This window comes from Lutra lutra, chromosome 7 (genome assembly GCF_902655055.1).
Source record: "Lutra lutra chromosome 7, mLutLut1.2, whole genome shotgun sequence".
Lineage (NCBI taxonomy): Eukaryota > Metazoa > Chordata > Mammalia > Carnivora > Mustelidae > Lutra > Lutra lutra.
Window position 1 is genome coordinate 18,241,549 of NC_062284.1, and position 288,358 is coordinate 18,529,906.

The 288,358-nt window shown below is 42.7% G+C and overlaps 4 protein-coding genes across 8 annotated transcripts; 2 read left to right on the top strand and 2 right to left on the bottom strand.

The window, feature by feature from the left end:
* Positions 1-16,394: 16,394 nt before the first annotated feature.
* On the bottom strand, positions 16,395-125,622 carry CERS3 (ceramide synthase 3). 2 transcript variants are annotated; one of them, XM_047739290.1, is made up of 13 exons: positions 118,486-118,683; positions 117,708-117,971; positions 110,157-110,257; positions 91,793-91,966; positions 82,637-82,754; positions 78,409-78,527; positions 71,218-71,275; positions 70,180-70,230; positions 66,030-66,122; positions 62,283-62,411; positions 58,767-58,873; positions 47,518-47,671; positions 16,395-19,448 (listed from the first exon to the last, which is right to left on the bottom strand). In XM_047739290.1, exons 4-13 carry the CDS (start codon positions 91,963-91,965, stop codon positions 19,281-19,283), a joined length of 1,170 nt encoding a protein of 389 aa, XP_047595246.1. In that variant the 5' UTR covers position 91,966; positions 110,157-110,257; positions 117,708-117,971; positions 118,486-118,683; the 3' UTR covers positions 16,395-19,280. The 2 variants fall into 2 exon arrangements, with proteins under 2 accessions (XP_047595246.1, XP_047595245.1); XM_047739289.1 differs by lacking the exons at positions 117,708-117,971; positions 118,486-118,683 and adding an exon at positions 125,540-125,622.
* Positions 125,623-136,341: 10,719 nt separating this feature from the next.
* Positions 136,342-156,153, bottom strand: LINS1 (lines homolog 1). 4 transcript variants are annotated; one of them, XM_047736699.1, is made up of 8 exons: positions 155,825-156,153; positions 155,026-155,065; positions 143,408-143,908; positions 143,189-143,278; positions 142,197-142,338; positions 140,466-141,056; positions 139,168-139,339; positions 136,342-137,326 (listed from the first exon to the last, which is right to left on the bottom strand). In XM_047736699.1, exons 3-8 carry the CDS (start codon positions 143,828-143,830, stop codon positions 136,444-136,446), a joined length of 2,301 nt encoding a protein of 766 aa, XP_047592655.1. In that variant the 5' UTR covers positions 143,831-143,908; positions 155,026-155,065; positions 155,825-156,153; the 3' UTR covers positions 136,342-136,443. The 4 variants fall into 4 exon arrangements, with proteins under 4 accessions (XP_047592655.1, XP_047592653.1, XP_047592656.1 ...); XM_047736697.1 differs by having other exon boundaries at positions 155,022-155,065; XM_047736700.1 differs by lacking the exon at positions 155,026-155,065.
* A 108-nt stretch (positions 156,154-156,261) lies between these two features.
* On the top strand, positions 156,262-204,850 carry ASB7 (ankyrin repeat and SOCS box containing 7). The gene is made up of 6 exons (XM_047736701.1): positions 156,262-156,743; positions 156,908-157,002; positions 164,490-164,611; positions 167,645-167,906; positions 190,171-190,776; positions 204,229-204,850. The coding sequence occupies exons 4-6, from the start codon at positions 167,696-167,698 to the stop codon at positions 204,366-204,368; spliced, it is 957 nt and encodes a 318-aa protein (XP_047592657.1). The 5' UTR covers positions 156,262-156,743; positions 156,908-157,002; positions 164,490-164,611; positions 167,645-167,695; the 3' UTR covers positions 204,369-204,850.
* On the top strand, positions 165,228-165,975 carry LOC125104212 (U1 small nuclear ribonucleoprotein C). The gene has a single exon (XM_047736702.1). The coding sequence runs from the start codon at positions 165,266-165,268 to the stop codon at positions 165,743-165,745; it is 480 nt and encodes a 159-aa protein (XP_047592658.1). The 5' UTR covers positions 165,228-165,265; the 3' UTR covers positions 165,746-165,975.
* Positions 204,851-288,358: the final 83,508 nt, after the last annotated feature.

Sequence of the window (288,358 nt, forward strand, 5' to 3'; positions counted from 1 at the left end):
CACGGAAGAATGGCTGGCCAAGGATCCCAATTGCTCTTGTCCCAAATCCTAGACGAATGGGTTGGGCACCCACGGCATCTGCCCAGGGACGGATGTCTTCCAGAGCAGCCCTGGTAGAGGCTCTTTCATTCATCTCTTTCTCTCTGAAAGAAAAGCCTGTTGAAAAGCCTATGGATTTTGTCTCAATACAACCCTGCTCCCCCCACCGCCCCACCCCCAGGAGCCTTGCCCTTCTTAGCAGGAGCTTGAGGGCCACCTGTTGGCAGGTTTTATATGCAAGGACAAAGAAGAATGACAGCCTGGCAAGGGGATTTTGAAAGCAACAGGTTGTGCGCGGGGGAGCATCCAGACAGCAGGCAGGGTTGGGGTGCCAGGAAGCAGGTCTTTGCTTCACTGGGACCCAGGATGGATTTCCTCAGTCACTGCCTGACATTCTCAGCCCCAGCAGCCTTTGCTCACCACCTGACACGGGCTGAGTTACTTCCTTGCTCACGGGTACTGGGGGTGAATGGGGGCTGTTCCCAGAGACCCAGGGATGCCAGCAGGAAAGTCTGGGGATATATGGCTGTCACTGGGTGGCAGGGGGAACAAGCCAAGAAAACCACCACCGTAAGTGGCCACCTGCAGGGCAGGGCTCAGAGCCAAGCCTTGAGGGGAAGGTGTGGGGTTTCCTGTTCAGATTTCAAGTGGGAAAGCTTCAGCCCTTTTGTATGGATACTGTGTTCTGCCCAGCCTCTACGGCTATGGCAAGGCACCAAAAGTAAAGGAAAGAGCCTGGATGGGACTGAGTATCACATGGTCACAGTGGGCAAGTCCCTTCTCCTAGATGGACTTAGGTTTTCTCGTTTAAAAATGGACCCCTCCAGGAATCTTCAGTAATGGCCTGTTGCTTTTCTAACACCTGGGACAGGAAGTAAAGCTCCTCAAAATCATCTTATTGAAGGGGTTACTGGGAGATGGAAGGTAAAAGCATTGCCTTCCTCAGAGTCAGCAGACATTGGGTGGAACCAGACCCCCCACAGAGTTGGTGGGAACCCCCAGACCTCCTCATGTCTTTCCTTGGTTACCCCCTTCTACAATTCCAGAATGTATGGAGGTTTCCAATAGAAAATCAAACCTGCACAAAATATTCCTAAGGGGTTGTGCATAGAGTAAAATGTAAGAAAAATACCCAACTTACCCTATTCAAAATATATATTGGTGGACCCCAGTTATCCTCTCTTTTTCCAAAGGAGCACATGCACAATCAGGCAGACAGGAAGGCTTCCATATGAGAAACTTAAACTCAGACTTCCCTTCCCTTTTAAGATATTCCACATGGAAAAAGGAAGGACTAACATATTTCAGGTCCCGCTAGAGACAAATGTTATCCCATGGCCCCTGATCTGTGTCACTCTGAACAGGAAGGCTTCCCCCAGTTTCCTGGGGGGTGAGCCAGAGCTCTAGTAAGACTGGAAGCTCTGAGGTTGTAGTTAATATCTGAAATTATATCCCCTCACATAACATGTATAAAGGCAATCTTTCAGAAATCTAACATGATTGAAAAGCTTCCAGAAGAGCAGAGGGGAAGCACATCTGCACAGGTACTGAAAAAAAAAAAATCCCTACAGAAAAGATAGAAATGGGGGGAGAATTAAAATCTGTAAATGAGAGAACTTAGAATATAAGTGTTCTATCAATAAATATGAATGGAATAAACTTACTTATTATAAGAGAAGACTTCCAGACAAGATGAAGTCAATGCATTTCTTCCTATTCTGTCCACTAAGTACAGTTTAAAACCCTGGATATTATATCTCAAGCAAGCATGGGAAGACACCGAAAGGTGGAGAGAAGAAGGCAGACCGGCTAGGGACCTCAGGACCCAAGTAACAACACAGTGGTGACTTTGCGGGTTTTCCTTCTGCCTCAAATCTAGGACTGAGTGCTGGAGAAGCTGGCAAACCATCAGTGTCAATGGGCACAGAGAGCCCTCCAAGAACCCTGTTCTCTTGGACAAGAGACTAGGAAAGGGAACTTAGCAAAACAGAAAACATCAACAATAACTCCTCTACCCTACATGGCTTCACCCTTACTTCTGTCAGCAAAGATCACGGGGGAAGTCTAGACTTTCAGCAACTGTAAAAAGGCATACTGGCCCCCTCCCTATGCTGGACTGGTATTACTGAAGGCAGAGTGAGGAGTTGGGACATTCATTATCCAGTGAGAATGAGAATGCAGCCCACTCTGCAGGGTCAGTGGAAACCACATGGGGAAGCCATAAGGTGTCCTACTAGCCAGGGTGGCGTCAGTGTATCAGCCTCTGTCTGGTGGGGAGCCTGAGAAAATAGAGTGAAATAACTAACAAACAAAAACCAAAAAAAGATGAATGTAGCTTTAGAGACCTGTGGAAATATAATAAATGAGCTAACACATGTGTCATTGGACTCCCAGATAAAAAGGAACAAAGACAGGGACTAGAAAGGTATTCAAATAAATAATGACTGAAAATTTTCTTAATTCAGTTGAAGACAGCAGCCTATAGATTTAAGAACCCAAGCAAACACAACAGAGAATAAACCCAAAGAAATTCATATCAACATGTGTCATAATCAAACTTTTAAAAACTAAAGGCAAAGGGCACCTGGGTGGCTCTGTTCGTCAAGCATCTGCCTTTGGCTCAGGTGATGATCCCAGAGTCCTGGGATTGAGCCCCATGTCAAGCTCCCTGCTCAGTGGGAAGCCTGCTTCTCCCTCTTTTCCCCACTCTTGCTCTCTCTGGCTATTTCTCTCTCAAATAAATAAAATCTTTAAAAAAATAATTAAACACTTAAAAAAAACCCCAAAAACCTGAAGACAAAACTTAAAGCTACAAGAGACAAATGACACCTACCAATAAGGGACAGACAATTCAAACAATGACAGATTTCACATCAGAGATCATAAAAACCAGAAGGAAGTGACAGGGCATTTTTCAAATGCTGAAAGAAAATTACTATAATTACATACTTATTTAGTTATTTAGTTACTTAATCCATAATTCTATATCTGGCAAAAATAGCCTTCAAGAATGAAGGGAAAATCAGAACATCCTTTGCTGAGGGAAACAAGAAAATTTCAGCTCCTACCCTAAAAAAATGTCTGAAGAGAATTTTCAACACAGAAAGATACGATGAAAGAAGGAGTCTTAGAACACCAGAAAGGAAGGGAAAATAAATGGACTGAGTAATGATATGGGTGAGTATGACAGAGCCCTCCTCTGTTCAGCTTTTCTAAATTATGCATGACAATTGGAGCCAAAATTCTCATATGACCTGATATGGTTCTTAAAGTATGAAGAGGAAATCATTAAGGCAATTAATTTTATAAGTGGGGGTGGTAAAGGGACATAGAGGGAAGTAAGATTTTCACACATCACTTGATTTTGGAAAATATCAACACTAGTGATTAATTATGCATGTACAATGTCATATATGCAGAGGAAACAATAAAGTACACAATAAAAACTGCAAAATAAAAAAAAGAAAGAAATAAAATCCTCCAAATTTCTTTTTATAAATTCAGCACAATATTTCTATTAAAAAAAATTTAAGGAGACCACAAAATAGGAAACTACACAGTAGCATTTTTATGAACATCTACACTAAAATCTTCAAATATTGGCAAAAAAGAGTTAGTAAATTTAAAAATAACACACTGGAACCAAGAGGGGTTGACCCCCTTCATGCCAGGCTAATTTAATGGTAAGAAACTAGTATTATCACATTAACAGACAAAAACAATGATTAGGGCGTGTGGGTGGCTCAGTAGGTTGGGTGACTGCCTTCAGCTTAGGTCATGATCCCGGAGTACCAGGATGGAGTCCTGCGTCGGGCTCCCAGCTCCAAGAGGAGTCTGCTTCTCCTCTCTCATGCCCTCTCTCACTGTCTCTCTCTCTCTCAAATAAATAAATAAAATCTTAAAAAACAAAACAAAAAAAGATTAGATCAGCACTCCAAGAAATGAATTTCAACACCCATTCCTGATTTTTAAAAACTGAAGGGAGAAAAAAAAAGCCTGAAGGAACTGAAAATCTATCAGCTGGGATGTTGACTGATTCAGCTGGTAGAGCATGTCATCCTTGATCTTGGGGTCGTGAGCCTGACAGTGTGTAAGGAGCCTACTTTAAAAATAAATAAATATAATTCTGTTACACTGAAAAGAAATTAAAATTTTTTAAAAATGAAAAAAAAATAAATAAAGGGGCACGTGGGTGGCTCAGTCAGTTAAACACCTGCCTTTGGCTTAGGTCATGATCCCAGGGTCCTGGGATCGAGCCCCTCATTGGGCTCTCTGCTCAGTGAGAATTCAGTAGCTTTTCTAAATATTAACAAAAAAGAACATATAAAAAAGTAAAAACCTTTTTTTGCAATAATAATCAAAAAGATACATCAATGTTCGGGGTCTGATGAACAAAGCCCCCCAATTCTACTGAGAGACACAAAAGAGGATTTAACTGAATAAAAACACAGAACTTACTCTTGAGTTTTGAGGAAAACTCAAAGTAATTTGTCAACTCCCCTCAATGAATTATAAATTCAAAACAATCTTAAAAAATTGCATGCCGTCAGGATTGGAGGTGAGGAGAGTGGAACCTACCAAAAGAACCTCTTGAATTCATCTAGCATGAAATAAAATAAATGTTGGAAATAAAATTAAATAAAAGAAAACTGTGAGATGGACCAGTGAAATTTGGAAATTCAAGAGTAAATATGGGTCACTGACCCAACCATTTTAAAACCAATTATAAAGTTTTACTAATTAAAACAATTTGGTATAGAATGAGTACTTTGGTGAAACAGAATGGTAAGTCCAGATGGGAATTTAAGGGTGGTATTTCAAACACAAGAAAAAAGAAATAATATTTAGCAAATGCCTTGAGGAACAATAAGCATATCATTTAAAAGAAAAAGAATTCCTCCCCACCTTACCTCTTATACCAAAATAAATGCCAAAGAATTGATAAATCCATGTTAGTTTTAATAAAAATCATGAATGATTTTATCAATAAGTTTATTTAGAGAAGACTTTCTAAGTAAGAAACAGACTCCAGAGACCATTAAGGAAAAGACTGATATATTTCACTACAGAAAAAATTTTAATTCATGGATGCTCCCCCCCAACCTGAAATACTACATATAAAGTCGTAAGACCAAAGGCAAACTGGGAAAATTTTATATTACATGTGACATTAAAGAAACCAATGTCCTTCATTTAGAGCAAGCTGATAGAAACCTGAAAGGGAAAGAAAACTAAGCCAATAGAAAAATGGGTAAGCAAATAGAAGAAACACAAATGCTCCATCTCATTCACATTAAAGACGTAAGAGACAAAAAACCCCAAAATACCAAAATTCTCAGACTGGAAAAAAGGTCCAAGTTTGCTGGTTCCCGTTTTAGAGAAATGGCGATTTTCAAATACTATCAGAAATTAAATCTATACACCTTTTTGGAAGGCACTTTGTATCTACTAAAAGGAAAACTGCACGTGCCCTTTGACCCAGAAATCCATCAGTAGAAATTTACCCCAAGGTAATTATGAACGATAAGAAGAGTTAACATTTACTGAGTGCTTAGTATATATATGAAGGTAGGATATAAAATGCATTATGTGGATCACCTTCTTTATTTCTTAAAAATGACAAAATGAAGAAAGTTTTGTGCCCATCTTACAGATGGGTAAACTGAAGGCTAGGAGATCCAGAGACTCACCCAAGAGAAGAGAGTAAACAACAGATTAGGGATTTTAACCCAGGCAGCCTTGGTTAGATACTTCCCCCCAGGCCTGCTCACAGCAATATGATAAGAGCTGAAAAGTGGACAAAATTCAAGCATCAGCAATATAAGACAAGTTGAACACTTGATGTCAGTTCCTGAGGACTCCTGGGCTGCTCTTACAGAAGTGAATCTGATCTCGGTGTACTGATATGGAAAGATCTCTACAGTGCACTGTTGGGGAAAAAGCAAGGAACAGAGCAATGCCTAGACTTAGCATGCTGATCTTTTGCATTTAGAAGTGTATTGTATAATGCTGCCAATAGCCTATATGGAGCCTTAGTGCAAACTGGTTGAAGGTGCCTTCTCTGGAAGTTCACAGTCTTGGGGGGCATACACAGAAGGGGCCTCTGTGTCTTCATCTTCCCCCTTACTTGGGCACATTTGAGTTTACATGGATAAAGGTAATGGAAATATATATATGGATAACGTAAGTATATACTGAGAACCCAAACACCTGCTCCTACACCCCTGTCTCAATTAACATGACTATTTCCTTGTCTTCATTAGCACGACTTTACTATTCCAGAAGATTTCTTAATCAGGCACAGAACTATATTGTCCATTTCAGGATCTTCTCAAGACCCATCAACTCTTCAGTAGAAAGCATCAACAGATAGGTAACTGCGTAAGAAACTTACAACTTCTTGAAGAATTCATCTCCAGATCTTTACCTTGTTGCTTTCACCAGTCCTAAACAGTTATATCCTGATCTTTAACTCATCCTTAGTTGGATTCGAATCAAGTCTGGGCACTGAAAGAACCACAAACCCAATTTCAAACTCCCGATGCAGTCCGACCTTGCCCTTCCTCACTGAGCCCAAGCATCTCTGGGGGCTCTGTCTTAGCAACAGGGTATGTTGAGGAGGTTTGGGGAGATAGCATTCGGCAACAGAATCATGCTAAAATAGGCATACAGATGTTTCTGGAAAGATTCACAAGGAACGTTACAAGTGCTTCCTTTTTGGAGAAAGACTGTACACATTAGTCATTTGACACATTTTTACATTATTTTTGCATTACTTGAATGCTGTAACTAAGCACATGTACTACTTTTATTTCTGTTATTTTCAGTGCCAGTGGGATTATCTGGTAGTGAGATAATGGACTTTTATGTAAAAGATACTTTGGGTGCCAAAAATCTTTTTTAAGGATTTTACTTATTTGGGAGAGAGAGAATGAGCAGGGAGCAGGAGGAGTAGAGGGAGAAGGAGAAGGAGAACCAGGCTCCCCACTGAGCAGGGAGCCCAATGCAGGGCTGGATCCCAGGGCCTCAGGATCATGACCTGAACCAAAGGCAGACGCTTAAGCCATACTTAAATGACTGAGCCACCCAGGGGTCTGGTATCATAAGTTTTTATAAAAAAGAACAGACTGTAGTCAATATCAGTTGTCTCAGAAAGGTAAGGGACTTAAAAGTAGCTAGCTTTTTCATTTTAACAACTTACAAAAAATTATAATATCATATAATATCATAAGTGTATGTCTGGTGATTTATCACAGGCTGAACACACTCGGGTAACCATTATCCAGGTTCAAGGCAGAAAGTCATTGTACCCTGAAGCCCACTCTGGCCCAATCCAGGCACGGAGTCTCCCTTCTTCCCAAAGGTAAGCAGCATCCTGACTTCCACCACCATAGATTGGTTTTGTCTGTTTTTGAACTTTATAAAAAACAGAGACATAAATTATACATTCATTTTTCTACCAGATTCCTTTGCAAAACAATACGACAGTTAAGAGGAACCCACATGTCGCAAATACCGCTTTACTTCCATTGCTATATAGTATCCTGTAATATAAATATACTGCAATTGGGGGTGTCTGGGTGGCTCAGTGGGTTAAAGCCTCTGCCTTCAGCTCAAGTCATGATCCCAGGGTCCTGGGATCGAGCCCCGCATCGGGCTCTCTGCTCAGTGGGGAGCCTGCTTCCTCCTCTCTCTCTGCCTGCCTCTCTGCCTACTTGTGATCTCTGTCTGTCAAATAAATAAATAAAAATCTTTAAAAAAATATACTACAATTGACTTATCCATTCTACTCTTGATTGGTCTTTGGGAAATGCCCTGTTCGGGCTATTATGAACACTGCTGGATTGTGTTACGGAACCTGGACAGGATCCTGATGGAAGAACCAAGCGGCCCTCGGAGACCTTGGAGGATCAGAGGTTTATTTGACAACAGGGGGCTCAGAGGAGGGTGGTCTCTAAAGGTCTGAACCCTGAGCACAAGCAGAGAGAGTAATTGATACCCTTCTACTTCCACATACTTGGTACTTTTGGTGCATGTGGGGAAACGGGTAGGAATGAAGAACCCAGAAGGGCTTTGAGACAGACTGGAATTCCTTTGCTTGTTTCGTCGGCCATCTTAGAGTACCGTTTTTCCCTTATCATTCCCCCCTTTGATGCCCCTTTAAACACCTAGTTTAGAGGACATCATTGTTATCTACTAGGGGCCGATAGCCCTGCGAGACTAGTATCTGGCAGCAGCTCACCTGGTAACACTGTTTTCTATGAACTTAGCGATCCATTGTAAGGTTCCTACGGTGGCCCAATAAGCAATAACAATAACAAATTTCTGGAAGTCCAATCAGAAGGGGCAGGAGCATAAAGTCTGACTCCTGGGGTGAGGGATATCGCACGGATGATAGCCAGGGACCACGGTGAACAAATGTCCATCAGTCGGTGGGGTCTCACTGAAGGTGGAGCCAGAGTGGGTCCATAGGGTCTGGTTGGGCTTTCCACTGGTGTGATTCATCCAACTGGTGAGCCTTTTTTACTCTAAAGTGGTGGACCCATTGGGTGACATCTGAGACCTCGAAGGCAGTAGGGGTGGACAGAACGGTGTGGGGCCCTGTCCACCGTGGTTTAAAGGGGTCCTTTCTAAAGCTTCTCAGGAGATGTGCCTTAGAGTTTTCCCCAGGGCTTGGAGGTGTTGGGACACTTCTAAGTTTCCAATCTGTTTGAGGTCTCTTCTGAGCCTGCTTAGTACAGGGGTGGCCTGCCATAGAGCCTCTGAGGTGAATTATAGCTGCAGGAATCTTTTTTTTTTTTGACAGAGAGAGAGAGATCACAAGTAGGCAGAGAGGCAGGCAGAGAGAGAGAGAGGGAAGCAGGCTCCCCGCCGAGCAGAGAGCCCGACGCGGGGCTCGATCCCAGAACCCTGAGATTCACGACCCGAGCCGAAGGCAGAGGCTTCAACCCACTGAGCCACCCAGGCGCCCCTGCAGGAATCTTTTAAATGCAGTTGACTAGAATAAATGAGATCAACGACCTCCAACAGTTACGCTCTATAGAAGTGCCATGCTCAGGTCCAGGCATAAAGGTAGTTGGGTTTAAAGTCTGACAGGTTTTAGGTGTTATTTCAGGCATATCTCTAAGCATAGCCTGGTATTTAATAAGTCAGTCTCCACCATCCATTGGTGGCCTTTGGGTTCTGAGACACTTTGGACCTGATGTGAAGTCATTACATCCAGGGACTGTCCCACAGTGAGCTTCGAGGCTCCTTTTACCAGAAGGGCTGCTCTATGCTTAGCTAAAAGCCTTTGTTTGCAATTTTACCTCAATAGAGGTGGCTTCTAGGATAAATAGGACTAAAGGATGAAACCACTAAGAACTCTTTGTTTGAAGTAAAGCGTTAATATTCTAATTACAAAGGATCACTGGCAAGTGGGAGAAAACTTGTCAAAAGATAAGGGGTATCCCAGTGACTGCCTCATTGAATCCAATCATAAAGAAAGTGGGGTCATCCATTATCCCCACAAGTCTATAGTTAATCCTATGGAGTGGGATATGCTTCTGGCTTTTAGGGAATTTTGTCATCCCAGCCACACAGAACTGGTCAAGGTGATAGTTACAGTATACAACTGTGGGGAATCCATCCCATTTTCCAGTTGCTTAATCATGTGCCATGGGGTCCTGTTATTATCCCCATGGAATAAAAAGCAAGAAGACAGTCTAAACCAGCTATGGTGCAACTTCTCTGAAGTTTACCTCCAGCTGTCTAGCTTAGGTAAACAGACATTTAAAGACAATCAAATCTAGAATTTAACGTCCACAAAGGGGGGTGTTATTTAAACAATTTTTCTCTCTAAAATAACCTTCATTTCCAGAGATAGCCAAATCAGGACTGATTTATTCAAAAAAACAGGTCCAGTTTTACCAAACTTGTACCTAATTATTTACATAAACTCAATAGGAACAGTGAATTATCATATAGATCTTTCAGAATCTGCTTTGCTGGAACTTTTTATAATGAATCTCCAGGTTGAACTTTAAGCAGCCTCTCCAGGCCAGAAGCCAAGCCAAGTAGTTTCCATCAGACATGCCTGCAATATCTGTGAGATTTGGGTGAATTCCTCTTCACGAGGTCCCCCAAGTATCCTGAGGTTCCTGCACCTGCCAGGAAGTGACCTTCTTCACTCACCTGGTGAGGCTGCTGGGAACCTGTAAGTAAGGTATCAGGCCAACATTTCCAAGGGCTGTATGGATCCAGCTTTCATAAAGCCAACCTCCATTCCTTAAAGCTGTCTGGTAATAGCTGAGTCTAGGCATGTCTTTCTCTAATACGACATTCCAGTCAAAGCCTTGGTAAAATAACCAGTGTTTCCAATGGTGTCCTGTCACAAGGAGAACAGATTCTTTTTTTTTTTTTTAAGATTTTATTTATTTATTTGGCAGACGGAGATCACAAGTAGGCAGAGAGGCAGGCAGTGAGAGAGGAGGAAGCAGGCTCCCCACTGAGCAGAGAACCCTGAGATCATGACCTGAGCTGAAGGCAGAGGTTTTAACCCTCTGAGCTACCTAGGTGCCCCAAGGAGAACAGATTCTTAATTGAACTTATGCAAATGACTAGGACTGCCATGGAAGAAGGTATACTTACTGAGACCTTTTGGGTTTCAGAGGGTTCAGATAGAGAGGAAAGTTGAATGCTTCAATTTTCTCACAAATGATTATTTTATCATGTTTCTGTAAGTCATAGAAATCTTAAATTTCCGTAACCAGGAAGAGTGAACCTTAAGGAACCAATAATGTTTTTCAAACAATGCTCACAAAGCTGTAGTCGTCTTTTTAGTTCATTTAGTCCCATGTTACTGATTTTTGTTCAGTTTGAATGCTGCTTTTACTTAGTCCTGGAAGTTCTTACTCATTTCAGTTCTGATCTTAAAGATATTGAATACTTGTATTGTCCTAAAAGTTCTTTATATGAACCTCCTTGAAGATGAAACTCATTTTGCAAGACAAATAGGAAAAATTATAAATGACAAAAATCTCAGGAATGAACACTGTTGATGATCTGATAGGAGAGTTCACCACTATACGATTGACAAGGGAACTCGATTATTCTGTGACACAGAACACTTCAATAGCCAGAACCAGAGTGTTACATACCAAACGAGCAAGCCCAATTAGTCAACTAGACTTTGTTCACGATTTAAATCTTGGGGAAGTTTGTTAAAACCCTAGAAAGTTTGAAAGCACAGGCCTAAATAGGATTAGAGATGTTAAAGACCTAATAAAAGCAAGACAAAGAAAGCGGTTTTTCTAGGCAGGCACTGCAGAAAACAACTATTTGCATTTTCTTATCAAGAACAGTGACCAACAATTGGAGAACACTTTGCCTTTTTGACCGGAGAGAAAGCAGACTTTCAATCTTAAACCAATGTACTTTAAAATCCATTCATTTCAATCTTGGTCCCTCCCAACCACATCTAAAATTCCATTCCAAGAAGTTTTTCCTCCATAAATCTTCTACAGCTTTCCTTTGCATTTAGATTTTGTCCCAAGTCTTTTATTCCCCCCCAAACAACCATCTCATTTATGACAAAATTACTTCCTTTTACCTTCAACAAAAATGCATTCCCATTCCTTATCTTCCTTACATATCTCCTACTTTTCCATATACAGAGTTGTTTCCCTTATTTCCATCAGTTTTAGTTACAGCTGGCAGAATTTTACACTCTTAGAAACACCTTAGTCCCCAGTGATGAGCAAGTATTAACCCATAAACTGTTACAACAGAATTCTTTAGATGGCAAATTTATGAATCAATTAAGCACAAAACATGTTTACCAAAAGATTTAAATATCCTTAGTTCTTTGCAATAAGAAGTCAAAACCACAAACCTGTGTCCAGTAATCAGTGACTTGGCACTTTCTCCTATTTGGAAAAAAAGACCTAGATTCCATTTATCATCCAAGCAAAACTTTAAAGTTTTAGTTCACCAAAGACTTTGAAAGCTGTCTTAACAATTATCCAAGAAAACTTCGAGACAATTAACCATCAGCGCAGTCATCTTTCTGCTAACAAATTGCAACAGGGGTAACAGGAGGTTATTGGACCTTCAGTAAACCTTGATAGAATAAAAGTTTCACATTTACCGCTGATAACTTAAAAGACACATCTACCTTAATTAAATCAACAAACTTAGCTTAAATACTGAATTATGTTCCACCTGGATCCTCCCCATGGTCATTTTCACCTGAAACACGTGGAGAAATCCGGAGTGGTGTTAGGTCCAGGAGGTGCCCTCCTTGCTCCTTGAAGGTGAAGGGAGGAGCCAGGGTCCTTGAGGCACCAAGGATGGTCTAGAAGCCAGTAATGCAGGCTGCACCCAAGGTGGCGCAGAACCAGAGAAGGGAGATGGGGAGGCAGAAGAGACAAAGTGGGTTAGGCAGTCCACATCAGGCCAGAGAAGACAAGGAATTTCTCCAAAACAAAGGGAGTTTCAGCAGCTGCTTGGGAATATTCCTTGAAGTCCCTGTCCTGAAGGACGCCTGGGATCATGACCTGAGCATAAGCGCCATCCAGATGTAACCCCTTAAACATTAAGTATGAGATACGCTGCTTCTGTCTGGATCAATTTTCCTGTGGGCTGTCCGAGCTGCTAAATCAGGTATCTCCCCACACACGCCACTTAGAAGCAGCAGGAGCACTGTCTTCCTGCAGCTCAGCTTTAGGCCCCAGGTCAGAGCAGGACTGTGGTCCCCATACTTCCTGATCGGTTTGTGTTTGTCCAGAGCTCATCCCTGTTGCTGTCCCTGATGCCCCGGGCAGGGCCTCCCTGACAGACTTTGCTTCCTTACAGCCATTGGGCTCCTTTACCTGGGTTACAAATATCCTACTTTGGTCCCTTCTATTAGCACAAAATCGGACCCATGGGGGCAGAGTTTGGGCTATCTGAAGCCAAGAATCAATATATGGTAATTGGTCAGAGTTTCTGGGAATCCTGACCATAATTTTGTAAATGACCTGGACAGTGGGTATGTCTCAGGACACCCTCGGAGGGCCAGTCGACCCCAAGGGTGGCCCATTACGATTCACACAATGTGCCTAATTTTCCAGGAGAAGTTTTGATCCCATAGTCTCCTTAGAATCCTTTCTTAAAGGGTGCCTGGGTGGTCAGTGGGTTAAAGCCTCTGCCTTCAGCTCAGGTCATGATCCCAGGGTCCTGGGGTGGAGCCCCGCATTAGGCTCTCTGCTTGGCGGGAAGTCTGCTTCCTCCTCTCTCTCTGCCTGCCTCTCTGCCTACTTGTGATCTCTGTCTGTCAAATAAATAAATAAAATCTTAAAAAAAAAAAAGAATACCTTCTTAAAATTTTCGAGCAGTCTAACTGTAGGTTTTGAAGAGCTTCCTCCCACGATGGGAAGAAGCTCTCTCCGTCTACCCTGTGTGTTCCCTCCCCGAGTAGTTGGCATGAAGGCAAACAAAGGGTGGGTGTCCCTCCAAAGGAGAGACCAGTCAGATGACTGCCCGTCTGCCCTCCCAGAGAGACCTGGGTGCCTCTTAGCCAAAGCGAGTCCATATAAACCCGGAACTGGCACCCCAAAAGGGGGTCACCTTAGACCTTACGAGGTCACCACAGAAACAGGTTAGGGCCACTTGGTCTCCATAGGTTTCTGGGGACCCTAAGGGTGTCCCACCGTGGAGCCACAGAATCAGTTTGCCCGACAAGCCAGGACAAACTGCACATCCACTCCCGCATTCACACCGAAGTTATTAGAGTTCCTTTCCCCCTGGGAGGCCCTGACCTGTGGAATTCCTTTCGGAAATTCCTTCCTGCCCCCCCCCCCTTCCGGGGGGCTCCTGACCCAAGGAACGCCTCCCGCCCCAAGCCCCAGGAGTCCCAACCTGTGAGACCTCTAAGAGGTCTCTGGGACGTGATCAGTTTCCCCTTCCACCCTGACGGTGTGGGGGCGGGCTGACTGGTCCTGCCGCCCCAGGCCTTACGGAAATCCCATGTCTGGACCAGGTCCTCACCTGCCAGATCTCCTTTGAGTCTGGTGGGAACAGCCGGGCGGGGCTGATCAGGGACAACCCGGCAGGAAACTGCTGAAAATTAGGTAGGGTGTGCCTTCTCCATTAGGATCCCTCCTTCCGTCACCCAATGGGCCAGTGCGGGTGGGATTCCCGGTCAAGGAACCAAATGTTATGGATCCTGGACTGGATCCTGACGGAAGAACCAAGCGGCCCTCTGAGACCGTGGAGAATCAGAGGTTTATTTGATAATGGGGGTGCTCAGAGGAGGGTGGTCTCCAAAGGTGTGAGTTCCGAGCACAGGCAGGGAGGGTAATTGATACCCTTCTACTTCCGCATACTTGGTACTTTTGGCGCATGCGGGAAACGGGTAGGAATGAAGAACCCGGAAGGGCCTTGAGACAGGGGCTAGAATTCCCTGGCTGGTTTGGTCTGCCTTCCTAGAGTGTAATTTTTCCTTTCTCAGTCGGAGCATTCACATGCATTCTTCTGGTGTTCATGTGTGTGCCTTTAAATACAGACCTAGGAGTAACACTGCTGGATTATAATATTTGCACGCATCCAATTTTAGGATATGATGACAAACGTTTTCCCAAAGTGGCTCTTAGAGCCCTCTTCCAGAAGGGCATGATTTTTGATGGTTCTATGTGGTCACACTTAGTACTAGGGGTCTCCTAATGATTAATGAACTTGAGCACCTTTTGTATGTTAATTGGACCATATGGTATTGTGTAAAGCATCTGATTAAGTGCCTTGCTTTTTTTTTTTTTTAATTGGGGTGTTAGGATTTTTTTTGTTTGTTTGTTTAGGAGTTCTTTATGTTTTGGATATGAGCCCTTTTTCAGTTTTAATTGTCATAGATATTTCTGTGGCTTGTTTTTTTACTCTCTTAATGGAGTCAGTTGAGAAATAGAACTTCTTTATTATTATTTACTCTGATTTGTTAATATTTTCCTTGATGCCTGATACTTTATCTTTTAAGAATTTTCCGCCTATCTTAAGATCATGAGGTTGGATGTCCTCTTGTGTTTCCCTCTGGAAGCTTTATTATTTCACCTTTCACATTTAGATCTACAAAAACCCCTGACATTTATTTCATGTATGATGTTAAGTAGAGATCAGGTTTCATTGTTATGCTTAAAGACAGCCAACTGCCCATATATGCATGAGTTTGTTCCTGGACTTCATATAATTTTATTGTTCCATTTGTCTGTCTTTGTACCAATTTCACACTGCTTTACTATCTTTTTGTAATAAGTCCTGCATTTAGTAAAATGAGTTCTCCCACTTTGTTCTTTTCAAGAATGTCTTGGCCAGTCTCGTTCCTTGATATTTATGTATAAATTCATACACATACACACACACACACACAAAATGTGTGGGGATTATTGCACTTAACGTTTGTGATAAGAGCTTTTATTTCATTTTTCAGCCTTGTAATTTTTATTTCTTGAAATATTACATTGGGCAGAGTGAAAATTACAACGTTGAATATATTCAGGATGATGGGCTTCATTAAAAATAGCGGACATCCCTGTCTCAGTGATAATTCCTGTGGGAAAACCTTTCAGCATTTGGCCATTATCACATTATAGGATACTGGCTTTATGCTTTCTGAAGATGCTATTTACCAGATTAAGGAAGTTTCTTCCTATTTTTCTGTGCTTCTGTTTTGTTTTGTGTGTGGTGCTGTTTTGTTTTTTTTTGTTTTGTTTTGTTTTTTTGATGAATAGATGTTGAACTTTATCTAAAGCGTTTGAAGACATGGCTTTTTCCTTTATTCTTCTAAAGTGGTGAATAACATTGATTTTCAAACAGTAAATCAACCGCAAGTTCCTGAAATAAACCTAACTTGTTTGTCCTACACTGTCTTCTTTACTACATATTGCTGAATTCAGTTTGCTCGTGTTGAGAAATTTCACGCCTATGTTCACAAGTGACTTAGCCAATAACTGTTGGGATTTTGCCTCTTAGTATTCTTGCCAGATTTTAGTACCGAGATTATGCAGGCCTTCAAAAACAAGTGTGGGAGCATTCCTTTTGCCTCTACAAAAGTTTGTGCCATACTTGGGTTAATTCTTCCTTAAATATTGAAAGAATTCACTGGTTGAGCCCTATGGGCCCAGAGATTCGTTTTTTTGTGGGCTGGAGGAGTGCATTTTGAAATTTAAGATTTTATATAGTCTTTTCTATAGAAATACATTTATTTATATATTATTTATTTATTATTATTATTTATAACATTTATTATATGTAATTAAAATGTTATTATGTATTTATGTATTATTTATTTATATAAATACATATATATATATATATTTAAATATCTACTTCTTTTTGTGCCCATTTTGACAAGTTGTATTCTTCTAGGAACTTATATATATTCATACCTTCAAGTTTATTGATATAAGTGGCTCATAATATTCTCTTATTTGTTGAATGTTTACTTACTTGATCTATAGTCACAGTGAAAGTGTGGTGAAGAAAGTACCTTTAGGATCAGTCCCCTCTCTTAGCATTTCAACACTGCCTTGTGCCACAGGGCCCAGATGCCATGACCCAGGTTAGACTCCAGCCCACAGTGGTCTGTCTGTCCACACTGTACACAGCCAAGAGGCTCACCCCCAGCCAGGCCGGAACTGCAGCCCTAATGTCCTGTCTTGACCAGGGCCTTCCTAGAGGCCTGGCAAATCTTTTCTTCCACTTCCCAGTGAGATCAGTCATGATGTCTAAGAAGCCAGGCAATGTGTCTGTTGAGTCCACTCTGCCAACATCCATGTTGGATTCTGTCTTTGTTTTATTGGAAGTCATTTCATTACCATCACAGTAACATGGGTGGCAGAGTGGACTGCATTTTCATAAAGTCATCTGGCATAGTATGAGCCCCTGTTTCTGGAAGGAAGAGAGGTTTACCTTTGAAATTGACCACAGAAGCCTTTAAGGATGTTACAAAAATGTGCACCTACCTCTCCAGAGGTATTTCATGCTTCTGACTGTATCACAGACCCTTGAAGTTGGCATATTAATGTTACCCTCCACATTTAAATAAGAAGAAGAGAACTGGAGGATAGAGCATCTGATACACTTTTTTTTTTTAACCTTAAGTGAGAAGATATTTGGTACAGAGACAAGATGAAAATAAATCAAGGGAAAAATAGCCTGTTAACTGGAAACATAAAAAATAATGTCTCGATGGGCTTTTCTTCCACCAAAAATAATTATGATAATATAATATTAATAATAACAGCTATTTCCTAAAGTAGAGGCATTTTCAATTTATAATATAACATTGTGCATATAATACATATGTTATTGTGCTCCTAAAAGCAAATAACATGTAGAGAAAACTCGATATATGTTTTTCTGTTGTTCTAGTGATTCCTCAAAAAGAGATTTTGGATGAGGAAAGAATTCTGAAGAGTTTTGGGTTTTTGTTTTTGTTTACCCATGAAGGTTTTAAAAATATCCTTTTCTTAAAAAAAAAAAAAAGGAAAAAAATAACCGCAGACACCTTTGCTGCGCAGCGCCCTTCCCGCTCTAGAAACTGTAGGCCACATCCAGTGGGGCCCACATGGATGTCTTTACTAGTTCCCACAGCCCTGGGTCCCCTTGGGCTTTATAATATGGGTCCCTGAGCAAGACAGGATAAAGGTGCAAAATGTGGCCCAAGAATCTGCGAGTTTGGGGAGGGGGATGTTTGCATATTCTGCTCCGGCTTTTCCCTGACAAGGCTCTGCTCTCCTCAGTCAGCAGGACCCTGAAGTCTCTGAGGTCAGATGTGCCCCATGTGGGGGCCGCCAGCTAGCGGGCTACTGACCCGCCAGCCCCCTACTGACCCACCAGGCTCATAGCTGAATCTGTCTTCCCAGAGGGTTGGAAACCCTGGGAGCTATCACTGACCAACATTTGTCCTTAGACATTTCTCAGGGGTATTTTCTAGTCTTCTGCTTTGTTCTGTTTTACTCTCATGAAGTCTGATTGGGTTGGACAGCAGAGGTGGAAAAGGGCCGCATCCTCTTTCTGTTTCCAAGATTTCCCTTTGGTCAGGAGCTCGCATGCACATCTTGCCCCAAAGGTTCCGCCTTTCTGGGAAATAATGACTCGGTGAGCAGCCTGCCCTAGGTCTGACTCCCCTAGACTGGCCCCCAGATGGATTGCACTGCTGACTGGGCAGTTCTGTTGGCCTGAATGAGGGGCTCAGGGCAGTGGTAGCTAAGTTCGCCTCTTAGAAAGGAAGCAAGGGAGAGCCCAGCAAAAGACAGGAAGGAAAGGGGCCTAGGCTCGCTCTCCTTGGCCAGGGGCAGGGCGAGGGTGGGGAAGAGACTTGGGGCAGAGAACTGGGGGGAATTTGAGACTCACCCTTGGGGAGCTAACGAACATACAGTTACCAGATAAAATGGAAACAGCCTTCTGAATATTTCCATTTCCAGGTATCTCCAGACCCACTTAAGAACAATTTTTTAAGATTGTGCTTTTTGTTCAGGCCCATTCAGTGCCAAGTTTAACCAGGTTTCTCTCTCTACCAAACAGAGCTGGAATCATAGTGAAACGAGGGTCAGGTCCCTGTCACCTCAGAGTGGACAGTACACTTTTACTTCCATTATCTCATTCGATCCTTACTCCAACCCTGGGAGGCAGGCAAGGCAAATATCATGCATTCCTGTTGGAGAGGATGAAGCACCAAGGCTTGGAGGGTTTAAAGAACTTCCCATGGCAGAAAGTGGCCAGTGAGCCTTGGAAGCCTGGTCCACTCGTTTCTGCCACTTCTGCATTGTCTCCTCAAACTCATTGTTTTGGGGAAGAAATGAGCTGCTTTCTGTGGCTGAAAACACATGAAAAAGTGGGTTACCTTAGCACTTCTCAGGCCATCCTGAGGGTGAACAAGGTGAATGGCCTGCAACCAAGTAAGCTCCTGGAAAAATCACATGTCTCACATATATGAATGAACACAACTGAACTGAAATGGTTCTCTGGAGAAATCTTTGAAATCTTTGACCGGTCTGAGTCCTAACTGCAGTAAAATCCATAGGGATGCTATATTTAACATTTTAACACAAGTGAACAACATTTTGTTTAAATATATCTTGGGAGGGGGGAACATGGTGGTTAAAAAGAGGGGAGGGCAGAATTGGGGGTCCCTGTAGCTCCTGTAGGCCACAGGGATAGAGAGGGAAGCAACTCTGGCTTCCAGCAGCCCTCAGAGCACACTGTGCCCCAGAAGCTGCGTGGGCTTCAAGCTAATGGCCATGTTGACCGTTGGGAATAAGGTCCCCGTTGGTCCCAAGGCCATTCTTCAAACAGTCTCTCTCTTTGCCTTTGGTGATTTCTTCCTTCTCCTCCTCCTCTTCCTCTTCTTCTTCACACTCATCCTCATCCTCATCTTCACTCCTCACATCCTGGATGTCCTAGAGAAAGAAAAGAATGGGCTGTGAGTGCTAACCCTCCAGAAAGTGGCTTGAGTGAATAAGAAAACTCAAATCCCAAACTCAGAAAGAAAACACAATATTCAAAAACCAAAAGTTCATCAAGGTAGAACATATCATGGGTCACAAAATAAATCTTAACAAAAAAGAATTGATATCATGCAAAGTATGTTTTAGATCATAATGGAATTAATGTCAAAATGAATATAAAAAAAAGGAAAATCTCAAAACAGTTGGAAATTAAACAATACACCTTTGACAATGGATCAAAGAGTAAGTCACAAGGGCTTTTAGAAAATATTTTGTACTAAAATGAAAATATGGTGTATTAAAATTTGTCAAATGTACCTAAAGTAGTGCTTTTAAGGAAATTTATAGCACTAAATGTTTATGTTAGAAAAGAAGAAAATTCTCAAATAATTTGAGCTTCCATCTTAAGAAACCAGAAAAAAAAAGCAAAAGGAAGCAAAAGGAAGGAGAAAAATAAATAAAGAAATCAGTGAAATTTAAACAGAAAAAAAAAAAACAATAAAGAAAAGCAATAAAACCAAAAGCTGGTTCTTTGAAAAGACATATAAAATTGATTAATCACTAGCAAAATTGACAAAGAAAAAGAAAGAGAAGGCACAACTTGCCAGAAAATAAAAAGGAAATTTGACTATGGACACTATAGATATTATAAAAATGACAGAGTACAATGAACAGTTTTATGCATATATATTTGACAATTTAGATGAAATGGACCAAATCCTCAAAAACCAGACTACCAAAATTCACCCAAGATGGCACAGATAACCTAAATAGTCATATAACTTGAAAGAAATTAAATCAGCTAAAAATCTGGGAAAGAAAATCATCAGGCCCAGCAGTTTTCACTGGAAAATTCTATGAAACATATAAAGAAGAAATAACATCAAATTTCCACCAATCTCTTCCATTTGATAGAAGAAGGAATACTTCCCAGTTTATTTTATGAGGCCAGAATTACCCTGATATCAAGGTCAGAAAAAGACAATATAGGAAAGAACAACTACAGACCAATATCTCTAATAAGAGTATATACATTTTTAAAAAACCTTAATAAAAATATACAGTGGAAAAAAGACAGTCTCTTCAGTAAATGGTGCTGGGAAAATTGGACAGCTATATGTAGAAGAATGAAACTCGACCATTCTCCTACACCATACACAAAGATAAACTCGAAATGGATGAAAGACCTCAACGTGAGACAGGAATCCACCAGAATCCTAGAGGAGAACATAGGCAGTAATCTCTTTGATATCAGCCACAGCAACTTCTTTCAAGATATGTCTCCAAAGGCAAAGGAAACAAAAGCGAAAATGAACTTTTGGGACTTCATCAAGATCAAAAGCTTCTGCACAGCAAAGGAAACAGTCAGCAAAACAAAGAGGCAACCCACAGAATGGGAGAAGATATTTGCAAATGACAGTACAGACAAAAGGTTGATATCCAGGATCTATAAAGAACTTCTCAAACTCAACACACACAAAACAGATAATCATGTCAAAAAAATGGGCAGAAGACATGAACAGACACTTCTCCAATGAAGACCTACAAATGGCTATCAGACACATGAAAAAATGTTCATCATCACTAGCCATCAGGGAGATTCAAATTAAAACCACACTGAGATACCACCTTACACCAGTTAGAATGGCCAAAATTAGCAAGACAGGAAACAATGTGTGTTGGAGAGGATGTGGAAAAAGGGGAACCCTCTTACACTGTTGGTGGGAATGCAAGTTAGTGCAGCCACTTTGGAGAACAGTGTGGAGATTCCTCAAGAAATTAAAAATAGAGCTTCCCTATGACCCTGCAATTGCACTACTGGGTATTTACCCCAAAGACACAGATGTAGTGAAAAGAAGGGCCATCTGTACCCCAATGTTTATAGCAGCAATGGCCACGGTCGCAAAACTGTGGGAAGAACCAAGATGCCCTTCAACGGACGAATGGATAAGGAAGATGTGATCCATATACACTATGGAGTATTATGCCTCCATCAGAAAGGATGAATACCCAACTTTTGTAGCAACATGGACGGGACTGGAAGAGATTATGCTGAGTGAAATAAGTCAAGCAGAGAGAGTCAATTATCATATGGCTTCACTTATTTGTGGAGCATAAAAAAATAACTTGGAGGACATAAGGAAATGGAGAGGAGATGGAAATTGAGGGAATTTGGAAAGGGAGATGAACCATGAGAGACTATGGGCTCTGAAAAACAATCTGAGGGTTTTGAAGGGGCGGGGTGTGGGAGGTTGGGGGAGCCAGGTGGTGGGTATTATGGAGGGCACGTATTGCATGGAGCACTGGGTGTGGTGCATAAATAATGAATTCTGTTACGCTGAAAAGAAAAAAAAAACAGCCCAAATCAAACCCAGTAATGTATAAAAATAATAATACATCACAATGAAGTGGGATTAGTCCCAGAAATGCAAGGCTGGTTGAAGATTTAGAAATCAATGAATGTAATCAATCCTACCAATAATCTAAAGAAGGAAAAAAATACATAATTATATCAGTTGATGCCAAAAAAATCATACGACAAAATTTTACATCCACTCATGTTTTTTAAAAAAATGCACCAAAGAAAGAGAAGGTAACATCATACTTACTGATGAATGACTGAATTTTTTTTCCCCCTAAAATTAGGGAAAAGGCAAGAATATCCACTTTCACCATTCCTATACAACATTGTATTGGAAGTCCTAGTCAACGTAATAAGGTAAGAAAAAGAAATAGAAGCCATACAGATTGGAAAGAAAGAAATGGCTGAAAAAGTATCCTCAAAGATAGTAGGTTCTAATCCCTAAAACTTATGAATGTTACATGATACGGTAAAGTTTTTGCAGGTGTGATTAAGTTAAGGATATTGAGAAGATTATCCTGCATAATCCAGGTATGCCCTAAGGTTACCCCAAGTGTCTTTTATAAAATATGCAATGGGAGATTCAACACAGAGAAGAGGCAATGTGAAGATGGAGGTAGAGACTGGAGTAATGTGATTATGAGTAAGGAATGCCGGCAGGCACCAGAAGTTGAAAGAGGTAAAGAATAGAATCCACCTACAGCCTTTGGAGAGACCACAACCCTACGACATCTTGAGTTCAGCTCAAATCTGATTATAGACTTCTGGCCTCCAGAACTATGAAAGAATAAATTTGTTCTTTTAAGCCACCAAGTTTGTGGTATTTTGCTATAGCAGCCACAGGAAACTCACATGACAAGCAATGTCTGACTAAAAGCAAAATTTAAATTTAATTTAACTGTAATATTTACAATAGTTTCCAAAATAAAATACTTGGGTATAAATCTAAAAAGGACATATAGGATCTGCATGTAAAACCTACAAAACTCTGATGAAATATTTAAATAATTGGGGACACATGCTATGTTCATGGATTGGAAGGTTAAACATAATAAAAATGTTAATTATCCCCAGACTGAATCCACACAATATCAGTGAAAATCTCAGCAAGACTTGTTGTACACAGAGACAAGCTGATTCTAAAATTTATATGAAAAAACAAACTAGAATAACTAAATCAATTCTGAAAAAGAAAAATAAAATTGGAGGACTCCAACTCCCCAAATTTAAAACTTTCTGTAGAGTTACAGTAATCAAAACTGGGTGGTATTAACAAAGGGACAGGCACATAGATTAATAGAACAGAATAGGGAATGTAGAAATAGACCCACTTACAAATATGGCCAATTAAGTTTTGACAAAGGTGCAAAAGCAATTCAATGGAGGAAAAAAAAAAATAGTGTTTCCAAGAAATGCTGTTAGAACAGTTAGAAATCCATAGGCAAAAGAGTAAACTTTGACCTAAACGTCATACCTTGTACAAAACCGACTCCAATGGATCATAGATCTAAATGTAAAATATAAGACTAAAACTTTTCAAAGAAAACCCATAACCTTGGGTTGGGTGAGGAGTTCCTAGATGTGGCACAAAAAATAAACTCCATTAAGAGAAAAAACTAATCAACTGGATTTCACCAAAAGGTAACTTTTGTACTATAAAAGACACCATTCAGAGAATAAAAAGACAAGCTGCAAACCAGGGATAATATTCACTAACCCTATAGATGACAGGTATGCATCATAAAGAACTGTCAAAACTCAACAATAAGAAAAAAAAACAATCGAAATATGGGCAAATATATAAAAATAAGCATTTTCTCAAAGAGGATATAGGATGTCAAAGAAGGACATATAAGAAAAGATGTTCAACATCACCAGCCATTAGGAAAATGCAAATTAAAGCCACAATGAGATACAACTAAGGGGTGCCTGGGTGGCTTAGTGGGTTAGAACCTCTGCCCTCGGCTCAGGTCACTATCTCAGGGTCCTGGGATCGAGTCCCGCATCTGGCTCTGTGCTCAGCAGGGAGCCTGCTTCCCCCTCTCCCTCTGCCTGCCTGTCTGCCTACTTGTGATCTCTCTCTATCTGTCAAATAAATAAATAAAATCTTTTAAAAAAAAAAACCTCATAGAACTTTACACCAATGGAAAAAAGTCTATTTTGCTGATGATGTTTAAAAATCAAACTTAAAAGTATTCCTGCAAATGGTATGGTTTTCCTGACAAACGTTTGCTAAGTCAAGTCTTCCTCATGTAGGACTTTTGGTTGTCAAGCTACTTTTACTGTTGGTGATTGGGATGTTTTCTATTTTCTTTATGCAGGGACTCCTTCAAGGGCCTATTAAACCCAGACTGGAAAAGAAAAAGACCATGGAAGATGGAGACCGGTTTCTGACACCCCATTTTTCAAGTTGCCAGCCAGAGCCTTACGAATTACTTTTTCCTTTTGTGCCCTACAGACTACACCTGACAACTTCCAGGTACACGTACCCAAATACCTCCTCTGTGTACAATCTTCAGGCAAACACGGCTTTTGTAAAAACCCAGTGTACATGTGTGCTGCTGCCTTAATTACAGAAATGTAATATCCTGGGCTCTTCTCTGTACGATCTGCTCTTTTCCACAACAAGACAGCAAAGATCTCCAAATAAACAAGGCTCATGGTAAACACTGAGGGACAAACTTGGTGTCTTCCCAGTTAAGATGCAATGGAGAAAGGCAGATGGGGCTTTTGGGGGAGCAGCGATGTTTGGTTGACGATTGCTTTCATGGGCCGTGCCCCTTGGGTCTCCTTTTTCGTCTTCTAAAGACTTTTGTAGGGAACAAGGGGGAAATTTGAGTCGGAACAAAGAAATGAATTTCTCTCCAGAAAAACAGACTAGCATCTACTGGCCCGTTTCTCCAGGACTTAAGGATCTGCTTCCGCTGAGACATAAATTGGTCCTCGAGGATGTTCCCCATCACCCCAAGCCGCATCTCCAGCACCCTTACCTCCAGGAAGGGGTCCAGGGCCATATGAGCCTTCTGGTAATTAAAAGCATCTAATGGTCCCAAGGGTTGGGGAGCATTACTGACTTTCAGTAAGCAGTGGCTAGGGATGCCCACTCTACTACAACGCTCATGACATCCGAGTGTGCTGCCAGACCTCAGCGTATGTGAAACCCTGTTTAGCATCTAAAGCCATCTTACGTTCAAACACAATAATTTTTGTCTGGTTTTAGTAGAGTCTCAGTTTTCCAGGAAAGCAGCTATGTGCGCAATTCAAAGGAAGGCTATACTTTGTGTTGTGCAGAGCTTCTCAATTTCAGAAATCCTTGTCACCAAGGGCAGACAACACTAGGGGGCAGTGCTGAGTCCCCAGTGTTGAGTCATCCCGCGCTGAGTCCCCAGTACCGCATGCCCGCGTGCCGAGTCTCCGCAGTGAGCGAACACAACACCTGTTGACCTTGGGATGCTCTTGAGTATTGTCTAGCACACATGTTACATGTGAAATGCTGATTTTGTCTGAAATGCCTTTCTTTCTATTTCTTTTCTACTGCAGTTCTGGCATTCTATTGTTATTTTTTTTTTAAGATTTTTTATTTATTTATCTGAGAGAGAGCATGAGCAGGGAGAAGCAGTAGAGGGAGAGGGAGAAGCAGACTCCCCGCTGAGCAGGGAGGACCCAATCCCAGGACCCTGGAATCATGACCTGAGCCAAAGACAGGTGCTTTACCGACTGAGCCACCCAGGTGCCCCCGTTCTGTTGCTTTTTGAAATTATGATTACAGGTGAGTTGTATTACCCGGGAATTTAATTTCAGGCTAGTGAAGGGGGTATGGGTCCAACAGAATTGAGAACCACGGCCCTGGATGATGAATCCAACTCCAAAAGGATTTTCAGACAGTAAGAATTTGTTCGATGAATAATGTGGTTACACAGTATGCAAGCTTAAATAATGTAAATTGGAAATTGCGTGGTATTCAACTACTGATAAAACTTCATATTCAATTTTGTCTTGTATAAAACGTAACAACAATGAAAACCTTAAAGGGATTTTTTTTTTGCCACTGCTCTAAAAATCCTCTGTGCTCTACCTATTCACCCCTCCCTCTCTGGTGACCACTGATGTTTTTACTGTCTCATAGTTCTGTCTTCTCCAGAATGTCACCTAGATGGAATCATTCAGTAGGTAATCTTTTAAGATTGGCCTCTCTCACTTAGTTACATGCATTAAGTTTCCTCCATGTCTTTTCATGGCTTATGAGCTCATTTCTTTTTATTGCTAAAGAATATTCCATTGTCTGGCGATACCACAGTTTATGGGTACATTCGCCTACTTGGGAGACATCTTGGCTGCTTCCAGGTTTTGGCAATTGTGGATAAAGCTGCTGTAGACACTCATGCTATTGATGTCCACATACTGGCCATTGGGCTAAGAGTTAGTATGAACGATAACATTCCCTCCTCACAATAACCCAAGGACACTGGAGCCGCTCTCTCTATTTTAAAAGAGAGAAAGCAAGACTCAGAGCTCAGCCTTGCAAGGCCTCACAGCTAAGAAAGACAGGATGAGAATCCTACTCTAAGCTTAGAAACTGAACCACAGTTCTCTACAGACCCCTGGTGGAGTCATATGCACAAACACTTGAGACAGGGGACCCAGGAGGCAGATGCTGGGTTCTGTTTGCGGTCAGTTGTCTGTATGAGAAAGCTCCCTCTCCCCTCCGACTGAGCAGAGCACCAGCTCTTGTCACATCTCTTCACCCTGTTCTGACTCTGCCCTTGGTACCTGACTCTGAAGCATAAAATTTGAAATAATGTAAAGCATCCCTAATTAATTATTTTTACTACGTGAGACAAACACACCATGTTTTAGTCTGTTCTGTGTCAGTTACAGCAGTGATGGTCAAGGCTCTGGAAACTGATTCCAGATGTGTTACTGGTCTTCCACCCACAGTTTGAAAATGGCTGGCTTTGGGTATGCAGGGAAAATGAAGCTTTCCCACATAGCTGAAATCAGACAAGTTTAAGATAGGGACCGTAATCCATGTTCTGCAAAGCACCTTTTCACAACTGCAAGTCTTTCCCGGTAATGACAACACTTCACAGAAATGAAAACGAAGTTGAGCTTGCTCTAGCAGAACAAGGAATTAAACACTTGCTAAAGGTGAAGCCACCGTGTTTTCTGAAACACTACCTGTGTGCTTTGATGGAGTGCCAAGACTTTGCTTACACAGCAGCAGTGAGTACCTTTCTTGGAATCAGCAACTTTCTTTCCTTGCATTGCCCTTCCCTTTCACTGTTCTCTGCCCACTGGCCCCGCTCCTTCCCCCACTTTTAGTTGTCACTGGGTAGGAGAACTTGTTTCATGCAAATGTTGACCTAGAAGCCTCCTACACATCATTAAAGGCCTAAGAACATGCGGGCATAAAGAAGGATCCAGAACCTTCTTTGAAGAGTGAGTTGGATCCGGGCTTCAGCAGCCGAAGGGCTATAGCTCCTTGGTTCAGTCCTCACACTTGTCCAAGCATAGGGCAACTCACCTGCTTACCATGATCTGCCCAACTGGGCTTCCCCTCAGTGAGGGTTTCATCAGCTGCCATTACAGAGAGCACATTAGTATTTGATAATTGTAGATAACCTTCCTCTAGAATTAGGAAAGATATCTAGCATGTAACTGAAGTTTTTCCAGAGATGACCTGGGCCCTCTAGAACACATTATTAGCAACATTATTCATTCCACAATTGGAATTCATTCCACAATTCACTGCACAATTCCACCTTTGGTTACACAAAATGATGGTGAAAAGAATGAAGAAGAAGTTTTTCATGTAGGAGAGACTCTGTTACTAGTTGAAACAGGGCTTTGGAGCCCCCACACCACTAAAAGGCATGAATATTGGCAAAGATCATCTATCTGGCACTCCAAGAGGCCAGAGGAGATGTGTGGTCAGAGGATGGGTTGAAATCACAGTCACCATGAAGGGAGATTGGCAGTCAGTCTGAAGGTGTCCCATATACTAGGAGAAATAGGAACACTGGGACCAAAACAGCCTTCTTCAGTTAAAGTCATGCTGACGTCAAAATTCCCCTTTGAAGGGCAGGTTCTAGGAATGGGAGCACAGAGGTGAACTGAGACACATTCAGAGACTCAAGCATCCGAGCACTGGAATACCCTGAAAGCAATGGACAGTCTTTCAGCTCTGCTATTTCTTTTTTTTTTTTTTCGGTGAGCTCATTAAAAACAAACAAACAAACAAAAAAAACAAAAAACAAAAAAACAAAAAACAAAAAACAAAAAAAACCCTCAAACCTGTGATATCACATGGTAATTGGCTTTGGTTGGTGTCATAGCTCTCAGACACAAAATACCAGGACCAAGACTGCAGGCACAGCCCCCACTCCCTATCATCCCGAGTACAAGTCAAAGTAGTACCAAGTCTCTTAACATTCTATGGAGTTTGGATCCAAGTTGCTGAAAACATGCCCTAAAGATTGGCTTATTCATGATTCCCAGTTTTTGTGACTGGTCTGCATACACAGGAAGTTTCCTCTTGAATTTCAGAGCCAGACTCAAAAGTTGCCTTTGATATTGCCCCAATTCACCAGTGTAAACTAGAATACTGATAACCTTTGAACAACATGGGGGTTGGGGACACTGACCCCCTGCATGGCCAAAAATCCACGTATAACTTTTGATTGGCCAAAAACTTAACTACTAACAATCTACTGTTTACCGGAAACATTATCAAGAACATAAACAGTGACTAACACATATTTTATTTGTTCTGTGCATCATCTACTGTATTCTTGCCATAAAGTAAGAAAGAGAAAAGGAAATATTATTCAGAAAATCATAAGGAAGAGAAAATACATGTACAGAACTGCACTGTTCAAACCCATATTATACAAGGGTCAACTGTATGTTCTATTTTCCATGGATGGATTTTTTTCATTTTGCTTGCTGCCATCAATATATCTAATTTCCTTAAGAAATGAATTCATTTTTGCTAGGGCTTACAGGCTTTTAAAAATGAGCTTCTAAGAGTAGAAGCCAGTGTCAGGGCTAGGTGGTTGCTAGAGGATGTCTTATCAAACATGTTCATTTTCCAGGTGAAATAAAAGCTACAGGTGTGCCTGGGTGGCTCAGTGGGTTAAAACCTCTGCCTTTGGTTCAGGTCATGATCCCGGGGTCCTGGGATCGAGCCCTGCATTAGGCTCTCTGCTCAGCAGGGAGCCTGCTTCTTCCTCTCTCTCTGCCTGCTTCTCTGCCTACTTGTGATCTCTGTCAAATAAATAAATAAGCTCTTAAAAAAAAAAGAAAGAAAGAAAGAAAGAAAGAAAAGCTACAGGACTTCATCCCACCCCAGCTGAGAACCCAGCTTAGTGGCAGCAGAGCTCAGATCCCCCTGCATGGCTCTTGATAAAAATGCATGGTTTTCTTTCATAGTCTCTGGATTACCTAAAAATTAATTAAAAATGTGCCAGACTCTGTGCCAATTATCAAATTGTGATGGGTGTAGAAAATGATTGATTTCATAACTGTAATTTGCTTTGGGGATTAAAACCATTAAAATTAGTGCATTCTCCAATTTGCTACATATTGCGTCCTTTGGAAATGGCTGTAGATGGCTATGGTTGGAAATTTAACAACTCTGCCCAGGCAAAGATCCAAAATGATTTTGACAAAAAAAAAAAAAGAAAAAAGAGAGAGAGAGAGAGAAACTCCCACTAGGATTTAGGTAAGCAAGGCTTAAGAAATAACCATGGTAAGGCAGAGGATTAAGTATATAGCCCAGGGGCGCCTGGGTGTCTCAGTCAGTTAAGCATGTGACTCTTGATTTCAGCTTAGGTCATGACCTCAGGGTTGTGTGATCGAGCCCCATAGGGCTCCTTGTTGCGCATGGAACCTGCTTAAATTAAGATTCTCTCTCCCTCTACCCTTCCCTTGTCCACCACCCCTGTTCTTGCTCCTTAAAATTAAAAAAAAAAATTATATAGTTCAGAAAATGTGTATTAAAACTGAGATGTTAAAGTTTGTTTCAAATATCAGCATCCAACAAAGAAATTATATGCTCCATTAAGAAGGGAAAATATCCAATGTGACAGAAAAGCAGGCAAAGGATATGAAGAGGCAATTCACAGATGGGGCTAATAAACTATACAAAATATTCAAGCTTAGTAATCAGGAAAGTGCAAACTAAATGAGATACAATCTCACATTCATCAAACTGGTAAATAATGAAAAGTCTGATAAAACCAAAAGGTGGTGAGGATGTGGGAAAAGAGCGGCTCTTATACACTTGGTTTGAAGAATCATTTGGTAGCATCCGGTAAACTTGACTTGGGAATCCTACCCAGAAACTCATATATGTTCCCAAGGAAACAGATATGAGAGTATATATACAATACAGAACTGGCTGTAAACAGGAGGATAAACAGAATGTGGAATATCTGATTCACGGCATACCACAGAGGAGTTAAACGAATTGATCTATGGAGTTACATTTATTTATTATGAATGTGAAGAATGAAGAAAGTAAGTTGCACAATCATATTAGATCACAGATCAAGTTCATTAGATTACTAATTAATTAATTGTATTAATTAATTAGATCACTAGGTCACAGCATTCATGCAAAGTTGACAAATATGGAAGAAATACTCTAATGTTTGTGACTATACCCAAGCATAGTAAGTACATAAAAGTATGGTGGAAGGATGCAGCTTCAGTGGTTCTCTTGACAGAGTGAGAGAGGGAGAGAGGGGAATGGGTTGGGGTGAGGTATGCCAGAATATACCATCTGCCTTCCTAGTTTCTCTTAGGTGATTTCATCTAGCACACGGTAGGTGCTTGTATCTATTTGATGAGAGAGTGAATGAATGACTCTAACTTCTCAGTATTAAATCCCACCTAAATTCAAGTGACTCTCCAATTTTTTAAAAGATTTATTTATTTGAGAGAGAGAGAGAGAGCATGAGAGAGAGAAAGAGAAAGAGAGAGGGAGAGCAGGGGGAGGGGCAGAGGGAGAGAGAGAGAGAGACAGAGAAAGAATCCTAAAGCAGACTCCATGCTGAGTGCAGAGCCAGACAACAGGACTTGATCTTACAACCCTGAAATCACAACCTGAGCCGAAAACAAGAGTTGGACATTCAACTCACTGAGCCACCCAGGTGGCCCGTGACTCTCAAATTTATACCCCAGTGTGGATCTCTCTCCCTGGCTTCAAATGATCACAGCTAGACAATCTCCTCTCAGTTGCCTAGCTGGCCCATCAAATGCTGGTCTCCCTGTTCAACACTTTTTCCCAGTCTTCAATATTTTGGCAAATGGCACTTCCATTCACTCAGTTGCTCCAGGTGAAAACTTCCAGATCATCCTCAGTCCTGCCCTGCATGAGACACCTTGCTTCCCAGCCCATCGCACTCAATGAGGGTCTTTGATACAGACCCCTGCTCTTGTCTTCAGCCACCTCCAAATGCATCATGTCTCCATGGCCAGGATCTAGCTTCTGTGCTGGCTTAGCCCATGGGCTGGCCACCACCTATGACCTCAGAATACTGGAGCAAATCGGTCAGCCAGCCTACACCATGCTGGCTGGCCTTCTGAGACGCAGCGCACTGGTTTGGGTCCCCAGGGCCCTCTGCTGACTTAGAGCACTCTGCAGCTAGACTCTTGACAGCCACTTCACATAGTTCTTGTGGGACAGTGGTGTTTCCTCCACTCAGAGGAGCCACATTGCCCTTGTGGACGAGATTACTGAATGAGGAAAATTCACAAAGTATCTCACCTGCTCTTCTGTAGTGCTAGACAAAATATGGTTTGTTCTTAGACAACTGCAAACCACCAGCCTACATCTAAAAGGGAATATAGAACATTACCATGGCCCATAGCTGGGCAGCCTAGAGCATAGTGGGGGCTAATCTATGCCAGAGTTTCCCAACTGGTGTGCCAGGGAATGGTTAAAATATGCAGAGACATCGATTCTTTTAGCCCTTGGAGCAGCTACCAGAGCCATCGTCTCCTCCTTCTTTGGACAGTTACATCGGTTTTCCCAAGTACACTGTCCAAGCAGCATGTCTCCATGCTCTGAGGGGAGGAAGATGTAGAAGCGCTGAATGGAGCTGAAAGAAACGTTCCAATATGTCACAACCTGGGAAGATTTCCTCCTAGGTGTGGTGCCTTGAGCTAGAGATGGGAAGTTGTGTGGCTGAAACTTGGATTCACTGATTTCCAGGGAAGGGGAAGGTGTGTGTGAAGGGTAGGAGGTGAGAACTGGCTGACTCCAGGACATGAATGGTTCTGTTGCTTAGATCCAACACTCAACAAGGGTTAGAGGTGAAGAAATGACTGAGAGGAAGGGTCCTTAAGGGAATGAGAACAAACCATTCATTCTTACTGGCATGGTCAACCCTACCTCACCCTCTATGCCCTTCCCAACTCAAACTGTACATGACCACGAAGGAATGGGAAGTCATAGTGTTCTAAACATGATCATCCTCTCCCAGTTCCAACTGAACTATAAGCTACAATTTCATTCTCTCAATTCATCAGAACTTTCCAAATGCAGTTGCCTGATTTCAAAAGGAAATGGCTGGCAACAATCATCACTTGAGTAATTTTTAACTGCCAATATTTACATCCAAAGAAATGCTACCCAGCTAATAATGCAGAGCTTGGCTTCTCAAGAAATAGTGTGTTTGGCTGTTCCAGAATAACCTACCTTCCCTCTGTACAGAATGACACAGGCAGGTGAGAAAGCAAGAAATAATTTGGGAACACCTCCAACCACAAAGCGACTCAGCCAAAAGAGAAATAAGTTCATCTATCAATTCCATGAATCTCAGCCTGGGCAGTCTTGACATCATGGGGCACACAATTCTTTATGTGGGGACTGTTCTACCCATTAGGAGGGTTACCAGTATATATCCTTAGTCTCTGTCCACTAGATACAGTTGTGACCATCAGAAATGTCTCCAGAGATTTCCAAATGTCCCTGGACATCACCCCAGTTAAGAACCACTGGTTCAAAAATTATTTCTGGGGCCCATGCATTGTGCAAAATATCAGGGACTTGATATCTCTGTCTTGAGATAGCTTACGGTCTATGGAGAGAACCAAACCCCAAGAGCTCAAACACATAATAGTAAATACAAAGCTACACATTTATAAGTGTTATGAAGTAGAGATACCCCAATGTGTAAATTGGGGATCTCACTTAGATGGGGCGACTCTAGGAAGGAAATGGAATGCAAAGGTTGTTACCTGAAGGTTAAGTAGGACTGGTCAGGGAAGAGTCGGGTAAAGGGCCTTGGGTGGGGGAAAGTCTGACGTGCTTAGCGTGCTTAGGGATCAGAAAGGCCAACACAGAAAACTTCTGCTCTAAGGGAGATGCTGGTTGATATATAACAGCAGACCCTATTGCTATAAGTGGTAGAGGGAATTCAGAGTGGCCACAGGCAGACCTTTGGTGGCTGCGGGCGTGGTGCAGGGGAGAAGAGGCAGTGGCATAGGCTGGAGGTGCAAATGGGTTAATGCATGAGAGAGAACAGTGCCTAAAGCCCTCTGTATTTGGAAACGACTTTTAAGCTGATCGAATCTAGTTTCTACTGATGCTGATATGCCTTTTTGGATAACCCAAGCAAAAAACATACACACTCCTGCCTATACATCTCCAGTAATGACCGAGTAATTGTCCGAGAGGAGTCTGGGTACTTCCTTCAAACTTCCTTCAAACACTGGTCAGTTTTTCAGACATTTAAAGACAGTTAAATCCTCTTCCCGCTAAACATTCCCATTTCCTTCCACTGATCTCATGATAGAACATCAGAAAGAACACTTCTCGGTGCTGTGGATCTCAGAGAACATTCTTCCATCCATACCCATCAGCCTGCATTGTACTATGTGTGTATCACAACCAACACCACTCAATTCAGACACAACTTAGTACTTTCAACTCCACCAAAAAGCGGGGGAGGCGCATACAGGAAATGTAGTCAAACCCTCGTATCTGTATGCTTGGCTTTATTTTTTGTGTCATTTTTTCTTCATTTTAAGATTCCAGAATCTATAGATCTTTATCAATCAATCATGATTTGCCTGTTAGTGAAGGTAGATACATCCGGCCCTGGTATGGACTCCTAAGAACAGATTGCAAGGATTACCAAAAAAGCAAATGCTGACAATGAGGGGAAAATAATAGTAATGCTAACAAGAGAAAATGCTCATTTTGAGTAAAGGAGTCAACTCTGCCACAGCACTCCTGTACATCTCTGGGAAAGACATCTGCACCTAGGGTTTGAATAAACTGCAGAGCTGTGTTTCTGAAATGTCTTCAGGAAACTCTGGGCTTGGGAATCTGTGGTTCTCCAGTCATGTCAAAAGCCCAGGAGGTCATGAATGACTCATAACATCCCACTGCCTTTTGAATGGCTCCACATCTAAATCCACAGCTGGCAATGAAACAAAGGACAATAGAATAAGCATTTTATGCTGTTTTGAAAGCAAACTTGTAGCTTTCCCTATCTGAAAAGAAAAAGAAGTACATTCACTCAAGGAGTGCAATTTTCTGAACTCCTATCAAAATGCGTTCGTTTTTGTTATACTGCTTCTTATTATCCAAGATGACAAGGTCACAGAAAAAAAAAAAGATTGAGTTTTTGCTCCATTTTTTTTTTCTCAAAGAAGTTGCATTAAATTTAAATTGGAACTATCAAACCTAGTTATATGCGGACATTTCCTGTTAGTTACCTGGCTCCAAATTTTCTAGACCAATGCTTCTTAAACTTTAATATGCATATAAATCACCTAGAGTTGATGAAAATATAGACTCCCATTCACAAGGTCTCTGGTGGGCCCGGAGGTGCTGCATTTCTAACCAGCTCTAGGCGATGTCTGGGCTGACATTGTGGTTGGCAGGCTATTTCTTAGGCCTATAGCCCCTCCCTAGATTGCCACTCTCTGTAAACAGAAGTTGAAGCAGAGGATCTTCTATGGGTCTTTCCAGTTTTAAAATTCCATGATTCCAACTCATTTTTATTTCATTAATATCTTTATGTCATGAGTCCTTTTAGTCCAGAGAGGCAGTAGAAAATTAGCAGTATGTCTCACTTCCTATAACAGATGGCTGTTTAAAAATAATTAGTAAATGATCTTATAAAATGAGTCATGCCTTTACTTCTCTAGAGAAATGTACTATTTAAAGAATTCTGGGTTTCTACGATGGAAAACAATCTCCAAGTGTTTGTTTCAATAGTCAGAATTTTCTTTTACAAGGATTTTTTAGCATTAACACCTGTGTAACATGAAAATCTACTGCTCGGATTAAAATTTGCAAGATGGGAGTATTCATGGAGGTCATGTCCAAAAACTCCATACACATGGGAAAGAAGGCAGATTTCTCTGCTTTTTAGAAAGCAGACCCAAGAAATGGAGAGCCATCCATGGACACTTGCCCAGTAATGGAGAAGACACACATACATGCACACACACACACACACACCACACACACACACAGGTGGTCTTCTCTACTTTCTAATGGTTCTCAACCTGAAAGGCAGATCAGAATCACTTACTCAGGAGAAGTAGTCTGTTAAAAAGTCTGATGTCTGGGTCTTGTCTCCATAAATTCTGATTTAACTGATTTGAGTTTGGTCCTGACCATGAATATCTTTCTTTAAAGGCTCCACAGGCCATGCTAGTCAGGCGTAGTTGACATAGCTAATATGTAACCAGGTGATCTGAAATAAAAAGTGGGAATCCTGGGAGAGCTTCTTGTCGATGTGAGCAGTACACCTCACCCTGTATTTGCCTTAAATGTGATCACCATCCTCACGTGATGAAAATATGTATCGGATAGAAGCATAATGACTTTTTTCATGAGCAGACTTATATAGAATATTCCTAAGTCTTTGATAGGGCTTTTAGAGAAAAGGACCTCAGGAACGTTTAAGCATCTGTCATTAAATGTCATGTTTTCCTATTTGTAAGCAAAAGTTTCAAAGGATAAGCTGGATAAGTGAAGTGAAGTTTAATAATAAGAAATGTAAATTCCAACACAAATCATGACCATTGCCAGACAACCCTTGAATGGAGGGAATGTAGCTTGGCCCATGTGAAGAAGACCTAGGGTTGTTTTTTTTTTAAAGATTCTATTTATTTATTTGACAGACAGAGATCACAAGTAGGCAGAGAGGCAGGCAGAGAGGGGGGGAGGAAGCAGGCTCCCTGCGGAGCAGAGAGCCTAATGAGGGGCTGAGGGCTCAATCCCAGGACCCTGAGATCATGACCTGAGCCAAAGACAGAGGCTTAACCCACTGAGCCAACCAGGCGCCCCAAGACCTAGGGGTTTTAATAGATTTCAAACTTGGTATGAATTAGCAGTATAATGTGCCTGCCCAGTGACTCAGAACAAATCTAGGCTGCATTGACGGAAGTAGAGTCTTCACAAAAAGAGATAACCAACCTACTTGTGTATTACTCAGACCACATCTCGAAACTGCTGTTCATTTAAAGGAGAATCTGGGAAAAATGAAACAAGAGAGGTAGTTGAAAAAACTCAACAGTGTATCTTAGGACGAGGGACAGTTGGAAGAGTTGGAGGTGTTTAACCTCCAGAAGCAGAGCCATGGTGAGGGAGGGCATAGGGTTGGTGTCTAAGGGCAGCTGGGCTGCTGTGTGTAGCTTCCATACTGAGACATCAGCAAGACGTCCTGGGAAACAGAGAACACTGTTCAGATTATCTATAAGAAGAAAATATACATCCAAATTCCAATGAGCCACCACAGCCCTCTAGCCTATGGCTGGAAAGTGGAGAGGGCAAGCATAGAAAAATGAGCCGGGTGGGTGTAGTGACTTAGAAGAAGTACAGACAAAAGTCACTTCCAGAAAGAGTGAGGGAAAGCATATGTGCACAGGCTGGGGCCTGGTAGTTCCTAGCCCTTGCTAAGGAGAAGGAGCCCCAACGTGTATCAGATGGGGAGTGGAGCTTGTCAGGAAGAATCAGGTAAATAAAGAGGATGTGGTACTTGGAGATAACCAATGAAGGGAAAGAAGAACACAGAAGAAAAGTCAGGATCTTGCAGAACAGAAAGAGACAAGACGATAGGCCAGCTATCATCCTCTCTTGCTCACCAACTGAAAACCTTTCTAGAGTGGAAAAGGAAGGGTAGGGGTGCCTGGGTGGCTCAGTGAGTTAAAGCCTCTGCCTTTGGCTCAGGTCATGATCCCAGGGTCTTGGGATCGAGCCAGCCCCACATCGGGCTCCCTGCTCAGTGGGGAACCTGCTTCCTCTTCTCTCTCTCTCTGCCTGCCTCTCTGCCTAGTTGTGATCTCTGTCAAATAAAAAAATAAAATCTTTAAAAAAAAAAAAAAAGGAAAGGAAGGGTAGTGGGGTTAGCCAGCCCACTATAATTGAGTATAACATCAGAGACTCCATGAGTACAGATCCCACAGGAGAACAGATCCCACCACCTGTCCCATACGCAGGGGAAGAGAAGTACCTTTGTTATTCTAGAGCCAAGACCTACAACAACCAGTGTGGTAGCCACTCACCACACATGGCTTCTGAGCATTTGAAATGTGGTCAGTCCACATTGAGATGTGCTGTAAGTGTAAAATAAAATCCACACTGGATTTCAAAGACTTAATGTGAAAAAAAAGAACGAAAGAATCTCATTAATAATTTTTGGTATTGATTGCTGAATTGTGATATTAACCTTACATATGATTATAATCTTCCCCTGGTTAAAATATTGACCAGGCAAAATATATAGCAGGCAAGACGGAAATGATAATATTTTGCTTCTATTGTGTTCAATATATTACTAAACTTAATTTCACCTGTTCCTTATGAGTTTTTAAAAAACACTACTAGATAAATTAAAATTATATGTGTGACTCACATTATGTTTTTATTGGGCAGCACTGGCCTAGAGGGAAAGATCAGGAAAAAAGAAAGATCTACCTAACAGTTATACTTGTTTGAAAATGAAATAGGCTGTCTCAGGAAGCTTATATACTGTTGTTATTTGGAAAATGAAATACTGTGACAACTGCTTCTGGCCAGGATAGAAAAACAAGATTAGATTATCCTAGCATGTTAGACAACTGAAAGCTGGATAAAATATATCTAAAAAAAAAATCAATAGTTTTTAGACATTTAGACTTATAATAAGCAGCTCAGGATCATGGTTCCTGAGGCAAAGAAAATGAAGGAGGGGAGTGCTGCAGTGGTGCCCGCACACCATCTTACTGCTTCTGAGCTGAAGCCCAGACAGATCCCAGAAGTGCCACTGAGTTGAGGAAAGAGAATGTGGAGTTCCCCAAAGCGAAGCTGGTGTTCGTGGGACAGAATGCTGGAGAGAAGGGAGGCACGTAGAAAGAGAGCTCCTGAGATGCTCAGTGGAATTCCCTTCAGTCCTTGATCGAGCACTGACCTGTGCAGGTGAGTCAGGAAACTACCAAAGGCCAGGCAGAGATTCACCAGGAAAAATTGGCAAAACAACCCCGGGAGCTCAGACTGTGGTCATAGCTTGTTGTCTTCTCCCCAGCCAGAGTGAAACGAACTCTTAGTTTATGCACATCGAGGAGAATGCTAAGATGCACTTCACTTAATAGCCATTGACTGAAGGCTATTCTGGGCTCACTCTAGCAAAGCTTAAAAACAAGCTTTGAAAGGATCAGACTTCCAAGCAACTTGATGCTATACAAAAACAAAATACACTAATTGTACTACATACAAAAACACTATTTTTTTTAATAAAAGAGTTTCTTTATTTATTTGACAGACAGAGATCACAAGTAGGCAGAGCAGCAGGCAGAAAGTGAGAGAGAAACAGGCTCCTCACTGAGCAGAGAGCCGGATGTGGGGCTCGATCCCAGGACCCTGGGATCATGAGCCACCCGGGTGCCCCCCAAAACACTATTTAAAACAACAAACAAACCAAAGCCACTATTTAAAAGGAATACAACAAAATCCATCATCCAACGATGTAAAATTCAAAATGTCTAGCATCTAATAAAAAATTAGCAGGTTTGGGACGCCTGGGTGGCTCAGTGGGTTAAGCAGCTGCCTTCGGCTCAGGTCATGATCCCAGAGTCCTGGGATCGAGTCCCACATCGGGCTCCTTGCTCAGCAGGGAGCCTGCTTCTCCCTCTGCCTCTGCCTGCCACTCTATCTGCCTGTGCTCACTCTCTCTCTCTCTCTCTCTCTCTCTCTGACAAATAAAAAAAAAAAATCTTTAAAAAAAAAAATTAGCAGGTTTGCAAAGAAGTTGGGAAATAGGGCACATAACCTGGACAAAATTCAATGAATAGAGATAGACCCAAGATTATCAGAGATGACAGAATTAGCAAACAAAGATGTTAAAGTAGCTGTTATAAATATGCTCCATATATTCAGGGAAGTAGAGAAAAACACAAACATATTTTAAAAAAATGGAAGATATAAAAAAAGACCAAAATATAATTTACAGAGATGGAAAATAGAATATCTGAAGTTAAAAACACACTAGATTGGATTAACTGCTGATCAGATACCACAAAAGAAAAAAAAATCAAAGATTGTGAAGTCATAGTAATAGTAATTAATCAAAATGAAGCATAGTAAGGGGGTGCCAGGGGGTTCAGTCGGTGAAGCACACACAAATGAGTTTTCAGGAATAAGGTTTCTTTTCTGTTACATAAAGCTCTCTTCTGAGACTTACGTAGTGTAGAGTGGGAGGAGAGAGGACCACCGGAAGGGTGTGGCCACAGAAATTCATGAGACATTAACAGAGACAGTAGACCTCTCCCCTACATGTGCTTTTACCAACCTCTCTGGCCCAAGCACCCACTGATTCACCCCTGTGGTGTGAATGCGTAGATTTAGTAACAAGCCATGAACTGTGCTTGTCCCCTCGTCTAGGCTGATACAGAAACAGAAACTCAAGTCCCATATAAGACATCTGCGTGTATACATGTGTTAATGTGCCTGTGCGTGTGTCTGTTTCACTACTAATAAAATGGAGAGTATCTGTTGCTTTTAGGAGTATATAAAATTCAATTCCATTTTTATGGAAGGATTTTTACTTATTATTATTTATTTATTTAGAGAGAGCATGAGGGCATAAGTGGAGGGGGAAGGGAAGCAGGAGCGGGAGAGAGAGAGAATCTTAATCAGGCTTCATGCCCAGCATGGATCCCAATGCAGGGCTCAATCTATTGACCCTCATCATGACCTGAGCCGAAATTGAGAGCCTGACATGTCACCGATGGAGTCACCCAGGCGCCCCAAGGATTTTGTGAAATGATTTTTAAAGCCAAGTACAAGAGATGATCTTCTCCCATCCCTCACGTCTTTTTCAACTTCTGCGAGATATGACCCGTGTGGCTCAAGGAAACATCAGAGTCAACATTTGGGACAGAGGAAAGAAAGGGCAGGACCTGAGTGCCTACTGCTACCCTTAGAGATGCTTTCCTGGAACAAGTTTCCTTTGAAAAAGTCCCTTCCTTTTACAAAGGCTTCAGCTGATCTCCTGCCCATCCAGTGACCAGACCAGTCCCCGTACCTCCAAAGGACTTGTATCTTCGAAACCACTGTTAGGAAACACCTAAGACAAGAAATGTAGGAGTATGCACAAAGGGAGCTAATGCGGGATAAAGTAAGTACGGAAAATTCACAGGCGATTAAAATTCACAGGCGATTTCAGGGAAGTGAGATTTGATGCTTTTGAACAGACACCAAACAGCTAAAAGCTACAGATAACAGTCCTCCCTCGGCTGCTGGCGTCCAGCCGCTGCCCGTGCCTGTTTCCCAAGGAACGGAGGATGGATTGAAGAAAACTGAAACAAAATCTCATTTGACTGATTTAAGAATGCTAATACAGTCTTTTTCCATCAGAGGCCCATGTGCTTGGAAGGAAGAGCTGAGAAGTCAGCCTGTTTTCGTCAGCAGCAGGAAGAGGGGTCATAGCACCTGGACACAGGTACCCACTGTGACTACGGAAAGAAGAAAACAATTTGGAAGAGGATACTAGAAGAATTTCCAAAGATCTTGGGAATGGCTATCAAACAGCCCAGTATCTAAAGAAATCCCTGGATAATGGTATCCTGCTGTAGAAAAACATTCACTGAAAAGGACCCACTGTGTGGGTTCCTGTCGTGGTTCGAGTAGCCTGAGGAAGGCCCTCTGTCCCACTGAGCTTCTACTTCCCCACCGGGTAGATGAACCCCTCTTTCCACTTCTGAGTTGCTTCCATCTAGAGATGTGAGTGTGAGGTTGGGTCTCCTCCTGAGCATTTATCTAGATGCCCTGGTTGTGCCTAGGGATCTGTTATGAGGCCCCTGGGTCCAGGGCAAAGAAACAAGGATTCTGCTGGAGGCAGGGATCTGGGAAGAGGCCAATTTGCTCCCGGGTCTCTCACTCATGATATGTTTTCCTTCTTTTTTATCTTGGAGCCACGCAGATGGCTGCTGCTTCTACTCTGATTTCTTTAAATAACTTCACACCTTCGAGTTCATAAAAACTCAGATTTATGATTGCCTTAAGCCACACAATCCCCTAATGGGGATAGGCCTACGGAGATTTTCTAGAGAATGCCCTCTCTGAAGAGCGAGCCGGACTTCAGGGATTACTGACAAGGAGATCACAAAGGGAACTGCCGAGTCATGATAGGATTATGAAGTTTGTAGTGAAAGGACATAGAGAAGCCCACGCTGCATGATTCTAATTATATAAGGTTTAAGAAAGTCGAGGGGTGCCTGGGTGGTGCAGTCCATGAAGTGTTTGGCTCAGGTCATGCTCTCAAGGTCACGAGATCGAGCCCCGAGTTGTCTCCATGATCAGCGTAGAGTCTGCATGAGACTCTCTCTCCCTCTCCCTCTGCCCTTCCAAATGCCCCCTCCCCCTGCTCTCTCCCTCAGTAAAATCAATCAATCAATCTTTTTTTTTTTTTTTAAAGAAAGTTGAAACTGATCTATGGAGATGGAAATAAGAACAGTGGTTGCCAATGTGGGAAGGGGTGAGGACCCGCAGTAGGCACTAAGAATTTATAGGGCCAGGGGAATGTTCTGTATTTTAACAGAGGAATGGTTGCAGGCTCTGTACATTTATTAAAACTCCCTGAACAGGAAAAAAGATGATGAAGTGTGTGAGAGCTGAGCCTACATCACACTAAACGCACACACGGACAAACACAGATAAACACAGACACACTGAATACCTATCACTCGTGTTGGAGGACACAGAGCTACTGGGGAGGCAAAAGATCACCACGGCATTAGCAACATAGGCTGTGAAGTCTTGGGCTTTGTGGACATGAAGCCCACCCCTGTGTGACCTTGGGTGAGTCACGTAACTTCCTCACTGACCTCCCACCCTTGGAAATAGCATAGTTTTAAAACACAAATGAGCCTTGAGGAGAGGGGGGCCATGCCGTCCTGGTGGATATTTAGTGGGCTCCCCCAGCTCTGAAAGTCTCTTCTGTGGCTCAGCTAAATGCACAGGGTAGAATATTCAAATCCGGAATTCTTCAAACCAAGCAGCTTTGCACGGTTACTTTTTACAAGTTATAAACTCCACTGTTGTTTCTTCAATAGGTTGTTAAAGCACTTAACCTATATAAATATTCAGAAATATGGAAGTGTAAACTGATAGTATTTTTAAAAAATATTTATTTATTTATTTATCTGAGAGGTTGTGTGTGCACATGCGTGAGCAAGTTGAGGGAGGGAGAGGGGAGAGAAGGACAAGCAGATTCCTCGCTGAGTGCAAGCCCTACACAGAGCTCCGTCTCATGACCCTGAGCTCATGACACCAGCTGAAACCAAGATTCATACACGTAACTGACTAGCCACCAGGTGCCCCAAACCGATAGCATTTTTATAGTACTCTATTTTAACTGCCAGCCTTTATGATATCTTTGTCTCTTGTTCAGCAAAGGGCAGTTTCTAGATCCACTATTAACTACTAGCCAAAGAGACCTGTAGGTTCGCTGGATGTTTCTGATTTTATATTTCTTCACCAACACGCTGCTCTCTGAGAGCATGAATCAAAAAGGATTATCAGAATGTGAGTCACGCAAGTCAACTGGCTGAAGACAGCTTAGCAAACGGTCAGGGGCACCCTGGACGGACACCTGACTCAGCTGCAGCATTATCCATGGGGGAGGGAGGGAGGGCTTGACTGACCGCAAACTTCCAGGCGACCTGGAAGTCACAGCCTCCCTGCGACTTGCCATAAAGAACCTGAGTTAATAGGAATAATGGTAATGGTAATGGCAGCCAACGTCTTCATGCTCTTGCTCTGTGCCAGGCACTGTTTTGAGGGCTTTATCCTACAAGGCAGGTGTTAACACCATCACCCCCATTTTACAGGTAGAGAAACTGAGGCAGTAAATGGAAGTAATAAGCCTCAGATCACAGAGCCAACAAACAGGAAAGCCTGTACTCTTAGCTATTCTGGACTTGCTTTACTAGGAAGTGACCTGAAACTAAAAAAAGAATTCCGGGGACCCCTGGGTGGCTTAGTCAGTTAAGCGTCTGCCTTTGGCTCAGGTCACCATCCCAGGATCCTGGGATCGAGTCCCACATTGGGCTCCTTGCTCAGCAGGGAGCCTGGTTCTGCCTCTGCCTGCTGTTCTCCCTGCTCATGCTCTCTCTCTCTCTCTCTGACAAATAAATAAATACAATCTTGAAAAAAAAAAAAAGGAAAAAAAAAGATTTCCAAAATGTTTTCTTATGTTTTCAGAAAGTTCCAAAAGAAGCTGAAGAATCTGTTCTTGTTTCATTCTACTATCTCGATTACCCAAGTTGTTTATGGACTCTTTCTTACTCCATGCCAGTTGTTTCGGTTAATTTTCTGATTATTTCAGATCAACAGGAATTAGAAAAGGCGGAGTACTGCAAGCAAAGAGACTCGAGTTCGAGCCCTGCCTTGGCCACAAACTTACTGTGCGAATCTGGTCGAGGCCATAGATTTCTCCTATTTATGAGAAGGGGCCTTTCTTGAGCGAAACGGGTCCGGTGTGTGTCAAGTGTCATCTGTGAACTTAAGAGACACTGCCTATTGGGAGCAGATGGCTGGGGCCGGTTGCCAGGGGCTCTTTGCTCTGTCCTGGCTCTAGGCTGTCATGGCGGCCAGCTCAGCCCCACCCTCTGTATCTTGGCTGCTCACCAGCCCAAGATGTCAAAGAGACATGCTTGAGTTGGCCGGCACCCAGTGTGATATTTAGGAAGAAGAAAATAAAAGCGTAGGGATGATCACATTCTCTTAAGTAATCTTAAACGAGAGCGTGCCACCCTCCTCATTTCCTCTGAAAGCACGTCTCATGTTTGCAGAGAGAATGACAACACAAATATCTTGGCCCATCATACTTCCCAAAGTGATGGGTGGGCGGGGAGTTCCTCACAAGATCCCCCATTTGAAAGGAACCAGCTTGGTTTCAGCGCCTGCTGGCCATGGTCTCTGTATGTCAGAGCCCTGAAATTATAGTGAGATTGTTATTTTAAGGTATTAGACAGCAGAAGCAAATGGTAGAAGGTCCTCATTCGCCATATGCAGGTGGTGACCCCACTGTTGAGGGGAAATAAGATGTGGCTATTTCAACAAACGCTATTTTTTTTTTAAAGATTTTATTTATTATTTATTTGACAGAGAGAGATCACAAGTAGGCAGAGAGGCAGACAGAGAGAGAGAGAGAGGGAAGCAGGCTCCCCACTGATCAGAGAGCCTGACGCGGGACTCGATCCCAGGACTCCGAGATCATGACCTGAGCCGAAGGCAGCGGCTTAACCCACTGAGCCACCCAGGCGCCCCAACAAACGCTATTTTTAAGATGTGTAGTCACTTTTGTCTTTCCAGTCTACCAGGCAAATCCATGGAGACCAGAAAAAAAGGTTAATAAACAATTTTGTAACTTACCACCACCACCCCCGCCCCGCCCCGCAATTTGTTTCCCTGAATTACATATTCATTTGCATATTCAACACTACTTATCAAGGGCCTATCAGGCATAAGGAACTTAAAAAGACAAATTCCCATTCTCTGTTAGAAGATTTGAGAGACATTTTAGGAGGCCTAAGCACTTCGGTAGTTCTGTTTTCTAAATATCCAAGAATTCGTCACCTTCGTAACGACGGAGGGATGTATATGAAACGCTAACAAGCTGTTAAGTAGAGTTGAAAACTGACTTGTTCCTTGCTCCTCTAAGAATGTCTACTCCCGCCTTTATCTGTCTCCTCCCCTTCGCATGCTACGGGGCCTTCAAATAGCATTCTTTAAAAGGCAGCTTTACGGCTTTGGAGGAAGAAGCCAAGTTCACAGCCAGTTTTGCCACTGCTATGGAAAACAGTGTGCACATGCAAGCCAGCTGAAGTCATACGAACTGCAGGGATTAGGGCTTTGGGGGCCTCCACCACCACTGTCAAATCACAATTGGAAACAGCTTTTCCAAAGTACAGCATGAGAAATAGGGAATTCCTGTTCACGGCTCCCCGACCCACTGGGTTTTTAATCAGGCCTGGTACAACCCATTAGAGATCAGAAATATGAACACAATGCTGAAACCAAACAAGAGTATCTTCTGGGCTCCGAGTTTTGTTCAGCCTGGCTCCCTTCCAGCCTGTAATTATTGTCACTCACCAGTGATTAAGGGCACAGTTTCCGGCTAGGGAGACCCACGCTCCAGGAAGCTCGACCCAGGGCTGGGACAAGCTCAGTTCAGCGCCCTTCCCTCCAAGCTCCCCATGTGCAAAGGGTCTAACTGCTCCACTTTTTAACCTTATCACACCCCCTTCAACTTTGTCAGTCACTCGGAGGTAAAATTACTTTTGCAGAGGTCATGAGAAAACTATTCAGAATATTAATAAACTAGAACCATTCGATGAAAGCGTTTCTTCTTGGCACTCTGATTTTTTAAGGGAGAGAGTCTGCTCTCAAGCAAACAAGGTCAAGTCAGTCATTTGGTAAAACAAACAAACCAAACTACTTTTTTTTTTTTTAAAGATTTTATTTATTTATTTGACAGAGAGAAATCACAAGTAAGCAGAGAGGCAGGCAGAGAGAGAGGAGGAAGTAGGCTCCCTGCTGAGCAGAAAGCCCGATGTGGGGCTCGAACCCAGGACCTGGGATCATGACCTGAGCCGAAGGCAGCGGCTTAACCCACTGAGCCACCCAGGCGCCCCCCAAACTACTTTTTTGAATTTGGTTTTAGATTAATCCAGATATAGCCCAACTCCCTATACCTCTGTCTAGATCTAGAAGCTAGGAGATGGTAGAAAACCCAGAGGTCAGTTATCACGAAGTCCATTTCATCAGAACATGAACTTCCAGGTAAATTACCACCATACCTGTTACATACAAGTCACTCCCTCTGATGATACCGTGTTGTGTTATACGTGTATGGTAACCTTGGAAAACAGGCCCACTATAACTTCCACCTTGAAAGATCCTTAATTAAAACTTCCTCAGGGGGCACCTGGGTGGCTCAGTGGGTTAAAGCCTCTGCTTTCGGCTCAGGTCATGATCCCAGGGTCCTGGGATCGATCCCTGCATCAGGCTCTCTTCTCAGCAGGGAGCCTGCTTTCCTTCCTCTCTCTCTGCCTGCCTCTCTGCCTACTTGTGATCTCTGTCTGTCAAATAAATTGAAAAAAACTTCCTTGGAAGTATGATTTTCTGACAAGGAACTGTGATTTTCTTTTCCTTGCCTTTAAGGCTCAAGTCAAATTCCGTCCGTTTGATAACGTTCCCTGGCTGGCCCTTGAGTCAACGGGTTTCTGTCTCCCACAGCAAGTTTATGGGATATCTCTTTAGCACACTATAGGAAGTTGCTAGTAGGTGAATATTCCCCCCAGATGCCAGGTCAGTTTCCCCAAAGGCAGTGAATTGTGTCTTACTCATTTCTGAAGCCCTCCCCACCCTTGTTCTGGAATTGTTCTGGAACAGAATTCAAAACAAACAAACAGAAAGCTCCTATTGTCTGAAAGGTATTATTAGTTTGTTATTATCTAGAGAAGAAGCTGCTTTCAGGAAAAAAAAGCATAGTCAAATGACAGACAATATTTCAGATGATAGGAGAAGGGTCGGGGTGAGCATCACGTGCAAACTGGGTGCTCAGTGAGGGTAAATGTGAGGCTCTGAAGTATTACTCAGTAATCACTTATAATCACCATAAAGCTCGTCCCAAACCAGAGCAAATTTAGACTCATTAGGACATTCTTTAAAAAGCAACAATCAGGATGCCTGGGTGGCTCAGTCAGTTAAGCATCTGCCTTCTGTTCAGGTCATGATCCCAGGGTCCTGCGATCCAGCCCTGCATCAGGCTCCCTGCTTGGAGGGAAGCCTGCTTCTCCCTCTCCCTCTGCCGCAGCTCTCTCTCTCATGCACTCTCTCTCTCTAATAAATAAATAAAATCTATTTTTTTTAAAAAAAGCAACATTTTTTGGACCAAAGCTTTATAAAAATGACTGGTCCTCTAACAAAAGCAATTTCTTAAAAGCACCGTAGAGACCTACCTAAAAAAAAAAAAAAAAAAAAGCTACCTTTTAGATACGTTTTTATCAATCATGATCAAATCAAGAGGAAGAAAAGGAATTCTGGTTAACTCCAAAATAACTAACGCATTCCGTCATCGAGGCATCACCTTCAATCTGGCAACAGAGTCCACTTGCTGAGAGCAGTGAGGCTCAGACAGCCCTTACCTTCATGAATAAACATCTTCTGAGCATCTTTAGGATGAAGTAGCACCAGTACAGGTGAAGGGCTTGCAGGACCAGGAGCTGGAGGTTGAGGAAGATGTATGAGAAGAAAGGCTCCAGGTAGTGCAGAGGCAGAATCAATGTGCAGTATAAAATCCTAAAAAAAAAAAAACAAAACAAAACAGACCAAAGGATTTCATTACACAATACTAGCGAATTTTCAGTGGAAAAACAAATACTTTTCCTCCCAAGGCATTCAACATTTATTTCATTTCTAACTATGCCCAGGAAATTCTCAAGGGAAAACAATATGATAATATTACCTTTTATATCATTATTGGCGAGCTACAAAAAAAAAAAAAAATATATATATATATATATATAGTCTGCCTCTGGGGAGAAAAGTTAAAGCAAATGGAATTTTTATGGTCAGGCTGCCTGCACTCCATTCTCTGTACCTAGGTTTCCTCTCTGCAAGCAGAAGAGCGTACACGACCCAACTTGGCTTCCCCGGGGTTTGTAGAATAAATAGGATAATGCGTGTTTATGTAGGGTTATAATTGCCCTTATGACACAACCTCGTGTATTGGGCAGCAAAATGAATGGTGAATTTTACCAAAGTAAATTTTCCAATAAAAGAGGCTTTTAAAGTAGCAAAAATTCTATTATTACTTCCAGTTTCTAAAGCGAACTGCATGCTTTATGTATTTCATGAACAGACTCATGGACATCATTCTGAGCTGCCCTTGATCACCCAGAACACACAGTGACTTCAGATACGACTGCCGTAGGAAGGGTTTACCAGTTCCCTTCCCAAACTTCATACACTACCATGATCTTAGAGTTCCTGGATTGGTTTGCTTAAAGATATATTGTTCTAACTATAAAAACAATCTATTCATACAAAAATAGGAAAAAGAAGAAAAACAAATAGAGTTGCCCACAATACCACCAGTCTAAACAAATTATATTGGGGCTTTTGTGTATTATCTTCCAGTTTTTCCCATACATATTTTACTTTTTACATGAACATATGGCAAAACTGACTCTTTTTTTGGTGTCATATGAATTATAATACATAAAGAGATCTGTATCTCTCCTAAAAATATGTTAAGTTTTTAAGTTCCTTTTCCTTTTGGCCTTTTTTCCATTACCACATGATTTTATACCACAGAAACACACTAGGCATGTAATTTTGTACCCTGCTTTTATGACTCAATAATATGATACATAGAGCTTTCCATGTTAATGGATATACCTACATACCAGGGATCAGTAAACAGTTTTGTAAAGGGGCAGATAGTAAATATTTTAGGCCTCTGGGTCATTTGGTTTCTGTTGCAAATACTATGCCACCATAATGTGAGAGCAGTCACAGAATTATGCCAATTAATGGGTGTGACCATGTGGCAATAAAACTTTATTAACAAAAACAGTCAGTGGGCTGGATTTGGCCTGTGAGCTGGAGTTTGCCAACCCCTACTATATGCCATCCTATGTAAAACCTGCACAGAAATATACTTATAGATATCATAATTTATTTAACTAATCCATTTTTGGGTAGATAATATTTTCCAAATTTTCATAGTGTTATAGAGAATATTGTAAGAATTACTTGTAAAGACATTTTAATAGAACTGTTTGATTATTTTCTTAAAATAGCTAAAATCCTTAATCAAAAAGTATACTCATTTTACATTTTGGAATACATTGCTAGATTGCTTTCCAGCAAGACCACAGCAATTTACTGTCTTACACTAGTGTATGAGATTACCTGCTTCCTTCGATCTTGACTAACATTGTACTTTGTCAGCCTCTATCTAAAAGAGCATCATGCAGTTTATATTTACATTTTTATTTATTGTGAAGTGAATATATATGTATATATACTTGTGTTTTATTTGGTAATTTTGATTTATACTTTTGTGAACTGCTTCTTCATGATATTTGTCCATTTTTCTTTTTTTTTTTTTAAAGATTTTTATTTATTTATTTATTTATTTATTTGACAGAGAGAGATCACAAGTAGGCAGAGAGGCAGGCAGAGAGAGAGAGGAAGGGAAGCAGGCTCCCTGCTGAGCAGAGAGCCCGATGCGGGACTCGATCCCAGGACCCCCGAGATCATGACCTGAGCCGAAGGCAGCGGCTTAACCCACTGAGCCACTCAGGCGCCCTATTTGTCCATTTTTCTATCAGGGTGTTTCCCCTTCCATTGATTCATGAGTGCTTTTTACATATCAAGGGCAACAACATTATTTTTAAATCCTATTAAATATCACCACATGGTCTAATTCTTTCAACCTTGTTAATGATTTTTGTGGCAAACTAACTTCTAAAATATTCTTGTAACCAAATTTATCATTCTTTTTGCCTTTCTTGGTTGCCTCTATGGTATGCTTTTTTTTTTTTTTTTTTTTTTTTTTTTTTTTTTAGATTTATTTATTTATTTGACAGACAGAAATCACAAGGAGGCAGAGAGGCAGGCAGAGAGAGAGGAGGAAGCAGGCTCCCCGCTGAGCAGAGAGCCCGATGTGGGGCTCGATCCCAGGACCCTGGGATCATGACCTGAGCCGAAGGCAGAGGCTTTAATCCACTGAGCCACCCAGGTGCCCCTATGGTATGCTTTAAAGGGCCTTTCTCATCTCTATCATCACAATATATATTTCCCCATATTTTCTTAATATATTGGCTCTTTCACTTAAAATCCTGGGTCTGTGTAGCCTTGATCCAATTCTCCATGCATTTTCTCAACTGTAAAATGGAAGCAACAAGTATCCATCCAATCCATTCAATAAGTGTTCCCTGAGCACCTATCAGAGTGCTACCTGGCACTTTATAGGAGACAGGACTAGAGCAATGAATAAAACTGACCCAAATCCCGGAAGCGGTAAGGCTCACATTCCAGTGCCTGCATTCACAGGGATTTCAGGAAATAATGTGCATCGTAAAGCCTCTTTGCCATTCTTGTTTGCTGGATCTGTAAGCAATTGTGTGCCTTACTCTGTACTCTCCCAGCCTACAATGCCCTTCCCCGTTTCAGCTGAGATTGTCTTCATCCACCAAAGCATGGGTTCCTTTACAACAAAGCTCTCCATGCTCTTCTGATCACCTCTCGATGTATACCATTTCCTCTAGGCTCCCCCACTACCAAGTCCTTGAGAGAATTTGGCCTGATTCAACCTGTCCTGTAGTCAGAGTTGCTCGTACAAGATCACTCTTCCCTTGCTGGCACGCTTTCCGAAGGCAACGGCCATGACATCTTCATCTCTGTATCCTCCCTTCCCCTGTTCCTGGGCCTTCCTCCTTACTAGATCCCCATTAGGAATTTGTCGATGTCAAAAGTAACAAAGGAGGGATGCCCGGGTGACTCAGTGGATTAAGCCCCTGCCTTCAGCTCAGGTCATGATCTCAGGGTCCTGAGATGGAGTCCCACATTGAGCTCTCTGCTCGGTAAGGAGCCTGCTTCCCCCTCTTTCTCTGCCTGCCTCTCCGCCTGCTTGTGATCTGTCAAATAAATAGATAAAATCTTAAAAAAAAATAACAAAGGAAATGATTCAAAAACATCTCCTTTATATATTCTACCAGAGAATGTGAATAATGCCTTAACTATGTAATTACTCATTGTGATCCAAACAAAGAAAAAACAAAACAAAACAGGGGGGTGGGTATAGCTGACCTAAGATTTCTCTTTTCTTCAAGTTCAAGGGAAGACACAGAAAAGAGGGTCCTGGTTGGAAGGGACCACATGTATGAGGCCCTCAGGTGGGAGGCATTGTAGAAAAGTCAAGGGCTAAGATGAGACCAGTGCAGCTGAAGGGAGAGGAGTGGCAGGGAGGGGTGGTGTAAGATACAGGTGCGGAGGTGAATGGAGGCGTCCCCTGTTGGCTTTGCAAGATATGGCATCAGGAAGATTTGCTAGTTTTAGAAAGGGGAGTGATATACCTGGCCCAGACTCATCAGAGCAGCATTCTGGAGCTGAGGCCAGTTTTCTTCCCCCATAACCTACACCCAAGTCACTAAGCCTCCTGGACCTTGGACAGGGTGGAAGTCACCCTGCCCCGTGACTGGGAGGCTCCAGGGAAACACACAGCCAGCTTTGCACACTGTAGTGTCCTAGAAATGGAAGAGACCACCATTAAAATACAGATGCCTCCAGAGAGAGCCAGCTACTGCCCCAAGGGGAGAGGAAAGGCATGGGCTCTGGGGCTGGCTAGCTGAGGATCCCGGCTCCCTTGCGGTTGGCAGCAAGTGACGCAAGCTCTCTGGGCTTCCGTTTCTTCTGTGAAATGAAAACACCACCACTCGCCTCATCAAACTGTTGTGTGGGCTTAATGGACAACTGGGAAGAGCTTCGCATCCAGGAAGCACTGGGAAAACGGTAGTTCTAACCATGGCCGTGACTCCCGCTCTGACAACGCCTTTTCCACCCACCTCTTCCTACTGTGCAGAGGTGGCATTCCCACTACAGGAAGAGCAACACCCAGGGGACTGGGGAGCTGAACGGGCTGGAGTTTCTGCTTCAGGAAAGGAGGGGGAAGCCACTCCGGAGAGGGAGTGGGGACGCTGTGCTGGCTGGAACATTCTGTGCGGGAGGACAGAGGGGACCAAATGGAGAGGAGCTCTGAAGGGGGTGGCCGCTGTGGCCCCAGGGACAGTGGGTCTGGGGGCTGTGGTTACTCGGTCAGGACCTTTTTCTATCAGTCTACGTCCTCAGTAAAGGATGGTCCAGTCTCAATCTCAACTCTTCTCTTCTTTTGCTAAAAGAAGAGTGGGAAAGAGGGAAAAACCAACCCCTCTGTCTTACTCAATTTTGTCCCAGACACGTGTGTCACTTGTGTAAGCACATGCATGAACACACAAACACATGTTTCCCTTCCCGGCCATGTGGAATTTCTCTTTCCACAGAGGATGCTCAGAGACTCTGTGTTTCTGGATTCCTGAAACCACTCTGCTCTGTCCACTGGCCTTTAATCTGTCCGAAAGGTTGCACTATGCCTGTGACCCCGGATTGTGAACGTCAGACTTTTCCCTCTTTGGTTTGCTTTCCCACCTTCCCTCTAGCAATTACTGGAGTTTCCGTGGTTTGGGAAAAAAATCACATGGTTGGTTTAAACACTAGTTGGATTTGCTGGGCTAGATAAGGCAGCCACCAAAAGTTGTGTTTTCCTAATGAAAACTAGAAGGTGAAGGTCCTTTTCTCTCGCTAATTATAGGGGTGCGCATTCAGCTGTCTCAGGATAACAAAGACTGGTTCTACTGGTGAGTAATTGCCTACCTTATATGTCAGGGATGCCTTACATTTCAAAGTGACTGTGTAGTGAAGGAAATTTAATAAATACTTAGGGAAGGCAAATTATGTCTGCTTTAAGTCGTCTGCTTTACTAATTGAATTTGAACATATCTGTTCTGTGTTTCAAATGCCCTGTTTCTAGTCTTTCCTAAGTTGCTGTGTGATCCTGGAAATATCTTAACTCCCCACCTGGAGTATAAATAGGGGTGTCTACATGCTTCCACAACGCTGATGACCTGAAGGAGAAAGGAACTGTTCCAGGTGAATGAGAACTGAAGGCAAAATATGATCCTGGGCCAGATCCAGTAGGAGGGGGGAAAAACATATTGGATCAATGGACAAAACTGAAACACGGATGGTGGGTTGCTACATTTCCAGAAATTGACAACTATACTGTGATGCGTAAAAGGATCTCCTTGTTCTTAGGAAAGACGCAGCGAAGAATTTAAGACTAAGAGGACATGATGCTTGCAACTTGCAAATGATTCAGAAAACACATGTAGATACATATATGCTCGCGCACGTGTGCACACACGCATGTGTGTGTGTGTGTGTGTGTGTGTTGAGGCAGAATGAGAAGGATGAGAGAAGGAGAACAGAAAAGGGAAAGCAAACAGGGCACAATACCAACTAGTAAATCTGGGTAAACACAATACATTAAAATTCTTTGTAATATACTTGAAAGTATCCTATATATTTGAAATTATTTCTAAATAAATAAGTGAATAAAGGAGTTTGGCTAAATTCTGGGTAACGTCCGTTATCCTAAAGTATTACAATACGAAGAAGGGTGATGGTTGGAGCTGTCCTTTACACATCTATGAGCAGCAGAAGTAACGAGCACGTGGGTGCAAGTTAAGGAGTTCCCGTGAGGGCACACTGTCAAGGAGACGTTGAACAAACCCAGGTGGTGAAGTTCATTGTCTCTTACACAAGGTGTGAAACTGGAAAGTCTAGTTCAGAGATACATATCTGCGGTGGTGGCTCCAGGGAGGGGCCCAGCTTCCACAGGGCCACCCTCACATTGCTTGAGCCCTTCCTTTCCTCTGGTGGCTGTGAGTTGGGCACGGCGCCATCCCAGGAGGGCCTAGAAACCCACCAGGGCACCAAGACACCCAGGCTCTGCCCTTGACTTATTCAGAACGCAGGCTCCAGGCTTTATGAGGATGGGAAAGGTCCCCTGGGTCCTTACTCTTGTCTCCCCTCTGCTGAGTGTCCGCTAAGAGCACTGCTGTACGCTTCTAGCTTTGTCTTATCTTTTCTTGAAACTGCCCTCTCTCTGATAGCCATTCCAAGTACTTCTAAGGTCACATGACCCACAGAATTCCTTTTCACCTGAGGCTTCCTGTGGGACTGTCTTCCTCTGCCAGTGAGAGCCAGATCCTTGAAAGCTGAAGCCTGAAGCCCAGTGAACCAATGGTGGGGAATCCATAAAGTTACCGCAAGCATATGTACCCTTGCGGGTTAGCAAGTTCCTTACCTGAAGATTATTCACCTTTGGAAAATTTTTTTGAACATCCAAAACACAGGTCAGTGTTAATAATCTTCAAATATATAGATAGGGCAGTTGATAAAAGGATCTCTTCTGCTGCCCTTATGAACTCCTCCCTCAAGGTAGGAACTATGTTTCATTCATCCAGTGTATTCCTCACAACCTCTACGTGTGATGAGTTCAAGAAACGAACCAGCGAGCCAGTACCTCCCCCCGTAAACTTCCGTTGAGACGGAATGCTCCTTTCCTTCAGTGGATCAGCCTGGACTAAATTGTTATCTGCCCTTGTGGTTTATGGAGGAAACTGTCAAGAATCAGAGAAATTGTTTACCTGAATTTAGGAAGGTCTTTCTAGCCTAGTGATTCCCCAGCAGTATTTGTATGATATTCAAATAGACAGATACATCCAATAATTCAAAAGCAGAGAAGCCATTATTTTTAAACAACAATTGCGGGCACCTGGGTGGCTCAGTTGGTCAAGTGTCTGCCTTTGGCTCAGGTCGTGATCCCGGGGTCTTGGGATCAAGTCCCACGTCAAGCTCCCTGCTCAGGGGGGATCTGCTTCTCAATCTGCCCCTCCCCCTGCTCATGCACTCTTCTCTCTCTCTCTCTTTCTCTCCCCCTCTTGCAAAAATAAATTAATAAATCTTAGAAAAAAATAAAACAACACTTGGGAATACCCTTAAAAAATATAAGCCTGAGATTTAAATGCTTTTGAATAAAAATGCAAACAAATGAGGTAACTAGGCAATCAGATTAAAGTAATTTGGCCCAGGCTGACTGGAATTCCTGCCTGATGTTGAGAGGAACCGTGTTATAAAAAACCATGTAATTACCACATGCTGACACTGATTGAGTGAGAATTGGCTAAATAAGATTCCTGGGGGGTAAAAAGAAAAAAAATAAAAAAACAGGAGAGAAGAGGGGACAGAGTTGTACCCACATAAAAGAAGCTCATCAGAGGAAAGCAAACAGTTTGAGGCTGGGGAAAACCAAGGGAAAGTAAAAGAGAAGGAAAGGGAAGTGTAATGTATGGGCTCTGTTTCTTTCTCCCACAGTTTCCAGATAAATTTCAGATGGGTCAGTGTTCTCCCCACTGGACCCTTTGTCTTACCACAAAATGTGCAACGAAAGCCGTTGTGAGGAACAGAGCAATTGGTAGGCTGCCCGCCTCCCGTGGCACCTCGGAAATGTCTGAATCTTGAAATAGGTCTATCATCTGCACATCGTTTGGGCCATAGTAAATTCCCCCCCAAAACTGAACTAATAAAATATCCTTGAAAAATGAATCTACGCTTACACATTTTAGACAGATGGTTGGAGTCAGGCTAACAACAAGGAGCTGACTTTTCCTCTTTGGCACCGCAAGATGATTGTGTAACACGTTCAAGTGGATGGGAACGCTATTTAAGCCAGCGTAACACACCGCAATGGATTCTTTCAAAGACCATCGAGAATCAATCTCTCAAACTTCCAATAGCTTGGTGAGGCTTTCCTCAGCCTTCCAAACAACGAGGACCCATCAACGTCAGTGTGGAAAAATTTTTACCAGCAAAAAAATTTTTTACAGCCGGGTCTGTTAATACTGGTTTATTTGCAACCCAACTCCCTGAAGACAGCAAACAGTGGTATTGGCTGCCCTCTGCAGTGGGTTGGTGAATTCAGTGAACTATCGAGATCAAGAAAATGCCAAATGCATGCAACTAATTCTTCTTGAAATCCAGAAATGCTGGCAAGAGAACGGCTCCTTAAATCTAGGATTTTTAAAGTCGAGGGTGTGTGGGAAAGTAACACACCACCTCCACAATCACTCAACTCCCGTATGATGTTTGGTTGTTTTCTGGGCAAGAGGAAGCTTGCTTGTTGATTTAAGACATCATGGGAATGTCTGAGGTTAACGTCCTTCATTGCTAAATCAAAAGCCAACCACAGCAGCAAGACTGTGAAGCTTCTCAGAGAGTTCCCTGGGACTGAGAGCTTCCGTGGTGTATGTTTTTCAAATATGCCCATGAATTCTTTGAAATTATTCCCGTGGAGAAATGGAGTCTAATTTTCCTTCCCTCAAATAAGAGCTGGCCTTAGTCACCTGGATCCAATGAAGAAAATGAGGTTGGAAGTGGCATGATGTGACTTCTGCAGGTGGTTTATAAAAGGACACGCAGCATCTGCCTAGCTTTCTTCTGGGCTGCTCACCCTTGAAATCCAGCTGCCATGCTCTGGGGAGATCATGCCATGTGACAGGATTCTAGCTGACAGGCCCAGCTGAGGTCTCAACCAACAATCAGCATCCACCAGTTGACTTTTTACGTGTTACTTCAACCATGTGGAGTGGGGAAGTCTTCCAGCAAATTCCCAACTCTGGCCACATCTGACTGTAACCACAACAGAGACCCTAAGTGAAAACCACCAGCTCGCTGGAGCCAGTCAACTCCACAAACCGTGAGCCATAGTAATAATCAATAAATGTTGTTATTTTAAGAGAGAAGTCTGCAAACTAAGGCCCGGTGATAAAATCAGACCTGCGACCTGTTTTGCTCTGGCCTGTGAGCTCAGCTGGGCTTGGTACATTTTTTTTTTTTTTAAAGATTTTATTTATCTATTTGACAGAGAGAGAGATCACAAGTAGGCAGAGAGGCAGGCAGAGAGAGAGAGGAGGAAGCAGGCTCCCTGCTGAGCAGAGAGCCCGATGCAGGGCTCGATCCCAGGACCCTGAGATCATGACCTGAGCCGAAGGCAGCGGCTTAACCCACTGAGCCACCCAGGCGCCCCAGGTTTGGTACATTTTTAAAGGGTTGTAAATGAAACGAAACAAAGGAATAGTATGTGACAGCGACCATAGGCAGCCCTTAAAGCTGAAAATAGCTCTTCTGTGGCCTTTTACAAAAAAAAAAAAAAAACCCTCGTTCAACACTGTCTTAAGCCGTCAAGTTTTTAGATCGTTTACTATGTAGTAACAGATAAACCAGAAAACATGGTACTTCTGGAACATAAGAAGAGACCATCGGTGGGCAAATGCTGGATTTATGGCATCATAAAAGTCACGCTGAAAAGCCATAATTCAGCTATTACCCGAAAGTCAACACTATCAGGATCCGCTATCATACAATATTACAAGTTCACAAACACATGCGCTCAATCAAAGCAAAAGTGAGGGTAATGTGGTTCACCAACCAAGGAGAATATTATAAATGTTGTGTCTCAGATTCGATTCTAGATTAAATTTCAAATTCTTAGAGACTTATTAATAACTTTAATAAATGTAGCTGGCATTTGCCAATCCTTACTATGTTCTGGACACAATTCTGAACTGTTTCATATGTATTACTTCATTTAAGCCTGTGACAACAATTACTTCCATTTTACAGATGAGGAAACTGAGACCCAGGGAAATGACCTAACATGTCCAAGATTATACAGGTCATAAGTGTGGAGCCAGGATTTGAATCTAGGCCTGACTAGCATCCATGAACGTAATTACCACACTATGCTGCTCCTCTCTAGAAAATGTCTAAGTAAGACACTCGTCTTGGTTTAAGCATGTAGCTGGCTTCCATAGGGAAGTCTGGCCAGACTTCCCTGCAGGCTAGTCAAGGGTGCCGTTCACTCATTAGGAATCAGGTCTGGAACCTACATTCCTTCTCTTTCCCCTGGGACCCAGGATCTTCAGCAACACCAACCCTACTTTTCTGTTGAGAGGATATGAAACTATAGACCAGCACCCCAAAATGGGTCATTATAAGTTCTTTCTTCCAAACTATCAAAGTCTTCCTCACACTTCTTCATTTCCTATCAATCAACATATGGAAAATTATGCTTGCTAAAGGAATGACTGTCAGAGGAGACACAATATCGGTTCTTCACTGCCAGCCCTTGGCTAAACAAAATCAAAAGGCTGATCAAGAGCCAATCAATATGGAACGGATATCCAGACCATTGTTAAGACCAGTCAGTGATCATGGAAAATGAAATCAGTATCGGTTTTCTCATCTGTGAAGTAGGAGTGATAAGACCTTATATCTATGATTTGTCGTATAGACCGGAGCCAAGATATACAAAGGGCCTCATCCAGTGTCTGGCGTTCAATTAATGGTGGCTATATTTATTATATTTTCTTTAACATAGAACATGTCTCTCTTTCAAAGAGCCGGTGATTGACCAATGACAGTTCAATGAACAAAGGGAAAAGCTGTTAAACACAAAGAAAGATCCACATTCATGAAATAAAACATAGAGTAAGAATTGCTGTTTACCCATCGGGTTGCACATTTTTGACCTCCCTTTATCATAAGCTTTTTCCACTTTGGAAGGTGTTGTTTTAATTATTCATAAAAATGCCCCCCTCCCTTTATTTTCTCCGACTGAACTTGGCACAAACAACCGGGCATCAATGTAGGAAAGAGACTTCAACAACGTGCCAAGGCCACCTCAGCATGGTGACCAAAGGCACGACACAGCCCCCTGTTTACTCACCAGAAGGGAAAGATAATGAGGCGGCTGATGAAAAATATGGTAGAGAAGATGAGAAACAGGGTGTTACAGGTTTGCTTCCATCCAGCATAAGAAAACATCTTAGCAGACTGAAAATAAAAAAAGCAATTACATTCAGATAAAGTGATGTTAGAATAAAATTCTTAAATTAAATATTTATAAATGATACGATGTCCAGGATTTGGTTCAAAGTGGTTTCTGTGTGGGGGGTGGGGGAGAGGGATGGATGGGGAAATGGACGAAACAAGGCTGGCCACACTGACTACTGGTAACACTGGAGGAAAGGCCCACTGGGTCCATTATGCTCTTCTCTTTGTCGTTTGTTTGAAATTTTCCATAATAGAATGTTGAAAAAAAAAAAGATATGTTTAAATGATTGTAATATTACACCTGTCCTTCACAAGCCCTACAAGTTAGCCCAATGAATGTTAGCATGCATTTCATTGGGGCGCTGATTTATTTTCTCCACTTAATTGATTGGAGAACTGGATTAGAGAAAGGTTGAAATATGAGTGAAGATCTGGGCTGGGCTGGGCTGGGCTGCACACATTGCAATCAAGGCAGCTGACAGAAGGGGCAGAGTGAGGGGGATGCCCTGGGGGCTGCGTCCTGGTTGAAATGAAGTTGCAAGCACTCGATTTTTCCCCATTTATTTTATGCTAGTCTACACTGTCTGTATGGTCTGCATTGAATAAAAGGAATTACAGAAAGTGTTTAATGTGGTAGTAGCAGGTTAATGGATGAGAATTCTCTCTGGCATTATCGAGTGGAGCCCAAGGCTGCATGGGAAGGTATCTGGACTCGTGGGTGGTGGGAGGTGGGTAGGAGTTGCTGAGTGTAGGTCATCCCTCCAGAAGTGTGGTTCAGGTCTGCACAGTTTCAGGACTAAAACTGGTCTGGAAGCTCAAAGCCACTCTAAACCAAGAGAGGCAGCGTACTTCGGGAAGGGTTTTCATGACGTTTTCCATACTCTGCCATATTTACCGTGGGGTAAGGATATGATCAGATTGTGGAGTTCTGGGCGGGGGGCCCAGAAGGCAACAGCCTCAAATGCTGTGACGGAAGGCTAGTCTGCCAAGTGAGTGGGAGATGGGTATGGGGATCTGGGCCAGAAGTTCAGGGTGCTTGGAATGGAGTGTGGGAGTTGTTTGAAGAGTCAGAGGCCGGGCTAGGGTGGCTAGCTAGATGTGCACAGGCAGGAAAGGAGTGCACTTGTGAGGGCAAAGTAGCATTCCTTGGGGTAAGTACACACAGAATATTCCGGGCTGTGCAATGATGGAGATCGACAGTCACCCTGATCCTTTGCTAAGCATGAGTCAGGATGCTGTTCAAGCATTGGGCCCTGCACCCAAACTTGAACATGGGGGAAACAAGAGGATCAGGAGGAGGCATGAAGAAGACAGAGGTTCCTTCTAAGTCAGAGTTCTAGATGTTGAGGCTGTTTTTCCTTTCCGAGAAAAGGCTAAAAAATGATCCACACCAACTGTCTTGAGGAATATGAAAGATTAATAGTCACCATCTTTAGGAGGGTCTCAACAGGGCCAAAAGTTGTTCCATGTCTGGGTTCAATGAGAACTTGCCCGAGAAGACAACCACAAAAGCCCACTACTCGAGGAAGTTGTGGACCAGGCATCCTTGGAGGATATCAGAAATTGGCCCCTGTGCCATTGCTTCATGGTGCCTCTTCCCAGCTGGTGGAAGGTACTGGCCTTGCTCATTGAATCTCAGGTTAGATCGTGGTTTGTGAATCAGGAATGATTCATGATCATTAACAACATGAGGCTGTTCTCATAGTTTATCTGTGAAGGGACCTCTGAGTCTGACATTTTATTTTCCTTCTGTTTGCTTTTTTTTTTTTTTTCCACCTAAGAACCTCAGAACATTTTCCAACAGTAATGAGCTAAACCTCATGATATACCCTAAGGAGCAGATATGACTTCTCATATTACCGCCGAGGACAGAAAACAAAGAATTAAGTGATTTGCCCCGTCACCTAGGGAGTCATAGTATGTCAGGGATGGGGTCGGGGAGAGTAGGCAGGGACAACCCAGAGCTTATTCCCAGTCTCCACATCTAACTCCCTTTTAACAACACAATGAAGCTATTTTTACAGTGAACACACACCAAAGGCTAGAGTGCTTAAAATCAACAGAGTAGCATCAAGTTCTTAAGTCATGGCCAATGTGGTCTTAATTACAGGCAGGGTTACCGAGATACGATCAGAGGCGGAGGTAATTATAACAGATATGGCTACATTGAGATAACAACACATGGGAAAACTGGCACAATCCTTCTTCTGCTAAGCCATTTGCTGCCCTGAATAATCTTGGCCTTTGGAATGGGATTTACATGTCTAATGCCAATTACACAGAAGAAACAAAATTCTGTACACTTTTAATATTTTAACAGTAGCCAGTGGCTTTGAAATGGCTTCAAATGACTTCTGGTTACATCTAGAACAGGGTTTAGCAAACTACCGTCCAGCCAATGGGCTACTCTTACTCTGTAAGGATGGGTTTCACATTTTTAAAAGGGTATGAGAAAAGAAAAAGCAAACAATCAGAAAAGAAGATGATATGGCAAGAGATTCTACAGTGCCCACAAAATTGATTTACTATCTGGCCCTTCACCAGAAAGTTCGGTGAACCCTGATCTAGAAGAACAAGATGCTATCAAATTGAATTTCTCCCATTCCAACTTACATTCAGCTATTAACCCTTCAAAAGGCAATCCTGCACACGAGATGGGCAAGCATTATTTTCCTCGGCTTCATTATAAGTGAAGGTATTTAGAGGACAAACTTATGGCTCTGGGAAATGTGGCCCTAAGTACAGCAGGAGAGCTGGTGGGCAAGAGGGCTGCTGGGTCACTGTCTCGGGGCAAACAGGAACCAATACATAACAGAGACGAGTAGAGAAAACAATCCTAATTTGCTTTGTTGCTCCTGTTGTGTGTTGTTTGGGACGAGGAAGACTCTTGTTTTAATGTCCCCTGCTCCAAAACATTCTTCCCTTAGGAAATAAATGCCACTTGAAGAAACATCAGCTCTCGTTCTTTAAAGCTGGAGGAGGATCCCTGTCTGGCCAGTGTGACCCTTCAATGGGTATTTGGCTTTGGCTTAAGTCAATATATGGTACCATCCAACGTTAAGAATCCATAAAGCCACGAATCCACATTTTCCTTTTAAACGATTAGAGCTCATTCCTTCCTCAAGTTATCTCACCTTACTTCCTGAGCTAGTATCTGCAGGCAACTTGTACAGGTGGAATCCCATGGGTTAACCTCTCTCGAGTACCGTGGAGAAGACTGGAGACTAAACACTAAAAGCTTTCATTTCTCTAAGCTTGAAGGACCCGAGGACCCAGAGACATCCTCAGACTTTGGGTGTTTTCAGGACAGGGAGTCTTGCTAAATCACTCCCAGACCGTTCTTCCAGCGAGGAGTTCCAGAAACCCAGGACATGGTATTGTTATTACTTTTTTAATGGCAAATGTTTACCTCCAGCCAAATGTCAGCCACATCATGCACAATCATCACGAGGGTCCCACTGCGAATATAATTAGCGCACCAAGAGAAGCTCATCAAACTAAGAGCAGACAGGTGGTGGATGACATGAGCTAGAAAATCCTACAAAATGAGAGGAAAATAGAAGCTATTAGGCAAATGCAGTTATTTCCTAATCATTGGAAGTGCTAACAACAATAACAATAATAATAATATTTTTCAAAAAACAACTTTTAAAATTAACATATAATGTATTATTTGCTTCAGGGGTACAGGTCTGTGAATCATCAGTCTTACACAATTCACAGCACTCACCATAGCACATACCATCCCCAAAGTCCATCACCCAGCCACCCTCTCCCTACTGCCCCACCCGCAAGCAGCCGTCAGTTTGTTTCCTGAGATTAAGAGTCTCTTATGGTTTGTCTCCCTCCCCAGTCCCATCTTGTTTCATTTTTTCCCCTCCCTTCCCCCCACAGCCCCTTACCCTGCCTCTCAAATTCCTCATATCAAAGAGATCCTATAATAATTGTCTTTCTCTGATTGACTTATTTCACTCAGCATAATACCCTCTAGTTCCAACCACGTCATGGCAAATGGCAAGATTTCACAAAAAAGCAACAACTTACATCTGAATGTTTTGAAATGTGTAAAATGCTTTCACTTTGATTCTTAAACACAACCCTTGTGAGGGAACTAACACATGTTATCCTCACTGATGAAGTCACTTACATTTGGGACAGCGTTGAATAGTTGTCATCTAACTCCTAACATCCGCTCTTCTTTCCACTGCCCCACAATGGATAGACACACACACACACGCATGCGCACACACACACACCATATACATACACACACAGTCCTGTGTATATTTACATTTATCCTTTATTCTCTAATTCCAAAAAGGGAAAAAGACTGATCTATAATATATTAAAATTATACAACCATTAAAATAAGAGTTACCACATAGGAAACAAGTAACAAATGGAAGGACAACACTACCAATCCTGGGCTAAAGGAAGCTACCACAATCAAGGATAAAAACTTAAACATTTTCTGCAAACAACATATACAAACAGTGGGCAAGTACACAAAGGCACTCAACCCTCATTAGTCGTCAGGAAAATGTAAATCAAAACCACCATGAGATACCGCTTCATCCCCACCATGATAGCTATAATAAAAATGATGAACTCTAACAAGTGTTGGCAAGGACGTGGAAAGACTGGAATGCTTGTATGGTGCTGGGAGGAATATAAAATGCTGCAGCACCTTCGGCAGTTGCCCAAAAGGTTAAATATAGAATTATCATATAAGCCAGCAATTCTACTGGAAGAAATACAAATAATGTCCATGCAAAATATGTCCATGCAAAAACTTGTATATGAATGCTCATATTCCATTATTCCCAAGAGACAACAAAGAAAACATCCCAAATAGCCATCAAGTAGTAAACAGGTAAAATAAAGTGCGATCTATCCATACCATGGGCAGTTATTTAGCAATTAAAGGGAATGAAGGACTGATAACACACTTCCACATGAATGAACCTTGAAGACATTATGTTAAGTGAAAGTACCAGACACAAAAAAACCATATATTATGATTCAGCTTATTTATATGAAATATACAGTATTGGCAAATCCGTAGAGATGGAAAGTAGGTCAGTGGGTTGCCTAGGGCAAGAGAAGTTAGGAGAAATGGGGAATGACTGCAAAAAGGGTCAGGATATCTTTGGGGGGCAGTGACAAAATATTCTAAAAATGACTGTGGCGGTAACTCTGGACATGCTCGAAACCAATGAATTACGCACTGTCAGTGACTGCCTTGTACAGTGTGCAGAGACCTCGAGAAGGATGTTTAAGAAAAAAACTTAAAGATTTCAGTTTCCTCATAGGCAAAGTAAAAGAGTAAACATGATACTACTAATAATGGCCCAACTTACTGAGCACTTACTGTATACCAGGAAGTGCTTTGTATGGGTTAATTTTCACAACAACCAGAGAAGATGGAAACTATTTTTAGTTCCATTTTACAGATGAGGAAATCAAGTTTAGGGAGTCTGGTCAGCTAGCCTGAGATGTTAGTGAGTGGTGAACCCAAAGTTTCAAACTTGGGCATTCTGACTCCAGAGTCCATGCTTTACCCACCTTCCAAAAATTTTTGTCTCTGAAGATATGTATTTACAAAATATATGACATCTATATATATTTAGTTTTTAAAAAGGTACCCAGTGCCCTTGTTAGTAAAGAGAAACCAACTACTGTAAACTCAGATGGGGGAGAAAGATGGGATCATTATAACCTTGACCCACCTTAGTATATCTTTGAAGACCTTTTAAAAGGGGATTATTTTTAATTCTCTCCCTTGAAAAAATGACTCAAACAATTAAATTTAGGTGTATTCTTTGCCCAGGCTAAAATTAATGGCAGTTCATCTACAGCTATGATTGAGTTTTATGGAAAAGGAGATTATTTTTATCAGACTTTTACATAAGATATTCTTATACTTACATTCTTTCTTTTTTTAAGATTTTATTTATTTATTTGACAGACAGAGATCACAAGTAGGCAGAGAGAGATGGGGAAGCAGGCTCCCTGCTGAGCAGAGAGCCCGATGTGGGGCTCGATCCCAGAACCCTGGGATCATGACCCGAGCCGAAGGCAGAGGCTTAACCCACTGAGCCACCCAGGTGCCCCTCTTATACTTACATTCTATAAGTTTTCTCCTCTTCACTACAGTGGATTGAGCCCTTTAGGTGATAGATGGGGCACACCATCACACACCCAAACATTTAACCAAGCTGGCTTGGTCTTATCTCCTTAATACTGAGTTCAACTTAACTTTATCACACAAATTTTCCCACAAACTGACTTTGTAAATAGAGTGTAGCATATGGAGGTATATGCCAAGAGTATTTATTATTTGATCTGAATTGCTAACATACATGATAAAAATCTTGTGATTGCATTGAGAATCTAATAGGATTTTCTGTAGCAGCAAATGGTTCCTAAAACAGCCTCACTTTGTTAACTCAGAGGATACATTTTTTTAGCATGCTTGTGGCTCAATTCCCTACATCTAAAGCAAAGCCAAGCATGCCCAAGGTTTCCTCCTAAAAATCTTGGATGAATTAAGGACAACATGTATTTGAAGTCTTTGAACACATCAAAAAATTACATGTGGCTGCAGAATTAAAACTACTAGCACCTGTACTGAAGAACAGCAATTGTCTAAACCCAAAGGACAAAACAGACCACATAAAGGAGAGTTCTCTTCTTGCCGAACAAGAGTGGAGCTTCCAAGTGGAAGGGTCTAGAATGCTTTACTGCAAATACTTACTGAGGCTCCAAAGCATGAGCAGGATTTGCACTGTTCTATAAAATGCAAAAAGGCTAGGAATTGAAACTAAATACAGCTAACAATACAATGTAAAGATTAGGATTGGGGATGGGAGGGGTGACAATTTTTGAAAAAGTAGATAAATTAGCTTTGTAAATAAGGTATTTACCTAGAGGCACCTGGGTGGCTCAGTTGGTTAAGCGTCTGACTCTTGGTTTAAGCTCAGGTCATGATCTCGGGGTCCTGAGATTGAGCCCCATATCTGGCTCTGCACTTAGCACAGTCTGCGTAGGATTCTCTTTCCCTCTCCCTCTGCAGCACCCCCCACCCTGCTTGCTCTCTCCTGAGCACCCCCACCCACAAATAAAATCTTAAAAACAAACAATAAAAGATACTTACCTTCCTCTTAACATCAGAGCCAAGGCTAAATATCAGAGACCAATAAAAACTCATCTCCAAAATGTAGTACCAGTACTGGGACGGCAGCAAGGGCTAAGGAAAATGACAGTATTCACTACTTTAGTATTACTGTATAAATGACTCATTTTAAGGCATTAAACTTTTGTTTATACCTATTTATGTTCCACAGAATTCCCCAAAGTGGTGATGCTTTAAGATTTCGATTTCTGAGGGACATCTCAGGGGCACAGCTGGTTTAGAGTCCAATTCTTAGTTTTAGCTCAGGTGATGATTTCAAGATCATGAAATGGAGTCCCTCCTCAGGGTCCAGGCTCAGCACAGAGTCTGTTTAAGTTTCTCTCTCCTTCTGCCCCTCCCTCTCTCTGTCTCTCTCTTTCTCCCTCACTTAAATAAACAAAGTTTAAAAAAGATTTCACAAATATTTGTAGTTTCATGTTTCTTGAATACTACTCAAAATCTGATATCCTAACTTCTCTACTGGTGACAGCTAGTAATCAGAATTGACCTGTTCTCAAATGGGGCAATAATAAAATATATACAACTATTTCAGTACTCTAAAAATGTCTTCTCAAAAAAAAAAAAAATTTCTATATCTAGAAGTTTCCTTAATAATTTTATACTGTGTGGGTGGGTGCTTATTTTAGCTAAGTTAAAATATTATATTACTTGGTGTGATGGACTGTTACATCAATGCCTCCAATGAATTTCACCTTCTGATACTCATAATGGCATAGTCTTCTCCTACATGACCATGAACTTGATCTTGGGCTTTGGTGAAGGGAGAATAAGCAAATATAAGGCAAGCAGAGACTTCATAAGCACCAGGTAAGAAACCTGAGCTATCTTGCTGATAAGAACAAAGTAGATTAAGAGTCACTTATGGTTTGTCTCCCTCCCAATCCCATCTTGTTTCATTTACTCTTCTCCTACCCCCTTAACCCCCCATGTTGCATCTCCTCTCCCTCATATCAGGGAGATCATATGATAGTTGTCTTTCTCCGATTGACTTATTTCGCTAAGCATGATACCCTCTAGTTCCATCCACCTCGTCGCAAATGGCAAAAATAAACTGAGGGTTGATGGGGGGAGGGGGGTTGGGGGGGTGGGGTTATGGACATTGGGAAGGGTATGTGCTATGGTGAGTGCTGTGAAGTGTGTAAACCTGGCGATTCACAGACCTGTACCCCTGGGGATAAAAATATATTATATGTTTATAAAAAAAATAAAATTAAAAAAAAAAAGAACAAAGTAGAGAATCAAGGTACACACTGCCAAAAGTATGAATGAGGACACCAGGGACATAAGCCGCCCCCTAGACAGCCTACCAACTGACTGAAAATACATGCATTGATTCATTTAACTACCTGGAGCAAAAGGAACTGTTCAGTTGGACCCAACCCAAATTATTAACCCAACTCATTAGCAAATAAATGGTTATTGTTTTAAGGCACTGCATTGGTGTTGGTTTGTTATTACCAGTAAATAACTGATATACCTGAGAAGGTTAGAGTAATTTGGAGGAGAATAAGAAGATTGGAGTTTGACCTACATAATGCCCAAGTATCTTACAGTCTAACCTTCTTTGATTGTCTAATACTGAAGCTAACACATTAAAAGGGATAATTTTCTGGTCAACTGATCATCCTTGATAAGGCTATAAGAGAACGAGACAGAGTTTTTGTTTTCTTTTGTGTTAAACAAGCATGTATGAGACTAACTCTCCTAGTGAGAACTGAAAAAGGATCTGGGTAAGATGCATTAAAAATATCTCTGCAAATGCATCAAAGAGCAACCAAGGTACCCAGAATCTGTGAAGCTAAGATTTCAAAGAGAGATGCATTAAAAATGAATCCTTTATTTCTAGTGGATCCTTAATCCAAGAAGTTCCATAGATCCTAAGTGGGATAAATTCAAAGAAAACCACGCGTGTGTATAGCATCAGTCAGCATTTGCCAGTTTATAAGCAGCATGGAGTCCAGAGACTAAGAAACAGAAAAAGTTAAACAGGACTTCTGGCAACTTCATGGTGCTAGGATGCAAACTGGTATCAGGTTCAGCCAAAGAAAAAGAGTCCTGGTAAACCCTGTAATCTTTTATTCAAATCACTAGGAAAACACCCTAGGAATATGGATAAGTTGTAAACACATCTGCCCTCAAAAGACTGGAATCCACATTGAATCAGCTTGATCACACATAAAATGAAAGTGATTTGTATCTAATGAGTAGAAGTGAAAGTATTTCTTCTCAAGAGGAAGATAGTATCCTGAGCATCTATAATTTTTCATATATAATATCTATTACTCAATCAAAAGTTATCAAGCATAAGGAGACAAGAATACAAAAAGAGAACAGACCCATAGGTGATCAAGACATTGGATTCCTCAGACTTGGACTTTCAAATAACTTTAAAAACTTGGTTAAAATGTGGAAAATTTCAGTAGAGAAATGGAATCCATTATAAAAGGAGTTAAGTGAAAATTTGAGAAGTGAAAAACATAATAACTAAAATTTAGAATTCAAGAGATGTGTTTTCACAGCAGTTTTAGACACTGTATTAAAGGCAGCAACAAACTAGAGGATATGAAAATAGAATATATCCAGATCTGTGAAGGGTCTGAGATTTTATCCTATTTGCAAGATAGCTTGCCACAGTTTCATGGGGGCTGATTGAAGATCTGAGACTCCTGGGTCAGAGGTAAAGGATAGCCTATTATTCACAGTAATAGTTGTCAGAGTATCAATATTTGGGACAAGTCTCCCATCTTAACTCATACAGGCCTAAGCAAAAAGTGTCAGATGACATCTGCACATAGCATGGGTTATATTACAAGAGAGGAACCCTGAGTGAGGAAGGATTTCTACCTTCCAAGTTTGTCTGCTATACAAACATCCTTACAAAGATAGTACAGAACAAAAGGAAGACAGGGCTTCACTTCATAAGACATGTAAAAATGCAAGAAATCCATGGAGAATTGTCTCCCAAAAGACTTAAAGCTCAGAGAAGCAAGAGGATGGAAAATATTGGGAAAAACATAAGAGACATGTAGGACCTAGTGTAAACATCTAGCCTATTAGTACATATGTAATTGAATTTCCAGAAAGAGGAGAGAGAGAGAAAGGATCAAAAGCAATGGCTGAGAATTTTCTAAAACTGACTGAAGATATCATGCCACAGATTCAAGAGGTTCTATGGACATTAGGCAGCATAAAGTCAAAGAAGACCACATTTATGCATATCATAATAAAACCTAAAAGACAAAGACAAGGTATTGAAATCAGTCAGAGAAAGTAAGACATTCTGTTCAAAGAAGCAAAAATAAAACTGACAACTGAATTCTTAAAGAAAACGATGGGATCCAGAAGGCAATGGAATGCCATTTTCAAAGCGCTAAAGGAAAGTCATTGCTAACCTAGAATTCTATACCCAGCAAAAATATCCTTTAAAAAATGAAGGCAAAGTGGTAACATTTCAGAAAAGCAAACCAAAGCGACATCTTTGGCCAGAAGGATAATCATCCCAGACGGAAGCATGGGAAAGCAGGATACAAGGTTGAGCTTGGAGATGGAAATCTGATTTACAAAATAGTAATAGCAATGACTTGTAGGGTTTTAAATATTCGAAGGAGGAGGGTATATGAATAATTCTATGACGAGTTCTCATGACCTTTCCGTGACTGGAAAGAAGTAAGAGCACTAATTTTTATTAGACTCCAGTAATTCAAAAATGCATATGGTAATCTCTAGGATAATTACTGGAAGAATAAAAGGATGAAGCTATTATAAAGGAAGAAATGGAATAATAATTTTTTCAAAAATTTGACTGTCCTATAAAAAAATTGAGAAGAGAGTATAATAAAAGGAAATGCACCAGGTATTACAAACAGAAAATAAATTGTAAGGTAGGAGATTTAAACTCAAATATGTAATTGCATTAACCATAAACAGACTAAAGGAACAACACAAGTGATAGGTAAATAAGGAATAAGAATGAGTAAGCTCTGGTAGAGAAAGAGCTGAAGGACTGCACAGGTGTGGACAGAGAGTAGGAAGGGGACTCGGGCCTAACTCAGGGGACAGTTTGAGGGCCCCAACATTGAAAGAAGGGAGGACTGTATCAGAAGGGACTTACCTGCTTGGGATAGCCATTCCACACCTCCCACAGGTCATATACCCAAGGTTTCTGAAAAAAAAACAAGGGACCAAGAGAGAAAAAATTAGTTTGTCAGCATCAAAGGCTGATTTCAGCAGAAAATATAAGCTCTTTCTCATGTCACTGTTGTTCCTGCTGCACCTCTGTCTGTTGGTATTTATACATGTCCCCATATAATATGCCTGGGATACTCACGACTTCTAGTGAATCTGGGACCACACAGTGCTGTCTTGCACAGGAAATTATTCAGTCAGGGGCTCCTGGGTGGCTCAGTCAGTTGAGCATCTGCCTTCAGCTCAGGTCATGGTGCCGGGGTCCTGGGATCGAGCCCCACATTGGGCTCCCTGATCAATGGGGAGCTGGCTTCTCCCTCTCCCTCTGCTCCTCCCCTGGTTCTTTTTCTCTCTCTCTCTCTCACTTTCTTTCTCTCAAATAAATAAAATCTTTTAAAAAATCTTTTTTTAAAAAAAGGAAATATTCAACTTACTATGTAGTTTATACATCACTTAATGAGGTAATCGTTTAGTAACTCTTTAAACAGACAATGCAAAAGTCATATGGTAAGGGAAGATTTCTGATGAGTGAGTACCGAGTCTTGACGGAACAGGTGGTATTTTGTATGGGCCTGGATGGGATTCGGCAGGTGGAGGTAGAGGTGGGAAGGACAAGACATTTCTGGCAGAGAGGTAAAATGGGCTAAAATCCAAAAGTGAGATATACCAAGTATGTTCAGTGGATTTTTAGGAGTCCAGGGTCATTGGCACAGGGGTCATGTGAGTGGAAGAGATTGGGTTTCAGACTAGGTTAGGTTTCAGACTTATGTTTGCAAATTCAATGCTTAACAAAGGCTTTGAAAGGCAGACTGAGGGGTTATGACTTCTCTAGACATTCATGTGATTTTAAAAGCATGAAAGCTGTTTAACTTACTGAGAACCTTATTTCATGAGGAATTCACAGGCAGTGATTTTTAAAATTAAAGACAAATTCCCATCAAAGAATATCAGAGAGATAACTTACATCGTAAAGAAAGACAATTCCAGCCACAGTAATCATTAAGTAAAACGCAAATCTCCAGCTGCCAAAAGAAAGAAAGATCTGGTAAAGGTGACTGACATTTGAGGAGAAATACGTTTGGAATGACGGTGTCTGGAAAGAATGCACGGGCGAATCTAATCTGATATCCTGACTCTGCCCCTTGTCTGATGGCTGTAATTGTAGGGAAATCGCTTAACCTTGGGAAGTCTTCACATCTTCACATATAAAATGGGAATGACAAAACTTACCTCAAAATGTAAAAAGAATCAAGGCTAATTAGTGAAAAGTATTGATCACAGTGCCTGGTATGAAGCAAGCATTAACTAGTGGGGACAACTATTACTCCTGTTTGTATTATGTCTGACACACAATAGACCCAGTTCCTGGTACACAATGGACAACGGTTTGACATTAGTTTTAATCAAATCCTTTATTTTATCCCCACTTAAGTCCCAGTGAAAAGGTTCCCATGTGGCCAGACTTTAGTCTTGTCTCTGAAAAGCAGACTTCGAAGGAAAAAAAATATTTTTCTCACGTATGGAGAAAGACCTATAGATTAAGAGATTCAAAAGACTACCAACCCACTATACTGCATGGGTTTTATTAAGATCCTGGTTCAAACAAACAAACTGTAAAGAAAATTTTGAGTTAATCAAGAATATTTACTATTATTAAAGGTTTTTTTAAAAGATTTTTTTATTTGAGAGAGAGAGAGAGGTCACAAGCAGGGGGAGGGGGAAAGGGGGAGAGGGAGGGACAAGCAGACTGCCCGCTGAGCGCAGAGCCCAACACCAGGCTCGATCTCACAGCCCTGAGAGCACGACCAGAGCCAAAACCAAGAGTCTGCCCATTTAACCAACTGAGCCACCCAGGCACCAGTTATTAAAGATTTTTTTTAAGTATGATATTGGTATTGCAATTTTGTTTAAAATACAGTCCTTACTTCTTATAGATACATACAAAAATATTTACAGTAAAATCATACAATGGCTGATATCTGTGTCAAAAGCAATTTTCAGTAATACTTGGATGAAGGTGGTCAAAAGGAACATACTCTGGGTTACAGGCTAAGTAAGTCCTGGGATGTAATGTACAGAGTGGTGACTAGAGTTGACACTGCTGTATGGCATGTTTAAAAGATGCTAAGTGAGTTGATCCTCAAGTTCTCATCACAAGGAGAAAAAAACACTTTTTTCCTTTTTGTACGCTAACTAAATTCACTGCGGCAATCAATTCACGATATATGGAAATCCAACCATCACGCTGTATGCCTTAAACTTACAAAGTGACGTATGTCAACTATATCGCAATTTAAGTGGCAGAAAAAAAAATTTATCCACAGAAACAGTCTTTTGGGGGGTGAGGGGGGGACACAGATGACACAGGATTGCCATCAACTGGTGATAATTAAACACGATGATGGGTACATAGCACACAGAGTGCCTTATATCAGTTTTTCAGCTTTTGTGTATGTTTATAACTTTGCAAAGTAAAGTTGCAAAAAAAAAAAGGTATGGCTATTTTATTTCATGATGCTGAACCAATAATAATATTAAAAATAATATTTGTTGGGGTGCGTGGGTGTCTCAATGGGTTAAGTGTCTGCCTTTGGCTCAGGTCACGATCCCAGGGTCCTGGGACAGAGCCTAGAGTCCAACTCCCTGCTCAGTGGGGAGTCTGCTTCTCCCTCTCCCTCTGCCCCTTTCTCTGCTCATGCCCTCTCTCAAATAAAATCTTAAAATTAATAATAATAATAATAATAATAATAATAATAATGTTTTTCCTTATTCTTGCATAATGCTTTAGAGCATTTTCTTCAATATGCCTGAAAGCTAAGTAAGAAAGAGGAAGGCAGACATAAATCCCCTTTTTTTAAAAAAAAAAAAAAAAGAGTAACATATAAATTGAAAATTTGCGTATCTTAATTGTGAAGTCAAAATTCAAGTAGTTTTGTCGAATTTTCTATTAGGTTGCTTTTCTTCTTGTAGTTGAGTTATAATCATTCTTTTTTCTAGATACAAGTCCTTTGTCAAATATACCTATTGGGACATTTTTTTCCCATTCTATGTTTTCTCTTTTTGTTTTCTTCTTTTTTTCCTTTCTAAAGAAAATTTTTTTCAGTGTTTCAAAATTCATTGTTTAGGCACCACACCCAGTGCTCCATGCAATACGTGCCCTCCTTAATACCCACCACCAGACTCACCCAACCCCATTTTGTAGATGGACAGTCAGGCTCATCAAAGGCAAAACCAGTTCCCCAGCTCCCACACCTAAGCAGGTAACACAGCTGAGGCTGAGGGAGGAAGCAGTCTCCCCACGGAGCAGAGAGCCCGATGCAGGGCTCGATCCCAGGACCCTGAGATCATGACCTGAGCCAAAGGCGGAGGCTTAACCCACTGAGCCACCCAGGTGTCCCATCGTTTGTGTATTCTTATGTTTTATAAATGTCTCTATCTTCATTTCTAGTATCGGTAGCCATAACATACACAAGCAAGTGCTCTTTGGGGTCCTTCATGTTTTTTCAGAGGACAAAGAGGGTTCTAAAACCAAAAAGTTTGAGAACTGCTGCACTTCCCTAATTGTGAGATGAATGATAAAGTACTTGTTGATGCTGTTTTACTTGTTTCAGATGAAAAAGGTAGTAAAACTGTCCCCCCCCTTCTTTTTTCCAGGAAAGGCTGAGAAAAACAAAATTAGAAGTGAAAAAATTTCTTGGAAAAAAAGAAAAATCCAGAAAATGATTGGTCAGGCCCAGATGGCAAATGCAATCTGGGGCAATGGAGAGAGAAGCTGGCAAGGCCAGCAATGGGGCTCAGGACGGGGCAAGGCCCAATGGAGCAGGCAGAAACCTGCCCCTGGGTCAGCAAAGGCAAGATGGCAGCCCAGCCAGCCAGAGAAGAGCCCTCCCTCCAGAGATAGGAGAGTCCCCTGTCTATCTACATGAGCTCCTTGGAAATTACCTGGGATCTTTGTAATAAACTTTTTGCTGCTAGATGGAAATGTTTATTTAAAAAGAAAAGTGGACGGCTAATATGGAGTTTACTTTAAAAATAAAGGATGCGCTGTGGATTAAAATCCTGAATTCTGCAGAACAGGGTTTAGGGGTCATCATTTTAAAATGTAACCAAGTACAATAGCCAAGGTATGGAAGTGACCTAGTGCCCATTGACAGATGAATGGATGAAGAAGATGTGAGATACACACACACACACACACACACACACACACACACACACAAGAATACTAGTTGGCTATAAAAAATGAAACCTTACCATTTGTGCAACATGGATGGAGCTAGAGCATATTAAGCTAAGTGAAATAAATCAGTCTAGAAAGACAAATACCATATGATTTCACTTACACGTAGGGTCTAAAAAAGAAAGCAAGTGAACAAATAAAACAAAATAGAAACAGACTCACAGCTACAGAGAACAATCTGGTGGTTGCCAGAGGGAGAGGGTAGGGGAACGGGTGAAACAAGGGAAGGAGAGTCAAAGGTGCAAACTACCAGTTATTAAGTATATAAAACTTGGGGATGCAGAGTACAGCACAGGGAATATAGTTAATAATACTGTAAAAAATTTATATGGTGGCAGATGGCTGCTGGGTTAATTGTTGTGATCACTTCCGAATGTATGTAAATGTCCAAACACCATGTTGTACCACTGAAACTAATCCAATTCTGTAGGTCAACTATACATCAGTTTAAAAAAAGGAAGTCATCAAAGAAACAATACAGTAAACTTAAGGTGTTCCTCCTGATATTATAGAGGAATTTCTGCCTTTTGGGGAGTCATTGTTAAAGCTCGGTGTTGGGAAATAAGTTTTCTGAGATTCCCACAGCACATCACGTCGCTGGAGGAATAAAGCACAATCCTTATACGATTCAGTGGCTTGGCATTTTGCTTGATTTATTAAGTCTATAATGGTGTTCTGACTTTGAGGAAATTTGTGGTATCTGTAAAGAAGAAGGTAAAGCTTGCATTTGATCTGTTGGCCCTAATGGCCCTAATGGCTTCTATATCCTGAATACATTGTTCACATTCTTGCTCTGCGTCTTTGCCTTCCTTGAAACAAGCTCCCCTCAAATCCTGAATTCTTTTCTCATGGAAATCCCAGCTCATTCCTCAAGGTCCATGTTGCCACTCCCTCCTCTAGGTCCAACCTCTAAAATGCCTTCCTCTACTGTAACCAGCTCTACCGACACCATCTACTCTGAATGCCCACCACACATTGAAACATGACCGTGGACTACAGGGGTAGAGGCTCATGTGCCATTGGTAGAATAACTGGATGGATCCTGTGGTTTCCTTAGGGACAGTCTGGTCTCCCTGATTAGCTGTTTACGGCTAGTGACCAGGACTTCCACTTTCACTTCCCTCTTAAAATCTAGAACTTTGAATATTATTCAGCCTCAGAAACGATGAATACCCACCATTTAGATCAACATGGATGGAACTGGAGGGGATTATGTTAAGTGAAGTAAGTCGAGCAGAGAAAGACAATTATCGTACTGTTTCACTCAAGTGGAAAATAAGGAATAGCACGGAGGACCGTAGGGGAAGGGAGCAAAATCTGAAGGGGGAGAAATCAAACCAGGGAGATGAACCATGAGAGACCATGGATCCTGGGGAAAAAATCTGGGGGTTTCAGAGGGGAGGAGAGTGGAGAGGTGGAGGGAAGGAGTAACAGGGTGATGGGTATTGAGGAGGGCACGTGCTGTGATGAGCACTGGGTGTTATACTTAACTAATGAATCATTGAACACTGAGAAAGAGAAAGAAAGAAAAATGAAGGAAGGAAGGAAGGAAGGATGGAAGGATGGAAGGGAGGAAGGAAGGAAGGAAGGAAGGAAAAGAAAGGAAGGAAGATAGGTGTTGTAAGAAGAAAGAATCAGGCAGAAGCTGTTGACCAAATTTCATATCTGGTGCTAGTTTATCTAGTTACACCATGAACCCCTTTCTTAACAGGGATTCCTGAATTTTCTCCCAATTCCAAATATACCAAATGAACAACTTGAAAATGGGGGAAAGAACAAAACAAAACAACCTAGAACTCCGCCCAGTGTAGGGCTGCACTGTGTACAGAGAAGAGAGTCGACATAACCATCTTCATTGCCTGGCTGATTGATAGCTGAAAGCCTGAAATTCCTTTCCCTGGCCTGAATTCCAAAGCTGACTTTTAGTAAACTCACAGGTAACCGGATTCCCAACGTTAGGCCTCGTTGACCCAAATGGTTAATTGACTAGGTGGTTTCCGGTTGCTGAGAGCTAATCATTATGGATCAAGAGGCAATACCACAGAGCAGAAAGAGTACCACAAAAGGAGTCAGAAGACGTGAGTGCCACAGCCCTGCCAACAGCTCGGGGACCTTGAGCAAGTTCCTTTAAGAAGCCAGACCTGTAGTTTCTCATTTCTGTTTTCCCTCCCATTTCATTGAGATTTGATTGACATATGACCCTGGAAAGGTCGATTTTTTTTTCATTTCTTACACGGGGCTAGCTCCACTTTCTTTGATTACCGCACAGCATTGGAGGGAGGATCAAATATTATTTATAAACTGTAAGGCACTATCATGTACAAGAAATTACCAGAGACTTTCCAGTCTGATTCAGCTCCAGAGGAGAGAATTTGTCCCTGCCTGGGGACTTTATTTAAGATAAGAATCATTTGCTAGGAAAAACACATGAACAATAGTAGGAGAACAGGAAAATATAATATGAGACAAGTGCCACCTTGTAGTGTTTTGTGGCAATAGTTTAAGAGACTGGCCAAGCTGACATCAGTAGTAACAACATTATCCAATCTCTCAAGAGCTAAAAATCAGAGAGAAGCTATTTGGAAAACAAACCAGGCCATTCACATTGAGCTTCCAGTGGAAGCCTGTGATGGGAAATGATCGCTTGTTTCGAGACACCTTGAAGACTTGGGTCTGTGCCCCTAACCCTCACCGGCATCAGAGGGGGATCATAGTCCCCAGGCACGTACAGGTAAACAAAGGAAGCCATTAAAGCTTAGCCCCAGCCTCCATTTATGTGAGCGTCTGACATCAGCTCTCTAATCACTTTGTCATCAAAACAAAAAATGTCTGGTGAAAGTCACCAGGCAATGTGAGGCCCATAAGAAATGGGCAGAAGGAAGGGACACTGTTGGTGTATAGAATGTGGCATCAAACACAACCCCTGTTGTGGCGTCTGGGTGGCTCAGTCATTAAGCATCTGCCTTCGACTAGGGTCATGGTCCCCAGGTCCTGGGATAGAGCCCCACATCCGGCTCCCTGCTCCAAGGGAAGTCTGCTTCTCCCTCTCCCACTCCTCCTGCTTGTGTCCCTCTCTCGTTGTGTTTCTCTCTGTCAAATAAATAAAATCTTAAAAACAAAAACAAAAACACAACCCAGTGAACGGGCATTTGTCTGGACATAAAGAAGAAGAAAAAAGTGAGAGCAATGACCTAGTCCACCTTTTTCACAGAAGTGTTAGTTTTTGCCACTAAGGGAGTGACCCAAAGTACAACAAAATTCTAAAGGAGGGGAAAAAAACCCATAGAACCCAAATGAAAGAAAAAATAAGTGCCATGTAGCCTCACTGCTCCCAAGGCATATTCAAAGTAGCCAGTTCTGGAAAAAATCCTACTTGGTACCCCAACAGAGGCTGACCTCCTCCCTCCACCTCCCCTCCACACCTCTTCCTGCTAAAACCAACTGGGAAATCCAGAGGAATTGGCCTTCCGGTCCATGGGCATGGGGTGAGGGATCAGAGGGAGGAATGAGTCAAGTGGGACAGAAAAAAAAGACACCTGCCCATTCTCTGCTCTTGTAATGTGATATAATAATTGGAATGTGATTGGAAACAGGTGATAAAGTCTTATGACACAGGGCCGACCTCTACCCTAAGAAAAAATAAACACCAATTTAGACATTTGTATTTTTTTTCTGGACTTCAAGATAAGTACATTCTATCTCCTACTTGTCTTAGAGAGTTCACAGCTTTGCCCCATTTTATTGAGAAGGAAACTGAAGCAGAGAAGCGACTGGCTTAAAACACCCAATGGGTGAGTGACAGGGCTGGGTCCAAACCTTCTTTGGCTCCAATGGTGGTGTTCTTTCTGAGATGACCATTCTGCTCCATTATTATAAAACTGCAGCTTTGCAAAAAACCTCCACCAGTCATCTTACCAAGCTTCCTGGAATTTCTTCATCCTGCACGTCCTCTCTTGATTCCGCCGACTCCTAAACCATCTTTCCACCTGGCGCTCTGTCAAGTTACACTTCTTTGCCAATCCGTAAATATCAGTCTGAAAAGGGATAACATGAATGAACAGGTGATAAAGAACAGTCAGATGGGAATGCGGTCAAGACGGGGTTACGGCGCGATTGGGTTACTAGAGCTCGGGTGCTGGAGAGGAGACACATTCTGCGTTAGATCTGGAGCCAGTGATTTGAATTTACCTCTTTGGTTTATGGGATCACACACGCAGACACACCAAAAAAAAAAAAAGAAGAAGAAGAAGAAGAAAAAGACGAAGAAGAAGAAGAAATCCCAGCACTCTGAGTTACCAAGAAACATTAATACTTCGGGATTTGGCAGCGACCCATACACTTGAGCTGCAGAGGTACGCTCACTCATTCAGCAAAGTTTTATCTAGGCTTCCTAGGTATCAGCTAGAGTAGTAGAGTTTCAGATCAGATCCAATCTCCTCATCTTTCCTACAAGGAAACTGAAACACCAAGAGTTTTAGTAAGTTGTCCAAGACCTAAAATTAATAATAAAGTGAGGGTAAGAACTTAGGCTAATGCACTTCCTGGTCTTTCACACAATCTTAGTGATGGCTCCACCAGATAAGACAGCAAAAACTCAAACAGGTGTTGGCTATCACTGTCACCTTTAATCAGATGTAGAGCCCATGTCAAACTAATCCAAAATAATTTCAATCATAAAAAAAAAGTAAAGATCGTAGAATATACTAATGATGATCGCTTCTCTTCTGGGAAGCAGAACTCATTTTTAAATATGGACATAATATGGATGATGGAGTAGCTCAAAGGCCATACACTTGAACTTCTTCTCCTAGGGCCAGACCAAAAATGCACATGGCTGGATGGATCAGGTCTGTTTCATGGCGGGACCTTAAGTTGTATTCTCCAACACAGTCAGGTTTTAGAGGCTAAACCTACAGTTTTTTCAATTGACACAAAGAAATAAGCTCTGTAAGTTTTTGAAATACCTTTACCCTTGATCTTTCATTTTCTAACCCAAGTACAAGAATGATTTCCATCTCCTCTTTAGTAGAAAAATAAAATGGCATCAAACTGACCCTCAGCTTCAGTGTGGACAAGATAAGTGGGAGCCATGGACGCAGCAAATAGGAAAGCCCCTTCTTGTTCCAAAAGGGCATCTGTGAGCCAGCTCTGGCCGGTGGCTCCCAGAGGGAAAGCACACACCCAGAATCTTAATGGGACATTGCTAGTGGGTTCTAAATCCTGACTGGTGCCTCATAGTAGATTAAGCCAATCGTGGACCAACATTGCAAGGGCCGAACAAGGCCTGCCTGGTGGTTGAACACCCCAAGGTCTACGACCAGTCAGTCATACAGTTTCCCCTGGGTTATTGTGCAGAATTCCCCTAATTGTTCAGGCCCGCAGCGTTAACAGTCAATAACATTCATAAAGCAGCTCTGACACTGAAGACTGGCAAAGGCCTAATTGCAGTTCTCTGTACCTCCTAAATTGCTACCTATTATTTAACCTGCAAGAAGGAAAGCAGAACAAAACAAAAACAGGATATCGCCCATATGATAGTCTATTTCCTCCCGAATACCTACTCTTACAAGCCGAGATTTCGCTGGCTGATGTCTGGTCATTGTTTTGTTTTTGTTTGTTTGTTTGTTTCTGTGCTTTTGAGAAGACTGAGTTGTCAACCACTTATTGCTGCCTCCTTGCAAGCATTGTGCTAGTCCCTGGGGAACTAAATGAATCATAACATGGACATGGGCCAGGAAGGAAGAAAATAAAACAAAGAATTCTAATGAAATACCACGAGTGCAAAGATAGGGGAGGAGCAGGACACCATGTGACCTACGTCTGTGGAGACTTTCTGAAAGTTACACATAGGCCGGACCCTGAAAAATGCCTCAGAGAAGGAGAGGATAGAGAAGGACACGTCCTAGACGAGGGACCAGCGCGTGAGGTTGTCTGCAGGTGAGAGCAGGGGTGTTCAGGGAACACCTGGGGAACAGAACGAAGTCTGGCAGGGTAGAGCCCTATGAAGAGGAGGGGAGGAAAGACATGGCAGGCTCACATCAAGGGGTGCTTTGTCTGGGATTTATCTTGGGGGTGACAGGGCGTTGGCCCTGATAAAGTCCCCCTCCAGCAGTGTGGATAGATGGAAGGAGCAGGAGTATGTCTGGAGTTGGACACTGCGTTCACTTTGCCCTTGTGTCCAAGGCCTTTGTTCTCACAACTCTGGAGGTCTGGATTCACTAACCCACACAGCTCATCACACTCCCTCATGGGAAGCAATTCCATTTTATGATCCCATCATTTCTATAGATATCTGCTTAATAAATGCGTCTAGAAATAGCACTCAAACATGATTTGAAGCAATTTATTTTCTCTTTTGGAGCACAGATGTGTCTGGTTGAATGTCAGTCTTTACAATACTGGCTTCGTTCACTATAATCTTATTGGGATAGAAAACCTCTTGGAAACAAAAGTCTCTGGAAGTAATTTCTTATTGACACATAAAACAAGCATTTATCGAACACCTACAATGCACGGAAAATCATGCGAGATGTTATGTTGGTATTTCTTTAACTGTCACATGGCTCTTTTCTCTTCACAGCAGGAAAACTTGATAGAGACCAAATTTCCTAATTCTAGATTTCCTAGAAAGCTGACCGGAAGCTTTTGCTATAGAAACATGTCAAGTCATTGAGAGCATAGCACTGTTCTTCATGGTTTATATGTGGTATTACCCAGGTACAGTATTCTCAAACAGAAAGAGAGAAAAATAAGGAGTTTCTAAAAGGCCCCAAATTTTTATTAAAACGGCTAACTAATTTCGCTTTTGAAAAATGTGAAATGATCTTGGGCGTTTATTATCACCAGTAGTAAGAGCAGGGTTGAAATGAACATGAGCTGTCCTTTAGAGCACATGGAAATAAAGACCATGTGGAAATGGCTTGTCAGAATCTCCTCATTTTAGAAAAAGAACAAACAAGGAAGTCTGGTGCAGAAGCTGAGGGCAGAAGTTACAGACAGCGCTGGCTAGCTGTGAGCAATTCTGGACCCGATGCTTCACGCGACGTGGTCAGACCTCCACGTGAGCCCACTGGATCCACAATAGAAACGGTCATTGTAGACACAACGGAATTCAGCTAGTAAAGTTCAGCACCCTTAAAAATCTCTCTGTCCTAAACCATGCTAGAGCATACTCTTGACTTTTATAATGACTGGCGGTCACTGTCTGTATTCATCATAGAGGGTGTCTGTCATATTGGGAAGAGTTTTTATTTCATCTCTCATTTAAACGATGATGAAAATGAAACTAGGCCTGCCGGAGCATTATCTTTTTTTTTTTTTTTTTAATAACTATTAGATTAAAACCTTTTTTTGTGGGATACCGGGGTGGCTTAGATGGTTAAGCATCTATCTGTCTTCGGCCCAGGTCATAATCCCAGGTCCTGGGATTGAGTCCCACATTGAGCTCCCTCCTCAGCAGGGAGCCTGCTTCTCCCTCTGCCTCTGCCTGGCACTTCCCCTGCTTGTGCTCCTTCTCTTTCTCACTGGCAAATAAAATTAAAAACAAAACCTTTTGTGTGTGTTATGTAAAGATTCCCTGTGCTACACCATTTCATGAGGTGCCTCTGGTACCGTGGAGAGAACTCTGACTTTCCTGGGGAGTAGGCAGGAGTACGGCACATTTCTAACCGTGTGGATAAAATAACATGCGCTACTCATGACAGCCACCCCAGTGAACACTTTCCTAATGTGTGTGATGTATATCGATGGAACCATAATCATAAGAAGTGTCAGGTACGGGCTACTCTGCCTTAAAGTCAGTGGTCTCCTGTGAAAGGATCCTTTGTATATATCCCACCCTCCCAAATTTAATTTTCATCTTTATACCAAAATTATGGCATTGATTACTAGTGTTGAACACTGTAGTTGAGCGTAATAACTCAACTATGAATATTGGTTATTTTGTAATATTTCTGTGTCATTTTATACTATGCTTGGAACAGTGTATAACTTGTCAATAGAGGGGAAAAAAATCCAAATGAGTCAAATCATTTGATGGTCAACAGGAATCTTACACAGATGACGTAAACCACAGGTGACTGAGACATTAAGAAAGGAGTTTTTTGTTTGTTTTTTAATCCAAAAACAAAGAACTTGTACTTACTTGAGATGGTTGCCTTGTGGAATGTTTGAAAAAGTTCTCTAAGACGGTATTTGGTGTAATCTTCTTTCGAACTTCCTCTTTAATGCCAAATGATTTTGCTAGAGGCGTAGCAATAAACCTACAAAATATGAAAGAAAGCCCAAAATCTGAGAATGAACCCACAAGGACACCAGAAAACTCAAGCCGTAACTTTTGATTCCAAATGAAGGATCAGCCATTGGGTCATGTTGTCCTTGGGCGACCTACAGCCAACCTCTGCCTTGCAAAGAAGTTCAAGGAGAGAAAATTTGGAGACCATTTTCACAAGCAATAACTTAAAAAAAAATACTTGCCTGTTAAAAATCCACTTATGTAAATCCAAATATATTTATATATGAGATCCTGGAATTGGGATAAGCCATTTCACTTAAGAGTTTCATTTTAAGGCTCCAAGAGATTAAAATGAATAATAATTTGGTTATTGAAAGTTTTACTTGGTGATACTGTCTTAGAGAATTACTATGTTCCTATTTGAAATTCTAACTTATGAAAACGTGGTCTGACTCTTGGGTAAAGATTGAGGAGTGGGATTGGTGGGTGGTATGACAAGTATACATTTAACTTGATAAGAGACTGGCAAACTGTTTTTGGGGGCGGGTTTTACCACTTTGCATTCCTGCCAGTAATGGGCCAGAGTTCCAGTTACTCAGTATCCCTGCCAACACTTGGTATTACAAGTTATTTTAATCTCAGCAATTTTACCGGGTGTGTCCTGGTTTTCACTGATTTTCTACACTAATCTTTATAATCTCCTAACTTTTGCTTGCTAGATGTTTAATTTGCTCTTTTTTCCCCCTAGTTTCTGAAGGTAGAAGCTTATTGATTTGAGATTTTTCTTCTTTTTTATTTTATTTTTTTATTTTTTTATTTTTTTATTTGACAGAGAGAAATCACAAGTAGGCAGAGAGGCAGGCAGAGAGAGAGGAGGAAGCAGGCTCCCCGCCGAGGAGAAAGCCCGATGTGGGGCTCGAACCCAGGACCTGGGATCATGACCTGAGCCGAAGGCAGCGGCTTAACCCACTGAGCCACCCAGGCGCCCCTAATTTCAGCCTGATTTAAAATATTTATCTAAGGATACCTGGGTAGCTCAGTCAATTAAGTGTACGATTCTTGATTTCAGCTTGGGTCATGATCTCAGGGTTGAGACTGAGCTCTGTATTGGGCTCAATGCTGTGCATGGAATCTGCTTGGGATTCTCTTTCTCCCTCTCCTTTTTCCCCTCCCCTGTTCACAAATACTCCTCTCTCTCTCTCTCAAAAAAAAAAAATAATAATAAAATTAATTTAAAAATAATGAAGTCCTAGGGGCGCCTGGGTGGCTCAGTGGATTAAAGCCTCTGCCTTCAGCTCAGGTCATGATCCCAGGGTCCTGGGATCGAGCCCCACATCAGGCTCTCTGCTCAGTGGCAAGCCTGCTTCCCCCCTCACACTCTGCCTGCCTCTCTGCCTACTTGTGATCTTTCTCTGTCAAATAAATAAATAAATAAATCTTTAAAAAAAATAATGAAGTCCTTATCTAATAAGGCCAACATCTTGGTTTTGTAAGGGACATTTTCCTTACAAAAAGGGGACTACTTTTTCCTTGAATGGACCTCACTTTTTGTTTCTTTACATGCCTTATAATTTTTGTTGAAAATTGGACATGTTAAATAATGTAATGTGGCAACTCTGAAAATCGGATTATCCCTCTCAGATTTTCTTGGTTTTGTGGTTTGTTACCATTGTCCATTTGTTCGTTTCATTCCTTGTTGGAAATGATCTATGAAGTCTGTATTCTTTGTCATGTTTGGGCCCTGAAGTCTCTATTGGATTAGCTTAAGTGTCACCTAATGACTAGACAGAGATTTCCTTAAATGCCAGGAACCAATAAGTCTCCCAGTCTTTGCCAAAGAGCTCTGCCTACATTTTGGGGCAAACCTTCAACACTCAGCTAGGCAGTTGCCAACTTTGCCTTAGCCTTCACTTCCTCTTTGCACAGAGCCCCAAGATCATCCAGAGGTGATTGTTAAGGGGCTTCTCATATCTTTTCTGGGCATGTGGAGAGCCCTGGGAATACCCAAAGCTCTACAAATTCAAGTGTCCTTCTGATTTCCAAGAATATGTCAGAGCATATCAAAGTCCGCTATGGACATCTTATTTTCCAGTTTTTCTTTTTAAGTGTTCTGGTTATCTATTATTTGCCCCAATTGTTACTGACAATCTCAGGTAGTTCCAAAGTTAATCAATTGCCTCTATGTGTTTTAGACAGGCACCTTCAGGGAAAAGGCTTTTCTGACTCAGGTCAAATAAAGACAGCCTTATAAGTACTGGTTCCTCTGGAACCACAAGAGAGGTCAGATAATGACATTTCTCTGGTAATGACGCTCTGTTCTGCTCCCTTCAATGGCTGCCAGGATACCAGTTTCCACTGAAATTGAGGACTATTGGGTTATTAAGGCAATCACAGAGGTGGACAGGGCAGGATAGGAATAGGGCAAGTTAAAATGTCACAAAGTTTATTGTTCTTTCCAAGAGTCAGCTGTTTTTCTTAAATAACAATCCTTGGATTGCTGCTAACCTTTGGTTAATTGTGAATTTTGAAAAGTTGATTTTGACCATTTTTGCTAGTTTTCTGATTGCTTTTAAGGAAGAGAGAATTTTTGGAGATCCTTACTCTGACATTTTTGTTAATTTCTGGGGTATAGTGGTTTTAATTTGCATTTTGCTAATGACTAATGATGTTGGACACATTTTCATGTGTTTACTTGCCATTTATATATCTTTGGTGAATTATTTACTCAAGTCTTTTGCCCATTAAAAAAATTAAGTTATTTCTTTGTTTATCATTGAGTTAAAGTTTTCTTTATATATACTGAATTTAAGTCCCTCATCAGATACATGTTTTGCAAATATTTTTCTCCCAGTCTGTGGCTTGTCTTTTCATTTTATTTATACTTTTTAAAATAACCTAAGGCATTTTTGCATATTGCATAATTCACCTTTTCCAAGTATACTATTCAGTGATTTTTTTTAAGTAATATTACCAAGTCATTGAATCATCACCACTAATCAGCTTTAGAAGATTTTCATCATCCCAATATAATCCCTCATGCATATTTATTGTCAATTCTCTTCCCTCTCACCCCTTCCCCAGGCAATTGCTAATCTGTTTCTGTCTTTATAGCTTTGTCTTTTTAGGATATTTAATTTAATGGAATCATACAATAATATGTGGTTGATTGTGGCTGGCTCTTTCATTAGCTTAATGTTTTTGAGGTCCATTCATGTTTTGGGATGTATTTGGAGTGAGCTCCTTTTTATTACTGAATGGTAATTCATTGTATGGGTATGCATACATTAACAATGTCTTTTGAAGAGCAAACACTTTTAGCAATTTACCAAGGGAAATAAAAGCATGTGCCCGTACAAGCTCTTGCACTCAAATATTCATGGTAGCTTTATTCATAATAGCTAAAAACTATAAACAATTCAAACTTCCAACAACTAAAGGATAAATAAATGGTGGTATATCAATATGTTGACAGACTACCCAGCAATGACAAGGTATCACTGATACACACAACAACATGAAAACAATCTCCAATGTGTTATGTTAAGTGAGAGAAGCCGGGCACAAAAGACTGTGATCTACACGATTCCATTTGTAGGAATCGAAAAGGCAAATTAGGCTGACAGAAAGCATATCAGTGATTGTGAGGAGCTAGTAGGTAGGGAGAAGATGAACCAGACAGGGCATAAGAGAGTTTCTCAGCTGATGGAAATCTTCTACATCATAATTGTGGTGATGGTTACTCCACTGCATAGTTGTGCCTAAATGCACCAAATTTTGGATGAACTTTATTGTATGTAAAGCATACCTCAATAAAGCTGATGTTTAAAAAGATTTAGTTATTTATTTTAGAGAGAGAGAGTGAGTGAGCGAGTGGGGGCAGGGGGGTGGGCCAAGGAAGAGGGAGAGAGAAACCTAAGTGGAGTCCATGCTGAGTGCAGAGCCCAACACAGGGCTTGACCTCATGACTTTGAGATCATAAGATCTTGAGACCCTGAGATTCCAAGAGTTGGAAGCTTAACCTACTATACCACCCAGTACCCCTAAAGCTGATTAAAAAAAAAATAATGATACGACTCTATTCTTTCTCCAGTTGTAACAAAGGCTCTGTCTTCTGCCAGGTTAGTCTATTTTAGTACTTACTCAGAGGTTTCTGTGTTTAATTAAATGCCAGAAATTCCAGTTATGAATGATCATTTACCCTTCAATTCATTTTTTTATAACCATGGGAGTTGAATAAAATTTTTTCTAAAATAATTTGATAAAATAAAGCCAATCCAACTTCCAGATGGACTAAGTTTTCCTGGAAATGGCCCATACATTTCAGAGACATATAAAAACAAACTAAGTATGCACCAGATGTACATAGAGCAATGTGGATAGATCATAAAACATAGGGCTGCATTTAAAAAAAGAAGAAACAGAGTAAGGTCTTATCACCACACCATTATGTCAACTAACAATATGTATACTTTATGTTTATACACATGTTTTACTGGGCCATTCAAATAAAAAGCCATCAACGACATTAGACCCCAACAGGCAGGAATGTAACTAGGAAATGGGGATAAAAGGTAATTAATGAAAAAGTTAATTCAAATCACTCAAAAAGAGGTCTTATGCAGACCAGAGAGCATGCTATGATTTGAGGATTATGATTAATTAATTCCCCTTTGCATAAAACGTCCAAACCAAACAAAAATGAAGGTGTCCTTAAGACTAACAAGATCTCAAAAAAACATATTTGACAAAGTTTTGGATAAATAATGGAATTGGTTCATTTATCCAACCTACTAGTTATGAAAATTTTTATTGGGGAAACACTCATTGTTCTTATCAATTGAATAACACAAATACAGCATGCTTTAATATGGTAGTGTTCTCAGTCATAGTCACTCATTTCTCTCTCAAATGTCAGAAACGAAAAACTTAGGAAGAATTTAAAAAGCAAAGAGGAATTGAGCCAAAAAAAGATTTATGCAGTAAGGGAATACAACCAACCTCAAAGCCAAAGAAAGTATAACATTCCCTTTTAGAGGATCATGTGGGAGATTCGTATATGGTTCAGTATACTCAATGGATAAATACATGTTGTCCATAGTATACTTGGTGAAATCAGGAACACATCTATATTAAAATCATTAATTTAAACAAAAAAGAGAAATGTGGTCTTATTTGTTAAGATGCCCAGGCTTCAAAGACAGAAATAACATTTTTGATGAAACACAGGAAATATACAAATATAGTTTTCTATTTTAGGATTATCCTTCCTTTTCAAATAAATCAACCATTTTATCTAATGTAAGTGTAAATAATTATGAACTGGTACTTAATTTAAAAATCTCTTTTGAAAAAGGAAAAAAGAAAGGAGTATAATAAATACTTGATAAACTGAAATGAAAGAGAAGGGAAATGACAGGTCTTAACTCTAGAAGGACCTTGGAGATTAACTTGCCTGAACTTTCATTTTATGGATATGGAATATAAAAAAATGTCCAAGAGGAAGAAAAAAGAATGTGAACTTCTGCTCCCATGTAAATGGTTCACAGTTAGGTTAATTACCAAGGAATGAGTCTCTTAGGTTTGCTACTATTGCAGAATTGAGCCTTCAGATGGCCCCATTCCGACACCCAGACAACCCCCTCTTCATCTAACACTTCATCAGTTACTTGTGAGCCAAAAGCCTATAGCAATCCCAGACCCCCACCTCCCGTTTTTTTTTTTTTTCCAATATTCTTTTATAGAATAAAAAGAAGGCAGCCCTAGGCAGATATTAAGCATGTGAAGTTTAAATACTTCTCCTAAACAGAAACAATACCCCACTGCCATAAGATCGATTCCCAGGTCCTACGGATTCAAAGGCTCTTTAAACAGAGTTTAAAAGATTTTATTTATTTATTTGACAGAGATCACAAGTAGGCAGAGAGGCAGGCAGAGAGGGGGAGGGAAGCAGGCTCCCCGATGAGCAGAGAGCACTATGTGGGGCTCGATCCCAGGACCCTGAGATCATGACCTGAGCCAAAGGCAGAGGCTTAACCCACTGAGCCACCCAGGTGCCCCTGAACAGAGTTTAATCAGGGGATTTTATGTGAAAGAACAAAATATTTGAAGCAATGTAAGTCTCGGGTAACATTTAAGTCTAATGTGCATATTTTGAGATTATGTCAATTTAGAACACTTAGTAACTCTTGTAAATTGCTACAGGTGGGTCGTCCCACCCTCCGTTCTTTGCAGAATGAGGACATGTTATTCCATCATGAGCTTATGTTGCTCAGTGAAAATGGTAGAAAAACTTAAGTGTACTCAGTGCACAACTAAATAAAAGGAAAAAGATCACCTTTTGATTGTACCACCTCCACCACTGCCTTGAACCATTCTGGGACCATAATTTACTCTGAGATGTAAATGTGTTTATGACACAAACATCTAAATCTGAGTGGCTTAGATCTCACTCAGTCATACTTCAGACACATAGAAGAATGCATAGAAGAGTCCAGATAATTAGTTAGAAAGTGTTATTCGAGGCTCCCCCCTACCCACCCTGGCCAACAACAACATACATACATACACATATACCTAAATATTTATATAAGCCACAAAACTTATAAGGAAAAGTAACCCTAAGTACAAAGCAAATGTCAGTCACTTTCAAATGATCTTTTTTCTTCATCAATTCTCTCTCTGCTCTTGCTTTTCTAGGAAGGGACATCACTCCCTGATCTTAAATGGCTGCTGGCTAGTACTAAAGGATAAAAATGAGTCAGCCAATCACAACTACTGGTCACTTCATAGAATGAGAAGGTATAATATAAACAGAGTCTAGGACAAAAGAAGAAAGCTTTCTTGTATAAATATAACACAGGATATGCTGAAACCCAGTGTCAATTTTACATGAATTTTTAAGGTAGTTCAGAAAATTACACATTTGCTAGACTTCTTTAAGCTATGTTTTCTATATTCTCAAGAGACATTAGTTAACTCTTGTCTGCCATGAGGAGTATTTCACTGTAAAAGTCCAAGAAGTACAGTTATAACAAGAGAATAAAAAAACACCACCCCTGAGCCTGATATCATGGCATGTTGGTTCAAGAACCAAATCTATCCCTTGAATAGATCACTTACCTCTTATTTTCTTGACTGAGATCATATCACTTGTGATTTTATATACATTTAAACTGTCTCTACTCAAATGCAAGGTGTGAATAATATTCTATTTATGACATATGTGGTTTAATCTAATGCACTTTAAAAAGATATAAATGTATGCTTCAAAAGGCATAATCTCCCTCCCCAGTTAAATTTTCCTTACTTCTACTGCATTCAAAGACATATGAGGCTAGTGGACCGACACATGGTTTTCTGTAGTGTCACAGAATGGAAAAAGCTAAGGCTGAGTTATTGGGAGTTAAAGCTACATAAGAAGACTGGAAAAATGACATAGAGTATCCTCAATCCCTTGGGAAGAAGCAAGAATGGTCCTAGGAGTTACAAGAGGATTGGATTCCTTCCTGATTGTTGTTGGAGGAGCCTCGGCCAACGCAGAACAAGTTGGTCCTCCACAGCTGTGCTGCTTTGGCAACCAAAAGAGTCTTCTAGTTCACTGTCCTGATCACAACGTAAAAAATGGAGCTGTCCACTGAGAAGCAGGCAATCTGAAGTGCAAATAAGTAGAGGACCCGGGAGTCAAATTCAAGGATCACCACACACCATGCAAGAGAAGCAAGTATTTCAGGATAGTAGAAAGTGACTTGCTAATTTAGAAGGGCAGCAGCAAAATTCTACTTTATTTATGCATTCTTTGACAAATCCAAACATGGAACTAGAAAATAGAATTCGTGGTAAAAAAAGAAGAGCATTTTCAAATGTTCCCAACTCGAGTTTAAGTGGTATCCAGGGGCTTCTTCTTTCTCTCAATAACAATAGCACATTGTTGGCTCAAGAGAAGTTGCTATTTGCACAAAAAACTTTTGGAGAGTCCATGAAACAGAGTTGGTCAAACGAACTCTTGAGATAAGGACCCTGCAAATGGTTATAAACATATGATCTGCATTACAGTTAGTCTTGGACAAAATGATCTTTATCAAATTTTGTCTTAAGTTTTTCCAACTCTGACATTCAAATATTCTTTTTGCTCCAAAAAGTTAATGTGCTAATAACAGTTTTTTGAAATAGAGACAACTACAGAGATTATAAATGAACATTTATCTCCTGTTATCATAACACGAGTATAGTTTTAATAAAAAAGGCTGAAGTAATATCTCTTTCAATTAAGTTAAGAAAAAGAAAAGAAGTTTACTTTTTCTGAGAAAGCAAATTGGTATTTTTCTCTTTGATTTCCTTATACTTTGGAATGAAAGGCTGCTATTAAAACTTTCAATAAACCTTTAAAATAAACTATGCTATAAAGCAAATATTAAGTTAGGTCTTTAATGAGATATTTTTTGCTATTTTATAGGCATTCTAAAATGATAATGTATCCCTTAGACACAGAATCTTCTAGCATTGCCTTTCTGGGAATGTATCGTATATATTTTGTCAGATAGCATGGTATGTGGAAGAGGAAGTGGGTTCCCACACCATCAATGACACTAACAAGCTCTGATTCTTTAACCTCCCTTGATCTCAGTTTTCCCCACTGTGAAACTAACACACTTAAGAAGACTGTGTTCCTAATTTTTATGTGTTCAATATCTTTTTTTTTTAAAGATTTTATTTATTTATTTGACAGACAGAGATCACAAGTAGGCAGAGAGGCAGGTAGAGAGAGAGAGAGGAGGAAGCAGGCTCCCCGCTGAGCAGAGAGCCTGATTCGGGGCTCAATCCCACAACCCTGGGATCATGACCTGAGCTGAAGGCAGAGGATTAATCCACTGAGCCACCCAGGTGCCCCTGTGTTCAATTTCTAAATCATGTTAGGTGTACATACAATTTGTTGAACTTCCCCAGATGTAGCCCATTAGTGCCCTCCTTTGAACAACAGATTACTAAAAGTTCTTACCAAGATTCCAGGATTCCAGAGTTGGGGCAAGGAAGAGGCATGGGAAGGAAAGACACACAGGTCCTACTTACTTTTCAAAGAAATGTCTAATGATCAGCAAGCCAAAAGCATATGGGATTGTCATGTACAAATGAGAGGGTTTTACAAAGACGAGTCCATCGTGATCTTCAAGATCTGACCACTTGATTGTTGGAGGAAGCCAGAATCTTTCCAACCAAAACCATTCTTTAAACGTCTGAAACATTCTAGAGAGATGGAAAAAGAATCTGTTAGACTTGTGAAACAAATACTTAAAGTTCAAATAACATTGAGTATTATTTCTTAAAATACCTAAGCCTGCGAGTTTTGAAAACAAGGCAAAAAGGGATCCTATTTGTCAGTGGGTTTTCAGACACTTCATTGCATTAAAGAAGAATTACTCTGCTCATATTCTCAGAACAATATTGGCTATGGCATGGCCAACTAAAGTTTAACATACCAAAGTTTAACATACCACTTTCGGCACAATGTACGTTAATATTATGAGTATGTATCTTCCTCTTCTATCATTCTTTGGTATGAAAAATCATTTAACAATAATCTCTATAACTTCAACATGCCCAAAGTCAAACTCATGAAAGCTTCAAGTATGTATAAGTCTACAGTAGTATCCTAAGAACTTCTCTAGGAAATAAAGAACAAGTATATTTAATTTCATAATATAGTAAGTTCAGATTCGTCCATGTCAACAAATACCTACTGGGATTCTATTATTTATCAATCACTGTGCTAGGTACTTGAAAACACAAAGATTAAGAAAATGGCATTCTTGCCCTAAGGACCTTACAGTCTGTGGTCAAGGCTGGCCTGAATACCTAGATGATTTTGACATACCTTAGGTACAATAAATAGATATGGGGTGCAGTGGGAGCAAAATGATGGACACTGAACCCGGCCGGGAAGTGCCAGAGAAAGATCACTGGAACAGTAGATCCTTGATGTCCTGAAGAGTTAGTGAGATAAACCAGGGAAAGGCAGGAACACAGGGAGGAGGGAATAGAAGTGCTAAGGAGGGAAAGTGCTATAATCAAGTAACCAGAAACACAGAAGAAAACAAGATTAGATGTTCTAGTCTCATTGTTGAAGCATGAACGATTTTTAGTCTTGACATTTTGAACTTGAGGATGTTTTGATTTCATCTTTAAATAGTTAATTAGAGAAAGGAATCACAATGTCCTCAGATTCACAATAGGGAGGTTGAAGTATGGCTGTGGTGGGAGTAGGGTAAGGACCAAGAGAGCAGGAAGGCTCCATCAGGGGTGAGGGTCAGAGGGTGGGGTCCTGACAGTGCAGATTTCCACCTCCAGATGACGAAGAATACCAGAGCTTGGACCCTGGTCCCCTTCAGAAAAATCTATACCACAAGCAATAGCTGATAAGATAACTCCTTGCTTTGCTTTGCCCCCCTCCACCATTAAAAATGTGCTCAGCCCAAAGTAGCACTACCTCAGTCACACCCACACCTGCAAGGCTTGTGTGCAGAAAGAGAAGGGCTGCCTTCTTTTTCATGTGTTGATCATTTCATTATAATTTCTACTCTGGGGGAGTCCCATTAAGACAGTTGCAAATTTGTGCAAATATGGTGGAATGAAGATAATCAAGAAAGACTTGTTGAATACTTCCTATCAGGCTTTGGGGCCACAGAAAGTAAAGGGGGTGATCCTGGACTCAGGGAACTTACGAGTGAGCCAGGACTTATGTGGATCTGGACTCAAGAGGAGGCAGGGAGAGCAAGTGAAAGAGTTGTCAGGAAGGGAGAATCACACACTTTGGTAAGGGAACTAGGGATTCACGTTCAGTTGCCTGGGCCATCTGACGTAACGGACTGAAAGAAGAGATGAAGAGAGGAAATCTGTTTTGAGTGCACAGCCAGATAGAGGCCAAAGCCTATTCAACTTCCTACAGATTTCAGAAACCAGCTCTGGCCATGGGAGGCTCCCTGTCATGGGCAAATCTTGGCCTTGACCCTCACTACATCAGAACGAGCTACACCTGCAAGGGCAAAGATATTTTCTCCTTAAAGTTCACCTCAGCACGTTCATTACTTGATTTGCTCCAAATTTAATAGTCTAGGGCTCAGGGAACAAACAGCAAGGGTGATGAGTTAGTTTTTCTCTTGCTATTGGTATAATAATTGTTACACAAAAATGGTTTGCTCGATCCTAAAATGCGACTCCAGGCAGCACAGATTCCTTTGTCCAGAATGAAATATAACTAAATAAATAGCTTACAATGGCTACGTAGGGGTTGCCACTCTAAATAACATCATTGTGTATCATACATAAGCAATGAGTCAGGATCTTGAAAGCCATAGTAATGCTAATATCCCACAGCCTAAAACATTGAAAGCCAAATAGAAAGAATACAGAAGTTGAGGGTGGGCCCCTGGAAAACATAGTGTCAGGCTGAGAAAAAAATAAATCTCATTATTTATTCTTTCTTTAGGTGCTGCCACCAACCATCAATTATTGCTAATAAGCAAAAACAGTTAAGACTCCCTTCTTCACACCATATACAAAAGTTAACTCTAAACAAAGCACAAACCTAAACACAAGGGCTAAAACTGTAACACTCTTAAAAGACTAGATAAGAGTAAATACTCATAACCTTGGGTTTAGGCAAAGCCTCTTTACATATGACACCAAAAGCACAAATGGCAAAATTAAGAGGAATCGATAAATAGGACTTCCTCAAAATGAAAACTTTTTGTGTGCCAAGAGACACCATCAAGAGAGTGAAAAGACTACCCATGAGATGGGAGAAATACCTGAACATCACACATTTGATAAGGGATTTGGACTTAGAATAGAATAAGAACTCATGCAACTCAGTAAGAAAAGGACAAATAATCCAATTCAAAAATGGGCGAAGAATCTGAATTTGAATATTTCACCAAAGAAGATAGACAAATGGCCACTAAGCTCATAAAAAAACATGCTCAACCTCATTTCATGAGGGAAGTGCAAATCACTTCCACGCTCAGAGCTACTGTTCACACCCACTAGGATGGCTATCAACATGAAGATAGCAAGTGTTGGCAAGGATGTTGAGAACATGGCAGGTGGGAAAAGTGAAATGGTACAGCTGCTGTGAAAGACAGTCTGGGAGCCCCTTGAAAGGTTAAACGTGGAGTTACCATATGACCCAGCAATTCTATGTGTAGGCATTCAAGAGAGTATTCCAGGGCATTAAAATGATTCATGCTACAACACAGATGGTTCTTGAAAACATGCTATGTAAAAGAAGCCAGACACAAAAGGCCACATAGTGTGATTCCATTGATGTGAAGTGTCCAGAAGAGGTAAATCCACAGAAACAAAAAGAAGGTTACTAGTTCCTCAGGATGTATGAAGGGAGTGTGGGGAGAAACACAAAGTGGCTGACGAGGGGTACAGGGTTTCTTCTTGGGGTGATGAAAATGTTCAAAGATTAAAATGCGGTGTGGGTTGTACAACCATGAACATGCTGAAAAACATTGACTTGCACACTCTTTTAGATGGGTGAGTTGGATAGTCTGTGAATTATATCACGAAAAGGAAAAAAGAAAAACTGTTAAGAAGCCTCCTCAGTTTCAATCCTTTTACCCCAGAGCTCATCCTGAACTTCATGCTATAGCTCCCCATTATTTCATTTATGGGGCTTAAGTGTTACCTCCCAAATTCACCTGTGTCCACGAGCCCAGAAAAGTCATTAAGTGAAGGAAAGACTATATACCTCGATAAAGATGTCAGCATGATTTAAAGTTCATGACTTCTTGGAGGAAGGAAACAGCAGGCTTTAAAGCAAGAACAAACTAACTGCCCTGAAGGCAAAGTGACTGCCCTAGCTGATAGCCTTTTTGGGGGTAAGGGTACTTGGTAGACATCCACAAGCCAACATTTTAACTCAAGCCATGGGCTTTAAAACCCAGGCTACGCCTCTCACCAGCCTCTCTACCATCCTGTTATTTCTCGCAGGATGAGATCAGAGGCTAAACACAGAAATGAGCTGAAGAGAACTGGGGCCAGCAGTCTCCAATCCTCTGGGCTGCTTCAGTTTACTAGCAGGAAACAAATCACAGACCGTCAGGCTCCCGCTAGCTGCTCCTAAGGCCACAAGCCTGTGCCAGTACCTCTAGCCTCCTTCATAGCCACTTTTTCCTGACTCTAGTATACCAGATGTGCCATTTTGGATGTAGCCCAGTGTCCAGCTCTCAGAGCAGCAGGGGACATCAGCACTGTGCGGGGGGGGGAGTTGGTGCACTGCCTTTCCCACTGTGAGAGCCAAGGGAGACCATCCTACATCTGCTGAGAGTTGGCTGGGATGGCCTTGGCTTGGCCAGTTGGATGCTTTCCTCAGGACTTTGAGTCTAGAGCGGAGAGCGATATCCAGCAGCAGCAGATGGCATCCTGCCTAGGCTGCTGCTGCTGAAAAGATAGTTGCCATCCCTTGGCTTTTTGGCTTTCCTGATTGCCCTGGTTCCTTGGTTTCCACTGTCATCCAAGTCTGGTCCACCAGCCTTCCTTCAGGGCTGTGAGTCCCTTCCAATGAAGTCCTTTCTTTAAGATAGTAAGAGGTGGATTCTGTTGTCTCTGAGATTTTAAGTGGAGGAGGAACTGGGGGCATTTGTCAGTTCCTCCCTCCGATCTCATCTTGCTGACAATGGGCACTCATGTATCCCCTTCTCCCCCCCCCCCCCCATTTTTGCTTCTATTCTGCCTAAGTTTCAAATCTGACAGTGACATTATTACTAGTCACCACTTGAGGTATTTTTCAATGTAAAAGAGGGTGCTGGCTTCTTTGACACAGACTTAAATAGGTGCTTGGTAGATGACAAGACATTTACCTACCCAGCAAGTAGAGCAACACCTTTACGCCACATTAACTAAGTATCACAGTATTTCAATAATAACCGGGGGGGAAGGGCATTAGGCAATCCTGACATGGGGAAGTACCAGCATTTTTTCAGAGCCAATAGGTGACGGCTCTAAGAATAGTCCTGAGCATTTGCAACAATGAATCTGTCATTCAAGGCCCCTTTCCCCATGGCTCCTTCACTTCTTGGCAGTTGGAGAAGCCCACTGATTCCCACAGTCAATTTATAGCCCACCTCTCATCTTGATTCATTTTGCTCAACTCTAGGACTTTATGGCAACTGTAATATTGTCAGCTCTGTTGACTCTTCCATCTCTGCTTGGTGTGCTTTTTAAGCAAAGGTATTTATTTACTCCTTGACTACTCCCAGTGCTTTTTTTCTTTTCTCATCAGCTACACAAAAGTCCCCCTTTCCCATCCCATGTCCATTCTCTCATTCCTGAAACTCATATGTATATAAAAGTATCTGAAGGAACTGTACTATTTATATTAAAAATATATGAAGCTCTTTTTAAAAGTAAAAAAAAAATGTGCAAGAAAAACACCTGTGGTTATTTCTTTATATTTTGCAGAAGAATCAGTATTGGAGGTGGCATCATAGCCCAGCTGTGTTTTCCCACCTGCCAATACTGTGGAAGTTTTAAACCCTATTTTCAACTCCAGCTGCCAGTAGTTTGCAGGAAGACAATCTCCCTAATGTAGGTTTTTATGACTCATTATTTTCTGACCTCATGGATACAGAACCCAACAGGGTGAAGGAAGCCTGTTGAGCCACTTTCTCAGATGAACACCATTAAATTTGACCTTAGGACTGAAGAAATAAAACCATCTGGGCCACTAGTTTATCACTATTTGAAGAAACGTTTTTGCAAAGTACTAAAAAAATGTGGTCCACTGACCCTAGCTGAGGTAAGAACTCTGAGTCAGGCTGAAGTTTTGGGCAAGTTATGAAATTCTGGTAATTATCTGTGCAATATCTACTGTAAATAACCACAGCGCCTTAGAATATAACTCTACAGAACATATCTCTTGGATAGAGGAGGGTGACAAGAGTGTGTCTCTATGGAATAGAACACATCTCTCCCAGAAAGGCTGGTGACCGGAAGTGGGAAATTAGTCAGATAACGCTAATTGAATTAAAGGTGTATTCCTGAGTGATAAAGTGAAACAAGGACATGTTGGAATCAGCGCTCACTATCTCGGAGCATCATTATGGTTGGAGGAGGTGAGAGTTGGTGAGAAATTTGGAGACTGGGTGACCAGCTAGATTATGGTGGGATGAGGGTTCTCTGGAGACACAGAGTCAGCTCCAGCAGAACAAGGACCTTGCCTGGCTTGTTTACTGTTGTATACCCAAGGCTTGCCACAGAGTAAACACTAAATAAGTATTTGTTGTATTCAACAGAAAGGTAACCGAGGCTAGAGTGGACTTTTGAACACTCCAGGAGCGATGCTATAGCCAAAAATGATATCTGGTTTCACTATCTACAAACAATCTCATTTTTATCAGTTGCAAAATAATTTTTAAAATTTGGTGCAAGGGTATCAGGTAAACATGTTTATCTACATTTAATCTGTTTGTGTTCTCTTTGGAATGAACTTTACCAACTCAGCCAAAAAAACTGGTTATGCCTCAAGATAAAACACAAAGGGAAACAGCAGCACCTACTTGCTTCCTGTCACTAGTGTAAGGACGGAATGAATGGCAAATTCCAATTCTAAAAGCATTTTAAATTGTGCCATTGCAAATGGATAAGACAAGGCAAATGACAGAGCAACTTACCTCTGAGGGCTATTTATTACAATGGAGTTAGTGCATTAAAAGCCTGCAAATGCCTGGGCTTATGGTAAGAGGAACAAACAAACCAACAAACCCTACTCTTTGTATAGAGAAGTAGTTAACTTGCAACAAGATAATAAGTGATACTTTCATTTTAAATTTTACCTTGATATCAGTTTAAAGACTTGAAGAAATTCAAAACACACCCACAGATTTAAAAAAGAACAATTCAGTATTTGCAAACAAAACCAGGTATCACCTCAAAGATGTCATTGAGGGGCCTCAGGAGGTACTGAGTTTCCAATCATTCTGCCTTTTATTTAGAGTCCCCCTACACCCTGGACCCCAGGTTTTACGTGGGCATGTGACTACCCTGCCACATGATACATTTCCCAACGTCCCCTGTAACTAGATGTGGCCATGTGTGACTACGTCTGGGTCAAAGACACAGTGGTAGCATTGATTTGAGTGACCTCCTTAAATACCAAGCTGTGTGTCCTGGCTTCTCTCCTTCTTCTTTCTTAATAACTGAAAATAGGGATGACAGGATATAGGAGCAAGCTTTGAGGCCAAATAGCCCATCTTCCTGGCTACATACAAGAGAAATAAACTTTTACCTTCTCTGTAAGTCATTGAATTTTGAGTCCTTTTTGTTTTAACTGCTTAGACCATAATTCGAACATATAAGGGAAAATTGAAAGGAGAAGTAAATTAATTACTATATTGCTGTATTGTGTTATATTGCTTCCAGGCAGATAAAGCCTGGAGACATCTGCTCATCAAATTACTGTTTAGAGAATAAAAAGGAGACCTACAGACTGGGAGAAAATATTTGCAACATTTGAAATAGAAAGTACCTGTATCTACAATATATAAAGAGCTCCTGAAATTCAATAATAAAAAAAAATCAGGAGACTTCTTCCATAAGTCATTTGGGGACATGTTTTGCCATTAATATTCTGCCTACTGGGGAGCATCCTAAGTATTTACTCTGCCTTTAGGGCTTCTTGCATAGAGCTGGTGCCAATTATCAATTTATTGCCTCTCAACTCCCAAATTCACTTGTTTTTTAACCCGCTGTGTGAAATGATCTGGTGCCTTTCCTATTTTCCCTTTGCCAGCTAGCTCTGGAGTTGTCAGTAGAGGATGGTGAAGAGACATTGCAGGATGAAAGGGTTTTACTTCCTCACTCTGGTACATCCAAGTAAAAGGCTCCAGGAGCCCCTGGCAGCCAGCAGATTCTCCTGGCAGCCCCCTTGGGAGTTTTGTAGCAGAGAGCCTCCAATGAGACACTTTACAGTGAATAGCCCTCCCCACATCCTTGAGGGCAAATATCTGGCAAATTCCAGGGAGCTGCTTTCCAGACTATTCTGCTAGTACCAGGAGTAACTCCTCTGTTCCCTCCCCAACTGGTCTGCCCTCAAGGGGGTCCGGGAAGGGTGGTGTTTCCTTGCAGGCTCTGCTTCAGCTCCAAGGGTTATAAGTTTCCTAGAGCAGTGATCCCTATACTCTTTAGAGTTCTTCCTACTGGTCAATGCCTCATGTCTCCAATCTTGATTGGGTCCAGACAGCCTTGCTGGAAAAGTCTAACCTTATGTGCTTAATCTAATACTAATTTGCAAAAGCTCAAGTTATCCTGAAAAGTTTAAAAAAAGAAAAGAAAAGTCTCTGGAGTTCAAATTAGAAGGGAGAGCCTTCTCATTTTTCCCTTCCAATACTGTGTAGAGTTTGCGTATAGATTAAATAATGCCTTGAGATTTCAGGAAGATGGGCTTCTGCTCCTTTCCTCCTAGCTCCATTTAAAGCTTAGTTAGGTTAATGTCCCATGAGCTGGCTATCACTTTCTGCAAGGGCAACAATTCCTCCCTGTTAGTAAACATAATTGGGATATTTTCCCAGCAAAACTAATAAACCCCTAAAATGCCAGCTAGGCACTTGGCATCTGTATGGGGTCAAGTTCTCTTTGAAGCCAGGGCTATCCCCCAGTGTTATTCTCTTTAGGCCATGTTTCTCTTGGCTCTGTAATAAAATTTCACAATATGCCTTGATCTAGGGTCCTAACGGAAATCGTCCCTTCCTAACTAACTTAAATATTGAGCTAACGAAGTTCAATTCCTAGAAAATCACAAGTTGCTGTTTGCTGTTGTGTGCAGAAGAAAGCCCATTTGGGGATGGCTCTGCCAGAGGCTTACTGTTCTGAACGGCCCCAGCCTCCTTTGAAGGCAGCTCCTCGGGGCCCTACCCCATCTTGGGAGACTCTTTTTTTTTTTTTAAGATTTTATTTATTTATCTGTTAGAGAGAGAGAGAGGGAGAGAGAGAGAGCACAGGCAGACAGAATGGCAGGCAGAGGCAGAGGGAGAAGCAGGCTCCCCGATGAGCAAGGAGCCCGATGTGGGACTCGATCCCAGGACGCTGGGATCATGACCTGAGCCGAAGGCAGCTGCTTAACCAACTGAGCCACCCAGGCATCCCTTGGGAGACTCTTATAAATGAGAAGCTGTAACAAGCCCCCAGGCCACTGGGCCCCTGTCTGCTTTTCCAGGCTATGCCTCCCTTCCCCTTCACTCTGAGACCCCACAAGCCAGGTCTGGTGTCTGACCCTTGAGAACAAAAGACAAAGTTCTCTCCTGCCTTCAGGCATGTACATTAACTATTCCTTCTGCCAGACACCCTTTCCCCATCTTTACCCAACTCTCTTCTCCTTGTCCTTCAAGCTACAACTCAAGCTTCCCCAAGATCTCCTTGAAGACTTCTTATGACCCCTACCCCCCACTGCTTCAAATCCAAATCAAGGACTGCCATCGCTCCATGTTTTCCTTCATAACCTGTATCAAATTGGTAAATATATGTTTGCATATTGATTTGATTAAAATCTGCCCTCATCCTCAGACTTCAAGATGCAGGACATCCCAAGAGCATCCCTAAGTTGGCATACTGTAAGGGCACAAAGAGTTAAGTGCTCAATAGATATTAAGGGAAGTTAGTATATAGCACAGTGGTCAAGTCCAAGGATTTGGGAATCCAGACTGAATGGGTTCAAGGCCTTGTTTTGACACTCTAAGAACTGTGTGCCCTCGGACAGCTAACTTAATGTCAGTTTCTTCATCTACAAAACAGGTGATAACTGCATCTCTCTGATAAGGTTGTTAAAAGGGTTAAGTGAGTAACTATCTGTAAATCACTTTGTCACAATCCTGTTAAATAATCGATTGGAGTCAAGGTCTTAAATACCATTTGCCCTTCTAAAGAGAAGAGCAAAACGAACTTTTAGGTCCCAAAATTCTGTAACTGACACCTGTTAAATTAAAAGAAGTCATTTAAAAATAATATACAGTGCTGTGACTTAGTTAAAACACTTACATTTTAAAAAAGCCTAAATGATACAGCCGCTTAGGGTAACAAATTTTAGGAGTCACTAAAATATTCAAACCTACCTTGGAATATATATGAAACTGGACAAAAAATATGTTTAGGCTATAGCTAATAAATAATACTTCAGTGTTCATAATAATGATTGCTTTAAAAATCTGGAATATTTAAGTCCATTTTGAAATGTTAACTCTATTCAATAACATTCAACTAATATTAAAAATTATATTTACCAACATGCAAAATGTTTAGACGTAAAAAAATTCAAAATTATATCTACACTTTAATTATATGATGGTATATGATTTCATTTTAAGATTTTTTTTTTTAATTTGACAGAGAGATCACAAGCAGGCAGAGAGGCAGGCAGAGAGAGAGGAGGAAGCAGGCTCCCCGAGAGAGCAGAGAGCCCAATGTGGGGCTCGATCCCAGGACTCCGAGATCATGACCTGAGCCGAAGGCAGCGGCTTAACCCACTGAGCCACCCAGGCGCCCCTGATTTCATTTTTTTTTAAAGATTTATTTATTTGACAGAGAGAGACACAGCGAGAGAGGGGAACACAGTGGGAGAGGGAGAAGCAGGCTTCCCACAGAGCAGGGAGCCAGATGCGGGGCTTGATCCCAGGACCCTGGGATCATGACCTGAGCTGAAGGCAGACACCTAATGACTGAGCCACCCAGGCACCCCTGATTTCATTATTATGCTACTTTATACATATACATCTAAATGTGTGTGTGTGTGTGTGTGTGTGTGTGCGTGCACGCATGTGCACATAAAGGCAAACCGAAGGAAACCTGAAAAAAGGGTAAAATCCTTAGTGTTGAAAATTTTAAAATTATTTTTACCGCTGATAATTTGTTACTGTTGATCCAAAATTAGGAAAATTAATAATTGATTTCTTATTAATGACTCAAGTCAACAAAGGTACATTTTGTTCTAAAAATCATACTCTCATCCAGTCCAGCCCTATCGATATGAAGAAGGAGTCCCAGGGAAATACAGGTGCCTTGTCCAAGCAAATCCAGGAAAGCCAGTGTTTTCCCAATACACACACAGCTGCCCCTTACTAAGACGTGTTACTAAGGTGATTTATTTTGCATTAACATTTTGAGAGAGTAATTTTTCATGTAAATGTTTCATATACAAAAGCTAATAGCTGATTTGAAGGAAGGCAAGTTTGTTACCTACACAAAACTTCTCCCAGCCTTCTTCTTATACATGCAAAAGCTAACTCCAGAATCTTTTGTATTCTAACAATTTCAAAGAAAATTAAATGTGCTTCCATAGTCACTATAAACTGACTTCAGGGGTGCCTGGGTGGCTCAGTTGAGTGACTCTTGGTTTCAGCTCAGGTCATGATCTCAAGGTCATGAGATCAAGCAGGGTTGTTGGGATCTACACTTAGTGAAACGGGGGAGCCTGCTTGAGATTCTCTCCCGCTCTCTGCCCCTCCCCCCTCTAAAAAAAAAAAACAGCTTTAAACTGACTTCAGATTTTGAAGATTTTATTTTATTTTATTTTATTTTTTATTTGTCAGAGAGAGAGAGTGAGCACAGGCAGACAGAGTGGCAGGCAGAGGCAGAGGGAGAAGCATGCTCCCCACAGAACAAGGAGCCCGATGTGGGACTCGATCCCAGGACGCTGGGATCATGACCTGAGCCGAAGGCAACTGTTTAACCAACTGAGCCACCCAGGCGTCCCTGACTTCAGATTTTGAAGGTAATAAACATAAGACAGAAAATGCAGTTTAGGGACTGCTCTTTGCTCAGCAGGGAGCCTGTTTCTCCCTCTGCCTCTGCCTGCCACTCTATCTGCCTGTGCTCACTCTTGCTCTCTCTCTCTGACAAATAAAAAAAAAAAGAAAATGCAGTTTAAGGAGGCGGTATTCAAATTTTCATTCTTCCAGATGCCCCTTTAACTTTATCATGTCTCTGCTGTATCTCTGCCCCAGTTGCTAATTGACAGAGATTGCCAAAGCCCAGGTCAAGGCCAAGAAAGAGGCAAGTTACCAAGAAAGTTTACTTACACTGGCAACATGGGTAGAAACTTGCAGAAAAACAAGTATGACTGAAGTCAGCAGGATATGAAGAAAAGTTACAGAACAGAGAAGTCTTAGAAGGATGTAAACCCTAGGGTTTAAAGAGAAGGGACCCAAGCTGATTGGGAGGGACTCTACAAGAAATTTACACAGGATCCACTGTTCATAAATCTGCCTTCAAAGGCAGAATTCCCTCCCCCCTCTTGTTTTTTTAGTTAAATTTAGAAGTCAACAATGTAAACAATGTAAAGAGTTGGGTAAATAGGCAATGCTGTTGCAATGTAAAGAAATGTTAACCCAATTAGCATCACGTCAGCATCTCCTTTCCAGTTGCTATTAAATATTTTGCTCCTCTTCACCAAGTCCTTCCTCACAAGCTCTCCTCCCTGGCCTGGTGAGTCACACATCTTGCTCCACAAATTACCCTGTTATTAGTCTCAGGGACAAGTGAGTGATGTAGGCAAGAGCTAGGGGGCTGGGAACCTTGCTGACAGTGACTCACTCCCAGAGGAGCCTGAAGAGAGGCCCTGATTCTGTCTCAGTTCTCCCATCTGAGAGGCGAGAGGACTGGCCTAGAGTCTGTAGAGCCCTCATGGGGACCGCTGAAGGGTGCTGCAGAAGGCTTCCTGCCAGTTAGTCCCAGATAAGAAGAGTCAGCAAGATTGCCATACATATATATATATATATATTGCAAGCCTGTAATTGATGAGTAAAATCCAAAATGGAAAAAAAAAAAAAAAAAGGCAGTCCTTCACATACCACCAAATTTGAGGAAGAATTATGGCTTTAGAGTCAGAAAGCCCAAGTCTGAGCCCTAGCCTTGCCTCTTAAAACTAGATGAACTTGGGGGGTGGGGTGGCACCTGGGTGGCTCAGTCGGTTGGGTGTCAGACTCTTGATTTTGGCTCAGGTCATGATCTCAGGGTCATGAGATCAAGCCTCATGTCTGGCTCCATGCTCAGCATGGAGTCCTCTTGGGATGCTCTCTCTTCCTCTCCCTCTGTCCCTCCCCCTGCTCTCTCCCTCCCACCTCCCTCCCTCTAAAATAAATACATAAATCTTAAAAAAAAAAACCACATAACTAAGTGAACTTGAGCAACTCAGTCTCTCTGAATCCTTTGCTAGCTCCCTTGCTCAACGGCCTAATTCCACCTTCCACAAAGACCTGTTGCAGATGGAGAGTGATTCATAATGTGGAAATACCTAAACGCAGTAAGGGGCCAGATCTATGTTACAGAGTCATGTTATCTTCACCTTATTGGGTCTGGGCAAGACTCCCGATGTCAGGCTGGTTTAAATAGTAAGATTAAATGCTCAGTTTAAAAAGATTTCCCAAGGGAGAGTAACGGGACACCCCTGTCCCTTCACAGAAGCATCCTCCCCATGGTCTCCCCATCTCTCACTGTGGGGAAAAGATAACTGGCTTCATTTCCTTCTTTCAGTAAGAGAAGCCTACCTATAGGACACAGACAAGGCAAACCTAAACAGAAAACCTAAGAACAGACTTGGACAGACTGTACTACACAATGTCATCTAGTTCAGACCTTTCAGACAAGCAGACTCACCTGGGGTGATACCCAGGCCACTCCCCACAATACCCTGGGGTGGAATTTCTGGGACACGACACGTGGGAACCCAAGACCCAGTGGCTTCTCAGGGAAAAGGGGTTTGGGGCTCTGAATGCCCAACCTCGGCCCTTTCCAGCTACCTGAGCTAGAAGAGCATGTGACTTTCTTCCCAGCCTTGAATTCCTCATCTATAAACTAGGAATGATATTTTCTATTTCTGTACAGCCCCAATCGGAATTAAATAAGGTCATGTGTCTAAATCACTCTGTAACTTGGGGCATATGGTGAGTGCGTTAGGACTGTCACTATTTACCTTTCCTCATCAATGGCACCACGGACCTTGAGGTGGCCCAGCACTCAGCCCTCATTCACTGATTCCTACAGTCCCCTAGTCATTGGTAAGGTCACCTGGACTGAGTGTCGGAAAGGCTGCAGCTTTTCTGAGGGACGAGTGCGATCACCTGACAGGGTAACTCATTTCCTCAGTGACAGCAGGATTTCTTTAGTCACTGGAACCCAACATGGGCAGTATCACCAAAGGAATCATTTTACGAAAGAGAGGAAAACCTACAGAAGGGTGTGGGGCCGCATCTTGATCGAGAAGGAATTTCGAACACCCCTCTCACAGAGGAGGAGGAGGCCAAGTTTCTTTTAGGGAAGGACTTGGGGTTACTAAGGCACACCGATGAAGCAAGCCCCGAGTTTCAATGTTTTAAAAATATATGCTTATGTAATAGTTAAAGGCTGGGTTTCCGGTCGCATAGCCTGCTGCCCCCACAGAATGAAGCAGTCTTTGGAAAAGAACGAGATGACAAAGATTCTAGTAATCTTCAGGTGAGGGTGAGATGCGGTGGGCAGGGGAGCCTCCAGGAGAGGGCAAGAAAAAAATCTGCAATTGCTGCTTCTCAACAGTTTTCTTCATGGACTCTGAAATCATAAAAGAAGTTAGAAGGATAAAAGGCAAGATTTCCTTATGGCAAGAGCAGTTGGTGTGGGGCTGGGAGAGTAGCACCTGGTAATCGCTGTTTGCTCCTTTGAGTAAATAGGGATGGGTCACCTCCCTTCCTTGGCTGGGACAGCTGCTTCCTCTGTCCATGGCCATTAGTCCTTGCTATTTATTCACCATAGGAAAATCGTCCCTAAAATCTCAAAACTGAACAGAACGAGTCATTCCTGTCCAGTCTTGATCCACTACAAGAAGCCCCTGAAAGGGGAAAAAAAAAGCAACAACCCCATATGTATAATGCCCAGATTTTAAGTAGATGGGGGAGAGACAGAGACAGACATGGAGAGACAGACAGAGATCAAGAAACATAGAGATAGAGACTTAGGCAGGACATACGTGAATTCTATCTAGAACACAGGGAACATATTTCATGTATTCATTTTACTGTTTTTTTTTTAAAAGATCTTATTTATTTATTTGATAGAGATCACAAGTAGGCAGAGAGGCAGGCAGAGAGAGAGAGAGAGAGAGAGCGGAGGAAGCAGGCTCCCTGCTGAGCAGAGAGCCTGATGCGGGGCTCGATCCCAGGACCCTGAGATCATGACCTGAGCCGAAGGCAGAGGCTTTAACCCACTGAGCCACCCAGGCGCCCTTCATTTTACTGTTTTTGACTAATGATTAAACCCATGGCTTTAAATGTAGAGCTATTTTGCCCGCGAAAGTGAAAGGAAAACATCCTGGGTATATTGTATGAAAATGTAACATATTTAAAAGCAAAAGTTTCGGGGTGCCTGGGTGGCTCAAGTCCTTAAGTGTCTGTCTTCGGCTCATGATCTCAGAGTCCGGGGACTGAGCCTCAGTCAGGTTCTGTGCTCAGCGGGGTGTCTGCTTGTCCTTCTCCCTCTTCTTTGGCCCTCCTCCTTCTGGTCCCTCTGAGCGCCCCCCCTCCCCGATAAATAACATCTTAAAAATAAATAAATAAAAATTCCCCTAGATTTCCAAACATTTCAAACATTCTTTCTGGAAGCGTATTCTTAACTTTCTCTCCAATACATTCTTATATAATTCTCATTTCAGTCTCTCTGACTTCCGCCTACCAGAGCAAATCAATGTTATGAATGGGAGAAAACACTGTGCTGACATACACGGTTTCCTACGGCAAGGTCACATCTTGCGCATGGCCAGTTCCTTTTTCCCTGGGGGACATAGGTCGGACATGTGCCAATGTGATTTTTCTGGCTACTCCTCTATTGATCCTGATTTGGGGGTCTCCGGGTTCCTAAGTCTTGTGCTTCTAAGTCTTTTCTCCCTAGGCTAAGATTTATCGGCTATTTTCTCAAAGTTTTTTTCTGCCAAGAAACACAGTTAGCAGAAGTTCTCCTGGGAATAACCGGTCTGCATCGGGTGAGGCGGGACCGCGTGTGATCCTAGAGAAGGGACTGGAACAGAGATAACCCACAGGACAGGCGCCGGCTCCATGTGCTGTTGGAGGGGAGTCAAAGTTCCTCCTCCCTGTGGTTCCAGTTAGCGAAATTTCAGTATGGATGTCTCTTAAGGTCCTTGTCAAAGGAAGGCAAGCTCTGAAAGCAAGCCAGTGTGAATGGAAGGATATTCAACAGCAAGCATCCCAGGTGCAAGTAATGTCCAAAACATAGAATGGACGACTCTAACCTTGCATCCGGTCTCTTGAAATATACCAAGAGATGCCTAGCGGAGCCTCAACGAAGTCCTTCTGTTCAAGCAGGAGAGGGAGAGCCCTGTGTGCTTCTCTTCCCTGCCCAGTAAAGCTGTTTCTTAGTAAATTCATCTTCCTGGTAGTTTACGAGGTCGGGAATGTTACTCAGCTGCCACCTTATGAAATCTGAGCCATTTCAACTTTGCCATGCTGTTAGGTGGAGGTTTCCAGGGTGTGGTGGTAGGACAGGAGTCACATTTAGATATTCCACAGCAATTCTGAAATGCTCAGCCTCTGTCGCTCTGTCATGTATCAGTCAGTGATTTCATTAAGCACCAACTGTGTACTGAGGGCGCACAGTTTCAGGCCCAGGAGCAGCCCTACCCTTTCACCCTGGCCTTGTTTGAAAAAGACCCCAGTCTGGCCTTGCTCTGGTTATACGTCTCTCCCACTGGCTGAGGAGTCCATAGACCCAAAACTGCAAGCTGACCCACATACCATACCCCCTTTCTAGACTTGTTAGGGGTACCCAGGACCCTAGAATTCCCTGCCTGACACCTCCAAATTCTCTTTAAGGCCTGCAGGGATCCTTCCCCAGGTCTGTCCTCTGAAAAATGATAGCACAGTATACCCCTAGGCCTAGGAATGGCCAACAGGAGACTGTTGGGCAGAAGATGAAAAGACTCACACTTGGACACATACACAGAGGTGTCCGCACACATGGGCACTGGGGCTTCAAGCCAAGCAGGACAATTCTGGGGCTGAGAAGTGGGATAGGGTCAGGCTGAGAGCCAGACAACTCCACATGTCCTCTTGCCTTGGGGCCTGAGGGATAAGCTTGTCCACAGGGACTCACCATAGGTCTGGCCACTCTAGAAGCCCCAGGAATTCTGGAAACCAAAGACAGATTTAGGCTGAGCAGCCACCAGAGGGGCTGGTAGCATGACAGAGACAGAAATCCACAGGTAACTTCCGACGGTCCAGCTGAATCGCTCCTCCCCAGGGAAGGCAACCTCTTTGTTAGCAGAAAGTGGTTTATTCACCCAGCTCCCCTAAACTTCCCCATCCCCACCCCCACCACCAGCAGGTTACCACTTCACTATAGAAAGAGGTGGGGCAATACATTTGTGATCAATGGAGTTTGTGTTTGGTAAGAAGGTGTAGAAGAGTAGAAGCTAAAAGGTGGGGGTGGGGTTGGGCCTTTGTCAGGAACCCCTTCTGCATTCTCCACTGATCCACTGCGGATTGGTTAGGTAGGTGGTGGGGTGAAGGCCCATGCCAGCGAGCCCTGTTGGTGCAGGGATAGGGTCAGGGACGTGATTCAGAGGCCCAGCGGCTGTGCTACCTGCTTTCGCAGCTATAAACTGGGAATAACAGCATTGTCTCTTCACAGACCGTTTCGAGGTGACGATTACAATGGTAACTTATAACCAGCATGTCTATACAATGAACACAATTTCTTTCACCAGCATTCCCTCATTGTATCCTCACCACAATAATAATTATTTATGCCCCCAATTCACACATGCAAAGAGAAGTTGAGAGGGATCAAGGGACCTGCTCCAGGTGACACAGCCAGACCAAAGTTAGGTGCTGGGCTAAAAATCCTCCTTCTCTTTACAGGACTTGATTTTTGTCTTTCATCCATATTTGTGAACATGTGCTGTCATGCAAGTCATCATTTCTGATTGTCAGTTTTGATGACTTTGAAGACATGTGCTTTTCAAAGCCTGTTTCTCACAAGGAAGAGCCTGGAAGCTGGAAACCTGCAGGACAGGCAGAGCTGACTCTTCCTTCCAATTAGAAGCGGGGCTCGGGATAAAGGGCACGGGCAAGGTTGAGGGGGCAAGATGGAAGCACAAACAAGGCAAATACCAACTAAGCTTGGGAGATCTTCATTGCCTGGTGCTGTCAGAGGAAAATGTCACTCAACATCCCTCCTCTCAAAAAGAGAAGATCAAAAGTATATCATAGAGAATAACACAGAATTTGCCTTGCCCAGAACTCCGCTCCTTCCCAGAACACAGAAAACAATATCATATAATAATAAAGCTTTGGGGCACAGATATAGTTTACCAAGATCACAGTTAAGACAACACAGTAGAGGTAAAATAAGATAAAATAAAATAAATAAAATAAAATAAAACGTAAATAACAGTAATTACCTTGAGTATATAGGATAGCTTTCTGCAAAGAAATTCAAGTACTGTGTGTATAGGTATGTGGAGATATATGTAAAAGTTTCACCTTTCCTTTCACAACATCCCTGCAGAAGCAGAAAAGGGAAACATAATTAATAGACTATACAATGATACCTGTAACTTTCCTTCTAGCTCTAAAATTCGAAGTCACAGTTACAAACCAGTGGCCAAATTTGGTACAGGTGGAACTGGCCCTATGAATCGGTTTCGTTTGATTTGGGGAGTGCTTTAACATAATTTGCACCGATATCTAAAATTCAGGAATTTTCGCCAAAAAATCCAGTCACAGCTTTACTTGAAAACAATAACAACAAAACAAAACAAAACAAAAAAACCCGGAAAATCTGGCAGTAATCACAAGATGTGCGGGTCTTAATTGAGGCGTAAGCTTCATCAACCAGCCCACTGCTCATTTCAGTTACCTGCCCAGGCTTCTAAAGCATTAACGTTATAATTCCTTACGCTTCTAAGATTCATCAATGGGAATTATGTCCTTAAAGTCAGTGCAACTTAAGTAAAGACAGTAAGAGCACAGCCTCGAGTAGTGATTACCGTTCTATCAGCACACGGGTCTTGGAAGAGCCACTTGTGACTCATTAGTGCCCTGGTTCTCCCTGCTGGCTCTCTAGGGGGACTACCTAGAAAACATTTTTAAGCCATGCTCTCGCCTGATTCAGAACACCTATGTAAGGACCTCTGAAGGTGCCGTCCTGACATCAGCATTGTTATCATTGCTTAACAGACATATTCATTAAAGTCCAGCATGCCGACAGTAGAGCAGCAAATCCCAGTAGTAAACACACCTGTGTTAGAACCAGCAGCCAGACCAAGAAGTGGGACACTAGCAGCACCCCAGGGCCTCCACTGCGTCTCTGCCCAGTCGCTACCCCACTTCCTCCAACTATCCTTGCCTGACCTCTAACCCACGTTGCCTGTTCTTGAACTTCGCACGATCGGAATCACACTGACGGCATTCTTTTGCCTCCTTTCCGTCAGCAGTTGCGACTGAGACAATACCCAGGCTGACGTGTGCGTAGGAGCTGACTCATTTTCACTGGGGGTTGGTGTTCCATGGTACGACTATACCACAACCTCTTTTTCCATTCTCCAGTTGAGGGAAATTGGGGTTTTCTGAAATAAGGCTACTCTCTGTGAACATTCTTGACCGTGTCTTTGGTAAACACATGTCCACGTTTCTATAGGGCAATGGAAATGCTAGGTCACGGGTATGTATACACAATTAACAGACCCTGTTGACCAGGCTTCTAGAGCTGTTGTGTGGATTTACACGCCCACATCTGTGTGAAAGTTCCAGCTGTATCACATTCTCACCAACACAACTACTGTCTACCTTTCACATTTTAGCCTCTCTGGTGGGTGTGTAGTGATATTTTACTGTGGTTTTGACGTGCATTTCCCTAACGACCGATAAAGTTGAGCATGTTTCATGCTTCTTGGCCATTTGGATATGTTCTTTTGTGAAGCCCCTATGTAAATGTCTTGCCCAGTTTTCTATTGTGTTGGTCCATCTTTTCTAATGGGCTTGATTTTTATTCTGGATATGACTCCTCCTTGTTTATATGTATGGCAATGTCTCCTTCTCTTCTGCAGCTGGCCTTTTACTCTCTTAATGGTAAGATTTGATGGAAAGAAATTATTAGTTTTAATAGAGTCCAATTTGTAGATCTTTTCCATACGCTAGTACTTTCTGCACCTTGTTTAAAAAAATCACTGCCTGGGCGCCTGGGTGGCTCAGTGGGTTAAGCCGCTGCCTTCGGCTCAGGTCATGATCTCAGGTTCCTGGGATCGAGTCCCACATTGGGCTCTCTGCTCAGCAAGAAGCCTGCTTCCCTCTCTCTCTCTCTCTGCCTGCCTCTCCATCTGCTTGTGATCTCTCTCTGTCAAATAAATAAATAAATAAATAATCTTAAAAAAAAAATCACTGCCCATCCCAAGGTCATTAATCTATCCTATTTTGTCACCTAGAATGATGCTGTCCAATAGAAAAATAGCGGGAGCCGACTATATAAAGTTTTCTTGCAGTTGCATTTTAAAAAGAAAAAAAAGTGAAATTCATCTTAGTAATGTATTTTATTTAACCCAACACATCCAGAATATTATCATTTCAACATACAATCAATATAAATATTATTACTGAGACATTTTGAATTCTCTCTCTCTACAGTCAGGTTTTGAAATCTGCTGTGCATTTTGCACTTAGAACCTATCTCTAGTGGCTCCGCCATGTTTCAGGGACTCAGCAAGCCAGCGGCTGCCATAGTGGACAACACAGATCTAGAAATTATAGTTTTACCTCCAGTTTTATTTTCCACATTGACATTAACATTCAGATATGTATATACCTTTTAAAATTTTATTTGTTTATTTTAAAGAGAAAGTATGTGTGAGTGCGTGTACATGAATGAGAGAGGGGCAACACGGGGAGGAGGAGGGAAGGGGAGAAAATCTCAAGCAGACTCCCCAGTGAGCACTGAGCCCCATGAGGGCCTGGATTTCATCACCCTTGAGATCATGACCTGAGCCCAAACCAAGAGTCAGATCTTAACCAATTGAGCCACCCAGCACCTCAGTGTATATAAATTTTGAGGTTAGAATCAAGACTCAGGTGTTTTTTTTTCCATCTGTATATTCAAATCTGTCCTTTCTGTATAGTATCAATGTTATCATAAATCAAAGGTCCAAACACATGGAGGCTTATTTCTAGATCCTCTAGTCCATTTCCTTGGTCAACCATGCTTTTGGCATTTAGCATTTTTTTTTTTTTAGTTCCCTAGTTAATTCTTACATTCAGCCAGTATTGAGAACCAAGAGGTCACAAAATTTGTCCATAGCTATGACAAGAAATTTTATAGAGAGGAGCGGAATGGAATAGAAGAGAAAACATTGATATGTGCAGTATTGTTTCATGAAACTTTTATTTCTACTAGAGTGTATGTGTGTGTGTGTTTCTAAATTGAGGTCTAAGGAGTATTTCTTACCATCAATGATTGTCCAAAAAACAGTTTAAAATCCACGACAGTAGTGTCATCTGTGGAGTAATTACTTGGGAAAATCAGCTTGCATATTATTTTATAGTCATCATCTAGAAATGCTCTGAAGTTTTACTCTTACACAACTGGTGATAGACCAGACCTCCACACAAAGCAGATCTCCATTTGGAACAAGTCAGGGAAAGCCAGTTACGGCTGGTGGAACAGGAGGAGCTCATTAGAAAGCCTGTGACTTTGACCCAAAGAGGAATGATAATGAGTTCGTGATGTAAACATTGCAAATGAAAATTGCTAATCTGCACAATTTGAAATTTGTTCAGCGTCAGTGGATTTTAGGTTTCTCAAGTTTTAATTGGATGTCAAACAAGAGAACAAAATTTGAGGGAAAGAAATTAAAGCCATTTTAGTTATTAAATGATGTTAAGTAACCTTTGTTATTGAAGAAAATACTCTCATAGTATTTGCTTGAATCTTGAAATGCTTATTTAATTTTCAGCCTACGTCAAGGTCAATCTAATCAACAACAATTTATTGACTCTCCACTAAAATATGTCTGGCAAAGGAATCAAAATGACAGAAATAGACTTTGTTCTTGCATACAAGACTCTATGGAGAACAATGGATTGTGGCATATGATTTTCCCTTCTCTTAGAACATGGATATAGTAAATAAAAATGATTTGAAGCCCCTTAATGTAATATTTTCTCTCTCCAATCAACCTAAATTCATGCCTTAGCTGTGATTTTTATAGTTTTCCCATTGAGAGGGAAAGGAGAAATGTATTTGGTGGTCATTTTGCAATATATACAAATATTGAATGATTATGTTGTGTGCCTGAAACTCATATCATGTCCTCCATCAATTATACCTCAATTAAAAAAATTAAAAAGCTGGGGACCTGTTTTCATTTCTCCCTTCTCCAGTCCTAATGACCAAATGTCCCATGTTTCAGAAGGCACAGCTACAAGATGGAAGGAGACAGAGCCATCTATGACAGGAAAAGAAATAAAGTTGGGTGCACACATACACAATATTATATGTATCTTTTGGTTTTGTTTTTATATTGTGCACCAGCACATGAAGCGTGTGTGTGTGTGTGTGTGTGTGTGTGAGAGAGAGAGAGAGAGAGAGAAAGAGAGAGACTACATGGGGTATGTGTGTATCAATCCTAAACAGACAGATTTGGATACTTTCAATAAATATTTCCATTTCTTGCTTTCATAAAGATATAATTCAGAGATCAATAAAAAGGAAACTTTCCATGAAATCAAAACTTTCATAGACCAAACACCAACTATGTTAGGCCTCTAGTCTGTTCAGTTACTCTCCTTAAGAATGCAGCATGAACCCTCCCCACAGACTCTCCAGTGACCAGGTTGGGGAAAAAAAAATTTAAAAATAAAATAAAATTAAAAAAAAAGAAATGATTATTAAAGCGAACCAAACCCCTTTAACTTTACGTTTGAGGGGAATTTGGACACACAGTTTATGAAATTTTAAATTCTCATACTTAGGAAGGGTGACATTTGTTTCAAGGTCACTGAAGCCAAATTAGTGCGCTCAGACTTTAAGGTATAATAATAATGAAATTTGGGAATAACTCTTTTGAAAACACAATGATTGCTACAGTTTATTTACAATCAAACATCTGTCTACCATCACCAAAAGCCCTGTGGAGAATTTTGGCTGTTAAAATGTACAAGGTCAAAGATTCTTAATATCCCCCATTCACTTGCTATTTGAGGATTTTATACCTAAGCCCTAGTTTATTTTAATTAGGTTTTTAGCTTGGTTTATGTTCTCATCATTTAAAAAAAGCCCTCCACAAGACGAAATTTTAAGGTAATATGTAGGATAGGACCCCTACAATGATGAGATTGATTGTTTCATAGGGCTTAGGAAAATAAGTCTCTTTACTTTACACAGACTTCTTTCATAGTGCTAATTGTATGGTCCGTGTAGGGTGTCCCAAAGATGTCTTCAATCATTCTGGGCCCACCAAATAAATAAAACAACAAACCTGGGCCATGTAGGACCAATAAGGCTGGTGTTCTGGGTGTGCAGGTGTTTCTAAGAGAAGGGAGACCTGCATTTGATTCCAAAGGGAGCTCCCTTGTGTTCCTTTAATCTCTCTGCCATAATCTGCAGTTGATCAGGATTCAAAGTTAGGGACAGATCGCCAAAACACCATTCTTGATGCCAACTAGCCCATTTGATGAACTTGACTATAGGCCTTTGGCCAGTAAATAAGCCAATTGCTCTTGTCCAAATCCATTTTTATAAAGGTGTATTATCTCCAGTTCAATCTTTGGACTACATCCCTAAATTCACATTGGGGAGGCCTCGGAAAGCCCAAGGCTGTTGTACAGATGGCCTGGAGCCCAGGGTAAATGAATGGTTGCCACACTACTCTCTGTGTTTTATGAGACCTTGGAGCCAGACCCTCCCCCCATGCACAGCCTGCCGGTAGTGCCTTGGGGGCCCAAGAAAACTCCAGTGAACTGTGTGTGTGTGTGTGTGTGTGTGTGTGTGTGTGTGTGTGTGTGAAAGAATGCATAAAAACATATCTTTCCTATAACCGTGCAATGATTCGTACAACAAATGACCCTTGAGAAAGAGGTATCTGTCGTCCTTGCCTTTTGCCTGATTTTACTATGCTCTGGGGGACTCCTAACACTGGACGCTCACTGCTCTGCTTCAGGGGGTATGTCAAAGCCAGATCGGCTCCGCCACAGAGGACCTAAATAATCACAAGCTGATTCCCCAAGGAAGTCAGTGACACTATGCGAGACTAAACCAGCACCCGTCAGCCCCTGTGAGGGCAGAGTCTTGTCTCCCTCCATCACTGCTGTTACCCCCTAAGTCCAGAAGAGGATCTAGTTCACTGGAGGCATCAGCAAGTAACTGGAGAAATGAACACTATACGTATCAAAAGCCTACCATTTGTCAATCATGCAAAAGTCTCTTTCTGTTGCTTCTAACAAATGGCCCTGTGGGATGGGTATTTGAATAATTAGCTTATAAATAAGGAAACTTCAGGTTTGAAGAATTTCACTGACTCGCTGAGGTCACACAAACAGTAAGCAGAAGGCAGGGATTCAAATTTAGACCTGTCTTCCTTTCTAGCCCATGTTCTGTCCACCACACCATGCCTTCACCCCAGGAGAAGCAAATTATAGACTGACCCTCAGTGTTTTGCTCTAAGATACTGAGTTAGCGTATTTACATATTATGGGTTCGGGAACCCCTCCGCATGACAAGGACTCTGAAGGGCTGAGAGAACAGAAGAGGAATAGGGAGGGCTCCAATCTCGTATTTCTGTGTGCAAAAGGCTACAGAATTTGGGTTTCCTCACTTCCCTGCTCTGCCACTGTACCTCTCACCAAACCCAAATGTCCTCATCTGAGAGCTGCACAACATGAGTTCTCTCTCACTGAATTAACTGGGAAATGCATTTATGTACAGCAAGGACTCCATAAGTGGAGATTATTACTAACCCAGAATTATGTAGATTATTACCAACCCAGAATTATCTTCAAACTCATGCCAATTAATTTGATTGTTTTTAGAAATGGCAGAAATATTTTTAGAGGGGAGACTATACAAGTATTACCTGTTTTCCCCTTAAAGAATTTACCCCTTTGTCCAGCAAATTCTACTGATGAAATTTGAAGTGGCAACCCCTTTAAAAAAAAAAAAAGGCTTGTAGGGGAAGAGGTATGAAGGTGCTGTTTAAAGTCAGAACCCTCACTCGTGGTACAGAAGGCACTGGAATAGTACGGATTAATGAATCAATGAATATGCATCGTCTGGTGAGTCCCCCCAGTTTCTTTCCCTCGCCCCGTGTGTAAGGCTTTCTAGCAAACAAACTTGCCTGTAAGAACATCCTGGCTAAACATGTACGCTGGTTAGAAAAAAAGAAAACTATTGTGTTTCTCTCCCTGAGGCCGAAGCTGTAGAACTAATCAGCTAATGTCTTCTGAACACAGCATGGAGACTGTCTCGCTCAAGATCGAGCCAGCTTAGATGAGTCTGCCGCTGTGAGGCGAGCAAGTCCTGCCTTGTTCCACATTTAAGACATTCTGACGTGGTCTGAAATGGCCTTGGCCATGCCACCCGGAGATCTGCGGTCACTCTCTTCATTTCTCCTTCCTCATAAACCGGGCTGTGCCGACTGAGGGCTCAGCCTCCTGTGATTCCACAGGCTGAACAATGCTGCCTAGTCCTACAATGAAGCTGTTTCAACTCGCCACAGAGCAAGTGCTACAGGTCAGAGGAGAAGTTTGGCCCCAGCATTTGCTCCACAACTGAACGCTTCTGAAGTCAAATTCATCAGGCTATGGGCTTCAAATCTCTCTTTCGTGTATCTCTCCCTGAAGAGCAGACCAAAAATGATCATTTTGAACATCTCTCTCTCTCTCTCTCTCACACACACACACACAGTCAAGGCCAACGTGGTCTGAGCATTCTCAAATGGTAACAACATCAGTGAAATGGTGCCTACCTTCCAGAAACTTCAGTACACAAAAGATGCCCCTTGCCTGTGAAGAGCAGTCAGAGCCAGATTTCCAGCGTTCCAGTCAGCCTCGTTCTCATCAGAGAGCAACACACCTCATCTCTGCGTAAGCTCTGAAATTCCTTCAGAGAGACCCACCCTCTAAAGTTGCACGCCTAGATTTCTGACTGAGGGCGATGGGTGACGTGAGGCAAAGCTACTGGATGACACCTTCTGGTTCTTCCTGATGGGATGTTGCTTCCTGTTTCACCACTTGGGAGAGGAGAAAACTGGAGTTCAGTCAGACGCGGGATTACAAATGCATGAGTTGCCTCACCTTGTTGGTTCTGGTGTACACGGCCATTAGCCAACTACCGAACAAGATGGTCTCTGCTCTTTGTCCTCCAAGGAAAGGGTTTACGCGGCGGAGAGAAACCTGAAACACTGTTGACAAGCCCACACTATCACCCGAGCGGGTCTGACAGCCATGGCACTCTCTAGAAGCCTGTGAGTACTGGCGGGGCTCTGTGCTAATGAAATCACCACCACAACCACCACCAGCACGCCCTGAAAACGCATCGACTGAGGAGCATCAGGCCCCGGAAAGGCGACCTCTCTGCCTGGCTCCTGGCAAGTCAGGGAATAAATTCCCTTCTTTTGAACCACACCATGCCCTCAAACTGAAAGTCTGGCCCCCTTTTCCTTTCAGAACAGTCAGAGGTAATTCTCTTTGTTTTTGCTTCTGTCAGCCTCCGAGAACAGTCGTCACAGACAATGAAAGACAAACCTGTTAGTAGCAGGATACCAACAGTTGTCCGCCTCTCTGCCTCAAGCACTTCAGTTTCAAAGGCAAGGTTGCCTACAGTGTTTGTTTGAGACGGGAGACCTTTGGGGGCCGTTTCCACTTTCTCTTGCCTGCAGATGAAACCATTCCGGGTGTGGATTATTTAAAGGTGCCTTGACGAGCAAGGAAGCTTCGGCAAGTTGGTTCTTGTACCCCTGGGAGCCAAAGCTCACCTCCCAGGCGGTTCAGCAGCGCCGCCCACTCCAAAGGCCCTGATTCAAGGCCCTTCCCATCAACCGACCTCAGCTGCTGAGAGACGTCTCCCTTCTCCTGTCAGCTAATCGATGACAGCAAATTAAAAATTGACTAGAGGCAGAGAGGGGGAAAGGCCAGTGTCAGACTCCACAGGTTCTCAAGTTTCACTAAGTGAATTCAGTTCGAAGAAGCAGGATTGGTCAAAGCCCATTCGTTAGATGCTGGGTACTTTCCTCTTGGCCTGTTTTTCTCTTCCCAGACTTTCTTTTCACCATGAAGGAGTTCTGAAATTTTAAAGCCCCTCTGGCAGGACGGCTGAACTTCCAGCAGAGTGGTCCCTAAGTGGGGCAGGCTGTGGTTCAGATCCTGTTGCCAGGCGACTATGTACAGTTTCCTGGTCTTCCTCACGGCACACTGTGCCTTTCTTGCTCCATCCGCCGCCAGCTGCCACCGGACTTACCTTCCTAGTTAAAACTGTTTTTCTTTATCGTGTCTGTCTTCCCCGCTGATAAAGCTCTACCAGTCACCTTTTCCTTATAAGACTCCTTAGCAAGGGAGACGGGTTCCTGGTTACAATCTACCTAGCTCAATACCTCCTCCACGATCAAAAGAATCCCATTATCATTGCCGCACTGAGTCACTGTCAAGGTGTAGTCCCTTTTTCTTCAGAGACAGAGGTAAAGATTAACCTGTTGCCCAATCTATGCAACGGAGTGCAGTTGCTGGAGAGATTGAAGTGAGGAATTTTGATGCTTTGTGAGTTATGACCTGGGGGAGCTGTGTTGCTTACACATCAGTCCAGGGTACCTGCCCGTGACCCCTTTACGGAGGACAAATAAATACAAGTATGGTTCTTTCGAAGACTCCTATGGTCATGCCTTTTCCCTTTCCTCTCTCTCACTTGTGCCTCATGATAAATTGACCAGGTCACTGCTAACAGAGGGGAGAGCACCCTGGGAAGCATGACAGAGCAAGAGGCCTGTGTGGGTGTCACTTCTTCTAGGTAATTCTTAACTGTCTCATTTTATGAGAAAGGTTTAGAAGCGAGTTAAGGTATTAAATCTGTTGTATGTTTTAGATCCTCATTAATAGAGGTTAAGTTGTTTATTAAACATTAATGATTCAGTGAGGCTTTAAAAGTGAACATCACACCTCTGACAATTAAAAGTAGGCAGTTAAGCCTGATATTAGGGGAGCAGAAGGGGCGGCATGACAAAACCCATGGGATTTTATACACAAGAGCAAGCTTGTTACCAAATGTTACTTAAGTGGATAAGCTTGGAAAATACCTACTGAGTCTTTTTCCAAGAGTAACACAGGAGAGGGGGAGAAGAGCAGTGAGGACACTTGCAAACCGAGTCGAGATTCTGGAGGACCACTTAAGAACTTACAAGAGAAAAACAGGGTAAACAGGACATGGGAAAATGGCCCTGGGGCTGGAGCGGAAGATCAGAACTAGAAACTATGTCCAGAGCTCTGTTAGCCAGGAACAGAGGGTACCCGGAGTATAGACACAGAGGAAAGGGAAGTGGGACGACTTCTGATATTCTAAATGGCATGTTACATTGCAAACCTCAGGCTAATATTCTAGAGAAGCAAATATAAGTTGGATGGAATTGACCTTTTACCTCCAAGGAGCACATCCCTTCCGAGAAATTTAGTGAATACGCTTTGGGCCATATTGATCGTAACCTAATGAGTCTGATTTGGGAGGCTTTTATGAACAAAACCTCTGTTTTCTGATAGTGCTTGGTCTTATCATTTTCACAGACTTTTCCAATAGACAGAAATGTCAAGTCAAAATGCTACCAAGCTGCATATTCCTTAAATAGGTGTGTGGAGAAACTCCTATGGGATCTAACAAAACAAACCAATGACTTCACACATGCCAGGAATCTGAAGACTACATCTTCTTGACGTAAAAGTATCCCCCGATGATTTGCCTGAATCCCCACAATGGATGATAGATTGTAGACATAGCTCAGAAATACTGCAGGCTTGGTTCCGGACTACTGTAATGAAATGAACATCTCAATCAAGCTAGGCAAGGAATTTTTTGGCTTCCTAGTGTGTATACAAGTTATCTTTAAACTATACTGTAGTACATTAAATGTACAATTGCATTATATCTAATAAAATGTGTATCTTAATTTTAAAATACCTTATTGTAAACAATAGGTTAACCATCATTGGAGCTTTTATCGAGTCCTAATCCTTTTGCTGGCGGAGGGTCTTGCCTCCATGTCGATGGCTGCCCACTTATGAGGGTGGTGATCTCCGAAAATAAGACAGCCGTGAAGTCGGCCGCATCGATGGCCTCTTCCTTTCACAAACCATTTCTCTGTAGCATGTGATGCTGTTTGGTAGTGGTAGAACTTCTTTCGAAATTGGAGTCAATCCTCTCTCACCCTGCGGCTGCCTTATCAACAAAGTTTATGTCATATTCTAAATCCCTGGTTGTCATCTCAGCAGTGTTCACAGCATCTGCCCCAGGAGTAGATCCCATCTCCAGAAACCACTTTCTTTGTTCATCTCTAAGAAGCAACTCTTCATTCATTCATGCTTGGTCATGAGATGGCAGCCGCTCCGTCCCATCTTCAGGCTCCACTTCTAATTCTCATTCTCCTGCTGTTTCCACCACATGTGTAGTTACTGACTCTGCTGAGGTCTCGAACTCCTAGAAGTCATCCATGAGGGTGGGAGTCAACTTGTTCCAAACTCTTGTTCACGTTGATACTTGGACCTCTTCCTGTGAGTCACAAGTGTTCTTTGTGCCCTATAGAATGATGAATCCTTTTTGCAAGGTTTTCAGTTTACTTTGCCTAGATCCAGCAGAAGGATCCCCACCTGGGAGAGCGAGAGCCTTATGAAATGTGTTTCTTAAGTAATAAGACTTGAAAGTTGAAATCACTCCTTGATCCATCGGCTGGAGGATGGATGTTGTGACAGCTGGCATGAAAACAGCGTTAACCTCACTGTCCACCTCCATCAGAGCTCTTGGGTGACCAGTTACGTTGTCAACAAGCAGTAATATTTTGAAAGGAATCTCTCTTCCTGGGCGGTCAGTGTCAACAGCGGGCTTAAAATACTTCATAAACCCTGTGGTAAACAGCTATGCTGTCATCAATAAGTCTTAGTTAAGGCTCTGATAACACTCCTTCCCCCTGTGTTTTAAGCTGTATGTACCTTCTGCTGCTGCTCTTCCTCCTTCCATGGTATTTTCATTCCTTCAACAATCACTTATTGAGCACCTCCTATGTGCCTGAAAATAGGGAAATCACAGTGAACAAGGCAGCGATGGTCCCTGCTTTCTAGCTACTTAGAGTCTCAAGCCATGGCTAAGGCTGGAAAGGCAAGCATGTTCCCTGAATGTCAACAGCCTCTTGTTCTCCATCTGTGGGAGCCCGTCCACAGGTCCGCTGGGCTACACAGCGCGTGCTGGGGTCTAACACTTCGGAAGACACCAAAGGGAGTATGAGCAAAGTACCACACACCACGTTGATTATTAAGGGTCCTTCATGCCTTCTCCTGAGACCTCACATCAAGAAAAATCAGCCCCCCCCTTTTAACCACTTTTACATTGGGCTGGTTTTGAATTCAAAACTCAGATGTCCCATAAGTTGTTTCACTATTGGGTGCTGTCTGAAAGGGTTGAATAAGATAGGATGATTTCCGTTCCTTTACACAACAGATGTCTCATGATAGAGCTACACCTGTCAAATATTAGTTTCTCTTTAAAGAAACTGGGTACGAAAGTCAAGTTTCACTAAAAATGAATGATACAGGGCGCCTGGGTGGCTCAGTGGGTTAAGACGCTGCCTTCGGCTCAGGTCATGATCTCAGGGTCCTGGGATCAAGTCCCGCATCGGGTTCTCTGCTCGGCAGAGATCCTGCTTCCCTCTCTCTCTCTCTGCCTGCCTCTCCATCTACTTGTGATCTCTCTCTGTCAAATAAGTAAATAAAATCTTTAAAAAAAAAAAAAGAAAAATGAATGATACATGTCACCGAATGCATACATGAATAACGGATAATTTTCATTCATTCACACGTTTATGGAGCTCCTACCAGGGCGGTTTTGACACCAGTAAGTGTGGTTACAATGAAAATAGTTTGCTTGATCATATTAAACTGTCTGCAAGGCCCATTTGCAAAATAGAATACCAGCCATTTATAATTAAGTTTCTGGGCTAAACTTTTTTTTTTTTTTAAGATTTTTATTTAATTATTTGACAGAGAGATCACAGGCAGGCAGAGAGAGAGGAGGAAGCAGGCTCCCCGCTGAGCAGAGAGCCCGATGCGGGGCTCGATCCCAGGACTCCGAGATCATGACCTGAGCCGAAGGCAGTGGCTTAACCCACTGAGCCACCCAGGCGCCCCCTGGGCTAAACTTTAAAGGATATTATTGTATGCAGGGAAATTAGTCGCAACAACTCTCCTCCAAACTTTTTGTTATTTACACTCTTAAAAATAAAAAACAACAACAACAAACAAAAAACAAACAAAAAAAAACCACCCATTCAACAAACAAATGCAAATACAAAATATGAAAATAAATTATTCTACTAAGTACTAAGGGCTTCAGGTATTAGTTAAATTTAAAAAAATAATATTTTTTCAAAGCTGAAAAGAAGACTGTCTGATTGTCAGTAATAATCAATACCACTTTGGCCTCAGATATGCTCTGTATCAAGGTCCTAAGTTTTTGGAGACAGTAACATAGCAACTAGAACCAAACAGAAAACTCTTGGGCAATGAAACTTCATTATTGGGTTTCAGCAGGAACAACATAAAGCAAAGATCCTCATATGTGTAACAGAAGTACATATAAATCATCATAATTTCATAGTAACAGTGATGGCTTGTGGCTCCCATAATTGGTGACCCCCAGAGGGACTGATCCCATATATTGAAGCAATCCTGCCATTCCATTCCTTACATATCCGCAATGATGTATACTGATGATCAGATACCCAGATACATGTCATGCTAATATCATGCAAATATAAAAATGGACCCCATTAGGACAGAAATGCCATTTGACTCTTGTAGAGTTCCAACCACTGTTAATAAGATAGGTTTTTACTCTTGTAAGGGTATTTTCTGTATCCGTAACATATGTATCCTCGTCTAAACCAGTAGCTCAATTTTTAAAACGTAATCCACAATACATACCTTTTATAACATGACCTAATACAAATATACCTACAAATATATATGACTGAAACAAAAGTTTCACAAAACAATACTTATCCGTATTACTTGTGATGCATTCTATTGTCTACTCTGGTCTAATCTTGACTCTAAAAAATGCCGGTCTGGGGGAACCTGGGTGGCTCAGTGGGTTAAAGCCTCTGCCTTCAGCTCAGGTCATGATCCCAGGGTTCTGGGATTGAGCCCCACATCAGGCTCTCTGCTCAGCAGGGAGCCTGCTTCCTCCTCTCTCTCTCTCTGTCTGCATCTTCCTACTTGTGATCTCTGTCAAATAAATAAATAAAATCTTAAAAATAAAAATAAAAAATGCCAGTCCGGACCTACTAAATTGGCTTACGATCCATTAAGGGATGTTGGAACATAATTTATAGGGCTCAAAACTACCTCACTGGATTGCTTTACCCTTTCTATAATTCAACATACTACTTAGACTTTTTTCCTTTCTAATTCCAGTTAATTTTTTTTTAAGATTTTATTTATTTGACAGAGAGAGATCACAAGTGGGCAGAGAGGCAAGCAGAGAGAGAGAGAGAGAGAGAGAGGAGGAAGCAGGCTCCCTGCAGAGAGCCCGATGTGGGACTCGATCCCAGGACCCTGAGATCATGACCTGAGCTGAAGGCAGAGGCTTAACCACTGAGCCACCCAGCTGCCCCCTAATTCCAGTTAATTTAAAGACATTTACCAATGAAATAAAAGAAAAATTGGGGAGAGCATCAAATTTCAGAGGGTGATTTCAGACTCCAAACTATGACTACGTAGATGGGGGTCCAACTAATTACTGAATTTAAGCATATCCCGGGGGCTTTGATAAATTTTCTTGAATTTTAGAGTAAGTAAAGGCATATTTTCAGTATTTTTTTTTTTAAGTAGGGATAATAACTTTTACCTGACAAAAACAAAGCCTATTCGAAAGGCATCCTGGCCAGAGGTACAAAGGCCATAGCTGCTTGTGGGATCAAGTCTAGGCCCTCAAGTCCATTTCTGGTCAGTCTCTAGGGCTCCCTGCTGAGCCCCCTACCCCAGAGGACAGCAGTAATCTGGGTTAGGTCTCTGTTCAGCTGGGTGGGGTTGATATCCAGGAAAGATGAAGCTAACTTAGCGATTCACAAAACCCCACAAAGGCAAAGGTGGGAAACAGCTTGGTACTCCAGCCCTGGGATACGCCTGACTTGGCAAGGACCAGTACCTGTGAGTTGCAGCAAAGGGGAGGAAGCCCAGCCCAGGACAGGGCCTCGGCCTTCGTGGGGACAGGGAAACAGCTTCAGCCTGGCTGGGGATATGGACCTGGGACAAGGCGTGGGCAGAGACAGGGACCGAGGAAACGGCCTCGGTTTTTGTGGGGACAGGGTCAGGGCCTCCGCCTACGCGGGGACAGGGACGCGGAACACGGCCTTGGCCTGTGCAGGGACAGGACACGGGCTCAGTCTGCGTGGGGACATGGACCTGGGACAAGGCCTAGGCGGAGCCAGGGAGCCAGGGTCCGGCCTCAGCCTGTGTAGGGACAGGCGCCCGGCTCAGGCACCTGCGAAGTCCGCCCAACCCACATACACCCGGACCAGTAGGCCCTGGGAGCCTCATCCTTCCCCCGCACCTTTCTCCTCTGTTCAGAGGCCGAGACTCCTGGTGCGCCCAGCCTGGGCCAGGGGTCGGCACAGCGGTGCATCCTGGGAGGAGGACTCCTCCAGGCCTGGGGGCGTGGTGGGGGTGGGGGTGGGAGCGGGGATGGGGTGGGGGGCGGAGTGGGAGCTAGAGCGGGGGTGCGGGAGGGGAGCCCCAGCAGGCAACCAGAATACTGCAGGGGAATGACATCCGCATCGTGTGTGGGTGCCCGGTTCATGGCTGGGACTGTACCTGGGCTGCACTTCTCTTAATGGGCACCTGACCTTGTAACACACACCTGTAACATGGGCTGGATAACTTGCCGGAGCTGCCCAGCTAGTACATAGCGCTGCTCGGATTCCAACCTGAGTTTTTTGTTAATTCCAAATATGCTGCCCTTGTTACTGCCCTACACAACCTCTCCAGAGGGTAAATAACATTGTAACTGGTCTGTAGACTATTCACAACTTCCAGGTGTTGGGAGAGGCAGCTGGAAGCAGTTCTAGAATAATTTCCTAAGCCCAGGTAGGCAGTGATCTCCTATTACAAGGTTGAATGAACAGCGGTAGATCAATAATAGAAGGTAAAAAGGAGCCATGAAAAATCTCCAGGAAAAGAGGAAGAGCATTCTTTCTTTTTTTTTTTTTTTTAATTTTTTATTTTTTCAGCATAACAGTATTCATTATTTTTGCACCACACCCAGTGCTCCATGCAATCCGTGCCCTCTACAATACCCACCACCTGGTGCCCGGAACCTCCCACCCCCCACCCCTTCAAAATTCTCAGATCGTTTTTCAGAGTCCATAGTCTCTCATGGTTCACCTCCCCTTCCAATTTCCCTCAACTCCCTTCTCCTCTCCATCTCCCCCTGTCCTCCAAGAGCATTATTTCTTTGAATATTTGATTAAAATATAAATCTATGGAAATCATTTATAGAGGAGATAGTATAGTGTAAGGAAAACAGGCTTTGAAACCAGACAGCCCTAGGTTCAAATTCTGCCTCTTCAATTTACTAACTTTGGGATATGTGACCTTGGGCTTTATAATGTGATTTATAGCTTTTTAAAATGTTAATTTCCTCATGAGTAAAATGAGGATAATAATTCCTCCTTGCAGGGTGTCCTAAGGATTATATGATATAAAGTCTACAAAATGTTAGTATAAGATTTGGTAAAAATAAGTACTGAGGGGCACCTGGGTGGCTCAGTGGGTTAAAGCCTCTGCCTTTGGCTCAGGTCATGGTCCCAGGGTCCTGGGATCGAGCCCCTCATTGGGCTCTCTGCTCAGCGGGAAGCCTGCTTCCTCCTCTCTTTCTCTCTCTGCCTGCTTCTCCATGTACTTGAGATCTGTCTGTCAAATAAATAAATAAAATCTTTAAAAAAATACTGAGAAAATGATAGTTATTCTTGCTAGTTAAGTGTACAAAATGTTTTAGATGATGTATTTTCTTAATAATGAGAACTTTAATTATTTAGCTTTATCAAGTCTTAAGTCTTAGTACATTTTCCATGAAACAAAAACCAAAAGGCATCAGGGAGAGCTCAGGATTAGATAAAATGGCAATCAAGGATTTGAGATATGGGCAGAGATGGATGAAAGATTTCAAGGAAGTGGGAAAATAATCACAGATTTAATACACGGTTTGGAGGTGATGAAGAGTTGAACTCACATTGGAGAAAATCAAATCAGGTATAAAGTAGTAGGGAGTTCAGACATTCTCCCAGAGTACACAGAAGAACGAAGATCAAGGTGCTAAGAGAAGAAAGTAAGCGTGATAAGGATAAAAGCAGAAACTCCATCTACAAGTGATGACTTAAAGAACATCTGGGATGGTAAGTCAGACTCGTGTTCTAGGTAAGAGTACTCAAAAGAGAACCAGATCTAGAGAGAATATCAGGACATTTTTGCATTTCAAGGACAAGAAATTATTTGGGATGCACCATTTGAAAAATCACAGTTAACCTAAAAATAATCCATTGAGGAGGGTCTCACCTTTTTCCTTTAGAACAACCAAGAATAGAAAACAATGGACCACTAATTTCTACCCCTGAAACTAAGAATACAGTAAATGTTAATTAAGTAAATTGAATTGAAATAAAATATTGAAAAAAATAAATTCTTTGAAACTCAAAAAAAAAATTTTTTTAAATAAAAACAACAACACAAAAAGAGCAAAACGGCAACAGTTTAAGAAAAGTTGCAACACAAAAACTATTCCCAGACAAGTTGTCATTTAGATCAACAAAAGGAATGGCAACCAAAAGACACATTCCTGACATACAAGGTCTCAGAAAATACACCCATCTTCCCAGGAAGTTTGCTGAGAGGTATACCCAAGTCATCCTTCCTGGAAACTTTACTGGAGAGGAATCAAAATCAAGATTAGCTCATTGGACACACTGTGAATCAAGAGGAAAGAAGAGTTAAGACTAAGTGAGCAATATAATGATAGTGATAAATATAATAATGACAATAAAATGGAATGGTGAAAGCAAAGGTAAAATCCGGAGAAGATACATAATGTTAATTTATTGGAAATAGCAATGTGGGTTATGGATTCAGATGACATTAGCAATGGCCAGAGAGCCAGAGGGGGTGGGGAGATAAAAGTGAATGAAATGTTGCACAGGATCAAGTCTATACTTACGGTCTTGGCTTTGATGAATAGAAAAAGGAATTTGCTAGAAAGATATGGAAAGAATAGGAATTATCTAGAAAGATAATGATTTGCATAGTCTTAAAAATGTAGGTGTGTTTTCTAAATAACTACAAGATGTAAACACAAATTACTAACAAACCATATGCAACCCGAGAGAAAACAAAGGAAACTCAAGAAAGCATAAACTAAAATGGCAAATATATAATTTATGACAAGAAAAATCATCAGAAATGTTTAAGCTATGTGTGTTATACTTCCACCAAAGGGACTAATTTTGATTATCAAAAAGGAAAAACTTTTCAATTACATTTATATTATAAAATCTATTTATTTATTATCTGGTGCTTATATACCTGACTCTTGAAAAATGTGGGTGTTTGTGGCGCTGACATCTGTGCCCTAGGAAAATCCATGTATAACTTTTAGCTACCCCCAAAACTTAACTACTAGTAGCCTACTGATACAATAAACAGCCAACACATATTTTGTATGTTTTATGTATTCTCTGTATTCTTATAATAAAGTAGGGTTGAGAAAGGAAAAGGTTATTAAGAAAATTGTACAGCTGAGAAAATACAGTCAGAGTACTGTATTGTATTTATAAAAAAAATCCAAATATAAATAGACTTGACCTGTATAGTTGAAAATCTGTATTGTTCAAGGGTCACCTGTACATGATCAGACTAAAGAAATCATTTCAAAAGGTTTACTTTAGAAGTCACATAAGAGAGGTGGGAACCTCAGACCCTGGTCTTGAATGGTCCCAACGCACTTTTCTTTAGACACTACAGGGATTTTTCTCACTGGCTCGGTTCACAGCTCAAGTAGCAGAGTCAGGGTAGGCAAGATAGACTGCGCAAGAGTTCAAGCATCATCTGTCCCACATACCACTATTCCATATGGCATGCCACTGTGTTTGTGAGTCCGGCCTCCCACAGTGGATTTGTCACCACTGACCTATAACAGTTGCAATGACACATCTTCCCTGGAGATGGGCCTTTGCCATCCCCCCACAAGACTATTCAAGAACAAAATAAACAGTGCTATTAACTTATTTTATAATGCTATTAAAAGAAATGCTGTTGATGGAATCACAATGGCTTCTTCTTTCTCCATGGCAATCTAGGAAGTGCAGAGTACCGTTCAAGATCCAATTCCAAATCTCCGTCTGAAGGTGGGCTGACTTTTTTTTTTTTTGCGCATACAGACCTTTGAGAGAGTTGGGCTATTTGTGATGACTCTCAAATGTGACTTTGATTCTGCTATTAGTTGGTAATAAAACTCGCACATATGGTAGAAAAGCTGTTGCCAATTAATTTAATTTTCCAGTTACCACTTCCCTTTCCTTCCATGTAGTCATCAGATCATTTCCTTATTAATATCAAAAGTGACACACAATTAAAAGCACAAATGCCATATTCAAGCAAAAGATTCCACATGACGTCAAAAATGATTTACTTGCCAACCATCTAGTGAGTAAGGGAAATATCTTTATTGCACAAAAAAAGAGCAAAATCAGAAGGAATTCTGGAAGACAATTTACAAGAAAACTGACAGTCAAAATTCCAATTCTATTTTACATGAGAAAGCTGTAATACTCTTTCGTTTCATTTGCAGAAAGAAACAAACAAAAACACCCAGCAATTTAGCGATAGAAAATAAAGTTTTCTCTTGTTAGCAAATAAAAATAGTTTAGCTTCCGGGAAACCTGCCAGTCCTTATTACAATTTATTGAAGACCTTAAAAACAAAACAAAACAAAACAAAGGCATAGGCAGTCTTAAATGTGCTGCTGGTGTGTTCATTTTATGGGACTCAAGGGAGAAATGTGCCTGACAGAAGGCCGGAAGCACTTAAAAAACCCAAGTGTGGTCAGGATGCCACAGACAACCCCAAGCACCCATCCTAGAAGTGATCTTTTTTTTTTTTTTTTTAAAGATTTTTTATTTATTTATTTGACAGAGAGAGATCACAAGCAGGCAGAGAGGCAGGCAGAGAGAGAGGAGGAAGCAGGCTCCCTGCTGAGCAGAAAGCCCGATGTGGGGCTCGATCCCAGGACTCCGAGATCATGACCTGAGCCGAAGGCAGCGGCTTAACCCACTGAGCCACCCAGGCGCCCCCTAGAAGTGATCTTTATTGTAAACTTGTGTTTGGACCTCTGTGGCTTTCAGTGATTAGGTAGACTCTTGTCTTAAACCAGACTAAAAATACCTGAACCTTTCTCCCTGGGAAGGAAATCGTACCCTGCTCACGTGCCACTTCTCAGCTCTTCTCAATAGCAAAGAAAACAAAGCAAAAGTTCCAAAAAGGAAAGAAGCAAGCAATAACTGTCCATACACAAATATGTATTTTATTCAGTGCAAAGTAACTGTGCTAGAGTTGGGTCTAACTACTTGGTATATAGCTCAAGGTCAACGGGAAATTTCGAAAGGGATCGCTGTTTTCCCCAGAGCTTAAAAAATAACCTGGTGGGTTTTGTCATTAGGAGCAGATCCACGTCTAAAGGCTTTGATTGGCATTTTTCAGCTCCATCATCCTTAGAATAATCAGACCAACTTAGAATTGGCTTGCTGGTCTGGGCTATGATAATAGAGTCAGGAAAGGCATTTTATCAACCACCATTTTCAAACAGGCATTTTAATAGAGCAAGACAACTTTATACACTGTCCTAAATGACGAGACCAATTTAAGTTCAGTATTTAGGTCAAGTTTCTCAACACCTGGGCCGTCCAAGTCTGCTGAATACAGCCCGAGAAGGGGTGGTAGGAGTAGCAGCAGGTCAGACCAGAGGCTGAGGAGGTGCGTGGTGACTAGAAGAACAGTACCTTTGGGGATGGTGTTCACATTGCTGTTGACTCGGGATGGTGTGCTTTCTATCACTTTTCTATTACTTCAAAGATGCCACCCCAAATCCCACTATTCAGATGGTATAGAGAACACAAAAGATGTTGACAACCACTATCCTTGTGGTTTCCCCTCTCTCCTCTCCCATGCAGAGCTGGTCTCTCAGACTGCACCAACAACTAGCTACCTAGTGGTCAAAGCACCCGGTGGGTGGCTTCTTCTCAGAGATACTCAACTCCATATGAATTTTCTTTCTCAAAGCCCTACTTAATCTCTCAGTTTCCTCAGAGTATTTCTTGCTCTTCTGTCCTTGTCCTTTCACTTTCTTCCTTCTTCTATCAGGCCTTTTCTCCCTCTAGTCTCAGGGTGATCATGCCTGAATTCTCTTCAGACCTCTCTGCAACTGCTTCCTGTGTTTGCTCGAGGACCTTCCTTCTTTCAACACGGGACTTCTGTCTGTCTGCTGGACATCAGCAATGTGCTGATGATGGAGCCTGAAATGACTCAGGAGGACCAAATTCACGTCCTTCCTCACAAGATTCTCTACTTCCTTATTTCCGTGAACAGCAGCAGCTTCAGCCGTACGAGTGAAAAAATGGTGCCTATCTCATTAGGGTTGATGCTCTCTACCCTTTTGAAAATTTAGATTTTTTTTTTCTTTTCAGTTATACATGCACACCTTGTTTCAAGATGCAAAGTCTTTTAGTTCTGGAAAATTTTCTTGAATTTCTTTAGTACTGTTTTCTTTCCATGGCCTTTTTTTTTTTTTTCCCTCTTTCTGGAACTTCCATTGTTCAGTTACTGAAACTCGGGGACCAGTCCTCAAATTTTCTTATAATTTCACTCTCCTGTTTGCCAATTTCTTTGTTGTGTTGCTGTACTTTCTAGATTTCCTCAACTTAGACTACATTTCTGTTGTTTTTCATTTCTGCTATATTATTCATTTATACAAGTTTATTATATTGTCTTTTACAATTGCTTATCTCTGAGGATATTCGTAGATCAACTTCCTCCTCACTTAATCTGTCTAGTTTGTTTTGGCTTCTCTTCCATGTTTAGAGACTTTCCCCAAATGCTTGATGATCCTTGGCTGTTCACTCATACTTAAAAAAGTTGTGCGCTTAAATGCCCATCAGAAGGTCTATGCACATAGGTGTGGTTTGTGACTGTGGGCTTCAAGGTAGGGTGACTTGGTGGAGAAATTTCTTTGGGGAACCCTCCAATGTATCTTTAGATCTTTTCTTTGGGTTGGTCAGATTCCTCAGAAAAGTGACATGTAGTCACTTGGGGAAGAAGGCTGGGGACACCAGTGGTTCTCAACATTCAGTGTCTAAAAATTAATTCCATTTTCAGTGTGATAGGCCTGTCCTCAGATGTGCCTGGTGTTCCCCATTCCCGAGACCCTGTTTTACGTTCTTTGGGAAATAAGCCTCTCATGTACCCGAGTCAGACAGTGCACAATGGTTTAACTACATGGAAATCAGGCAGAGGATCTAGAAGTAATTCTCGAATAGGCTTTCAATTCCTTGGTTGACAGTGTAGTACTCGATACTCCTAAGTCTTCAGGGGGATTCACTTGGTAAGCAGGACGCCTCTCAGCTTTCTCCATTGCAGCTAATGATTTGATTTTCTTAGGTCTGCTGCGTCAGTCCTTGTGTCTCATTGCTCCTGATTTTGTCTCCTTTACTCTTGTCCTAGTGTGTCTCTGCAGGGAGGGAGGGGGATGCAGGTACTCAGCCAGGACTTGCTGCCCCTGTTCCATTTCCACTGCCCTTGACTCCAGTGGGGCTTCTGCAGGATTTTTTTCCGATCTTGCTACTTGTCCATCTAACCACTATATTGCTACCAAAATCACTTTTTTCCAAAGAGTCAACCTGTCATTTACTCAAAAACCTCACTGGCTCTCGATTACCTAGAAAATAGTCCAAACTCCTTATCAAAGCCCCAAAGGTCCTGGATAAGCTGGCCCCATTATCCCTTCCTGACATGACTTACATGGAAAAGAGGATGAGAGGACGTTGGAACCAGACTGCCTGGATCCATTCTCTGGGCTCTGCCATTTTTTCAGCTGGGTGATCTTGGCCTCGTTACTTAATCTCCTCTGCAAAACAGGGATTATAATACCCGCCTTCCAACATTATGGTGAGGATTATTAGAGCATTTACTACAGCAGCTGGCACACAGGAAGTACCATGGGAGCCTTAAAGGTAAGCCTCCGCACACCTGTCTCCTCCAGGAGATTATCAAGTCCTCGGAGAGGGCTCTATCCCGTTGAGTCAACATCTGTGAGATGCTTATAATGGGACAGACATGATGCTATCCACTAGGGACTAAGTAAAAAGAGCTTGGCCCATGAAGACTGACTAATGATTAAAATAGAAGGTGACAAATGCTACAATACAGAAAGAGCACAGTGAGGAGAACAGAAAGCAGGTAAGATCCAATGGTTCAAAAACAGTGTGGGAAGGCTTCACAGAGCCAACATTTAAGAAGGGGCTTGAGGAACAAATCTGTAAGACAAAAGGTTGTGCTGCTAAGACAGTGGGTGGGGGGAGAATGACTGGCAAGGCTGGAGAAGCAGGTTGGGGCCAATTGCACAAGACCCTGCATAACCTGTTTGAGTCTGTATTTTGTTTCAACCAGTTTGTCAATTTCACCATCCTCACAGGCTGGGAGTCCAAAGAGTTTGGGGCTGTTACATGTATTTTGTCACTAACAATAGCTACAAGGCAGCTATCTGGCAATTACTTAAAAAAATAAATTCAAACCCATTCCTCCAAAACGTTCAAGTGAGACCTAAAAGAACACATACCCTATGATTCCATTTATATAAAGACAAAACTGGGCAACATTAGTCTTTCATTGTCCCAATTCGGGATAGTTGCTTTTCCAAGCAGATAGTGACCAGAAGTGGATCCGGGAAGGACCCAGGCAGAGATGTCAGTAGTTTCTTGGTGTGCATGCTGGTTCCACAGGTATGTTGATGATGAAAATCCATCAAGCCGTATACTTACATGTGTTCTTTGCCAAATCGATTTTTAGTTAAAACGATAAATTAGATTCATGATCCTTTGCACTCATTTGGATACACAGGTGTATTCACTCGAAGATGAGGTGGGGTTACAGGCTGGGCAAGTATCATTGGTTTGGTGCTCCTTCACGGACTAACTCGGAAGAGCTCTCGGATATTCTGAACGGCCGAGGCGAGCCAACGTCAGTCACCTTCACCACTCCTGGGGCTTCCCGAGTGTGTGACAAATTGACTCATACTCGAGGGTCAGAGACTGAAATACCGGCCCTCAGTGTTGTAGAAGATGGCCCCTCCCTTCATTTGAGGTACAACCAGGGGCTGATGATTTCTTACTAACCTTCTAGAGAAACACAGCTCAAAACCACATCTGTACCAGCATAACTTTTAAGGCATTCAATGTGTATGTTCCCTTAGGAGCCTAAAGAATCATGTTTTGTTTTTGCTTTTCTTAAAAGAACTTATTTTCATATTTTCACTTGAAAAAAAAATTTTTTTTGAAAAAAAAAAAAAATCTATGTACCCAGTTAAAAACAAATTAAAAAAGTAAAAGAAGGTATATAATGAAAAGTCAAATCTCCTACTTCAGATCAGTTTCCCAAGGTAAACACTCTTGGGACTCTCATATATTCCTATATAAATATTTAACAAACACAGGAAAGCATATATAAATGTGTATTACACCTGCCCCCTTCTTTTCTTAAGCAAATGGGAGCCCTGTATATTCACTTTTGTTCTTGACTCCAGATGTAAACATGGATACAGCTCATTCTTTCCACAAGTATATAGTATTCTATTGAGTATATATAGTATCTCATTTAATCAGATATTTGTCTTTTGCTTTTACAGCGTACATCAAATACCCCTGAATGTATATACCCTCTTTAGTGTGTTTCTTAAATGATGTAGAAACGGCCCCAAAGTATACCAACTCTGTTACCAGACTTTTTGATACTCGGTTAACATTAGCATCTCATCGCTATCTTAATTAGGAATTTTCTATTTAGTTCCACTGATCTTTCCATTTCTACTTGAATGAGTACTGACCTGTTTTGATTACCACAGCCTTACTGCTTCCCCTCAAAAACATAGAATACAGAATATAATTATCTGTATCAAAATGATATATTTTTACTATTTTTTTTAAGTAGTGGAGCTCAAGACCTGCACTGAGACCAGGAGTCGAACACTTAACTGACTGAGGCACCCAGGTGCCCCCACAACATAAAAACAGTTTTAAGTAGAAAAACTATCTAGTGATTAAAAATTGCTTTAAAGAATAGACTCATGTTCACAGAATATATCATCCATCTACATATACAGTGAGCTGATTTCTCTTAAAAAAATAAAAAACAAACCTGCTAAGATTTTAAATTTTTTAGCTATCGCATTACAAGTAATACCTCGGAGGGAAATAATAAGTATACTGGATTAAAGAGTATCCCTCCCAAAATTCACATCTACCCAAAACCCATGAATGTGACTTTATTTGGAGGTAGGGTCTCTGTTGATGTAATCAAGTTAGGACAAGGTCACACTGGATGAGAGTGGCTGTTAATCTGATGACTGGTGTCTACAGGGGGAGATGGGACATATATAGGAAACAGACCTATATAGGGAAAACCTCACGAGACAACAGAGGAAGAGGCTGGCCTGACACAGCTCCAAGCTATAGAACACCAAGGATTGGGGCGCCTGGGTGGCTCAGTGGGTTAAGCCGCTGCCTTCGGCTCAGGTCATGATCTCGGGGTCCTGGGATCGAGTCCCGCATCGGGCTCTCAGCTCAGCAGGGAGCCTGCTTCTGTCTCTCTCTCTCTCTCTGCCTGCCTCTCCGTCTACTTGTGATCTCTGTCTGTCAAATAAATAAATAAAATCTTTAAAAAAAAAAAAAAAAAAAAAAGAACACCAAGGATTGCCAGCCATCGCCAGAAGATATGAAGAGACGGGGAAGGATTTTTCCCTGGCACTTTGAGACAGAGCATGGCCTGGCTGACACCTTGATTACGGACTTTTAGTCTCCAGAGCTACAAGAGAATAAATTTCTGTTGCTTTTAAGCTGCCGAGTTTGTGGCAAATTTGTTAACAGCAGCCCTAGCAAACTAATACAATATCCATTCCAAGTTTTGTGTGAAGTTTGAACTAGTGTAAATTTCAAGTGACATAAAACAGTAGCAGGTGACTTGTCATTTGAGGTATCTGTCAGTCACGAGGCTACTCTGAAAGGGCAAAAGGACAGACTTGATTTAGAAAACGCTTTTGAGGGTACTTATTTATTTATTTATTTATTTATTTATTTTTATGATGATCTCATTACAGCACAATTTATAACAGGGAAAAACAGTTCCTGGAAATAAAATGCTGCTGTTTCACAAAGTGTTCATACTCTCGTTATATATTGCCTCAATATGTTTCAACAACTTCAAAAGTGGTGTGGCATTATATGGGAAAAGATTTTTCTTCTGCAAACGGTAAATGGCACTTTGTAGCTCTTCAAAGCACTTCAGCGTCCTGTAGGATACTCCCACTTCAGAGATGTTCTTTGGGACATTATCACAATCGACAGAGAAGGGCATATGAGACTGTTTTGGAACCAGAGGCCTTGACTGACGCTCCAGGCTGAGCTGTTTTTTATCCATACCTGTTCCAACTGTGTCCTGAGATTTCTTCATTGCTTCTTGGTGTAAGGATATTTGTTTACTGTTTGCTGAGTGCTGGTCTGTGCCTTCTGCTTCAGAATCGTCAGAGCTGTCATAATCCACGAGACTGTGGGAGGCTTGTCGGGGAGACAGACTATCAGCCTGGAGTGTGGTGTGGGTCTCCTTGGACATCACGAGCTGGCTCAGAGATCCAGAAGAAAAATCAGAAGCCCAGGACACTGAAGCATGAACGCTTCTTGGACGACCAAAAGCAGCTGAAGGGCTAAGTTCTGTTTGGTTGCTGCTTCCATCCTGGAAAAGGGAGGAGCTATAACCGCAAATATTTATGCTATCTTTAGATGCCGTTAGGTCAAAATCCTTGCAAATCGTGAAAAAAATAGCCCAGTCTTTTTGCAGTAATTTTAAGTATCTAACAAAATATTCAAGGAAACAGGTTTCCGATGAAATCAGAAAGTCAAGAAGAACTGAAGAATCAAATCCTATATTTTTCAGTAAGAATAAGAAAATACAGTGTGGATTATAGCCATATTCATGTGTGTGATGATTCCACATTTCTTTTTCTTGGGTCAAGCTTTCAGTAGCTTTACGTTGTCTGAAAATCAAAGTAACAGAGACCCTAGATTAATGACTTTTTACAAAAATAACAGTTTTAACAGACATAATTCACATATCACAAATTCACCTATCAGATTACTTTTTAATCTATGCATAATTTTAAGAGAAAAAATTTTCAAAACAATCTCTTCCTCTACAAACTCCATAGAAATCTAACTCAATAAATAAAATTCGTGGACTTTGGTAGTTCTTGTCTGCTGAACAAAAGTCCTCTGTCTTCCTGTCTCTTGATAGCAGAGTTCCTCATTCCTACAGGTAACTGATTACAGAGGGTAATATGGGGCTGGAGACTGAGCTCCTTCCTTTCCTTCCACACTCTTCTCGATAAGGGTGGTAACGGGACCTAGACTGACCACTCAGAGCGCCTCACGCTCCTGGCTACAATGATTGCATCCAACATGATCTGTGACCCCAGAGGGCTAATCAGATCCCCCCACCCTGGGATTCTTGCTGGACCTATTAAAGATGGTAACCGAAAGGCTGCTGTTAGCCAGGCACTGCTGGTAGCCCCGCCTGAGAATGAATTCAGGGTTGCAAGATACAGACAAAGAGCAATGACCAACGACATGATTGAATCCCTATTATATACAGTGATATCTGCTGCTAACATGCCCCTTGGAATGAATTTCTAATCATAAGCTAATAAATTCGCCACCCCCCCTTTTTTTTTTTGCTTAGACTAGTCTGAGCAAAAATCTCACCTAATAACCAAACGATGTTAACTAAAAAAGTTACATAAAAAAAATAAAATACAAACAGCATGAGCACATGCCTCTCTGGACACACTGAGGTGAAGAAAGTTAGAGATTTAATACGGAGGCTTCCTCTTCCCTGAGCAGTAAGGAGTCAGCCGGGAATACAACTAAGATCTATTCTAAGGGGCTCATCGGCATGTGCCTTCTCAGCACCGTTTGGGAGCCTAATTCAAATCACATGCCGGTATTTTGTGTTCTTGATTAGAACCTTTTGAAAATTGGCCCCAAACGCTCATAGTCTGAAAGCAGCCACTGCCAGCACGGCCATAACACAAGTACAAACTGGGAGGGCAGCACTGCACCATCGGGCATCAGTAAGAAAGCCCTTTCTCTGAAGCCAAGAAAGAAATGGAAATCAAGCAAATACTTTAGGGTTTTAATAAAGCCAAGCGGGAACAGTGTAAAAGGTCATCGGTTACGAGCTTCATAGCCAATTACAGATATTTGCCACAGGACGATAGGACCCCACATATAGCCGCTTTAACAAAGCATGAACAGGCTCAGCAACGCCGTGTCATCAGTAACACAGCTTCACGACAAACTCGGGGACCCGCCTCAAATCGCTATCAGCCCCCATTCAAGTGTACGATAAAATGAAAACTTTGAGCTGCTACTTTGGTTAGTTCCAAGGCTAAGGTTACCTTTAAAAAGGCCAAAATCACCACATTGAAGCTCCTGATGGGAAAGTTAGTGTTGGGGGCGAACAGCATTTTTAAACATCGATTAAATGAAAGTTCGGATAATGGTACGAGCTTACTCCTGATGGCACAGGTAAAACAGATGAAGCAAAACCAGAACCCGTGCTTTGTAGCCCCCCGGTCTAGTTCCACATCCCCAGATCTGCCTACCCAGCCAAGTTTTCATAATGAGAACTCAGATGTAATCTCATTTTCATGTAGGGCAGGGTTAAAGCAAGGAATTGGAACTTACAAGGAAACCACAAGATTGTTAGGGATTTTTCTTTTCCCCTTAATGATGGAAAGTAAATAGTATGTCCAGCACATTATTAAAAATGTTTTCCGCTTTTCCGGCACACAGTAAAATTACTTTAAAATATACTGGCCTGGTCAACTTTAGGTAGATGCCCAATGATGCTTTGGCAGCCTCCAACATGTCATCGTCCTGTTCTATGAAGACCCTGGAGATCCACTCACACAGACTGTGTGACTGAAGGGAGGGCTGAAGGTGAGGCTTTAAGAAGGTCAGTAACTCAGACATGAAACTCTGTAAATCAACTTCAACAGATGCACATTTCAAAGAGCAGCCGACTGCTTCTGGATGCATTAATATCTTACGATAAGTTTATATATAGGCATCTCAAGCACTCCAATGTGGATTGTCGCGATTCACACTTTCAGAAAGCCTGTGAGTTAGGGATTATCTCCACTTTGCAAATTAGGAAACTGAATGTCAGAGAAAAAAAAGTGACTCACTCAAGAGGCTACAACTAAAATGTACAACCAGATCATCTACTCACCGCAAGGACCAGATAACTAATTATTTCAGAGAAACTACAGTTACACGAATTCTTGCTAAAAGCATAGAAATAAATGAATAGTAGACAAAAGACATCACTTCACGGGATGCCGCGGCTGTCTGTTACTAGAAGCAACAGAGCAACCCAGCAAAAATCATTTTGCCTTTAAAATAACAGCAACATTTTTTTTGTTTGTTTGAAGTATTAAAAGGTTTTGGGGAGTTTTAGCTGTAATTTAAAACTCTGAATTATAGAACACATGCCACCTAGTGTTGTAAATTATAACCACACAGAATGATACCCAGTATGCAGTACCTTGTAGTTATGACATTCAAAGCAATTCAGGGAAGTCACTGCTTACAATTCAAACCTTTCGCTAAAACTACATGCTGTTTGTTTAGAGACATCAACTATTCTTTTTTAGCAGATGAAATGGAAGACATGTCTTCCCCCCACACCTAAGTTGAATATCCTACTTTAAACAGTTGTCTTTGGACTGAGTTAAGATCCTGGACATTATGTGCAACGATTTCTTAATCAATGTAACTTCTCACATGTTAGTTTTAATTCGCTTTCTAGTTATTGATAATCTACATTAGCAGTTACTCAATTTTATGAAGGAAAATAGGAATGAAATACTACAAATATCTGAACTGACTTCTATCACTTAGATTATGCTGTACAAATTCAGTTTAGCCCACAAAATGTTGACATGTTCTTAGTGTAATTCTAATTTTTTAAAGAAAATTTAATAAATTATAATTATGATAACATGTACATTTAATTAGTGGAGTTACGGTCCTGAGATTTGAAAATTATGAATTACTTTGTATCCGTAAACGACTGCTCATTACTTTGCACACAAAAGGAGTTCAGAGAATTACCTTTCATTTCGTTTGCTGAAGTACAACTTTGAAACTTGATTTCTAAGGATTTAATGATAAGCAGGCTTGCTGCTCTGAGAATAACATGATCTGGACCAGGGGCACGCTCACATGTAGGCTGAACTTCCTCTCCACCAAAGCGGGGAGGCTTTCCACGGACAGACAACGTCCTCAATAAGCCCAAATCCACAGCTCGCAAGACAGCATCAGCTAAAGCCAACATGTCGACATCTAAATGCTGATCTGGCGGCATTAGGACAGGGCTAGCTCCCCGACACAGGTCTTCACCCACTTTCCAGAGAAGGCACTTTTTGATGAAAATGATGCATTTCCTTTTGACAAAAGCCTGAACAGGCCAGGTAATAACGTCTAGCACACAAGAAGGTTTCAAAAATAAAATCCTCTGGCAAGTGAAATGTAGCTTCAAGTGGATTCTGGAAGCTATAAGAAGTTCAAGTAACTCCAGGGAACATATCAAGCTGTTTATTATTTTAGAGGTATCTTGGCAGCTTTCAAAATGATGAGAAAATAACAAACTGTAAAAAACTTCGAAAATAGTGTCAAAAGGAGTCAGGAACTGCTTTAAAATTTCTGCAATGAGAAAAACAGTAGTTATAAACAAGAGGAAAAGTGAAGGCTTCATAAAACAATTTACAATTCAATTTTTATAAATATCACTTTACAAGATGAAAAAATGGATTTGGATGGTTTAATGTGAACAAACGAAGACACAGAATAACAGATAATAAGACGTGGTATATATTCTACAATAGAATATTACTCAGCCACGAAAAAGAATAAAATCTTGCCATTTGCAATGACGTGGACAGAACTCGAGTGACATGAGTCGGTCAGAGAAAGACAAATGCCATATGATTTCACTCATATGTGGAATTTAAGACACAAAACAGATGAATATGGAGAAAGAGGCAGGCCCCTGCTGAGCAGAGAGCCAGATGTGTGGCCTGATCCCAGGATTCTGGGATCATGACCTGAGCCAAAGGCAGACACTAAACTGACTGAGCCACCCAGATGCTCCCAGAAAACAGACTTTTTTTTTTTTTTAAAGATTTTATTTATTTGTCAGAGAGAGAGAGAGGGAGAGAGAGCGAGCACAGGCAGACAGAATGGCAGGCAGAGGCAGAGGGAGAAGCAGGCTCCCCGCTGAGCAAGGAGCCCGATGCGGGACTCGATCCCAGGACGCCGGGATCATGACCTGAGCCGAAGGCAGCTGCTCAACCAACTGAGCCACCCAGGCATCCCGAAAACAGACTTTCAACTACAGAGAACAAAGTGAGCATGCTGGAGGGGAGGTGGTTGGGGAGGATGGGTTAAACGGGTGATGGGGATTAAGGAGGACACTTGTGATGAGCACTGGGTGTTGTATGTAAGTGATGAATCACTAACTTCTACTCCTGAAATCACTATTACACTATACGTTACCTAGAATTTAAATAAAAACTTGAAACAAACAAAAGAACAAAGCTAATAACTACAGTTAATTATCCATTTTACAATATCAAAAGGGACATATAATAACAGCTTTAATTTTTTCCTTATAATGTTTCATTTTAAAAAGATAGCTTCAGTCAAAAAATTTGGAGTGAGATTCTTTAGTTTTTCATACTTCAGGACAGATCAGATGCTATAAAGTAAGTGTTAATCTTCATTATAAACATAATCGTCCTTGGGAGCAAAAGAATGACATTTATAGGGAACCATAATTTGTACCTGTTTTCTGTGAACATGTATCTTTAAAGATTTCTTTTATTATATAAGTCAGGGTCCAGAGGCAGTATACTGCCTTCTCATTTTCAGGGTATTCAGAAAGATTTTTTTGGCAAAAAGCAATCCAGGAATTGCTAAATGTTATCTATAAGTAAGAAAACAAAAAATAGCAAGTTATATTAGAAAGTTTTCTTTACAATTGCAAATTACCTATTACACACAACTCTATAAAACATCGTTTACTCCCTTGCCCACCCCCCCCAAAAAAGAGTCTAGTATTTGGTAAAACAAGAAAGATACAAATATCCTAATATTCTCTAAGTGAAAAAATTCAATGTGCCATAGAAATAAAGGCTCAGCAGGGAACATGAAAATATTAGCAATGATTATTTCTAGGTGGTGAAATGATGTGTGATTTTTATTTTGTTCTTTATATTTCTTTCATTTCCCAAATTTTCTACTAGTAAAATGCCACCTTTTGTATTTAGAAAAAAATGTTACTTTGAGAAAGGAAAAGTACTTATAGTTTAAATAAATCAGGAGATGCTTACATTTATTAACTAATTCAGAGACAGAAAAATCTGATGCTCAATTTGTTTGTGTTTTTTTTCATCATGCTGAGGACCATTCTTAGAATTTATTTATATTGAACCTGTAAAAACGGTCATAGTCTCCAGCAGAGGTTCCTAAATCTTTTTCTGGAGAAAAGGAAGCAGGTCTACTTGCTCCTTTGAGAAACTGAAGAAGTTATAGACTGACTTGAAACCCATCCTTCAGGTGAAGAATCTGATTGATCATGACTTATGACATATTTAAGACTCTAATCTTTGATACAAGTCACTATTATATTACTACATTCTTATACTTTTATGGATTTCTGTGTTATTGAAAGAGCATTTTATTGATACAAACATTTGAAGGGTAAAATCGAAAGCCAAAGAACAATTTTAAAGAAACCGTGAAAAAAAATTGCATAATTTGATTACTTATCTTACCTTTTCTCTCAACTGGAAATACAGAAGTAACGCAAGGCACTTTGCAGACATGTGAGATAACAATTTATCCGAGTCTTGGAACATACAGGTCTATGGGAAAACAAATAAACTTACCCACTATTACTGAATGTTTTTAAAACTTTTGTTTTAAACATCTAGATATAAAGAAAAACCCCCAAAACAAAACAAAACAAAAACCCACAGAAAAAAATGGCTTACTAATTTAGAATCGATGTCAGATGATTTCAAAAGAATTTTAATTACATCTCTGTATTTCTCCTTTGCATGGAAGTCAGTTTCAACAGACAATATTCTGGTTATCATCACCTTGATTACTGTTAACTGAAGGAGCACTAGTTCTCGGGCACTGCCTATCGGTGAGTGTTTCTTCAAACACACAGGCAATACAGAAATGGTAGCCAAATTGGCAGAGGATGGCTGATGCTTGTCCTGGACACCATGGGGGTTTGGGCATTCTGAAGAGGTGATTGTAGAGCAGTCTTGATCCAAAGATGCTGGGTCGAGATAAAAGACGTAATCATGGTTCTCATTTTCAAGTGTGGCTCCCAGAAGGACCTTCTTGTATAACTGTTCTAAAACGTCAAGGAAAGCTTTCATTGGGACTGCCAAAATGTATCTCATAAGAAAGCTGACAATTCCAAACCGTAAATATCAGTCTCAGAAATGAGACAAATCTGTATGACGTTCCTTCAGTAAAACCTAAAATAGGAACAATAATTGTAAAATTACAAGCATCAAATATATCATATTACAGGGGAAAGGCATCTGTTCCCATTTAATCATTTAGCCTTTCAAGTAAAAGGTAATACTGATTGCTTAATTTCTAAAACGGAAAACTGGTAATAAGAACATTATTTTAAGACTGTAAAAATGAAATGTATGCTTTCCATACAGATTTAAGACCATAAAATTATTTTTAATTTTATCATAGTAGAAACTTCTTTTCTCTAACAGTTTTCAATGGGCCATGAGGGCCTCTTACTCTTGGCACTACTGACATTAGGGGCTGGATAACTTTGTTGTGGGGGAGCTGGTCTGTGCATTGTAGGAAGTTTAGCAGCATTCCTGGCCTCTACCCACTAGATGCCAGTAGTACCTCCCTTGGGGGCTGGGGGGTCATAACCATGCAGGCTGACACCCCCGGGGCCACCTCCAATTAATTAACTTTCACCTTCAACTAACAGATGAAAAACCTAGTTAGATTGCTGTGTAGTCAAATGCGGTGTGGTCAAATGCGGTGACTGATGATTAATTCACAACTTAAAATTAAATAATAGGAAGATCTTTGGCCAGCACTTTCAACTTTAAATAAAAAAATGAAAATGCCATGCCAAGAAAAAGACAAGATGTTTAGCAAAAGTAGTCCAAACGTGAGCACCCTGTACTTGTCGCTGGATACAACTTGAGACACTCCCGCTGTCCCGGACTCTGACATGATAGACACCAGCAAGAGTGACGAGAAGGGAAAGGGCATTTAGGGTCAGGAATGGCTTATAGAGCAAGGAACATGGACGATCACTGACAGATGAGTATTAGAGGATATGTTACGGGTAATACGATTATTAATGTAGTTACTACAGAGCAAGCATAGCTGGGAAACTTAAGACTTTGGCAGAAGTTAGAAATTACAGAATATCCTTCCAATGGAATGCTGAGCCTCTGGGAATCTGATCCTTTGGGGCTTAGTCCTTTCATTGCCTTTGAGCTATTTCATACCTTTGTAAATTTGTTGATCGCTGATGGCAATGCAAATAACTCCCGTCTATAGACATGCACATAATTGTCCAGTGGAGGGGTAACCTTCCTCTCAGCAGAGGAAAGCCAGTTTTGCTCCATTTGTAGACTCAGCTCTACATTCCTTTACTCCATATAAATTCATGGTTCTTTAACTTTTCCTTTAAAACGGTTGTGACATCTGCCTAGTTCTTTCATTAGTTAATGAGTTAAATAAAATCGCTGATACAGTAAGTTCATTTTGTATGGGTCATGACTTTGTCCTCTTCCAATTTATCCTTTAATAAAGTCCAAGGATTGCCTCCATCTACTCCGGCCCATTTATAAATGCCCAGTCCATCTTTATCTTTGGTCCTCGCTGGAGGAGTCCTAGGAGGGCTTACAGTGGGTCTCACTTCTCCAGTATGGCCACTGGCCTGCCCCTGGTCTTTACATCTCCCTCTCCACTGGTTTCTTCCCCCTTGCTTATTAGCTTCTAAGGAATTTCAATTCCGGATCACCCCGACAGGACAAAACTGCCTTGTTTTTGTCCTATAGTGTAGAAATGGGTATGAAGAGCCCTATAGATGGTAACCTAAAGTTATGAATGACATTTTCCCTGGTAAAGTTTCTCTGCATCCTCTTTTGAAACTGTGGTGAACATCCCACAATTTGGAAACATAACTAATAATCGGGAACCTTGTTCCATCTGATAGCGTTCAATGTTATCTATTACCTGTTATCTGAACACGGTGCTCCTGGAAAGCAAGAATGATTCATGTTCCAGGGAAGGGCTCACCATATTCCCAGACAGACCTCACCTTTACGCTTTCACACGGACTGCCCTTGTTTCCTAAACCCCCACATTTCCTCCTTCTTCTTTGAGAGGTGTCCCATTAACGAACATTCTCCCTGTTGTAAAGGCCTGAATAAAATTATCTTCTTAATTGTCTGGTGAGTTTTATTTGCGACAAACAGAAACTAGCTTTCATATTCTACTTCAGAGTCCATTTCCATTGTACTTATTTCACTTTATATTTTAGTTACGACAGTAAAATTTCTTCCCAACAAAACTACTGACATCTTTTATTGAAGTTGACATAAACAATTACATTTTTATATGTCAAATATTCTGTGACAATAGACTATTTTAGATTTTAACTAATAGCATATGTGCAAACCTACTGTAATTTTTAAAAAAGATTTTATTTATTTATTTGACAGAGATCACAAGTAGGCAGAAAGGCAGGCAGAGAGAGAGGAGGAAGCAGGCTCCCTACTGAGCAGAGAGCCCCATGCGGGACTCGATCCCAGGACCCTGGGATCACAACCTGAGCCAAAGGCAGAGGCTTTAACCAACTGAGCCACCCAGGTGCCCCAAACCTATTGTAATTTTTAGCCACAAATGAAATTCTTTTTATTTCAATGCTATAGTAGTAACAATACTTCCATTAAGAGGCACCTGGGTGGCTCAGACGGTTAGGCATTCGACTCTTGGTATTTGCTCAGGTCATGACCTCAAGGCTGTGGGATCGAGTCCTCACTGGGCTTCAAGCTTTGCATGGAGTTTGCTTGGGAAACTCTCTTTGTCAAATAAATAAATAAATATTTTAAAAAAAAACTTTCAATAGTACTTCTATAAATCCTAAGTCCTTAAATTCTACAACGAATGAAAATAAAATTGTGGGTATTCAACCATTTTTGACCTAAAAAGGGCCATTTCAAATGGTTCAAACATTTCAGCTTGCAAAACTAAAGTGAATTACCAGTAAATAAATAGATACATAGACATGCAAGGAAGCAAGCATTTCAGGGGGAGAATGGGCTATTTTCCATCATCGCGGGACCTAGGTTCTTTGCTAAGAGTAGTTATGAGTAATCAGTTGAAAAGCATTAGTGGGGGCCCACAAATGCCAGGCAGGTGTAGGGGTGCCAAAGACAGGTTGCCCCAAAATGTGCCACTTTGGCACATCGATTATTTTAAATAAAAATTACTTCAGAGACAGCCTGTGCAGGAAGGATACTCAGACCCTCCCCTGTCCCCTGAAAACAGGAAATAAATCTCCCACGCAAGAGGTAACCTCCCAGTATCAGAAGTTAGAGACATCCTGATCTCCACTGATAAGAAATTGAGAGCCAGGAAGGCTGTATAAATAATCCTTTTACTAATTTACTAGCACAACCCAAATTCTCTTAAGAATTCCTTACTAATTAGGGGCGCCTGGATGGCTAAGTGGGTTGAGCCTCTGCCTTCAGCTCAGGTCATGATCTCAGGGTCCTGGGATCGAGTCCCACATCAGGCTCTCAGCTCATTAGGGAGCCTGCTTCCTCCTCTCTCTCTGCCTGCCGCTCTGCCTACTTGTAATCTCTCTGTCAAACAAAATAAATAAAATCTTAAAAAAAAAAATTTAAAAAGAAAAAGAATTGCTAAAATTTATTGAGTGCGTACTACCTTCCAAACACGGTTTTAAGTGAGTATTAAGTTCACAACAGCTTTATGAGGTGAATATTTATCATACCTATTTTACAAATAAGGTAATTAAGGCAAGGAGAGATTAAGTTACAGAGCTAGTTAAGTGGCAGAGCCAGGATTTGAACCTACACAGTCTAATATCAAAGCCTCTGGTCCTCCCCAAATTTGCTCTGATGCTTCAAGTCTCAAGAATATAGAGGAATAGAGGACTTCTAATAACCTTCCCAAGTGAAAACAGTAACTCACACAGTCCAATTTTTAACACTTTCTAGATTTTCTACTACAGTACTTTAAATCAGAATACCCATCCTTAGATTATTTTCATATGTTGCACAATATCTAAACTCAAGGTCAATTACTATACAACTTTCTAATGCAAACCAAGTACAATTTTTTCAAAAGATACTCAACAATCAAAGGTTAAAACATTAATCAGGACATCCATTTGATTGAATTTTTATATTAAATTACTTTTGAAGCTACATCAAACCCAGGATGAAAAGCAAAACTATCCACAGATTATACTTTGATTATCAGCCATCAATAGTTTAAAGGCAATTTAATATGAGTGACTAAGACCTTGACTTGACTTCACTTAAAATGATTTTAACTTTTTACAAAAATTAACTCAAAATGCATCATGGGCTTAACACTTAAGATTTTAGGAAAAAAGAAAAAAGCAGGAAAAAAATCTTTAGGATTCAAGGCTAGGCAAAAAGTTCTTAAACTTGGCCCCCAAAGAAGTCTTTAAAAAGTAAAAACGGTTAAACTAGATCTCAACAAAATTAAAAACTTTTGCTCTGCGAAGGACCCTTTCAAGAGCAGGAAAAGATAAGTTATAGACTGAAAGAAGATATTTGCTACTCACATAATCAAAGGGCTAGTATCTACAATATATAAAGGATTCTCAAAACTCAGTATTTCAAAAGATAGTAATAATCAGAAAATGGGCAAGAGACATAAATAGACCCTCCTCTGAAGAGGATATACAGATGGCAAAAAAGTGCACAAAAGGATGTTCAACCACATTAGCCATTGGTAAACATATAAAATCACAGGAAATACCACTTTCGCTACAGATGAAATAAAAATTTGTGATGCCAGCTTCTGAAGAGGATATGGAGAACCAAACTACTTATATATTGCTGGTGAGATTATAAAATGGTACAGTCACTCTGGAAAACAGTCTGGTAGTTTCTTTAAAAAACTAAACATACTCTTAACCATATGTTCCAGCAATCGCACTCCTTGGTATTTACTTGAAGGAGCTGAAAACTTATTTCAACACAAAAACCTGAACACAGATACACACAGCAACTTTATTCCTAGTTTCCAAAATTTGGAAGCAGTGATGACATCCTTCTGTGGGTAATAAACTGTGGTATATTCAGACAATGGAATATTATTCAGTACTAAAAAGGAAGAGCTATTGAGCCATGAAAAGACATGAAGGAAACTTAAATGCATAGTACTAAGTTAAAAAAAAGCCCATCTGGAAAGGCTATATACTGTATGATTCCAACTACATGACATTCTGGAAAAGGTAAAACTACAGAGACAGTAAAAGGTTCAGTGGTTGCCAGGGGTTGGGGTGCAGGAAAGGGGTGGATAGGTGAAACACAGATTTTTAGGGCAGTGAAAGGATTCTGTATGACCCTATAAAAGTGGATATGTATCATTGTATGTTTGTCCAAATTCAGAGAATGTGTACAGCCAAGAGTGAACCCCAGCGTGAACTATGGACTTTGGGCGATAATGATGTGTCACGTTAGGTTCATCAATTGTAACAAATGTTACCACTCGGTGGGGGGGGGGGGCGTGTTGATAACACAGGGGAAGGCTATGGATGTCAAGGGGCAGGAGGAATATATACAGAAAATTTCTGTACTTTCTGATCAATTTTGCGATAACCTTAAACTGCTCTAAAAAAAATAAAATCTTTAAAGCAAAATAAGAAACTAAATACGCAACTACTGTATGACCTAGTAATTACACACCTGGACAGTTACTCCAGTAAAATGAAGACTTAGATTCACACAAAAAGCTGTACATTAGAGTTCATAGCAGGTTCATTTATAATAGCAAGAAACTGAAGATAACCCAGATGTCTCTTCAGTGTATGAATGGTTATACCGTGGTACGTTCACACCATACAGGAATAGCACACAGCAATAAGAAAATAACCATTGATACATGTAATGATTTGGATAGTTCTTAGGGAATTATGCCAAGAGAAAAAAGCCAGTCTCATAAGGTTGCATATTGAGTGCTTCCATTCTTCAAATGACAAAGTTAGAGAGATGAAGAAGAGATTAGTGATCACCAGAGGTTAGGGAAGTCCCCTCCCACTTGGTGGGTGGGGTTATAAAGGCCAACACAAGGGATCCTTGTGATCATGGAACTGGTGAAGGCAACACTAACCTATAGATGTGATAAAAACTGCACAGAACTAAATATACACACAGATAAATACACAGAGATAAGACAGATAATCTGAACAGGATCAGTGGATTATACTAATGCTAATATCCTGGTTGTGATATTGTGTGATAGTTGTGAAAAACACTACCATTGGAGAAAACTAGTCAAAGGGTACACAAGATCTCTCTGTATTATTTCTTACAACTATATGTGAATCTACAATTTCTCAAAATTAATAATTCAATTAAAAATATAATAGTTTCAGGGGCACCTGGGTGGCTCAGTCAATTAAGCATCTGACTCTTGATTTCGGCTCAGGTCATGATCTCAGAGTTGTGGGATTGAGCCGCGCAGTGGGCTCCATGTTCAGCAGGGAGTCTGCTTGTCCCTCTCCCTCTGTTCTCCTCTCCCTATCTCTATCTCTATCTCTAAAATTAAAAAAAAAAATCTTGTTAAAAATATACAATAAATGGGGCGCCTGGGTGGCTCAGTGGGTTAAAGCCTCTGCCTTCGGCTCGGGTCATGATCCCAGAGTCCTGGGATCGAGCCCCGCATCGGGCTCTCTGCTCGGCAGGGAGCCTGCTTCCTCCTCTCTCTCTCTGCCTGCCTCTCTGCCTACTTGTGATTTCTGTCTGTCAAATAAATAAATAAAATATTAAAAAAAATAAAAATAAAAATATACAATAAAAAATATATGTTTATGTTTATAAAAAATAAAAAATTAAAAATATATATATACAATAATTGCAGCTACAGACAACAGCCTTTCTGATCCTAAGTGTTAATATGCATAGGATTTCATGAATATCAACTAAATATATATGTAAATGTATTAGAACTTTGAATTTAAAGATTCATAGATGGAAAACTGAGCAGCATATTTTAAAATGCTAAAATATTTTCCTAAAAAATATTCCTAAGTAAAAACTAGGTGGAAACTTTAAGTGCGTAGTCTACTCATTAGAAGACATTCTGCCATCACCCAATTTCAAAATTATTAAAAACCAAGTTGCTAGTAATTTAATCCTTCTTTGTATACAGAAAGCAACAATAATAAAAAAGATGCTACTATCTTCTTTAGGAGATTTTCTTTATACAACCCATATAGTTAATTCAGAAAAATAGTAACTTTCATGGCCAATGTTACAATGAAAAAAATGCATCTCTTTATGTGAAAGGTTACTACAGTTTACCAATCAACCGGGAAACTCAGAATTGGGCTTTGGCTTAATGCAACAATACATTCAAATCTGATCACAGCCTAACTGGACACTTATTGTATATTGCCCTGTTCATGAAAATGTTGTGATTCTAGAGGCAGAAATTGAGGCACTCTAAACAAAGGTTATCTTTCAGGATTCTGGTTCCTGTCCCAACTAAGACAGCAATAATTTTGTCCAAATAAATAAATGAGTGTTTAGAGTCTACAGAAAGTTCGAGAGTGGTGCCAAAGTTAGAGAGGCTAATGAGGGTGGCTAAGGCACTGAGAAGGTCTGGAAGACAAAAGGACAGAGGCTCCCAACATCTCTGTCTAGTACAAGAGTCATTAAAGCTGGTCCACTATGAATGCAAGAGGACCTCCCCCTCCTATAAAAGATGGAGGGGGAAAGGATATCTTCCAAGAGCATGTCACATGCTGGGCATCTTCCCTTTGACCTCCTAGTCCCACTCTTTACCTTTCTCCATGCCTCAGGATGCTCCAGTATTGGAAGTCCCAAGTACAGCAATAAGGCAAGAAAAAGAAATAAATGGTATCAGAATTGGAAAGGAAGAAGTAAAACTGTCTCTGTTTGTGGATGATATATTTCTATATATGAAATATGATATATTTCTTTTATATAAAGAAAATCCTAAAGACTCAACTAAAAATGTTAGATCTAATCAATACATTCAGTTGAAGTTTCAGGACACAAAATTAAATATGAAAATCAGTGGCATTTCTATACACTAAAAACAAATTTTCTGCAAAAGAAATAAAGAAACTGATTCCATTTATAATAGCATCAAAAATAATAAAACACTTAGGAGTAAATGAAACTAAGGAAGTAAAAGATCTCTGAAAATCACAAGACACCGATGAAAGAATTCTAAGACACAAATAGATGAAAGGTAACCTGTGTTCTTGGACTGGAATAATTAATATTGTTAAAATGTCAATACTACCAAAAGCCATCTATCGATTCAAAGTCGTCCCTATTTACACTCCAATGGTACTTTTTACAGAAATAGAAAAAACACTCCAAATATTTATATGGAAACACAAAAGACCCCAAATAACCGCCCCCCAAAAAAAATTGTGAGAAAGAACAAAGCAGAAGGCATCCCAGTTCCTGATTTCAAGCTATACTATAAAGGTAGTCACCAAAACAGTATGGTACTGGCATAAAAACAAACAGACCAATGGAAGAGAACTGAGAGCCCAAAAGTCCTTCCCCACATATACAGCCAACTAATATCTGACATGGGAGTCAAGAATATTCAATGGAGAAGCCAGTCTTTTCAATAAATGGTGCTGAGATAATTGGATATTCACACGTAAAAGAATGAAATTGAACCCATATCTTAGACTCACAAAAATTAACTCAAAATAGATCAAAGTCTTAGATGTAAGAACTAAAGCTCCAGGAAGAAAACAAGAATAAAGTCCCTTGACATGGGTGTTGGTAATTTTTTTTTTTTTTGGATGACACCTAAAGCATAAGCAACAAAATAAATAAGCAAGTAGAACTATACCCAACTAAAAAGCTTCTGCATAGCTGAATAAGTCGTCAACAAAATAATGAAGAAAACCTACAGAATAGAAAAAAAATGTTCGCAAACCATACATCTGATAATGGATTAATACCCAAATTATATAAAGAACTCATACAACTCAGTAACAAAAAACCCAAATAATCCGATTTTAAAAATTGGCAAAGGAACTAAATAGACCTTTTCCCAAAGAACTATAAAAGGCCAACAAGGTACATGAAAAGCAGCTCACCATCACGACTCACTAGAGAAATGCAAATTAAAACTACAATGAGATATCACCTCACACCTGTTAAGTTACCATCATCAAAAAGAGATAACAAATGCCAGTACAATGTGGAGAATAGGGAACCCTTGTGCACTGCTGCTGGCAAAGTAAATTTGTGCAACCACTATAGAAACCAGTATGGAGGACCCTTAAAAAATTAATAATAGAACTACCTTATGATACCTTATTCCACTTCTGAGCATATACCCAAAAGAATCAAAAACACTAACTTGAAAACACATCTGCACCCCCATGTTCCTAACAGCATTATTTATGATGGAAGTGGAAGTGCCCTAGTGGATGAAAAGGTTGTGGTATTATCTACAATGGAATGTTATTCAGCCATAAAAAAAGGAGGAACTCATTCCAGTTATAACAACATAGATGGACCTTGAAGGCGTTGTGTAAGTTAAATTAGTCAGAACAAGGCAAATACTGTATGATCTCACTTAAATGTGGAATGTAAACAAATAAAAAACAAAACTCAAACTCACAGCAAAAGAGATCAAACTTGTGGTTATCAAAGGCAGAGGGTGGGTGGAAGGGGAATTGGAGGAAGGTGGCCAAGAGGTACGAACTTCCAACTATAAGTTACAGAAATACTAGGGATGTAAGATGACTGTTGTTGACACAGCTGTAGAATACACAGGAAGGCTGCTAAGAGAGTAAATCCTGAGTTTTCACCACAAGAAAAAAAAAATTCCCTTTTTTTCTTTTATTTCTTTTTATTGTATCTAAGGAGAAGACAAACATTAGCTGAACCTACTGTGGCAACCATTTCGCAATATACGTAAATCAAACCGTCATGCTGTTTGCCTTAAACTGATACAGTAATGTATATCAATTATTTCTCAATAAAATGGGGGGGGAGGATGTTGGGATCTTTAAGTGTTCAGTCCTTCATGTCCTTTCCCTTCTTAGAGCAATTTCACGGACTCTGTCAATGTCTTCAATTACTATTTCCATGCTGACAACTTCAGAATCCAGTTAGGGTCTAGGTGTCTTCTGGGCTCTGCACTCAAGTAGTAAAAGCCATCAGAGAGTTCCACTTGGAGGGCCCACAGGCACCTTCTGCACAAATTCAACTCAACTTCTATGTCCTCTCAGACTTGTCTTCCTCAAGAGGTGACCATATCTCTTAGGTATACCAGGTAGAAATCTGACATTTTTCTGAACCCTTCCTCAGCCCACTTCTCTCCACCCTCCCTGCGATTACTGTAGTACACCACTTCCACCCCAGACAACGAACAGATTTCTTGCTAAATGGTTGTTTCTTAGCCTACTCTACACCCACTTTCTTCTGAAAAACTTCTCCATTCTTCTTAGGATAAAATCCAAACACCTGGACACAGCTTAGCAAGTCCTTCAAGATCTACCTCTTGAAGTCCTCTCACCAATCTGCCCCACAAACTAAGCCACAGGCTTTCTCTGAAGTTCTCAGAAACTATGCACTTTAAGGGTTCCCAAGCTTTGCTTGGCACATTCTTTCTGACTAAGCCACATTCAACCTTCTCCCACCAGCTCTCAACCCTTAATTTGAAAACCTGCAGTCCCAGGAAAGCCTTTTACTTATCCAACTCAGGATTAGGGGGCCCTGCCAAGAGCTTCTTCAGCCTATACTAAAGTATTTATCTCACTGCATTGTCTATAATTATTTTCTGGTTTGGTTTCCCCACACTTTGACTACGAGCTATCCTGGGCAGGACTGAACTCCTTGCTTATATAGGCCAATAGGTAGCGCATGAGGAAAACACCAAAACATGTATTCTTGAATGAATGATAGTGTAAAAGAAGACATCAGGGGACAAATTGAAAGGGTCTGCAGTGACCACCATCTGCCACACAACATCTTACTATACCTCATTACATAAAAGCAACTGATAAAGTAAATTACTTCCTTTATATAAATAAGGAGGCCATTCTGTCTGGACGTTGGTGGTAGCCAAATGTCTGGTGTACTGGATGACTTAGTTTAAAATAATATTAGCGCTTGTCTGGATTACTCTAATAGCCTTCCACATTTGCAGTAACCCTGCTCCCGCTAGTCTTTTCCACTGAGCAGCCAGCCAGTGATCTTTTCAAAACATAAATACGATATTGTAACTTCTCTACCATGGCTCACAAGGTCCCGCAGAGGTCTGCCATCTGTCCCACATCCCCCATCTTATTACCATTCTCCCTCTTACCCACTCTGCTTGACCACGCACGCTGGTCTTCTTTCTTGCAGTTTCTGTTAAACATCAAAGGTTATTCCAGGATCAGAGGCTTTGCACTGTTGATTCTACCTGCCTGCAAAACTCTTCCCTCCGCCCAGCTCCATACCCCAGATCTTGCCACGGTTGTTCCTCCCCATTCAGATCGCCGCTCAAATGTCACTTCCTCAGAGACCTTTCCTGACCACCTATCTAAAATAGTCGACATGTCCTAGTCAAACTCGATCCTCTTATTCTCCTTGACTTTCTTTATATAACCTAACCCTATGTAATTATTTTATCTATCTCCCCTGTCAAAGCGAAAGTTCCACGAGGACCATTGATTGTATCTACCCCGTTCACTGTTGTCTCCCTAATCGCTAGAAGAGTGCCAGGCCAATAAACACTTGCTAAATGAATACAGGCACTCAATAAACATGTCCATTTCGCGTATTTTCCATTCTCCTCTCCCCTTCATTGTCAGAAATCCGTGAGGGTCTCTGTCCCTGAAGAAAAGCTCTTGAAGCGTCACCGCCGTTCCAAAAAAGAGTCCTCTTTTCCTCGCCAGGCGAGGCAAGTCCAGCCTGGGAGCTAATGGGGCCTCAGGGACGGAAAGATGAGCCACGGACCCGGCACTCTCCTTTCAAGAGCGCTGAGGGGGTACTGCGGCACCAGGAGTCCCTCTCCTCGCTTCCTGGGGACTGCCGCCTCCCCAGCCTTAGACCCCTGGATCAGGCTCTCAGTCAGCCGCACACACGCCTTCCCCTCCGCGGAGCTCCGCTGCCACTCCCAGTTACCTGTCGGAGATCTGGGTTGGGAGACCCAGCCTTCACACCGCCATTCGAACGAATAGCACCACCCTCCGGGCCACCGTAGTTCGGGGAACTCACACGCCGATCTCTTCCTTCGCATGCGCAGAGATCCCGCTCGGCGTGCAGTGTCTCTTAGCAACCGCATCGAGTCCCTCCGCCAGGGGCGGAGCATCGGAAGCCACAGCGGGGAAGCCGAGGGGGAAGTGAGTGAAACCAATCGGAGACGAGTCCCAACCTCGATCGGCACGCCTCCTCTAACTGTCGCGAATGCGCAGACGGCTTTACGGCAGGCAAGGGGTGGGGGCTGCCGGGGGTAAGGAGGAGAGAAGGAAGCAACCAACCAACCAGGTCGCCCCCACCCCTCCACCCCCACCCACCCCGGACCTGGTTTACGGCTCCGGGCTCAGGCTCCGATGCGGCCGCTGATTGGCTGCTGAAGGCTTGGTCCCATCCCAGTGACCCCAAAGTGCTGGAGGGAGGGGGCGGGGGTGGCCCAGTGCAAAGTGCATCCCGAAAGCCCCCTGCCTGTAGCCTCCGCGGCTGGCACTTAGGACCCTGTATGACCCGGGACCTCGCTGCCCCGAGACCTCCCGTGTGCCCCCGTAGCTGGGAGCCTTCGGCCCCAAGCGCGGCAGCCCCTGCTCCGAGCTCTCAGACCCGGGCTGCCCCCCCACTCGAGCCGGGACTTCCTCCCTGCACCCCTGCCCCGAGGCTGCCCGGCGGTCAGGACCGTCGCCCCAGTTCTGCTCGACCGTCCGGATGCTCGCCGGGTTGGGGCCGTGAGGCACCGAGAAGGATCAGGAACACCCGTGTCCGGCCCTGCCTGGAGTGTTTGTTCAATGGAGAAGTTGGTGAGTGTGGAGAAGGCTGAAAGGAGGAAGAGAAGCAGCAGCTGAAGAGACAGGTAAAGTCAGTTACCTCCCCCGAGGGGAAGGGGGCTGGCTGAGAGGTAGAATCACTGCTTCTTCCTGTCTGCCCTTACCACTCTTCCTCTGCTACCCCTTCTTCAGAAGCCCCCTCCTTCTCGCCCCTGGGTCACTGCACCACTCACTGGTTTTTGCTTTCCAGGTCTTAGCTGGCTAGAGGAGACGAGACAGCAGGAAGGGGTCAAGCCACCCACCAGAGAAGCAGCAGAGAGCCTCTGACCAGCATCCTCTTTAAAGGTAATGAGCCAGACCTCCCCTCCCCCATTGTTTATTCCTGGCCCCTACCTCATTAAGCATTGCTTTATTTTCAGCGTAGTTACCTGGAAATGTAACTCTTTCCTGGCATTCAGTTTCCCAACAAAAACAAAACACTGCCCGTGCCTGATCCTTAAGATTTTAATTAATAACTTCTTTATCTCAGAAATGTATTTTCCCCTTTCTCTCTGTATGTTGTTTCCGTTTTCTGCATTATCTTTTGGTACACTGTACCATTTACCCTGCTCTGAGACTTTGAGACCTTTTTGTAGCCCCCCCACATCTTACTCTCATAGGAATTCTCAATTCCTTGTTAATTGCTTGTTAATTCTCAGTGACTCTGCTTTTTAATTAAGCCACAATTTTCTGTTTTCCCATTATGTCTTCCTATCACCTTTCCTCTACCTCTGTCAAAAAATCATTTGAGTTAACTAACTGACAAGGGTTTGGTAGAAGAAGATACAGTAATGGCTTGAAATTTTTGAGTTTCGGAAAATAATGTGACTTTTCTAGTGAAAAGTGAATCTGTGTTCTTGGATAGTGTGGATAGTTTGAAAGCAGTATTTGCCTCTGAAGCACTTGAACATGATTAACTCTTGTGGCTTTTTCGTGTTTCTGTGTGACAGATATGGATGGAATTTGAAATTTTAAATATAATATTTGTTACACCTTTGATTTTCTAGAGCTTACAAAACTTTATACACTATTAGGTTTATCATTTGACACTCAAGAGTTTGCAAACAGAAGAATGTTTTGGTGTGTATAGAATCTAGGGCTTTATTTTTGCACTCTTAATAGATAAGATTTTTCATTTCAAAACCCTTACAGATAATTTGTTAGATTGAAATTTAATCATATCATTCATGTGATCTCATTTCTGCTGCTGTATTTTGTTGCTGCCTCTGAAAATGCACTAAAGGTAAGTTTAGGACATTCATGTAATTCCTAAAGAGGGAATATGATCAGGGAAATTATCTAAGAGTTAATTCAGAAATTAGTGGAGTGAATGACTTCTCTGCCATCCAATAACAGGGGTATAAAGTGACTGATTAATCTCAGAGTTATTTTAATATCTCAGATTGTTTAGGGAATTTTAGGTGCGAAGAAGTACTTAAAATAGTAGACATTTGGAAATTTTTGATTTACTCTGTTCCACTGGACTTTCTGCCTTCTACAAAAATAAATTAATGCCTTTCCTGATTCCTTTACTTGCGAAGACATTGCTAAAGATACTTTTAAGTGCTTTGAAGGTTTGTGTTTTCTTGAGAGCTAGAACTGGACACCAAAGGGAGAGTGTATGTTACTGAATGAGACTGAAAATCAGTATCTGGCAGTGACTTCCATGGTGAACATTTAGGGCAGCCTGAAATAGGGTCCACTTTATTTCAGTAGAAACTAGCCAGGAGTCTATAAAGTTAAAGGCAATTTTCTTTATTTAAATATGCAAATCGCCAGAGAGATGCCTAATGATGACTTTAGGAATATTTTTTGTTAACATATATGAAGTATGTTTTTAAGGGAAAAGTGAATTATGTATTTTCTGTTCAGGCCTTCTCACTTAAACATTTTTTTCTACTTTAGATATAACTCTAGCGTGTTTTCATTTGCAAGGGATGTTATCACCTGAGATGGTAAGAGAGCAGGTCTGTGGCAAGTCAAGCATGGAAGGTACAGAAAGGACACTGTTTTCTCCTGGTTGCCAGCCAGATCATTCTCATTGCTTAAATAATATTTCATTGATTCTCCCTCAGCTTTTAACAGTTTTTCTAGGATTAGGGAATAGATAGATAGATAATAGAGAGATAAATTGTTGGCATTAGTTCCAGATACCAGCATGACTGAAAGTGTTTGGTCTAGGTTATGCTGAACATTTAAAATGTTTTATTTGGGTAATTATTTGCCAACATGGACAGTTAAGATAGTTTATATTTTTCAGCCCACTAGTTAACTTTGTGTTAATTCTCTTGCCAGGTACATGGGTATTTACAGGAAAAAAAAAAAAGGTAAAGAACCTGATTTATTTGATAACCAAATATAGATTTATAGTCACATAGGGAGAAAAACTGATTTTAACTAAAGATCTTCAGTGATGCCTTTTGAGGTTACTGTGGCGCCATAGTTTTGTCTTTATACCTGAAGTGATACCATTCACAGTTGCTTAATATTATGCTACATATATGGGGCTCCTGGGTGGCTCACTGGGTTAAGGCCTCTGCCTTCAGCTCAGGTCATGATCCCAGAGTCCTGGGATCAAGCCCCACATCGATCGGGCCCTCTGCTCGGCAGGGACCGTGCTTCCCCCCCATCCCCTCTCTGCCTACCTCTCTGCCTACTTGTGATCTCAGTCCATCAAGTAAATAAAATCTTTAAAAAAAAAAAAATTATGCTACATATAATATCTATTTTCTTCACATTTAGCTTGGATAATGTAGAAATTCATACAGTTCCTAGAAAGTTTTCAGTCAGATAAAGTTTATACAAGCGTACCTAATATCTGACTTACTGCCTTTCATTTCATTCCCAACTAAAGACACTCCCTCAGTAGAGAATGATTGTCTCCTTTCTTGCAAACTTCTTCAGTACTACCATGAGGCTGCTAAGATGATCGTTCCAGACCCTGAGTTACTAAGATGATATTGACGAGACCTCCTCTTTTACAATACTTAAGTGATTTAAGCTTTGAGTTGAGCCTGGATTAAGTGAGTTACACAGTTTCCTCTCTTGCCTCTTCCACATTCCTTGAAAACTTGAAAATGGTTGGCTTCTCTTCTGGATCATAGGAGAATTGTATATGCGCTGCCAAAGCAGGCACAATCGTATGAGAATTGTAAATAAGTCATGCATTATAATACATCCTTGCATTACCCGGAGGCCCAGCAACTTGGAGGAAATAGGAATGCCCTTACTTGTTCTAGAACATAAACTCCATGCTAACTATGCAGAGTGATACTAAAAAACACTTCTCCTTTATTTTGGGGTCCAGGCTCTTGATCATACAAATAGTTCTGGTCAACATGGACCTCAATGGTGTTGCACACGTTGGACCTTGTGTTCCTGCAGCCATCCAGGACCTCTGAGACCATGGAGGTTTTTTCCCTCAGAGCCACTATCCTTGGAGTTGCTGATTTTATTTTCATACCAGCCTGTATTTCTGTTTGCTCTACAAAGAAATGCTTATTTCCTTTTTTGAGTAGCAAGCTGTTATCCTGTTTCTAGTTGGTGTGAAATCTGAAAGCACAGTTCTAATTTGTATCACTTAATCCAAAAATGTGTGGACTTTTAGTGAAAATAATATGCAAAAAGCTATTAGTGACTAATCGTGTATGCCAAAGGAAACTGGGGACATGTGGCAGATCTGGTGAAAGTTGTCTACAGTTTCAGACAGGTCTTAAATATATTTTGTTTTATGGTTATCTTATGCTTCGCTCTGTTCTATGAATATAAACTTCTTTTAATTATGTGCAGCAAGAAATTTGCTTTCAACTTAATGCAGTTCACTTGGCATCTTTATGGAATTTAGTGGTAACATTCTAATCCCCAAATTTATAGTTTCGAGTATGGTCAACAGTGTAAAAGCTCAGAGGCCTGGGTGATTTTCTTTTGACACCATGGAGAGTTGAAAAAGATGCATTTGTGAAATTTACACACACTGTTCAACACACTATCCCGTTATCCACACACATTCCCTAAACAATCCCAACACACTTTCCCCAAAATGATATACACTGGGGAGGTGGCTCATTTTGGGATGTAATTCTGAAGTCTTCCTTCTTTGTATGTTTATTTCTCTTTTTGGGCTGAAACCTGAAATGGAATTTCTAAGATTGCACCTTCCAAATTTTAGTCATTCTGAGTCTTTACTTTAAAACAACTCACATTCACATATATTTCTTGAGAAAGTTGCCTCCATGGCCATATTCTTTTGCTTTATAGGTGACTTCCAGGAGTTCTCAGATTTTTGAACTTCCCCTGGAGGGGAAATAGACTTTTTTCCAATCTCCTCACCTCTGGACTTCCTCTGCGATTTTTAATAGACACCTTTAGCACTGGATTGTGTATTTCCTTTTTCAGTTCTGTAGTCTTTTTAAAAAAATTTATTCACGTATGGATAGCTAAATTGTTAAGTGCAAACTCACAAAACACCATGATAAAATTTATTATTTGTCTGGTGCCTTGGACTGTTATAATGGATATTTTGGTGATAAGTCATTGCCCTTCATAACTTAAGGGATGAAGCTGACAGGAATTATGTGTGCATGGTACGTGTATCTGTTTTTTTCCAGGAAAAACTGATGCATGTAAAGTGCTTTTTCGGTTTAAACTTATGGTTATTATTTATAGCACTTAGCATTGTCAGAAAAGAGAAAAGTGATCTTAACCTTTCTGGGTATATTTGATTTATTTTAAGGATGCAGAATTTTTTTTTTTTTTTTAAGATTTTATTTATTCGAGAGCAAGAGCTAAAGAGTGAGCACAAACGCGAAGGGGGCAGAGGGAGAGGGTGATGCAGCCTCCCCAGTGAGCAGGGAGCCTGTCATGGGGCTCGATCCCGGGACCCCAGGATCATGACCTGAGCTGAAGGCAGATGCTCAACTAACTGAGCCACCCAGGTGCCCCGATAACTTTCTGTTAAAGTTCTACCAAGAGGTAACACCAGTGGTCAAGGCTCAACAGTGTGCCAAACTCAGGCACTCAGTGAACTTTCACTTGTCTGACTGAAGGAGCCCATACAGCATTATCACAAGTTACTGTGGTGTGTGCACCTTTCTTGTTGAGAGAAATAGTCACTTCATCTTCTAGCACAGCCTTTTCTTGATATTATGAATAAATTAATACACATTTCATATTCTCTCCACCCCTATCTTGCATCTCCTCCACACATACTCCCCTGCCTTCATGGAAGTGGCCATGGGTAGATGGGAGACCGTAAGAGCAAGGATTCTTAAAGGCTTGAAACCATGGAGAGCCATCTTCACTTCTCTTGGGAGGCAGGGGATACCAAGAACACCCTTGGAAATAAGGCATCCAGTGGTGTTGATTTTTGAAATGCAGATATAGCTCATGTAGAAAATAATCCCCTGTTCATTAGTGGAAAATGCTGGAGGTTCGTCATTGGAGACCCTCAGTTTGCACTTCTTAAACAGATGTTTTATTTTTGTTTTATATAGTTTTGCACATCTAGAGAAACGTGCACAGATAACACAGAATTCCCATAAACTCCTCCACACCCTGTTTCCGCTAACATCTTTTTATTTTATCTTATTTTATTTATTTATTTGACAGAGAGAGACGCTGAGAGAACAGGAGCAGGGGAAGTGGGAGAGGGAGAAGCAGGCTTCCCGCCGAGCAGGGAGTCCGATGCAGGGCTTGATCCCAGGATTCTGAGATCACGACCTGAGCCGAAGGCAGACTCTTAACGACTGAGCCACCCAGGTGCCCCTTCCACTAACATTTTATATTAATAGCTGCATTTGTCGCAGTGAAGGAACCAACAGTGAGCAGTATTATTAAAATCCATAGCATATTCACATTTCCTTAGCTTTTACCTAATACCTTTTTTCTGTTCCAGGATCTCATCCAGGACATTACATTACATTTAGGCATCTTGTCTCCTTAAGCTCTGTCTGGCCATGACAAGTTTCTCAGACTTCTTGTTTTTGATGGCCTTGACATTTTGAGGAGTACTGGTCAGGTATTTTGTAGAATGTCCCTCCATTGGAATTTGTCTGGTGTTTTTCTCACAATTAGTCTGAGATTATGGGCTTTGGAGAGAAAGACCACCAAGGTAAATGGCCATTCTTATCGTATCATACTAATAACATGACTTGGCACGGCTGCTGTTAACCTCGATCACTGTGCTGAGGCAGTGTTTTTCAGGTTTCTCACCATCAGATTGCTCTTTGCCTCCCTCTCTGTGCTACCCTCATTGGAAGGAAGTCGCTTTGCATGGCCCACGCTAAAGGAGAGGGGAGTTATGCACTACCTCCTTGAGTAGGGAGAATCTACACAGGTCTTTGGAATTATGCACAGATTTTGTTTCTCCTCCCCTCCTTTATTTATTCAACCAGTGATAGCAATGCGGGCATAACGATATTCTACACTTTGGGTTAGAATCCAGTAGTATTTGAATTATCACATTCAAATTGTTCATCTTAGCTATCGAGAGCTCTGTTTGTTGGCTCCTGTGTTCCTGTGACACACCCCCATCACTGCCATTTTTCTTTGATCAATTTCTTTTTGGCACAGTGAGATGCTTCAGTCCCATCTTGTATATTTCTTTTCTTGTGCCGCCCTCCTTCCTGCCCGCCCCGGAATTGGGCATTTCTGCAAGGGTAGTTCTGCATTTTTTGCAGCTTGCCTTGTAGGGGTTGTCCCGATCATGTCTCATTCATTTTTTTTTTTTTTTAATTTTTTATTCTTTTAGAAATGATACGCAGTTTTAAGTCAGGTATTATTTCCAAGTGCATCTTGGCCAACTCTTTGGCCTTTCTTGAAGAAGTTTGACAAGGGAAAAAAGGGTAGGGAGAAAGGAAAGGGTCCAAGTGGACTATCCCGATTTGGATGGGTTGAAAATTCTGGTGCACCCAGCAGTACTGGGATTTCCAGTCTTCCCAAAAGCATGTCAGGTTGCCAGGTGGCCCGACCTTTCCTGCTTAAGTGACACAGGGCTTAGCACACCCACCCGATGGGAAAGGGGTGGCCATTTTCCCAGTGAGTAATTTCTAGGGTGATTCTGGTGTAGTGTGTGAAGTCACTTAGCATGTGCTCTTAACCTTAGTGGTATTCACAGACCTAGGATTTAATTTACATGGAGAAGGAGCCTTTTTCTTACAGGTGAAGAGAGAATTTTCTCAAAATTCATGTGAGGAAGCTGACAAGAAATGTTGTTGATCTTTTACCTGGTTTGATGTATGCATAAAGGCATAATAGTTTCAAAATGGTTAACATAATGCTTTTTGGGTGTATGAAGTACTAGCATTGAAAGACATAAATCTCCTTTTAGTTGTCATAGATTCCATTTTGGGCCTGGCCACCTACTGTATTGAATGAACACACGCTTTCATTTCTGTCCTGTTTAGAAAGAGCAAGCACCTACAGTGTCCGTTAAAAAGTAATTGAGATGAAGCAAGTCTGAAAATATATTGTGAATAGAGCAAACAACAAAAAGAACCTGCGTTTGTATCCAAATTCCAAATGTGTGATTTTTTTTTTTTTATCTTTATTCTTTTTCAAAAACTGTCCTTTTAGGGGGAAAAAAAAATTCCTGAACATAAACCATATTCTCCACCAATTTGGAGATTAACGTAGGTACCATAGTGATTTTTCTCTAAGAACTGATCTGAATTCTTTCTCTGCTCTGAAAGTTTGTTATAAAGTGCTAAAATTCAAGCTCGTCCAAAGGTAGACTGTGCAGCAGCTCTGATTCTTATTATTTTTCGGAATCTTCCATAATTGGTATTTGTCTTTAGGTTAAGAAATCTCATTCATGCCGCAAGCTGGACACACACTGAGCCTCCTCCTCACGATGCTGTATGTGCACAATGGTTATTAGGCAATCCACGTATCAGGAGAAGGGACATTCTTCCATAAGGTAAGTGACTGAGGGTCATCGGTCATCTGTGCAGTCCTTGCTTTTCCTTCAAATCAGCTAACATATAAACACAACACTTGCTGAAAGAAAACGCAGGTTTGCTTTGATACTGATTGGATCTTGCATAATAGACCTCATTTAAGTGCCAAGATAATTGTCTCATAAAAAATAATAATAATCTGAAGCTGCTTGTTTTAAGCACATAGTAGTAGTAGTGGTTTTTTTTTTTTATAGATTTTTATTTATTTATTTGACAGACAGAGATCACAAGTAGGCAGAGAAGCAGGCAGAGAAAGGAGGAAGCAGGCTCCTTGCTGAGCAGAGAGCCCAATGCAGGGCTGGATCCCAGGATGCTGGGATCATGACCTGAGCCGAAGGCAGAGGCTTTAACCCACTGAGCCACCCAGGCGCCCCAGTAGTAGTAATTTTCATTAATTTCTTCCAGTGGTCTTTGACATCTCTTATAACTCTAAAAATAAGCAAAAACCTACTCCAAAAGGATTCTCAGTTTTAAAATTTCTAAGAGACTTAATTTTATAGTGCTGATTGAAAAAGTAGTCAAGTAAAGAGATAAGGGGGAAATCATGTTTATTAAGAAAACAAATTATCGTCCGGGCGGCGCGGGTCGGAGTGGGCAACGGCCTGCAGAGCAACATGCCTAAGTTTTATTGTGACTACTGCGACACGTACCTCACCCATGACTCTCCATCTGTGAGAAAGACACATTGCAGTGGTAGAAAACACAAAGAGAATGTGAAAGACTACTATCAGAAATGGATGGAAGAGCAGGCTCAGAGCCTGATCGACAAAACAACCGCTGCATTTCAACAAGGAAAGATACCTCCTACTCCATTCTCTGCTCCTCCTCCTGCAGGGGCAATGATCCCACCTCCCCCCAGTCTCCCGGGTCCTCCTCGCCCTGGTATGATGCCAGCGCCCCACATGGGGGGCCCTCCCATGATGCCTATGATGGGCCCTCCTCCTCCTGGGATGATGCCAGTGGGACCTGCTCCTGGAATGAGGCCACCTATGGGAGGCCACATGCCAATGATGCCTGGGCCCCCAATGATGAGACCTCCTGCCCGTCCCATGATGGTGCCCACTCGGCCAGGAATGACTCGACCGGACAGATAAGGAGAGACAGGAACCTCTTTGTATTCATTTTATATTACTTGTTCTACTTCACCAGGAGATCGTGGTGCTGTGACTCTGGGTGTTTTCTCACAGCAGGACAAGGAAGACTTGCTGCCCTTCCTATCAAAGAGAGAATAGTTTTTGCAGGGGAGTAGTGGGACAAAAAAAAAAAAGTAATTTTCATTTGTATTGTGAAATGTGAAAATAAAATTGTCAGCTGTTTAGTTAAAAAAAAAAAAAAAAAAGAAAACAAATTATCAGGAAATTTCTCCTTTTATGTTTCTTAATAGTAATATGTAAGAGTTTAAAATAACCATTTTCAATGAATAAAACAATATAGGGTATTTGATTTAACTCTTAAGCTATGATGATTTGACCTGGGTCAGGCTTAAGTTTACTTTGGTACAATCTATAACGAGGAATTTTACAAGATAAATTATTATTGGTAACAAGATTATCCCAAGATGTCTAACCTACATAGGAGACCAAAATGTCTTTAAAGGACTTTATCACATAACTTTTTATTTTTAGAAATGGAAGCCTACTAATTAGGAGATGAGTCTAATCTATTCCTTAAAATTAGCCCAGATGGAATGGCTTCTTAGAAGCAAGTTAGTTTAAGCTTCCATAAGCTTCTGTAAAGCTTAAAAGTGCACTGCAAAAGTTTTTGCACACACATGTGTAAGATACCACTTTTCACCAGTTCAATTTGGACTTTCCTTCTTCACAGGAAGGAGACCTCATTTTATATTGAGTCTGAGCACATACCTCTTTTGTGACCTATTAGGGAGTGCAGAAATTCAGCACACTCCTTTTTCTTTAAAATGATTTTTTTTTCACGTGGTGAATCAACAGCTTGTGTCAGTTCTTACGCTGTTTAAGTATTTTGTGTAATCTTGGTACTCTGCACTCTTACAGAGGCAAATTTCCGGAAACCTGAAATTAGAAAAGTGGAAAAGACACCTGGCAGAAAAAGAGGGATGGTTAATCGTGCATCAAATAACAGAGTAGGGAGGACAGAAAGAGAAAAAGAAATAAAAGGAAAAAAATACATGTTGTCTCTGCATTTTATTTTAATTTACCCGACCCACTGCCTTTTCGCCTCCCTCTCCAAACCTTTCACCCTTGGGGCTAAAAATAAAATATTGTTTAAATACTTTAGGGGACTGGGGCGCCTGGGTGGCTCAGTGGGTTAAAGCCTCTGCCTTTGGCTCAGGTCATGGTCTCAGGGTCCTGGGATCGAGCACCGCATCGGGCTCTCTGCTCAGCGGGGAGCCTGCTTCCTCCTTTCTCTCTCTGCCTGCCTCTCTGACTACTTGTGATCTGTCTGTCAAATAAATAAATAAAAATCTTAAAAAAAAATAAATACTTTAGGGGACTCACCTAAAGTTTTTTACTTTTTTTTTTTTTTTTAACTGCTGCTCATAGTTGAAGGTCTGTAGTCGTCATAGGTTATGAATTGTCCCCTTGATACCCCATATTCGCTCACGGATCTGTGATAGAATCCTTGAGTGGTTTCTAACTCTGTGCCTTAGGGAAATCAAACAAATCCAATTCCTCTGCTGTCTCCCATTTTCTGGCTGATCAACATCATCTTCCATTCTACCTGAAATAATGCTGCTGTGCTCATGGGATCTTTGCGTTGAGCTTTCAAAAGACTACAGAAGACCCGTCCTGTTTCAGCAATCCAGACCTTCATGCCTGGCTTTTTGTTTGGAATCTTTTATATTCTTAGGGAAATTCGGTCATAACAGGTGCATGTTCATTAGTTGTCGGAGGGTAGACTGACATTACTAGGGTTTACGTGATTTAACAGTGGAAAAAAATCCTGTGCTGTTTAACAGACACAGCACGAGAAGCACGCATTCTAACGTTCATGAATTCTGCTTCCCCTCAAAGGCTGTTCCCTGTGACCTAATGAATCCTTTGTAAAAAGCGGACTCAGCTAGGATGTTACATCACCACTGTCGAAGGAACCCTGAGCTCCAGGAAGAATTGCAGATTCAGGCTGCAGTGGCCGCTGGGGATGTTCACACAGTCCGGAAGATGCTAGAACAAGGCTATTCTCCCAATGGCCGGGATGCTAATGGCTGGACCCTGCTTCATTTCTCTGCAGCACGAGGGAAGGAAAGATGTGTTCGAGTCTTTCTAGAACACGGAGGTGAGTTTACCGGAGGCAAACTTTTTTTTGCCAAGGGGAAACCTACATTCTCTTTAGTTTAAAATATATGCGCCCGCGTATATAACATTTACTGCTTCTCTTCAATTAGCACCCAACTTCTTATCCTCTTCTTCGTGAAGATTCATTGCAATTATGCGGAGTCTTGTTCAAAATCAGATTGTTTGAGAGAGCAGCCTGCTGATTGTGCTTTTTCCCCCCATCCCTGTAGTTTAAATGCAGTCAGGTTTTCCCAGCAACCCTTCGTGTTGTCTGGTTACGCTGTTTCAGAAGCAGAAGTGGCTGTGGGACCCACAATTGGAGAGTTACACAAGTTTCCCGTTTGGTAATTGCTTATGCAGAGACCTACCGCAGGTCCCTTTAAATTAAATATCATGGCCTTAGTAGTATCCTGTCTTCTGAATTTACTTCCTTTAAAAAAACCTTTGGATGATTTCTTTTATTGCTGTTTTAGAGCTCTTATCTTTTCCAGAATTGTACATAGTTTCTAGGTTAGAAGACAGGTTAGCTGAGGTCTCATTTTGTATAAATACACAGAGTTGGAAACCACCTCTGGCATTTTATGCTTTTGCTTCAAAAACTGTCCATTCCCATAGTTAACAATTTCCATAATTAATAGTAACTGTAATAACTGCCCTAAACTAGTTGGCTTTTTTTCCCAGTGGAATTTCTGCTTACTTTCTTTTCCCGAGATGAACTTCCATGTATTTTATCATTTGTACCCATTTGATCTTTGTAATGACAGCATGAGCAGTGTTGTTGGGACTCACGTTCCACATGTGCCCTTCTGGGGCCTGAATTGCTCCTTGACACAATCAGTTAGTTTCATTTTTAAGGTGTACTGTGTTACAAGACTAGGCAAATTTGGAAACTCCTTGAAGTACAGAAATCTCTGGAAGCCCCAGGGCTCTGGTGAGGGCCTTGTGAATCGTGTGAAGCTGGGAATATGAGGGCTGTGAGCGGGAGCCCTAGCAGGGCGCTGCTAGGCCCGAGACCGAGTCTTCACGCATCCCAGGGGCCCCTGCTAGGGACTAGATCCCTAGAACAGTGGACTGTGGGCAGGGCCCAGCCATTCACAGTCCCCCTCCTTTGTAGCTGCCCTCTAGCCCTCCTGTTCCTCTTGCCCTTACCTCGTTTCACCTTGAACCTTGGAAAGCTCGCTTCCAAAAGGAAGGGAACAGGAGAAAGGTTGGGAAAAAAACTGAAAGGTAGGTGTGGGATCAGAACACTTAAAATTCTGGCAGTGCTTACTGAGATCAGAGTTTGCCGTCTTAATCCAACCTAGTCCTGTTACTTTCTGCTGCTACCAGCCTTGCTTTTAAAAAATTAACTAAAAAAAAAAAAAAAAAATTACTCAGGTGATATTGTCTCCTTAAATAAAACAATTTTCAGATAAATTACAAATAAAGCCAAAGACCCCTTTGCCCAACTCCCAATCCTTTCTGCCTGTCCCCTCTCAGAAGTAACCATAGGTATGAGTTGGGGATCGTTTCCTGACACTATTACGTGTACTCATTGAAAATATGTCATGTCATGTTGTGTGTGATTTTAGAACGTAAAGGATATCATACTGACCCTGTTTTCCTACAGTTGTTTTTCACTCAGCTATGTAACTTAGGTTTTTTTGTTTTGTTTTGGTCTTTTTTTTTTTTTTTTTTTTTAAGATTTTATTTATTTATTTGACAGAGAGAGAGAAATCACAAGTAGGCAGAGAGGCAGGCAGAGAGAGGAGGAAGCAGGCTCACCGCCGAGCAGAGAGCCTGATGCGGGGCTCGATCCCAGGACCCTGAGATCATGACCTGAGCCGAAGGCAGTGGCTTAACCCACTGAGCCACCCAGGCGCCCCTGGTTTTTGTTTTTTAATATCAGGTGTTGGCAAACTTTTTCTGTAAAAGGCCAGATAGTAAATACTTTAGGCTTTGCAAACCCAGGTGTTTCCTCTCATAATTACTCAACTCTGCCCTTGTAACATGAAAGCAGCCATAGACAGTTTGGAAATGAAGGAGTGTAGCTGTATCCCCATAAAACTTTATAAAACCCAATGGTGGGCCAAATTTGGCCTGGGGGCCTTAGTTTACTAAACCAAGTTTCCTCACCCACCCTCCCCTCTGTGTGGCTGGGGGCAGGGTGTGCACACGTGTGTGTAGATATTTTTTAGTAGCTTTTATTGAGGTAGAATTCCTATGCCTTACAATTCACCCATTTTAATTAAAATGTGCATACAGTTCAGTGGCTTTTAGTATATTTATAGAGTTGGCCTTCCATCACCATAAGTTATTTTAGAACATTTTCATTACCCCCCAAAAACCCTGTGCCTGTTTTGTAATACATGTAGATTTACTCTGTGGGTTTTGTTTTTGGTTTTTTTGTTTGTTTGTTTTTGTTTTTTTGTTTTTTTTAAGCTGCTAAATATAATGTTTTATTAGTATGGACATATTGGGCATATTATCATTTGTTTAAACCATTCTCTTTTTTTTGAGAATGGCAGGAAATTTTATTTGTTGAGAACATAATATGTACATATATGTGGTTAAAAACCAAACGAAAGGTATTTTGGACTGTTCAGTGAGGGAAAAATGCCTTTAGAGCCCATCCCTTAGTCTCCTTTCCAGAGGCGGTCTGTCTTCCTGGTTTCTGTGGCGTCCCTGCAGAGATCACAGGTGTACATAGTTGTCCATCCTCCACCTTCTAGCTTGTTCCTTTTTTGTTAATAGTCTGTGCTGCATCTTGATTTTTTTCACAGAGCAGTTTAGCTAAGTGATAGCTCTTTGTCACTGTATTGACATGTTCAGATTCCGTTGCATGGATGTCATTTCTTTAAACTTATCCTCCATTGTTGGACATTCTGATTTTTTATTTTTCTGCTACTAGAATCTATTACAGAGAATGTCTTTGACTCATATTTTCTTTTTCAACATATGCGAAAGAGTTTATCTCTTGGATAATTCCCGAAGTGCAACGGCCAGATCAAAGGGATGTTAAATATATAAATATATATATATATATATATATATATTTATATATATATATATATTTTTTTTTTTTCATAGATTTTCGACAGATTGTTCTCCAAAGAAGGTTAGAATGGCTCTGTCCTTACTGACCAGGTGGGATAGTGCCTATTCCCTGGCCTTTGTCAGGAATGTTTCACCAGATGGTTTGCCCTTTCTCTGTGTCATTTGCTGGCCTCTCTCTCTCTCTCTTTCTCTTTCCCCCCTAGGAATGACATTTGAGCAACAGAACGTTGCAAGACTGGGCTCCTTTGCTGGTCCTTTTCTTATTGATTTGTAGGAATTGTTCACATACTCTTTGTTAGATCGACATTGCACCAATTTTCTCTCAGTCTTTAGCTTTTTCACATTTCTGAGGTCATGTTTATATGTTGTTGGGCAGAAGTCTGCATTTTAATGTAGGTGAATCTTATTTTTCTTTCCCCTTATAGTTTGTGCTTTTTTTTTTTTAAGAGTTTATTTAAGAGAAAGAGCATGAGAGGGGGGAGCTCAGAAGGAGAAGCAGACTCGCTGCTGAGCAGGGAACCCGATGTGGGACTCGATCCCTGGACTCCAGGATTGTGACCTGAGCTGAAGGCAATTGCTTAACCAACTTGAGTGACCCAGGTGCCCTGGTTTGTGCTTTCTTATATCTTGTCATACCCAAAGATCATTATTTGCCTGTGTTTTCTTCTAAAAAGTTTTATGGCGTTTAGGTCCTTAATCTGTCCAGAATTAGGTAGATGTATTGGACAAATGAATTGGATGGATGTATAGAATTGGTTTTGATGTATGGTATGAGATGGTCAGGTACAATTTCATATTCTTTCCCCGTAAAGGTAGCCTAAATCATCCCTTCTGTCCCCATTGCTATGCCATTCCAGCTCAGATATAAAGTTTTCATGTGCGTGTGGTTCCACTGAGTTTAGTGTCTGTTGGTAGAACCCTGAGTCCCTATGATAGCTGTTGTAATTAATATTGCTCCGTGATAAGATTTGATTTCCGAAGGACGGAGGTGGGGGGAGGGCGTCAGATCTCCTCTCCTTGTTCTTTAAGGATGTCTTGGCCAGTTTTAGCCCTTTACGTTTTCGCATAACATTTTAAAACAACAGAACTAAATATTTTGGAGAAGCTTCTCTTTAGTTCTTGAAGAGTACCATCTTTTTACTCACTCCTGTTAACCGTGGCAGAGTTAGGAGGTTTGGGGTGTACTTTTTTCCTAGCATGTTATGTATCTGCTTGGGAACATTAACAGAAGAAGGAACTTCCTCCTCCCTTGTCCCCTTGGCCACGTGAAATGCTTCGGGGGTGCTCTGTGTTTGGCCTAGGCATGCCTTCTGACCTTGCAACCCGTGTATCCAGCTGCCAGGTAAGCCTCTTGTACGTCCACGGCTCACACCACAGCCTGTGAGACCAGCAATTTAGAAATCACCCTTGATTTCTTCCTCCTAAACGGTTGCCAGATCTTCTCCTCTCTTGCCGTCGGAGGCACTGCTCCACCTCGGGGGAAGGGAACCAGGACCGTGATGCTCTTCTCCATCTCTGCTTCCAGTCTTGGCCCCCTCCCAGCCCGTCTCCGAACAGAGTGATCCGTGATAAAAAATGAAAATGCACATATTTCTTTTTTCAAATCTATCCCTGAAAGTTTTCCCCTTCTTTCCACTTCCACATGGCCCGGCAAGGTCTCAGCTTCACCTCCGAGCCGCAGCCCCTCTGTGTTCATTCACGTTCACTGAGCTCAGAGGCCTTTGCGCAGGACCTGCTGAGTCCCCCAGCTCACCCCACTGCTGCCATGCTCCCCTCATTCACTCCAACTTCTCTGTCATACCCCTTCCTTGGGAATCTCTTGCCATTCAGACTTGTTATGGGATGTTATTCTCTGTACCTTTTTACTACAGCTCCTGTCACAAGCCCAGTGACTAATTCCTGTGGTATTCAGTGTAACTCCTGTTAGTCTGGAACTTCTGAGGGTAGAACCCATATCCGATTCATTCTCGGTGAGAGAGCGAGGAGGCAAGTGTCAGCTCTCTAAAAGGATTGCTCCCCAGCCTTACGGAGACCAGACTGATGCTTTCTTGAAAAATAGCGGTTGAACATGGGCCAGCCTTGTGGTGGGATCAGAAAAGCGCTTGACCTTATCACCCCTGCTCTTTTCCTGAATCCACAGTTTCTTCAAGAGCTTGAACATCTCTAGTCAGATTAGCCCCCTTGTCCTAATAAGCTTCTTTGGTGATAGATAGCAAGGGGAAATGAAGTCAGATTCGAAAGGGTAAGTGAGCAGAATAACCCACAGGAAACAGAGGTTCACTTCCTCTCCCCTCCTTACTCCCCCCTTCCATGAGAGTGGAGAGAGGATTCGTATAGACAGATGAGGTGGCCAGTTGGTAAACTCTGTAAATCACATGTTCATATATTTATTCAGCAAATATTTCTTGAGCACCTACCATATGCCAGGCTCTGGGCCAGGCACTGAGATACGGAGTGAGCAAACATTGTGCTAGCCGTCTGGCACTTCATAGACTGCTGGGTGGGTAGATTAAGAGCCAGCATTTACTACTTTGCACTTAGCACTAGCCTGATTCTTCACAACCATTCTATAAGGGTTAGGAGTAGTCTTTCCATTGAGAAAACCGAGCCAAACGTTGGGAAGTAATTTGCCGCAGGCCATTCACCCCATAAGTACTGGAGCTAGGATTCAGACCCATGGTCTTAGCCATGTTTGTGTATGGCCTATAAGGAGACAGTGCAGTTCCAACAGAGCCACCTGAGTGCCACATATAAAAGGGGCCCCGCTGTTACAGGGGTGGAGGCGGGGGCAGCCAGGAAGGAGGTTTCCTAGAGAAAGCATGGTTGGACTTGAGGGCTTGAAAGGCGAGGCAAGGATGGGGCACCAGAAGGACAGAGATGTGGGATTATTTGAAACCCACAGGACACTGAGTGTGAAGGGTAGAAGGAGAAGGGAAGCACGTTTGGTTTTAGGAACTGAGAAGAGTTCATTATGATGAAAGCATATCCAAAATTGATTTCCAGGGACTGTGGTGAGCCATTTGACAGGAGTGGCGGAGACAGATTTGTGTTTTAGCAAGCTCACTGGTGATGGTATGTGATCTTAGGGAAAGAGCCTGAGATCTCAGGCAAGAGCAGGTGGGTCCCTGCTCCCTGATTGGGACTGTGGTCTCACTTGCCTACACCCGACCCTAAACACATATTTATTGAGCATCTGCCGTGTGTCAGACACCATTCTGAGCACTGGGGACACAGCGACACCTAAAGTCCCTGCTGCCACGGCGCACTTCTAAGTGGAGGAAATTGACAGTGACGTGTACAGTGTCAGGTGGCGATGGGCACTGTGAAGAAAGATGAAGCAGAGAAGGGATCGAGAAGCACAGGATTTTGTTTTAAATGAGGTATGTAGGGAAGGCTCCCGATGTGCCCTTGGAGTTGAGCCCTGCAGGAAAGGAAGACCCAACCATGAGAATATCTGGGAGAAAAATGTTAAAGGTAAAGGAAACAGGCAAGTGCCGCACACACTCAGGGATGGGAACATACTTAGCACGTTGAAGAAAAAGCCAGGAGGACGACAGCGAGAGCAGAGCAATGGGAGAGAGGGCCGACTGGGTTAGAGAGAGCATCTGATCAGCTGATGTGGTCTGCAGGTCTTTGAAGGTTCAAAAGACTTTGGACTTTGTTCCGACTGAGAATGGAAAACCATCGCAGGCTTCTCAACTGAAGAATGAGGAGAACTTCCTGAAGGGCTCATCTGGCTTGAGAAAGCTGTCGTGTAGAGGAGCCAAGGATAAACGGGAAGACGCATCAGGAAGCTTCGGAATAATTCAGGCGAGAATTGCCAGCGGCTCAGTGTAGACAGTAGCAGTCCTGTATTGAGAAGTGGTCAGATTCTGGGTAGGTTTTGAAAGGGGAGGCAACAGTCTTTGCGGATAGATCCATTGGACATGCTGTGGCAGGGAAAAGGAATCAAGATCACAGACTTTTGGGTCCTGAGGGAGAAAAAAGTTGCTGTTGGTTGAGGGAGCAGGGGAAAGTTAACCAAATGCAATTAAAAAACCATCACCACCACCACCATCAAAGCAGGACATAGAGGTTTAGTAAGACCACTCACCACTGTTAAATCTGCACAGTAAAACCACCAATGAGTGATCACAGGGCGCTAACAACACTCAGAGATAACAGGCAGTGGGTGACCGAGCCGTGGCGCCCGCGACATGACCACCGGGGAAGCCTGGTCAGGGAGCGGCCACGTGAAGCCACACTGGTGGCCCCTGTGGGAGGAACCCAGTTTCAGTGAGAAAAGGAGCGAGTTTGACATGGTTAGCTGATACTGTCTATATTCCAGAGTGGGTAAAAAATAAAATTGGGGAGTCTCTCTTTCTTGTTGAAACCTGGCCTGTTTACGTTTCCATGAAATTAAAAAATTCAGCACTGTGGTCCAAGTGGCCATGTTTCAAGGGCTCAGTAGCTACATGTTAACAGTAGCTACCAGGGTAGACCTCACAGAGGTGAAACGTAAGTTTGCATAGGTAAATTACATTTTGTGGCTTGGCCAGCATGCCCAGGAGGTGTAGCAGGTTCCGTTCTAGATGGTGGCAATGAGGTGAGTATCACAGCGAAGCAAGTCAGTGAAGTTTTGGTTTCCCAGTGCGTAGAAGAATTCTGTTTACGCTGTACTGGAGACTGTGAAGGGTGCAATAGCATTGTGTTTAAAAAGTATATACAAACCTTTCTTTTATTTACTCATTTTAGAGAGAGAATGCGTGCCAGCAGGGGAGGGGCAGAGGGAGAGAGAGACTATTTCCAGCAGATGCCCTGCAGAGCACGATCTTAGGACCCTGAGATCATGACCTGAGCCAAAATCAAGAGTCAGACACTTAACTGACTGAGCCACCCAGGCGCCCCTAAAAAAAAATAAATAAATAAAAATAAAAAAATATCTATCTATCTATCTATCTATCTATCTATCTATATATATAAAATGTGTGTGTTTGGTCCACGTGCGCGCCTTCATTAGAAAAGACTTCGTTGCTCAATGCTAACCATCACTGGAGCTTTCAGCCAGTCCTAGTCCTTTTGCTGCTGGAGGGTCTTGCCTCTGTGTTGATGGCTGCCCACTTATGAGGGTTGTGGTTGTAAAGCCTGGTGTGACTGTGGTGATTTCTGAAAATAAGACAGCTATGAAGTTTGCCACATCGATTGCCTCTTCCTTACACAAACCATTTCTCCGTTTGTGTCTGATAGCCTCTTACCCACAGCTTCTTTCGAAATTAGAGTCTATCTTCTCTCACCCTGCGGCTGCCTTATCAGCGAAGTTTATGTCACATTCTAAGTCTTTGGTTGTCATCTCGGCAGTGTTCACAGCATCTGCTCCAGGAGTAGATCCCATCTCCAGAAACTACTTTCTTTGCTCATCCCTAAGAAGCAAGTTTTCATTCATTCATGTTTGGTCATGAGATGGCAGCCGCTCCGTCCCATTAGAAGTGGCTCCACTTCTAATTCTCGTTCTCCTGCTGTTTCCACCACATCTGTAGTTACTGACTCTGCTGAGGTCTTGAACTCCTGGCAGTCATCCATGAGGGTGGGAATCAGCTTGTTCCAAACTCCTGTTCACGTTGATACTTCGACTTTTCCTATGAATCACAATGCAGAGTGGCAATTAGAAGGGTGAATTGTTTCTAGGTTTTCAGTTTTCTTTGCTTAGGTCCATCAGAGGAATCACTGTGTATGGCAGCTGTAGCCTTATAAAAATATTTCTTAAATAATAAGACCTAAAAATCTTAATTACTTCTTGATCCATCGGCTGGAGGATGGATGTTGTGACAGCAGGCATGAAAACAGCGTTAACCTCACTGTCCACCTCCATCAGAGCTCTTGGGTGACCAGTTACATTGTCAACAAGCAGTAACATTTTGAAAGGAATCTCTCTTCCTGGGCGGTCAGTGTCAACAGTGGGCTTAAAATACTCCATAAACCCTGTGGTAAACAGCTATGCTGTCATCCGGGTTTTGTTGTTCTCTATACTGAGCATAGGCAGACTGGATTTAGCATGATTCTTAAGAGCCCTAGGACTTTTGAAATGGTGAGTGAGTATTGGCTTCAACTTAAAGTCACCAGCTGCACTAGCTCCTAGCAGGAGTTGGCCTGTCTTTTTCAAGCTTTGAAGCCAGGCATTGACATCTCCTCTCTAGCTATGTTAAGTCCTAGATGGCACCTTCTTTCAATAGAAGGCAGTTTTGTTTACGTTGACAATCTGTCGTTTAGTGTGTTCCCCTTCATGAATTCTCTGAGCTGGGTCTTCCGGATGACTGGCCATGGCTTCTCCATCAGTACCTGCTACTTCACCTTGTACTTGGATGTTATGAGATGGTCTGTTTCCTTAAACCTCACGAACCCACCTCTGCTAGCTTCGGACTTCTGCAGCTTCCCCACGTCCCTCAGCCTTCACAGAACTGAAGACAGTGAGTTAGGGCCTGGCTCTGGACTGGGCATTGGCTTAAGGGAATGTTGTGGCTGCTGTGGTCTTCTGTCCAGACCTCTGAAACGCTCTCCATATCCGCAATAAGGCTGTTTTGCCTTCTTATCATTCGTGGGTTCACTGGAGTGGCACTTTTCATTTCCTTCAAGAACTTTTCCTTTGCATTCACAGCTTGGCTAACTGTTTGGCACCGGAGGCCTAGTTTTTAGCCCATCTTGGCTTTTGACTCACCTTCCTCACTAAGCTTAATTATTTCTAGCTTTTGATTTAAAGTGAGAGACACATGGCTCTTGCTTTCACTTAAAGACTTAGAGGCCATTTAAGGTTATTAATTTGCTTAATATCAATATTGTTATGTTTCAAGGAATCAGGAGGCTTGAGAAGATGGGGAGAGATGGGATAATGGCTGATCATTATTGCTTAAGTTTCACTTCTTATGCGGTTACAGTGTATTGTGCTCCCAAACCATTACAATAGTCACATCAAACATCACTGGTAACAGATCACCAGAACAAATAGAACAATAATGAAAAGGTTTGAAATACTGTGAGAGTTACCCACATATGGTACAGAGAGAGGCATGAAGTGAGCAAATACTGTTGGTGAAATGGTGCCCAAAGACTTGCTCAAGGATGCAGGTTTCCTTCCTTTTGTAAAAAGTGTGATAAAGCACAACACAGTCAAAGAAGGTGCACCTGTGCTTTCAGATCTCATGCTTCAAAATGAATACTTAGGTTTTATGATGTCCAGAAATATTAGAGTTTCTGAACGTGTATAATAGTATATCAGTACAAATCCCGATAATCTTTCTGACCAGGTTAGTATGCTGTTATGCAGAGGAGTCTGTATTATAATAGTGGGAATTATAAGAAACCCATGATTATTATTTTCCTCTTCATTTTCCCATTTGGAATCTTCCTAAAAATTCTAAGATCATGTTGGACATTTTAAGAAAATAACCTTAAGATACCCTGATCTTACATGTGTTTATATATCTTCAGATTCAGTGTTTATGTCACTGACCTGAAGGACAGTCAGTTGAAGCTCTAGAAGTTAAATCTGTAGAGCAGATCCCCATAGGAACCTAAGGAAAGCATCTCAGGGCTCCTCTTGATATCGTAGGTAAAATCCTCATGGTGAAACACATGAAAGTAAGTTGGGGAGATAAGGGATGCATCAAAGAAATCCGTAGCAGTGTGGTAAGAAATTATTTTTAGCTTTTCAAAAATGAAGGATTTTGCAAATGATATCCCAAGTGTGTTAAAACAGAAAAGTTAATGGTAGGAATTGATGAAAGTACTTGGAGAAAGCAGTTTAGGAGTATATATTAGATCCTTAGAATTGGGAGATCTTTTTGTCCAGTAAATTTTCTTCTAATTAATTTATTTCAAGAAATCCATCCTAAGTGAAGAGATTTTTTTCTGTCTGAAAATTTCACCCCTCATTTCACAAAATTTTTAAAATTTTCATGCCCAAACAAATATTAAGTTATTAGACTATGACTACACTTATGTGTACTTTTTAAAAAGGTATAGAAGAAAAGCTGCAAGTCTAACATCGGTGTTGAGAGTAGTTATCATGGAATGCTGGGGTTTTTTTCTTTATTTTGTTTTGTTTTGTTTTTCCCACTGCTGCTTTACTAAATTCGCATTTTTTCATAAGTGAAAAAATAGTTTCTAGGCGAAATCCTGTTTGAAGACATTATACCATCTGACCTTCCAACTTTTTATTCTGTGGTGAATTATTAGCAGAGTTTTAGATGATCATCTAAACTTTGCTTTAGATTGCTTTCCCCATCACTTTTGCCTCTCTTTCCTGTGTTAATACTTACAACACGATGCATAACTATGTTTTAGACCTCCAAGCAATGTCTTTTCCTATGTAACTTTGCTAAATGCATTTGGTGCTTCCCAAAACTTTTTCAAGGGTAATTTCCTTTTAGGAATTTCCTTTTAAATGGGATACATATAATAGTACATTGTATAAATCCTGGTTATGATTTTGATCAGGTTGGTATATATTCCAGTCCTTAGAACAACCAGTTAAAAAAAAAAAGTAAAGATGTATAGCCAAAAAGTTAATAGAGACATTAAAATGAAATGTTAAAAAATGGTCTAATAGTACAAAAAAGGCAGTAAAGGAAAGAAGGGGAACAATAGAGAAAACAAATGGAAAACAAATAATAAAATGGTAAACCTAAACTATAGTAATAATTATATTAAACATTAATGGACAAAACACTCCAGTTGAAAGCTAGAAATTGTCTAAAAGGAGTAGACAAGTCTCACTTAAATGCTGCCTACAAGAGGTTCGCTTTCACTGTAGCGAGACAGATAGGTTGAAAGTAGATAAATGGGTAAAGATATACTGTGCAAATGGTAATTAAGTGAAGGCCAGAGTGGCTATGTTAATAGCATATAAAATCTATTTTAAGACATAAACTGTTACCAGAACTAAAGAAAGACCATGACAGATTGGACAGATTCATCAGGAGGAATGTGGATCATAGATGTGTACATCATAAAAGAGCCTAGTTTGAGGCAAAAATTTGATAATTAAAGGAAAAAGTGGACAGTTTGACAGTCATAGTTGCAAATTTTTATATCTCTCAGCGATTAATAGAATAACTAGATAAATAAATCAATAACTAGAGAAAATCTGAAAAATATCAAGCTCATTGACTTAATTGATATCTTTGAAAACTGCACCCAGCACCTTCAGAATATACATTTTTTTTCATGTATGAATACCAGGATGATAGAACACCAGGATAAATGATATGCTCGCATTGAAGTCTCAGTACATTTTATGAAACTGTAAGAATTCTATAAGAATTATAAGAAATAGAAGAATTATATAAGAATATATTCTCTGACTACAGTGGAAGTTTATCAATATCTAGGACAACCTCAGATGTTTGGCAATTAAAAACAATGTTTTGAATTGCATGATAATGAAAATACAATATATCAAAGTTTATGGGATGTATTAGAGTGACGTTTAGAGAGAAATTGAAAACCTCAAATGCTTCTGGTAGAAAAGAAAAATGATCTTAAATCAGTTATCTAAATTTCACCATAAGAAACTTGAATAAGAAGAAATTGAACCCAAAGTGGCTGCCCCCATCTGCCCTTCCTTTCCCCCAGCAATCTCTGTAGCAGTTACCATGAGAGCCAGCACTCTCCTTGCTGCCAGTGGGCTGACCTGCTTTCAGCACTCAGTGAAAATGCCCTGTGCTTGGAGCATCGTTGAAAATAACAGTGGTGTCAGTTTAGGTGACAAACAATCTGGAAGGGCCAATGACACAGCTCCCTGAGGCTGCGGTACTGGTTGGGCCAAGCAACTCAGGACCCTCAAATTTAATAGGAGACCTGAAGAAGGAGACGGCCATTTGGGCTTCTTTAAACTTCTCTGTACTGGGAATTTGGAAGGCTATATGCATGCTTTTTTTTTTAAGGTTTTATTTATTTATTTGACAGAGATCACAACTAGGCAGAGAGGCAAGCTGGTGGGTGAGGGGGGGCAGGCTCCCTGCCGAGCAGAAAGCCCGATGTGGGGCTCGATCCCAGGACCCTGAGATCATGACCTGAGCCAAACGCAGAGGCTTTAACCACTGAGCCACCCAGGTGCCCCCACATGCATGCTTAAGAAAGGCCAGAGAGGACCCCAGTTATCTGCTCCTTCCTCGCTGAACCTGAGACCAGGGAACGAGAGCTGGGGCACACTCCTAAATTCCCTGATGACTGAATGTCCACCTCGGCCTGTCCACAAACCACGTTGCCCAAGTATGGGTGCCTTGCTGCTACAAGATGTTTAAGCACAACCTCTGACCAGTCATTGGTCAGAAATAGTTATCTTAACCAAACATAAATTATTCTTAGGAGTGGCCCCTAGAAGCCAGAATTTAATAATAACAACTGAGCAGAGACATAAGTGGCTGCATACAGCTGAGAACACAGATTTTGTATAATTAGTCTGAGCATTTCATTAAAACAAACAGCAGCAGCATTCCACCCCATCCTCACTTTTAAGGTGTTCTTCATTAATCCAGGGTTGCTGCAATATCACCTAAAATCTTCAGTTTTCAGAGAAATTGTGTGACATGCCTAAGAAACAGGAATGGATAGCTCAGACACAGGAAATAAGACCAGCTAATAGAAGGTGTCTGTGAAGGGGCCCACGTGCTTTACTTATACAGAATTTCAAAGCAGCCATTATGTGTTCAAAGAACTAAGGACAGATACCACGTCCAGAGAATTAAAGGAAAACACGATGACAGTGACTCATCATAGAAGCTAGCAATAAAGAAATAGAATTTACATATCTTTGAATATGTATGTCCCTAAGTTTAAATTCTCCAGTTAAAAGTACAATAACCAAAATCAAGAATTCATTACAGCAATTAACAGCAGATTTGAACTGGCAGAAGAAATTGGTGACCTTGGAAATTGATCAAGAAACGTTATTTCGTCTGAAGAACATATAGAAAAAAGAAGTTTAAAGAAAAAAATTGGAGCCCATAGACCTGTGGGATGTCATCAAGAATACTGACATATGCGTGAAGCCTAATGAGAGAGCCAGAAAAGAGAGGACAGAAAGAGGCAGAAAAAATCTTTAAAGAAATCATGGCCAGAACTTCGATATTTAATGATAAATACTAAACTGTACATCTGAAAAGTTCAGTGAACTCTGAGTAGGATAAAGTCATCTGTACACAAAATAGTCTAACTGTACACAAAATAGTCTAACTATGGAAAGCCAAAAACAAAGAGAAAATCTTGAAAGCACCCAGAGAAGTAACTCATTATGTGTAAGAATTCCCTGATAAGATGAACAGCTGATTTCACATAAGAATCAGCAGTGGCCAGAAGGCAGCTGGATGACAGTCTGATTGCCAAAAACAACCTGTCAATCCAGAAGTTTGTATCTAGTAAAACTGTCCTTTGTGTTTCATACAAAAAAATAAAGATCACTGGTGAAAGTAATTACTCGGGTATATCTAAAAACAATGTATTTGTTTTTGTTGCTGTGTAACAAATTACACTGACATATGGCTTAATACAACACATATTTATTACCCTGTACTTTTAAGGTGTTATCCAGAATGTTCTCATCTATAGGCTGGAGAAAAATTTGCTTCCAAGCTTACTCAGGTTGTTACCAGGTTAGTTTCCTTGTGCTTGTAGGACTAAGGGCCACAACTTCTTGTGGACCTTTGGCTGGAGGTTTCTGTGGTTTCTAGAGATTACCTGCTGATTCTTGTCCCATGGGCTTTCCCACTAGCAGTCCTTAACCTTATCAAGTCAGCAATGAGAGTCACTGTAGCAAGTCTGCAAGATGAAACCTCATATAGCATAGCACAATCACAGTAGTGACAGTTCATTACCTTTGCCAAATTCTGTTGGGTTAGAAGGAAGTCACAGGTCCTGCTTAAAGCTCCAGGGGAGAGGTACACAAAGGCATGGACCTGAAGAGGCAGGGATTATGGGAGAGCTCACCTTAGAATCATGCTGCCATAGACAGTATAAATGTATTTTCCCCAATTTTCATCTCTTTAAGACAATAGCATATAACAAGCATTAGATTGCTGTTAGGGGTCGCCTGGGCAGCTCAGTTGGTTAAGCACCTGCCTTCAGCTGAGGTGGTGATCCCAGAGTCCTGGGATTGAGCCCCACGTCGGGCTCCCTGCTCAGCAGGGAGTCTGCTTCTCCCTCTGTCCCTCACCTCACTTCTCTCTCTCCCTCTCTTTCTTTCTCTCTTAAAAAAAAAAAAAAAGAAGAAAGAAAGAAAGTCTTAAAAAAAATCCATCTATATAAATATGTAATATATATGACAGCAGTGGCACAAAGAAGGGGAGAATAAAGAGGGCTGTATTAGAACAGCTTCTATGTCCTGTTGGAATTAAACCCAAAGTAAGAATAGGAGTGAGTGATGAGAAATCAGTGGGTTGAAAAATGGGCAAATGGGGGCGCCTGGGTGGCTCAGTGGGTTAGGCCTCTGCCTTTGGCTCGGGTCATGGTCTCGGGGTCCTGGGATCAAGCCCCGTATTGGGCTCTCTGCTCAGCAGGGAGCCTGCTTCCCCTTCTCTCTCTGCATGCCTTTCTGACTACTTGTGATCTGTCTGTCAAATAAATAAATAAAATCTTTAAAAAAAAAAAAAGGCAAATGATGGAGAAAATTGGTGAAACAAAAAAAGCAAAAGTTGGCTCTTTGAAGAGATCAACGAAATTAATAAATCTCCAGCCAGACTGATGAAGAAAGCAAGAGAGAAAACACATAACCAGAACTAAGCATGGGAAAACTGTTTATAGATCCTGCAGACATTGAGAGGGTGATAGGAATATAACAAACACCTTTTTTTTTTTTTTTTAAGATTTTATTTATTTATTTGACAGAGAGAGAGATCACAAGTAGGCAGAGAGGCAGGCAGAGAGAGAGGGGGAAGCAGGCTCCCTGCTGAGCAGAGAGTCCGATGTGGGGCTGGATCCCAGGACCCGGAGACCATGACCTGAGCCGAAGGCAGAGGCTTAACCCACTGAGCCACCCAGGTGCCCCAACAAACACCTTTTTACCATTTAGAAGAAATGGACCAATTCCTGGGAAGACATAAATTGCCAAAACTGATCCAAGGGGGAATGAAACAATTGAACAGTCCTATATCAAAGAAACTTAGTTCATAAATAAAACTTTTCACTAAGAAAACTTTGGGCCCAGCTGCTTTCTCTGTTGCATTATTTTAAAAGGTTGAAAGACTAAACAATAACATTGCTTCCCAGACTCTTTGAGGGAACACTTCCAAACTGTGGTGCCCTGATACAAGACCAAATAGACCTTGAAAGAAATGAAAACTACATACCAGTATTCTTCGTGATGATAGATACAAAAATCCCTGACAAAATAACAGCAAATCTAAGCCATCAGTGTACAAAAAGAGAATATTATATCATGGCCAAGTACTGTTTACCCCAGGAATGCAGGGTTTAAGATTTGAAACTCAACGTGGTAATTTACATTATTAATGGAATAAAAAGTACAGATACCAAGTGATCATTTCAATAGGTGCAGAAAAGGCATATGACCCTGTAAAATACCCATTCATCATAAAGACTGAGCAAACCAGAAGCAGAAGATAACTTCCAAAACCTAAGGAAAGGCACCTAGGAAAAACTACAATGTGCATCATAGTATATGGTGAACTGCTGAATGCTTTCCCTCTGAGATCAGAAACAAGGCAAGAGTATGTGCTTTGACCATTTGTACTTAACACTTGTTTAAATAAGAATCCTGTGGATGGGAAAGGGAGAAGTGATGCTGTCTTTGTTTGCAGAGAACGTAATTGAGTATGTAGACTAGCATAAGAAATCTACAAAAATGTGCTGGAACTAAAATGTGAATTTAGCTAGTGAATTTACACAGCTCAGTATGTAATCAAATTTCTCTGTATCAGCAGTTAATAATTGGAAAATGAAATTTTAGAACAATTTGTTATTATAACAACCAAACTTAAAGTATTTAGTAACATAATGAAAGATGTGCAAGACCTATACACTAAAAAGTACAAAACATTGCCAAGGGAAATTAAAGAAGACCTAAATAAATATTGTTCTTTCATGTTTGGAAGAATCAATATTATCTAGAGTATTTCGGAATGGTTTCCATTTTTTGAGTCAGTGGAGTTCCAGTCAAAATCTCACAGGCTTCTTTGAAGAAATTGACGAGTTGATTCTAAAATTTATTGACTAGGGGTGCCTGGGTGGCTCAGTCCGTTAAGCATCTGTCTTTCGCTCGGGTCATGATCCCAGGGTCCTGAGATTGAGCCCCACATTGGGCTCCCTGCTCGGAGGGAACCCTACTTCTCCCTCTCCCCCTCTTCCTGCTTGTGTTCCTCCTCTCTCGCTGTGTCTCTCTCTGTCAAATAAAAATAAAATCCTTAAAAAATACATTAAAAATATTTATTGAGCAAAACAGTTTTTAAAAAGGTTTGGGGATATGTACTACCTGCTACTATCTCAATTTCCATTAAAACTATAGTAATCAGGACACTCCAGTAGGGGTGTATGAATATACTTTTTGGTCAGTAGAACAGAACAGAGTTGGGAAAAAGACCCACGCTTTGTATAGTAAATTGTTTTTTGTCCGTGGCACAAGGATCAATCACTGGGGAAAAGGTGGTCTTTATAACAGGTTGCCCTGGGCAACTAGATATCTGTATGGAATAATAAACCTTGATCTGATCTCACTTTACACAGAAGTCAGCTATCAGTAAGCCATTATCCTAAGTGTAAGAGTTAAAAATGCAAAACTTTTAGAAGAAGACACAAATTCTAGGTAACACTGTGTTGGGCAAAGTTTTTTTTTTTTTTTTTTTTGTAATTTTATTTTATTTTTTTCAGTGTTCTAAGATTCTTTGTTTATCCATCACACCCAGTGCTCCATGCAACACGTGCCCTCCTTAATACCCACCACCAGGTTCATCCAACCCTCCAAGCCCCCTCCCCTCTAAAACCCTCAGTTTGTTTCTCAGAGTCCACAGTCTCTCATGGTTCGTCTCCCTCTCCAATTTCCCCCAACTCCCTTCTCCTCTCCATCTCCCCATGTCCTCCGTGTTATTTCTTATGCTCCACAAACCAGTGAAACCATATGATAATTGACTCTCTCTGCTTGACTTATTTCACTCAGCATAATCTCTTCCAGTCCCGTCCATGTTGCTACAAAAGTTGGGTATTCATCCTTTCTGATGGAGGCATAATACTCCATAGTGTATACGGACCACATCTTCCTTATCCATTCGTCCGTTGAAGGGCATCTTGGTTCTTCCCACAGTTTGGCGACCGTGGCCATTGCTGCTATAAACATTGGGGTACAGATGGCCCTTCTTTTCACTACATCTGTATCTTTGGGGTCAATACCCAGTAGTGCAATGGCAGGGTCATAGGGTAGCTCTATTTTTAATTTCTTGAGGAATCTCCACACTCTTCTCCAAAGTGGCTGCACCAACTTGCATTCCCACCAACAGTGTAAGAGGGCTTCCCTTTCTCCACATCTTCTCCAACACTTGTTTACTGTCTTGTTCATTTTGGCCAATCTAACTGGTGCAAGGTGGTATCTCAATGTGGTTTCTTTCTTTTTTTTTTTTTTTTTTTTTAAGATTTTATTTATTGATTTGACAGAGAGAGATCACAAGCAGACAGAGAGGCAGGCAGAGAGAGAGACAGGGAAGCAGGCTTCCTGCCGAGCAGAGAGCCTGATGCGGGACTCGATCCCAGGACCCTGAGATCATGACCTGAGCCGAAGGCAGCGGCTTAACCCACTGAGCCACCCAGGCGCCCTCAATGTGGTTTCTTAAACAGGATGCAAAAAGCACAAGCCGTAAAAGACAAAGCAGTTGACTTCCTCAACATTGAAACATTTTGCTCTTCAAAAAAAGGAAAATGAAAGAGCAATCAGGATACTAGGAGACAGCATTTGCAAAACAGCTGACAAAGACTTGTATCAGAATATATACACAATGGAATTGTAAACTCAGTAATGAGAAAAACAATTTAGTAAAAATGAGTAATTTCAACAGACGCTGACAAAAACTATCTGAATAAGCCCAGTGTCACTAGTCATCAGGGTCATATAAATTAAAACCTCAGCAGTTTGCTATTTTATACTCTCTGGAACAGTAAAATTAAAATTATTGATGATGCCAGTATTAGCGAAGATGTAGAACCGTTACTCTCATACAGTGTTGCTGAGAGAATTGTGATATTGTACAGCCACTTAGAAAAATTGTGGCAGTTTCTTGGGAGGTTAAATGTACATTTAACAGGTGGCCCAGAAGTTCTTTCCCAGGTATTTACCCAGTGGAAATAAAAAACACCAGATTGGTATGTGAATGTTCACAGTAGCCTCATTCGTAATAGCCTCAAACTGGAAATAAGGCAGTTGTCCATCTGCTGGCTAATCCTTCAGTAAATGTATGTCCATATTGTATAATACTCTTCAGCAATACAAAGGATGAGCTTTTGATACATACACACCAGCAACGTGGGTGTATTTCAGAAACGTCATGCTAAGTGAAATCAGTCAAACACAAAAGTCTACATGCTGTATGATTTCACTTATACACCATTCTAGAAAGGCAAGCCTGTGGTGGTTGCCTGGGACCCACAGTCTGTGCAAGGAATTGACGGTAAAGAGTCAGGAAGGAACTTTCTGAGATGATGGGAATATTTTGATTGTGATGATGGCTACATGGCTGTCTACCGTTCAACAGAGTTCATCAACCTCTACACTCAAAGTGGGTGAATTTTATTGTAAAGTTGTACCTCAGTAGTTGGGGGAAAAGTCATATTGGTGGGAGATATTTTTTATTCATATACACTAAAATTTTTCAGTAGACTTAAATGGATTTCTTGAAACTACTAAAACCTGTTTAAAATAAACTTATTTTTTAAATTTTATTTCTGCACCTGTGATAAAATTTTATTTTATCTCTGCACCTGCAAGAAGGCAGAAGCATGCTAAGGGGACAAAGTAATAAGGTGGCTGGGGCTTCAGTTAGTGTTCAGAGAAAGCTTTTCTGATAAAGGGACAATTGAGCAGATACAGATGAAGGGAATTCAGTTCAATCAAAGAAGTGTCTTCACATGGGCCTTGCACATCTCTTATTCAATTTTTATCTAGGCATTTTGCAGTTCCTGTTATTAATTACAAATGAGATCTTTTCCTTATCTGTTGGCATTAGCTGTAATAATCCTTAAATTAATCTCTGTTTGTGTCTTCATTTGTCTTCTGTCTGGACGGTAAGTATACAGATTTTATGCATTGTTAATTTCTAGCTCTTCCTTCTTGGCTGTGTTTTCCGCATGTGCTGTAATGCATTTTCATGGTTTTTACTGAGACTAAGCAGATCCTAGTATCTGTTAATCTTTGTTTTTCCTAGCTCAGTATAGCACCAAAATGCAAGTAGCACGTAGAAAAGACCTAAAGTGGAAAACCAAAGATGCTGGTACAATTTCATGTAACATAATTTCAATCTTACTGTCCAATGGAGTGAGTATAGGATGCGCGTAAGACTGCTGGCACCTTTAAAGACACCCCTGGTGGATTCAAAGGTGGGAGAAATGCAAGAAGGTATTTTTCAGTCTGACAGATGAAGAAAGAAGCAGCTGATTGCTCAGGTATAGATTAGAGATGGAAGTCTTGGCAAGATTCATTGTTTCATTCGAATAGAAGGGGTCTTTTAGATTTCACGCCTTAGTCTCCATATTTTAAGGGAGGTAGGTGTCCAAGACTTGAGGGCTCAGCGTAAGCTGTCAAAATGAAAATATTTGTTACTCAAGTTTGTGCCTTACCAGTAGATGGCAGCAAAATGCTTTGTTTAAACATGCTCGCTCGCTTGCTCGCTTGCTCGTTTGCTTGTTTTTTTAAAGAGAAGACCAAGGCAGATAAAATACTCTTATTTTCTTTAAATGGTAACGACCACTGGGTAGTGTCAGTTTATACTAAATGATTTTAGAAATTCAACTGATACAGCTTTCCTAAAAACGTTAACTTTTTACAGGTTTTGTTAGCAACTACTTCTTAATGGTATTTTTTATTCTTAGTCGTATTAATATTGTATATGTAGTTTTCTGCCTCATATATTTTTCTAAAGGACCCAGCTGTCATCATATAGTTGAGAACTAAATAATGTTTTAGTAAACAACACAGGAGTGTTTTAGTCCTATAACTGTGGAGGCTTTTTGTGTGTTTGGAAAACATTCATGAATTTCTCTTGAACAAACCAGAAATTAAGGGTGACTTTTATAAGAAGAGAGCATTTTAATCCTAGATGATTAGATCTAATTTATTTTCACCTAAGATTACTGGTCCCTAGGACGTGACCTACATAATAGGAGGGAGCACTTCTTTTCCCTTTTTTCCCCACTGCCCAAGAAGGCCCTTGGCTTCAGGGAAGATTGGGGCAGGTGACAGAAGTCTGTGACTCGAGTCACATAACAGATTGTCAATTATTGCTTCCCTTTCTTTCTCTCTCTTTTTCCAGAAATCAGCCCGTTTAGGAGAGCATTTTGGAACTATTATAGAAAAAATTTCTACAGGGCTGAGGTTTCTCCTAGTTTTTCACACAACGTGCTGCTTAATTCTTAGAAATTCCAAAATTCTTATAAAACTAAGAATCTACAGAATAGCCTTTTATCTTACAAAAAATGATTTATCACGATCACTTAACATATATCTTACATGCTTTGGAATTTCTGCAGACCACAGAAGATTTTTTTTTTTTTTTTACCTAATATACCCTAAAACAACACAGCCTGCCAGACCACAGAACATCCGTCCTTTAGAGCAGCAGATGTTGCTACACATGCTTCTCTTTAAGACCAAGAAGCACAAGAGAAAATAAAACAAAAAGTTCAAAACCAAAGAGAAACATGAAACAATACAGAAAGGAGAGAGCCGAGTAGCCGAAAGCAGTTGGTTGAATTAGGACAGAGAGGGGCTGTGGCAATCTGAACGCTCTCTTTTTGCCTATCTTTTAAATACCCTGCAGGTCATTTTCATTCTGTTAACCCAGGTTTGATGACTTTCTACCAAAATTTATTTTCTGTGAAAACAATGCTTCAATTAAAATGAGAAAGAAGTACTTAACGTTCATTATAATCTTCAATCATTTCACATTTTTTTCCTGGGAATGGTCTTGAGTGCTCTGTGCCATGGTGTAGAGTTTATTGTTTTGTCTTCGAGTCCGCTAATGTTTTCATTTTGGTTTTTATCCTAGCCGATCCAACAGTTAAGGACTTGATCGGAGGCTTCACTGCTCTTCACTACGCGGCCATGCATGGCCGGGCCCGGATCGCACGCCTGATGTTAGAATCTGAATACAGGAGCGACATTATTAATGCCAAAAGCAATGATGGCTGGACTCCCCTCCATGTGGCTGCTCACTATGGTAGGGACTCATTTGTCCGACTCCTACTGGAGTTCAAGGCTGAGGTCGACCCGCTCAGCGATAAAGGCACCACCCCCCTTCAGCTCGCCATCATCCGAGAGAGGTCAAGCTGCGTGAAGATCCTCCTGGACCACAATGCCAACATCGATATCCAGAACGGTTTCCTGTTGCGATACGCGGTGATCAAAAGCAATCACTCTTACTGCCGAATGTTCCTTCAGAGAGGAGCAGACACAAACTTGGGTCGCTTAGAAGATGGACAGACTCCTTTACATTTGTCTGCCCTTAGGGATGATGTACTCTGTGCACGGATGTTATATAACTATGGAGCGGACACAAACACAAGGAACTATGAAGGACAGACCCCACTGGCTGTTTCAATAAGTATTTCTGGAAGTAGTCGACCGTGTTTGGATTTCTTACAAGAAGTCACAAGTATGTAATTTAATTATTACTCTTACTGCATTTTAAAGAAATTTTCATCTTCTGGGGGGGGTTTCAGATGGGTTTACAACTTACCGAGCAGATGCTAATGATTCCTATCAGCTTACTACAAAGTTATTAATAACATGATTCATGCCTCATCCATCAGAAGTAAAAAGAAAGCTCTTTTTCACAAGATTTCATACCCGTTACTGAAAATAATAGGGGTAGATAGGCTGAGAGTGGAAATGTAGGAAGGGACAGAGAGAGGAGAAATTGTAAATTCAAAGATCTCTGTTAGAACACGGCAGTTCCTACTAGTCACTCACATAATCATTCGGGCTTTCATGGACTTTTGATTGAAGAATTAGGACAGCATTGGCCTTTAGGTCCCATAGCTGTGGAAGTCTCCTAGAATTGGTGCTTTATTGTGAAACTGTTGCTCCATGTTTTAGTGTTGCTTTTCTGGCTTCCCGTGGTGTGACCCCACGTGAGACGAACAGCGGTGTTACTGAGCGAGGGATCCGAGTAATGCAGGGTTGAGGATGCCGGAAGTTGCTCTTAAGATTTGTCATCAATGGGAGACTTGGTGCCACTGTCCCGGGACCACATGGCTTCCACTCCTGACCAGTTTTGGTGTGGGCACTTCTTCGGAAAGCCTGGGAATATGTGACCCACCTTGCGTGGTGGTGTACATTGCCTTGTTTTTCTGGCAGGGATATTGGTCTTTGTGTGGACATAGCCACCCTCTCTCTTCCACCACGGCTAGTCATGTATGTGTCTCAGAGCTCAACATCCAACCTGAGGCTCAAGTCGATCAACGAAATGTTTGATTTTTGCCCTCTGCTGCACTCTTTCACAAACTCCCTTTTCCTCACCTGGTTTTTCCCTTTGAGTCGTTATCATGGAGGAACAGAGACACTGTGGGTACAGTTGTCCTGAGGTACAACTAAGGAGTTCACTTGACCTTGTAAACGATCTACTCTCCTGCTTAGAACTGAACTTGGGAGTAGAAGTCGTATGAACAGGTGAAATGTAATTTGGATTTTGTGTGTTTATGAAAAGGAAAAGTTACCACTTTGTGTCTGCAGACCAAAGCCCAAAAAGAAATAACACTCTAAGTTAGATATAAGTTAGATCTAAGTTAGATCATAAGGATCTAACTTATGCTGTCCAATCGGCCTGCCTGTGGCAATGGAAATGGTCAGCTCTATCCAGTATGGTAGCTACGAGTTCTAGCCCCGTGTGGTTGTTTTAAACATGTTATGTGTTTAATGCCACTGAGGAACTGAATTCTTTTTGTTTTAAATTTATTTATTTATTTGTGAGAGAGAGTGAGAGAGTGCACAAGAGGGGAGAAGATCAGAGGGAGAAGCAGACTCCCCACGGATCTGGGAGCCCGATTCGGGACTCGATCACAGGACTCCAGGATCATGACCTAAGCCGAAGGCAGTAGCTTAACCAACTGAGCCACCCAGGCGCCCAAAGAACTGAATTCCTAATTTAACTGTATTAATTGGAATTTAGATGGTTGCAAGTGCCCGGTGGCCCCCGTGTTCTACAGCGTAGATCTATCTGCCTTGCGAGCAGCGTTTGGGGCCAACTGGTAGGTGATCCCTTGAAAGTTTCTGAGGCGCATGACAGACTGAGATGGGAGATGTCGTGTGTGGTGTTTCCTCGCCAGCTTACTCTGACTCTTCAGATCCAGGCCGCATCTAATGAAAAGTTTGCCGTGGCATTCCAAGTGCTGGTTCTCTCAGCAGATTTTCTAGCAGTCTTCATCCATAGGCTGGGAGGGGTGTTGGTGTTGTGAGAGAGACTATCACTCTTGAACTTGAAGTTAGGATTCTGTCACGGAAAAAGCCTGTGAAGCGTCTCTTATTCTTTCTGCATTCTGAATATCTTTTTGTTGTTACTATTGTCTTTGTTCCAACCTCTCACTAGAGACTGCTGGTTAAATTAATGGGACTGCCCCTCTTGTTAAGTATTTTGCTCGGCAGTTAAGGACATCGACTAGAGCTGGGCTGCCCAAGCTCAGGCCCCAGCTCCACCACCTGTCACCTGTGACCCTGGGTAGCTTACCCAACTGCTCTGTGCACCAGTGTCCTCATGGAAGCATTAGGATAATGATAGCTTTCCTGTAGGCTTGTTGTGTAGATTCAATGAGTTAATGTTTATAATGTGCTTAAAACGGCACCTGGCACATTTTAAGTGCTACATGTGTTTTTTAAAATAAAAAAATGAGAGTGGATGAACAGCAGGGCCAGGCTTGCTACCAGTCGAGTGAACCCTGTAGGTTCTCAGTCTCCTCCAGCCTCCTGTTTTCCAGCTGGTAGACTGTTGTTCCCCTTATCCTCTCCCTGTGCCATAATGCAAACACCCCTACTCACCGTATGGATGAGGGAGTTACTGAGAACGGAAAATCTTTGAAGAGAGAAATTCCACGAGAAAACTGAACCTCGGGCACCGACGAACCGGAAGTTTTAAACTTACTGGGGGTACAAAAGGGATTGTAATGACCTGCATGCCTGGAATTTTGTCCAGAGACAAGGAGCGAAGAACTTGAGTTTAGGGGGGAAGCCCGCTTCTGAATTCTCAGGCACAAATTATGCCTGTGGCAGGGACGGACCTCCCCCAGCCAGCCCCCTCTGCAGGAGAAGGCCTTGGCCTGAGAAGCTTTGGTGATTGCACGTCTTGTGTCCAAGCGTCTGGAGATCAGAGGAGGTAGAGAACACAGTCCAGGCAGAGTGGAGAGGCTGTTGAATGAGATGGCTCCCTGCTGGAGAGTGCCACGGGGAAGGAGGCCGCTTCCGTGTCGGATTGGCCGGCCTGTTTCCAGAATAGGTGCCGTGTTGTGCTGCCTGCCTCGGAAATCCTTCAGTTGTAAGGCTTGTCACCCTTTTTCTGCACGAGACAGAAACATTCAGAAGGCAAAGTGGGATCCAAGATTTGTGCAAGCAGCCGGGTCAAAAGCTGTGGGAGGGGTCGGCGTGTCACCCGCTCCTTCCTTTGCCAGGGCCCTGCACGTCTGTACTCACTGGGAATCTACCTCTGACGGGCTGCTCTTTCATCAAGGCATTAGAGACGCAAGATTTTACTGTTACCGTCTACTGTCTTTGTCAGTTTTAACAGAGCAGTCGTCGGTTAAATTGCCTGTGTGATAATCCCAGCATCTGTGTCACGGCTGAGTCTGCTTCGATGCTTGCTTTGTCTCTTCCAATGTGGTTTCTTTCTTGCCGTTTAGCATGTCTTATAATTTTTTATGGAAGCCAGACAGGATGGATCAGGTCATAGGAACGGAGGCAAATAGGCCTTTAAATGTCAGGCCCTGTGTGAACCTGGCCGGGAGCTGGGCCGCGTGCCATGTCTGCTGGAGCTGTAGGAGCCAGGAGCTTCAGACCCTCCTGCGTCCTCGGTTTTGTCTCCCCTCTTGACTCTGGGCTTCTCTCGGTACTCCTCCCCCGAAGTGACTGCGTCTCGCGGCTCTTTCAGCTCACGGGCACAGTGGTCCCACTGGAGCCCCGTCACTGTCACCTAAGGGGGTGGGGGAGGCCAGCAGTCTGACGTCTTCAGATCAAGCCTGTCTTTCGGGGGCCTGCATCCTTGGGCTGCGTCCTTCGGAAGTTTCGCCGTCTGCCCGCTTCTCCACCCTCGCTGTGGGGCCTCCCTGCTCACACAGCTCGGTGACCCAGGAAGACTCTACGCGCCCGAGTCAGAGAACTGTTCTTTTTCCAGGGGGCATAACCCTGGTAAAGTCTTCACCCTTTGAGAACAGGCCTTTGTTATGGAGAAGGTTCTGGGTATAGGTCACATGGTTGTTCTCAACCCTCCTCCCTTGCCAGAACCACGAGTGGGGTTTTTATTAGCTATTCACCATGGCAGCCTGGTGGGGTTCCTGAACGTTAAACAGAGAGAATGGGGTGGAGGGGGGGGCAGGCGGGGCAGGGGTCTCCCTGAGACGGTGACGCTCGCTGTCAGGCCAGTCCACACGCAGCTTCAGGTTAACTCGTCACAATTACCGTGGAAGTGCTCCTACCAGTTTATGGCACCCGCGGCTTCTGGTGCAGGCACGCAGCTGTCCGCCAGGACTGTCTGGATCTTTCTCTCCCCTGACGTTGCGGCGGTTTGCGCTGTGACATCTGTTCACTGGTGGGTGAGTCCAAGAGAGGACATTGATTTTGTGTTTGTTCAGCTTTTTGTTCTTACAAGAGCAGGAGTGATGACTTTCCAAGCTCCTTACATGTTCCCGAGCTAAAACTGGAAGCCTGTTCATTAGTTTTATTGTTTTTACATGAAAAGTGAAACACAGCTTATCCATGGTCGTTTGGGCTGAGTGGTGTCCCCCCCGCCCCGGAATTCAGGGGCACATCGGTCCCATACACGATCCTGAAGACCTCTCAGCTCTGCCTCCATGTCAGAGGCGGAGAGAGCAGCTAGTGGGCTCTTGACCCCATGTCTGACTTGCCTAAAAACCTTGGGCAAGCTGGTTAGTCTCCCGGCTCCCACTGCTGCTCAGTTCCCCCCTCTGAAACATGGGGGAATGAGACCACAGTCCCCAGGGGCTCCCCCCACTTTTTAAAATTCTTGCCAGTAACCACTTAAAAGGGATGATTTCCTGCAGCTTGTGATTTTTATTTTACAATTTATGTAGAACAGTGGTTTTCACATTGCGGCCTCTTACAGGGTCCTCAAGACCATCTGAGGGGCCCGTGAGGTCAGAACGGTCTTCATAGCAGCGCTGAGGTATGACTCGCCTCTTTCACTGCAGTCATTTGACTTACGGTGTAGGAGCAATGGTGGCTCAAACTTCTGGCTCCTCAGTGTTAATCGAGGCAGTGGCCCCAAAGCGTGCCCCTCGTCCTTGAGTCCTTCACTACCAGGCAGTCCCGGGAGCCAAAGAAGATTCCAGTTCCATTTAGAGAAGTCTTTGAGAGAGCAGCAAAAATAATCCCATTAAATCTCATCCCTGAGTACGTGGTTTTTTAATATTCTGTGGATGGAAATTGAAAGTATTCTTACTGCGTACCAAAGTGCTGGGACTGAATTGACAAAAAGCACTTCTTTGATTTGAGCTGAGCCAGCAGCTTTTTTTTGTGGAACACCCATTTTTACCTGGAAGATTGACAGACAGCCAAAGGATAGCTGTTTAGTCTTGGATATCTGGCAGACTTTGTTGTCACGTTAAGGAAAACAGTTGACCAGTGTTTATGACGAGTTATAAGCCTTGAGCTTTCAAGTGAAAATTAGAATTTTGAAAAGCTTGTATTCGCTTCTGTGACATTGATGGGTTCCCAATATGCAGATTCTTTTGAGATGAGCAGTGATACTAACAAAAGTGATTTTTTGATACTATCATAATGAAATCAGTCAACATTTGGAAGATCTCCGTAACCTAAGGAGCCAGTGTTTTCCAAAGGACTAATGCATAATTTGACAAAAACATGCATGGGCCAAAGATCCATTCAAAGGGCAAAGTAGACCAATGGATTTGCATGTGAAAGAGCACAAGAGGTTCATTGATTTGGTTTCAGATTTCATATTGCAACTAACCTTTAAAAAAATACCACTTGCTGAGTGTTTTTTTTTTTTAAGATTTTATTTATTTATTTGACAGAGAGATCACAGCAGACAGAGGCAGGCAGAGAGAGAGGAGGAAGCAGGCTCCCTGCTGAGCAGAGCCCGATGCGGGACTCGATCCCAGGACCCTGGGATCATGACCTGAGCCGAAGGCAGAGGCTTAACCCACTGAGCCACCCAGGCTCCCCACTTGCTGAGTTTTGGTGAAGTATCAGAGAAGATGATAATCATCTAACAAGGCTATGAAAATATTCCTTCCCTTTCCAACTATGTGAAGGAGGCTGGATTTTCTTGAAGTACTTTAATCACAGCATATTCAAACAGAATGCAGGAGCGGATCTGTGAATCCAGCTGTTTTGTAGGAAGCCAGACCTTAAGAGATAATCTGCAAACATGTAGAACAGAGCTACTCTTCTTATGAAACCATTTTTGTTTTCGAAAGCAGCCTCTTTTTTTTTTTAAGATTTTTTTTTTTTTTTAGTAGTCTCTACACCCAACATGGGGCTTGAACTCACAACCCCAAGATTAAGAGTCGCATGCTCTTCTGACTAAGCCAGCCAGACACCCCATATTACTGTTATTTTTAAATGAATCAATGAATATGTTTTAAATTTCCCAACCTTAATCTCTAAGTATGGCAAATACAGATAGAGAAAACCCATATAAACAAAAATTCTTTGAGGTCCTCCAATTTTGAGAGTGCAAAGAGGTCATAAAACTAAAAAATGGAGACCCTAAAGACCATACAACTTCTACATGCACATTTTTTTTTAGGACATCTTGTTAGCCTAGTGTTCAAATTTGGTGGATTTCTAGTATATTTCTGTTTGCAGTTGCTACAGTCTGGATACAATGAAATGCTTTATATCACTACTCCCCTATGCCAACATATTTACAATTTAGGATCTATAGAGACCAGTGATTCCTGGAATGTGTCTATAAAGTTGTGGTTCTATGAGACGCTCTGAGGGCAAACAGATTCATTATTCAGATTAATTTGAAAGACTGCTACCCTGGATTCTAGATCTCAGTTTCAGGGAATAGTATATCCAAGGTGCCAAGAAGTCCTTGAGTAAGTTAATCATTAATTTTTGTTCACTAAACAGTTGACTTTCACAGGCATCTTTTATTCTTTTGGCAAGCTCTGGTCTAGATTACTCTTAAGGCAGAGAATATGCAATTAGGGTTTGTGTTTACTATCCATAAGGAGGCCAAGTTGTGAGCTGTGTTTCTCGTAGATGCTGCTTACAGACTTGAATCAACCAGTCAGTTTGAGTCAGGGGTGTATAAAAGGTCGGACTGGGTTGCATTTCAATTTGTATAGCCTAAGAAATTAAATGGCCCCTATTTCTAAGAAAAAAAAAACATTAGGTAGATGGGAATTGAATTGGGTAAACTGTTTGGGGAGACTTAATCTGTCAAGTATTTAAGCTTGTTGCTTTCTAGAACAGCATGGCAGGTGTTTAAAAATACTGTTTTATAAACAACGCAGTAACCTGAAATGTGTTTTTATTTAAAAATAGCCAAACACACTGTTTTGGCTTCAGGAGTTAAACTTAAAAAAAAACAACTTTCAAACTCTAAAAAGTAAGAATACGAGTCACAACTTTTTTTTTTTTTTTTTTTTTTTTTTTTTCAATTTTAAGAAGGTGAAATTTAGGGACGCCTGGGTGGCTCAGTTGGTTAATAAGCAGCTGCCTTCGGCTCAGGTCATGATCCCAGTGTCCTGGGATCGAGTCCCACATCGGGCTCCTTGCTCATCAGGGAGCCTGCTTCTCCCTCTGCCTCTGCCTGCCATTCTGTCTGCCTGTGCTTGCTCTCTCTCCCTCTCTCTCTCTGACAAATAAATAAATAAAATCTTTAAAAAAAAAAAAAGAAGGTGAAATTTAGCTTGTGGCTTTCTCAGTTAAATCTAGTACAATGACAAGCGTGTGAGCAGATGATCACATAAAACAACACCTCTACCTCAGGTGCCCTTATTTCTGTATTTCTTTCAAATGCTCTTTAATCGCTTTTTTGATTTGTTGTTGTTGTTTTTTGGTAGAATTATATCAAAACAGTGTTACCAAGTGTAACTCTTTGGAGAAGTAATTTGTGTAACACGTTTTATTTTACCTGTGGTGATTTTTGATTGATTTTTTTTTTCTAATAAATTAGGGATTTGCCAGACATCTGCATGATAGTCTTGTTAGGCCTTTGGGTCCCAATTACTAAAATCACTTCTAGAAATAAATTAATAGTACATAGTTCTAAGTCACATTAGACTACACTTTAAGGTTTTTTGATCTAGAAAGCATTGCCTTATTGTGTACTTTTTTCATATTTAGATTGCTTTCTGTTTTCAGTATAGGCTTCTAGAGATTTGTTATTTGTTAGGAAGCAATATATGGTTTTGTTTAGTTTTAGTGCAAATGAAGGATATAAGTCAAAGCTCATTAGCTTGTGGAAACAAATGGAAGCAATGGACAGATGTCATCAAGTTTGATACTGCATATATTTGGATTCTAGCTAAGAGTTAAGGTATTTCACAAAATGACTATTTTTACTTTAAGGTGAGCTACAAACTGCTGTTGTCTTATAAAGATTTGTTGAACACATTTCATCCCGAGTGTCTGTGAAGGAAGTTCAGGGACAAGAGCAAAGGAATAAAACGTGTTTATGGTAGGATTTTTAAATTGGGAAGCCGAAATGAAACAAAGAAGTATTGGGAGACTATTTCAGATGCTGACCTATGGTGGGGAGGTGGCTGGAAGGAACAATTCAGATTGTAGACAGCAAAGGAGACTAAATCAATTCGTTGCGTTTCTTTACATCTTCCCCTCTATTTCCAGTCTCTTCCCCCTCTTCCCCAAAGAAGACCCAGAGCGTTGTTTTGCTTTCATTTTCTTTCCTCTGGCTCTACAAAAATGTTTTGCCTCTCTGTCTACCTTTACAAACATTTTACCCAAATAAATAGGTTTAGCCTATCATAAATGTGGTGATGGTGGTATCCAAAGGAGGTGGTTTAGGATATTTAATTTTCTAAATTATGCCACTGCCCTGGTTTTGTAATTTATCCTAGACCAGACCCTTCAAAAGCTGATTTCCTATTTTATACCAGCCCAATTATTACTAATGATGGGCTGCTTTACCAAATGGAGAGGCTAATAGCCCTTTGAACTGTTATGCAATCCCATTGTAGTTTGTTAGTGTGAACACCTTGTAGTGTTCCTGCATCCCCCAAAGTGTTTATGATTCCTGAAATTATACTCTTGTGTGAGATATCCCCCCCGGTCTCTCCTGTTACAGTCCCTTGGACAAGGTGGTTGTTATTTAACAGGGTAGGAGTAATTTTCTGCGACACCTAGTAAACCTTGTGCACGTGTGTGTTGAGTGCTTTTGGTTTTATTCTCTTTATTCTCTTTCTCTGCCTTTTTTTCTTCTGCCACCCCTTCTCCCCTCACCCCTTCAATCCACAGCATAGTTTATTTTGGGGGTACCTAGGGAGGCACACGGTAAATCTTTTTGAGTGATGCGTTGACTAGAAAGTAAGCACATCTTTTTCAGTCATAATTTTCTGTTCCTAAAATGACATTCTTGAAAATAAAAATAACTCCTCAGTCAGTCTTAGAAATAGCAGTGATGACAATGAGTAGTGCTTATTCCTTCCTGTTTAAGCCTGCTGTGCGGCCCTCGTTCCTGCATGGCAGGATAAGTCCACATCTCTCTCCATGGCACCGTAGCCTAAAGACATCTCTCACTTCATCACCGCACAGGTTTTTGTAGAGTTAAGGTTCTTACATCTCTGCTTGCCCCAAATCGTGCAGTGATTTCCATAGTGTCATTCCCAGCGGTGTGCCCTGGACCGTTGCCCCGTAAGATTACCAGTAGCCCCTTTACCGTTAAGCTGCCACCTGGTTTTCTTCCTCTCTTAACACCAGGAAGATGGAGACCCCAACTTCCAAGAAGCGCCCTCTACTTTTCTGGGAAGGAGAAGCAAATATTATCCTTACATGTATTGAAAAACCACTATTTTAACATTCATTCACCAAATACTTACATATAGTGTGTCTGGGATGATACCATAAACCCTTGAGCAAAATTAACTTTTTTGATGCTTGTAAAGCCTGTGATGGAGGTGGTGTTGTCCTTGGTTCATATGTGAGGAATCTGAGGCAGGAGGCCAAGGGGCTTGCCCAAGACCACACGGATTGTAAATGGTGGGGTGAGGAATCCAACCTGGGCTGTCTTGCTCCAGACTTGATGCTTCTAACCACTAAGATCCCATTAAAGGTCATTTTGCAAACCGGGATTATACATGGTCAAGAACTCTTTGAAAGCTCAGATTCTCCCCAGATAGTAAAAGAGTGCCATAACATACCGCTTGAGGAGAAAAATCAGTAGCAAATTGAGTAAAACTCTGATGTTTAGACATAGAAAGTTCATCTCTCCCTGGGAAAGGCCCCTGTGGAAGTACCTTCTGAGGACAATAGGATTTCTGTAGCTACGTCCCTTGGATTCCAAGCACTAGCTTGTCTTTACCTTCTTGTATTTTATCACAGACAGTGAGGAGAGCCAGTGGTCCCCATAAGAGTTGGCCTACAGAATCTTCTTAACTAGACCATTAGGGTATTTTTACTACTTTTCTGTGTTACAGGAGGGGACGGTGTTGCCAAACTTTCTGCCACTAATAAAAGCCCCTCCCCCCAACTCCTGCAGCTTCTAGTAACTTTTTTCTCAGCTTCTAGTAACATTTTAGAAATTTCTTTTAAGCCCTGACTAACAACTTAAGACTCCTCAGAGCCCTTCCCCACCAGCTGGTCCTAGTGATAAAGCCACATATTTTAGATTTTTTTTTCTTCTTTTTAATGGCAACACCCTACTTTGGGGTCACAGAATCTCAGTTATCTAATGCTGGAAATTTTAGCGGCTTAACACAGTAATAGTGGATTAGATTATTTTGCTTCTCTGCTCCACATGGTGTCATCTGGAGTTTCTCAACTGGGGTCTCTCCACATTCAAGATGGCACACTCCGATGGCTGGCAGTTGGGAGGTCAGCCAGGACTGCTGGGCAGGGACCTCGCTTCCTTTTTCTAGACTGCTCAGACTTCTTCATGGCGTGCTGGTGGCTGTGTTCGCAGAGTTCATGTCCCAAGACCCAGGGGAAAGCATGTCCCCCTCTATGACTTAGTTGTCACAGTCACATAGCATGAGGCATAGGTGATGTTGTGGTCCTTTTTGGAGAGCACAGCCTGGCGCAAAATAGGATTATCAGAAGATCCCCCTTATGTAACCCTTTGCATCAGTCCTTTTTTTTTTTTTTCCCCCTTAGCTAAGCAAATTCCAATCATACAGGTTTTCTACTCTGTTGGATGATATGTTTCCATTTAAGTGTGCATATATTCTTCTACATGTCAACTTTATCCTCACCTGTTTGTAGCCCGAATACATCGTGCTTGTTCTTTTCATTAATATTACATTTGAATAGAACCTGCCATCTCTCAGGAAAATCAGATTCTTTCCTCCAAAAAAAAAGAAGGTTCGTATCAAATTCATATTCTGGTTTGCATTTGCAGATCAAATACGGTAAGCACTTCACAAAAAATAACAATGATAATTTATTCCCTTCCTAATGGTAGCCCATGAAGGGTGGTGAAAAATAATTCAAAGCATGTTAGAGAATGATTTGCTGTTGACATGGGCGGATTCTGCAATGAGTTGACTGGTCTGTCCCTTATGGACGAACCTGTTAAGTATTCATTCATTCAACTAGTTTTTACCAGAGTGTGATATCAGGCGTTGGGCTCCATTGGCAGCCAGAAGTGGTCTTGCTCTCACGGAACATGTCAGATGGTGAAGAAGGTGGGCATTAGTAGAGAATCACCAAATAAATGTAAAATCACAATCTTATTAAGAGCTGTAGCAGAAGGGAGCTCCGGAGTATCTGATGGGGAACCTGATTTGTCACCCCTAAAGGAGTGCTTTTGAGCAGAGATCTGGAAAATGGAGAAGACATAGCTTGGCCAGAGACACGAGACTCAGACCCACCTGCGTGCAGGTATCCGTAGGTACCACGTGCCTTAGGTTTACAGGCGTTTCTAGGAAAGCAACAGCTTCTGCAGTTCTGTTCAGAGAAGACCTTGAGTTAAGTAACTCCTGGAAAGCACATGTTCACACAGGCCCTGACAGAGATGTCTAAGGAGCCTTTTTTTAATTTGTGAAGAATTACTTAATTTTGAATAATGGCGGTCACTATAAACAAAGACGGCTTAAGTAAGGGGTAAAGTACTAATTATAGCAGTGGTTCTCCACGAATGACTTGGGGACTCCTGAGCTCCACAAGACCCTTTCCCCTACCTGAGGTCAAAACGATTTTCATAATACTGAGACATGACCTGCCCTTTTCACGTGCCTTCTTTCATGAGCGTAAGTGGACTTGTCTAGAGATGAGATGATTTTATCACAGCAGATTGAATGTAGAAGCATGTATGAGAACTCAGCTGTCCTCTCTTAAGCCAGCCCTTTACGAACTTTGTAAAATTGTGAAAGAATGTCATTCTTCTTACTGTTTTTCAAAAGGTTGTTTTTGTACCAGTGTTGTCTATGGCCAAATGTAATGGGTTTATTCTTTTTTTTTTTTTTAATTGAATATTTCTAAAATTTGCTTTAACCTCTACTATGGTCATTACTGATAGATATAAACCTACGTAAATGGGAGTTCTTTCAGGTCCTTGATATATTTAAAAAATGCAAAGAGGTTTTGAGACCAAGAAGTTTGAGATTCGCTGAGGTATGGCTTTCTACTTGACTTTGAGCATGTTACTTCATCTCTCTGAGACACAAGGAGTCTGTAAGATGGGGATGATGATCAAAGTGCTTCCCTCATAAAAGGATGAAACGAGTTAGTGTATGTCGAGAGCTTATAAGGATACATGGCACATAATAAGCCTCCAACATGTTAGCTTTTGCCATTTGTTACCATTTACATGAAGGCAATATTTATGTGACCCCCACATACAACTGAGCCACGGTTGCTTAGAATTCTTGCTCGGGTTTCTGGTCATCTAACTCATTTTGGTAAAATACAATATTCAGAAGTGAACGGAATTGAATTTTGTAACTTTTGAGTTGAGCCATAGCAGTGGTTTTTATTGGCACATGGTGAGGGTGTGAGGTTTGAAGACACATGGATTCAGAATAGCTGGGGGTGTCTTTTCCACCTGGCTCCCTGCCCCCTCTGCCCTCGTGCCTGCCCCCGTCTATGCCTTCGTGCCCACAGCCAGGGGTCTGCTATGTCTAGAATCATGGCGAACAGGTGGACGAATGTTGCTTGGGAAAGCTCCCTGGAGATCAAGCTCATGTCTAGGCTCCAGTGCCCTTGATGGTGAGCTGAAAGGAGGGGCCACATTAGACAGCATCTCATTCGGGTCCCCCCCCCCTTTTTAGATGGAGAAACTTTGGCCCAGAGGGGATGATTTGCTCCCCCTGGGTTCACTGAGCATATTAGAGGCATTCCAGGATGAAAACCGGCATTCTCATTTGTAATGAAAAGAATACCAGCCTTAGATGCAGAAAAACTGGTTTTAGTCTCTGTCCAAAAAGCTCTAATTGGTCATCTGACATTGAGCAGTTGCTCAAATCCCTGATCCCTTGAGTCCTTAATTGTAACACAGAGGTGAAAATATCCATCCTCCCAGGGTTGTGAAAAGCATCAGATGAGAGACCTCACAGGAAGGCCCCCAGGGCACATCCTCTGACTAAGAACCCATCTGGCCCTTTGCACTGGTCCTGGTGAAGTCCGTAGAGAGACATGTCCGGGTGAAACAAACAGTTCTTTTCAGAACTGAAAAAACCTTACATATTGTACTGTGTAGCTTTGTAACAGTTTCTTTTTTCTGTCTTTTTAGGACAGCCCAGAAACTTGCAGGACCTGTGCCGAATTAAAATTCGACAGTGTATAGGCCTTCAAAACCTAAAGCTACTTGATGAATTACCAATTGCCAAGGTCATGAAAGACTACTTAAAACACAAATTTGATGATATCTGATGTACACAGAACTGTGAGCAAGATTAGGAGTTATATTCCAGATACTTAAAAGGCTTTTTGCCTTGCACAAAGTATATCCTATGCAATTTCTGATTTGCCGTGAAGTCAGAAAGCAGGTATACACTTTTAGGTATTTTGTTTGTTTATTTGTTTGGTTTTCATGGTCAGGGGAGGGATTTTTTTATATATATGAACACACACACACACACACACACACACAGCACATGCTTGAAGGTCTTAATTTGGTTTCTTGGTCCAAGTTTAAGCGGTCCAAGCTTTCTATACGATACTGCATTTACGAAAATCGTTTTTCCGAAACGACACACGTAGCATTGGAGTGGAGAATTTCCCCTTTTTCAAACATATGGTTTCATGGGCGTACACGATGTTATCAACCAGCAGAGTGCTTATTAACCGGTTGGAGGCATGGTTTCACCCAGGGGGGTCCTGGGTCCTACTGGAAAATGCCTCAAGAAATTTTTAAAGTAACTCCGTCACCTCATTCATTTTTAATGAGTACAAATTGGCTATTTCAAACTGTTCCTTTTCCTAATTATCGTAGCTCTCGGATGACATCAATCCAGTACCTCTGCTTTCCTGTTGGTGTGCTCTTGTTTTTAACTTATTTTTTTAACAACTATAGTACACTACCTGCCCAGAGACCCTAGATCTCAACTTCCGTCTCTCATTGAATCGTGCTTTTAAAACAATTGATGGGCATAAAAATAACTTTATAAAGCCAGTGTATTCTGTTTTTAAAACAGTGCCTCCCGTGCAATACTCTTCCTGGTGTATTTTATCCATTATTTCGCTCGCTGTTTCTCATTCCACAGCCGGCTTCGACAGGCCCGTGAGAGCAGGAACCGCCACTTCAATTTCAATTGTAGGACCATAGGGTATCAGTTGCCATTTCCATTGTAAGCGTCGTCTTTTAACTTCACTTTAAGCGGAAAATTTCCTAGCCTGGTGGTAGAGTCTTCCCTAAAAATAGCCCAAAATATTGTTTAAGCCATTAGGCTTTACCGGTTAAATAACTTAGGGGTGGTTTCATGTGTTGTTGTTTGTTTTTTTTTTTTCTTTCTTTTTTTTAATTCTTCCCAGTTTAAAAAAAAAAAAATTTCTAAAGGGTACAGTTTCTAATGGGTGCACATCTGTAAGTCTGGTTAATTCCTAATATGCTAATTCAACATTTCCTGTCTATTTTTTAAGTTTATGCGCAGTGAAGCTCTTCGGGACAGTTATTTTCTTTTCTGGGTTGATTGGGCATATGTTTGCAGTGTAAACACGATTATGATAAAGTGTCAGTAACAGTGGGAAAGGTTCCAGAGACATGAGAGGTCTACACTGATGTCCTGGGAAATGTGTTCTGGGCTTGATCTGTCATCATACTAGTTTCAGAAGAACCTTTCCAGATATCCCAGTATTGTTCTCCGTGCTTTGGGCAATTTCAAAATATTTACACACTAGTAATAAATTTGTTATCAGACGTTTACAAGATGAAGGGCTTCTCTTGTCTGAATTTCTAGTTTTGAGTCATAAAGTCCAAAACTCCTTCACCGGGAAAAGCATCACTAAGCAGAATGGAGCATCTGCCCAGGCTTTACTTTTCTTTAGGGAGCCTCTCTCAAGCACGGAGTCTGTTCCCTGGGATGCCAAGTGGCTTTGACATTGGTGTATGTGATTTGCTCGTGCCTAGGCAGAGAGTACAGGTTCCTAAAGAACGGGCAGCTTCGGACAAAGAAGGATTCGGGGGGATCGCTGATGGGGTACATAGACTCTCTTGCAGGGAGCAAGTCAGAATACAGCCAGTTTGGTAAACCATTCCAAAACTAACGGGAGCCTGACAGATAGAATTGGGTGGTCTCCTGTCTCTAGAATGTCCTCTTCCGAGAGAGAGTCCCTCCTGCAGCTGAGCTCATCCTTTCCACCAGTGCCCAAGTCAGATCTGAGACATACTCGCAGTGTCAGAAACAGCATGGCCAGAAATGAATTGAGTGTTCCTCTCCGCTCCGACCCCAGGCCCAGGGAGACAAGGAGCTGGGAGGGCAAGCACCGGGGACCCTGCGCTCTGAGCAGTGATAGGATCATTACCTTTGCACGGGGCTTGTTTCCTCAAACGTGTGTATTCATTTATTCAGGTAGATGAAAATGACCTTCTCTCCCCCAGCCATTCAGAGGTTTCCATACTAAGATAGCCACTGAGTTTGAGTCAGGGAATTCCAAGTAGAAAAGATCAGATAAAGGTAAATTCTTTGTTCTGCATTGCTGCTGTGACTTCAGGAAAAGAAAAAAAAAATTATGAGAGCTCTTCCTTGGAATTGAAATTTCTATTTAATAAGAAAGTGTATAATTCCATTATTTATTGTCAGAGGTTTGATTTACCTGGAAACTTAAAAAGAATGTTTTATTTTTGTTAGTAAAATCCCAATCACATATCCTGTTTAACCAGAACTAAAATTTTAGTCTCGAAGGTGGTAACTGGCAGAACGCAGGAACGAACGTGCAGGTCCGCATTTTAATTTAATTGGCAGAGACGCATCGGGTGGTCACATAATGAGTAGGGAGAACAAGTTATTTTCAGAAAACCGACTGATTGGCTTTTCCAGAATCTTCACTGAAATGTTCCGAATATTATCAGATTTGTCGCTGACCCTTCCATGTTTTGAAATTTATTGTTTAAGCCTATTCCTAAACCTTTATAAAAATGTATTTGGCAAGTACACCAAAGAAACCAACTCATAAAAGATTATGATCATTAATGAACTGCAAACCTCATGTTTTGAAAACAGAAGATTTTTTTTCGTGTGTGTAAATATTTGTGTTTATAAATGTACAGCAGAGTTAAGAGTGTTTTTTTAGATTATTTAATGCCCATATTTCTAAACTATTTACTACAAAATAATCCACGCTTGTTAGTTTGGAGGACTTGACTGTTTTGTTTTTTTAATTCATTATCCGTCATGCTTGGAACAGCATTTCCGCTAGAGAATTCAGTGTTCTGGCAGTAGCAAGAGTACACATCTGGAGCATGAGGAATCTAGAGTGATTTGTCAGATGCGTACCCTCAGAGACAAGAACGTATAGTTTCATTACCAGAGTGGACCAGACACAAACGGAGATTCTAACTTTTCCCGCAGAGTTGCTCATTAGCCCAGAATGTGATTGGGATGAGGCCCTTTGCCCACAAGTTTAGCTTTCATGTAACTCCTAGTGTGTTATATCATAATGTATTTTGTTCTTCCTTTGTAATGTAAGTTTTGCTTTGGGTCAATTTGAATTAAAAAAAAAAAAACTTAAATCTGGTTTAAAAAAAAACGGTATCGGAATTGTGTCTTATTTCTAGTCTGCCTTAGCTCTTTAATACTTCAGGCTGTTTGGTGAAAAGAAGCGAAGAGCTCTCTTTTCCTTCATCGGCGTTTTAGATTCTCGGGAATAGTGTTTGAGAGCAGGGGAGAGAAAACAGCACTGTCGTAGATCAAAGAAGACAGTTCGTGCCCCCTCCCCAGATCGCAGTTTCCACTGCGTTCCGCATGGACCCACAACAGAAGCCCATGGCATCCTCCAGCGGGACTGAGTGAGCCCTGAGCCTTTTGGGGCCGATGGCCACTCTGCCTCATGCCTGCCACACCTCGACTGAGCACAGTTAGGATCACAGCATTCCTAAGCACAGAACAGGAGAACAATGAATCAGAGGTGGTTTATTAGCCTGCAGGAGATAGAAGCAAGACAACTCGGATTCCATGTTCCCTTTCTGCAGTCTCAACGCAGCTTGGTTCAGGAGAGACTTCACGCGACGGTGTTCTAAGGGAAAGGGAGGCCAGACGACGGAGGTGGAGCCCCTCAGGCAGAAAAGTCAGTATTTTGCAGTTCAGCTTTGTTGCGGACTCGTCCAGGGTTTGGCACAATCGAAGGCCAGGAATGGGACATTTGAAACAATTCTTAACGATCAGCAGGGGAGTTCAGATGTGAAAAATAGCTGTGTTGCTTGGAAATCTTGAGGTCATTCCTTTTCCAATATGATGTAAGTAGCGTATTGTTTTTTCAGCTGACAGTTTACAAAAATGGCTTTCTAGCTATAGATAAAACAGATTATCTCCTTGATAAAAAAATTATATAATATATACACATATGTATGTATATATACATATATAAATACATATATAAATACATATATATTATATATAAACTACTTATATATTATATATATTATATATGTATTATATATATATAATATATGTATTTTATATATATATATATATATATATATATTTTTTTTTTTTTTTTTTTTCCACATCCTCTGTAGCTGGGTTTCAGGGAAGAAAAAAAATGGATTTGTATCATCTGCCTGGATTTATGTCACATCATGCAACTGTGTTCTCTTAACGTCTTACAGATTTTGATGTTAGAATTTATATGAGCTTCAGTACCAATAAAAAAATTTTAAATGTCCACTGCCAGATAGTGGTCTGCAGGCCCGAGCTGCTGCAGACTCCTAGAAAAGTCATTTTTGTCTTTATGCTGTCATGAATTGTCATTACCGTGAGGTGTCCCGAGTCTTCGAGAACCCAAATGGAGCATCAAGTGGGATCTCGTGACTTTTCTTGTATGCTGCCAGTGAGCAGGGGTCAAACTTCTGTGCTCTATTTCTCGAAGATCATGATTCATTTCATAGTTCTCTCTTTATGTTCTAGAAGAACGCTGTGATGCCCGAGCGACAGTTAATGTTCTGAATCCCATTGAAAAAGACTGAGGTGATTTGCAGAAGGCCCCATGAGAGCTCATCCATGTGGGCCTGGAACCCTGAGTTAGTGCTGTTGGCTGCAGTGCTGACCTGTTGTTGTGAAGGAATGCCACACTCGGTAGTGAGATGTGCCCTTTTCGTTTCATTCATTCCTTGATCCCCATAGTGCCTTGTGCTGAGTTACTGTTTTGTATCCACAAGCAGTGATTTAGCAATTCTGAAGACCCATTAGGGGCAAAGGATCGGATCCAAGGGGGTGATTCTCTTCAGTTGCGGATAGGACCTTAAGAAAAATTCGTATCATCATGCTTGTGGTTATTATAAATACATTCTGAATCTTGGGTTGTTCCAGCATTTTAGAAATCACACTTAGAACATTGTTTTATGTTTCCTTTTAATGAGGAAATTGCTCTTACGTTAGTTAAGTGGAACTTCTTTTACGGTACACCAAGTAGTAATGAAGTGATTCACTTTTCTGTGAAATGGCATTTTATGAATCAGAAAAGAGCTGGCTTCGTTTGGACAATGGGACTTAGTTGAAGTGGAGAGACTCGGTCACGTGGTGAGTAGACTGACCCTTTGTGACTGACACGGAGGTAATCCAGCTGCAGATAGTTCCTATTTTATCTGGCAAACGGAGTCCTATTTTTCTTGCTGCTCAGGCTTGAGCTAATGTTGCTTTTCTTCCTCTGATAGTTTTGGGTCAGGTCACTGCTCAGTTTTCTTTTTCTTAACAACAAAAAGAAAAAGAAGAAGAACATTTGCAGGGCACAGGCTTACTGTACATGACCGCTTTGTATTCCTCTAGAGGCCTTCCAGGTTTTCTCTCTTAGTTCTGGCCACTTAACCCTTTAGTGAGGCACATACATGTGCACAGGGTATGGCCTTCGCCTCACTGAGTTGCTTTTGTGTGCTGATTTTTAGAGCTCCCAGAGCGCTGGTTTTTTCCTGCCTTACCTGGACAGAATGATAGCTGAATATCATTTAGGAAGAATGTTCTAGCAAACTAGTCAGAGCTACATCCATCTACCATCTGGGTAGCACCAGAAAGGAATAGGTTGCATTTCTTCCTGGTTTATTACCGATGCTCTTAAGAAATCATTTGCTATGGGGCGCCTGGGTGGTTCAGTTGGTTAAGCATCTGCCTTCGGCTCAGGTCACAATCTGGGATCAAGTCCGGAGTCAGGCTTCTTGCTCAGCGGGGAGCCTGCTTCTCCCTCTGCCTGCTGCTCTCCCACTTGTTCTCTCTCTCTCTCTCTCTCTCTCTGACAAATAAGTAATACCTTTTTTAAAAATCATTTGCTGTAAGTCCACTGTACAGTGAACTCCTGGAGGACAAACCTTAGGTCTTAACTTGCCTGAATCTCAGATAGTTCCCGGAGGCCTCTAAGGAAACCAGGGCCAAGTGGGTGACAGCAGCAGCATTTCTCAGCACCAAATCTCAGGTAAGTGCAGTCTTGATTCCTGCAACCATTGCCTTTTGCTGTTCCTTCCTCTTAACCCTCTCCTCCTCCTCCCTCCGGCCCTCCCCTCCACCATGAGCACTGGGCAGTGGACCCACACGATCCACCATACGTAGCCCTATGATGGCAAGCTTCCAAAGAGAGACCACCAGACTCTGCAGGGAATTCTGCCTACCAGGAGACTGCCTACCTGTGATCTGGCACAGTGCGTGGAGCAGAAGGATTGCAGTTCCCGTTGGGGCAGCAGACCCTCCATGCATGTCCAGTTCAGAGCATGCCTGCAGACAGGGAGCCCTGACTCCCTGTGTGTCTCCGTGGGCTAGAGCTGTTCTTGGACAGAGTTCTCCTCCGTTCTCAGGGCAGCTAGATGGGGACCAAGGCAGAGCCCCTGGCCCATCACACCCCCACCCACCCACATGCTCTTCTCCACTTTTCCACGTACAGCACAAATCAAATCACTTTCTCTGTGGCAGGAAAGCACCGGCATAGTTGGCCCATCCCGTTCTTTAACTCCTTATGAGCGCCTCCCTGGCATAAGGCCTCACCTTGTCCAACACCACCAGTATTTTTCCAAGGACTTAATCTTGTCCAGACCCTTTTGCAGGTGGGAAAGCTGGGCAGTGAGAATGGAAGCAATTCGGTGGCTGTGGCCCCGCATGGAGTGGCTGGTGGGCAGGGCACGGAAGCCCGGCTTCTCTGTTCAGCCCCGACATTCCCTGCCTCTCCCCGGCCCAGCCGGCCCTGCTCTCGCTGGCTCCAGCTCTTTCCCACGAACAGAAACTGACCCAGAGCAGTAACAGGGTGAGATACATTTGGCAGAAGTTGGTGGGGCTCAGGATCTTCTACAACTATTTCCTAGATTGAAAGCTGACACGTGCCTACGCTGCCTGTAATTGCCTACAGAACATTCTCTTAGAGCTCCGTCTTGGCCTCCACCACGACTTTTGGATGCTCTGAACCAAAGAGAAACAGCGAAGGTTCTGGGGATGCCCTGAGGAGGTGCATCGCCAGCATTGTAGGGGTGGCAAATGGGAATTCTGGGCCCACCCTGTTTGTTCAGCACTGCGGGTTGACAAGACGGGCTCCATAACTGGGTATGTGACTCTGCACGGAGATGCCTGTGGCCTTCACACTCTGCTCTTTCTCCCGCTTTGAGCTTTCATACAGGCAGTTCAGAGAACACTGTGCCACCATCCTTCCATCACACCTTACATTCATCCTCTACATTTCCACTGAGAGTTAAGGAGCCCTGCTGAGGAGCAGAGGGAGGAACGTGGGTATGTCTTAGAATCAAGGTTGAATTGAAATATCCTTGTATCAGATAGCAACTCATTGTGTACACTTTAAAATAAATGTTTTTTTTTAAATAATAAAAAATATAAATAAAATAATAAAAAATGTTTTTATGTTAGATGTTGATAAATTTTTTTCGAGCTTTGGGTCATCACCTCTAACAATTAAAAAATAAATCTTGCAGGTTTCGATGGGGTGGGCCAGGCGTTGCTGCTGACATGGAAGGTGTCATGTTAGTTCACCCAAATTCATACCCTTGAGACTGATGCTTCGTTCCAGAAAGTACTGATGACTCCAGTACTATCCATAGACCATCTGGAGGTCCTGCGGTTAAAACCAGAGTGGACATGTCAATAAGGCGGTCATTGTCTTCCAGCTTCCTGTCAATCCCAGTTTAGGGTAGATTTGAAAGTCACGCCCACCACCTCCCCACCCCTGGCAGATGTTTCTAAGGCCTCAGGTGCTGGGCCATTAAGGTCTCCGTGAGCTGGGATAACACGGATGGTGGAGAGAGGAGTGTCCCTCCCCTTAACGATTCTCCTCACAGGGAGAGCGGGCCCTGGGAGGGATGGGCCTGGCTATACGGCCACAGTCTGATGACAAGCTTCAAGGTGCACCAGGAGCCCCAAACTGAGGCAGAGCCCGTAGCAGAAGCTCCCTTATCTTGGAGCCCCTTAAAGAATGAAAGAGGGCCTCACGAGAGCCACAGAAGCCATGGGCCAAGGGCTCTGCCTCTGGGAGGCAGCAAATTTGCCGCACCTGCTCACACTTGACTTTACTCCTGATTCGTATTCAGTCTGCCATCAGGTGTGTCTGTCCTGTGATGGGTAAGTAAGGCATGCGTGTGTGTATGTTAGTATTAAAACCTTAGATGAACAGGGACGAGGTTTTGCTCTTAGGACTGGGTTGGACAGGAAACACTGTCCTCTCCTGGGCAGAAGGTCAGGCCTGTGCGGCCTTGGGGAGATCATCTGTGATTGGGTGTCATGAACAGGGCTTTTGTGTAAGGGGCTCGAGGACTTAGAGGAACAGGTTCCCCGGGTCTGAAAGGGGATGAGAAACTGAGGCAAGGAGGTGGTGGAGGGGCTGGTGCTCAGGCGTGAGTGTAGCTGGGAGTCCCGCGGTGGAGGGCGCAGGGCACAGGTGACCTGCTGGGCGCTAGGGCCGAACCCAGGGCAGTCGTTGGGGCTGCCTCTTGGGATGGCTTCTCCAAGGCATTTCTGTTCCAGGAATGAGGCTGCCCTTGCCCTCCACTCCCATCCCTCAGCTGTGTCCATGTCCTTTGGGAAGGCCTAATTGGAGGGATCGTCCTGTCGTCCCTCTTCCTGAGGGGGAAATTGGTCAGTAGCTTTGTCTCCATCCGCCATGTTGGAAGCCACTGGAAGGCAGGGATCTGGCCTCAAGCTTTGTGGCCTGACAGTTGCAACAGTGCCTGCCTGTAGTTACGGGCCTTGTAGATGTTTGGTGAGTGAGGGGATGGGTGTAACAGCCTCTTAAAAGCTCTGGTACCAGGTAAGAAAACCGGAAGGGAACGCAACCAATGCATTTCATTGGGTTGCATGCACTCCATTTTAAGCTGCCACTGATGGTCATTCATTTTCACCAGTGGCCTGCAAGGTAGTGCTCTGATCATTTTCAGGTGATGAAGCTGAGGTTGGGTCTTTCCCCCACCTTCCAGTTTGCCTCAGGTTCTACCTCGCCCTGGCCCACCCGCCCACGCTTCCTTTCAGTGCCTCCTCACCAGGGATGCTTGCCAAGCCCTACACGAGCCTTCCCTACCCTTCCCTGGGCTCCCTCAGACATCTTTATGCCTCCGTATCACATGTATCACCCGCTATCTTGTTCTTTGTGTGTTCTGAAGGTTCTTCATGCAGAACCTGTGAAATCCCTCTAGGTATGCAAAATATCGTATGGGTGCACATGTGACTTTGCCAGGGAAGAGGGTCTGGAGTGCTGTCAGATCATCCAAGGGCTCTGTCATCCCCTAGTGTCAAGAAGCAGCACATTGACAGAGTCTGTGGTCACTCCCAGTGTGTCTCGATGCCAGCCCAGTACCAAGGGCAGCTCCTGGACGCCCTCCAGGGCCGCACCCACGTACAGGCCTCCTGAGTCCTGAGTGCCCCCCACTGAGCCAGGTGAGCCCTCCTCCAGCAGCCTCCTGGGCCCAGAGGCCCCACCTGGCCTCTACCGGGCTGGGGTCTGAGTCAGCTGCCTTGATCCCCCTTCCTCTCCCACATTTCTTCTCATTTCCTCACTTAACTATTGCCACAGAGGTCCTGAACCTCTGTCTTCAATGAGAAGTTCTTAGGGAGCAGGGAGTTTTGGAGCAAGAAGGGACCTGGGGGATCCCCGCACTGCAATTTGGGGAGAGGAGAGGACGCCCCCACTAGAAGAGCCTGGAGGGCTTGCCCATGGTCTCCCAGTCGGTGATGCTGCCAGCCAGGTGCTGGGCCCTTCACTCCAGCCGCCCACTGTTCTTCCTCCTCTACCAGACGTCTGCAGGCTCCTGTTACTCCAGAGAGAAACTCAGAGCTGGGAGGGAAACAATATCACCGCTAACTGTCCTGAATGAGCCATACGGTCATGGCCCTGAAGAGGGTCCCCTGCCCTGCGAGGCCCCGGGAGGACCATGGGGCCAGAAGGGGCCCTGCTGTGGCCTGTGGCAAGCAGGGCGGGCGTGCTGGTACCTCAGTTCACAGCCTTCAGTGGCTTGCCTCTCCCTTAAGCCAGGCTGATTCCCCAAGGTGTGTAACCCCGAGTTGCATCCTCTCCTGGGCACCTTTGTGCCTTAAGATAAAAGGGCTAGTATATAGTCTCTGGTGTGGAACATCTAAACCCTATATTATACAAGGATCCTGGCAATCCCTTTGAGAATTCTGGAGAAGCACTTACTTACCAAGTCTGTAATTAAGTAACCGGCTAGCTTCATGGAAATGCTTGATGTTTAGGAACTTATTAGAGGGTTTAAAAAAAAAAAAAAAAAAAAAGGAAAGAAAGAAACTGACCTGAGATTAACTGATACTCTTACTTCCTTCCCCATTTAACAATTTTTAAAATTAAAAAAGTGCTTTAATCACCTTGCGTTTTAGTGGATAATAATAAAATGTCTGCTTAGTAGAAGCTCATCTTCTCATGATACCAAGGCTGAGATATTCCTGCAGCCTGACTGTACCCCTGGAAACCATACAAAAAAGGAAGGAGCACTTACTTGGTGTTCCTAAGAGTGGAACCCAGTGGAGTTCTGCATGGGAGATCCCTTCTGTAGCGTTCAGACTCCGCCCCCGTGGTCTTTACTGAGCCTGTTCACAAAGTCCTGGGAAAGTTTCGAAATGATACAGCTGAGGACCAATTGCTCATCCAGTACATATTTTTTGGAGGGCCTGGGCTAGGGGAGCAAGGCTCATGCAAGCATTCAGGACCTAGCCAGTGTCGGAGCCCAGGTGGTGGATGAGAGATAACAGGGTACGGAGATGCAGGGAGGAAGAAGCAAGGCTGGCGTGGGGAGGCCACACTGTGTGGAAATCAGGTAGGGCTCTGCCGGGCCAAACACTTTCATATTTTATATTCAAGCTTGGTACACCATTCCCAGAGTGTGGAATTATGGAACTCCACTGTATACCTTCATCCAGTGGGTCTCAGACTTGAGTGAGACTCAGAATCCCTTGGAGAGCTCACAAAGAGATGCTAAGCCCCAGTACCAGAGCTTCTGCCCAAGAATCTCCATTTCCAGCAAGAGCCCAGGGGATGCCGATGCTGCTGGTCGAGAGACCTCACTGAGATCCCCTGCAGATGGGTACTCAGGCTTTCTGCATGGCAAGAGAGAGACAAGAGAAAACTCCAACAGTTGCCATGAGCTGCTGCAGAAACCACCTACCTATTTGTCCATGAGTTGTGAATAAAGTACTTGTAGCGATTCTCAGAAACCACGTGTACACCAAGTCACCTTATTTTACGGGCCAGCCTGAATAGTTCTCTCTCTGTGTGTTGTGCTAACAAAGAATACAAATCCCACCTCAACCCCACCCCGCCCCACCCCCACAGCATTACAAGCTGACTCCGCGTCTGAGCCTTTATGTCTCCAATGATCTTTTGCAACTACTTAATTTAAGTTGGGTGCAGACAAAGCCAGTAGCCGGGAGTTCCTGGGGTCCTGCTTTTATTGTTCTTCAACTTAGTTCAGCAGCCCGTGAATAATATGTCTGCCAAACACTGATAATGGCAGTCCTAGCCTGCTCCGGGGTGGGGAGACAGTGACTCTCGCTGCTTCTGCCAGCATGAGCCTTGGCACTACCCACCATGCACCTTGGCATTACCCACCATGCACCTTGGCACTACCCATCATGCACCATGGCACTACCCACCATGCACTTGACATTACCCACCATGCACCTTGACATTACCCACCATGCACCTTGACATTACCCACCATGCACCTTGCCACTACCCACCATGCACTGTGGCATGTCTACCCGCAAGGGGCCGTCCAGTGTCATGTCCCAAAGATAGAAAGAAGCATGGGCAGGGTGGCCCTAAGAGCTGATGGCAGACACCACATTGAGGCTCAGTGCAGACCGCTCCCTGGGGTAGCCCAAGGAAACAACAGCCACAAATCCTTTCTTAGCCCTGGGAGGCAATGTGGGTTTCTTGGGGACTAAGATGGTGGTACCTGCTTTAAGACAAAAAAAAAATTCAGATGAGTGTAGGTCTGTGTGGGATGCTGCTGGTCCAGGAGCCATTCTGAGGGCCATGAAAATAGAGTCCTCTTTGTATGGCATCTACCCGCTAACGTGAAGAATCCGTGCTGTTCCTTACCCCTTCCCACCGTGTTTTTGGAACAGTTCAGTTGAATTTGTAATTATTATACAAAAAAGCTGTACATAGGTAATGTTTGATGATTCCCATTGGAAAGTGGGAAAACAGCTTGAAGGAAAAGCAGTGTCCAAAGTTGGTCCTCGCGGTACACTAGGCTGCTACCCACAACCCGGGACTTGGGACAAGTAATGAATGTCTCTCTCAAGGGACCAGTCTCGAGGGGCAGATGTCCTTGGGGGTGGGGGATTAGGCTGGGACACAGGTGGCAAGGACAATAGTGGTGTTCGGAGGGAGCTTTTTGAGGGAGCCTCAGCCCACCACTTGCCCCAAAGCCTGGCCGCAGTGGGTCTTGGGACAGTGGCTGCAGGTGACCTGACTTGTCCATCAGCTACATAGTCTCCTCCTGCCAATGGTGCAGCCCATGTAAATGTAAGAAGCGGGGGGCGGAAGCCCCCAGAGATACTTAATAAAACATTCAGGGTCTTCTAACCTTTGGAAGGATTACAGCAATCTATTCTCCAACCCCTGTATCTCCTGCTTGCCTAACTATTTTTCTAAAGGAACGTACAGCTGAATCCCTAGCCTACGGTCCAGGAACACAGATAGTCCTGGCCTGCTGTTCTAGCAGTTTTATTTGTCTGGTTTGGATGAAAAGACCAAGGGAATAAAACAAAATTTAGAAGCACAAAATTTAGAGTCGCAGGTGTATGGGTGTTGGTGCTATTTTTCTCTGAGTCTTCACGTTAATATTTCCCCCAAAAAACAGAAAGAAAAATTGTCATCTTGCCAGCTTGCCAGTTCTTTGTGGGCTGGCTCCGTTTTTTCCTCAGATCTTGGATTCTGATACAAGACCTTGACACATGGCAAACATCCCCTCGTGATTTAGTGCATGGAGTTGAGGAAACACTCCTGTACTCCGTCCATTAGCGTGGTTAGAAACAGGGAGAGGTTTCTTTCTTTGCCACAGTTCCATCCAGCGCCTCCTAAACACGGTGCCCTGTAGTCAGCCCTCCAGTAAGTAAACCCAAGAGGAATGGGCTCAGGAGCCTGCCTTCTGAATGTTTAACCCCCTGGAGAGAAGACATGGTGCACGGAAATTACTAACACGATGGAAAATCGGAAGGACCCAGAAGAACAATGGGTAAGCCACTGCTGCAGAGCACCCTTAACTTGAGCTCTCCTGAGATCCAGCTCCCCCTTCTTTCTGACTAGCTTCCTAAAGGCAGAAAGATCCCTTGGGACTCACATGGCCTGGGTGGATCTGGCTTTGCTGGTAACAGGCAGTGTGACTCAGGGCAAGTCATTTGCCAAGGAAGAGAGGAGATGAGCTACGGGCTCCCTGACCTGCCATTGTGTACGATTCTAAAGCGACTGAGAAGACAGGAGGGGAAAGAGTGGGCACCTAGGGCAGCAGACCAAGCTGTGAGCCCCAGCCGGGTTGTTTGTTTAATATTCTCCCCTCCCCAGCCTCCCATCCTATTACCGCGGCTTATTAGAGGTGCTTTATCAAAAGACTGGAATCCATGCTCCGGGGTCTGTACCGCTCTGACCGAGGGGTTTAGCACCATAAAACTCACTTTGTGAAAGTGCAGCAGCTGTGATAAATAAGCTTAAGCCTCAGTAATCACTTTTTCACTTTTACCAATTATGCTAGGCTGCTTTGTGACAGAAGTTAATGCCAAGTAAGAATTTTAAAGAAGCCTCATTTTCCTTGTCTAATTAAATTAAGTACTTGAAAGGTGATTCACATGTTGATTCTCCCCCTCCCCCTCCATTAGTCAACTGAAAATTACAGGGTCTTTTAGGAGCCACGTGAATTGCCTGCTCAGCCTCTAGGGTCAGGGAGCCCTCACCCCTGGATGCTCTCCTGCCAGCATCCCGCCCCCCCAAGTTTTGTGTGCAGCTGTTCGCGGTGGGTCTCTCTGGCTGGCGCTGCTCAGGAGAATTGAGGGAGGGCATGCTTGTTTGTCCTCTAATCCTTCCAAAAAATCTGCACGAGGTGCCTCCGTTTCTAAGGTTTTGATATCCCCAACACGCAGCAGGTATCTCCAGGCTGAGCAGCAAGGACAGCCTCCACTTCGTTGTTCTTCTTTTCATTGTAAACCAGTGACAGAATCCACCTGGAGTGAGAGCTCTCGTGGGGTCAGCATTGCTGAACTTCCTCCGAGGTGAAGGTCTGGATCGCTTAAATGCCAGGAATCTCCTGATGTCCATTGCAGCAATGCCACCAGGATGCTGTCCTTTGAAACTTGCAAAACCTTTTCTTTTTTGTTTTCTCCTCTTACTCATTCTGCCTCTTGTTTCTGCGGTAGCACACAGGTGCGCTAGAAACTGTAACATAGTCTATGCCTGTATTTCCTTGGGCATAGTTTGGCCTTGGGGAGTACCAGGGAGCCTGGCTGATGGCACTGAGAGGTGAGTGAACCTGCTTTGCCCACATATTAGAAGGATCGTCACCTGTAAAGGGGCTACGTCTGATATAAGTTTCATTGTTGGATCAAGTGTTCACCAGTATCCAAGCCTCATTGCAGGTTACCTCTCTGATATGCAAAATCATTGTGTGTATGCTTTGAAGAGCCTTTGTTATTTCCAAATGAGTACTCTTAAAATGCAAACAATAAACCAACATATTAAGTAAAAAGTGAAAGTCCCTTCTCTTACCCTCTCAATGTGGATCGTGTTGTGTGGATTCTTCCAAGTCTTTCTGCATCTATGTGTGCATTTAGTTTTACAAAGTAACCTCTTTGCAGCTTCCTCATCCCTACAATAGAGACCCTTTCATGTTACCACGTGTAGTTATGCCTAATTCTTGTTAATGGCTAAATAAATTCCACATTCATTTTTTTTTTTCTTCCAACCGATGTATATCAAACAACCTCTGTATATGGAGTACTTCCCTAGGAGTTGGGGAAATAGCAGGAACTAATTCTTTTACATTGTCTCTTTTTATTCACTTCTTTCTTGACTTTAAAATACCCCACCTGCTTCCCAACCGCTATATCATTCAGAGCTTTTTTCTTAGGCTGAAATTTGCTTGCCATGTATTTGTTTATTGTCTGTCTACATTAGAATATAGACTTCATGAGATTGTGGGCATTGCCTGTTTTTTTTTTTTTAAGATTTTATTTATTTATTTGACAGACAGAGATCACAAGTAGGCAGGGAAGCAGGCAGAGAGAGAGGAGGAAGTAGGCTCCCTGCCAAGCAGAGAACCCGATGCGGGGCTCAATCCCAGGACCCTGAGATCATGGCCTGAGCTGAAGGCAGAGGCTTTAACCCATTGAGCCACCCAGGTGCCCCGAGCATTGCCTGTTTTATTCGTTGATAGATCCCAGCATGAAAATAGTATCTGACATAAACCAGGACTTTAAGAACTACAGATTCTGTGCCTAGCTGGATGGACAGATGGATGGGCTGATGGATGGATGGATGGATGGATGGATGGATGGATGATTCTTATATTTACCTTAAGTCAACGGAAGTAGATCTGCTCATTGATGACCTTGATTGGGTTTCCTTAAACTTCCAGCTTAATCCTAGCTCTTCCTTGTACCTTTATAAAGTATGTATTGACCTGTTCTTCTGTTAAAATATTCCATACAGATGAACAGACAGGCACTCTCTCGGTCCTCCAATCCCCTCCTCCACAACCTCAGAGAACTCACCCAGATCCAGCAGCTCCAAGACTGGCCCCCTGGCCCACAGGGGTTCTCAGACACTTGGCTTTTGTGCCAGGACCAGTGTCCATTCTGATTGGTCAGCACGTTGCAAGTTGCTAAGTGTTTTGAATATCACCCTTGACTTTATGGACGTGAGACTGTTCTGGTTCACTTGTTCAAGGGAATCACTCAGCTTTCACCTTTAAAAACACCTATCAGAGAGATCACTTCCCTGCTCAAAACCCACTGATTGCTTCCAGTGTATCATGGCTTCCAAACCTTCTCTGGCCCATATCACTTCCCTGGAGCTGCTCTGACTTCTTGTGTTCCCTGACACACACAGCATAATTCCACCCTAGAACCTTCCTTTGCACTTAACTGTTCCTCTGAGAACACAGAGCAACTAGTTCAGTCATTCCAGTCCTGGCCAAAGGACCTTCTCAGAGAGCTTGCCCTCAGCCCTTTGGCCAAAAAAAGTCAGGCTTCTTGCTCCAAGTCCCTTCATATGTCTTGTGTTTTTCTTCATAGCATTTGACCTACATATATATGCCTTGAGCATAGCAGACCCGTGGTAAGTATATATCATATATTTGCATATATCATATCTGTACATACTATACTATATACCTAGAATATAGGAGAACCTCAATAAGTTATATATAAATATATAATATGTAATACTATGTTTATATATATAAATTATATGTGACAAATATCTATACACATACAAATAAATATATAGACATATATTTATAAATACACAAAATATATGTTTATATATTGTAAATACACACACATATATGTGATTAGACATATATTTAGACATATATAGACATATATTTTAGACATATGTGATTAGACATATATTTAGACATATAGAGACATATATTTTAGACATATATATATTTATAAATACATGAAAATATTTTTATATATCATAAATACACACACATAGTATACACCCAGAATATAAGAGATCCTCAATAAATTATATATAAACATATAATATGCAGTACTATACTTTTATATATAAAATATAAATGATAAATATATATACACTTTTATATTTATAAATACATGAAATACATTTTTATATTTTATATATAATAAATGCACACATTTATGGAGTGAGAGCTCTCGTGGGGTCAGAATACTATATTCCTGGAATATAACAGATCTTCATTGTGTATCATTGTGTGTGTTTATACGCACACAATATACAATGCATATATTTACACACACACATAGATATCTATATACAGATATATATATTTATGTATATATTTTTCTATCTATGTATATTTATTTATCCATGTATATATACATACATATATATATACACTGATATATCCATATACTGGATATATCAGCAGGTGAATGGAAATATGACTTAATGAGTATAATTATTTTGCTTCAGTGTTGGGAGGACCAGAGACTCCACCACAGGAACATTTTCTTACTGTTCCCATACAATAGGCAGTATTTTGTTTCGTTTGATGCCTGAGCTGTCATCATCAGTCTGTACAGGGTCTGCTCCCGATTCATTTATTAATAGCATGTTACTCATCAAGCTTCCACACAGCTCGGAACTGGAATAGCGACATGAACGTTCACTGGCGTCTGAGCTCCCCCGTCCCTAGGAGCAGGTGCCACCAGCCTGCTGGGAGATTTTATGACGCTCCCGTTTCCTTGCTTCGCTGGTGGGAGTTATATTGTGCACCCGTATGTGCCAACAATGGTCTTCCACTGTGCTTTTCAGAAGATGAAGGAGTGGAATTCATGGCTTCTCAGGACAATGAATTTTTCTCCGACCTTAAAAAATTTGTTTTTCTAGTTTTTAAAATAGTTCTCTTTTCCTTTATTTTTATTTTCTCCATTTTCTCTTTATGTTTCTTTTGCTTACTTTGTTTCTTTCCCTGTCCTTTAAATATGAAATTTTCAAGCAAAAGAGTTGAGAAATGATATAATGAAAAGCCTCCATATAGAGGTAGAGTCATACATATAGAGTCAACACTTGTGACGATTCGAACACCACTGCTTTGTCTCTCTGTGGACATACCCACATGCATATCTTTTCACGCCATTTAAGAATAAGTTGTAGACATCATGACATTTCACCCCTAAATACTTCAGCCTGTATCCAAGATTACAGACATTCTTCCATACAAACATGCTGCCAATATCATTCCCCAGAAACCGATGGTAATTCCATAATCTAATGTGATATCCAGTCTGTATTCAAATTTTCCCAATCGCCAGAAGAATGTGAGAACTTTTTCGGTATTATTTTTAATCAGGATCTAATCGAGGTTTACGCGTTGCCTTTGGTCGTGTCCCTGTGGTCTCTTTGGGTCTAGAACCATGCCCCCTACCTTCTTATTGACATATTTTTAATCTCGTGACATGAAAGAATCTAGAGGAGTTTTCGGGGAGAACATCCCATAATCTGGATTTGCGGGACTGTTTATTGCTGGTGTCATTTCTCTCGTTCATCTACTTTTGGAATTTCCTGTAAGCTGAAAGCCAGCCTGACGAGGCCGGACCCAGGGTAAACATTCTTGGGAAATGTGTTGCATCGACAATGCTGTGTACTAACATCCATTCAAAAAGTTTCGTCTGCGAAGGCAGTTGAAAGTAGACAGTTCCCAGGCCTTGCAGAGAGACTGCTAATCTACTTGAGCATTAAACAGGCAAGAATCCTTTCTGCCCTAGGAAAGCCTTAATGAGGAAAACATCTGGCCACTCGGCAGAGGCTGGGAAACGCTGGCGTCCCTTCCAGGAACTAGCCCATGCTTGGTGAGGCAGGGCATTCTAACCGACTTGACATTTTTTTGCCTGTTTACGTCCGTCGAAGTGAGGTGGCCGAAGGAAGGCAAGGCCCGGCCAGCCCTGTTTGTTGGCTTTTGCATGGAAGATTTTGTTCTTTATGTCAATAACAACATGGTGGTTCTTTCTTTCTTCCTTCCTTTTTTTTTTTTTTTTTCCTCTCTGCCTCTAATCCCATATTTCATCTCTCAGGCCAAGAGCTGAATAACAAAGTAAATAGATGTCCCAAGTTGGCTGGTCCCACAGAGTTGGAGCTAAGAAGGCTTTCCTGAAAATTCCCCCTTCCTTAGGTTTTAAATCCCGTGACTCAGACTTTTTTTGCATTTACACACACGCGTGCACACCCACACACACACACTCTCTCTCTCAGAAATATGGCTGGGAAAGTGGAAGATGGAGGACCGTTACGTGCCTCTGCTCCCACCTAACCCAAGTGGCCATTTCTAGATGCTATTTTTAAATCGTTTCCTTCCTGTAAAATAAGAAGCTCGTGTATTAAAGAAAACCATCTTTCCTCACACTGGGAATGATTGGGGTCTACTAATGAGAAAGCATGAAGGTGTGTATACTGTCCCTGGCTCCTTCTGAGGGCACAGAGCTTCCTGGGTAGGTGGGGAGGAGGCCTGAGTGCTGGCAACTGCTTTGCCCTGAGCTCTGGAAGTACAGCCTGCCCCTCGGACTATCATCTCCCCCCCTCCAGCACTAGATGACTCCCCAGGGCTGCCAATGGCCCGAAAGCTGTGGTTCTCAAAAGCTGTTTGCTGTGTGCGTGCATAGGTGCATGCATGTGTGTCTCTGTATATTTTTTATTTCATTTAACCCTTCATCATGACTCTACTGGATGGGTACTCTAATACCACAGGGTAAAGATGAAGAAACTGAGGCATGGAGGGGCTAAGTGACTTGCCCGAAGTCACACGGTGAGGAAGTAGTGAAGGTGGGATCGTTGCCCCATGTCTGTCTGTCCTAGACACTCTCAGAGTCTCCTCTCTGGGCCAAATAGCACTGTGTCTGGTCTAACCAAGCCCTTGACTGGAGTTTCTGTGGTGTTTCGAAACAGTTCACCCAGAGCGCAGGTGATGTGCCTCAAAGGACAGGCCGCTGTGGGTTTGGTTTTGATGGACGCCATCTTGGCACATTTCACTGTGAGTCATTCTCTCCCCTCAGACCAGAGCCACGAAAGCTTCCGGTAGGCTCTTTGGCATTGTTGACATCGTGGGGATATTGGATTTCTCATCAGCCTGTCCAGCGAAGGGCGGGCACAGGCGGGAGATCCCTGCTTCCACAGCTCAACCAAACAGCACCACCCAACCAAAAGCCCATGGCCTTCTGGCTTGAGAAACCTCATGGTGCCTCAAAGCAGCATTTCAGTTTTCTGGACATGTCCCCTGACCCAAAGGAAACTAGTTGTTCGTTTTATTAGAACCTTCATAGTGGTGCCACTCTCGTGGGTCGAATTGCAACTGGTAAGGCTGAGACGTGTTCACGCACAGGCGGTGACATTCGATAAGGAGGAACCCGTCCAGAGGATCTGAAGGCCTGTGTGTGTGCTTCCCACAGGGCTGACCTCCTGTGGGCACTTAGGTGCTGGTGGGAACGACAAGGTTTGAGAGTGGGAATTGTCCCCCCAAGCCAGGAGGATCACATGGGCATGATGGCTCACTCCAGCGGGGCCTCAAACCTTCTGTCCCGGAAGAGATTGCTGAATCTCGGGGTGCCACAGGGATTTGCTTGGACTTCCCACAGGTTGCGCCCAGGCCCAATACGATCACGTGTGTTTGGAAAGCAAGGGAAAGCATGGTGGCTTCCCTGCTGGGGTAAAAGTGAGTCCTGATGAGTCAGGCTTCGGGGGGATGGAACTACATATGTGGTACCTTAAATCAAGACTTATGGTCCCTTAATGGGTATTTACGCTGTGTGGGAGTCTGGGAAGCAGCTTGGGAAAGAATATTTTCTAACTGAAATTTGGATTTCTGGCACATTTTGACAACTTTTGAGCCCTGAGGTTTAGAATGTTTGGAATTGTAACTTTCCTGGAGAATCCAGGCTGTTGGTCACTGTATTAGTTTGCTAGAGCTGTCATAACAAAGTACCACAAACCAGCTGGCATGTTGTCTCACTGCTCTGGAGGCTGGACGTCAGCAGGGTTGGTTCCTCCTGGGGCCCATAAGGGAAAGATCTGTTCCAAGCCTTTCTCCTAGCTCCTAGTGGTGTGCTGGCAATCTTGGGCATTCCTTATCTTGGTGAAGCATCACCCTGGTCTCTGCCTTCATCTTCCATGCTGTTCTCCATGTGTGTGTGTGTGTGTGTGTGTGTGTCTTAGTGCATCCAAATTTCCCTGTCCTATAAGGACTCCAGTCATATTGGAAGAGGGCTCGCTCAAATGACCTCACCTTGACTTGGTTAAACCTGCAAAGGCCTTATTTCCAAATAGGATCACATTCTGGGGTCCTGGGGGTTAGTCCTTCAATATAGGAATTGGGGGCCACAGTTCAGCCCACTGTAGTGACCCTATTAACTTTACCTGTCTGTGACCTCCCTGGTATAGTCCAGTTCCACAATGTCTCTGGACACTGGATTTAGGTGGAAAGGTGAGGGCTCACCTTCCAAAATTTGCTCATCAAAGGAGGAGGCTGTGAGAAAGTACTGGCAGTGGGGCCTTAGTTATGGCTTGGGGTTGGGACGAGTAAGCCATTGCACGAGAAGAGTGAGCTCTGCTCTCCCCTCCTTTTTTTTTTTTTTTTTTAAGATTTTTTTTTATGTATCTGAGATAGAGAGAGAGCACAAGTAGGGAGAAGGATCAGAGGCAGAAGAAGAAAGAGACTCCCTGCTGAGCAAGGAGCCCAATGTGGGACTCAATCCCAGGACCCTGGCATCATGACTTGAGCTGAAGGCAGATGCTTAACCTACTGAGCCACCCAGGGGCCCCAAATCCCCTCCTTTTTAGCAGCATGTCAGAAGGCTTTCCCCATAGGCTCTGTCTGGGCTCTGGCTCAATGCCACACCCACAAATGGAAGATACCAGAAAGGGAGGCCCCTGAGTGCTTCCTAAAATCTTCCTAAGAACAGAATCAGAGGGAGCCATCAGCTCCTTGGAACTGGAGGGTAGGAGGGAAAGGTCAAGGTTGTATTGGCAGCTTTGGGGAGGGGTAGCTTTTGTGCTTTCTCCCACCCCAGCCAAGTAAGGAGAGATGGCTACTGGGTACTCCTCCTGGAGCCCAGGGTGCTCAAGAGAGGGGGCCTGTACCTATCTGATCACCTGGATGCTTGCTGTACTATAGGACTGCCAGCCCACACAGCACGATATGCAGTTGGGGGAACACCTGACCCAGATATGGGAACCTGTTCCTGCCTGAGGTTTGTATGGGGACTTACAGGATTATGGACCCCACCCCTGTCCCATTCTAGGTCCTTGAATGGGACAAAAGCAGAGAAAATCAGAGTGTGGTCCCGACACGTCATCGTCCTGGTCCCAGCCTCTGGGGCTGGAGATGGGGGACAGATGGCAGAGTGAGGGAGAGAAGGCTCCTGCTCTCTCCACCCCCAAGGGAAGGAGCGTGAGTCGGGCTGGACTGAGGTGAGCCAGGGAGGAGGCTGATGTTTCAGCCTGGCCCTCAACCCTTTTAGCATCCAGAAGGCACCAGAAAGTGGGATGAGCACGGCCAAGGGGCCATTCCCAGCACACGGTTGGGGGCAGGGATGGAAAGAAAGTAAAGTCACATGATGTGACCCCCACCCACCCAGGGAACCCTCTTAACATAGAAGTGCTATGCAGCCAGGAAGTGAATCATGCTTGGGGACCCAGAGCTGACTGCCCCCAACTGTGCCACAATGGCGTATTGATTCTTTTGAATCGAAGCTACTTGGAAAACAGCCGGCCCGAGGACACTCAGACCCTCCTCTGTCCCCCTGAAAGCAGGCAAGAAATCCCCATATAAAAAGTACCCTTCTTGTACTAAGAAGTAAAAAGACATCCTTACAACCAGACACAAGGACTTCAAAACCAAGAAAGCTGGAGGAAAAAAACCCAAAAAACCTTGTTTTTTGTTGTTGTTGGTTTTTATTATTATTTTTAATGTTTTTGTTTTGTTTTACTAATTAAAGCTCCCAACATCCCTTTTATTTTATCAATTCCTCACAAACATACTGTCTTTGTCTAAAATGTATAAAACCTACCTGCACTGGTTCTCTTTTTTGGGTCTCAATTTTATTATTGAACCTCCATGTGCCCATAATAAGACTTTGGGTTTTTTTCTCCTGTTAATCTGTCTCATGTCAATTTAAGTCCCAAACCAGCTGGAAGGATCCCGTAGGGAAGACGGAAGTTTCTTTATCCCCTCCACATGCGTGCCAGTGTCTCCTGGGATGGGGCTGAGGAAAACTGATTTGCATCGTGGGTTAAAGCCCCCAGCGCTGTGCCCCCTTTGCAGGGTGGGGGTGGTCTCTTTGGCTCCACTCGGAGTTAGAGGCAGCTGTGTTCCAGTCCCAACCACACACCTCCGTGCTGTGTGGCCTCAGGTAGCCCCCTCCATTCCCAAGACTCAGTTTCCACATCTGGACGGTCACAGGGTGGGTGACCACGAAGACGATGAAGACGCTGTGTGTCAAAGGCACCGACCGGCGAGCAAACCACAACCAGCCAGATGCCCGACTTTGCTTTGCATGGGTCAGTTCTCGCACGGCAAAAACCGCACCATGAAGTGTGGGTGCAAAGGCTCTCCCGAAAATATCTGTCTCTAATTCCCGTAACCATCCAGATAACTCCCCAATTTTGTTTTTCTTCTTAAGAGGAATTACCCAATAGAGGTTGGAACTTGTTTATTAATGGTTCATTGTGCACGGCGCAAAAAGGGGAGACCGTTGAAGACAGCAGTATTTAAAAACAAAAAGCACAAATGGTCTTTTTTTTTTTTTTTTTTAATAAGCCACACAGTTGCTACGGCACGATCTGCCGGGCCTGTGGATCATTGGACAGCCTAGAGTCCCAGGCTCTAGATCATAAAGGATTATGAGATGCACCCATCAGTTTAATGACTCTTCTGGGGGGAAAATACCATCACCTGCAATGTACATACACATCCATTGTGAGAGACATCGTGGTTTCAGAAGACATTAACATTTGGGTAAAATGCCAGCAGGGAAATAGGGTGTGCAAATGCACAGTGTCCCAGGGGATTGCAGGACAGCTGCTGTCTTCTGTGGGGGAAAGGGGGGATGGGTACAGGGCAGGGATGGTTTGGGGGTGCTATTGAGTTGCGGCTTAGAAAGGTTCCTCTATGGTGGGAGTCCGGAAGCCTCATAGGCATAAATATCCCTCTTAAAGAAAACACACTTCCTTTTGTTTCCACACCTCGCTCAGAGAACCTTCTCTGGGTTTTTTTTCTTTTTTTTCCCACTTTAAATCTGCTCTTGAGATTTACTTTGATCTGGTTTGGCCTCAACAAAAGGTTGAGGAAAGGGAATGAAGGGGCCAAGGTCGCCTCCCCCAAGTGTTGCTACATGTGCCCTTCTCTCCCCAGCCGCCGCCCCGGGGCTCCCTTCCCGGGGCTGTCCACACCCCAGGTACTTGCGTTGCTTTGAACTGACATTACTCTTGCTTCATGCAATGGACCAAACTTCCTTTTCTCATATTTCTAATATGTACATTTTTTCATAATTTAATATTTTTAAAAGATTTTTATTTGACAGAGAGAGTGAGAGAGCACACGCAAGCAAAGGGGGGGGGGAGCAGAGGGAGCACACACAAGCAAGAGGCAGAGGGAGAAGCAGGCTGCCCACTGAGCAAGGAGCCTGACCAGGGACTCGATCCCAAAACCCCGGGATCATGACCTGAGCCGAAGGCAGATGCTGAACCCACTGAGCCACCCAGGTGCCCCATATTCTAACATTTCTGAAATGTCTTGTCGTTTAAAATTGATAGCATCTGAGAGTCTATGATGCCTAGAGCTGATGCACCTGGCAGTCCCATGCCAGCTTTGTGTCCTAATGTTGTCCCGGGGTCAAGTTCAAACTCTGTGTTGGCTTGTGCCCATTCCCCCCTGCCCCATGTGGCCACAGCACAGGGTGGCCTGGGTGCCCACCCCACTTCACACTCTCTGCCCCCATCCAATGCTGGACATTCTGCAGGCCTCCTCGGAGACCTCCCGGCCCACCTGAAGCCTCCTCTGACCCACAGATGTGGTGGGAGCTTTTTGTCTCCTGCTCACAGGACTACCACCTGCAGACTGTGTACTTCATGGTCATGAGCCTTGTGTGTCCTGTTCATCTAGCACCTGGTGCTCACCACCAACTTGTGTAAAAAAAATGAAATTCAACCAAGTAAATCAGAAGATCTAATTGGCTTTATTAAGGAATTCATGAATCCAGCCGCAACCCGTCTAGCAACCAGGTAGATGCTCCCAGGAGTCGTGCAAAATGGGAGGCAAGGAGTTATTAGCAACAGATAAGAAAGGATTGTTTCAAGCCAGATCATCTTCTTCTGGGGGAGAAGGCAACAGCAGGAGTTTTTTTTTGTTTTTTGTTTTTTGAAATCATGCATTTGACCCACTAGTGCTGATCGGGAAACTTAAAGGATTGACTAGTAAAAGGTGGCATTCCTGGGATCAGTCGAAATTGTAATTAAGTCTCCTTTGCTGTTGTAGAGAGGCAAATGACTCCATTTGGGGCTTGTTGATTTCTTTTTTTAGCAGTCCTTAAGAGAATGGATGAATAATGACCATTGTGTTGCAACACTTGTTGAGTATGTGATGATTAAAATGTTGCAAAGGCAGCTGGCAGCAAGGCGATCCATTCTCTTTAAGCCCTCGCACACCATCATCAGATTATGGGGGTGAGGGGGGACAGAGATGCTGCGCAGGAAGTCGGGGTGAGGATAGTGTCACGGGAGCAAACGATCGTGCCCACTTCTCTTCCCACTGCTGAGCTTCGTACAGCATGAATGCCCACGGGATCCTTCCCCTGCCTTTCCCACAGCATGTGCCAGTCTTTCCTCTCCTAACGTCAGCTCTCTATCGGTTGCAAACTGAGGAAGTTGAGGAATGAGGCCAGACATTGCACACAGGGACACTGAGAGCTGTCCGTGGTGTAAATTCCTACCTAGAACTGGAGGCATTTTCCAGTCAAAGGTCTTGCCTTCAAGGATGGACATGTACCTCCTGGGGGAAGGAGCAGCCCAGAGGCTTGGGAGAATCCCCAGCAATGAATCCGCTCCCTCAAGTTCAGTCCTTTCTTTTTCACAGCTGTTTGATAGTGAAGCCATTGGTGTCCTTGAATTAGCTAGGGACCACCTGAGGATTTTGCCTTTGTCAAAAAACTCTGAAGTCTGTTGGCTTTTGCAGCATGGGCAAATCAAGAGTGCTTTCCATTTGCATTTTATTGTCAGGCGGGGTAGGATATTGGATTGAAGGATTGGGTCTAGAAGCAATTGACATTTTCAGACTAGGAACGGCACCAGCCTCAAACCCCAAATCTTATTTCTTTGCAGAATCTTTTATTGTGGATACAATTAGAGTCTTTCGTAAATGTATAATTCACTTGGGGGGCCAGCTGAGCAAGCTAGGCCAGATTCCTGTGGACCCTGCTATAGTTGTTTTACTAAGGGGTCCCAGGGGAGCAGGTCTCCTGGTTCCATTCCTGGGGGCCCCTTTTGTCCCCACGCTTATCCTGCAGAATTCCTGTGTGCTCTCCTCCCCCTTTCCCCTGCTTAAAATACAACCTACCCCTTTAATGGGGGGGGGGGGGCGCTGACTAGGATGTGGGCCACTTTGGAGGTATTAGGGCTCAAGTGACAGTGCCTACCTCTGCAGAGAAGAAGAAACAGGAAGGATTTCCTCTAGCCATATATAACAGGTACTCGTGACTTTGCTATGAGGATCTGAAAGAGAATCTGGGCTCATCGTTCCAGAAAGGAGGCATCAGAAGTTAGCTTCTCCCTTTTTCTTCCAGAAGCTGGCCTCAGGGATATCTCAGGGCCTGGCCCCAGAGGGGGTCCCAGCCAGTCTTTTTGGGAAAATGAAGCATCCTCATAGAGCAAGAATGTAGGTCTTTATATCTCCCCTCACTCCTTGACCCCGGCCCCCCTGCCAGGAAGGGAGGGGTGATGGCCATCCTGAGTTCCCCAAGTATATAAAGAAATGGTGACTCTACTTGTGAGCTCCAGGGTTTTGAAATGTTAATCAGCCCCCCCCCCCCCCCCACAATGCAGCTTCCCTTGGCTTACATTCCAAGGCTGTCGGAGTCTGGTGGAGGGTGGAGGTCCCACGTAATCCCACAGTATCTATCTGATTCTGTTTTCAATGAGAGATCCTAAATCACTCTTCAAGATCACTAGGAACATCCGGTGGATTTTGGTTCCTTGACTGTGTCTCACGGACGGCTGACCCTTCTGGAGGAGTGGGCAGACTTACAGAAAGCAGCGTTCAGGGCAGAAGGATTTCTGTAAAGGCCACAGGCTTGAAACGATGACAGATGACAAGCAGGCGTGGGTGCCTGGGCTCCGGTGGACACTCTTACCCAGCGAAAGGCATGAGGTGTCCTTCCTTGGGCACCCCAGTTGGGCTGGCCAGGTGCTCCAAGAGATACGGGAGGCAAGGCAGGGCAAGGGGAGGGCTAAGCCTGGGGGCTGGAGAAAGCTGGAGCCCGCCCAGGAAAAGGGCCAGTGTGTTTCTTCCTCGTCAGACAGTTGGTGGGAATATATAGCTGTGCCGTTTCCAGGGCAAGGGCATGGACGGCACCCACAACAACAGGAGATCAGGACTGATTCTACATCTGGGGTAAGAAGTAGCTGCATGCACTGGAGGGGTTTTTTTTATTATTAAGTTTTTAAAAAAATTTATTCTAGCATACTTTACATACAGTGTTATATTAGTTTTAGGTGTACCATGTAGTGATTCAACACTCAGTGCTCATCACAAGTGCCCTCCTTCATCCCCATCCCCCATTTTACCCATCCCCCACCCCCTCCCAACTGGTAATCACCAGTGTGTTCATAGTTAAGGGTCTGTTTCTTGCTTTATCTCTTTTTCTCTTTGCTTGTTTTTTTGTTTGTTTGTTTCTTAAATGCCATATATGAGTGAAATCATGTGGTATTTGTGTTTTTCTGATTGACTTACCTCACTTAGCATGATACTGTCTAGCTCCATCCATGTTGTTGCAAATGTCAAGATCTCATTCTTTTTTATGGGTGAGTAATATTCCATTACAGACCCCTTCTTCTCCGTCCATTCATCTGCTGTTGGACACTTGGGCTGCTTTCATAATTTGGCTATAGGTGATAATGCTGCTAGAAACATCGAGGTGCAGATACCCCTTTGAATGGTATCTTTGTATTTTGGGGGCGATTACCCTGTAGTCCTGAAATTGCTAGAGAAATGTAAAATGGGAGGAAATTAAGATGGACACACGAATCCTTCAGCAACTCTTGATTTCAGATGGAATACATTTCTTCCTCATTCCTGAAGCCTCCCCCTTCCCTTCACTTGTTTGTCTGTACAATCCTTTGTTCCAGGAACTGGGTATCACCGTTGATACTCAGTGACGAGACTGAGATCCCGACCCAGCTCTCATCATAAGACCACCTTGAAGACCTAACAGAGGCACATAGCAGATTCCTGTGGAAACCGCCCAGATCCTGTGTTTTCCTCTAACCTCCCTCTGCCTTTTATCCTGGGCGGGCTTGCCGTCTGGGGGGCAGGAACCTGCTGTAGGCTCCTTTGTCTGGCAAAGTAATAAACTATCTTTCCTCTTTATCCCCAAACTCTCCGACTTTCACATTTCCGCTGCAGAGCGCGGAGGTGGGTTTCCAACAGCAGCGCCGGCGGCTCGATTGCTGGATGGATCCTTAAGGCGGTTCTATTTTTAACCTTTCACGAAATCTCCCTGGTGTTTCCCGCAGGGGCCGCACCAGTCTGCGTTCCCCCCAACAGCACACGAGGATTCCTTCTTCGTGGTGGGGCTGTTTTAAAGAGACCTCTGAATAGCTTCCTTCTTGGCAGGAGGCTGGGCTGGGTGGAAGGGAAGGGGTCCCGTGGGTTCTCGCGCCGCACCTGCAGCCTCCCGCCTCCTTCCTCCCTACCCCCAGGCTCCTGGTGTGGTGCGGGGTGGGGGGGGGCAGTGTTCGATGAACAGTTGTTGCGATGGGCCCGGGATGGCCTTCCTGACAAGTCACAGGCCTTTGGGACCCCTGGTCCTGACAGCTCACTTCCCTGGAATGCTACAAGGCGTCCTGAGCTCACTCCCCAGCTGGAAGGGTGCAGCCGGAAGTGACCTGCCTTATCTGGCTTGGCCATCTTGGCTTCTTCGGGGGTTTTCCCTTCTCTGGGTGATTTTCAGCCACAAGAAGTTTTGTGTCTGAATCTCCTCTGTGGGGAATGGTGTGGGGGTGGAGTGTGGAAGGTTTGACACCGCAGGGTGCTGATCTCTCAGCTATTGTGGGGAAAGTGGGTGGCAGCTCCAGAGGAGAAGGGACCGAAGACAGCCATGGGAGAAGAGAAGTTTACACCAATAGCTGTAACAGACGCTCCCCATTTCTCAGTGGTTCAGCATAAGGGACCTTCATGTCGCTTGGATCATGTAATGGTCCAAGGCAGATGTTCTTGGTCACTGGGTGGGACCCTCCCACCTTGTCTCCAGTCCCCTGACTTGCTGTTTTTCTGTAGTCAGCAAGTGGAGAGAAGAGGATGGGTTTCTTAGGATCCCAACCCAGAAGTGACTCTTTGAATGGCTGGTTCCATTCTGTTGGCAAGAACTGGACACGTGGCCTCTCCTGGATGCCAGGGACGTAGGGCCTGTAGTCCCGGTGGGCCTGTCTCCTAGTGAGCATCCCATATTTGGGCAGGGGGCATCCGGGTCTAGTGTGTGTGTAGTCACATCTGCCACAGCAGGGACAAGGTCCAGGACGACGTGAGTAATGGTGGGAAAAGGCTGCTCTCTGAGGACCACTTACTGGAGGAGAAAGAGAGGGAAGAGACTCTCAGGGTCCCCGTCCCGGGGAGACGTGTCAACGGCTATAGGCCCAGGCTTAGGGAGAGCTTGGCCCCCTCAAGAAATGTGGACTATTTCTGGCTCCAGCCTTCCAGGCTAGGGTCTACAGCCTAGGAAGCAGGCTTAGAGCAGGGAACCTTGGTGGGGAACGGCAGTGAGCAAAAGAGAGAGTTCATTCTTAGGGAATGAGAGTTAGAGCAGAGCCAAATGTGGGGTCCTTTCAGGCCAGGGCACCCCAAGGGGGTCAGAGTGTTTGCAACCACAGCACAGATCCTATCCTGGAAACAGGTGGGTTCATGGGCACGTGAGCCCTGAATCCGGGTGGGAAAGCAGGCAGGCCTGGGGTCCCACAAGGGAGTCATCTGCAGTTCCTTCATTGTCTGCTGGTGACTTGAAATGGTCGCTCACAAATACGCCAAAAAGAAAGGGAGGCATACGTAACAGGTGAAGTTTGAATTATGGTAATTACTGGGACAATGAACACTTTGGAAATCTGAATGAATGATTCGGATGTCAGTCCTTTGGGGTGTCTCATAAGTGAGTAAAGCAGATGACTAAAATTTTATCTCCCAGAGCCCAGAATCAATCGTTCCGCTGTCTGTCTGGCTGCTGGAATATTCAAAAGACATCATCTTAGACCAGCAGTCAAACAAAAACTATCTCTAACCCAAGTAGGAAGTGATTGAGGCATGAGTAAGCCTCGATGAGGGCAGAAACAATAGAAGGGAAACAGGAACGAAAAGAAAAATCAGTGTAAAGAAAGGAATATTTGCTTAGTGGCATGGATAACTCTTAATTATTTATCCTTGGGATAAAATGAAGGTTTAAGTACACAGTGTGATCCTTGATAAAAGTAATTGTATCTTTTTACCCTTCCATAGACCCCCTCCCCCGAGTCACAGACACTCAGCCAAAAATGATATAATATGTAAAGCCAAAAATTTGAGTGGGAGAGAAACTTAATAATGATAATTAAATGGATAAACATACGTTCTGCCAAAAGTTTAGCAATGTTGTAATCAACTGAGTAAGAGTTTTCTCAGAGATACTCAACACGAAGTTTCTCAGTTTGTAAGGAAACACAGTGAGCTTTCAACTGGAGAAAAGTGTGAGCCAAAAACAAGAATTTGCTGCTCCGGCTTTATTCAGAGAGCCTCCGGATGGACTGTAAGGGTGATCTAAAGGGAGAAAGGCAAGGAACCGAGTGGAAACTTCTGGTGGGTCTCCAGCTTCAACGTGGCCTGTAAAAGAAATCATTACAGGAACTGGTGGACAGAAAGGCACCCATTACATCACTCAGCCCAGGATTACAAGAGCAGAAGAGCAAATTACAGGAAAAGTGGCTTGTGCAGCCTCTTAATGCTGTTGCAAGGGAAGAAGGTAGCCTATTACCGACAGAAGCTTCCAGCTCCTCCCCCAGGCCAGCCGGGTTGGCGGGAATGATGGGTACTGCCAGCCAGGTTCCCAGGGGTCCATGTCAGGTGACAGCAAGGGAGGGAGCCCAGGAGAGAGACTATCAGGGGAATAGACAAGAGTCTCTGGTTGGGTGAGGATTGGGGCCTCCATAGAATGAATTAAGTGATGCCCTGAGCCAGGTGGAAGGGAGAGCCAGCCAGCCCCATGCCTGGGCAGACATGCAGCCCCAAACCCCTCTCAGCGGGGCTCCCACTCAGGGCCCTAGCTCCGCCATTGCCACAGGCCTCCAGTGCTGCCATGTTACGTGTCCCTACAGGGACACTGTACCAGGAATAGTCTCTGCTCTATTCTTTGGTCCAGAGTATGAAGACGGAGGACAGGCCTCACCCCCCCGCCCCCCGCCCAACAGCCATATCAAAGTGTTGGGTTGGACACTCAAGGTCTATGTCAAAAACACCAAATCTCAAAGCCAGGTCCAGCCTCCCTTCACCAACCCCCTCATGGCCTCCCTACCCTTCTGACTCCTCTCAGGAAACCATAGGAAAAGGGGGTTACACATGGCTTGCTTCCCTGGCTCTTGCCCAAGGAACGATCCTGTGGCCAGAGCAGATTTGGGACAGCAGAAAGACATGTCATAGAACCTGGATGTATGCTATGATCTGAACACTTGTGACCTCACCCCCAAGTTCAGATGTTGAAGCCTTAACCCCCGGTTGTGAGGGCATTAGGAGGCAGGCCTTTGGGAGGTAATTTGGTTTAGATGAGGTCTTCCTGGTGAGGCCCTCAAGTTGGTATTACAGTCCCCATAAGAAGAGGAAGAGAGCCCAGAGACATGCTCTTTCTCTACCATGTGATTTCTCTTTCTGGTACAGGAAAATTTTACAAAAATTATCTGATGAATTCTGTGCTAATGATGCTCTCGTTCCTAAAGGTTTTTGTCCTCTAGAAAAATCTCTGAGTTAAAGAGCATGAAGCATGAAGGCTGGCAGGAGGTCCCTGACACAGGCTTGCTGGAGGTGGGTTTGAAGCTGAGGCTTCTCCAGCTCCCAGAGAGGGAGGCTGCACTTGCCCTTGGCCAGGCAAGACTCCTCAGCCTTGCCCTTTTGGAAGACTTCCCCAGGAATGCAAATGATCATGGTTCTCCACTCATAACTTCTGCTGGGACCCTATTTTGAAAAGGGCGTCTATAAGCGTGTGTTGGATGATCATGGTTCCAACTTTGCTCATCGTACCATCCCTCTGAGATTCAGACTCCGACTTGGTGCTTGTCACTTCTCAACTGAGTGTTCTGGCTGAACACCACCCACTGCTGGTGGTTGGTGCACAGTGGAAGTCACTGCATCCTCTTGAGTCTGGCCTTTGGATTCCAGATGCCCTCTGATCCCTCCCCTGCAGCCCGAAGCCCCGTGGAGCTTTCCCTATCCCTGGCCTGGACAGGACAGTAAACACACAAAGAAAGGGCAGTCTGGGGAGTTAAATGATGGGTGACAGGTGTCAGGACTCGAAGCCAGGAACATATAACCTGGTCCGATGGAGGCCCCTTGGGTGCATCTGGGTGACCCCTCAAGGTGAATCCTCAGGTACCTTTATGGATGGTGGGTGGGAAGTCTTCTGTGAGAAGAGTCAGCAGCCAGATAAACAACACAATCGTGATCATTCCAACTCCTTACCATCCCCTTAGGGGAAAAGGTCAGTTGGGTGTTTAATTAAATCATCATCATCATAGAAGTCATCTTCATAGGCCATGGTTCTGATGGAAAAGAATTGGAGACAGACCCCCAGAGAAGCTGTGTGAGGTGCCTAGAAACTTCTGGCCACTTGGTGGCAAAGCCAGGCCTTGGTTCCAGTCCTCCTCACTCCTTTCCCCACACAGAAGGGTGAAGTGTTCTCCATCAGTCCATTGACCTTCTTTGTCTTCAAATCACAACAAATTCAGTGCCTTGTACTGAACTATTTCTCTGACGGGGGGCTGGAATACTCTTGATGGGTCTTCTTAGATTTTGGGGTGTTGCTAACTTTAAAAATAGGAAATCATAAGGAGAAGTTGGATAGGAGCCCCTGATTTATAATATCTGTCTTGGTCATCTCTTCTCAAGAATTCTGTCAACTTTATAATATCTGTCTTGGTCATCTCTTATCAGGAATTCCATCAAATTTCTTAAGGGTTACTGAGGGAGTCATACTCTCAGCTTTCATCAGCTACCCCTCAAACCTTTGCTAAGAGGCAGTGCACTACTTGTGGGGACTTGGGCTTCCAATCAGGTCAGAAAGCCTGGGCCAGCCTGACCTCCATCCTCGCACACCCCCCTGGATATCTGCAACACCCATGTTGTTGAATAACCAGGTGAAGCTGTTCTCTGACACCACATCTGTCATTCCTTGACTAGGAGACATGACATTTCTCAGGCCATGAGCAAAGCCAAGCTGGAAAAACTCCAAGGTAACTGTGGGTATTCATAGTGCCTAGAGCAAGGAGGAAGGAGTCAGGAGAAGCTGGGAGGTGGCTCGGCAGTTGCCTTCCATGTCAGAAAGAGAGCACCTTGCTCCCTTTCTGGTGCCCATGACTTATGAGTAGGAACTGTTCTCATAGGGATGCATGGGCCCCTATTTCTACTCTTAGGTCTCCTTTGGGCTGTGCACATACCTCAGACAGTCAGCTTCTTGTGTTTTGGCTCTGTACTCAGCATTGGTGAAAAGTCAGAATTTAGGGGGTGATGCCTCCTCAGGGTCCTTCTTCTTTTGTCACTTCTCAGTGGCTTATGTTCTAAGTCACTTTATGTAGCTGATGAAAAATGAGTCTCTGCCTAGAGAGTCTCTGTCTAGAATGATGGGACCTAGTGCTTTAACTCCCCAGACAGTTCTAGAGGTAAATGTCAACTCCACATGTGTTTATCAAATTCATAGATTGTGTTGGAAAAAAAAAATTAAAAATCATGTAGCATCAGTGGATTTACTACTGCATTCCAGGTGGCATTGGGCAACTTACCCTATCACGTAGCATCTCATCCCCATAAAACCTTTTAAGGCAGATGCTGTTACCACCTGGACATGAGGAAACTAGACTTGGCAAGGGCCAATGACCCTCCCCAGGACACCTGGGTGGAGTGGCAGAATGAGACCAAACTCAGGTCTGTGTGACTCCAGAGTTTACATCCCTCACGTGACCCTGTCAGCCTCTGAGAGGTATATGGTGGTCACTTTGAGGGTTCAGAAGGTGCGATGGCTTCAGGAGGGTATCCAACCAAGACAGTCCTTACAAACAGAACTCAGATAAGCCAAGAGGAAAGGAGGGAAATTCCAGGTGGGATGAAGCAGCAGGGACAGACACACATAACTGGTTTGATGGATGAAGAATGAACAAGTTTGGCCAGAATCAAGCAGCATTTCTCAACAGGGGCACTACTGACATAAGGTTGGGATAATTGTTTGCTGTGTGGGACTGTTGGAGTCCCATTAGAGGGCAGTTTGCATGCATGGACCCTGCCTACTAAATGCCAGTCATTACCCCATCCTTGTGGCAACTTTGATATTTCCATGTATTTCCAAACACCCTCCAGGGCACCCCGTATTGAGAACCACTAGAGCAAACAAGAGTTGGTGATCAGGGTGGGACTTGGGGTCAGACTGAGGAAGGCCTTGAAAAGCAAAGGAACAAATTTGGTCTTGATTCTTAAAACAGTGGGAAATCGTTGAAGGTTTACAAGCAAAGAGTTTGTGGGGAAGTAAAGTGAGCTGGAGTGGAGAAGCTGGGGAAGGGGAGATCCCAGACTCAAAGGAGAGAAGACTGTCAAGGTAGCTAAGAATACCTGTGAGGCATCCTTTGCCTATCCTACTGTGGTCAGTCTACTGTGCCCATGGGAGAGGGTCCAGCATCACAACAGGGAGAGGTGATAACAAGACAGAAGCAGAGGGTGCTCCTTTATCCAGCTCCAGAAGAGTCAGGGAGCTCTATGTTCAGGGAATGTAGGGATCAAAACTACATAATAAAGAGATACACTACCCTGATATTAACAGTGGATGAAACTAGAAAAAAGATGACTAGGAGGCTTGCTAATGATGATTTCTTTTCTGTTTTGCCCTGATTTATTTCAACGCTCTCTGAGCCTACATCCCTTTATCCAAGAAGTCATCACACTCTAACCCAGAATTAATTTACAAACAAGGGACATGCCATACCAATCATGAGTACGTGATCCAGAGATCTTAAAGAACTCAGGTCCACACGAATAGGTCCTTGGAAAACCTAGCCCTTATCTCCAGGCAGAGAAAAGCATGGGCTCTGTTTGGTAAAGGAGGAAGGACCTCTGAGGTCCATGTGTGAGATGCCTGGGGCCAGATTGAAGATATCTGGGGGGTGCCTCTCTCTACATGTGTCCCAAATGGGAGCAGCTCTGCCAGGGAACGAAGAATGAGACATAAACTTCTGGTTTATGGGAGCCACTGGGTATCATTCTTTGGCCTGAAAAAGATGCTGCAATTGCTTGCATTCCAGTTATCAGACAGTTTCAAGAGTGATATGTAGTTTTGTTTATAAGGAAAAACGCCAAGCCCTGAGAAAATTCCCAGAACAATGATTGTAATTCATGACAAGACGGCATGTGAATTTTTTCTGGCGCCTTAGCGTAGGTTGTTGATGCAGAACCTTGTGGGATTTTCTTTTTCATTCCTCTGAGGAAGTTATGCTTTTTCGCCAATAATACTAATTTTTAAAAATGAAATGTCATGGCTCTTTGGAGGGATTTCAAAGGGATCCTAACCTGAGATCAGTGTTATGAAGAACTTCCTCTGTTCCATTTTAGGGGGACTGGAAATCATTCCCATTCAGAGTGAAGGTTGATTTTGCAGTATGTTGTCCCACTGAAACTGGATTTTAGCTCAGGAGGTGGGGTGATATGATCCTGGTTTAATAAAATTTAAAAATTTTCCAAGTCCTCCAAACACCCACAATAATATGACAGCAGAGCAAATTTTGTTATGTATTTATCAAGGAACACTACCCAGAAATGCATTCCAAACTTTCATCAGTTCTGAAAGGGTTTGGCCATTATCTCTACAAATGTTGACTCTGCCTCATTCTTCCTGCAATTTCCTCTGATTGATTAAATGCATGTTTATCTTCTAACACTGTTTCATATCTCTTAGCCTTTCTTTCATATTTCCCATTTTTTATGTATCTCAGTGCTTCATTCTAAATGATTTTTACTAACTTAACTTCCAGTTCCTGTATTCTCTCTTTGGCTTTTTTCTAACTGTGTATTGAAAGGTCTGAGTTTAGAGGAGGATCCTGGGAAGATGGCAGAGTAGGAGGCACCAAGAATCTGTCTCCCTACCCACACAAACATTGTACTGGCTGTGTTTGATGTAGCTATTTTGGAACTCTAGAGTCTATTGAAGGCTTATAACTTCTAGGGGAAGAGTTGGATGGTAAAATGTGGTTAATTTTGGTTAATTTCAGCTCTTAGCACAGTAGCAACTACCCATCTCCCATCCCTAGCCATGTAGCAGGCAGCTGTACATGTGTTCCTAGAGCAGCTTGCACACAGCTTATAGGAACCAGGTGGGGCAAAAAAGACTCTGTCCTCCTGTCCTCCAAATACCAGGAATCTGCTCTCCATATGTGATCACTGACTGTTGCTTCTGATTGCAGATATGTAGTCAAAGGGGCAAGCAGCTATTGTTGTTACATCTTTCCCCATTATTGGAAACTCCTCCCCATTTGGCTAAAGTGACATCCAGGGACTTAAAGAGCTGCTGTTCTTTTCCCCTGATCAGTTTTTGCTTTTTCCCCTTTTGGGAGCCAGACATTCAAAAACAACTACATATATGGAGAAAATTAGAAAATGAACATACATGCCCAGGGAGAGACTCAGAAATGATTGGAGAAGATCTTGAGTTTATAACTCAGTCTGATCTTCTACACAGAGACACCCGACAGCAATAAAACAAAAATACAAAACAATAAACAAAAACAGTAATACAAACAAAACAAAACAAAACACCAACAACCCAGCAAACCCTGTAGAAGGAGGAGAATCTGCTTTCCAAAGTTACTATATTATTACATTCAAATGTCTAGTGTTCAACCAAAAATTACAAGACATACAAAGAAACAAGAAATATGGCCCATTCAAAGGAAAAATGTAATTCAACGGACTCTGTCCCTGAAAAAAGGCTTAAATACAGATATACTAGACAAAGACTTTATTTCTTAAGATTTTTTTTACCTTTAAAAAAATTATTTTACTTTTAAGTAATCTCTAGATTCAGCATGGGGCTTGAACTTACAACCCTGAGGTCTAGAGTCACATGCTCTACTGATTGAGCCAGCCAGGTGCTTCCAGACAAAGGCTTTAGAATAAATATGTCTTAATGATTCTGAGAGAGCTAAAGAAAGATGTAGGGGGAAAAGTCAAGGAAATGAATGTGTGAACAAAATGGAAATATCAATAAAGAGATACAAATGCTCAAGAAATAGAAAACCAAAATAAAACAAAAACAAAAAGAAATTCTGGAGCTAAAAATACAGTAACTGAAATGAAAATTCACTAGAGATATTCACAGGCAAATTTAAACAGGCAGAAGAAAGAATCTGCAAACTTGACCACAGAATAATGGAAATTATTGAATCTGAGGAATAGGAAGAAAAGAGATTGAAGAAAAGTGAACAGGGATGCCTGGGTGGCTCAGTCAGTTAAGCATCTGCCTTCAATTCAGGTCATGATCCCAGGGTCCTGGGATTGAGCCTCATGCAGGGAGCCTGCTTCTCCCTCTCTTCCCCACTTGTGCACTTACAATCTCTCTCTATATATATATAACAAATAAATTATAGCAGCAATGGCCACAGTTGCCAAACTGTGGAAAGAACCAAGATGCCCTTCAATGGGCAAATGGATAAGGAAGATGTGGTCCATATACACTATGGAGTATCATGCCTCCATCAGAAAGGATGAATACCCAACTTTTGTAGCAACATGGATGGGACTGGAAGAGATCATGCTGAGTGAAATAAGTCAAGCAGAGAGAGTCAGTTATCATACAGTTTCACTTATTTGTGGAGCATAACAAATAGCATGGAGGACATGGGGAGTTAGGGGAAGGGAGTTGGGGGAAATTGGAAGGGGAGGTGAACAATGAGAGACTATGAACTCTGAAAAGCAATCTGAAGGGTTTGAAGAGGTGGGGGGGTGGGAGGTTGGGGGAACCAGGTGCTGGGTATTAGAGAGGGCACGGATTGCATGGAGCACCTGGTGTGATACAAAAACAATGAATACTGTTATGCTGAAAATAAATAATAAAAAAATGATAAAAAAACAAAAAAATAAAAATGCATAAGAAAAAAAAATAAAGAAAATCTTAAAAAAAGAAAGGTTAACAGAGCTTAGGAAACCTGTGGGACACTATAAGATGGACTAACATATGCATTGTAGGAGTCCCAAAGGAGAAGAGAGAGAATATTTTTAAAACTGATGACTGAAAAGTCCCCAAATTTGATCAAAGTCATGAATATAAACATCCAAGAAACTTAATAAACTCTAAATAAAATGAATGCTGAGAGAAACACACTGAGAGACACATTATAATCAGTATTTCAAAAGTCAAAGACACAGAAAATCTTAAAAGTGAAGTAGCGAGAGAAAGTGAATTGTCATACATGAGGGATCCTCAATAATATTGTCAGCAGATTCCTCGTCAGAAGTGCTGAAGGACAGAACACAGCATGCTAATACATTCAAAGTGCCAAAAGAAAAAAAAAGTCAACCAAGAATATTATATCCAGCAAAACTGTCTTTCAAAAGTGAGGGAGAAATTAAGACATTCCTGGATACACAAAGGCCAAGCACATTTGTGATCACTAGAGCTGAGCTGCGAGAAATGCTCAAGGAATTCCTGCAAGGCAAAATGGAAGGGCACTAGATAGTAACTTAAGCCGTATGGAGAAATAAAGATCTCAATAAAGGAAGATATATTGGGAATTATAAAAGCAAATATTATTGTAACATTGGTTTGTAACTGTACTTGTTTTCTACATGACTGAAGAGTCTAATGTATTTAAAGAAAAAATTATTAGTGTAAAAGTGAGTAACCTCTGTAACCTATTGTAACCTTTGTTTGTAATTTCAAATCTTACTTTCCACATAATTTAAAAAGACTAATGCATTTAAAATTATTAGTTTATGTTTTAGGACACACATGTATAAAGATGTAGTTTTGTGACATCAACAACCAAAAGAAGTGCAGACAGAGCTGTAAAGGAACAGAAAATTTTTTTTTTTATGTTATTGAAGTTAAGCCAATATAAATTCAAACTAGAGTGTAATGGGGCACCTGGGTGGCTCATTGGGTTAAGCCTCTGCCTTCAGCTCAGGTCATGATCTCAGGGTCCTGGGATCAAGCTCTGCATCAGGCTCTCTGCTCGGTGAGGAGTCTGCTTCCCCCGCTCTCTCTGCCTTCCTCTCTGCCCACTTGAGATCTCTCTCTCTCTCTGTCAGATAAATAAATAAAATCTTAAAAAAAAACCTGGAGTGTTATAACTTTATAATGTTAAATGCAATCTCCTTGGTAACCACAAAGAAAATAGCTATAGAGTATACACAAAAGGAAATGAGAAAGGAATTTATACATTTCACTACAAAAATCAAACAAACAAAACAAAAACCCAAAACAAAACAAAACAAAAAAACTAAACCCCCAAAAAAGATAGTAATGCAGGAAATGAGAAACAAAAATCTACAATACATACAGGAACCAAATAACACAATGATGGAAGTAAGTTCCTCCTTATCTGAAATTACTTTAAATGTAGATGGATTAAACTCTTCATTTAAAAGACAGAAATTGCAAAATGGATAAGAACACATGATCCAAATATATTCTATTTATTTATAAGAGACTCACTTGAGATCCAAAGATACAAGCAGGTTGAAAGTAAAAGATAGAAAAAGGTATTCTATACAAATAATAAACAAAAAAGAGCAGGGTTTACTACATTAAGAGGAAAAGTAGAGTTTAAATCAAAAAAGTTAATAAGATGCAAAGGAGGACACTAAATGTTAGTAAAAGCTCAATACGGAAGTAGATATAATAACTATAAACTTCAATGCACCTAAAGACAGATCATCAAAATAGGTAAAACAAAAATTGTCAGAACAAAAGAGAGAAATAGTTCTACCATAGTAGTTGTAGACCTCACTACTGCATTCACAATAATGGCTAGAAAACCTGGGCAGAAGATAAGTAAAGAAATAGAGAATTTAAACAACACATTAACCCAACTATATGTGATATATGTATCTCCATATATATAGAGAGAGATAGAGAGAACACTCTACCCAATAACAGCAGTATAGACCTTTTTCTCAAGTGTACAGGGGACATATTCCAGGATAGAGCATATGTTAGGTCACAAATTAAGTCTCAATAACATTTTTAAAAGATTAATTTTAACTATACAATGTATCTTCTTTGATCACGATGAGATGAAACAACTATCTTAAAGATGTTCTTAAAGAATATGAAATTAATAACAAAATTACAACCGGAAAACTCACAAAATTTTGGAAATTTAACAGCACACTATTAAGAAACTACTGGATTGAAGATAAATTAAAAGGAAAATCCAACATATCAAAACCGATGGGATGATATAAAAGTGGTGCTAAGAGGTAAGTTTATAGCTATAAACACATTAAACACAAGAACAATCTCAATCAACAACTTCACTTTACAATTTAAGGAGCTAGAAAAAGAACATACTAAAGATAAAGCTAGTGGAAGGAAGGAAATGATAAAAATTAGAGAAGAAATAAATGAAACAGAGAATAGAACAATAGAGAAAAATCAAAAGTTGGTTCTTAAAAAGAGATCAACAAAACCAACTGACAAAGCTTTAGCTAGATGAACTAATTAAAAAAAGAGATAAGGGGCGCCTGGGTGGCTCAGTGGGTTGGGGCCTCTGCCTTCGGTTTGGGTCGTGGTCCTGGGGTTCTGGGATCAAGCCCCATGCCAGGCTCTCTGCTCAGTGGGGAGCCTGCTTCCCCCCCCCTCTCTTTCTGCTTGCCTCTCTGCCTACTTGTGATCTCTGTCTGTCAAATAAATTAAATAAAAATTAAAAAAAAAGAAAAGAGATAAGACTCAAATTACTAAAATCAGAAGTGAACACGGGGACATTACTAGTGATTCCATAGAAATAAAAAGGATTGCAAGAAAGTACTAAGAATAACTGTATGCCAATAAATTGGATAACCTAAATGCAATGGACACATTCCTAGAAACACAAAACATTCCAAGACTAAATCAGGAAGAACTAGAAAATCTGAATAGATTTATAACTATTAAGGATGTTGAATCAGTGATCAAAAGTCTCCCAATAAAGAAAATCCATGGACCTGGTGACCTCACTGGTGGATTCCAGCAAACATTCAAAGAAAATCAATACCAATCCTTCCCAAAACTTTCCAAAAAAATTTAAGAGAAAGGAATACTTCCAAAATAGTTCTATGATGCCAGCATTACCTATACCAAAGACAAAGATATTGCAAGAAAACTACAGACCAACTTCCCTTATGAACAATGATGCAAAAATCCACAACAAAAATACCAGTAAACAAATGGGCCCCTGGGAGGCTCAGTTGTTAAGCATCTTCCTTAGGTTCAGGGCATGATCCAAGGGTCCTGGTATCGAGCCCTGCATCAGACTCCTTGCTCAGCAGGAAGCCTTCTTCTCCCTTTCCTACTCCCTCTGCTTGTGTTCCCTCTCTCACTGTCAAAAATAAATAAAATCTTTAAAAAATACTAGTAAACAGAATTCAGCAGCATATTAAAAGATTTATACACCATGGCCAAGTGGGATATATTCCTAGAATATAAGAATATTTAGACATACAAAAATTGATCAATGTAATGTGTTACATCAACAAAATGAAGGATAAAACCCACATAATTATATCAATTGATGTAGAGGAAGCATTTGATAGAATTCACCATGCTTTCATTATAAGACCACGCAGCAAAACTGGGAATAGAAGGAAACTACCTCCACATTATAAAAGCCATTTATGAAAAATCCACAGCAAACATCATACTCAGTGGTGAAAGACTGCAAACTTTCTTTCCAAGATCAGAAACAAAGCAAGGATGCCTGCTGTCACTATTTCAGTCCAGCATTGTACTGGAAGTTTTAAGGAGCAATTAGGCAAGAAAAAAGAAAAAATAGTCACCCAAATTGGAAAAGTAAAAGTAAAATTATCTCTGTTTGCATGTGATATGATCTTATATGTAGAAAACACTAAAGATGTCACCAACACAAAAACTGTTAGAAATAATAAATGAATTCAACAAAGTAGCAGGATACAAAATAATACACAAAAATTAGTTGCATTTCCACACATGAACAGTGAACAATCTGAAAGGGAAATTATAAAAACAATTCCATTTACGATTGTGCAAAGAGAATAAAATACTCAGGAACTTACCAGGAGTTGAAAAACATGCATGATAAAAACTACAAAACATTGCTGAAAGAAATAAAAAATACATAAGTAAATGGAAACACATCATGGATGAGAAGAAATAATATTGTTAAAATGTCAATACAACAGTCTACAGATTCACTGTTATCCTTATCAAAATTCCAATGTTTTTTTTTTTGCAAAGACAGAAACCCTCATCCTAAAATTCATGTAGATTCTCAAGGGACCCTGAAAGCCAAAACAACTTTTGAAAAGAAGAACAAAACCAAAGGATTCACATTTTCTATTTTAAAAAATTACTATAAATCTCTAATAATCAAAGCAGTATGGTGTTGACATAAAAACAGACATAGACTGATAGAATGAAATAGATACCCAGAAAGAAACCCTTGCACATATGGTCAAATGATTTTATTTTATTTTTATTTTTTCAGTGTCCCAGGATTCATTGGTTATGCATCACACCCAGTGCTCCATGCAGTACGTGCCCTCCTTAATACCCACCACCTGGCTCACCTAACCCTCCATCCCCCTCCTCTCCAAAACCCTCAGTTAGTTTCTCAGAGTCCACAATCTTTCATGCTTCGCCTCCTCCTCCAATTTCCCCCAATTCACTTATCCTTTCCTTCTCCTGAAGTCCTCCATGTCATTCTTTTCCTCTGCAAGTAAATGAAGCCATATGATAATTGAGTCTCGCTGCTTGACTTATTTCACTCAGCATAATCTCCTCCAGTCCGTCCATGTTGATACAAAAGTTGGGTATTCATCCTTCTGATAGAGGCATAATATGATTTTTGACAAGATTGTCAAGCTTATTCAATGGTAAAATGGTAGTCTTTTTAACAAATGGTGGTGGGAAAACTGGATATCCACATGTAAAATAATGAAGCTAGACCCTTACCTAACACCATATACAAATATTAACTCAAAATGGATAAAGGACCTAACCATAAGGTCTAAAGCAACAAAACTCTTAGAAAAAAATATAGGACAAAAGGTTCATGGCATTGAATTTGTCAATGACTTCTTGGATATGACAATAAAGTTATAGTTAACCCAAAAATGGGATAAATGGGACTTAGAGAAAATTTTAAAATTTTGTGCATCAAAAGACCCTATCAACAGCAAAAAGGCAACCCACCAACTGGGAGAAAATGATACAACTGGGAGAAATGATACATACTGTGTATCTAGTGATTAATACCCATATATAGAACTCTAAAAACTCAAAACAGAGAACAACCTGATTCTAAAATGGGTAGAAGAGTTAAACAGACAATTCATCCAGGATACACTGACACCAAAGACACTGATATATAAAATATAGTGATTCAACATTTCCATACAACACTCTGTGATCATCACAACAAGGGCCCTCCTTAATCCCTTCACTTATTCCCTCCCCACCTCCCCTCTGGTAACCATGAGGATGTTTTCTGTAGTTAAGAGTCTGTTTCTTGGTTTGCCTCTCTCTCTCTTTTTCCCTCTTTGCTCATTTTTTGTTTCTTAAATTCATCATATGAGTGAAATCATATGATATTTGTCCTTCTCTGATTGACTTATTTCACTTAGCATAATACTCGCTAGCTCCAACCATGTCTTTGCAAATGGCAAGATTTCATTCTTTTTTATGGTCTGGTAATATTCCATTGTGTGTGTCTGTGTGTGTGTGTCTGTGTGTGGGTATGTGTATTTATCACTTCCTTTTAAGCCATTTATGACTAATATTGTACTTTATATTAACTAACTGGAATTTAAATGAAAACTTAAATAATTAAAAAATGGGGATAGGAATTAAGGAGGGTAGTTGTGATGAGCAACAGGTGTTGTATGGAAGTGTTGGAATTATACTATATTATACTATATTGTACATCTGACATTAATATTACACTGTATGCTAACTATCTGGAATTTAAATAAAAACTGAAACAAATACACAACTGGCCAATAAGCATATGAAAAGATGTTCAATACCACCAATCATTAGGGACATCAAAATCGAAACTATTATGAGATATCACCCATTAGGATGGCTACTAGTAAAAGAACAGAAATCAACACGTGTTGGTGAAGGGATGAAGTTGGAACCCCTCGTGCACTCTTAGTAGGACCATAAAATGGTACAGTTCCTGTGGCAAAGAGTATAGCCGTTCCTTAAAAAATAAAAATGGTACTACCAGGTGATTCAGCAATTCCATGACTGGGTACATACCTGTAAGAGTTGAAAGCAGGTCACAAAGAGCTATTTGTCCATCCATGTTCCCAGCATTGTTCACAACAGCTAAAATGTTGAAGCAATCCAGGTGTCTGTAGACAGATGAGTAAGCAAAATGTGGTATATATGTACAACAACATGCCATCCAGCCTTAGAAAAGGAGGACATTTTGCAATATGTCACAACACAGATGAATCTTGAGGATAGTATTATAAGTGAAATAAGCCAATGACAACAAAACAAATACCATATGATTCCACTTGTATGATATACTTAGTTAAATTGATGGAGACAGAGGCAGGATGGAGGTTACTAAGGGACAGGTTTACAGGAGAATGGGGAGTTGTTTAATAGGTACAGAGCCTTAGTTCTGCAATATAGAAAGAGATATTGGGATGGATAGGGGTCATGGATCCACAAGAACATGAATCTATTTAATACCTCTAAACGCTTAAAAAGCTGTTAAGATGGTAAATTTTATGCTATGTGTTATCTACCAAAGTAATTTTTTAAAAAAAGAAAAGAAATGCTGATACCTACCATAACATGGATGAAACTTGAAAGCATTATGTTAAGTGAAATAACCCATACACAAAATGAAAAATGCTGTATGATTTCCTCCATATGAGGTGGGTAGAGTTGCCAAGTTCCTAGAGACCAAGAATAGAATGATAGCTGTCAGGGCTGGAGGAGGAGGGAAGGGGGAGTTAATGTTTAAAGTGTACAGAATTTTAGTTTGGGAATATGAAAAAGTTCTGGAAATGGATGGTGGTGACAGCTACACATTAATATGAATGTATAGTAATGCCACTGAATTATATACTTAAAGTTTGTTAAAACTTTAAATACTATGTTATGTATGTTTTACCACAATAAAAAATAGGAATAAAAAATAATCCTGTGTTTTGAATGTTGATTATTTCTTTTAAATTATTCCTATAGGTTCTCTTCGGTTCCATTTCAAATATTGAAAGTCACTTTTTATAGTTTCCTATTCTCTGCAGATATTTTTTAAGCTTTAAATACCTTTTACTATCCAAGGTGTCATTATTTTGTAACCTGTGTCTTGTAAACTAATATCTCCCTTTTTCCCCCTGGTCTGCTTCTGCTACCCATTGTTTCTACTGGATCTCACTTGTGGTGACTTTTTCCTTACATACTTGCTATTTTTTTTTAAATTGTATCCTGCTCATTGTTCTTGAAAAAGTATTTGTGGGATAAAGTACTTTTCTTTGGGATTTGCAATTTTTTTGCTAGTTGCCTGGCATCATTTATCAGCCAAAACCACTTTATTTACTTTTTTAATTTTTTAGCCTTTTAAAAAATTATTATGTTCAGTTAGCCAACATATAATACATCATTAGTTTTTGATGTAGTGTTCAATGATTCATTATTTGCATATAACACCCAGGGCTCATCACAACATGTGCACTCCTTAAAACTCATCACCCAGTTACCCCATCCCCTCACCCCCTCCTTTCTGTAAACTTCAGTTTGTTTCCCAGTGTCCAGAGTCTCTCATGGTTTGTCTCCCTCTCTGGAAGAAATCAGAGAAGGAGAAAAAGACCACTTCAAACTAAACTCACAACTGAGATTACTTCGAGACTGCCCTAGAAACGTGAACCTGGGATGCAAATCTCCACAATGGCCCACCTGAGATTACAACTTCTTGGAGAAGTCCCTCCACACTCTGCTCAGTGTCTCAGCAACTCTCATTTAGTTCCTGGTTTCATCTTTATCGTGAAAGTTTAGCTTCTCAGGTTCATAGCTTAATGTGAAGAGATTCTCCTATTATACTGCTCACTTTTAATGTTTGCTTCCTTACTGCCAAGAGAATAATCAGAGTTCAAGTTTGCCTGTATCAACAAATGCCCTCAAAGCGAAAGCAACTCCAATATTGCTCTTACCTCTCTGGGATTTCCTCTTTCCCTTAGATTTTTGTCCAGTTAATTCTTTACTACTAGGTTTGAAACATATGAAATTATTACTAGCTGACCTCTTTTGACCTAAAAAAGCAAATATAATAAATCTAATATTTAGCCAGGCTTTGGGTGCCTAAAAAAATGCTTCTTTTATTTTATCCAGCATTTTAAATTTTTCTCAGCAGGAGAGTTGGCCCAAATAATGTAGTCTGCCAAATTCCCAGAAACGGAGTCCATCTTTTGATTCTTCCTGCTGATGGTTGTGGGAAGACTTCCCTCTCTCAACTCAGCTCACTCACGTGTACTCTCTGGGAACTTCCTCTCACATATTATGTCCTCTCAGGTGACACAATTTTTCTCTTTTTCAGGTTACTCCTTCTCTTCTTCCCTTTTTTGGTTAATGGTTCATGTTTCTCTCTTCACCGGAATACTTCTCCAGCATGTGGGAATGACCTCTTTATCAAAATCTATCTTCTATCTGGAGTACTGTAGGGAGCACAGCAGGAAAGAGAAAGACAATGAAAAACCTGAAATAAATGAAGCACAGGAAACACAGTGGAGAGGCAAAGGGCTGTTGCGAAAGGCTAATGTGAACGGAAGTCCAGAATTATAGCTGTGTTGCTGGCTAGTGGAGCAGCTGGTCTCATTCAAAGCAGGAAGGCAGAAGGCTGCAGATAAGAGATCTCTTAAATGAAAAAAATCAATAGATCATTGGATGTGTTCAAATGTATTGACAGAATGTATCCAGAGCAATGCTAGTGAATAACTAAGCAAAACAATTTAATAACAGTACATATTTACACACATGCAAAACAAAGAAACAAATAAAAAACAAAAGCCATTAATAACTTCAGGGAAAAGAAAAGCCTTACAGTAAAGGAAAGATGGTCACAGACACTATGTGTGTAGCTCAGCTCTAATATTTACTATTAGATAGGGATATTATAGATAATATTTACTATAGATAATATGGCTATATGAGCATGAAAAAATAGTTTATTGTGATAAAACTGTTTTAGGAGAATGTGGGTGAGAGTTCGTATAAGACAACTAAATTCTTATTTTCCTTTATAGGAAGCCAATAGATAGTATCTAAACCAAAAAATAAAAATAAAAAGATACTAATATAAGCATGGAATTTGGAAGTAAAAATATTATGAAAATGTTAGAAGAAATAACCAAAAGAAATAAAATCAATTGCATCTGAGAATTCAGAATCAAAAGTGAGCATGGCAAGGAACTGCTGTTTTTAATTATAAGTCTTCTAGGGTATTATTTGACTTTTTAAATTATGTGCTTTTATCACTATGATAAAAAATAAAAATTTATTTTAAAACATAAATATCAGAAATAAAGATAAAATTATCTTTATATGCAGTTGTAATGGATTGGCTATTTTGAAAACCCAAGAGACTAATTAAAAATTAGTATTGATAAGAATAGCAAATGAGCTTCCTGGGTACAAAGTAAATCTATAAAAAGCCATAGACTTTCTCTGTAATAAACTTAGAAATTAAAATGGAAAAATCCTATTCATGTTAGTAAGAAAAATTCAACAGTTCATAGGAAGAAATCTAGCAAAAATGATATAATGCCTATTGAAGAAAATTTTATAATTTTGTTAAAAGAATTAAAAAGTATTATGACATTAGAGATACTTACCATGTTTCTAGATATAAACACAAAATTGTATAGGAACAAAAATAAAATGCAGTTCTAAATGGAATTTCAATGATATATCTTGTAATAGAACAAATACATTTTACAAGTAATATGACAGAATAAAGTGTAAGAATACTTCAGAACATTTTATTTAAAGAAAAAACGGTGTGAGGCAAGTGTTTTGCCATACCAGATTATTACAATCTACTTCAAATCTGCTTTAAGAGTTGGCATAAAAATGACATAAATCAGAAACAAATGAAAGAAAATAAAGTCCAGAAATATTAACATTTCCCTTATTGTCTTTGGCTTGCTTCACTTATTAAAGACATGTATTACTTCATAATTTAAAAAAATCTAATAAAGGCAATTTAAAAACAATCTAATGAAATCTTTCTTTTTATATGCACTTTCCATATCTTTTTAGAATAACAATGGTATTTTTGTCAGATGACTATTTTTCTGCATGTGTTTTTCTTCTTTTTAAAATTCCAAGGATCATTTTCAAGTATTCAATAACCCAGAAGTATATTGAGAAAAACGTGTAAGTCCCTCCTCAAGATCCAGTCGTGGTCCCCAGAGAAAGTTTGGAGTGTGTCTTCTCCATCGAATCTTAAGATTCCTTTGCCTGATTTCAGATCACACATTTTTATGGTCCCACACTATCATGCAAAATGAGGACTCCTGTATATGTGTTTAGGTATTATTTGCCTTTTAACAGCTAAAATTGAATAAACCTGGATTTACTATTATTCAGTTTTTCAAATATAATCTTTAAAAAAGTCAAATCCAACAGAACCATAGATTGTTAAAAGGTTTTCATTGCAGAGCTGATCTCCCCATCTCACCCCCAATTTCATTTCTCTTTTCAGAGGAATAGAATGATGAGGATGATTCTAGTTCTTTGTTATATATATATATATATACATATCTATGTTTTGCACTTGCACAGATGGGTCATAATAATGTTTTGAGGCTATATTGTTTGCATTTAAGAATAGATCTTTGGTCCATTTCTCCTGGACATAGAGAACCACATCATTCTTGTAAAGGACTGCATGACCATTCACAGTAGAAATACACTACTCTTTATTTTTACAGTCTTATCCCAACAGACATTTAAATTTCTCCAATTTTAGCTATTGCCAGCAATGCTGCAGGGAATGGTCCTGAGCACGTGGCCTCATGCATGGTACAAGGATTTGGGTCAGTTACGTTTTTAACTGTGAGATTGTTGAGTCAGAGCGTGATCAATTGATGGGTACCACTCAATGCCCTGCCCAACTTGGTCCCCATGCCACACCTCTACCAACAGTGTGTGATGAGTTCCTTTTTCCCACACTCTAATCCACCTGGATATGATCAATCTTTTTAAATTTCTGCCAATCGGATAGATTCTGAAATGTCATCTCATTGTTTGAATTTGCATTTTGTGCACAGAATGTCATAGTTTACCAACCATTTATCTTGTATGCATACTACAAACAGTTTCTAAGTCTCCTTAGCCGTTAAACCTTGCAAATAATGTATGAATATATAGAAGTTTTAAAAATTATAGATAGTTAAATCTGCTAAGTGTTTTTGTTATAGCCATTCGATTTGGTATTCTGCTCAGAAAGACTTTCCACATATCAAATATGAAAATACATTCCTATATATTTTTTCTAATAGTATTAAAATTTTATTTTTCTGAATTTGATTCTATAATGTAGTTGGATTTTATTTTTGTATAAGGTGGTGTTTTAGGAAAATAAGTATCTTATTTTTTAATTGTAGTTAGTCATCCTACTTTCATTTATTGAACATTCTAGTTTCTGTTGGTGATGGTCTTCTATCATTAATAATTTTCCTGAAAAATCATGAGTCTGTTCCAAGACTTGTCCTTTTCCATCCACCTATTTGTCTATTCTGATGTGCCAATGCCAAAATATTCTAATTACTCTAACTTTACAGAATATTTTGAAATCTAATATATCAAAAACCTGTCATTTTTCTTATTTTTCAAACACGTATGGCTATTCTGTATTTTAAATAAAATCCATTCTGTGCATTCCATAGGAACCCTTTAGGATTTTGCTGGGATTTTATTCAATTTGTGCATTATTTGGGGGCAGACTCTACCCATTTATAAAATTGACTATTTCCAGTGAGGGTCATGGAGTTACTCAGGCTTTTTTAAAATGTTGTTCACTAAAATGGTGTATATTTTTTCATCTAGAATTTGTACTCTTTTTTTTTCTATGTGAGTTTAAAAATATTTCAATTGCTGTTTTGAATGGCATACTTCCCCCATTACAATTATAAATGGTGATTGCGGATGTACGGGAAGTCTAAGTCTTTGTGTGTGGCAGGGTAGGGAAGGTGAGGTGCTAGCTAATGAGGAATGGCTAAACATTATTTCCTCATTTGCTTTTATGAAAGCATTTAGACATCACCTTTATTACCATTTTTTTTTTTTTTGCAAACTCTGGTACATCGTGGGTACTACTGATAATTCTTTAAGTACTTTTATTGTTTTATTATCATTTATTAATTCCTTTGAATTTTATCTTATATTAATGAAGCACTTGGTTTTCTTGGTAGTTTTTTTAAAATCCCATTTCATTGGTATGTTAATTTCTCCACCAATACCATACTTTCTTGATGATGCTTGCTTTAAGAGAGACTTTGTTTTAATACCTGGCAATGCATTAACATTTTTTTTAGTTCCAAAATTTTCTCCATTATTATTAGCTTCACCTTCTTCAGGAAGCATTTTATATTAATGCTGTTAAACATTCAGAAAATCTTCCTGAGGTTTGATTGAAAATACATTATACTTGTAAATTAACTTGGAAAGAGATATCCTCTTTACAATGTTGAATCCTTCCAGTCAAGAACTCAGCATCTTTCTCCGTTTGTTGAAATTTTATTTTATTTCTCTTAATATATATATTATATATATACAATGAACTATTACTCAGCCATAAAAAGGAATGAAATCTTGTCATTTACAGTGATGTGGATGGAGCTAGAGAGTATAATGTTGAGTGAAATAAGTCAGTCAGAGAAAGACAAATATCATATGATCTCGCTCATATGTGGAATTTAAGAAACAAACAAAATGAGCAAAGGAAAAAAAAAAACAGAGAGAGGGAGAGAGAGAGAGAGAGAGACCAACCAAGAAACAGGCTCTTAACTATAGAGAACCCATTGATGGTCACCAGAAGGGATGGGGGTGGGAAGATGGGTTAAATCTGATGGGGATTAAGGAGGGCACTTGTCCGTGATGAGCCCAGAACATGTTATGGAAGTGTTGAATACCCCTGAAAGAAATATAACACTGTATGTTAACTACATTGGAATTTAAAACAAAATGACACTTGGAAAAAGGAATCTTTGTTAGGATGCATTTGTTTATGATTTTAGAAAAAATTTAAAAACCTCATACTTGAAGTGGATGCTACATGTTCCTTTTCTTTTTTCCTGGCCTTTTTTTTTTTTTTTTTAAATAGAGGTATAATTGACAAATAACATTATGTTAGTTTCAGGGTATCGCATGATTCTACATTGTATATATTGCAAAAATTACCACCACAGTAAGCTGACTTAACACCCATCACCATATGATTCAACATTTGTTTATTTTGGGACACGATCACCACAATAAGTCTAGCTAACATCCTGTCACTATACATCCATAATTTTTGACAGTATAATAAAGCACTCTTCTTTTCTATTATGTTTTCTGCAAAGAAAAGCTACTGATGTCTCTATAATTGTTTTTCTCAGCTAAGGTTAGAAGGTGTCTGTCTGAAAATGTTCACACAGAACTACCTGGGTCATGGAGTAGATGAGGATCGAATGAGAGTACACAAAAGCTCTTTTAGGCTGTAGAGAAGTAGGAGATGATTACTTATTCCTGTTATTGTTTCAATGGATCTTAACGTCTTTGGCCAGTTGCAGTCATTAGAGAAGGCTATGCCATGCTGTGACAATACATTAACCCTGTAACAAACAAAAGTTTATGTCTTGCTCATATGAGATCCATTGAGAGCTGGTGGTAGCTCTTGCCACCTGGAGACTCAAGGATCCAACCTCCCTGCCTTTGTCTCTGGTCACTGCCTTGCAGTGCTTGTCCTGGAAGACCTCCCTAGAGCTCACGGATCATTGGCTAGAGTTAATCATGTGACCGGACTTCACAGCAAGAGAGGTTGGGAAACGTTGGGAAGCTCATAGAGGGTAAGTAGGTGAGCATTGGCTGTCTCAAGGACACCAGAAAAGTCACAGTGAACTGATGTGTGTGGTCTCGCACCTTCACTGAGTAGTTTCGGCCACAGAGGGCCGGCCTTGCCGCTGCTGACCATGTGTGGGAAAGTTTGCTGAACCCCAGACAAGTTCCTGGGCCCACGGTCTACTTCCTGGAGTTCTCATCCACACGCTTTGTTCTTTCTGACTCTAGCTTCTGCGCATAAATATGCCTAGTGTGCTCAATCCCTTGGCTGAGTGATCATCCCTAATACCTCGTGGGGCAATGGGTTGTTTCTCAGGCAGTGTCTTCAAGGCCCTGGGCCAGGTTGCAAGTCAGGCTCAGGGAGCCCACTTGGATGTCCCACGTCCAACATTGGGAAACCCGGCTAGTCTTTCCGCAGGATAGATAGATAGATCCAGAATTACTGCTGCTCCCCACTTACTTCTGCTCTCCCCTTTGGGCATCAGTAACCCACCTGAATATGGCAACAGCCCACCAGCTAGTCTCCTCTTTCTCTCCCATCTAGTCTCAAAATGTGGCCAGAATGATTGCTTCAGAGCATAAGTCAGCTGGTGACATTCTTCTGCTCGTGAGCCCAGGTGCTGCTGCGGACCCCAATTCCCCTTCCTCTCCTGCCTTCTTCCCCCACAGCTCTGCCCTTTGCTCACTCTGGTCCAGCTCTCTGGTCTCTTTGTTGTGCGTCAGACATTCCAGAAGTGCTGCCATGTGCGGTTTTGCCTTCTGCCAGAAGCACCTTCCCTTAGATAGTGTTGTTTTCATCCCCTTCATGCACCGACCACCCTATTTAATAATGCAACTTACTCCCCCACTCTCTAGGCCCCCAGTGTCCTCACTCTATTCTACTGTCTGCCTTTTAGCCCCAATAACTCTCTCCATCCTGTATCATTGACCTATTTGTTAAGCTTCTTGCGTATTGTCTGTTTCCTCCTTCTAGAATGCATGCTCTGTGAAAACGGGGTCTTTATATCCCAAGCACACAGATTTATGCCTGGTACCTAGCTGATGCCTGATAAATACCCTTGAATAAAATGAATGAACAAATCTGGCTCAAGTAAAATGCTTTCTTAAAATAAAACTATAAAGGGCTCACAGGAATCCAAGAAGAGGTACCCTGAGCCAGTCAGGTGCTACAGGGACTAGTCCGGGAAATCAGTTATGGGCTGGGGTAGTTGCCTTAAGTCTCTGTGTCAGGGCTGGCAGGGTCCCCATCTCTAATTCTTGACACATTGGCACCTCTGTGCTCCTTCTCCCCTCTCTGCTGTGTCCTCCTGACCAGTCCCCCTGCTTGCAGATCCCGGGCCTCAGGGACTGGTGGATGAGTTTGCAGTCACCTTGGGCTGCACCAAGAGAGGTGGGACAACATGGGGCACCCAGATGGGCCTTGACTCTGAAATGAGGGCTTCCCATGGCATTGGCCTCCTGCATCCCAATTCATAGGCAAAGGCAGGACTCCAGCTTGGAAGTCTTTCTCTCAAGTCCTTCCAGAACTTTCCATTGGCTTTCATCCCATCAATTATCATCTTCCTTCATTCTGCTTGCTTGCCAGTACCCCCAAATGTTGTAAATTCTCATGTGTAGTGCCTTCTCTTGTCCCTGGATCCACAGGGCTAGCACAGCAACTGCACGTAGCAGGCACTCAATAGATATTTGGGTGTCAATGAATGAATGAATGACAGAGTGTGTGGGTGAGATGGAGCCCACAGGTGGATGCAAGTCCAAATCCAACTGGAGTTGAGTTAAACAGAAACAAGGGTGCTGAATTCTGGGCAGCCCTGGCCCTTGGCTAGCTGCATTTCTGCTGGCCAGTGTGTTCAGAGGCCCAGGGCCATTGCTGTTCCCTGTCACTGGGGCCATCCCCATCAGGGAGGTACACAGTGTGTTGGTAACACCTCCCACCTTTTGTTTTTTCGGGAATTGTTGGTGCCTTCATCTCTATGCATTAATATCCACCCTCCTAATACTTGGCAAGAGAACTAGGGGAACTCAGGACTGGTTTTAAACTCTATCAATTCCAAAGAAGGGAAGGGATTTTTCCTCCCAGGACTGTTTGCAAATAGATATCCCATGAATGGGCTGGAAGACCTCTTGGAAGTCCATGGGTTTGGCAGTGCTCACTGATAGTGTATCAGGTTTGAAAGCTGAGCCTCAGGTTTTTATTCTGTGATTCTCCCCAAGGCTCTGTGAGCCAGGCTTGGAAGTCTCCCTTTTTCAGATGGAGCTAGGGGCCAGCCTCAGGAGGGCTGAGGGACTTGCCTTTGTCCCTTGGCTGTGGAAGGGGTAGCCACGACATGAGCCAAGGGCCCCCACTCCAGCTCTCATGCCATTCCACATGACATGAGGCTGACTTGGAGCTGGGGACACACAGCCCTGAATAAGACAAGATCCCCAGCCAGGAACCCACGGGAGCAGTGGTTCTCAATGTAGGCCCCAAAGACCACCTCCAACAAGACCCCCCAGTATATTTGTTAAGATGCACATTCCTGGTTCCCCAAATCAGAATCTTGGGCATGGAGGCAAGCAACCTACCTTTTTATGATGCTGCCTGGTTATTTGTGCACACTGGAGTTTGGCAACCTCTGGGACACTTATGAGAGAGTGACTAATGGGCAGACGATCACAGTGATAGATGTGACAATGCAGAATGACAAATTCAACAGTGGACATGTGTCCAACCTATTCTGAAAGGAGAGATGAAGGAATGGGGTAATCACAGAGGGTGAGTTGGCTTTGGGTTTCACAGTATGAATAGGAGTGTTTCCAGCTGGAGAACTGGGGAAAGAGGGCCGTGTAGCAAGGAAACAGCATGGAGAAGGGCATGGTAGGAACTACACGGCATGGTCTGGGATGAGATAGTGGGTTGGTATAGCTGAAACAGAGGGCGAAGCACTTGGGAAAAGCTGGCAGGGAAAGATTACTGGACAGGTGGAAGCCAGATAATGTCCATTCAAACCCAAACATTGCATGACCAGACATGAGGTCCTGGGCTATCCTGGGAGTCTGGAGGCAGAAGTTGGATGGTTAGGATGGAAAGAGACTACTGGAGTAGAGTTGAGAATGAAGACAGTCATCAAGTTAGAGGCAAGACAAGTACAGACCTGGTTGGAGGTTGTGTAGCTGGAAAAGCGAGGGGAGCTTGAGGGAAATGGGGAGACAGAGGCTAGAGATCTCCAGCAGACAGACTGGGAGAAAGGTCAGGGATTCCAGCTAAGGTGACTGGACAGCTGGACTCCTGGCAGGGGTCACCTAAGGGGAGTTTGAGAGAGAGATCAGCTGGAGATAATTCCATTTGGAAACTGGAAATGCCAGTCTGGAGCACGTTTATCAAGCACTTGCTACATGCCTGGCATGCCACTAATAAGCTGTGGGCACTAGTTTAAATCTGAGGATCCTGGACATGATGGGAGGCAAAAGATGGAATCATGATGGTGACAAGCTAACCTCAAGGGATGGCCTCAGCCAGAATCCCTCTGCCACCTTTGATGTAGACAAAATGCCTTATGTGAAGGGCTGACCTTGCCTTCCAGCTGCTGGGGGTCATGCAGTCTGTGGAGTCTAGACAACCCAGTGTGGTTTCATAGGTGGAGTCTTGTGTACTCCTTGGGGGCAGGAGAAGCCTTTCCTGAGTGAGGACCCCAGCCCCTGAACTGGGCCACAGAGCCACAGGAACTGAACCAAGCCACAGAAATATTTGCTTACTCCCATTTGTCTAGCAAGTTCTGGGAAGGCTCTGGCTCATCTTAGTTCTCAGTAATGGCATGAAAGGGCAGGGAGGAGGGTGTGCCTTTCTCTGTCAGCAGATAAGGTGAGTTATGATAGCTGTGACCTTCCTTGGGTGAGTGGCCAGTCAGGTCACCCAGGAGCCTGCTGGTAAGTGAGGTGCCCACAGCTAGGTTGGCTTGTGGAGCAGGGACAAGGATTCTAAAGAAAGACCTGGAGAGGCCCCTTTTCAGTCCCATTACCAGAGATGTAGTGGGACTTCTGGCCTGCTCTGGAGGTGAGTGATATTCCCTCCTTCAGTAGTATTTTCTGGGGGAGCTCCTAGGTGGGTAAGTGGGTTAAGGGTCCGACTCTTCGTTTAGGGTCAGGTCATGATCTCAGGGTCCTGAGATGGAGCCCCACATCAAGCTCCACACTCAGTGGGGAATTTGCTTGAGGACTCTCCCTCTCCCTCTCCCCACTCATGCTCTCTCTCTTTCTAAAGGAAAGGAAAAGAAAAGAAAAGAAAAGAAAAGGAAAGGAAAGGAAAGGAAAGGAAAGGAAAGGAAAGGAAAGGAAAGAATTTTCCTGGGCTAAGCAGAGTCTGAGGGCTTCATCACACTAGACACTTAGGCTGCCCACATGCCACCAAACACAGAGGGACCCCTGCCTAAGCCCTGTCAACCTGTCCAAGGCTCTTCTTCAGACCCCATGGCCAGGTTCCATTACAGGTTGAAACATATCCTTCCAAAACTCAAGTTGATGTCCTAACACCCCAGTACCTTAAGATGTGACTTTATTTGGACATGGGATGGTTACAGATGTAAGTAGTTAAGATGAAATCGTACTGGAATAGGGTGGGACCCTTCATCCTATATAACTGGTATCTTTTTAAAGGGGGAAATCTTGATGCACGTGCGCACGAGCACACACACAGAGAATCCTGAAGATGAGGTCAGAGATGGTGATCAGGCTTCTGTAATCCAAGGAACGCCTGTGACCACTAGCAGCTAGGAAAGCTGCCTGGAGCAGATATTCCCTCATGGCCTTCAGGAGGAACCAACCCCTCCCAACACCCTGATCTAGACTTCTGGCCTCCAGAATGGCGAGGCAACACACATTCCTGTGGCTCAGGCCCCCTAGTCTGTGATACTTTGTTATGGCCGCTCTAGGAAATGACTCAATATGTCTCCATTCTGTGTGATGTGAGGGAAATGTCTATGAGCACTGAAACTTCAGGAAGGCAAGAATAGAGATTTTTGTTCTTCTGCTGAGAGCAAAGTCTGCTGACTTTCCCTGAGCTCATTCTCCATGTCAGGCCCTATACACAGTTATCTCTCTTTTATCAATGAGGAGACTGAGCTACAATGTCCCAAAGCTAGTGAGAAGGGGAGCCATGTTGAACTCCTAAAACCTCTGCTTTTATTTATTTATTTATGAATACTTATTCATTTATTTATTTGAGAATGAGAGAAAGCAAACAGTGGGGAGGGGTAGAGGGAGAGAGAGTCTCAAGCCAACTCCACGTTGAATGTGGAACCTGATGCGGGGCTTGTTCCTAGGACTCCATGACCATGACCTGAGCCGAAACAGTTAGATGCTTAACTGACTGAGTCACCCATGCACCTCTTGAATTCTTTGCTTCTAACATAGTTAGAGAAGTTTTTTCTTTTTCTTTTCTTTCTTTTTTTTTTTTAAAGATTTTATTTATTCATTTGACAGAGAGAGATCACAAGCAGGCAGAGAGGCAGGCAGAGAGAGAGAGGAGGAAGCAGGCTCCCTGCTGAGCAGAGAGCCTGATGCGGGGCTCGATCCCAGGACCCTGAGATCATGACCTGAGCTGAAGGCAGCGGCCTAACCCACTGAGCCACCCAGGCGCCCCTAGAGAAGTTTTTCTGAATAATCCAAGATCACCAGACATTAAAATTCAAGAAGTATGGCTGAATCTCCTTGTGTTCCAGACTCCTTCTAGGCCCTGGGCACCCAGTGAGAGCAAGAAGCATGGGTTCCCTGCCCTTTGGCAGTTTGCATTCTGGCAACGGAAACCCAAGAGTCTAAATACAGTTTTGGGTTTAATCACTGCCATGAGTTTATAAAGAACCACTGATATCACCAGAACGTGTATGTGGAAGGGTCAGAGGAAGGTGTCCATCATGAGGAGATATTTGAACTGACCTCCAAAGGAATGACGGAGTTAGATGGAGGAATTTGGCCAAGTGACACTAAAAAGGGGGAGGGTGGGAAGAGTCGAACCACAAAAGCTGGAGTGGCTGACTTGTGGGAAGCTAGAGATGCAGCTGGGAACACACTGATGAGTGGAGGGTCGACACTAGGGTATTTGTTTTATCCCAAGAGTTCATGGAGGAAATTCACTGGAGGGTTTCAGTGAGGGAAGGACGTTTGTATTTGGAAGGACATTTCTGCTTGTGCAGAGCATGGTTGCAGGTGCAGATGGGTAAGCAGAGGCCTGTTTGGAGTCTCCTGCAAGAACCTGAGCAAGAGAAGATGGCATCTAGATTGGGTGGCAGCAGTGGGGACCAAGAGAAAAGAGGGAACTAAAAAAAAAAAAAAAAAGATGTCCTGTGTTACAAATCATCAGAGAAATGCAAATCCAAAGCACAGTGAGATGTCATCTCATACCTGTCAGGATGAGTATTATCAAAAAAACAAAAGAAAGAAAGTGATGGCCAGGATGTCAAGAAATGGAAACTGTTGTACAGTGGTGGGGGGAATGCAAAATGATGTATTCTAGAAAAAGGTATGGAAGTTCCATGCAAAGTTAGAAATAGAAGTACCATATGATCCTACCATCCTGCTTCTGGGTATACACAAAAGGATTGATATCAGGATCTTGAAGAGACAGTAGCACCCCAAGTTTATTCTAGCACTATTGACAGTAGCCAAGCTATGGAAACAACCTCAGTGTCCAGCAGTGGTTGAATGGATAAAAAAGTTGTGGTCTCTGCACACAGTGGAGTATTATTCAGCCTTAAGAAAGAAGGAAAGCCTTGGAAACATATATGAACCTTGAGGATATTATGTTAAGTAGAACAGTCCAGTCACAGGAGGGCAAATACTGTATGATTCCATTATACAAGGTATTTGAAATGGTCACATTCATAGAAACAGAGAGTAGAATGGTGGCTCCTGGAGGCTAGAGGGAGGGGGACCTGAGGAATGGACTCAAAAGGCAAAAAGTCTCAATTACACAAGATAAAGAAGTTCTGGAAGTCTTCTGTACAACATTGTGCCTCAAGTTAACAATACTGCCCTGGGCACTTAAAAATTATTAAGAGGGTGGATGTCGTGTTAAATGTTACCACAATAAAATTTAAAAAAAAAATTAATGACTTTAAAAAGAGACATATTTATGGGGACTAACTGTTGGCCAAGCTGGGGGAGGGGTGAGGGAGTGGGCAGATGCCATGGATGGTGGGGCCATCTGTGAATGGGGAAAAATCCTGGAGACAGATGAGGTTTGACTCTGCAGATCCAAGAGTTAATATTTTGGCTCTCCAGAACCTGAGGCCCCAGGGAGATGTCAAAGTGGATTTGTCAAGTGAGCGGTTGGTGCAATCAGACTGGAAGCTCAGAGGAGAGGACTGAGGGAGGCACACCCGGAGGGAATTAGCAGGGGATGTGGCATGGCAGAAGTCATGGGAGCAACGGCAGAAGGAACCCACTGAGGAAGAGCCCAGTGCAGGAGAGGAGGAACCACACCAGCCCTGACTGGAAGGGTGGAGAAGGCTGGAGCCAGAAAGGAGACCAGGACAGAGCAGCCACTGGGAGGAGAACCAGGTGGGGCTTTGTGTGAGAGACTTTGGGAAAGATAGAAGGGTAGTTGTGTATAGATTCCTGCTCAGAGGTTGAGTCCATTGAAAACTGCAACACACCAGGGTGAATTTAGGGATTTGTATCATTGACAAATGAGGAAGAACTATGTCTGTGGGGATGCTGAGGCAGAGTCTAGGGGGCAGCAGGTTGAGGAGTGGGAGATGGAGAGGGAGTGAGATGCAGAGGGAAGGCAAGTTGCAGAAGACACTACTTGGTGGCCTTCAACTTTTCCTTGCCCAGACCAGTGAACATATCACAGTTTGCTGCAGACCCTGGGCACCACCATTTTTCTGGCATTGTGTTGGCTAACAGGATCTCCATTATTCCCTACCCATAGGGAACTTCTAGAACAGGGGGGATATCAGAAATTAAAACAATCATAATATTAGACATCGAATAAGATAGGAGTGTGTGTGTGTGTGTGGCGGGGGTGTGGGGTGTGGTGTTATGATGACCTTGGAGGTTGTGAAGCAGAGGAAGGACCTTTGTGCAGACAGAGCAGCAGGGAGGGATTTGTGAAAAGGGGGAGCCAGAGCCAAAAACAGGTGCCTTGGTTTTGCTTCTCCTGTCTTGAAGAACTTCAGCAAAACTCATGTGATTAAAGAAATTCAGAAAATTTCACCTACTTACTTACCCATGAAATGTCTCCATGCTATTCTTCTCAAAGGTGCTGCTGACAAATCTCACAACTAAGAAATGCACTTAAAACTCTAATCCAGCATTTCCCATATTTGGTCAAAACTTTCTTTCTTTCTTTCTTTCTTTTTTAGGGTACATTTGGGGAAGTCTGAGAGCAGGTTGGCAGGGGAGCCATTGCAGGACTCTGAGCACACTAGAAAGGTTCCCTTCACAGCTATGTGTAGGCAGATCGGAGGAGGAAGAGAGGAACAAGAGAGAGCTGGTTATAGCAAGACTAACATGGACTTGTCCCAGCTCAGCAGCATTTGAGAGGATACACTGAAGGGGCAGATTCCAAGAAATTGAGGAAAAAGAACTGCTGGAACTGGATGAGCCATGAGGGGAGTGTGTGAGCATATGTGTGTGTGCGCATCTGCGATGGAGGTGGGGGTTTGTTAGAGGTGGGTGTGGAGATGATGGTAGAGCTGGAAGTGGTGGTGATGGTCATGGTAGAAATGGTGGATGGTGAGGAGAGGCAGAAATACGTGTCCTTGTGAATTTTATCAAGATGGAGAATGTAAAAGGAGGGTAGGTTTGGGGCGAGGATGGAATGGGGCAGAATAAAGTCAGCTCATCATGGACAGAGTGAGTTTGAGGCATCTGTAAAGCAGACTCAGGGTGTCCCAAGGAACTGCTGCTTTACCAGCTGGAACTCAGGAGAAGACTCTGGGCTCTAAGTATGGATATGGGTCAATAGCCACAGAAGTGGATGGAACCATAGGAAAAGCAAGCAGAAGGGAAGACAAGGGGACTTGTTGGTGACTGGTTTGGGTCATGCTTTCCTAGATAAGCTCCAGTGGGAATAGGCAGTGATGTCTCTGGAGTGCTACTTCTACCAGAAAAGTCCTGAGCATAAGACCCAGGGTCCAGTGCAGGTCCTACTCTCACAGGCAGGAGGGCCAAACCCAGCTCCATCAGGACCAGGATGGCCTGTCATTCCCTGCCCTGTTTGTCATGGACCTAAGGGACTATGTCTATGATTTGGGTCCAGTTACTCAGAGGCAGCCGATCAGTGGGGAGGGATTTGTGCTCCATTCCTTGGTTAGACCCTGGCTGGCAGATTAAGGGAACTGGGCTTGGCACAGGACTGAACAGTGGCTCTGCTGATGGGTGTCTTGCTTGCACGCCAACTGGGTGTGTGCTCAGATCACACAGATTCCTTTCCTCCAAACCCTTCAGGCTGCCCTGACCTCAGCATGGTTTCAGTGGCCTCCACCATCTTGGATCGTTGGACAAATGTCTTGACAAATCTAGTGGAGCTGAAGGTTGGAGCTGTGCCCACATTTCATTGTAACCCTGGGTGCCAATGTCAGGAGGGAAGTCTTGGGGTGGGTAAGGGGTATCTTTGTTGTGGATTTGCATTTGGCTTGTGAGTTTGGGTGCCCGTACTGGGAGGCATCATAGAAAACAAGCCCCCAGGTGCACAGAAAAATACACAGATGACATCTAGTACACAGACATTTCATTGAAATATATATTGAAATATGCATTGAAATCAAGTCACTTCATTGAGTTTTACATGTTGAGATCAAAGCCTGTTTTAACCTAAAATAGTTGTCCTTGGTTCTCAGTTGTCTGTAAAATGTCCAGGGTTCAAGGAAGCCATTGGACTTGACAATCTATGGAGGAAGCAGCCCTGGGGCCGGGCTTAGGGATTAGGTCATCTTCTGGTATTGGGGAAAAGGCAAGGTCTGCAGGTGGTGTCTAATGGAGAAAGCTTGTGTATTCAAGCAGTTGCCGGGTCCATGCAGGATCTCCTGGAGGAAGGATCTTCCCAGACAGCCTGTTTAGAAATCTCTTTTCCAGACCTGCAGACACGCAGACACGCAGATGGACTTGGTCTCTTCCCTGAAAAGCAACCCCCACTGAAAGGTTTCACGAGGTGGTTGGCTGGTTTCAGGAAGAGAAAGAAAGACGGTTGCTTGGGGTTTATGCAAAAAAAAACAAAAACAAAAATAAAAACCCCCCAAGGGCGCCTGGGTGGCTCAGTGGTTTGGGCCGCTGCCTTCGGCTCAGGTCATGATCTCAGGGTCCTGGGATCGAGTCCCGCATCGGGCTCTCTGCTCGGCGGGAGGCCTGCTGCCCTCTCTCTCTCTCTGCCTGCCTCTCCGTCTACTTGTGATCTCTCTCTGTCAAATAAATAAATAAAATCTTAAAAAAAAAAAAACCCAAAATGAACCAACCTCCCTCTTCATTTGCCTTAGGAGTGATAAAATGTACCCTATTAACCTTGCCGGTGCAGACAGGGCTTGGCTCCAGCCGTGCCTGAGAGAGCAGGTACAATTTTCCCAGCCTCTGTCCCCAGCAGACCCAGGAGTCCATGGCCAGCTGGGAGGAAGGCTCCGGAGAACTTTGTCCCCACTCTCCAGGTCCCAGGCAGCTTGGGTATGTGCACAATCCTGCCATTTGGGCCTTAGGCCCAAGGCGGTGGGTGGAGTCTGGATCTGATCCTGGTCTCCTGAGGACTCTGATGCCCACCCAGCCAGGGCTAGCCTCGATCCCTCCCAGGGGGCATGGGAGAAGCAGGTGGGGATGTGGTGGTGTGGGCCACGGGAGCACTGGAATAGTCTTCAGAACTCTTGCAGGGACAGAGACCTGACCCTCATTGGTAGATGGATTCTGGATGACCCTGTAGCTAAGAGCAGACTTCTGCTTGGCCTCTTTTGGAAGACTTTCCTGCCTCTGACCTTTACTTGATGTTTTTAAGTGATGTAAAGATGAAAAATTTTAATAAATCCATTCCTGCTCAAGTGGATTTCCAACCACTTCTCCCCTCGTGGGGTATTTCCCGTAGCCTTATACTCGAGTCTCAGTGGATTCTCTGGTTAATGGGACTATGTTAGAGCACAGGACTTGGTACTTTTGGGACCCCCGGGTCCTCCCGCCCTATGTCAGGCTGGGAAGCCCCATGGTCAGGCTGAAGGAACAGAGGCCTCACTGCAGACAGACCTGGCTTTGGAAAGTGACTCAGCCGTGGGCCTGGGAAGGAAACCCCTCCAACCTGTTGATCCATCTCTAAATCAGGATAAGCATACTGCCCTCGCAGGTTGGTGTGCTGACTCATTGAATGTCCTGGTGCGGACGTGTACTTACAGACCCAGCACGCTCTCGGGCACCTCGGGCCCTCGCAATCCTGGAGTCTGGCACGGAAGGGGCTCGGGAGCTGTCTGTAGAATCTAATTCCTCAAAGGGATTATTCATGGTTTAGTAACAGCCTATCAGGAAGGACAATGGTCCCTCATTGTTCTTCTCATCATTGCCAGCCAGACCGATTTATAAGCTAGAGGATTCCTCAGGAGTGACTCAGTTGCCACACGGCTATCCCAGTGAGACCTTATCACGCGCTTCCTGCCTTGCCCGCTGGCTTCTGCCCTGGGCTCCCCTGGGCTCACCTCAGCTAGTCCAGCCCAGAAGTGCCTGTGGGTGCCCTCAGGAGGGACAAGACTCTACCAGCTAGAGAGGCAGACAGACAGAGGCCAGGGGGTCAGAGACAGAGGGTGAGGAGAGACCAAATCCCATTGTGAGACCCAAGTCAGGGACTGGGTCACCATTCAGATGGCAACAGCAGCCCCATGTCATGGCGGGGCAGTGTGGGGGAGGGCTGGTATGAACCAGTTGGATGGAAGGTCCAGTCAGCACAAGAGGACACCACCCTGGGTTCAGGAACATGGGTTTAAAGCCAGGTCCATCCCTGTCCTCTGAGGAACACATGTGGGGATGACTCTAGGGTCTCCGGGGCTGTGTGGAGAAAGGTCCTCAGTGGGACTCCCCTCCTCCCAGTAATGGGCAGGAGCTGGGCACCACCATGGCCACAGAGAGGAGAAGGGCTTTGGGGACTTCATGCAGAGCCTGTCCCCTCTCTGAGTCTCTTAGTCAGAGTTTGGGGTGGCAATTTCCAATGGAAGATAGTGGTTAGGGGTCCTCCCCCTACCCTTCTCACGTCCTCCCAGTCATCTCTAGCCTTGAGACTTCAGCTCTTGGACCCTTGACGGTCTTCCTCCTTCTGTCACAAAAACACCTAGGAAAGGGCAGCAAGAAACCTCGAGTTCTGCAAGGAAAAAGCATTTCAACAGAAGACATGAACAGACACTTCTCCAAAGAAGACACACAAATGGAATAAACATTTTTAAACCTTGCCTTTTCTGGCAGTACTTGGCCTCCTTCCCTGCAAAAGGTGAAGGTTCTGTTCTAGGGAGAGGGACCTTTGGCATCTACCCCAAGGGCAAGGGCAGGGATGTGCTGAGGCTCCTCCTTGGCGCACCTCCAGGCCTGTGGCAGGCCGGATTCTGCCATAGTCTTCTACTTCTCTGCCTTCCTGCTTCTTTCATTCAAGAAAATTTTCTGTAAACATGAACATGAACTTAAATGGATCTTTTCTCAAGAATGTCACAAGCCCTTTAGAGGAGCTGGGGCTGGGTGTTCATCCGAAGGACAGCAGGAACAGTCCCCGGGACAGTCCCCTCTACAGCAGGCCTGTGCCTGTTAAGATGGCGGGGCCGGCACATTCCTCCTCCCATGTATTCTTCATCTTATCAGAGAAATGTGGAAGAAAAGACACTAGTATTTGTCAGGCACCTACTCAACATTTTTCAGTGATTAGTCCATTTAATTCTTTTAAGTTTCCTTGTGAGTAGCTAGCAATAACTAATATATAGCTAACTAGTAATAACTAAGTGCTTACAGTTAGCTCAGCTTTGTGTTTAACACTGTTAAGCTCTGCTTATGTGAACTCACTCATCCAGCTCTCCTGACATCCCTGTGGCAGTGACCCCCACTTTATGAGGGAGGAAACTGAGGTACAGAAATGGCAAGTGACACACGTGACCCAGCTAGGACTTGGCATTACTCTATTTGGCCTCAGGTGGTCTGGCTCAGAGTCTAAGCTCTCACCCACTTGACATCATCCTTCTGAAGTGGCCAGCTCAGGACTGGAACCCAGATCTTGCTGAGGTCAAAGACCACCTTCTCTAGCCTGTCATGTTGCCGCTTCAGGTTTGAGAAGGAACTCCGTTCTCCTAATGGCCTCCCGATGTCTGCTGGGGAAGTGACAGGTCTCGGCTCACTGCATCAAGATTCCTGCTACAAGGAAGAGTGGCGGGGGGTGGGGGGAACAGGGGCAAGAAGAGGATGAGGACTTAGTGGGGAGGGGGCTCATGTGCTGGTGCTGCCCCTTGGTTCAGTTCTAATTTCTTAGGTGCTGGACATGGTGCTTGACCCCCAGGCTTTCCTTTGCTTGTTAACGCAGGGGCATCTGGAAGGATCTGCTGTCCTGATGCCAAGAAATGGGCTGAGCCAGGCAGGGGTAAACGCAATTCTCCCACAGCTTCTCATGGCACAGCATGGAAGAGAGGCCACCAGGCTTTTGGCTTCCCCTCTTCTTCCCTCTTCACCCACCCTCTATGGCCCCTGTTAGCTGCTATTCAGGCGTCTGACTCCAGCTCGTGGGAGACATGGACTGGTTCTATCTTGAGTGCTGGCACAGGGCCTGGCAATCAATAAACATTTGTTGAAAGAATTAATCAAACTTGGAGCATTTACTGGACAGAGGTCATTAACCCCTAGTTCGAGTCCATTGGCCCGACCTCTGTCTTCAAAGGGTCTAATTAGTCCTTCTGAAGAGATCCAATGGCCCTTGGCACTGGGACCATGTTTTCTTGCTGGTCAGTGACAGAGCTGACCTGGCCAATAGCCACTGGCTCTGGGAGCAAAAGACTGAGCAGTAGGGATGTTGCTTTCCCATTGCTGTCTCAGCAGTGCCCCTGCCAAGCTCTGGTCAGTCTGGTGTCTCCTCTGGGCTGGCTCCATGCTTCCCAGCTCATTTCTCCAGGCATGTGGACTCCAATATTGGATAAGAAAGGTTGAGAAAGACAGGTTGGAGAGAAAGGCACTACGTTCCCTGGGAAAGTAGTTGGTTCAATTTGCTGCTCAATGCATGGTCTGCTGTTTGTTATCTCTGCAAAGCTATGAGGTTACAGATGTGGAGAGTAAGAAATTTTTAAAGCAATTTGACATTGCTGTGAGGACCAAACAAGGGACCTGTGGACTCGTCTTTTTGAACCACAAGGGCATACATGGGTTCAAGCTGGCCCTTCACCATAGATGGTGGGAGAAGGGCTGGGTGGGAAAAGGTAGCTTCAGAAATACACGTGCCTTGCAAGTGTCCTCTGCCTCTCCTGAAGAGGTGTCAGTCTCCTGCCCATGAAATCCCAGTGTGTGTTGGGATGGTTCTAACTTCTTATTCTGGCCCCATCACCTGTTGGCTGTGTAACACTAAGTGAACTCTGGAGTACCTCAGTTTCTCAGCTGTTGGTTATTGGGAGCAGGAGCAGAATTAGCATAGATCTGGGTCTGGCAAATACTAGACCCTGTACACGTGTCAGTTTTTGTCATTGGTGAGCATATCCGGTTCTGTCTCAGGCTCTCAAGAACCTGAAAGGAACAGAGACCCAGACTGGCCTTTATGTTGCTCTTTAGGAAATAAGACACACAGGCTGCGGGGTGTCTGGATGGCTCAGTCAGTTAAACGCCTGCCTTCGGCTAGGGTCATGATCCCAGGGTCCTGGGATCCAGCCCGCATTGGGCTCCCTGCTCGGCAGGAAGCCTGCTTCTCCCTCTCCCACTCTCCCAGCTTGTGTTCCCTCTCTCGCTATGTTTCTCTCTGTCAAATAAATAAATAAAATCTTAAAAAAAAAAAAAAAAAGGACACACAGGCTGGGAGGCTAGGCTCCAGCAAGAGATACGGCCCAGGAGGTACTGCAGAAGGATTCACAGTGCCTGACCCAGTCATATGGGCAACTCCTCCCAGGGGCCATGACTGGGAGATGGGTCTTGAAGATTGATCGCATATAGACTGTGCCAAAAAAAGTTTGAAGTGGAATAAATACAGATTTTTAAGGGGATTATAAGGCCTCCTTGGTGTGGTGGGCTCATTTAAGGAGAATCTTGAGAAATGAGAACAGATGGGGCCCAATTATGGATTATAAATGCCAGAGCTTGATCCCATAGGCAGGAAGAGGGGAACAAGTGTGGTTTCAGTGACACGATTTAGAGAAGTCACTAGTAGATGGGTTAATGCATTGTGCTTACTATGTATGTAAGTAAGGGGGAAAATGAATGAATTGATGCATTAATTAGAGCTCTTTGGGTTGTGAGTAAAATCATCCCAACTCAAATTGGCTTAATTTATTTTTTTTAAATAAAAAAAAAATAAAACTGGGGCATTTATTGGCTCCCATAACTGACAGACTTAGAAATAACCTGGGGCCCATCTGGATCCAGGGGTTCAAATGTCATCAACATTCTCTTGGCTGGGCAGCTTTACTTTTCCAATAACTCCAAAGGTCTGGAATTTGGTCTTTTTGCCCAGACTTGGGTCATATTTCCAAGGAAGTGGAAAATTGGTTGGCCATACTTCAGTCACTTGTCCATTGTCAGGGAGCTGGGGAGTAGAGTCACCCTGAGCTGAGACAGACACACTTAGTTTGGAAGAGAGTGAGCTCTGCATGGGGATATGGGGGTGCTACTGCAGTGAAGGGTGGAGGGTTGCAGGACAGACAAGGATATCAGTTCTGCATGGCAGTAGACGGTAGCTGGAGGCCAGACCAGAGAGATGTTAAAGTCTTGGATGAGAATAAAGTTGAGCATGGCACATTAGTGGGCCACAGTGCTTTTCCTCTCAACCCCTGCCATCAAAGGGCATAATAACTTGAGAGCAGTGTGACTTAGGCTGCTGGGCCAAGCACCCAGAGGTGTCCTCTTGGCTGAAGGCACCTGTGAACACTCAGTCATGAGAGAGGAATTGTAGAAAGGAAGAACTAAATGTGTTTATTTGTTTTGCTTTGTTTTCCCAGAGGGAAGAGGAGGTTAGCAGCTCCATATAGATCATTATTCCATTTGAGATGCCTCCTAGGAATTCCTGGATATGAGAACACAAGGATCGGGGCAAGGGCCAGAGAGGTCTTGTTGGAGTCTTCAGCATATAGAAGGCATTTAAAGCCTTGACCAGATATGATCATGTAGGAAGAGAGTGAATATGGAGAAAAAGAGGCCCCAGGGCCAAGCCTGGGTTGCTGTCATATTGAGTATTGGTCAGTGAAGGAAGAGCGAGAAAGCATGGGTGGGAAATGCAGCAGGAGGAAACCATGTTGGGGAGAGGCCTAAGAGGCTGAAAGAGGGGTGTGTTTCAGTTACCAGGGAATGGACAAATGTGGGCGATGTCAATGAGGGAAAGAAGTGTGTATTCGATTTTTTCATAAGGAGACATTGGTGACCTGAGGTTAGGGGACAACTGTCATATTGGAGATAGTTGAAGAGATGTAGATAAGAGGTGTAGATTGCAAGGGTATGGACAAGGAGACAGAGAGTAAAGACAGCATTTGGAGATGTTCTGCTGTGGAGGAAGGCAGAGAGATGATGCAGAGGGCCTTGGAATCCTGAGACAGTGGTTTTTCATGTCGGAGGGTGCCAGGGTAGGTTGTATGCTGCAGGGAACAATCCAGTGGTGAGATGGAAGGTGGCAGTGAGGAAGAGGGTGGGGAATCAGGACACTATGCAACGGTAAGGAGGGGAATGGGACATATTACCCATTGCACTGGGGAGAGGACAGGGAGATGGGAACCATGCAGGTACACATCTTCATAGGGCAGTGGGAAAGTTGATGGGTGGCCCCTCTAATGGCTTCAGTTTTCCACACAGGAAATCTGAGAGAAGAGTACCACTGAAAATGGAGTGTGGGGTGGGAAAGAGCAAGAAATCATCTCAAATGGCCCAAATATCAACCCCAAGGGAAGGACTTGGGCGCTGAGCAGTGTTAAGTGTGTCTGAGGCTTGTCTTTGTGGACTGAGGTGGAATCTGTCCATTGGGTTGGCAGAATTTCTGTGGCAATGATAAATATGTGGAGAAGTCAAACTGTTGAGTCCATTTAAGGTTGGAGATTTGGCCAGGTGTGTTGATGAATGACAGCAGCAAGAAAAGGGAGCCAGCAGAGCAGGAGGGGAAAGACTGTGGTATGGAAGCAGCAGTGGCAACTCCTTGCCTTCTGACCTGCCCCTGCCTTTCTCTTACACCATCCCTCTTCCACTCGCTAAGGGACAGCAGGTCAAGTAGAGTCTGCTGGGGTGGGAAGCCCCATTCCAGTTAAGGCAAAGAGTTAAGGACAAGTTTACAGAAGAAGTTGAGGAGAAGGAAGTTTCCAGAGAATCTGTTAAAGGGTTTGGGGTGGGGAAGAAATGGGGAATCAGGTCAGATTAAGGAATGAATGAATCTCAAATAAATGAATCCGTGAGTGATGCCCTGCTGGTTAGCTGGAAAGAGGGCACACTGATGATACCTTGTTGCTGGCACTGCACGGTGCACATTCTTCTCCATTGTTCATTGTTGATATTGCTGGTAGGGTGGGGTGGGATGGTGGGCCGATGCAATGACAGATGGTGTGTGCCTCAGTGTTGTATGTTTCAGTGCTCAGTGATCTTGTTTCGAGTCTCACAGAATCTATTTCCTCAAGCTGTTTCTATCCTTATTTATATAGGTGACTAATCCTTTCATGGGTAGAGCCAAGTCTTCTGTCTCAGTTACATAGAGATACCGAGACAAATTACTCATGAGCCTTCCAGAAGAGATGAATATCTACAAATTATTGGGAGTGTCTCCGTGTATAAGTAGTATTCTGGAAAGCCTCACAACTGTCCAGATTAGATTAGACACAAGAAGTGGGTAATTCCCGATCAGTTATCTCCTTCACATAGGGCATGGTGCCCCACTACTTTGCAGCTCTTTTGCCTGGCCGTCGCATATGTATGTGGCAAGTATGCCTCCAGATGCAGCTAGGGAAAAGAAGGAGGGCTGCAGGCTCCTTCCCAAAGACTGAAAATTTAACATCACTGCTCTGGCTGTGTTACAGCTTGTTGGTAAAACATTGTCCATTTAAAAGGAGGTGTCTCCTGAATCGACTTTGTGGGTATTTTTGCAATAGTCTTCTGAAGAGCTAATTGGCTCTAATAAACCTTGCAGAAGAAAGGCCCCGCCTAAGTGGGGAGAACCATTTGCAGTCGAGAATTAAGCCGACTGTAGCATCCATGCATGCAAAGAATGAGGAACGGTGCTAATGTCAAGGGTTGTCCCACTCCTCACAATGACATAAACAAAACCCTGAGCACAGGCCAGAATGAGCTGACATTCATTCTTAAGTTGCCTGATGACTCTGATTTCTGAAAGGAAAAGAAAATGAATATTATGTAAGCAGAGAGATCTATGTTCTGTTTCAAAATCCATGAATGTGCTGTTTAAATGAATCATCACTTCCAACTACTGGGTTTTGGTGTTTGAATCCTGATTGCAGACAAAACCCCAAGACCTTACTATAAAATTCAAAATTACTTCTGAAAGTCAAGAAGATTTTTAATTTATCCTGACTAGTTAAATCCAGGTAAGTCATCCTAATAATTCTTGTTCACACACGTAGCTATCCCTGCCAAAAGCAATGCAAACAGAAGTCTAGTTCAGTTTCCAACTTCCCCACCTCCCTGCACCCATTGGAGAGTTCCTCAAGGGGTGTGATGAGACAGCCAGCAGGTCTTAGACTCTCAATGGCAGTCATCCCCTTCAAAGTCACCACCCTGTTCCTGGATGTGGTGACCTTATCCAGACATTTGCCTCTAAAGTTGGCTTCCTTGAGAGGTTAGGCATGACTCCAAGGACAACACCAAAGAATTCTCAAAGCACATTCTTGGCCTTAGCTTCTAGGACTGTACATGAAGAATTAGACATACAGAAAACCTCTAATAATAGCAAACTTGGAAACACTGAGGGTGTATTTGGTTTGTGAAGATAAAGCCATTGAAAATCAACACTATGACCCTGCGATTACACTACAGGGTATTTACCCCAAAGATATGGATGTGGTGAAAAGAAGGGCCATCTCTACCCAATGTTCATAGCAGCAATGGCCACAATCACCAAACTATGGAAAAAGCTAAGATGCCCTTCAACAGATGAATGGATAAAGAAGATATGGTCCAGATATACAATGGAATATTATGCAGCCATCAGAAAAGAAGAATACCCAACTTTGTATCAACATGAGGATACATGAGGAGATTATGCTGAGTGAAATAAGTGAAGCAGGGAGAGTCAATTATCATATGGTTTCACTTACTTGTGGAGCATAAGGAATAACATGGAGGACATTAGGAGAAGGAAAGGAAAAGTGAATTGAGGTAAATCAGAGGGAGAAACAAACCATGAGAGACTGTGGACTCTGAGAAACAAACTGAGGGTTTTGGAGGAGAGGGGTGGGTAGTTGGTTGAGCCCAGAGGTGGATATTAAAGAGGGCACGTATTGCATGGAGCGCTGGGCGTGATGCATAAACAATGAATCTTGGAACACTGAAAAAAAAATTAAATTAAGATGTTAAAAAAAAGTAAAAAAAGAAAATCAAGCCATAACCAAGTTGTGATTCTAACTCATGGATTGTGAATTTTTTAAAATTAGTTTTATTAATATATAATGTATTATTTGCCCCAGGGGTACAGGTCTATAAATCATCAGGCTTACACATTTCACAGCACTCACCATAGCACATATCCTCCCCAATGTCCATCACCCAAGATTGTGAATTTTTTTCAATAGCTTCTAGAACCGGCTCTACAAAGACTCTTTAAAACAGGTAATTCTATTTTAACCATTCATTCATCTAGTATTCGTGTTGTGGAAAAAACAAAAAACAAGAAAATGATCATAGCCAGAAACACTTGATTTTAGATTCCAACTCTGGCATTTATTAGCTATGTAACTTGGGCAAATTTAACCATTGTGCTTTAGCTGAAAATTTTCCCTAACGGAAAAATATCTACCTCCTAAAATTATTCCTTTTCTGCTGCTTCTCCTCCTCCAGCTGAAGGCTCTTTCCCTGCTGGGACATTGTCTTCATTCCAGACTCTTCCTTCCTCTATTCCCTCTACCCAGTGGTGTGTTGGTAAATTAGATCTCTGATAAATAATCACAAATCTTTGGTCTCTGGCTTCTGCCAATTTCTGTGGTATAATACTTCCACCATGGCTGAGTTTAAGTTGCCAACAGTTTATCAACAGGCTCACAAGTTCCTCAATATTTAATAACTGGCCATCATGGATAGTAGGAGCTGCCTGCAGCCCATCTCTGCCACCTTCTCTTTCCTTTCTTCTTGGTACTTTCCTGATAGACCTGTGGATATTGCCAGATAGAATTTCCATCTATGCCTCTGACTTATACATGTAACCAGTTTCCAAAAATAATTTCCTTCCTTGAGTTCCTCACCAGCTCATGTGCTAGATAGAGTTCAGGTGGTCTAACAATTGCCTCCCATCTTTTTGAATATTCCTTGGCCCTCTTGTCAGTAGGAATTTTCAAAAGAGACAGATGGCTCTTGGTTTTCTCTAGGGATCTGCCAATTTGCAGTTGGGTGTCCTCATTCTACCGGTGTTGAGGACTATCACCCATAGTGTTCCCCATTTCAGAACTCCCCCCCACACACAAACCCTGATGACTCTGGACCCAATTCCAACTTGGGTGTGTATTGGAGGGTGGGGAGTCCCACATGATCAGGCATTTCTGACACCAGCTGGGTATCCTAAAACTCAACACAATTCTGACACTATCTACTTAGAGATAGCATCAGATCACACATGTTAAGGGTTCAGTCCTATGAGACTGTCCCTGCCACACACACATACACTTCAGTTACCAGTCATAAGCCCAGATTATCACCTGTGCTTTGATCAGCTGTCAGAGGTTCCCATGACCCCCTCCTTGGGTTTGATTAATTTTCGAGAGTAGCTCACAAAACTCAGAGGAACATTTTATTTACTAGATCACTGACAGATTTAAAAAAGGATATAACTCAGGAACAGCCAGATGGAAGAGATGCTTAGGGTAAGCTATGGGGAAAGGGTGTGAGCTTCCATGCCCTCTCCAGGTTGACCAGTCTCTCCAAATCTCAACATGTTCACCAATCTAGCTCTCTGAATCCCATCCTTTTGGGTTTTGATGGAGGATTCATTTCACAGCCATGATTGATTGAATCGTTGGTCATTGGCAGTGAATTGGACTTCCCGTTCCTTTTCCTTCTCCAGAGGCTGGGGAATGGGACCGAAAATTCCAACCCTCTAGTCACATGGCTGATTCTTCAGGCAACCAGCTCCCATCCTTAGATGGGGTCTAAAAGTCACCTCATTAACATAACAGCAGACAACTTTACTGCTCTCATTTCAAGAGTCCTAGGAGCTCTGTGTCAGAAACAGGGTGGAAGGCCAAATACATAGGTCTCATTAGAAGTCCCAATATCATGCCATCTGATTGTGTTCTACTTACAACAGAGTCTGCACACCTAGCGAATGGATAAAAACCCAGGAGTTCTGGTTCTCTGTCACAGGGCTGCGCGACAGCATGCATGTCTGAAGGAGAAAGCGTATTTCTCAGACACTCTCCAGGCAGTAAAAGTTGACGTGGTAAGGAGCTCTTCCTCCCAGGGCTAGCCTTAGGCACTAAAAGCATCCACTGTGTTGTAATAGTCTTGAGAAGGACCCCTATGCACCCAGAGGTAGATACCAACTCTATCAATTATAGGTCATGTGCATTGACTATTTCCCATCAGCTCAACCATAATCTTAGGAGGGTGAAATTCTTACCTGATTTCACAGGTAAGGGCGTATCACACACCCAGGGTTGTCAGAGTGGGACTACAGATTAGCACAATCCCCCAGAAGCCAAATTTGCCTTTTACCTCAGTCTTCAAACGATTCATCCTATCTCTTTAGAGAAGTCCTCTAGCTGGGTCAGCCAGGGTAAGCTAACTTTCCCAACAAACAGCCCTCAGATCCTGGTTAGAGGAAGCAGGGCTTGGCTAACTATCTCTACAGACTGGGTAGTAAATATTTGAGGCTTTGCAAGCCATACAGCCTCTGTTGCAATTCCTTATCTCTAGTCCTTGTGGAAGAAGCCTCAGACAGTATGTGAATGAACAGAGTGCCTGTGCTCTAGTCAACCTTTATGGACACTGAAATGTGAATTTCATGTCATTTTCATGGGTCACCAAATTCTATTCTTTAAACCATTTTGCCAAATGCAGAGACTATGTGGTGCTCACAGGCCACAGAAAAGGAGGCAGCAGGATGGATTTGGCTTGTGCTCCGCAGTTGGCTGGCCCTAGTCTGAAGCTCTGGAAGTTTCCTCTCCCTGAGGCGGGTATCCAACATCGGGGTTCCTGGCTGGAAGGCCCTCCTGGGCGGCTCTTCACCAGTGGCTTCTCCGGGATGGGGAGATCTTTCCATCCTGGGCCCCTCCCTCTCCAGACCTTGGAGCCTTCTCTACTCCCTCACTGGTGGAGAAAGAGGGCAGAGCGGATTTGCAGGCATTTTTCCTGGGCAGCCCGGAGGTGCTCGCATTACCTCCTCCCACATTCCACTGGTCCCAAGTCAGCATGCTCCAAATGGCAGGAGAGATGGGGAAGCAGTCTAGCTGTGTTCCAGGGGTGGGGGGAAATGGACAGGGGCTTGGTGACCACAGAGTCATGTGTTCACGAATCAAATAACACATGGCGTTCACGCATGCGTCCACGCTGCAGCACTGCTTTAAAAGCTTAAGACTGGAAACCAGTCCGCTTGCGGGAAGACTTTGGAACAGTTGAGTCTGTGAGTACATCCCACGCCCTGGGCACTCTGCACGCCGGGGCCTTGTAGACTGTCCTTGGGCCTGGACACCGAAGGTCATTGCTGAAGTGAGCTCTTCACAGTGCTATCCTCTTCCATCACGTGGGGGAGCCACTACCACGGAGGCCAGGCTAACCGGAGCAGGACTTGGGGGAGTGATTCATGGCTGATTAGGGGAGGGGGTCGTGGGCAGAGACTACACTGGCGCCTCCATGCCCCGTGAACTCTTCCAATAGAATCAATGAGCATTTCTCTGACCAGTCCTTTCCAGGTGATGCTCAGAGAAAAGGGAAGAGCAGGAGGAACCAGAGTTGGCCTCAGACCAGGGCTTTTTGGGGACTACGGACCTCAAGAGATGATGGAACTTAACTCCCCAAGCCAGGATGGATGAGAGATCATGGATTTCTTGAAACAACTCAATTTCATGAATCCCTGGTAACAATTTGGGGACAGCAGCTCCTCACAGATGCTTTATCTCAGGCTGGGTTCTCCTCTCCTGAATATTGGAAGCCCTGGGAGGTCTGGCAGGATCAGTGGGGTCTGGGTGCTCCCTCCACCCCATATGGTCCACAGGTCAGTGCATCACCAGGACCCGCACCTGGGCCTCTGGACCTCTGAGTGCCCTCCACATCCTGGGTCATGATGGTGGTGCCCTGGGAAGTGACTCACCAGCTCCCTGAGCATTCCAGGTCCAGGGGTGGTAACGGTCTAGTGCTCTCTCCCTAGGTGATGCTGGGAATCCCATCCTGTGGGACGCAGGAGTCTCAGGACCCCAGGGCTCCAGTTTTCTACTCATCCCTGCTTAACTATGGGACCCAGGCACGTTTTTGATCCTCCCTAGTTATCAGTTTGCTTGTCTTTGAAATGATAGCCTGTCTCACCACTGTGAATGCGTCCTGCCTGATTATGCCCAACCCGAGTCTAACAAACAGCGGGACTGCCTGATCAGGAGTGGGCTGCCGGGGGTGGGGGCTCTGCAGCCCTTGTGACCTTGGGCTTCAGGCCGGGTGCTAAGGCCGGCTGGGCTGGGCTGGGCTTCCTGCAAACCATTCCCTTTGCCTGGACTCTAATCCTGGTCCCATTGCCGTCTCCTGGGAAGACGTGGAGGGATGGCATGTCCCGGCTCGCACAGTAGCACTGGTTCTAGACATGTGCCCGTGTTGGGCTCTTGCCCCACTGACTTGCGTAACCCCCACAACAACCTATGGGGAATGAGCTATGACCAGTCCTGTTTTAAAGACGACAAAACCAAAGAGCCTGGAAATACCTTGCTTGACAGCTGAGAAAAGCAATTCGGAGAGATGGAATGACTTTCTCAAGGTCATGTCATATGAACCATAACAATAATATTCCCCCATTTGATGAGTGTCTAGTATGTCTTAGAGGCTATGCTGAAATCAGATCTAATTTTCATAACAACCAGGTGAGAGAGGTGGCCTTATTCTTATTTTTCTAGAGTCCCCGCGAGGGCCCTTGTTCAAGGTCAAGTGAATCAGCAGGGTCCTGCTATCCCCACTCTTTCTGAAGCCACCATGCCCAGCCCCTTCCCAGCACTGCGGCCAGGTCTTAAATGTTCCCAGCCCTATTCCCTGTCCCCCAGGGTGTCTTTGGATCTTGGGCTTTCCCTGGCTTCGAACTTGCCGAACATTTGGACCTGCCCCAACATTCCTCCCCTTTGAGAGAGGGTGAAGACTGTGTTACCAGGTAGATACGAAGCACCTGACTGGCCAGCAGCCCACGCTCCTGGGGGCAGGAGGAAGAGGGCTCAGGTCCCATGGCTCTGGAGGACGTAGACCCCAGTCCCCATCCAGAGTTGCCCAATGTCTGGGAGGGGAGACATCAGGGTGACAGAGGGTGGCGGTAGGGGAGGAGGGTGTGGTGTGAGGTTTTGTCCATGAATTGCTTTAAATTCGGAGGCCAAACAGGGCATGTACCTGGCAGGGGAGATGGAGTGGGACAGGAGAAAGCACATGTTGAAATGTATCATGTGACCTTGAGGTAGCAGAGACTCTGCCCATTCTGGACCTTTCTCGGCAGGCTCTTCCAAGATGTGCTTCCCAGACTGGGCCCACCAGTTAGTATATGTGCTGCCGAAGTGAGCACCTGGGCCCACCGGTTAAATGGTGCTACCAGGTCAGAGACCCAAAGGCGCAGGTAACTGCTGTGGGCGGTTTGCATGGCGGCTGCCAGGCCCTCCCACGAGGAGTCCTCCCTCAGTGGCAGACACTGCCACTGTGCCTCCCTTCCTACCTGCCCAGTGATTGGCAGGTTTGGAATCCCTGATGAGTGCCCCTGGGAGCCCAGAAAGTCTCCCCAGTGGGGCTTGGAACTCAGAAAGGAAGTGTGCTACAGGAAGTCCCTTCTTATCCATCAGGATAAGCCCTGCAGGAGCCTGGCAGCAGGCAGGCCGACTGTGTCCTACATCTGGAATTTTCCGTCCCTCTTGTGCTCTAGGTCCCTTCCAGATGACATTCTCATTCACCAAGTCTCAAGGGCCCCGGCACACATTTGCAACAGGTGTGAGCTAAGAGACGCAGGAGTGCAGCTTGGGGACATGCTGCTTCTGCCTGATTGGCTGGAGGGCGCCAGGGCGGGCCCGATGGGATCAAGGCCCCCTTCCTGTCCCCTGGAGCACCCTTGAGGTTTGAGGGTACCTCAAGGAGCTTGATCGTTCTTTCTTCCACTTGCACAGTGTGACATTATTTTATGTAGTTATTGGCTTCTTGGCTTTTTCCTGCCTTCCCCACTAGAAAGTCGGGTCTACAAGGGCAGAGACTCACTCTTTCCCCCTTGACCCCCTGTGACAGGTGGAACAATCTTGGTCCCCTAATGCTATCAAGTCTCAATCCCTGGAACCTGTCAATGTGACCTCATAAGGTAAAAGGGTCTTTGCAGATATGATTCAAGATCTGGAGATGGGGAAATTATCCTGCAGTATCCAGGTGGGTCCCACACCAAATCCCGAGTGTCCTTCTACAAGGGAGGCAGAAGGCGATTTGGATACATGCAGGAGAGGAAGGGCTGTGTGACCACAGAGACAGGGTGGGGAGGGACAGGGCCACAAACTGGAATGTTGGCAGCCACCAGAACCTGAAGGAGGTGCAGAGCAGACTCTCTCCTCAGAGTCCCCGGAGGGAGCAAAGCCCGGGCCACACCTGGCTTCCCGCCCAGCGATACTGGTTTCTGACTTCTGGTCTTCAGGACGGTGAGAAGACATTGCTGCTGCTTTCAGCCACCAAGTCTGTGGTGATTTGTTACGACAGCCACAGAAAGTAAATAGACTACCATATCCTAGGGCCTGGAGCATGGCCAAGAGGCCCCAGATATTTGTTGAAAGGATAAATGAAGGCCAAGAATGCTCCCCAAGCCAGCTTGGGCCAACCTGAGGCCAAAGACCACTCCCTCAACCCCACCCCGGGGCTCGAGAACCCTGCTTGTGTCCCTGGCGGTTCTGCCTCCAACGGAGGCTGTCCACCAGAGGGCACGCGTCTGACCCAGCTCCTCTCGCCCCTGGCAGAGTCCTTGCCTCCCAGACAAAGCTGAATGCCAACCTGAGGGCCGTGTCCCATCAGCAGCTATATTCATCCACCTGGCCTAGAAAGCTGTTTGTAAACTGAATTCATCGCGAACGTTTTATTGAAAATTGGGAGATGCCACATACAATCCGGGTTTGCCTTCCCATGTGGCTCCACGGGTTAGACAAAGGTTAGACCTGAGGGGTGGCTCGGTCCCCGACTACCAGGGACCTTCTTAGTCTGCACACCTGCCCCCCACAACTGAGATGGACGATTGGGCTTTTCTCCAACTTGCATGAAGTACTAGACCATCTTGGCCTCTCAGTCCCTCTGTCCTGCCCAACTTGACTGCTGCTCAGACCCTCCTTTGTGAAGATGCTAAAGGGACATCGCACCCCCCTCCCTTGCGCCCTGCTCGGGGTGGGGGGCACTCTGCAGGGACTTCTGTTTCTCTGCAGTGATGAGCCAGCCAGGAGAGCTGCTTTCGGGCACCAGGCCTCTGGAGCCCCTGGAAATCACCCAGTTGCCTCCGGGGGTCTTTGCTCTCTCGGTCAGCGGTCAGCGGGATGGCGAACTTCCCAGAGCCACCCGGGACAGACTCCCCACATTCCTGGAGGATGGGGGGACTGCAAAGCTGCATCTGCTTTCCCAAGCACTCCCTGGCTGAGGCAGACAGTGGCTCCAACGGAAACCAAAAGCACTAATGAAGGAAAGGAATGTAAGCGAAACACTTGGGAAGGTCCCACGAGGAGGACTCTTGGCTCACTCAGAGGACACGGGGTCCTCAATGTCTCCAAAAATGGTGCCCAAGTCTGCGACTCAAGTGTGTAAAGGACTCTTTGCATCTGCTTTTAAACATGCAGATCCTAGGACTGACTGATTCAGTGCAGCTTGGTGCGGGGTTGTGGGGGGAACTCAGAGAACCGCACGTATGGTAAATGCCCCTGGGGGTTCTGACTTGGGGATCTGGGATCGTACTTGGCCTGGGGGGCAGAGCAGGGGGCTCTCAGAAGCACAGCGATCTCCTCCTCTCCAGGCAAGGGCCGTAGCAGCACAGAGGATGGAGCGGATGACGAGAGTCACTGAGTGGGGCCCCCTAGGAAGTGATCTCTGTCTGCAGCTGCTGTCTACTCGGCCGCTTTAGCAAGTCTTCCCCAGGGCTTGGGAAAATGAAATTTAAAACATGTGTCAGGGCCTTAATAGGACCAGTAAACTCCTCAGAGTCCTGCTCTGGTGAATGTTTTGAATTCTGTGAGCTCTTCTGACCAGGGGTCTCTAGCAGCGGGGAACAGATTGAGTGGGACGAGGAATACATGCACAGAACCGGCAGGCGCTGTGTGACTGCAAGCAAGTTGCTGAGCCTCTCTGAGCCTCAATGTTTTTACTTAAGAACTGCCTCAAAGGGATATTGTAAGAATTACTTGAGATGGGGAGCAGGCATGTCTGGCTGATACTAGGCAGTCCTGTGATTTTCCATGTCTGTGCCCCATATTTTAATCGTGAGGTTGGGGAATTTTGTCTGATATCGTGGCTTCTACATCTTTCCTGCACCACTAGGCATGAGGAGTTGGGGGGGCAAGTTGGCAGTTCTGACAGTGACGGCTGACAGTCACCATTAGCAGAAACCCACTTAAATGGGGGAGAAATGGAAGAAAGTTGCACAAATGTATAAATGTGCCATTTATTATAAGGCACAGGGAATCCCCCCAAAATATCTGGGCTCAGGAAGACCTGAAATTCCCATTTCCCAGGAATGGGAAAGCCACAGAGAACCCCCTCTTTCCTTCCAGGCTCTCTCCTCTCATTGTCTCCCACTCTACGTGTCCTTTTGGGCAGACTTGTGGCCAGGCCCACGGAAGAAGGCAGCTGACCTTGAGCTGCCTTGCTGACCTATCTTCAATTCAGGTGAGCAACAGAGATCATTAGGCATCTCCGAATCCCACCCCCAAGTCCCCAGGCCCAGCGTGGAGGTCTTCACCCCCAGACCAATCAGCTTTGAGGAGGGTCCCAGCTCGCCCCGGTGTGCTGTGTCAGCCACCCCCTCCCAGGGGTTTTGTCCTCAGCACAGCAGGACTAGGATCTCCAGAGTGCCCCCAAAATTGTCTACCCACGTGTCCAACCCTGATGCAGAACACTTAGAGGCTTGCCTCCTCCAAGCCTGCTTGGAAGAGTCTGGGGATGGGGGAGCGAGCCCAGCATCCATACAAATTCTCTGCAGGGCAATGATGAGTCCCATCATATAAAAAAGTGTAGAAAACTACCCTTCTGAGAGTGTTCTTTTCTGCCAGCCAGGTCTTGGCTAATCCCGGTGATGCATGGAAGATTCTCCATCAAGGGGACATCTTGTGGAAAGGCACAGTTAGAACCCTTAGAGACACAGTTACCTGACTTGCATTTCCTGCTCCACTCACAAAGTCTTCGTGCAGACACCTGCTTGAACCCTCACAGAACTATGTGAGGTTAGGTGGTCACAGAACTAAGCAGAACCACCACATGGCACAGCTTGGGGTATCACACCATCCATTCACATTGTAATGTGGCACCTCCTGGAGTTGTGCAGTGCACTCTCTGGGCAACTGTATGCCGTGACAAGACAGCTAATCATTCACAGAGCCAGATGAAACTCAGGACATTGGCCTCGAATTCCATTTTCTTCCATTGCTGTCTCTTCTTTGCTGAGGTACCTTCTTAAGTTTCTCACTGAGTTTGGAAAGGTGTCTGACGCCTACACTCCCTAAATGTTGGGTTCTTCACCTCTAAATTCAGGCTAAACTAGCTACTTCCATTGGTTGGGACAAGTAAATGCCATAATGCAGAAAATATGACCCAGACCCAGAATGTGAGAAATGAAGTAGCTGTTCCTACTGCTGCTCCTGGCATCATAATATTGATTATAAGTAGTGTGTCCGCTATAATTATGATTCTCTTTTCTTCTTTTTTTTAAAAGATTTTATTTATTTATTGGACAGACAGAGATCACAAGTAGGCAGAGTTAGGCAGAGAGAGAGAGGAGAAAGCAGGCTCCCCACCAAGCGGAGAGCCTGACGCAGGGCTCCATCCCAGGACTCTGGGATCATGATCTGAGCCGAAGGCCACCCAGGTGCCCCTATGATCCTCTTTTCAACACGGCCACACCTTCCCCTGAGGGTGGTGAGGGTCTGAGACTCTCAGCATCACACCAGCACAGACTAGATATCCCTCTGTCTTCCTTTTTCTTTCCTAAGGCAGAGGTGGCCCATATCATATGGTGTGGAGGGAGGTCGGCAAGGAGGGAACCCCCATTCTGAGGCAGGAACAGCCAGCTTGTTGGGAACACCTGACACCCCCAGCCCTTCCTTCTCCCGGCTGTGGCATGCCAGTGTTGACAGTCATGCCTTGCTTTCCTCTATTGGACTGGTCCATCACTGAGCGCCTGCCCCACCTGTGCCTGAAGTGGGGCTTGCAACCTCTGTGCCACACACAGTGAAAGAATGGATGAAGGACTGAATGACCAAGTAAGAAGAGGACCCCCCCCCCCGCCCCCGCACACACACACCCCACCAGCTTCCGCTCAGCATGGTTTCATTTCTTTTTTCCTAGCGAACTCTAGTGTGTGGGCGCTCTGTGAAATGCATGATGCCAGGTTGGGGCACTAAGGCAAATCCCACATGCCCTTGACCTTGGCAGCTCACAGCTAAGCAGGAAGAGTTCTGGGCCCGCTGGAACCCCTAAGGCAGCCAGGACTCCAGAGCTCTGGGCAGTTGGGGACTGGGCAGGGGACATGACAGCCATTAGCCATCCTTTCTGGTCTTTGTCCACTTTCCCTCTGCTCCACCTTCTCTTCGTGGTGACCCCGAGTGTGCCAGGCTCCCCTGGGCTTGGAGCAACCAAGGAGCCCTCCCTGTCCTGGGCGGTAGGGAGGGAAGCTGTCTTCTGAAGCAGAGACAGGATGAACGCACAGAAAGATACATAAACCAGAACAGATTCCAGAAACATCTAAACACACATAACCACTTATGGCTGTGCCGAGCCATGTCCACCAGGACAGCAAGGAGCCCCGGGAAGTTAAGTTCACTAGATCCAGGTGGTATTACTGATCCTGGATCCTCTCCCCTCATGTGCCTCTCTTCGGCTCCTCTTGGGTCTTCGTTCTTGGAGTCTTAGGGGCTGCTCTGTGACTCTTGGCTTTATGGGCTGGCCCGGAGGCCCTCGCCTTTCCCCAATGCCCTCCCCTGTGCATGTGGAGATCAGGACATCTGGCCTTGTGGCCAACTGTTCCTTCGGCCAGTCTGCTGGGAAGTCCCCCAGATGCCACGTATGAAAGCAGCATAAAGCCAGAGATGACACAGAAGCCAACAGAATCAGCATGTAATGTCACTGAGGGAGGTGGGCTGGGAACAGGCCACGGGGCGTGGTGGGGACTGTGGGAAGTGAAGAGCCCAGGCTCCACCTCAGCGGTCCTCACTCTAGCAGGCATCAGAATCCCCTGGAGGCTTGTCAGGATGCAGACTACCCGGACTCCTTCCCACATTTCTGACACAGCAGGTCTGGGTTTGAAAAAGCCCATTTCTGGCTAGTGGCTGCGTAAAGCCCAGGCTGCGGATGGGGGCCCGCACTCTGACGATTACGGCCCTACCTGAAGGGGGCGCTGGTTCCCCAGGGCCGGTCTGCACCTGCCTTGGGAATTACAGCCCAATGCCGCCTGTCTTCCAATTTTTTCTGAGGAAGCCAGAAGTGAGATTTGAATGTAAAATTTCCTGATTTAAAACAATGTGTAACTAAATTTTTTTTAAAAAGTGAGACTGCTAGAGATTAAATAATCTCCAGCTTTCCAGTTGGTGAGCTGTGTGTTGGCTGCATCTGTGCTCTGAGACCCCTCAATTCCTGATGGTACTT

Excerpts from the sequence above, each read along its gene's own strand:
- LOC125104212 (XM_047736702.1), top strand. The coding sequence starts at position 165,266 with ATGCCTAAGTTTTATTGTGACTACTGCGACACGTACCTCACCCATGAC.
- CERS3 (XM_047739289.1), bottom strand. The coding sequence starts at position 125,611 with ATGCACCGCTGTGCCGACCCCTGGCCCAGGCTGGGCGCACCAGGAGTC. Across the intron at positions 91,967-110,156 it reads AGCTATCCTATATACTCAAG|AATGTTTCAGACGTTTAAAG; the intron begins GTAATTACTGTT and ends CCATCTCTCTAG. Across the intron at positions 19,449-47,517 it reads GAAGATGTTTATTCATGAAG|GACATCCAGGATGTGAGGAG; the intron begins GTAAGGGCTGTC and ends TTCTTTCTCTAG.
- ASB7 (XM_047736701.1), top strand. The coding sequence starts at position 167,696 with ATGTTACATCACCACTGTCGAAGGAACCCTGAGCTCCAGGAAGAATTG. Across the intron at positions 167,907-190,170 it reads AGTCTTTCTAGAACACGGAG|CCGATCCAACAGTTAAGGAC; the intron begins GTGAGTTTACCG and ends TTTTTATCCTAG. Across the intron at positions 190,777-204,228 it reads TTTCTTACAAGAAGTCACAA|GACAGCCCAGAAACTTGCAG; the intron begins GTATGTAATTTA and ends CTGTCTTTTTAG.
- LINS1 (XM_047736700.1), bottom strand. The coding sequence starts at position 143,830 with ATGAGATACATTTTGGCAGTCCCAATGAAAGCTTTCCTTGACGTTTTA. Across the intron at positions 143,279-143,407 it reads CTGACATCGATTCTAAATTA|ACCTGTATGTTCCAAGACTC; the intron begins GTAAGCCATTTT and ends GTTTTCCCATAG. Across the intron at positions 137,327-139,167 it reads ATCTACCTAAAGTTGACCAG|ACAACGTAAAGCTACTGAAA; the intron begins GCCAGTATATTT and ends TTTGATTTTCAG.